The following is a 288,358-nucleotide window of genomic DNA, read 5'->3' as shown; positions in this document are numbered from 1 at the left end:
TTCCCCAGGGTCAGAACGGTGACTGTGTGAAGGAAGATGCACGCGGGCAGTTCCATGGGATGGAGGCGAGGCACGGGCCCAGCAGCATGAATTCCAGCTCTCCAGGCCCAGCTCCCACGGCGCGATGGCCCCCCGCCAATCACCCGCCCGACACCGATGCTGGAGCCCTGATTGCAAGAGTCCTCAGGGAGGCCAACTGGTCACCCAGTAGCCAGAGACGCCACCGGCCTCGTTTCACTGCTGGAAGAAGTCGCAATTCATCTGACCGTAACCAACACCTGGTCTGGATATGGGCTCGCCGTCTCTGCGTGCAGAGTTTCACACAACAAACACCACTGTGTGCCTGGGCACTGCTCCGTGTTGGTGGTTTGCATGTGGAGAAATGCATTTAGTTTTATAGAGCATGACCTACCTGCCAGGCTCTGTGCTAGGTACTGGGGCTGCACAGACAGGCAAGGTCTTGCCCTCGGTTGTTTCATAGCTACTGGGGGACAGGATGGCAACGTTCCAGCATTAAAATGATCTCATAGGCTAACTAAGCAGATTCTGAGCTCAAGTGATGTCATCCTTCCGTGGCTAATTTGGGACTGGGAACTAGAAGCTTCTATTTTCACTGATGGTCTGACTCAAAATAAAGTGTTTTCTTCCATGTTGATCAGATAAGCAAGTCTCGTGGGTAAGCAGCATCTTAAAAGGCACTTGATGAAGAAAATAAAATAGAAGGAAATGAAGTTCGAACTTCTGTCTACCTCGCAGATGTGTCTTATCTAGGAGGGGATATGTGACGAGTCTTATCTAGGAGGGGAAGTCTTGGGGGTCTGCAGCAGCAGCAGCCACCACCACCCCCAACACACAGCTCTTCCATCACCCCGCACAGCCACTGTGAAGCCACAAAGTGCAGGCAAAGTCCATGGAGGAGTCAGGCTTCCAGAACCTTCCCTCTCGGAAACAGAGGCGCTGATGGAGACTTCCTTCCACTCAAGCCCTCCCACCCGCCCTGGCCACTTCTCCGAGGTGTTCGCACTTCACTTCCCACACCTGTTCCCCAAGAATAAAAGTTTGTAGCCGGGACAGATGAATGACCGGGACCACCATAGGACAGGACGGAAAGCAATCTGGGTTTGTCCTAGTCCCTCGTAAGCCTACACATCTACACTTGGCAGGGAACAGGCTCCTTGTGATCACACTAAAGAAACTGAGTCACCTGAGGGCACTCCTCAGGAATGATTCAAGCCATCCCAGGAAAACCCATAAAGCAAGATGAGGACGGGAGTTGGACGGCAGGAATGTCAAGTTCAAGACACAGGAGCTCTGGTGGCTCTAAGGTTTGTACACAGCAAGGGCTTAGGGCAGCAAGGGGGTTGGAAGCACGGTTAGCCGGGGTTGGGGGGCTCACTGAAGACAGTGTGCACAGCCAGTACGCTACCGTTCCAGAGGCTTCCGTGAGCTCCAGCAGACCCCAGAAAACTACAGATCAAGCAACCTAGCCATGTTCTATGAACGGTTTTATTCACATAAATAAACGTGGGTTTATTACGGAGAAGTGGGCAGTCCACTTATCTCCTTAGCAGCCTTAAGGGGAACTGGCAGGTTTGGTGGGGGGTGAGGTGGCGGGACAAAAGGGGGAAGAATCGCCAGAAAGTGGGATCCTGGAACCCAAAAGATGAGACTTTTCAGAAGGAGAAATTGCGCAATTCCACACCCTGATGGATCCAAGATCACGTGATAAGGACCTAGCGAGGTGCTTGTGTGTGTTGGTGCTGACCCCCCAGGAGCACGCACTGGTGTCGGGCGGACTCCGGAGCACAGCGGAGGGAGAAGACCGGCGCCGAGCGCAGCGGAGTGAGCGAGCTCGGGCAGCTCTCGCAGAAGGTTCAGGAAGTGTGAGCGGAGCGGGCCCGGCCGCAGGCAACCCGGGAGGCGGCGTGGAGAACCCGTGCTCGCGGAGCCCCACTGCGCCGTCTCACGTGCACACGGACAGCCCGAGCCCCCGCCTGTCGCCGTCCCACGAGCCCAGGAGAGCGGCTCGAGCGCGCTCCTACCGCGAAGGAACGACATGAAGCTCCCGATCTGGGACCCGAGCCTGTGCTCCCAGTTGTTCTTCCCGTGAGTTCCGCATGTCCGGTCGAGTCAAAGGAAGGGGGCAGGTTGCTGTTGCAGGAAGGCGGGACACCGGCGTGTTTACAGCTGGAGAGACACGGGTCCGCCTCACCCCCCACTGCTAGCCGCGCCCCATCCCCCACCCCCTGCCCCCCACCCAAGTCTCGTGGGACCCGCTGTCTCCGGTCCCCGGACCCCCGCCCAGGCCCCAGGTCGGAGGACGCGGCGACGGGCAGCCCAGGGGGTGCGAATCAGCGTGCCCTTCCCCAGCTCGGGTCCACAGCCCCGCCGCGGGCCCGTCCACGAAGAGGAAAGCTGGGCTTTGCTTAGGACGACGTTAGTAGCCGGACTCCGGGTCGGGCCCGGGCGCCACCCAAGCCTCTACCCCGCGGCTCTTCCGTCTCCTTCCGCCAGGCCTTGCGGCATCGACGCTGTGTCCTCTGGCGTGGGTCACCTTCCGGACGATGGTCCTGTCCCTCGGCCGAGGAGCACGATGGGGCCCCACAGCACCCACGGGTCCCCTGCTCCCCGCAAAAAAGCAGCTTTTGCACAAAGGAAAACGTGATCTAGCCCGCTCTCTTGCTGAACGACAAAACATTCCAGGACTGTGGCCCTATTTTATTTTTTCCCCAAGTCCCTGTTCTCTTACCCCCTTTAGCCCCGTTATATCCCGAGTGAGGACACATCTCGGTCCTAATAGTGACGGACCAAACACTGCAGCTGGGACTTATTTCCCCCTGGCCCCAATCCAGAGCGATTTCCTTCAGGCTTCAGACCTCACAGCGGTTGCTGGACTGGGGGGCTTTTGGGGAGGGCGGGTGCGGGAGAGCTTGGGATCTGGGGCCAGCCCCCCCCCCAGCACCCCCGCCCCCTGCCAGCTGCTTCGCATAAATGAGTTCATCCAACTCCCACTTAGCCACTCCGCCTTGGGTAAAACAGACCATTTTAATCAGGTAAAAATCATCATTTTGCAACAAGGAAAACCATAGTTCATAAAGTGGAGTGATTTACCTACGATCAGAAATTGAGGAGAGAGTTGGGAGGGCCAGGCCTGGAGTCAGCTCTGTGGGTCCTGGGAACTGGATGGTTTGGGGGAGCCCCCACCTCGGCGAGTCTGGGCTGAGGGTGCAGGACCCGCCCCTCCCGCCCCCAGGCACCTGAGGTTTCAACAAGATGGTGCTTCTGAAAGCTGCCCGGCTGCACTCCTGCGGTCCACACCTCCCCCTTGTCTCCCAGCCCCATGAGCACATGTGCCCTTTCTAAAGACAGAGGATGAGGCCACTTGGCAGTGATGCCACCATTTAATCACTCGATGTCCTTTCCTGAGGATTAACCGAAGTGCTGAGATTCACGCTGGGATTCTCGAAGCAAACGTGGACCTACCGTCACCTTCCTCCCGGTCGCTCTCTGCTCACTGGAGGACCCCACTGCCGCGGTACTCTGCCGGGAAGTCGGTGTGGGAAGCAGAAACCATCTGCTCACTCGGAGTGCTGAGGTCGGCCTGGATGTGCACAAGTTTCTGGAAGCAAACCCTGGACGCTGGGACCTGGGAAATCTGTGTCTTGCCTCTTATAAACCGCTGGATCCCAGGCAAACGGGTTAGCCTCTATGGGCCTCCGTTTCTCATCTCTTGAAGGGAGATCTTGTTGGGGGGGCGGGGTCGCTGGGCTTCCTTTCCCCCTCCATGGCAGAGAAGATAAAACTCCAGTCTACACGGAGTGTGCCCTACTTTGTACCAAATGAGAGCTTTAATCCCAGCCGCTTCTCTTGCTGGCTGTGTGACTTTGGACAAATGCCTGTACCTTTCTGAGTATGTTTCTCTCCGTGAAAAATGGCCAGGACTGCTGGGGGTCATGTAGCCCAGTCCCGGCCCACCGGCAAGATGGGTCCCTCCTGAAGCATGAGATGGCGCCTAGCCAACCGCTGTTTGGCTTCTCCAGAGTGCTTCGCCCGGTTGTAGCTGTTGGATGACGCAGCCACTGATTCTACTGTGACCCCTCGTGTCTCCAGCAAAGAAATATCTTGAGCTGATCGTGAGCAAAGTGACTTTGTCTGAGCAGCAAACGCAGGTCTCCACCCGGTCTCCATCCTCGGGACTGACCTCCGCCTGCCCGGAGAAGGGGAGGGGAGGGCGGGTTGTGGAGCCCTGATGTCACACAGCCCTACATAAGGGCCTCCTTTAGGCTCCTGCGGGCGGTTTGGAAGCAGCTGGAGGAATGAGTTAGGTCCCGGCTGTGGGGATTTTTTTTAAGTCAGACACAGGCACAGCTGTTGCACAAAATGCAGACTCCACAGAAAACCCAAAGCCTCAGACCCTTCAAGCAGAGGAAGAGTTTAGGTAAAACTCTTAAGGGAAGCTGTCTGGGTCGCCAGAGAGAGGGAAGAGGATACAGACTTCTCTTGCTGTTTATTTATTCTTTTGTCTTTGAAATATTCATAGCAACCAGACAAGAGGAAGTTGCTGGAATCCGGGCAAAGTTCCCAAACAAGATCCCGGTAAGACTCCACTGGGCTCTTTGTAAAGGAGAACACCCTGTCCCTTGGGGGGAAAAAAAAAAGCAGGTGAGGGGACCCCACTGTCTCTCCCTGTTCTGAGCTTCTAAGATGGTGAGAGCTCGGCGTCACATTCTTGGGATTGACCCTCTGACAGGTGATAGTGGAGCGCTACCCCGGGGAGAAGTTCCTGCCTCCGCTGGACAAGACCAAGTTCCTGGTCCCGCAGGAGCTGACCATGACCCAGTTCCTCAGCGTCGTCCGGTAGGTGCCAAAGTGAACGTCGGGGAGTGTGCTGGGCTTTTTCCATTTGCTTTGTTAGTTGGTTTGGTTCTGAGGCTGGGGGCGTTTTGAAGAGAGAGAAAAAGTTTCCAAAAGGTGACTCGCCTTTTAGATTCTGCAGTGCCCGGGAAAGGTGCTGTGGCTTATACAGGTGCGAGAACCCCACAGACACCAAGTGTGGAGAGAGTAAAAGCTGCCGAATTTTCTAAGAAGTTTCGGAGGTCGTCTTGGCTCCGGAACTGGTGCAGAAGATCCCTTTTTCCACACGCTGCTTAAAACCCAGTCTGCATTTTCCCAGGAGAGACACAGTGCCTTTAAAGTGGGGGAGTGGGCACCTCTTCCAAAGGCAGATATTCCCGGAACTGCTCAGACTCTGGGAGGGGGACAGGGAAGGCGTCCCCACACGTGCTCCTCCCTGGGGCTAAGACACAGCCAAGAAAATGGAGCCATTTTTAAAGCTTAACAGGGTTAAGTAGTGTCACCCGACACACGGCTTCAATAAAAAGGATTTGGGGCTAATGTGAATGCAACCCCTGGGGGGTGATTCTTGATGGGTTGGAAAGTCCGGAGAGGCCGGCCCTCGCACACCGCATGGCTGCTCGTGTCTTCAAAATTCAGCACGAGTGTGCGTTGGTCCTGATGAGTTGTGTAAGAGCATCCTGATCCCCCCTCCTCAGGGAAGGGGACCGTGGCCGGGTGTGAACAGGGCGGCTGAGGGAACGTTAGGATTACATCCCCTCCCCCAGCTCCCTCAGAAACAACCCGTTCAGCTCCGAGAGCCAGTCTTTCCTCCTTTCCACCCAGGGGTCACCCTCTCCTTCCCACCAGCCCTGACCCCCGCCCCATCCCAACACCGGGTGCTCCAGGACGTTTGTGAGCACTAGTTAGTTCTCTGTTCTTTCTAGACTCTGTCTTTGTTGGTTTTTTGTTGTTGTTGTTTGTTTGTTTTAAAGATTTTATTTATTTATTTGACCAACAGAGATCACAAGTAGACACAGAGGCAGGCAGAGAGAGGAGGAAGCAGGCTCCCTGCTGAGCAGAGAGCCTGATGTGGGACTCGATCCCAGGACCCTGAGATCATGACCTGAACCGAAGGCAGAGGCTTAACCCACTGAGCCACCCAGGCACCCGTAGACTCTGTCTTTGTAACAGTGAACAGAACAGACAGAAATCCCTGCCCTCAACCCCCTTCTCCAGGGGAGGAGGCCAAGACCCACCCCGAAGGAGAGCACGGCGGGCCTTCTGGGTGGTTACGTGTCCAGCTCTTGGTTTCCACTCAGTTTGGGATCTCAGGGTTGTGAGATCGAGCCCTGCACTGGCTCCACGCTTGATGGGGGTCTGCTTGGGGTTCTCTCCCTCTCCCTCTACTCCTCCTGCTCATGCTCTCTCTCTCTCTCAAATAAATAAACAAATAAATACATCTTAAAGAAAAAAAAGAAGGAAGGAAAGAAGGGAGGGAGGAAGAAAAGGCAACAGACAGGAGGTGGGCGTGCGGACTCGGGAAGGTCATGCACACTCGGGAAGGTCATGCACACTCGGGAAGGTCATGCACACTCCGGAAGGTCATGCACACTCCGGAAGGTCATGCACTTGTCCCAGATCCACCTGCTTCCACTGTACAGCCACTGCTTTAACCCCGAACAGCCATGCAGTTGTCAAAGCTGAACACGGGGCTATGTTGGGAGGGAGTATCTGGTTGTAAAATTAGTCAGTTTCCAGCCACCTGTGTCCCCCAGCCACCCAGCCCGAGCTCAGAAAGTCCAAAGCTCTGACACCAGAGAGCGCAGGCTGTGCCTGCGTCTCCAAGCAAACGGAAGGTGCCGCGGGGAGACAGAACCCTTACCTGGGTGTCCCCATGGTCATGCTGTCCTCCACCGCAGGATGAGCCAGGCCCCAACTTGACATTTACAGCACGTCCAACTGAACTTTGCCGCTTCTCCCTCTCCTTGAGAGGGGAGGAGAGGTGGTGGGCGGAGAAGGAGCAGCGACCTTCCCAAATGTCATCCCAAGGCTGTTGAACAGTGAGATGCTGGGAGATACTCTAATCGCCTTTGTATGTCCGGGGATGTACAGAGCTTGAGTTTCAGAGCAAGGACCGGCTTATTCGCTTAGCATTTTTGTGTTGATATGTCTCCTAGTTAGTGATAGGACGGCCTCGCCTTTTCGGCCCAACTGGAAGACTTAATGGTCTTTTAAATCTGCAGGGAAGGAGTAAGGAGCAATTGAGTCTTCCCCGAGGGTCATGATCCCGCAAGCTGAATCAGAATCCCTGGGTCTGCAGGGGCGTCTGGGGGGCTCGGTGCGTTAAGATAAGCACGTGACTTGGGCTCAGGTCATGATCTCAGGGATCGAGCCCCACATCGGACTCTGTGCCCAGCAGAGAGTCTGCTTCTCCCTCTGCCCCTCCCCCTGCTTGTTCACACACTCTCAAACAAACAAACAAATAAAATTTTAAAAGTACCTCTGTATGTGGAGTGCAGGAATCTGCACTTTCAAAAGCCCTCGTGGGGAACTGTCAAGTTTGAGGACGGTGCACTCGCGCGGGGAGCTGGGCTCCTTGGGTAGATGTGTTTGCGGCGGACAAACAGAGGTTAAGTCTGGCCTTGGGTCAGGGGCCCATTCCCTGCCCCTTGAAAGTTTTCCCGTCCTGCCCTCTCCTTCCTCCCCATCCAGGAGCCGCCTGGTCCTCGGGGCCACTGAAGCCTTTTATTTGCTGGTGAACAACAAGAGCCTGGTCAGCATGAGTGTGACCATGGCAGAAGTCTACAGGGACTTCAAGGACGAGGACGGCTTTGTGTACGTGACCTACGCTTCCCAGGAGGTGTTCGGCTGCTCGGGGTCAGGGCGGACCCTGCCGTCCTCTCCAGGACATGTCGGGAAGCAGTCCTTGAACCCGTGGAGGGATGGACCGCCTCCCGTGTGTGTGTCGGGCCATCCAGGGAGCCGTGCTGCACATCTGTGATCGGCAGCGCCCCCACGACAGGAGGTCCGGCCGTCCCTGTATCTTTGTGGGGCTCCTTGCTCTTGTGCGCTCTGAGACAGCGGGGGGCTCCTGGGATTCTGTACCTACTGAGTCTCTTCCGAGTAAGAAACGGTGAGCTTGTGTGACGGTTTTCTGCGATGAGCTGGGGATGGATTTTAAGTGACTTCGGTGGTGGAAGCTGGCAGGCCCTTGGGGAGCTTGAGTTCAGCCCCGTGTGGGGAGGAGTCCCACGTGGGCTCGGTCACAGGGACCATCGGGCAGTGGTCGGGTCCCTGTGGAGCCCCCACATGGAGCCGGTGTGAACGGGCTCATCCGGGGGCAGGGGCCTCCTCTGTGTCCTTACAGAGATGATCGCTGTGTTTCTACTGTGTTCACTTGACTTGCTTATTTCCTCTTAGATTGTATTTTGTGTGTTCGTGTCTAAGATGCCCCCGTTCAGTATAAAGTCACGGAACCCCTGTGCTTGTTTGCTGCGTGCCAGGCACCTTGTGTCTCAGGGCCTCATCGCAACCCTCTGTGGCTGATTATTGTGATCCTCGGTAGACAATGACGAATGGAGGCCCAGAAAGGTCAAAATTGTTTCCAAATTCACACACAGCAGGGTGTGCTGGGATGGGAGCCCGGGGAGTCTGGCTTTGGAAGCTGCCCGCACTCCTCACTCTCTGCACTAGCCCGGATCTGAGGGGGTTACTTGGCGAGTTCCAGCTGGCTGCCAAGCTGCAGAGCCCACGTTCACCAGCTCAGCCCGTGGGGAGCGCAGCAGAGCTTGGCCAACGAATGTTGGTGAATGTTTGGTTCAGCAGCGAGCTCCAGCGTATTTGTCAGGGGGAGGCTTTGCAGGGTGTTCAACTCGAGCTGGGTTTTGAAGCATGGATAGGAGTTCGTCGGGAAAGGAATTTTGCTCATGTATACTCAACATACCTTTTCTGGAGCACTTCCTAAATGGTAAGTGCTGTTCCAGGTCGTGGAAATTCAACATTGACCAACACAGGTAAGGTCCCAGCCCTCAGGAGTCCCTTCGACTAAAGGGAGGGAGGAAAGGCAATATTCAAGATGAATTTGGATGCTTGTAAGGACAATCAAGAAAAGTAGGACAAAACAGAAGGTGATTTGCAGATTTAATCCTGGCTGTAGGATGGCCAGACAGAGCTTCTGGGATCATGCCAGGGAGGGAAAGTGGCCGAGCAGGTCCAAACATGTGAGCTTTACATTCAGAGGGGATTCTGGGGCAGTGGCAGTGGGGGAGGGGGAGAGCACTTAGCCAGGGGCCAGGTCTACAAGGTCAGCTTTGCTACGGTATTTGGAATTCATTCTAAGGGTGCTAAGCGGGAAAGGAGACGTGTTCCAACTGGAGAGAGAGGCTCAGGGCAGGTGTGATCTCCCCACTTACGTCCCCCAGGAGCATGGAGCTGGCCTGTGTCCCCCGCTCACTCTCGGGATCTGCTGTCCTGCTCCAGGCTGCTTTTCCTGACTCCCAGGCGGCCAGCCTGCCCTCTCTCCTGCCCTTGGCTGTCCTCTCCCTGCCTGGCTTGCCCCCTCGACGGCTCTGCTCACTTCCTCTAACACCCATTCATTGAGTCCTCTTTGCCCTCTGCCAAGTGAAACATGCCTCCCAGAATCCCCGTCCAGACAGATCCTCTGGCTTCGTCTCGAGCAATAAATACTCTTCCAGAATGAATCCATGTCCCCGGACTGACTCTGACCTTGACGAGAGGTGGTTGGCCCTGGACAGCCACCTAACCGCTGGTGCCCGGGGCTGGTGCTCCTGCTCTCAGCCTTACCCGTTTCCGTGCCTGCCCTTGAATCCAGCATCTAAGATCATCATCATGCTGGGTGGTACCCGGGGGAGCTGCTGGGGTCTGTTCCATGTCCAATTCCGTTCCCAGTATGGCTTCCCTCCTGCAACAGCCTCTGGCTGCCTGGTTTGTGGTGGGCAGTGCTCGGTGTCCTGCTGCTGTCTCACCTACCAGCCAAGAACTCACAGGCGGCATCGAACCAGCCCAGCTATTTTTATGCTTGTGGCACCTGTGGATAAGGATTTCCGAAAGTGCACGGTGGCCACAGCTTGTCTCTGCCCCCTGACATCTGGGGACTCAGCTGGGAGACCCAAGATTAGGAGTGAGTTGAGCAGCTGGGCGCCGGGATCATGCAGAAGCTTCTCTTAGTGTGGGTTCCCGGACGGCCATATTCGGAAGGAGCAGTGAGGGGCACGTGATCCAGGGAACCAAGACTGCGGCTGACCTATCCCTAGGTAATGAATCTCAATTGATTTGGGGCGGGATTTTTTTTTTTTCTTTATTTTCTTCACATCTACTCAGATGCATAAGATTAACTGGCAATGGCTCCTTTGATAAATTATGACTTTTCTGTTATGGTATTCATCATTTCCTATTGATTTTTACCAGTTCACAAAGTTGAATAATTCACTCTTTGTACGCCATGAGTATTAAAATAATCACCCAGTTCTTTTTGATCTTGTTTATGGCACACTTTCTCACATAGCTGCGTTTTATCCTTAGGCTATCTTCTCCTTGAGGGTTCTGAGGTTGCTTTCTCAACAGAAACTTTCTTCTTGCTCCACGATTAGAAACAATGTATACCTATCCCGAGTTTACTTCCAGCAGCAATGATTTCACTTTGTTTAAGTTGAAGTACTGGAGCCAGCTGGAATTTACTTTGTAACAGAAGAATGTATGCAGGTTCCATTCTTCCCAAATGCCCAACCAAGTGTCACATGCGGTTTTAATAAATTATCTACCTATGGACTTTGAATTTGCTCTGATTATGGGTTTGTGTCTCATGACCATAACAACAACAACAAATGCTTAAGAATAGTGGACTGTGACTTTCCTCTTCCGGATTCCCTGTGGCTCCCAGTAATGCTGAGCACATCTGGCTAATTCATGTTTGGTGATGAATTCGAGAACCTGCATTGTCAGCTTCGGAGGGAGATACCAGAATTACGGGACTGTGCCATTGGCTGTTTCCGCGGTGATCAGGTCAGGGAGGAAACCGTTAGGGTTTTGCTGCCTGTTTAAAGTCATTGGCCACCTCTCCCCACTCCCATAAAACCAAAGGAGGGCAGGTAAGAATGCGCTCGCTTCTGGCTCAGCTACCGTAGGAGCTAAAGCTGATCCCACTGCCTTGAGCTAAAGCTGATCCCACTGCCTTGAGCGCCTAGACCAGAGACCATCAGACTGCCACCTCCAGCATCAGACAGGGGCCTATCTGCGTAAATAAAGGACTTCTGGAATGAATGCGGCCTCACCATTTCTCTGCCATAGTCTCTGGCTGCTTCTGGGCAATAATGGCAGAGTTGAGAATTTGTGACGAAGACCATATAACCTGCAAAGCCTAAAATGTTTACTATTGGACCCTTTACAGGAAAAGTTTGCTGACCCCCTAGTCCAGGTTTATGATAATAATTTTCTCATCAAGAGATCCCAGGCGGGATGCCTGGGTGGCTCAGTCAGTTAAGCATCTGCCTTTGGCTCAGGTCATGATCCCAGGGTTCTGGGATCGAGTTCCGCATCGCGCTCCCTGCTCCTTGGGGAGCCTGGCTCTCCCTCTGCTGTACCTCCCCCCTGCCTTGTGCTCTCTGTCAAATAAATAAATAAAATCTTAAAAGAGAGAGAGAGAGAGAGACCCCCTGAGATAAATCATGTAAGAAAGAAGTTTCTTTTCATTGTTGTTGTTTGGTCCTACCTGAGCTGGGAAGGGCAGCATTTCCCAGGCTGCTGGGCTCAGTCCCTGACTGAATGGAGACCCATAGGTCCACAGGCACTCCTAATCACAGCTCATACTCGCCAAGTCTCCTCTGGGCTCACTCACCCTTCTTTCATTTGCTTCTGAAACATGGATGGGAGATTTCTAGGTGTGAATTGTTTCCCTCCAGGAACAAAAGAAGCCAGTTCACACCGATTTCCCAGCAAAACTCTTCCAAGTTAGGGGACCTCAGCTGCTTCCACAAGACTAGATTCCAGATTCAGGGCAGGACTTCCCAGCCTGGGCACAACTGAATTTGGGTAAGTAATTCTCCGTGGCGGAGGCTGCTGTGGTATCCTAGGGCACTAGCTGCACCCCAGCCTCTCTTTACGGATGCCAGTAGCATCGTCTCCTCACCCCTGTGGTGACACCGAAAAGTCTCCAGGCATTGCCAGATGTCCTCTGGGGGGTGAAATTGCTCCCTGCTCAAAACCACAGCTCAAGCCTGCTCTAGACCTGTACACACACGGGTCAGCCTCACCTAGGAGCTGGTTCAAAATGCAGAAATTCAGGGCTGTCTCCAGAACTACTGATGGGAATCGACAATTTATCAAGATCACTCAGGTGATTCGTAGGCTGGAAAGTGCAGACATCGTGCTCCATCCACTCCCCTGCCCCTTCTGTAAGCACACAACTCGGCTCAGCACCGTATTAAGAGACAACGTGGTATCCTGCGACGAGCCAGAACTTTGTCATCAGACAAACCCAGGTTCAAAAGAAGAGTCTTCCCCATGGGTCTCGGGGAGTATTTATGTCCTCATCTGGGAAAAAACAATCTCTTGTTTTTGCTTTACAACATGAAGACCTTCTGAGCAGATTGTTGTTGAAAGGTCAGCAAACATTTCGTACCAAAGTTTTCAGATCACTTATGTAAGTTTCCCACAAGTGATGAGATCAAAGGCAGCGAGGTCCGCACTAACGGAGCCACACCAGGAGCGGCTTCCTCTACCCTACAAAGCCCAACTAGTTCGGAACCCAGGGGACCCCGCGGGAGTTTACGTCGGAGCCGCCAGTCACCACCAGGTGGCGTCAACACCACTTCGTTAGATTTGGCCAAGCCCTTCGCTGTCAATCAACACAAACCCCCCAATTTTAAAGTTCCTAATGGGGTAACCGAAACTTCTGAAGGCTAGCTCTAGCCCAAGAGGAAATCAGACATAAATACTGGGGAAAAACAGACAGAACATTAAAGGTCTCTCCTTGACATGAATGCAAGTTGGACCACAGGAAAAAACTGCCCAGACCTTGGAGCTACAAAACACCAGAAAGGAAAGCTGGTCCTCCGGACTCCTCGTGTTGCCATGGCAACCAGAGTCCTCCTAATGGCACAAATGGCCCAGATGGCAGCGTGGGAGAGCGAGGACCGGAGACCACCATGCGGGAAAGGAAGTCAAGAGACGGATACGAACAGCAGATTTGTAGTAGCAGAAATAAAACACGTCCCAAGTGTTATTTTACCTTTGTTTGATGCCTTTTATCAGAAGAATAAGTATTATTCCTCCCTAAGCACCTAGTTCAGAGAGCTCGGCCACTGGTATGATCTCAGACCCTGAGCTACGGTATTAGAGCGACTTTTCACGGAGACTGGATATAACACTTCCAAATCAACAGCACAGACCCCTGGGTCAGCAGGAAACAGGAGTCTGAGTGGGAGGATGGTCTCTGGGCAAGTAGCTCCCTTAAACTGATTCAATTTCCATGACACCTTGGAAGAAGGGGTGCTCCGCGTGGGGAATACAGGGTTTTCAGCCACTGAAAATGACCAACCCCGTTCATAAAACAAAATGGACAGTGTCTTGTGAATTTAAGTGTTGTGGTTCCCTCTAGGCACAATACCCTTTTGGAAACAACCCCTCACTTTGCCCCCCGAAGACGCCACCTTTTCTCCTCGTTCTGTGTCCCTGTCACTCCCTGTCCCATGGTCTTTCATGCCTAGAGAGTCCCCTCTCTCGAAGGATGAACTCTTCCAACTCATCCTGCAAGATTCAAGGCAGCTTTGTGACTGGATTCTGTGCTCTCTCTAGTTTATCAATGACTTATCTGGGAGCTCCACTGACCCTCGATCTCATAGTCAATATATACAAGACCTTGAAAGATACTTATGACTGTTGTTGTTCCCATTTTAAGGATGAAGACGCTGAGCTTAAGAAAAGTCAAGTCAAGTTCTAAAGGCTTGGAACCAATAAACCTCTAGATCAAACTCACATCCGTATCCTCCTGTGTTCTCAACATTGCATGGGACATACTTACATAGAAAGAAAAGTGACTTGTCGTTTATCCAAAATTTAGCTATATATCCTGTGTTTTTATTTCTTATATCTGGCAACCCCATGTGTACCTCTAATATGGGCCAGGATTAACTTTGTCCGTTGGGACTCTCCCTTTGCATGGTGAGTTTTCAACAAATGGATCTACACCGAGCTTCTGGGTCTCAAACTTTCCATAGGGAGTTCTCCAATTTGAGTCACTGGAAAATGACAACTTAATCTTTAAAACCAAAGTCAACTGGCCTTTACTACCCCAGTGGCTAGTCCCCCTTCCTGCACACACATTTCTACATACCTTTAGTATTGCTTCTTCCACCATGTCTTAATTATTGTGAGTAGTACCCTGCCTGGGAAAATCAGCATGAACTAAGACTGCATGTGAGAATTAACAAATACATGCATGAATGAACAAGCCATTATGGAGACAATGAATGTATTCTCAAATTCTTTGTATTTACTCTTTCAAATAGATTCCTGTTCATCTGCGGATAACAGGGGGGTCTTTAAATTCAGAAACATGAGTGAAGACACCGCGTGAATAACAGACCTGGATTTTGGTGCCCAAAGTACCTTCAGAGAAATGACTAACAAAAACCAGATACTGAAATCACGAAATCAGATCAAATAAAGGGAAAAGTAATGAATGACTGCAGTAGTTTTGGGGATTGAACTGTACCTGCTCAGATTTTCTCAGGCAGTTCTAAAGACCTTTCAAAAAAAAAAAAAAAGTGATTTTTGGGGGTTGAAACCTGAAGAAATGACCCAGGTGGGTGCGGTGTGGGGAGAAAGGTAGCTCTCTGTGTAGGGGTGGGGGTGGAGGTAGGAGCAGGAAAGAGACTATTTTATTTACTCTAAAGAACTTGCCCTAAAGACTTTTATTTATTCTAACAGGTCTAAGGATGACATGATTCACAGTTACCTGAGCGATTTGTGTTTTAGGACTCCTTTATTCTTCAGGACAAATTATACTAAAACGGTTTTTTAAATTAGATTTGGAAACCCCAAATCCCTTCTGTAAGAGAAGCCAAATCTTAGAAAGTAGAGCTTTGGCACATTGTGAAGACATTCTCCGAGGAGCCCTTTAGTGATTCTTTGCCTTTTCCAGGGGAGCCTGACTTCAGAGTGGGGTATAGACATTTGTCTTTGGCTGCAGTCACTTAGCCGGTCACATAGGACAGAAAGTTCTCTCTTTCCAGCTATAGGTCTCAGGGCCCCTTAAAAGTCCTGATTCAAGGTGGGCCATTCCTTCCTAAATGACTTCACCATAGTTAAATCTACCCTCAACTTCAATGCCCCCAGGTCAGCTGCGCACATCCCTGAGTCTGGATGCCCCCAGCCTCTTCTGAGTCACTGAGATTGCAGGACCAGCCCAGCATTCAGAACCGCAGAGAAGCCCCAGCTGGCCGGGGCTGGGCCCCTACTCCAAGTAGGTCATTTGTTGCCACTAGGAGCCATGGAAACTGGAGGGACCAAATGATCTTGAATATAATTTGGGAGAATTGCTCGTGTCTCGGGAGCATTTTAAGTATTTTTTGTCATCTTACTTGACTCCTAGACAAACTAACGTAGTTTAACTCTGTTTCAGCCAGTGTGGCACCCTTGGTGTTTTGGGTCGCTGTAGGCATTCGACAGAGAGCTAGAAATCACTCAGGTAACCACCAGTCAAGTCATCCTTAGACCTGCTAGAATAAACAAACGTCAACCAAGCACATTTGAAGATCTCACTGGCATTTTTAAATGATTCACAAATCAGGCAACAGCCCATCCAGCAAGTGGAGGGGAGCTCCGCCAAGCCGTAGGAAAAAAAAAAGGTTTTTAAAGGCAGAGAGAGGACATCTGGGTGGCTCAGTCAAGCGTCTGCCTTTGGCTCAGGTCAGGATCCCAGGGGCCTGGGATTGAGTCCCGCAGGCTCCCTCTTTCTGCGGCTCCTGCTACTAGGGGAAAAAAGCAATTGGGAGCTATAGTCATAAAGGTACATAGCAGGTGTGCACTTAGAAAGCCGGGAGTGTGGACTCTGAGAAACAGACGGTTTTATAGGAAGGGGGGAGGGGGGATGGGTGAGCCTGGTTGGGGGGATTATGGAGGGCACAGATTGCACGGAGCACTGGGTGTGGTGCATAAACAATGAATCTTGGAACACTGCACCAAAAACTAATGATGTATTTTATGGGAACTAATGTAACACAGTAAAAAAATTAAAAATAAAAATAAATTAAAAAAAAAAAAAAAAAGCAAGGAGTGAGGTTATCCTTGACCACAGGGAAGGAGGCACTTGGCCTATTTGGGTTGGTTGGTTGGTTTCCAGTCTTATTGAGATACAATTGACATAGAACCTTGCCTTAGTTTAAGGCACACAACGTCATGATTTGATGTCTGTATGTTTTGCAAAATGCTCACCATGATAAATTTCGTCACCATCCACCACCTCACATTCTTTCTCGTGATGAGAGCTTCTGAGATCTTCTCTCCTAGCAAATGACTTCCACATCTGCAGTTTGGTATTGCTAACTACAGTCACTGTGTATCCGTGGCAACCTCAGGACTCAAGTATCTGGTACCTGGAAGTTTGTGGCTTTTGACCCCCTTTGCGCATATGGCCGGCCCCCCAGTGTCCCACCTCTGGCAACCAATAGGGCTGACGTAGTTGCTTACGTTAAAGCTTAATTTGCTTCTGGCTTCATTGTTTGGAACTCATATACAATAATAATGTAAAATCTTAATGTTAAAAAGGAACAGGGCCCAAATGGAGTCACTCTGGTTAAGATCCAGCAAGACTTAATAGCTAATCTAACAGTGGTGTCACCCTCCCCAGGAGCGGAATGTGAGACCAATCAGCCTGGATTTTTGTGGTCAGCAATGGTGATTACCAGCGGGCCCTCTGAGTGGCCATTGTGGTGGCCCAGACTCCCTGCCTCGTGCAGAGGCTGCTTTTAGGCAATAGGCTTGAGCCGTGGAAACCGGAGCAAGGCCAAAGTGTCCCCAGCGCCCACCGAGCTGACACAAACAAGCTCCCAAGTGACCCACTTCAAAATAGCCACAACCCTACCTGGCCAGTCACACTCAGGCACAGTTCCTGAGATTATCAAAAAAGGGAAAATTCGGTACCTTCCCATACTTCCTTATTCTGCCTGTAACTACAGCCCCTCACCACCGCCTCCTCACTGACCCTCTCTCCTTTCCTGTCCTGCCTGCCCTCCCTTGTGGTGCATTTGATTCACTCCGATCTCTTTTGTTTGGCCTTGGCTGAATTCTTTCCCTGCCCCCACCTCCAGCCTCCACCCGATCAGGCTGCTCCTGACCTACCCCGTATGACGTGCCCCCTCTGTCCTCCTGCACCCACACCTCTGCAGGAGGTTGGCAGGGCTGTGGGATACTTGGGAACCTGCACATCCAAATTTAAGGTGTCTTGCTCTTGGATTCACAAACTTTTCCAAATCCTAGGAGTAATCGAAAATTTAAAGTGTTGGGGTGCCTGGGTGGCTCAGTCGTTAAACATCTGTCTTTGGCTCAGGTCATGATCCTGGGGTCCTGGGATTGAGCCCCATGTTGGGCTCCTTGTTCAGCGGGGGGTCTGCTCAAGGATTCTCTCTCCCTCTGCCCCTCCCCCTGCTCTCCCTCTCTCTTTAATAAATACATAAAATCTTTTTTTTTTTTAAGTGTAAAAAGTTGTGTTTACATAGGTTTCTCCTACTGGGCCATGCTTTCTTTAGGGGCAAAAGCATTATTTTATATCCCTAGAGCCTAATACCATCTGGCATTCAGGAGATGCGACCCTCATTTTTAAAACACTGCCGTGAACCCTAGTTACACATGCTAGAGGATCCCCCCGGGCGATCTGTCGCTGCAGGTCTGACAACCACACATTTTGAAACCTCGGAGTGTTATACAAGGTCCTCAGAGATCTAATGCCTAGTCTCACTGCCTGGGACTCCACTTCTTATGCCAGAAGCTACAGACAGATTTGATTTACATCTTGTAGCCTGTCCTCACCCGTGGCCAGTCCCCTGGGTACACAGCGTATTTCAGTGAACGTGGCTTCTGCTCGTGGCTTTCACTAGAAGCAGAGTGTAGCTGAGTCCTAGCTCAAGCCAAACACTCCCCAGACCTCCGTATTCCTCTCTTCGTTAGTCTTCTTCCACAGTCACTCTGATTTAGCCCAGGACAATCGAGCTCCCTGCCCTGTATTTGCCCTACGGAGGCTTACCTGGCAGTACTTCCAACAGTGAAAGCAGACATTTGGGGTCTGGGAAGACCAGATTTATTTGGATATGGGACTGGCTGGGCCTTTGGCAACTTTTCTAAATCCCAGTGCTATTTTTAGCCTCTCTTGGAGACCTAAACCAATTGACCTGCACGGCACACAGACGGGCTCTGCACAGCGGGTCTGGGACGACCACTTGCGTTCTGTGTTATGAGCCTGTTTGGGTCGCAGCTGACAGCTGCCACATTACTCCAAACGTGGCTGGTTTCACACCGTTTTGCCTTGAGCGGGGCTCAACAAACTTTTCTCCAAAGGGTCAGAGAGTAAATACTTTAGGCTTTACTCTCTGCCACAGTTCTGCCATCGTCGTGTAAAAGCAGCCAGAGACAATGTGTAATGGAATGGGCGCGGCTGTGTGCCAATAAAACTTTATTGATGGACACCAAAATTTGACTTTAAGACCATTTTCCCCCTATCTGGAACCGTCATTCTTCCTCAGATTTTCACCCATCCCACTACCCCCACCCCTTTGAAAATGTAAAAACCATGTTTAGGCTGCAAGCTTGTCACACGCAGGTGCACGCTGGATGTGACCCACGGGCCACAGTTCGCGGAGTCTGAACTGGGTTAGAGACCCTGCTGCAGCATTAATCAGCCTCCTTGGGGGGCTTATTAAATAAGACTTTAAGGTCTCACCCGTGTTTCTGAGGAGCCTGAACATGCCTCACAGGTTCCCAGGCGATCTGTTGCTGCAGGTCTGACAACCGCACGTTCTGAAACCTCGGGAAGAACTGGAGGATGGCCGCGGTCTCTTCGTATCCAGCCCTGCTGACGGTCACTGTTGTAGGAGTCATCGACATCCTGAATCAGCAGCGACTGTGGCCCAGAACGTCCAGGCGATGTCCATCAGAGGTGTCTTGGGGCAAGAAGGAGGCAAGATGCAAAGGATTCACACCCGGGCCAGGCAGCAGGCAGAGAGCACAGGAAGATGCCAACTCTAGGAGAGCCCAAGGCACCCAACAGTGCTAAAGAGGCCTCCTAAGCCTGGTGTAGGGAAACTTGGGTGGCTCAGTCGGTTAAGCGTCTGACTGTTGATTTTAGCTCGGGTCATGATCTCAGGGTCAGGAGATCAAGCCCTGTGTTGGGCTGTGTACTGAGTATGAAGCCTGCTTAAGATTCTCTCTCTTCTACTGCACCACTATCCCCACCCCCATTCATGCAAGCTTTCTCTCCCTCTCTCAATTTCTCTCTTAAACAAACAAACAAACAAAAACAAAAAACCACTGCCATGTGGGCTTGGGTCTTGGGTACTGGGTTCCAGGAGCCCCAGCCCGAGTGATTCCAGAGGGTATAGGGTTGCGGCTGAACTCCCTTCAACCTCTGCAGAAACTCTCTCCACCAGTGACAAGAGAAACCAGGGCTGTGAAACAGAATCCAAGTGGCTCTGCGGGGTTGTTTTTAAATAGTGTTTGATGTATGTTTTACTTTGTGGTTGTTTTCTGTCACCAAATGCTTTCGTGCTGGTCTGGGATCCAGGGAGCTGGGAACCTTAGGGCAGCCACATGCATGTGTGACCTGCCCATGCCCAGTCCCTCTGTCATTCAGACTCAATTACTATGATAAGGGAGAAAAAACTTCCCTCTACTCTTTTTGGTTCAGTCCCCGTGGGCCTGCAAATTAAGCTAACGAAAGACATGCTAACAAGAGAAAAGACATGCAAATAGATTCATCTATTTATTTCAGAGACAGAAAGAGAAAGAGAGAGAGAGAGACCGTGTGGGAGGCGCAGAGGGAGAGAATCTCAGACTCCCCACTGAGCACGGAGCCCAGGGCAGGCTCCATCTCCCAACCCAGAGATCATGACCTGAGCCGCAGCCAAGAGTCGGACGCTTCACTGACTGAGCCACGCAGGCGCCCCCAGCTCCAGATAATTCTCACACCAAAGGACATACTTGGGGTGCCACCCCGGGCCTTCCTCTCGACCGCCATCGCCGGTTTGGGAGCCCGCCCGCTGGAAGGTGAGCACCGTTGCCCCTACTCGCTCTGTGACTTTAGCAAAGTTACTTAAAAATTTTCCAAGTCTCAGAACCCTCGTCTGTAAAAAATGCAGATCAAAATAGCTGCCTCACAGACTTCACGGTGATTTAATGAGCTAATGTGTAGAACGAACTTAAAATTAAAAGAATCCCTGACAACGATGAAGCACTGACTAAGCTTTAGTGACTGTTCTCAGGCAGTTGGCTGAGGGGTTCCGTGTACTTGGCTGCCTCACAGGGCTGTTACCAACGAAGGCTCTACTTTCTGTCAGTCTTTTTTAAAAAAAGATTTTATTTATTTATTTGACAGACAGAGATCACAAGTAGGCAGAGAGGCAGGCAGAGAGAGAGAGGGAAGCAGGCTCCCCACTGAGCAAGAGAGCCCGATGCGGGGCTCGATCCCAGGACCCTGAGATCATGACCTGAGCCGAAGGCTTAACCCACTGAGCCACCCAGGCGCCCCTACTTTCTATCAGTTTTTGGAAATTCCATCCTCCCCCCCTACAAAGCCAGGCTGTAAAACTCAGTGGAAAGGACTTCAGACTCTGACAGGAGCTTGAAGGATCTTTAAAAGGCACTAGTCTGGTCAGGCGGCTCGGCCAGCTGACATCCTGTGGGGTTCCTGCTGCTCTGATGTAAAAGCTCTGCCCATGATGTGGGCTACAAGGCGTAGCCCTGACGTGGCCTGTGGAGGGTGGTGGAACATGTCGCCATTGGACATAATGGTGCTTATAATGGATCAGCCACTTAGGCATACTGGTGGTTGTGAATCGTAAGCAGGTATGAAGCGGCTTCCTCAGAACTCTCTGTATCTGCCTAAGGACAGATCTTCCAAAAAGGACGAATTGTCCTAAGTCCCCTCCCTAGGACTTTCTTCAGCCTGAGAGGATAAACTCTAGTCAGAGCTGAGGAGACTAGAAGTCCTCACCACGCCCAGATAAGCTGAGTCACAGTCACACCCCCCATCCTTTCTTCTGAGGGACCTCTCCCCTTCCCTAAAAATCATTTACTTTCCGCTAAGAAGCCTACGTCCCTCTCTCTTTTCCCTATTAAGATGGTTTTGAAGTCTGAACCCTAAGTTACCTCAGGGAATCTGCTCATTTTTTCCCCTGGGTCTCTCGCATGTATACACAAGGTACACATGTTGTAGAGGGAAGAAGTTCTCCTTCTTCCCTTCTAAGCTCTTTGACTAGTCTAGTAATTAAATTGACATAAGACAGATCAACAGCTGAAAAACAAAATTCAATTTTAGTACCTATGTAAAAGAGCCCCATAAAAATAAAAGACTTTTCAAAGAAGTGACCTGGGCGGGAAACTTTTATATCTTTCAGAAAAAGAAAATAAATTTGCAAAGAATTGACAAGGCAGACGGGTTGGGCTTGGGGTAGAAAATTGAAGAATTTTGTTTTTGTTTTTGTTGTTTTGTTTTGGTTTTGTTTTTTAATGGCCTTCTCAGCCCTAAATTCCTGTCTCTGGTGCTAAGGGTGTCTTCTACCCTCCTGGTGCAGGGGGTTAGCTTTCCTGAGTTCAGGGCGACGAGGGAAGGTCAGAGTGTCTTTTTCACACCGGCTGATTCTCTTTAAATTAACTTTAAATCAAAATAAACAACACGCAGTGTGGCATTTTGCAGATAACATATTCTGAACTCCTACACTGTTACTAAGGTTTTTGTTCTTCTCTTGTTAACGTCTTTTATGACAGGGCGCTCAGTCAAGAACTCGGAAGAATGGAGGGAAAGCCATTCTACCCACATCTGTCTCCATCCGTCCACTTGTTCAGGCTGGTGCTATCCTGTCGCCGGCCTTGTTCATTACATGTTGTTCATTCTTCCTCACCTCTCCTCTTTCTCTGCCCTGCCTCTCCTACAGCCTTCTGTCACCATGGGGGTCAATTCCCATTTGTGAGTCATACGTTTCATGTGTGTCTAAATTTAACCAGTGCATGAACTGGAGATTCATCAACCCTGATTACCCACATGTGGCACAGTTCCTAGCATCCTACAGACACTCGGCGAAATATGTGTGGGATAAATAGAAAATGATCAGTGGCCATGGAAGTCATCAGAGAATGTTCCATGATGTAGAACTTGTTGGAGTCGCTTTGTTGGTGAGAAGGCATTGGCAAGCTACATTTACGAACAGCTGCTACTGTTCACTGAATGCCCACCATCCATCCAACAAGCATGGACTGAGCACCAGCCAACAGGACAAAAGCTCCAGGCTTGGCACTGGGCCACGGCAGTGGACACAACAGCGGCCTGGGTGGCTCAGTCAGTTAAGTGTCCGACTCTTGATTTTGGCTCAGGTCATGATCTCAGGGTCAAGAGACTGAGCCCCGGGTAGGGCTCTGCACTCAGTAGGGAGTCTGTTTAAGATTTTCTCTCTCCCTCTCCCTGTCCCCTCCCCTCACACATTCTCTCTCAAAAACAAACAAACAAAAAAAAAGAGCCAGGAAACCCTGCCCATGAAAGCAATGACTTTGTTGTGGCTTTGTATTTTGATAGAGTTCAAAGGTATAACGAATCGCAAAAATAATCCAGTACGCTTTATCAAGATTAGCCAATGGATTTCATTTTACCCATTTTTGAGAGATTTTTTTTTTGAATGTTACACTTCATTAAAGAAATTTTGGTAACGTAGAATTTGGGAACTCAAACAAGTGCGCAGTACTTGGCACCACGGCCGTCTGCCATGGAATGTTTTCTTTCCTTTTGTCCTCCTCAGGAGTCACTACGCTGACCATAAAATGGGCGACTGCACACTCCGCAGGGTGCTGAAGGAATGAGTTAATAATGGTCAAGTGCGTTCTAATAACCTCTGATGAAAGACATCATGCAAAAGTAAAATTCACTTCTTTCTTTTTCCCTCTTACGGCTAACAGCTGTGACCGACTTTATGTCTGTGACAAGGATTAGCTTACATTTTCCCTGGCCTGGTTTCCATTTCCCTCACCCTGGGATCTTGCCCTCATCTCCCGCGGCCCCCAGCCGCCTGTTGTCACGGCGGCCTGAGAGATTTCTAAGTTGTGTTTTCCTTTGTGAGGACTTTTTGTGCATTCCTCCTCCCTGCAGCGAGATGTTCTCAGCTGACTGACAGCTCAGATGCCCTTTGGTTAATACTCACAGGAAACTCTTTAGCTGCCTTTCGCCTAACACTGTAGCTAACCCAGGACCCACGATGCCACCGGACGCCCGGAGCTTCTGTCCTCACTGGGCTCGGTGGACGTGGACGCCCCTGGAGTTGCACAGTCCACTCCCCTGCAGTCTGTACGCACACCCTCCCCTCATCCACGACCCTCCCAGGTCCTCTCAAACAATTCACATTCACCTATTTAGGGTTTTAAAATCTTTCCGTGTATATGGCCAACTATTTCTCAGGTATTCTAAACCCTGAGAAGCAAACTGCTCCCCCACCGCAGAAGTGTCAGCTGCATCCTGCTTTGAGAAGGCTCAGGGCTTCTTGGTGAGAGACATAATTACGACTGGTCATTTATTCCCCGGGTCAGGGGCGGAGAAGGCGCACCGTGGGTAACTGCAGGGTCTCTCACTAAGAGGTGACAGAAAGGGGTGGTTTGGGCCCCTGCAGCCTCGCTTCTGAGCATGACAAGCCGCCCACATGGGATCCAAGATGGCGCCGGCGCTCCCTCAGCGGGTTCTCCCGCATGAACAGCCGCACGAGCCCGCCGGCGGGGCCAGTCAGAAACCTGGATGTCATCCTCCACCTTCGATTTTCCTCTTTTCCCAGCTCCACCTCAAGTCTGTCAACAAGTCCTACTGATTTTTTCCTACAAAATACATTTCGATTTCCTCGCTTCCTCTGCCCATCTCCGGGGCAGGCCGCCCCCTCGCCCCCGCCGTCGGTCCGTTATCAACACAACTGAAGACTGACCTTAGGTGACCTTCATAGCCAAACTTGCTCCCGGACTCGGAGCCCTGCGCTTCAGTGTCTCCCAGCACCCGTCGGTCCTGCCTCTCCAGACAGCCCCCGGCCCCCGGCCTGTGTCAGCAGTGAAACTGGGGTCACAGGCCCGGCTGCCTGTCAGTCACCCACAAATCCCCTTCCGGCAGGAAGATGCTTCTCAGCCCCAGCTTACTAAGTAACCTGTGTCGGTCCATGATGCCGCGTCTCCAGATGGTCTCAGAAGAACCGGAAGTCCAGGTTTTAACGGAAAGCACTCCACACAAAAACACTGGCACAGAGTTCTAATTTGTTCTAAATACCCATGTAGGCCCCAAATACCTTTGTGTAGAAACGCTGCCTACCACTATGGACTAGTGGTCAACCTAGACTATGCCAGACTCTTCCCCCTGAGTGGTTGCACACTCGTCATTCCAGGCGTATCTGGAATTCTCCTGCGGCTAGTTGCAAGTCCCCTTCCTCTGCCTTCTACCTCAGAGCTGCTCAGGGTGCGGTCCACAGACTGTGTTCAGCTGTGCCGAAAAGCTGGGAGAACCAACACGTAGTTTGCAAACTGTTCATGACAGTTTTCCACCAAGAAAAGTACAAAAATGGACTTTAACATTTATAAGAGTAATTTCCTGTCTGTTGAATATAATCATTTGGGGCTTGAATTTAGTGTCCGAGTCAGAAAACATTTTCTGTGAAAGATCAGAGAGCAAACACTTTAGACCTGTGGGTCATACAGTCCCTGTCCTAACTGCTCAACTCTTCCATTGTGGCATGAAGACACATGAAAGCACACCCAAGGGGCACCCGGAGGGCTCAGTCAGTTAAGCGTTGGACTCTTGACTTCAGCTCAGGCCATGAGCTCAGGGTGGTGAGATCCAGCCCCGTGTTGGGCTCTGTGCTGGGCATGGAGTCTGCCCCTCCCTGCTCACTCTTTAACAAAGAAAGAGAGGGAGGGAGGGAGGAAAAGAAAGAAAAGAAATGAAAAGAAGAAAGATTACCCCAAAGCATGTGTGGACGTGTACATAAATGATTGAAAGTTCCACAGAACTTTTTTATGAAAATGTGAATTTCACATACTTTTTACTTATCATGAAATCCTACCTGCTTTTTAATTCCCACAACAACTCAATGAAATACTATCACCCCCCCCCCCATTTTATCAGTGAACAGGAGTGGAAACAAAAGTTAAATACTTTGCCCAAGGTCACTCAGGAAATTGTGTGAGTGGAGGTACAGGCCCAAGCCACCTGGTAGCTGCCCCTTTCCTATGAACTGCTCTCTGTTTGGAAGCCTAAACAAATTCCTTTCTCAGATCCATAATGGGAGTCTCCAGGTCAAAGTATCAATATTGTGGTAAATGAGACGGAGACAAGACTCTCGTCCTTCTTGCCCTGGAAAGGCATTGTACAGAACTATTACATTGCCATAAATCTCTAAAACACACATTTTGTTAGGCCAGGCCTTCCGGTAATAGGTAAAAGAAAACAAACCCACACAGTTTATAGGATTTTTTTAACCAAGGAAATGCAATCAAATCCAGGGAAAGTCCATTTAGGAATGTGATCTCTCCAGATAATCCCATCAGCCCTTTGTAACTTCCTTAACTATTTACAAATTCTCTCAAGTTTTACAATATTTTTCTGATCTTGCACTGTAGTTTATTTTTTTCCAGTTTCCATCAAACAATCCATTCTCTCAGAAAATACTGTACACTCTTTGAGATCAGAGATACTTGATGTCTAATCGAGGAGGGGCAGACAAAATTAACACCACTGGGCAGCGTGTCTGTCCAGATGGTGCTGATGGAGCAATACTGTGGGAGCTCGGGATGCCACAGGCTGCTCCATGGGGCCTGGAAGGGTCAGGACACCCTGTCCCTGAGCTGGTCCTCAGCTTCATGACCCTCTCCTCTACCTGTCTGTGCCACCCCTCATGGACAGCTACCTCTCATTGACAATTCCTTGTCACTACACTCATAGAAGACCGTCAAGAAACCCCAATAATAACAAACACTTTTTAAAAGAAGGACCATCAAACGACCAATATGATCAGCATATCCTCTCCCTGGAAACTAATTCAGGTTATAATCAGACGGCTGCCTGACAAACATAGAGACAAAACAAGACAAATTACATGTATATTAAGCTACAGAACTAACAGCATCAAGAATTCTTCCCAAGAGTTTTAACTCTCAAACATACACTGCGATTTACCCTGTAAAACAGCTCAGAAACAAAGTTGACATCACGTGACCTGTCTCATTCTTTTTTCTCCTTTTCCTAAACTTGGCATCAGGAATTCTTAATCTGATACAGGAGCCGCCAAAAAGGGCATGCAAAATTTGTTCATATTTCGGATGTCCTTGGGAAAGAGTTAATAAGTTCATTGAATTTTAAAAACATTATATACACATATTGAATTTTTAAAAATTAGTAATATAGTCTAAATTCATTGTAACAGATTCTGTTTTTAAAAAATGAAATACTCATGGGGCGTATGGGTGGCTTAGTCATTAAGCGTCTGCCTTCAGTTCAGGTCATGATCTCAGGGTCCTGGGATCAAGTCCCACATTAGGCTCTCTGCTCAGTGGGAAATCTACTTCTTCCTCTCCCACTCCCCCTGCTTGTGTTTCCTCTCTCACTGTCTCTGTCAAATAGACAAAATCTTTTAAAAAAATGAAATATTCATGCCAATGAAAACTATTCACTCATATATATATATTTTCAGTATAATTATACTGTATACAGTATATTGTTCAGTAATGTCTTTTCCCCCAAATGTATGTATCTCTGACATGTTTCTAACATTCTTCCTAGCATATCCCATAAAATTGATTTATCTTTACTTATTTTTATTGACCCACGCCTCTATTTATGGTGAATTATGCCATTATTATCCTTCTGCTGTTTCTCCAAAGAGCCAAACGCTCTTGTCCATACCTTCTCCTGGGCTGTGCCCTCCCTTGCCCTTGGTTCCCTCAAAGAGACCCATCTTATCATCAGTACCCATGTTCCCCCTCCTTCTCCCTGATCAGCTGGCTTTCTCTTCACAACATCACCTTCTTCACCACTCCTCCAGGCAACCTGAAATCATGGTAGTTATCTGTGCCTCTGCTGTCTTGGTTCTGAGTCTGTGAGAAAAATCTCCCCTCCTGTTGTGCCTCGTGTCAGCCTCGTCCTGAGCTGATCCTCACAATTACCTGACGAATGTGTGCTTGTCTAGTTTTCACACTCTCATACAAATATTCCAGGGCTCCTAGAAGTAGGATAATTTTTTAAAAAAGATTTAGTGCATTTATTTGAGGTAGAGAGCCAGCGCAAGAGCAGGGACAGGGACAGGGGAGCAGAGGGAGAGGGAGAAGCGGGCGCCCTGCCGATCAGGAAACCCGAAGTGGGACTCGATCCCAGGACCCTGGGATCATGGCCTGAGCCGAAGGCAGCCCCTTAGCTAACTAAGCCACCCAAGTGCCCTCCCCTTTGACATTTTTAGACATGTTAATTCCATCATCTAAGACGTAAAGATAAAAAAAAAAGAAAGAAAGAAAGAAACAAACAAACAAACAAACAGGAGTGATATGACTAGATCGTCAGTAGGTGCCAGGGTGATTCTAAGCGCTTTACTGGGATTATTTCGTTGAATCCTCTCCGTAGCCCGTAGCCCGCTGATGCAGGTGCGGGGTTGCCCCTGTGTCCAGGTGAGCAGCGGTAGAGTCCAAGTGAAAAGAGCACACTGTAGAGGGGCAATCTCGTCAGTGACATCATCGTGAGTCTTTATTCCCGGGGAGCTCTCTTGGGACCGTCTCATTTCCCAATCGCTATGCTACAGATCACTGGTCTTGCCCAGTTGCCTCTGGATCTTTCCATATCACATGATCAGGTTTTATAGATGAGGAAATCCCACACAGAGATTAAGTGACTCTCCCAGGCCCCCAGTGCAGAGCCTATCTTTTGGAACCAGATCTGTCTGATTACAAAGACGGGGCTCTTCCCAGGACACCTCAGCCACCGGGAGCAAGGCTGGCCAAGGTTATTTGCCAATCGTTCTGTTGAATTGGTTTTAGCAGAACTAAACAGAATGGACACAGACCACTCTGTCAAATAAATAAATAAAATCTTAAAAAAAAAAAAAAGAATGGACACAGACCCACCATAATAAGGGCGCTTCTCCAATGGGTGGAAGGGAAAACAGAGTGGTCACAACTGCCCAGGGTTGTCCAGACACTAGACCTGGGCTCATGGGACTCAATCAATCTGCCTTGAGAAGCTCTGAGCTGGGGGAAGCTCGGTGGCAAACAGACAGAAGCAGTGTCCCAGGGAAGTGGCAGTCTCTGCTCAGAATCTCCGCAGGCCTCAGGACCAGCACGCAAAGGCGGAGCAGGGGACAGACCTGGGGGTGCAGACACAGCCAGGATTCCGTGTTTGTAAATATGAAATCAACTTAGGTTTGAAGGAGCCTTTTCCTTCATTATTATAGTTATAACAAAAGCAAACAAAAGCTGTTGTGTTTTTCTCCCTCTTCCCCCATAATATCCAATCCTGATGGTAAGCCACGTGAATTAGAAAAAGAGGAAAAATCTGAGGTCAGCTGGGAGTAGGTGTGCAGCCATTTGGCTTCCGAGCTGCTGTGAGATTTGGGGAGGACGGAGGACAGGGAGGGGAAGGACTGACTCATGCGCTGAGGCTGGCACGAGTAACAGTCTCGACCAAGAAGGCAACAATCATCCTTCTTTTATAGTGTTAATACCATTGTCCTAATAGAACATTAGATAATTTTTTTTTAAAAACTGAAACAAAAGAATACTGCGGTACCTTAATATGTAGCAATGCTATACTAAGAACTTTATAACCATTCTTTCATTTCTTCTTTGCAATAACTACTTTCTTTGTAGCTGCCAGCAAGTTCTCCCGTTTTCCCAAGGATTTGTGGAGACGGGTCCGAGAGAAGAAAGGCGGTCTTTGTCCTTGAAGACCGGGGGGTGTTGTTAAGGAGTTAAGGTGTGTGTATACCACGTGCAAGTCAGGCTATCTGCGCCAAAGGATGGATTATTTAATAAATGCGGTTGAGACAAGAAGCTTGCCATTTGGAAGGAAAGGGAAGCGCGAGCCCTAAATCAAATCTTACAGTAAAATAGATTCCAGATGGATCAGATATTTTAATGTAAAAACAACGAAACTGTTATGAAGGAAACAAAGCGTGGGTGAATAATTTGATAATGTTGGCATGGAGACTGACTTTCCCACCATGACACAAACCCCAGAAGTCATAAAGGGAAAGACTACCAGTCTTGACCACATAAAAAATGAAAATAAGAATTTCCAGATAATTAACCGTGTACTTATAATGGAAGGGAAAACAGAGGAGAAAAATACGTGTAACTCATATGGCAAATTGCTGATTTCTCTAATATAGAGAAAGATCTTGCAACTTAATAGAAAAAAATTAAAAATTAAGATTGTCTTATTCACAATATAGGAAATCCAAAAGTACCAAGATGTTTAACAATGATTATAGAAATTCAAGTTGAAACACTGAGATGTTTTTCATGTAGTAGATAGGTAAATATTTTTAAAGCTTGATATTATCCAGTGTTAATTATGCTGTGATGAAACAGACACCTTCAGTGGGAATATAAACTGGTTAAACCCACTTCAACAGAAACTGTTGGGCTGGCAGGAAGGGCTACTAAAGATGGCGAAAGTTCCCGCCACAAGACCTGAGCTGGGACAGGAGAACAAAGGCCCAAGCAGGAATCTGAGACCCCAGCCCCGGGCTCCTGTGGACCAATGGGAATCCGATGAGCGGTGGGATATCCAAATAAGGGAAACTTGCCAAAAGACCCCTGAGCTTTCCCCAAGACCCCTTAAAAGCCCCCTCCTCCCTGCCTTGGGTGCGACTTCTGCCACTCTGCTTTCCAGAGTCGCAGAACCTCGCCCGAGGGTGCCCACCTCCTCCCGGCGCAACTTTCCCGGCTCCCCTTCTCCTGAGCCCTGAAACTTCGCCGGAGAGCGTTTTGTTTGTTTGTTTGTTTTTTTAAGATTTTATTTATTTATTTGACAGAGATCACAAGTAGGCAGAGAGGCAGGCAGAGAGAGAGAGGAGGAAGCAGGCTCCCTGCTGAGCAGAGAGCCCGATGTGGGACTCGATCCCAGGACCCTGAGATTATGACCTGAGCCGAAGGCAGCGGCTCAACCCACTGAGCCACCCAGGCACCCCGGAGAGCGTTTTTAATAAATCTTGCCTTGCACCCACTTTGCCTGGTGTTGTGTTTATCTCGCCGGAAAAAACTTTACAGAAACAAGAGAGGCTTCTTTGTAATTCAGAGGACCCCATTCAGGCCCTGGTCTGCTACAGGCTTCCTGAATGTGGGGAATACTCCATAGCAGAAGACAGCAGACTCACCTGGAGCCCATGCCCCACTCTTCTAGATCTTTCTCCAGACATCTAGGGCCCTGCACTTCTCTCAAAAATGGCCCAGAGCCCATGTCAAGAACTAAACAGGACTCTCACTTCCTTATACCATGTTCCCAAAGGCAGATTGTGCTGCTGGTGTGTGCATCTCTGACCCGCAGGGGCAGCCCGCAGGCGGCTGATTGCAGGGTGACGTCAAAGCTTAGATATGAAGCTTGAAGCTGGTGTGTTCACATGGAGGCACAGGAAAGTCTGCCTTGACTCTGTGGAGTCAGAGCAGGGGCAGGAGGAAAAGGGAAGGTGGCCGCTGGTTTATGGACCCACTCAGAACCCCCCGGGCTACCACTTCAAGTGTCCAAGAATTCCGAATTTGAAACTGGACTTCCAGGTAATAACAAAGATGTGTTTGTCAAGGTAGAGGACGGAACATACTTTACTGAACAGTCTGCAGCTTGATTCAAGTATTTACACATGGGATATGTACATCTTTTCTTGTCCTTCTGTTCTGGGCCCCACAAGTGTTAGCATGGGTCTGGATATAATCATGTGGAACAATATTTGGTAAAAACTTTTTTAAATCTAAAAAAATATTCATATTTGTTCTCCCAGAAATCCCCTGCCCAGAAACTTATGATGTAGAAAGTTGTGTAAGTCATAAATACTCACAAATTTAAGTACAAAGATGTTCACAACATCTTCATAATTATGATAATAATAATAGTAATAAAATGCCAAGCTCTTTACTGAGCACTTTAAATATTATCACTGAATCCTCACAATTAGGTGAGACTAATACTATCATCTTCGTTTTATAGTAAAGAAAATTAAAATTTAAAGAGAGTACCCAGTTTCCATTCATTTAGCTTATAAGTAGCACAGCTGGGGAGGTGGGAATTTTGAGAGAGAGAGGGAAGCAGGCTCTCCGCTGAGCAGAGAGCCCGATGCGGGACTCGATCCCAGGACTCCGAGACCATGACCTGAGCCGAAGGCAGCGGCTTAACCCACTGAGCCACCCAGGCGCCCTAAATCTGACATTTTTCAAGATTAAAAAACATTTAAAAATATGTGTCTTTTGTAATTTATTTTTAAAAGTTAAAGAATGGGGCACCAGGGTGGCTCAGTCGGTTAAGCGACTGCCTTTGGCTCAGGTCATGATCTCAGGGTCCTGGGTCGAGCCCCGCCTTGTGCTTCCTGCTTGACAGGGAGCCTCCGCCTCCCTCTCCCACTCCCCCTGCTTGTGTTCCCTCTCTTGCGTGTCTCTCTCTGTCAAATAAATAAAATCTTTAATAAAAGTTGCTAAAAGTAAAAGTTCTCATCCCAAGAAAATGCTTAACTATGTGTGGCAATAGAGGTTAACTACACTTATTGTGGCCATCATTTTGCAATTGATACAAATACATTAAACCATTAGGTTGTATACTTTAAACTGATACAACGTTACACATCAATTATCTCAAAAAAGTGCACACTGAAAAAATAAGTTGAAGAAATTGTATGATAAATATATACCTACTCACGACCAAGCCTCAACATTTTACCACAATGATTTTATGACTACATTTTCTTAATTTACTGAATCACTTCAAAATCTACTGAACACACATCCTAAGCCTAAATATATACATAAAAATTATATTCTCCAACATAATGACAACATCATTATCACACCCAAGAAAACTCATGATTTCTACATACTACCTAATATCAGACTATATTTGTATTTCCATAATTCTTCCTCAGAATGTCTTACAGTTGTCTTCTCTTTTTTCCAAACCAAGATCTAGTCTGAGTTGTTGATGCTCTGCTTCCAGATTCTGTGGGAACATGCTTTGAACAAAGCTGGATTGACTGGCTCTTTGCAAGGGCAGTGGGGTGGGGAAGAGCCCTGTGAAAGGCTGGAAATTCTCTTTGGTAAGGAAGGGGTCAGGGCCTGGTGGTTTTGCTCTGGACTGAGGGCTGACAAAAAGCAAAGGCAATTCTGTGATTTTCTTAAATTTTTTTTTATAGAAGCAGGAGGAACAAGGCAAGGAAGGGAGATGTTTGGCCATCTTTGTGGTTTGGACAATGTTCTTGTTTTTCTCCGTCCTTAGAGAGGATTACAGAGTGGTCTGGTTTTTGTCTTGCTCCGTCTTGGTCACAGAGTGCCCTGATTTTTGTTCTGTGAAGTTGTTTATGTTCGTCAGGAGAATCCGCCGCCTGGCCGTCAGTGGCAGGCCTGCTCAGCTGACGAGGCTTCTTCCCCCGAGTTCATGTTTTATTTGGTTGTTACATCTTATTTGTATCTGTTAATCTAATACACTCCTCCTACTTTTTAATAGTGACTTTTTGAAACCTTGTCCAATCATCTTGTAGGAAATCTCACATTCTAGATTAATCTGTTTATTTCTTTGTAATGGCACTGAGTTTGTTCCAGTAAATTGGAAAATAGGTCTAGGGGCTCAGTAAAATTTACATTTAACTTTTCAAATAACAAGACTTCACAGGTGTTGCTGTTAGGTTAATATATCCTGTCAGGAGACACGTAATATCAGATCATCTCCTGATTAGTGATGTTCAGTTTGAAAACCAAAGTAAAGCGTGGCGCCGCACTTCTCTTGTTATAAACGTATGTCAATGAGCTGCTCACTCTGTGGGGTAACCCTGGGCACTCCACAAATCTCTTCCTCCCCAGGACCCTTCTTCAGCGTCTCTGATTATCCTTTCCTGAGTCAACTATTTCCTCGCGGATTGCAAAATGGTCATTTCTATTCTATTGTTCTTTCTACATTTATGAGGTGGCATTTCCCTCTAAACAATATTCCCTTATCATCTGGTAATGAACTGCAGTGCCTCCCAAAAAAGAATCTGAATTCCTAGGGATACCAGAAACGGAAGGAGAAAAACACTCGTTTATCCTGATCTGAGGTCACTGATATAGCTAAAATTCAACATGAGAAATGATGAACTACGCTCTCCATCTTTTCTCTGAAAAATGTCCTTTTCGTGGGGGAATGGGACTTAGAAACCAAGATCTGGTCACGGGGCACTTATGGTGACCGGCTTGTTGTTGCTTCCAGACCCTCTTAGTAAACAGAGCTAAGAAAACAAACACACAACATGCACTCAAGAATTCATACTAATATTTCCAGTTCAAATATTGATAGATTTATCTTACTATATATATAATAATTTTAAAGATTATAAATCATGTTACTACTACCAATAAAACTACAAGGTAATGCTTAATATTTAACTGTAGTATTTTTTTAAAAAAGATGTATTTATTTATTTTAAAGAACATGAGAGAGTGGGGTGGCGGGGCAGAGAGAGGATAAAGTCTCTGGCAGATTCCTTGCTGAGCTTGGAGCCCAAAGGCAGGGCTTGAGGAAGAGCTCAATTTCAAGACCCTGAGATCATGACCTCACTGTAGTACTTTTTAGTCTTTAGAGTATAGCTAAAAATATGCACATTACTGTTAACAAAAGTACTTAATCCTTTTCTCTGTGATGCTAAAAGTTAACATATTAGGCTTATTTTTTTAAGATTTTATTTATTTGACAGAGAGAGAGAGATCACAAGCAGGCAGAGAGGCAGGCAGAGAGAGGGGTAAGCAGACTCCCCGCTGAGCAGAGAGCCTGATGTGGGGCTCCATCCCAGGACACTGAGATCATGACCTGAGCTGAAGGCAGAGGTTTAACCCACTGAGCCACCCAGGTGCCCCTGACATATTAGGATTATCTGATTAGTTTTACACTTGGTTTTTATTTCTCTTTGATGTATTTTTACCTTTTTTGAATATATGAAATAATTGCATTATTCCAAAGTTAAAACCTTATGAAAAATACACTCAGAAAAGTCTTACATCCATCTCTATCCCTTCCATGTCAGTCCTCCCCTCAAGAGGTAACTTAAAATGGACAGAACTCATTGTTGAAAGACATTTTTGAGACAATAGGTAGTTTCTTTCCCTGAGTTTTTTAGGTGAAGCCAACATATAACTGATAAGTGTATTAATGTGGTTACGATATTGAGGTTAGGTAGGTATAAAATGACGATTGAAATGGAGTGATGAAATAGAAGACTTGCAAATCTGCACATATAGAATGATCATCAGAAATATGATAGGGCTGCTTGAGTGGTTCAGTCAGTTAAGCATCTAACTCTTGATTTCGGCCCAGGTCATGATCTCAGGGTTGTGAGATCAAGCCCTGTGTCGAGCTTGGCATGGAGCCCGGCACTGAACTCTGCACTGGCCATGGAGGCTGCTTGGGATTCTCTCTCTCCCTCTTCCCCTCCCCTCACCCCTCTCTCTCTAATGCCTGATAATAACCTCTTCTTTAAGACAAATGTTTAAAGATCTGGAAGCTGTGTTTTACCTTCCTTACTGTAAGTTGTTGACTAAAACTCGAGCATTACAAAGATCCAATACCCCAGTTCTCCACCTTGAAGAAACAGGTCGCTTGTTATTCCAATTAACCTTCTCAAGAAAAAAAAAAAAAATTTGTTCTTATAGGATTTTTTTCACTGACAAAGGTCTTTCATAAATTTTATCTCCTTACTTCTCAGGCTAACCATGTGAAATAAGCCAGAAATTAATGGCCTTATGCCACACATGGCCCCAAAACTGTTTCATTTGACCCAAAGTGTTTTCAAATATTTTAATTAGACACCATGACTTAGAAACTAAAGGATTTCTTATTAAAATCCAGATATCTAGGTTCTCCTGAAAAGTTGGAAGTCTTGATGCAGGGACCTAGGATTCTAGGTTGTAACTGGTTGGAGCTATAAAGCCCTCGACCCCTTTAGGAAGGGCATGTTCCAGGCCACGCTTTGTTACTGTCTTGGCTCTAGCTAAGGAAATTTGCATGTTCATCTCTTCTGAGTTAAAATGTCTGTCCTAGGATCACTCATTCTGAGGAGAACCCTAGTCCCCTCTACTGTTCAAATCTATAGACTAGCCATGGCTTCTAGCTGTATTAATGGATTCCAACCCCTGTGGAGATCCCTGTAGTGAGATCGGCTCCAACACCACTGTCTAGAAGCTGGCCCAAGCTCTCCTATATAGCCACAGATAGAACTGGTCACTGGAAGCCACCATGATTCTATCAGAGATTCAACCAGCCTTCACCGAAGCACATGAAGAAAACTCTGGTGAAGGGTTTTTTCTTTCAAGTGGCATCAGATCTCTTTGACTTTTCTACAAAGCCCCAGAACTCTAAGCGTCAACTGTCCTGTGGGTGGTAAATCTCCAGGACCCAAATGACCTCACTCTCTAGTGAATTCTAATCAGATGTCCCAGACCACCTTCTCAGCAGCTTCTCATTAGAGCAATGGGACAAAGAAGGCATAAGCGAAACTCGCGGACACTCTGGACACCAGTGGAAACCTCGACCTCCACTGGCCATGAATGTGAGGGCAGGCCATCCAGGCATGCCTTGCGCTTGTCATCCTTGGCCACAGGCCCAGTGTCCGCGCTGCTGGGAGCTCTCCTCTCACATACCATAAGCACACATTTTTCTCCACTGTCTTCAGATTCTTCTTAACATTTTTACTTAATACAAGCACTGCCACTAAACGTTACATAATTAAATATTCCTCTATAGCATCTTGGTGCCTCCGTGGTATCCCATCACAGGCTTGGACCTTTATTTAGTCAATCTCCTGGTGCCGTACTCTGTGACAAATTAATCACCTTCCTTTTCTCATTTTCCACAATGACTTCTATTTATAGATGCTTACTATGTATGGGGCAGGTGCTGTTCTAGGCACTAACTAGACTGAAAGATAAAGTACCTCTCGGGAAGTTTGGTTAGAAGACCCTGACACTTAAGACCCTGGTCGTCCTGCTGGTCAAAGGGCAGAGGACGTTTGGACTTAGCACATGTTGGAATAAGAAGGTGCTGGAAAAATTGCTAGAAGAATTGTGAGGTGAGCCTGGAGAGATAAGGAGGGACCCAGGCCTGAATTTTATTCTGAGAACAATGAAGCAGCAGATGAAAAATGATACATGATAAATTTTTTTTTTTTTTATTTTTTAAAGAGGACAAAGCAGGCTCCCTGCTGAGCAGAGAACCTGATTCAGGGCTCAATCTCAGGACCCTGGGATCATGACCTGAGCCAAAGCAGAGGCTTTAACCCACAGAGCCACCCAGGCACCCCTACAATTTACATTTTTAAAAAGTTCTCTGGATAACACGTTATTTTTTTTTTTTTTTTTGAAGATTTTATTTGAAAGCAAGAAAGCAAGAGCATGAGTGGGGGGGCGGGGCAGAGGGAGACGTAGACTCTCTGCTCAATAGGGAGTCCAACACGGGGCTCAATCCCAGGACCCTGAAATCATGACCTGAACCAAAGGCAGACATTTAACCAACTGAGCCACCTAGACACCCCCACCCCTGCTGACTTCTTTTAAATCTTCAGGTCTCTGTAAGGGTTCACCTGATGACTCTCAACTCATTGATGACTGGATTGGCCTATCAGCCAAGATGTTACCAGTCCTCTTTGGCCACACCCCCACCAGGTCAGTCCCAACATAAGGGCACAACCCAATACGACACACTTCTCACTTTTAAATCACTGAAGAAAGTATAGGATTTTACTGAAAGCTCTTCAGGGATGAAGGAGGGGTTTACATTACACACGGCTGCAAAAACATAGTATCTTTGAATATCCCCCCTCCCTGCGAAAGTCCCTCTACATGTACTAGTGGCTCAAATACCATTATGAAGACCCCAGCTTTCTCCTCACCACCCCCTTCCCTCAGCCCCACCCTTGTGCTTTCCCTCAGCATCTCTTGATCCTTTTTTTGTACTAGTAACACATCTAATCTGGTCATCTTGTAATTCAATCTTTGCTGCCATTTTGGATGTTTGTTGAGGTGGGGAAGGAGGGAACAGGAAAGCACAAGGAAGGGAGGACAAAGACATGCAGGGAAAAACAGTAATGGCTTTTGGTGTGCTCTGAACAATTAATGCTTGGGTTGCCATTTATCTTTACAATTATAAGCACGTTATATTTTTCAATTTTATAATTTCTGATATTTTTCTCAAATAAAATATTTTAAAGCAAAAAATCCTCCCTCTCCCTCATAAAAGAACAAGTTATTCTTGGCATCTTAAAGAGACCCAAGCAAGACTACATTTAAAATTTATAAGCATGAGCTTGAGTGCCTTTGTCCATTGCTCCTCTGAGTTCAAGTGGGTCTTGATTGAATAGAACTCACCACTGCTTCCAGAGTCTTCCATTAGGCCACTCTCCACATGAATCCTGTAGGGCAGGCAAAGACCCCACTTGGCTTTCTCAGCCTCTTCTTTGAACTGCTGCATGCAGTCCAAAAAAGCCATCATTGCCTGGTCAAATTTGACCTGTGAGCAAGTTCTCTGTCCTGCAATACAGAACAATGGCAGCTGAACGGGGTCATCTGTTAAAGAATTCAGATAGGACCGGTTTCCGCAAGGGATGAGTCGGTACCTCTGAAACTCCAGCCCAATCTTATTGGACAGGGCAAGGAGCAGCAAGGCTGTCTGGCCCCAGGCCATGTTAATCTCCTTCCAGCTCACAGGGGTGGTGGGAAGGCAGCCCAATCTGAAGTTGTTGATGATGCCCACAGGACCATCATGCCTGATCTCAAAGGTGGCACTGAAGACACTGGTCTTCTTCAGCCGACCCCACTGGATCTGGGCATGTCTCAGCTGGTTCTTCATGCTCTCCAGCTCGTCCTGCAGTTCCAGTTGCTGCCATTGCAAGTAACTGTAGTCCCTCCAGTACTGCTCGTCCTGCTGGTCCAGCATCTTGGTCTCTGCCCGGGCTGCCTCAAGATCTTCTGCTATTCTTTCTTGGTTCTTCTCCACCTCCTTTAGCTCCTGGACCAGCCTCGCCTCCTCCAGCTCCAGGCCCTCCAGCTCCTCCTGCAGGGTCTTTGTCTCCTCCTCATGTATCCTCCCCGTCCAATATTTGTAGCTCTGGTTCTCGGATTCTACAATAATGAGGTGGGTGTCTATCTCCTCTAAAAGTTTGTCAGTACAGTCCTCACAAAGCGGGTGGTCCATATCTTTTTCACCAGTGAGGATGTCAAAAATGTCCCTAATAGTCTTCTGGATGTTAGTGAGTGTTCTTCCAGAGTCAAACTTTCCAAGCAAGATGAACTTGTTAGAACTGTCCCTTGGCATCTTGTCATCGCCGCGGTGGGTAGAACAGGAGGCACCATCCTGCAGCTTTTTACTGTCTGTCTCTGACCTGGCGGGAGGGCCGTGCTCCAGGGTTTCTCCTGGCTCCTGCTGAGCTGAGGTGAATGTGGAAGCTGCAGATTCTTGGGTGGTCTCAGGATCCAAGGTCCCCATAAACTGATCCAACTTCATGGGCTGCCTGCAGCCCTGGCAGATGAATCGGATGGAAGACATGGGGAGACCTTGGCTCTTACTCTGATTGCAAGTTTCCTCTGGCTGCCCACCTATCCATTTATACCTTTTTTAAGCTTTTTTAAAGTATGATTCTTTTAAAATGCATATTTCATCTTGTCACTCTTCTATTTAAAACCTTACATTGGTACCCTCCTTAGATACCTCTAGGCCTCCTTTAGCTCCTTTTAGACTTTCAGACAAGTCATTCTTTCTAAAAGGAAAATCTGATCATCTCACTTTGTCCTTTACCACTCCCAAGGCATATCTTAAGAGCAATCTTTATAACTAAGCTCTGATTGTGGCACTTCCCTCCTTAAAATGGTTTTATGCTCTTATCTTACCTTAAAATAAAGTCCCATTATCTTAACCTGACACTAAGGCCTCTTCTCATTTTCCCAACTACTTCTGTCCCAATTTCTTGCCACCTTCACTCATAGGCTTCTCTATGATCCCTGAAGTGATGGTTGAAAAGGATCTACCATGCAAAGTATGCCTTTCCTCATCCAAATACTCCTCCCCAAAGCACTGGGGAATATCAGAATAAGTTGGAACTGCTTTCAATGTCATGGTCAATTCTGCGTCCTGATTCATCCTTCAGAGTAGAATAGTATATTCACTGCTAAAGACTAAACCTCATTTTAATTACCCACCCACTAAAACCAAACAAACCCAAGCCACACCTGGCTTTGAGTTTGAACCAGCCCAGATAATCATGCCCCAAACAAGATAAAGAACACAGAGGTGAAGGGCAGTAGAGATTCCTTCAGCCTCTGGTTTATTTAACAGCAGAATGATTTCTCCAGGATAATCCAGGATCCCTCCGTAAAGCCTTCCTTTTGTGGAGGAATGAGTGGAACTGGAGAGTATTGCTTATAGTTGGGAAGGAAATCCCTTATTTCTGGAGATCTTTCTTCCAATTCTTACCTCCTCATTCCAGGGTCTCCTTTGGGAAGACTGGAACAGGCCCAAGAGTGAGGAGTCTGTGGGTTGGAAGTATTGGCAACAAGGCTTTTATGCACTACCATACTGAGAGCACTTAGGTGAATTACCTTGTCCCCTTTCCCTTTCCAACCTTTGCTCCTTGGGCTTTGTCACAAACCTCCAGGGAAGATTTGTCTATACCTACTGTCTCCAATTCCTCTTCTTCTGTCCTCTCTTAAACCCACTGTGATTCAACTTTATCTCAGTACTCTACAGGAAGTAATATCAAAGTCATAAATGTTATCTACGTTGTTAAATTTAATCTTGGTGGAATAGGAAGAAAGGTCTTCAGCCAAAAATAAGCATGGGGAAGAGATGTGTGTGAGTCACCCAAACCAGTAGGAGATTGAATGGAGGAAAGAAGTGGCATGATTGCTCTTCACTTGTAATGGTCCACATGGGACTTGCTGTCATGAGTAGGTATACATTTTTGTCTAGCCACTCACGGCATGGGTTTGTCAAGCAAGTGAGACTAAATGAGGGAGGTAGGAGAGAAGGGGCCAGCTGGGAAGTGTTGAGGAAGGCTGACTGCAACATATCCTGGGAAGAAAGAAGAGGGATGGAGGGAGACACAAGGAAAAGGTGGGAAAGTTGTATTTCTGTTCTGGGAGGTTGAAGGAGTGTCAAGAGTCAGGATATCAGGAGACCAGATGAGTGAATATAGGAGGTAGTCAGAGGGTGTGCATGAAATGGACACAACAGAGGGCTTGCTCCCTCCAGTCTATAATCATCTTTCATCTCTGCATCCTGAAACAAGGGACCTTTGTTTGGCTCCTCCAGGCCTATGTCACAATACCTGGAGTCAGAGGGTCTTGGGTTCTAATCTTATTTACCTGACAAGTTACTTAACCCTTTTGATACTCAGATTCTTCATTTGAAAATGAATGAAACAGAAACTATCATAAGAGGATTGCTTTGATGATTAAACAAGATGATGTTTAGAACCTCAAATGACATTAATTACCTCTCACTACGAGTCACCTATATGGCCAGTACCTGACTTTCTCTTCCTTGTGCACCTTGAACTTCTCAAAAGAGAAGTTCACTACTTCTCACTGTTTCCAAATCCCCACCAAACCTCTTTCAACCTTTGCAATCTGGCATCTGTCTCTATAATTAATAGAATAAAATGGTTCTTGCTAACGTCAACAATGAATTCTTATATAGCAAATCCCAAAGCATTTTTTCCTGCCCTCTTCCCAACGGGTGCTCATTCTTTAACATTGGAGGTGATTAGCATCCTTTCCTCATCAAAAGAGGAAAGCAAAGTCATTATTTGGATTCCAGAGAATTGCTGCTTCTGATTCTCCTAGATCTCTGATCTTCCTTTTCTGCCTTGTTGACTCATCCTGCCAAGAGATTCTGAACCTTAAAAAATAAAAATCTGTCTTTGATATAGACAACTAAACTTTTCTGAAGCTTGCAAAGTGTGAATAAAAGCCTCCTTTAAAAATTCAAGGCTTTTTTTTTTTTTATAAGATTATTTATTTATTTACTTGACAGAGAGAGAGATCACAAGTAGGTAGAGAGGCTGGCAGAGAGAGAGAGAGAGAAGCAGGCTCCCCGCCGAGCAGAGAGCCCGATGCAGGACTCGATCCCAGGACCCTGAGATCATGACCCAAGCCGAAGGCAGCGGCTTAACCCACTGAGCCACCCAGGCGCCCTAAAAATTCAAGGCTTTTATACCCGTGTTCATAGAAGTATCATTCATCATAGTCAAAAGGTAGAAGCAACATACATGCCCATTGATGAGTAAATGAATAAACAAAATATGGTATATACATACAATAGAATATAATTGAGCCTTAAAACGGAAAGAAATTCTTACCCATGCAACAATATGGATGAACCTTGAGGACATTAGGCTAAATGAAATAAGCCAATCACAAAAGGACAAATATTACATGACTCCACTTAAATGAAGTACCTAGAGTAGTCAGATACAATTCATAGAGAAAGAAAGTAGGATAGTGTTTGCCAGGGGTTGGGGGAAAGAAGCGTTTTCTATAAACTGTGATACTGTGATTTACATAAAAAATATGCATTTGGTCTTCTCTGTAGGAGCACAGAGGTCCTAAACCCTTGGCATTTCCTAAGCAAGGAGAGTGTGATCAAGGTGTCTTTTGTCATGTTAATGAAGTGACTATCAGAAAGCACCTAAAGATGGGAGCTGATTTTCAGGAGAACCAATCATGTGATTGGAGGGTAGGAACTTTTAGCTCTACCCCCACGCCCACAGCCTCTAGGAGGAGAGTGTGAGGCTGGAGATTAAATCACTTACCAATGGCCAGTGACTTAATCAGGTGTGCTTATATAATGAAATCTCCATGAAAACCCAAAGAGGAGTGGGCTGAGAGAGGTTCTGGGTGGGTGAACATGTGGCAGTTTGGGGAACACAGTGAGCCTGGAGGGGGCATGGAAGCTCCACAAGCTTCCCATGTGTCTTGTTTTATGTAACTCTTTCATCTGACTATTCCTAAATTATATCCTTTTATAATAAATCGGTAATCTGGTAAGTGAATGTTTCGCTGAGTTCTGTGAGCTACTACAGCAAATTAATCAAACTGAGGAGGGGTCAAGGGAATCATTTGGTTTCAAGCCGAGGTGACAACATGGATTTGCAGCACTTGGCATTGGAAGTGGGGAATGGGTATTATAAGGCTAAGCCCAGAGCTCAGTCTGTGCTCTGATGCCATATAGTGTCAGTATTGAATTATAAGACATGCAGTTGGTATCAGAATTGTGTGGTGTGAGGAAAAAGCCCACACACTGGAATTGGGACCAGAGTGCTGGTTGGTGTCAGAATATTTGGGTGTGAGTGTTTTATGGGTACAGAGTTTTAGTCTGGGAAGATTAAAAGTTCTGGAGATGGATGGTGATGATGGTTGCACATGTGGGAAGAAAAAACCAATTCTACCCTTCAAGGTTCTTCTAGCAGGCCTAAGAATTCAATTGACATAAGACAGATTAACTGGGGAAGATAACATTTAATTTCCTAAGTTTGGGGAGTCCACAAAAATATAAAATTCCAAAGTCAGGCAAAGTAAACTGTAAATGTTGCCCTGGACTAAGAAGGGGATTGGGGTCTGGGATTTCCAAGAGAAGAAAAGCAATGTACAGGAAGATGAAAAGGTGTAAATGTTTGGTAAACCCGTGTTTTCTGGGTTGTTCAGAAACAATGGGAAACAGAGGAATCTTAACAAATAGACTGCTAAAATTTTTCCTCCCAGTCTGCTACTGAGAGTAGATACTGTAGTTATCTATGGCGATAACTCCTGTCCTAGAGCAGGTCTTCCAACTAAATTCTCTTAGACATTTAGGGAGAAGGTCAAAATTTCTTCCTGAGTCTTATGATCCTTGGTGGTTTTCAGCTCAAGATAATCTGCATGCCCAAGGGACACTTCCAGGATGGTTCATTCTGAACTCCCTCACACAATCTTGTGAATGTACTTAATGCCACTGCACGCTTAAAAATTGTAAACATGGTATTTTATCACCATTAAAATAAATAAAATAAAGGATGTGTCTTAAGCGGCTCTCTTTCTGCAGAGCCCCTGAGGCGATAAGTTCACTCTTAGAAACTTTCCTAGAGATTTAACATGACCTGGGGCTCTCAGATGGGCCCAAAATTAACTAGACCCATCATTAACTAGAAAAAACATAGCCTCGGCTCAAAAATGCTAAGCAAAGATGCCTATGTTTGCTATGATTAAAGTAAAAAAAATTCTGTTTTGTATGTCTTACCACAGTTTAAAAACCGCAAGGTTGCACCGACTTCTGGGACTCAGGATGTCCCCTGTTTCTTTGCAAATCTCCACAGACTGGGACTATGGCCTCACAAGGCCGGTGTGGGGATGTGAGGTTTCTGAGGAAGGACTCTTGAGGCTGCAGAGGGCCAGACACCTGTGGGCCCAGATGTGACTCACACAGGACGGGAAGGCAGTGCTCACAGTTACAGAGGAACCCAGATTTCTCGTTCACATAAGAAGATTTTTAAAGGAAATTTAAGCTTTAATTCATTTTGCTTTGTTTCAGACTAGTCAACGTCCTCTTTGCTAGAGAAACTCCAGGGAGGTTCATCATGACAGGCTGGAATGAGAATTTTTTTTTTTCAAGACTCAGACTGTCAAAAGAGCCAAGATTCTGGCTTTCTATCCCAGGTCAGATGCTGACTTAGGAAGTCATTTCGGCTCACAGGCTGCTTAAACTCTGTGAAACAGGTGCAATGCTAGCAATTAAACTTTGCTCACAATAGCTGTTGAGGGCAGAGACATCTGCACCGTGCTCCGTCAGTGCTCTGTACCATGTGTGGTGTCAAGTAAGTGTTCGGGAAACCATTGCTAGCTTCTGCATGCATTACTCATGCATGGAAGTGCTCAGCCTGCGGGACTGGAGCTCCCACCTCCTGCTCCTCCCCACGAATGTCTAGCTAAAGCCATGCCAGAAAAATAAAATATAGATTTATGCAGAGCTAACTTATTCCTATAAAACAAATATTCTCTATTTGCAAAAAGAGTCACAGAATTCCTACAAATAGTTTGCTGACTAAAGTGCATGATAGAACATTAACTCTTTATAATCAATATTAAAATGTTGGGAGTCAGTGCCGGTTGAAGGGCAAAATCTCCCAAGTCAATCCACCCATGAGGATTGAAACCTCTTTCACCTGTGCCCTGACACGTGCATTCAGTAGTCTCAGTGGATGGCACTTGGTGTATCAACCCCACCACTGGACTACATGTCTCACAAAAATATTGTTGAAATCCATCTTATATCTTTAACACCCATTCACCCATTTTGCTCCTTCTTTTCTTTTTTCTTTTTTTTATTCCTATGGAAGGACTTCTAGATACCATGACTCTGACTCAAATAATCCCATACATGAGACAGCTCATTCTACCAAAATATACTGGTAAAAAAATTTTTTTTCAGAGAATTGCATGCTAATCATAATGATTTGATGATTGGACTAAAAATCTAGGAAAATCAATTTATTGCATGTGGTAGGTTGCTATCCCTTGTCACAAGGAGTACCTTTAGAAGTTCCTGATGATGGCGTATCATTCCCTCACGGAAGGACTGTGAGGATCACCCACTTCCAAGACCTTGGCTATATGAACATGGAAAATATAATCATCAATATTCGGGCTCAGGCCCTTGTTCTCATCATTCTCATAATCATTAGCAAGGAGAGGAAGGTCCACAGAAAGCAGCTGAAATCTTGATGCTTTAAACCAGTCCCTTCAAGACTGTGAATGCTCACAGCAGGACTCTATTTTATACCTGAGGCCAAACTAGTGGAAGCCAAACTGCTGCCCACCCCTGGACAATGCCCACTGCTCTGGATGTTCTCATCCATGCCATAGGCCCCATAATATATTTGCCTCACTCTGAGGCTAAATTAACGTAACTGCCCTCTTATAGCCTGTTCTGGGCATTCGGTGGCCTAAAGGTTTCTTCCCTCTGTTCTGCTGCTGTGGGAAGAGCTCTGGCCCAGGATTCAGGAGGCTTGGTTTCTGATCATAATTTACTATAGACAGTTCTTTGCACTTCTCATTTTTCTTATTTGTAAAATAAGGGACTTGGAGCAAAGGATATTCAAAGTCCTCACAACCTCTCTTCTTATAAGTTTTCCATCTCTTTTTAGGCCAGGTTGGCAGCTAGTTCTTGTGCCCACCCCACTCCCTCCTAACACCCATAATAATACCACTGAGAAATAACTCGAGAACTAGAAATTATTAAAATGCGTAAGCTTATACCCAAAGACAGCCACGTGATAAAACATATGACCATGGACTAAGTTTCACCTATTTTGGTAGTTTGAGATGCTTCTTCAATGACAAATAAATTGGTGATTGATGTCATATTCTTGTCTACACACTCACAACAGGCCTAACAATCACAGCCTAGAATGGACTGGAATGATAGGAAACTGTGTGGATCCAGGGGCTGTTGGGATCATGGAGAAGGTGGAAAGTGAGGACCACCACCAGCTGTCAGGGCAGGAGTTGAGTGGCACATGGAAGAGTGAGGCGAGGATCTGGGAAGGATGAGGAAGCTGAGGCTGGTGAGATGCTTTGGGCACTAAGACTGGGGAGAAGGCCAAGGTTGTTGGGGCCAACGTGATCATTGGCCAGCTGGCTTGACACTCAAAGTTAAGCTGACAACAGTGCTGGCTTATCATCTTCACCATTGGCTCACTGAATCCTACTGCAAGCATGGGGAAAGGGATGGAGGCTAACACCTTTTGAAGACCTAACATGTTCCTGGCTTCGTGTGGCAATTCTATTGTCAAGCAAATATTCATCAATCTCTCCCTCCGTTTGGAGTGATTTTGGACCATGTGGGCTGAAGTGACAGTGTCTTAGTTCCAACCGCAAGTATCTCCTAGCCCTCTTGTGCTCCTGTCCGCAACCATGAGAAAAGCTCTGCCTCTGTCCCCAAGAGAGAAGGCATCTGGAGCCCAGCCCAGCCAACCTGCAAAACTCTAAGTAAGAAATACATGCTTGGGTTGTAAACCACTAAATCTTGGGGTTTATTATCACAGCAAAAGCTGAGTAATTGAGATGTGTTAATCTTTCTCAAACAAACAAGAGGATCTCAGGTGAGGATAAGAAGCCCTCAGGTCCTGGGCTGAGGCATAGCTGACAACAAATCAAAACCCATGCTTTCCATGATAACATGGCAACTCTAGTCTTTGATGAGTAAAGCAACAGTTGACTGAAAATAGAAAAGTGATCTGAGCGAAAATGCTAACTGAATATTCCTTCAGTAGCCCAAGTACAAGAGCTTTAGATCCTCCCAGAAGTGAATGTCCTGATGGGAGTTCTGAATCAACAAAGTAGCCTCAGATGCTTTAAGGATGCAAATAGCTGGCTGCTAAGAGCCCTTCCTCTCCCTTCTCCCTACCTGTGGACTTCACAGTATAGTTAGGAAGAGACATAGCATCCCAGAGAAAATACGATCTGACTGCTCTAGTGCCTTTCGGGGAGAGTGGAAATAACGTGACCCTGTCTGAGGGCTCCTACATTCTTCTGCCAGAAATCCCTGGCTCCTCTCCTCTTGTGAGTCACCCCTGCAGGTGTTCAACCCTCAGGATGAAAAATGATGCTCTGGGACAAAGAAGCATTGCAGGGCTTACTAATCCCTTACCACTGGAAAGTAGGCAAGGAAAAAGCATGGAACATGGGATGGAAAGGCAGTTTGGAAATCAGCTGGGGAAGGATATCAGACCTTCACAGAGTCAGCCAGAAAAGTTATTTCCAGTGTATTTTTCAAAGATCCTGAGTAACTTTTTTGCTTTCCAAATATACTGCATTCAGGGTCAGACTGGCCCCAAAGTCAGTTGAACATGGCCCTGTGGCCTAGGAAGAAACTCCTCTGACCGTGTTCAATCCCCACCTGCCTTGTTGCTGTGGTGTCTGGGAATTTACCCAGCCTGACCCTTCATCAGTGTGGGGAGACCATTTTCAGTATGCAGTGCTGGGGACTTCTCTCTTGAACATGCCGAGCCCTCCCTCTGAGTCTGCCCCTTCATCTTCCCAGGTGGTTCTGCAAGGTGGTTCTGAATTCTGTCCCGATGCTTCTTTTAAAATGTTGCTTGGGGTACCTGGGTGGCTCAGTCAGTTAAGATTCTGACTCTCGACTTCTGCTCATGTCATGATCCTGATCAGGGTAGTTAGATCAAGCCCCATGTCTCAGACTTTGAGCTCAGTCTGGAGTCTGCTTGAGATTTTCTCTCCCTGCCCTACCCCCTGCATGTGCCCCTTCTCTCTCCCAAGTAAATAAAAATAAATAAAATCTTTTTTTAAAAAGTTGCTTAATTTTAATCTCATAACTAATACATGAAGACTTACTAGTACAGAGAATTCAGGTCTTTCTGAGGAAATGGAAAACTGAGCAAGTCCTCCTTCCTTTCTTCTCTCCCTCTAGAACTTCTCCCTTCCCCGGGGAAACTTTGCAAATTTTTTATTCTCTTTTCTCTAACTGAGATATTGTCATTTATAATAACTATATATTTTGTCTCTGACCCCCTTCCTGGCACAGACTTGCTAAAACCATCTGAAACTTTTGTACATTGCCGAAGGATGCTAGCAGAACCAACCTATGCGATGAGAGGGTTAGAATTGTCAGTCCCTCCCCCAGGACCTCCAGGCTGGTGAGAAGAGCTGGAGGCCAGTGTTTTCTTCAATCATGGGTATATGTTGAGGCCTCCATAAAATCCTAAAAGGACAAGGTTGAAAAAACTCCCAGGTTGGTGAACACATGGAGATTCAGGGGGAGGGGTGTGCCCAGAGAGAACATGGAAACTCTATACCCCTTCCCCACATCTTGCTCCATGCAACTTATCCTTCTGGGTATTCCTGACTTTGATCCTTTTATTACAAACGAGTGATCTAGTAAGTAAAATGTTGCTTTGAATTCTGTGAGTCACTCTAGCAAACCAACCAGAGTGAACCCAGGGTAAGCCATTCTCCATGTACCATCTTTCCAGAGTTTTCCTGTGGAAAGATGGAGGAGTCATGGATGAGAAATGGTCTCTGTGAGTTTATAAACCTAATGCCCATGCTTCCTAGGAATGGTATCCCATTTATATAGTCAGAACCAAACAGTGAATTTAAAGTGGTTGCAGTGGTTGCAGACTGGAAATGCTGGAATAATTCAGCAAATACAACTGCAACCCTCCGTAGTGGAAAGAGACAATTCTCCTAGGAACATCAACAACTGTTCCAGGGCTATGAGAAGTGAATCATCAAAGAAAAAGTTTATTTTGAATGACAATCAGCTAAAACGACACAGGATATAAACTGACCTCCAATGACTTTAAAAACTGGATGTATAAGGCAAATTATTCTAAAGGATGATTATAATATTTAAATTATAAAACATTCAAAAATATCTGTGAGAAACAGAAGATTATAAATTGGGTCACAGTAAATTTGAAAAAGTAACAAAAAAGAAGCTTCTAAAAAAAAAAGAAACTTCTACAAAGGAAAAAATTCAATAACTGAAATTAAAATTTGAAAGTTGCAAACTTAGGGTGCCTGGGTGGTTCAGTGGGATAAGCCTCTGCCTTCGGCTCAGGTCATGATCTCAGGGTTCTGGGATCGATCCCTGGCATTGGGCTCTCTGCTCAGCAGGGACCCTGATTCCCCCTCTCTCTCTGCCTGCCTCTCTGCCTTCTTGTGATCTCTGACTGTCAAACAAATAAATAGCATCTTAAAAAAAATAAAAAAGAAAGTTGCAGACTTAGAAGATAAGTCAGAAATTAGTATCCCCAATGTCACACAAACAAAAAGATGGAAAAGATGGTAGCAAGTTTAAGACATGCAAGATAGAATTAGATGGTCTAATACAACATTTAATCAAAGTCCCAATAAAAGAGAGAATTAATGAAGAAATAATGGTAGTGAATTCTCCAGAACTTATGAAAGACTCCAGTTACATATTCAAATTGAATAAATTTTTTAAAAAGTCATAGCTAGTACATCATAATAAAACTGGAGAAATTAGGAGGTAATGGGGATACCTTAAAAGAAAGAAAAAAGAGTATCTTCAAAGGAGTAGCAGTGAAATTAGAAGCTGTCTTCTCTGTTTGCATTAAAATACAGTGGAATAAGTCCATTCATAGGCTGGGGGAAAACTGCTAACCTAGAACCTACATTGAATGAAATATCTGTCAAGCATGTGAGAAAAATAAGGGCATTTTCAGAACAAGCAAACATTTGGAGAGTTCTTCACCTGTAGATTCTCATCTGATAAAAATTCTAAAGGAAGTGGTAAATATGTGGGGAAATGTAGACAGATGTTGACTTCATCAAGCAGAAAATGTTGTATAGAGTTTTTTTTTAAAACCGCATGAAATGGAAATAACTTGGAGTGGTAAATGGAGTTAAAGTGTTCTAAAGTTTTTCTTTTTTTTTTTTTTTAAAGATTTTATTTATTTATCAGAGAGAGAAAGGGGGAGAGAGCGACTACAGGCAGACAGAATGGCAGGCAGAGGCAGAGGGAGAAGCAGGCTCCCCGCCGAGCAAGGAGCCCGATGTGGGACTCGATCCCAGGACGCTGGGATCATGACCCGAGCCGAAGGCAGCTGCTCAACCAACTGAGCCACCCAGGCGTCCCTAAATTTTTTCTTATTGAAGGTGAGGTAAATAAATTGAATTTAGACATTAATAAATTAATAAAGCACATTGTAATTTCTTGACCACGACAAAAAGAACAGAAATACATAAAATCTGTTAAAAACAAAACAAAACAAAATTCAACCAAGTAAATTTAAAGAAATTGGCTTTGTTAAATGATTCAAGAATTGAACAGCACCTCAATTAGCAAGTAGAGAGGTACTCCAAGAAGTTGTACAAAGTAGGTTTTCATTGGAAGGAGGGTGTGGCAAGGAAGTTATTAGCAAAAGAAAAGATTGTCCCAGGGAAGGTCACTTTCGTTTGGGGTAAAGGGCCGGAATCTTATCTTAAAGAAAATTTGTCTACCTTTGAGGAATGGAGAGGGCCTAGTGACAGATTAGTTTATTGGTGCTGACCAGAACATTTCTGACTGACCAGGGAGGGCCACATTTTTCGGGGAGGTTGAAACAGCAGTTTGATTTGGTATTAATGCCTCATTTGGGAACTTGGTCTAAGTGATACCATTTTGGGCCTGAGGGTTTTTTCCTTTCCTTTCCTTTCCTTTCTTTTTCTTCCTCTCTTTCTTTCTTTCTACACTTCTAAATTAGTAAATTAGGGAAAGGTAGATTAATAAAATATAATAGATGCCAAGCAAAGAACAGAGAAGACCAGAAAAAAACAAACAAACAAGAAAACAAATAAAAAGCATAGGTTTTATGGTGCAATAAACCCAAATGTGTCATATTTTTATATTAAATGTAAATGGACTGTAACTCAAGGAAAATTTATTAAAATTTATTATCCAATAAAAAGAGATGCATTTAAAGCATACATGTAGGGTACCTGGGTGGGTCAGTTGATTAAGTAACTGCCTTCAGCTCAGGTCATGATCCCACAGTTCTGGGATGGAGTCTCGCATTGGACTCCCAACTCTGCGGAGAATCTGCTTCTCCCTCTGACATTCTCCCCTCTCGTGCTCTCTCAATCCCTTGCTCCCTAAAATAAATAGAATCTTTAAAGAAAAGGGAAAGAAAAAAAATAAAGCATGCATGTAGACTAAGAGTAGAAAGGCAGAAAAATATATACCATGCAAATATTAATTCTCCCCAAATCTGTACAGCTATAGTAACAGACTAAATTGACCTAAAGGCAAAAAGCATTAAAAAAGATAAAGGGGAGGTACCATTATGATAAAATGTTCAGATCACCAGATTTATCTTTGAACAAAAGCAAGGCAGGGTTTATAAAAGCAAATCTGGAATCTATAGAACAGTGACCCCCACGCCCCTTATGTAAATGAATTGACTAATCAGTACTCTCCAGGAACACAGCTGTAGCTGAACAAAGTTGAGTTTATTAACTCTTTACAGCAAAGGAGAACTCATGCCATAGGGAACTGTGGGGTGTCCCAGCTAGAGGGTTAGAAAGGAGTTACAGGATTTAAGGTTGTGTGAGAGATTTGGGGAGTGTTTACGAGGCAGGTCCTTGCTAGGGGGTAGGAGTAGGGCTAATTTTATGATTGGATATCTAGATACTTCATACCTAGAAGGTAGGAAGAATGGATGGTGGCAAAAGCTACAACTGGTCAAGAATCAGCCGTCATTCATTAACCAGGATAAATGATGTCTGGTCAGTTTTGTGGTTTGGATGACATTCCTGCTTTTGTCTGTGTTCACATGATTATGGAGGGGCCTTGATTTGTCCTGTTCTGTCTCTGTCACAAGGCGTTTTCATTCTCTGAAACTCTTTATGTCAACTGGAGACCCCACTGCCTAGATGTGTGTACCAGGCGAGCTCCTGGCTGGGAGGCTTCTCCTCTGTCTCAGGCTGAGAGCTAAGTAAAGGAGCAAAAGGAAGGATAATTTCAGCTATTTGTGGGTTTTCCAAGAAACCCTGTGATTTTGGCTCTGGAGTAGACATGATGTGCTTTCTCTGCTAGTGACCTGTCTTCATCCCTTCCCCTTGGTTAAAGAAGGTCTGCACCATTTCCTCATTATGATTCCTCAGTCTTAATTTTACTTGTTTTTATTTTGCACAATCAATGTGGTTTTTAAAGGTAATTTTCCTTTAATCTCACATTTTTATTTATGAGGTTAGAGAATAGTTTGGTAAAACAGGAGGTTTAATTTTGAGGGCTCAAATGAGTTTGCAAATGTTCAGGACCAGGGCCAATTCCCATGAAAAGTCTTTATTCATACATTCCATGTGATCCATTAGTGTGAATCACTGACACACAGCAACACTCATGAAATAGACACAGCTGCTCCCTGAACAAGGTGCTTGGTGTGAGCGAAGTGTTTTAATATCCTCTGATGGAAGATCTATGCAAGAATAAAATAAACTTAGCGTCTTTTTCCTTCTTTTTCAGCCAAAAGCTGCACAAGATTTTGTGACTGTAGCTTAATAGCTGTGACTAATTTTACTCTTACCAGAAATTCTCTCTTTTTCCCTCCTCTGGTTTCCATTTCCCTTGTGGGGGTTGGAGTCCTCCCTCCTCATCCCTCTTCCCACCAGTCACCTAGGCCACTTGCTGCCTTTGGGATGATGTCATGCAGGCCTCCAGCTGCCATGACAGCACCAGGACTTAGGAGGATGGTGCTTTCCTTTATAGGGTCTTGTTACTATCAAGGTCTGAGCAGCTCTTTTCTTTTCTTTCTTTTTTTGAGCAGTAGTCACCTGGGGAAAAGAGCTGCTCTACTAAAAATAGTTGTTTTAATTCTATTTTTATTTAAAAACTAATAATGAACTATGAAGGTGATTATCTCTTTTAAACTTTTTATTCAGAAATAATTATAAACTATCAGAACAGTGGTCAGTCACCCTGCCTCCTGCCTCCTGCCTCCGTGCTCTAAGCCAGGGCCTTCCTCTACCTTCCCAGTGGTCCCAGAGGAGGAGATGAGATGCTCTGGATGAGAGCTCTCTCTCTCTGGTACTGCCAGTTCAGACCCACAGGCTCAGCCTCCCCTACAACCACTGCCAATTAACCTTCTCCCTCCTGTCCTAACCCCCTTCTCTCAGCTTCAACTGTGCTCAAGTCCCTTCCTATTTTCCTCGTTGGGCAGCTACCTCCTTCCATCCAGCAAGAGCCAGGATCCTGCACCCTCACTGTCTCCTCCTTCTCACTCAGTCTCCCTCTTCTGCTTGCTGAGGCTATTGGGCTCCTACCCCATGGGCTGGTGAACATTTTTGGACAACGCAGCCCATGATCTCCTACTTGCCAAACTTCTCCGTGAGCGTTCCTTTGACCACTTTCCTCCCCAACTCCCCTTCACCTTCCTGTTGTCCCTTCGAGCTCCTCTAGACTCTTTGGCTAACTGGTTAACCAAGACCACTTCTCTCCCTGGGGCCCTTCTCCTTGGCCTATTCTGTAAGCATTGGTGCTCTACAGCCCACCCCCCTAATTGCCTTTGCTGTGATTTTTTTAAAGTCCAAGGCAGAGGTTTCCCTGTGGCTGTATCTACTGCCTTGTTTGGATTTATATAGTAATGAACTTGTTTCCATAAATGGGAATCTAGGAAAAATTTTTTAAAAATCGCTATTATTTTTGTTGACACACAATGATTTTGTATCCTGGATTTCAATCTATATAGAATATAGTTTTTTTTTAATATTCAAAAGTGAAAATACAGTAAAATGCAAAGCCATGACTTGTGATCCCTCTGCATCATCACCAATGAGCTAAGTCTAACCCTACGGCCCGTTCCCACTTCCCCATCCCAGCCCTTTCTCTGCTCTCGTCTTTCCACCCTGACACACAGGTCAAGTTCGCCGGTGAAACCACTCTTCTCCTGGCACATCTTACTATTCCTTGATGTGCCCCCTTTTCCCATTTGCTCACTCTACCGAGTACATCTCTAGACCCATCACGGTCTCCAGTTTCCTACTCTAGAAGACTCAGCTCAGGCTTCACGTCATGCATGAAAAGACATCTACCCTTCCACACCACCTCCACGGCCCAAGTGGAAGGACCGCTCTGCCCTCTGGGTCTCGACTGCTCCGTGTCAGAACCTCCCTGTCATTAGACCAGGACTGATCAGACAGATTCTACTGCAGTTACCTGGTTAGATGTGTGCTGTCCCCACCCAGACGTAAGACCAGGCACAGATACTTGAGCAAGTCTCCTGCTGGAGTTGCTTGTAGTAGGTGCTTAAAACGAGTCTTCTAATAAATGTAGGAATGGGGATCAGCAGTGAGCAATCCACTAGCAGTGCTTTTTGGGTGCTTCCTCTTGCATTTGCTAGCTTGCCTTCTGCCTGACTTCATCTGTTGCTGACGCCTGCATGTTCAGGCCCAGCCATCAGAGGACAGACACAAACGGGCTGCTTGGCGGCATCCACCTCGCTCACCCCCACTCATAAACTACTAGACTTTCACCTCCCACCCAGGGCCTTGTAACTCTTTTCCAAAATAAATGCCGGCCACCCTATCTGGTTGTGTGGACTCTCACTCAGCTTGGGGGAGTGGGTGAGGGGCAAGTTACTAAACAAGGATCATAGATTCTGTGGATTAAGCAGGACCAAGAGGTTGATGGCGTGGGGCTTAGGCTCTGAGCAATGATGGGGAGACAGGAGTCAAACATCCCCAGGCCCATCACTGGTAGCCCTATTAGCCCTATAAGTGTGTTCGTGTCCACGGTACCTGGCTGGGTCTGGCCTCAGTGACAAGAGCTCCATCTGTGTTGCCCCTTCCCTCTGCCTGTGCCAGAGAACACATTTCCTCACATGCAACATACCAGGTACACCCATGAACATGGAAAAGAGACTCGGCTGGATTTCTGAGTGTGACAGTGTGTTGGCCTGACCTAAGTCGTGAATTACAGCTTCACTTCCTTTGCGACCCTCACAGAACATCAGGGCAGTTGCTTGTGGGCCTTAGTGAGAGTCTCTCCACGGCTTTGGGTCTGACTTGGAGGGTCAGAATCTTCTGAGATGCCGCAGAAAGGAAGGACTGGTCTAGAGCAAGGAAGGACCCAGGGGTTTTCAGTCAGGGACATGGCATTTTCTTCAGATTGTACAGAGTTGCCTGACTCAGCACAACATAGGTGAAGAGCAGTCTCTGATTTTAGGACAAAGTTGACTTTATCTCCCCAAGGTGGCTTCTTCTCGAGCTAATCGCTTTCTGACCCTCCTCTTTCTCTAAAGTTCGGTTTCTGTGGAAGAGTGTGCTGGGGAGTGCAGGGCGATGACCGTGTAAGAAGTCGAGGGCTGGGTAATCTCTCCGCAGTGTTAGACCTTGTGGGTTGTCGCCTCAGGTAGCAGAAGGTCCAGAGCAGCTGGGCTGGGGTGGTGCAGCTTGAGCTCTTCCGAGCTTTGACAGGAATGGGCAAGTTAATGTATTCATATGTACTTTTCTAAGAGTCACTGTCAAACTTGAACTTGGGTTATGGAAACAGCCCACTGTGTAACTCACTGGGCTCCTCTGATTCTGGATTTGATGGGTAGGTCTTAGCTGTCTTTTCTCACTTACCGGCATTATTCTATTCCATTTTATTTCTTTTATTCTATTCTAGAACAAAGTGCTTGCTTTGGTTTGTCAGAATGTTAAATAATTTAATTTGCTCTCACTGAAATCTTCCAAATACTACAAATGATTAAAATAGAACAGGGTCACCCTTGGGGTGTGTGAGCCCTGAAAAATTTGTGTGTGTGTGTGTTTTCTGTCTACGAAAACAATTTGGTGACACAATGTCAGAACACAGATAGGTGAGAACTGACGAGTCCATGAGAACTCAAGCCCCAGGCTCCCTGGGGAATCCTCGGTGGTCAAGCCCTGAATTTACCCACTACCTTTTTCTGACGTGAATGACGGTCACATGAAATTAGGGTATCAGCACCAGCTGGTGGCCCATTCCACACTATTCCACAAAAGAAATACCATACCAGCCAATGCAAGCTCTCTGATCTGGAACCAGGACCCAACCAGGGGACCAGGCAGGGAGAGTGCATATATGTGAGTCCTGGAGCTCCTTGGTTACCCCTGAGGGGAGCAGTGGCCAAGGACTGGGGAGCACCTGTGGCACTGTGCTGCAATGGCACTGCAGACCCCAGCTGGTCCCAGCTGACAAGAGGGGTCTCAGAAAAACTTGAGGAAGACTCTTCAACGCACAGGGCTTCCAGAGGCACAAGGCCGACCCAGGACAGGGGTCCCATTTGCCTGGGTCTAAGAGTTATACCCTAATCTGAGTTGTTCTTTCCACTCAAAAATTCTATTTCTGATGACCAAAAACTCAATACCTGTGTGCCATAGAATATTTACAAATTACAAGAAATTTCTTGGAATCCCACTATAAAACATTAACCCTTCATTAATGCATCAGTTGTTATTAAGCAGTTACTCCATTCTGGGCCCTGGGCTGGGGGCTGTGAACAGAACTACATACAAGGTATGTCCCTTACCTCACGAACCTTAGTCCCTTACCTCATGAACCTTACACTCTAGCAGGTTGGTAATATTTTAAATTATTAATTAAATGTTTTTTCAACTGGTAAATTCATTTACACGGATCAAGTTCAAGAGGTACAAAAGAGTGTGTAATGAAAACCTTCCTTTTGAGGGTAATGAAGAGATGTTGTATGATATTATGGCGGTGGGCTTATGTCGTCATACATTTCCCCAAATCCGTACAATGCACACCAAGAGTGAGCCCTAACGTAAACTGTGAAGTTGCCTGGATTGTGATATAGATTCATCCTTGGGGAAAATGTACCTTTGGGTTATTGGTGTTAATGGAGGAGACTGTGTATTGGGGGCAGGGGTATAAGTGAAATCTCTGTATCTTTCTCTCCATTTTGCTGTAAACCTGAAACCTGCTCTGAAAAATTAAGTCTTTGAAAAACAGTTCCCTGTCTCCACTCATTTTCTCTCCCCAAGGGCAACCAGAATTTTATATACGCACTACTCTAAAAAGTATGCATATTCCTTCTCCCCGATTTTATTTAAAGCAAATAGTAGCATAGAAAATCCAAACCATTTTACATACGTATCTAAGTTTTTTCACTTAAAATATATCTTGGAGATGATTCCATATGAGTTCATAGAGTGTTCTCTCTTTCTGTGTTATAGTTGCACAAACTTCAGCTGCATGTCATAATTATTTAACAAGCTCTCTGAGGGATGCTTTGTTCCCAGGCTTTTCTGCACTCTGCTGCATCAGTAAGCACACACATATATTATCTTGCCAACATGAGCATATCACAAACTACCCTTAGAAGTGGAAGTGCTGCATCAGGAGAAATGCGAATTTATAACTGCCAAATTGAGTATGCGCCAAATAATGTTCCAGCCAGCAATGGGGGAGTTCTGATGGCTGGTGACATTTTGACATATTCTCTTCCTGGCTCTGTCTCTGTCTCCCTCCTTCTTCTCTTTCCTTTCCTCCCTTTCCTTTTCTTTCTTTCTAAATATCTTGGGATCCTATGGGACAGTTTTATTTTTGTTTCTTTGTAAAACTATTTTATTCTCCAGGTAGGAAATAAGTGATCTACTCTTCCCATCACACTCTTTTCTGTGTCACACACATAGCTGACCCCACCCAAGGTTACAAAAAGCCGAGCTGTGTTACAGCTTCCTTTTATATTCTAGTTTCATGCATTTAGAACTTGAGTGAGTCCAAATATTTCAGAAGCAGGATTTAGCCGGGTGATCACCTACATTTATGCTCAAACCTGCAGCCCATGTCCACAGTCTAGCCGCCCACCTTGTATTAGACTGAGGGAAATAGCCCACGTTGGCCACAGGGCAAAACAGTGAGAGAGGGCACATCTGTTGGGGTGGGGTAAATCACTCCCCAGGATCATAGCGATCTCAGAGGGAACCGAGAGAAGACAGGCGCTGCAAACCTCAGGTTCTACACTGAATGAAACGTGTGTAAGAATGAAGACAAAGACATTTTCAGGTCAAGAACAAGAAGGCTCATCCCCAGCGAACCTCAATAAATGAAATGATTTTAGAAGTGGTACACCTATGGCCTAGACGATACTTAAAAATGACGGCTGCCAGGTGACGGGGCAGGAAGAATAGAGAATCGTTTACAGGGTCCAGAGCTTCCGTCTGAGAAGATGAGAAACTCCGGGGACAGTGGCATGGTGACTGCATAACAGTGTGAACGTACTTAACGCCACTGAACTCAAAAATGATACACCAAGGGGCGCCTGGCTGGCTCAGCCAATGCAGTGTGGGACTCTTGATCTTGGGGTTTTAAGTTCGAGCCCCACCCTAGGTGTAGAGATTACTTTAAAAAAAAAAAAGAATAAATTTTAAAAAACGATTCATGTAAATGCACATGAATACTGTTTGACATCAAAAATGTAAGTCTGAGGAAGTGGGCAGGTGCAGGTCATCCCCTGCTGTTTTATCTGTGCAGCCCGCTGCTGCCACCCCCGCCCTCTCCAGCTGCTGAGGGGTTGGCGGGGAGGTGACAGACAGCAGGAGGGACTCACAGTCTTCCTGCTTTTGGCTTCTGGGGGTGTTCAGAGCCTAGAGCCGCAGCAGGCGCCCGCTTGAGGTCCGGCCCGCCTTCCGCATCCTCAGGCTCTCTCCTCTGTATCCCCTTGGTCCTCTAGTCCCCTCTTCTCTGTTTTTCTCTCCTGCTTTTAAACACCTTATAGCCAACTTCTTGGCTTGTAATGCCCAGACCCACTCTGTTCTCCGTGCTGCTACTGGCTCTTCCTGTGCCCACCTTCCCTGCCTTGCGCCCTGGCTCCGTCTCCTGCCTGCTCTCAGGGTCACCCCTGTGCCCCCGGGTCCTGAGACAGAACCTGCAGTTCTGCCCACCCTATTCTGAGCCGGAGAGGAGCGTCCAGCCTGTGGAAGCCCCCCCCCTCCCCGGGGCTGTCCGCGCAGTGGGAGAGCCAGGTCTCTCTGGACTGAGAGGATGCAAAAACAGCCCCAGTGTCCTTAGCTTCCCTGAAACTAGTCTCAATCAGGACAGGACTCTGGGGACATTTTGTGAGTGTTGTTCCAAATGCTGGGGAAAGGTCTGGAAAGGGCCCCGTCCTGTGGCCAGGTGGCACCTTCTGGGGCCTGGTCACCTGAGCTGTAGGGGCCAGTGGAAGTGCTGTGTCCTAGGTGAGTCCCAGTCCAGCATCTCTGGGAGCTCGTCCAGTTTCGGGGGCTGCCCAGCCCCTCACTGATGCCACAGCGTTCCTGGTGCCCAGCGCCCCTCCATCCCTAACCTTCCCCACCTCCTCAGTCCCTCATCTTTCTATGCCTCTTAGAACCTTCTACCAAAACATCATACCCCTAGAGCAGGAATCAAATTTTGTCGTTCTTTTCCTTAAAAATCTTTCACTGGCCTATTAACATATTTTAAAATACTATCCTTAGTAACTTCTGGACAGTGGCCTATCAAAGAAGAAAACTGAGAACTTTCTTCAGCAGAGCGATCTGTCTCATGGGGAACCTGGACCGTGGCACTCCCATCTTTAAAAGCACCCACTGTCCCTTCTGGTCTTCTCAGGAGAAAATTCACTCTTCTTCTTCTTCTTCTTCTTCTTTTTTTTTTTTTTTAAAGATTTATTTATTTATTTGGGAGAGAGAGAGCTGACGCGCAAGCAGGGGGAGGAGCACCGGGAGAGGGAGCGACTCTCAAGCAGGCGCCCCGCCGAGTGTGAAGCCGAGGGCGCGGCTCCGTCCTGGGACCCTGAGATCACGACCTGAGCCAAAATCAAGAGTGGGTCGCTCAACTGACTGAGCCATCCAGGCGCCCCAAAAGTTCGCTCTTCTGTCTTCTATTTAATGAAGGCCATTGCCTGTCTCCTGCTTCCTACTGCCCTGCTCCTGTTTGCTCTACTCCCTTCTCAAAGGTCCAGCCATGCCAGAATGGTTCGCGTTCTTCCAATGTTCCATCCTGTTTTCTGTGGCTACAATATTTCCCCCCCGTGGCGTGGTCTGCTAATTCTTTCTCATCACACATCTGCTGTGACATCACTTCCTCCAGGAGTCATTCCCAGAGAACAGATTTGAGCTAACCACTGGAGGTGCCTCCCTAGAACACTGTACCCTTTACCACACTCCGCTGTGATGTGCTGACCCTCAAGCATACAGTAGGAAGCTGTTGAATGAACGAAATCAAGTCTGAAACTATGTATTTCACTATGAGCCTGTGGTATGCCACTTTCTAGTTAACATCAACATGATAGCATCATGCTTTGGAAAGGACCTGCTGTAGGTATTAGGGGCCGAGGGACACAGAGGACTGTGGGAACACAGTGAAGAACGGGGAACGGTGAGGAAATGGGCCCTTCTTGGTGGCTATAATTTGCAGAGAGTACAGGCTCTGGCTGGAGGAGGAAGAGGCCGGTGTGTTTATCAGAAGCATGTGGTGGATGAAATAAGGCCACAGATTCTTTGAAACCACTGCCATCAAGAGGTGAGAGTGATTTCCTCACACCTTAAATGAGACACAATGAGGGTGGCCTATGGCAGCCAGCCGATGGCCAGAGGCGGGGAGAAACCAGCAGAGGAACCGCCACCCAGCCCACAGCATCACGGGACGGCCACTTTCATGGGGAAGAATCAATCCTAGTTTTACATCACTCAAGTTTAAGGTGACTTGTTAGGCAGCAGCAGTCAACAAAACCTGGGGTATACTTTGTTTTATTGCCTATGTTTGCCCTGAGGGTAAAAAGCTTGAAAGGAAAAGAAAGAGGCAGAACCCAACGGAAACCTCAAACCAGGCTTAGAGCAGAGGAGAGAAAATAGGTCTCCGGGGTCTTCTCTGCCTCCTCTGCCCCGTGTGTCTCCCTTCTGTTCCAGTGAGTCCTGTCCCCACTCGGTGCCCCAGGGGGACACTCTTCATGGTTTGATGTCTGACGTGTAATGCCTTAACTGTACTGTGGTCACTTAAGCGAACGGGCTAGTTTAATTTGGTTTATGTAATAGTGTTCATTGTTCAACAAAAATTGGCTCAGATTTCCCCCCTGACCCAGGAGTGGCAAAGAAATGATCAAATGAAGTAACACAAGGAATGGGTACAGACGAAAGAGAGCTCACGAGCCCTAGGGTCTGAAAGAAAGACTAAGTGAAAGAAGATTACCAATGAACATTTGCTGAACTTTTTACCGCATGCCCATCGCAAATAAAGCCACTGCAAACATCTCGCTTCAACCAGAGAGGCCAAAACATGTAGGGAAGCAGCAACAGCGAAACAGAGCAACGCAAAGCAAACCAGAAACCCAAGCACCTCCACTCAGCATCCTGCAGAGGTCCAGGCTGTCCCCAGGATCCACGCAGAACTAGCTCCTTTGTACTGTATGGCCCCATGCAAACGTCACCTCCCCCGAGAGGCCTTCCCTGACCACTGAGGTAAAGTGGCCTCCCATCCCTATCCCAGGACCCATTTGTCTTCAGACACGGAAACGCTTCTCTGTATTTCCCTTCTTCCCTCACTAGACAGAGCGGCAGGAGCCTGGGCCCTCACCTGTCCCGCTCCCTGATGTCGCTCCAGGTCTTAGAAGCGCCTGGCACACAAGGGATGCTTATTCGAACTTTACTCACCAGAAGTGAATTAAAAATGACAAAAGAATTCCTTCCCATCAACATGCTTTTCATTCTTCAAGCATAGGTCAAAGGTGACTCCCTACAAAACTCTCCCAGAGGAAACACTCCAAGCACAGCTGAGCACGCAGCCTTTGGGTGTCCTGCACGCGGACTGGAGTCCTCTCACCCGACCCAGTCCCTCTGCAGTTCCGGGTGCACAGCTCTGTCTCCTGTGCGGACGGGTGAGCAAGGGCGACGCACGACGGGTGAGCAAGGGCGACGCACCTTCTGTGCAAGATGTGACATCCCACCAGAAGTGAGGCACTTTCTGTCTTGGACAGGAAGACTGGCCGGCGGGTCAGAAGTCTGCTGGCTTTGCTGCTCGCTAGCTGGGGGAACTTCAGCAAGTTTCTTGACCTTTCTCTGACCCAATTTCCTTATCTTTAAAATGGGAATAAAAGTACTTAACATATAGAATGATTATGGGGAGTTAATACATGCAGAGTACTTGGAACAAAGTCAGGTCCATAATGAAGATTTAGAGGAAAGCCATTATTTTTAAAATTCTATCCTAAGGAAGACTATTCATTTACATTATTTGGAACTGAGTGGTTGCAACTTTAGCATAAATCCGTACCCCATAAACGGACAGAAACGAATCGAAGAGCTAACGCTGGAAACACAGCGATCATCTCTGTAAGGACAGAGGAAAGCCCCTGCCCCCAGATGAGCCCGTTCACACCGTGGGGGCTCCACAGGGACCCGTCCACCGCCCGATGGTCCCTGTGACCGAGCCCACGTGGGACTCCTCCCCACACGGGGCTGAACTCAAGCTCCCCAAGGGCCAGCCGGCTCCACCACCGAAGTCACTTAAAATCCATCCCCAGCTCATCGCAGAAAACCGTCACACAAGCTCACCGTTTCTTACTCGGAAGAGACTCAGTAGGTACAGAATCCCAGGAGCCCCCCGCTGTCTCAGAGCGCACAAGAGCAAGGAGCCCCACAAAGATACAGGGACGGCCGGACCTCCTGTCGTGGGGCCGCTGCCGATCAGAAAGGTGGCTCTGGGTGTGGAGGAAGGAGAGGGCAGGACGGGAAAACTTTAAAGGGGCAGGGAATGGGCCCCTGACCCAAGGCCAGACCTAACCTCTGTTTGTCCACCGCAAACACGTCTACCCAAGGAGCCCACCTCCCTCAAACTTGATAGTTCCCCATGAGGGCTGTTGAAAGTGCAGATTCCCGGGCCCCAGCCCACAGATTGCGGGTCAGCAGATTCAGGAAGCAGCCTGGAAATCCGCAGGATTGTGAGACAGGCAGACCTCACCTTGAGAAATATTGTTCGAGAAGCCCGTTCCATCCGTCCGCTGCCCCTGCTGCTGCCCGGAGTCTGTCGAAGTGTCACATGTATTTCCCTCCTCTGCCAGTCACTGTCATTACTTAACTTTTTATACAAAACTTCAGTCCTTGTCCCATTTGGTTCCCTGGTAACAGAGAAAGAAACCAAGACACAGAAGTTGAAGGTTTGGGGGGCGCCTGGGTGGCTCAGTGGGTTAAGCCGCTGCCTTCGGCTCAGGTTGTGATCTCAGGGTCCTGGGATCGAGCCCCGCATCCATGGGGCTCTCTGCTCAGCGGGGAGCCTGCTTCCCTTCCTCTCTCTCTGCCTGCTGCTCTGCCTACTTGTGTTCTGTCAAAAAAAAAAAAAAAAAAAGTTGAAGGTTTGGGTAGAGGCGACCCAAGTGCCCTCCTACAGGTCCGCGGGATGACCGAAGGTGGACCGTACATCCAGGAAGTCTTAGCCTAAGAACAAGGAAATTCTGGCAAGAAGTTGCTAGAGCACAGATGAACTTTAAGGACTTATGCTAAGTGACGTCAGCCAGCCGGGAAAAGACGTACGATTCCTCTCGTATGAGGACCCAGACTAGCAAAATCGGGGAGACCGTGGAGAATGCTGGCTGCGGGGGGCTCAGAGCCGAGAATGGGGAGTTCGTGCTTCCTGAGAACCAAGTTTCAGCTTGGGAAGATGGAGAAGTCCCGGAGCTCCGCAGTGACGATGGTCGGACGCCCGTGTGGATGGACTTAACGCCTCCACACTGCGCTCTTAAGAACAATTCAGATGATGTTTTTATCACAATTAAAGATACAATAATAGAAGAAATGAAAGGACAGCTGTCTCCGCAGTGTCTCTGGGGCAGCCGGACGGCCATTAGCATCCTGCCGGAGGTCTGCTCGCTGCCCTGCGGATTCAAAACGCCCTGGGACTCCCGATGGGCTCAAACTGCATCAGGAGCCAGAGAACAGAGTCACGGCTCAAAGACGCTAAGCAAAGGTGTCTCTGTCTGCTCTGAATTCAAAGCGAAGAGTTTCCTGTGTGTTTGGACAAGCCATGGAAGCAGCACTGGGGGAGCATTCGGGAAGGAATTACTGCTCGAAAGTCTGAAATTCTTCCTCCCTGGTTAACGCTGCTGAGAAGCAGCCCCGTGGGTTGGAGTCCACAGCGGGGTGAGTCTGTTGGCAACGGGGGAGCCGTGTCTACTCGCAGCCGCCCAAACACTAGGGGCACGGCCAGGCCACTCCTGGGGTACGGTGACGAGGGGCCGAGTTTACACGGTGGGTGGGAAGGGTTTCCGAACCTGGTCCCTGGAAGGTGGATGAGCCGAAGTCCAAGACCTCACCGTCGCACGGCTCTCGCGTGGGGAGCGAGTGGCTGCCGGGCCCTCCGGGAAAGGCGGAGGGGCTGCTGCCCTCTTGTGCCTCAGCACAGGCCCCCAGCTCCTTTCTTCTACAGACTCTCATTTTGGGAAGGTCACGGGGTCCCCGAGAGTGAACTCTGTGGTTTGGAAGATGTTTAGGGCAGGGATTTTCATCTGTTTTGTTCACTGTTCTTTGTGCGGAGCCCAGCACAGTGCCTGGTGCGGAACGGGTCCTTCCTATCAGTATGTTCAGATGCATTAATGCAGAGACTCAGAATTACTGGAAACTGAGGCACAGTTATATGGAAACAAGGGGGAAATGGTGTCCAAACTCACTTTCCAGTAAAGACACTGGTACCCCCGGCATCTGGAACCTGACAGGAGTTGGGACCCAAGGCTGACTTTGGTTTTCCTATGGCTGCCCCCACTTTCCACTGAATTAACCTAACCCTTTGCAGGTCAGAGGAGAATGCAGAGTCTTCTAGGAGAGCTCATTAAAAAGTCATAATCAGCACCCTGAGGCAAGTCTGCATCTGCCAAAACGTTGGAGTGCTGGTTTCCAGATCAGGGAGACTCACACCCCCGCCATATTAACTGAGCCTCCAGTCAAGTATTTTTAGTTTCACGTTATTTTTTATTGAGGCCAGCTGGCGGGGGACAACTTCAATCCCCTCAGCTTTATTTGTAAAGTCAGCAGCATTTGTCTGACTTTGCGTCTCCTTGTTCTGAGTGGGAGGAAGCTGGATATGGGAAGGCCTGGTCCTCTGCTCGGGGATTCCCGCCGGGGGACAGAGAACTTCCTTACCGAAAATTCCTGAGGCAAAAATCTGTCGCGGGGCTTCTAACACACCGGAAACCGGAGGCTTCTTTGGACTCATTTCCAAAGGCTCCTCTGGAAAATTCTTAGAGAATGTGAAGCCAGAAATTAAAACTCAGCTCCCCCAAAACGTGACGAACTTAGAGAGAAAACGCCTGTCATAGCAAACGGAGAGCTCCCTTTCCTTAGAGTTGATGACAAGGTACCTGCCACCTTTTAAAAATCGGTCATTCAGAAGATGGTCCTTTTAAAGGCACAACTGAAGGCAAAAGGTCGAGCAGAAACTCTTCCCCGTCTCCCTCTGCTAGAGCCTCTTTGTTCTAAACATCCTGGGTGCACACAGCACACACCCCCTTGTGCACTGTGTCACCTCCTAGATGACACTGAGGAGCTGGGTCACGGTCAGCTCCCACGGAACCAGGGGCTACGTCTTGTCTGACGGGGACCTTGCCGCCTGCCAACAGTGTCAGTGTGAATCTCTCCAGGGCGGGTGCCAGAGAACACACTCCATTCTCCGTGTCTTCGGAACTTGGAACAAAGATGAGGAGGCCATTGGGTGGGCTTTGGTTTTCACCGAACACTGACGCTCAGGCCCTCGCGGGGAGCACAGTGGAATCTTCGACCGGGATCTTGTGGGGGAACTTCCAGAATCGAGCAACTCCCGCCCTTCTGATTGCTGCGAACAGTGAAGATCCCATTACTACATCAGCATGTAGAAGCCCGTGTCTTCTTCGCTCCCCATCTCAAGGGCCAGAACCCAGACAGCGACTCTGAGAATGTCACCCAAACTCTTCCTCTGCTTGAAGGGTCTGAGGCTTGGGTGTTCTGTGGAGTCTGCGTTTTGGTCAACAGTGTCTGTGTCTCACTTAAAAAGCAAAATCCCCACAACCAGGACCTAACTCATTCCTCAACCGCTTCCAAACCACCCGCAGCAGCCCAGAGGGGCCCCTCGTGTAGGGCTGTGTGACATCAGGCCTCTCCGACCCTCCCCGGGCAGGAGGAGGTCAGTCCTGAGGATGGGGACAGGACAGACGCTGCTCAGAAAAGTCACTTTGCTCAAAACCGGTTCGTAATTTCTTTGCTGAAGAAATTGAGCTTCACAAGGTAGCGCTCTAACATGGCCCTACGGGCCTCAGCTAGTAATGAAGCAAGTTGGTGACGCATTTCACTTCCCCTGTAACGTGCTGCCAGTTTTCACAGTAAGAAACAGACACTCCAGAAAGGTGGACTGACTTGTCCGCATAAGAAGCAGCAGAACTGGGGTTAAATCCCGGTGAGCATTAAAGTAGCATTAGTTGCAGGGTCCTGCCTCCTCCCCCATGGAGACTCAGCTGCCTCGGGGCCCCTCGCTCATCCCTACCTTAGCCTCTTGTCTTCCCTGTCCCCATGGCCATCATTCAACCAATCCGCTGAGCTGTGGGCTTTCTCATACGTTTCTTACGGCTCAACAAGAAAGAGTTCTCCATATTCCATGACCTTTCCTTCCAAAGTTACCTATATTTGCTTGAAGAGAAAAATCATCACTACCATCTATGACTCTGTAGTTATTACAGGCTGTGCTGCTGCGGTAAGACGCACACCCCAGCATTCAACAGTGAAACAGGAGGGGCATCTGGGTGGCTCAGTTGGTTGGGCCTCTGACTCTTGGTTTCAGCTGTGGTGGTGAGATCGATCCCTGCGCTAAGTGTGGGGCCTGCTTGGGGTTCTCTGTCTCTCTCTCTCTCTCTCTCTCTCTCTCCCTCTGCCCCTTCCCCTGGGTCATGTATGTGCAAAAAAAAAAAAAAAAAAAAAAGGCAAGAAAGAAAGAAAGACAAAAGAAAAGAAAAGTGAAAATAACAAAAGCTTACGACATCATAGTCCAAGCCCCACTCCTGTAGGAGGCTTTCCTGTTTGGCTCTCTTCCAGAAGAAATTCATGTTCATGTGTGGCAACTATGTCTTGTCCAAGTCTTTTGCTTCCAAGAGTTCAGGGGAAAAAACAAGGGGCAGCGACACGTGCTCTTAACCTTCTCCGACTCTAAGTGGTAACTGTGGGTGCCTCTCACCTTCCATGGATGGACAGTAACCATCTGACCCTACCTATGCTTGTAAGCATGACTCTTCTCCACCACAGAGATTGTTGGTTACTTTCCCAGCAATTATTATGTTCTTTATTGGTTTTACATTTTCATATTTCACATATAAAAAGAGTGGGGGCTCTGGGAGTTCTACCCCTTGGATTTGGACCCTGGATCTGTCATCTACTAGCTGTGTAGTGCTGGGTCAATTGATATACCCCTCTCTCCACCTCAGTTACCTTGTGTGCAAAACAACATAATAATAATAATATTAACGTGTACCTTGTGTGACGGTGAGCATCAGGTGAATTAGCGGAGACGCGCAGAGAGACTGGAAACACCGGCAGTACCACTCAAGTGTAAGTTACTTAACTGTTTTCACCATTTTGTTGATGAAGAGCCTGAGGTTCAGAGAGGTGACACAGGGTCTATGAAACAGACAAGGTTGGTCTGGACACCAGACGTGGCTTATCAACAGCCCAGACTTCTTCTTCACCATCACTATTATCCCTCACTGGAACAGGAAGGAAGAACACTTGTGAAGTGAGTTTGACACTGTGCTAATCACTACCCATATTTTCTCAGTTATTTCTTCTAAAAAAGAGAATCAGAGTCCAGAGGCTCAAATGGACTGCTCTGGGTTGCACAGCTGGTGAGATGTGAACCTGTGTTTATATCACACAAAACCATGCTCATTTCATTATGATATAATGTGTCCCATTCTTGACTTTTAAGTAGAAAACTTTGGGGTAGGAAATCTTGTGGTTTGTGTAGAAATGTTTTCTGAGGCAGCCCTCTAGTAGTCTCCTTATCCCTGACTTTCTATATCTCACATTGTACAAACCTTCAGCGTTCAGATAAAAATGGAGAATGAATTCATTATCCCTCCAGATGTGAAGACTATTCCTTCCCTAGTCCCCCCAAAGGCATCACAGATGGTCTTTTTAGAAACCATGCATCCCTGAGTGAAGGTGAATAGGCTGCATTTAGGTCCTCTGGGTTCTGAGGTGAGTGACTCAAGGTCTTGTCTGACAGTCCCCATCACCCCTGGCCATAATCCCTGGTCTCCTTTCATGAGTCAGCTTTGTAGGAGTTTGTGTCTTACCCATGGGGATTGAAAAGCATGACCTCAGAACATTCTTTAGACCCAAGAACATAGGAAGGGAGAAATAATCCTAAGACGGATCTGGAAAACAATTTGGAAACCCAGTTGGAGAACGTGGTAGACCTTGATGGGATCAGCCACAGAGGGGGTTCCAAGCCCTTTCTAAGATCCTAAGCAATTTTTTTCCCCTTTTTCAAAGCAAATTCTTTTTTTCTTTTGTTTCTATTACTTCCTTCCTCCCTTCCTTCCTTTCATCCTTCCTTCCGGTCTTCGTTCCTCCCCCGCTTCCTCCCAACAATCTTTCCTTCTTTCCCTCCTCCCCATTTATTTCTTCCTTTACTGGTTAAATGTATTGATCGATTTATACAATAGCTTATTCCAAACCAATTTGGAACTTGTGGGTCACCTAAGCAAATTCTTGCTTTCTGGATCTCTTGCATCTGTTACAATGTACTCCCAAAGACATCTGGCCATTGGCCCTCTGGCCTCCTAAGAAAGCTCCATGTTTAGGGTTGAGGAGGTTGGGAGAAGGATACAGCACCAGTCAATCACCGTGACCTGATGGTCTCATGCCTTAAGAACTTTCCCAGCCTGACCCCAGTCAGGTGGCCTGATTCATAGGAGCTTGGTTATGAGAACTTTGGGAGCTGTATCAGTTAGCTATAGCTGCAGAACAAATTACTCTAAAACTAAGTGGCTCAAAACAATAAGCATTTCTTCTCTCACACAATTTACGTGGGTCAAGAATTCAGGAGCAGCTTAGCTGGGTAGTTGTTTTGGGGTGCCTCACCCCGTTGCAGTCAAGATGCTGGCCAGGGCTTGTGTCACCTAAAGGACTGACGAGATGATGGCTCGCTCATGTCTCTAGAAAACTGATGCCAGCTGTTGGCAGACGTCCTCAGTGCTCTGGCACAGGGACCACAACATCACGGCATTTGTCCTCACAACATGGCCGCTGGCTTCTCTGACCTAGAAGGAAACAAGGTGAGAGTCACAATGTCTAGTTTTCTCACAGCTTTATTGAATTATATATGACATAGGACATTGTAAGTTTAAAACACAAATTTAAGGAGTACAATGTAGTGTTTATTGTGGAGTGATGACCACAGTCAAGTTAACAGGCTCATCGCCTCACACAGTTACCATTTTTTGGGGTGCAGTACCAACTTTCAAGATCTACTCTCTTGCTAATTTTCAATTATATAATACAGTAGTGTTAACTGTAGCCACCGTGCTGTGCGCTAGATCCCCAGAACTTCATCTCATAATTGGGAGCTGGTTCCCTCTGACCAGTCTCTCACCTCTCCCGCCCTGCTGCTCCTGGCAACCGCCAATCTCTGTTCCTCTGAGTTGGGTTTTTTAGATTCCACATGTAAGTCAGGTCATACAGTATTTTATGACCTTACCCTCAGAAGTCACACACCGGCATTCCTGCACTGTTGTGGTTTGCACAGGTGAACCTTTTTCAGTTGGGGAAAAAAATGCAAGACTGTGACTACCAGGAGGCCGGGACCGTCAGGGACCATCTTGAGGCCGGCTACATAGGTCTCACTTTCCCTGAGCTTCTGTTCCTCTTCTATAGTAACAGAAATAATTGGGACGCCTGGCTGGTGCAGTCAGTTGAGCATCAGACTCTTGGTTTCTGCTCAGGTCGTGATCCAAGGGTTGCAAGATCAAACCCCATGTTGGGTTTTGTGCTGAGTGTGGAGTCTGTTTGGCATTCTCTCTCTACCCCCTTCTGTCCCTCCTGCTTGTGCTCTTCTCTCTCTAAAATAAATAAATATATCTTTTTAAAAATAGTGGAAATAATCATCTCAACTCCATAACAGTCTAGTTTCATTCATTCCTTTACTCACTCTGAGAAAATGTCTTGCCCTGTTACAGGCACCGTGCTAGGTGCTGAGAGGGTCCATGAGGAATGGTCACTGGAGTTACCCGGTCCTTCCGTCTTCACAGAGCTCACAGTTTACCGAGGAGACAGGTCACAATGACAAACACACAAATATAGGTAAGAGCCCAAGTGCGACTTGTAGTGAAGAATGTTACCCGGGGGGCTGGCAGTGGGTATCAGACTGCAGCTGGATTTCAGTTACCAGTTCTTGGCCCACGCACCCTTCCCTTTCCTACCCACTCGCACACAGTAACTGCTCACTGGAACTTGAGAACTAGGCATGGAGACAGAACAGAAACTGGCCACTCAGGAAACCTTCACTGACTTTACTGCCCAGAGGTCGAGTCCAAACTCCAATCAAGACCTTTGTAGTCTGAGCCCCTACCAGACCCCCAATCTGCTCCCCGCCGTGCAAGGTCTCTGATCTGGTTCAGCTGGTCTCTTTACTGCAAACATACTCTGGGCGTCCCCTTCCCCTAAGCTTTGCTCACACAAAGTCCCTGCATGGAACACCCCCTCCATACCACTGCCTTTTATCTATCTCCCTCGCATACATCCCATTCAAGCACCATCAGTTTGTACATCTTAAAAAGGTCCCAAAGTGGGGCCAATCCTTTTCTGCAAGAATATTTGTTGTATGCAACTCATTTTATATTAATATTGTCAGGCATGTTTATATTTAACTTTCCTTATGCACCTACAATAGGAATAACACTGGTTCGTTCCCAGCAAACATTTCCTTGACATTGTAGAAGATACAGAAGTAACCAAGACCCAGCTCCCATCTGCACTGTGATGGCCACTAGGCCATTCCTTTCCGGCTTCTGTTCACTGCATCAATGAGGCCATGTGTTGCTTGGGTCTAATCCAGTCTAGGAAAAACAAATACTTACCCAATGCCCTCCTTGACAGGCGTGGCACCCCACGAAGATTTACACTGGGGGATGGAGTAAATCTAATGCTTCCAAGGAAGACCGTTACATGCTTTTCCCTTTTAGTCCCTTTTCTGTAAATGGACTACAAATTTTTGTGGCTAGTAAAACTACTAATAAAGTCCCACTTTTGTTAACAAATTAGTTTTAAAGTCTTGATTACCATGAAATCTTGCGAGTTTCTTCGCTTTTTTCAAAATGCAGTACTTGAAATATTTGAGGAAGTGCTTGAAGACTGAAAAAAAATCTAAAAGTCATTAAGAAACAAGCAAATTATGACCTGGATCTTACAGAGTTGAAGAGGAATTAGAAATAAGTTAATTGATTTTAAACAGGAAAGATATTCAAATCAAGCATAAAATTTAAAAAGTTAGTTGTGTAAATCATGTTTTCAGAAAACACATAAAACAAAACATCATGAAAGATTACCCACCGACCTGGTAACAGGGAGAGGGGGTTAGGATTGGGGGTACTCGTCAAAAGAGACTTGGAGCTAGTCTGTAATGTTAGAATTTTTATAAGTGAGAATATATTTGTGCTCTGTTTGTATAATTAAAAGAAATAAAGATAAAACATTGCACATGAGAATTTTTAAGATAGACTTCATGGTGTTTGCACAGGCTCTTCAGACCTTAAGCCATGTGGAGGGGCTGCCCTCTTGTGGATCAGAATTTAAAAGGTAATTTTTAAATTTAAAAGATTACTCCCAAATCAATTTATTGTTTTGTTCACAGAATTTTGGAGTTGCAATTTCTGACTTAGAGGTCAAGCCCTCATGTGTCTCCCACAAGAAGAAAGAGGACAACATAGGTTCTGTGGTTTACCCCAAGTCACTTACTTTAGGCAGGTCAGAATTACAGATGGGGGTCTTCTGATTCCTAACCGGAATTCTTCAATGATTCTGCCTGCCTTCCCTAAACCGTAAGTCAGCAAGTGTAAAACACCAGAATGTGTTTAGAAAGTCATCCCTGGGGCACCTGGGCTGCTCAGTCGTTAAGCGTCTGACTTCAGGTCACAGACCTGGGGTCCTGGGACGGAGCCCCACATGGGGCTTCCCACTCAGTGGAGAGTCTGCTTCCTCTCTCTCACTCCCCCTGCTTGTGTGTGCGCTCTCTGAAATAAAGAAATAAATCAGATATTAAAAAAGAAAGAAAGTCATCCCTCTACAATGTACAGTGGCTGATAGCTAGAAGTCAGTTAATAAGAGGGATATGGGACACTGACCTTATTGCCAGGATTTTGCTGGGAGTTGAGAAACAAAGGAGGATAATGCTTTTATTGTGCAGTGGATTGTGAAATCTAATAGCATTGTCACATGTAATAAGAGCATTACCCTCAAGTTTGCACCTAGTTATAACAGCACCACTAAGCTGGAGGAGGGTAAGAGTGTGCAGAGAGACCCCATCTGAGCCACAGGTGCATGAGGAAGGCTGACATCCAGCATACAGCGAGAACGCTGATGAAAACAGCAACACAGCCGAGCACCAGAGCACCACCCAACCACAGGTAACATTAGAGGAAAATGAAGTCTCTGATGCATCTACAGTAATCATAGTAACAACAAACCCAATCCTGTTAAACTCCTGACTAGTCTTTACCAACGCCCCACTCTAACCACTAGTAGTAGGAGAGGCATGCCCACTCCCAGGCAGACATTATTTCAGTCATTACATCCTGTATCCACGTAGATGGCATTCAAACGATCACACACACGTGCACACAGGGCAAAAGAAAATGGCCAAACACACCAGATACAGTCAGACTCAGAGATGACCCAGATGTTGGAAATACCAGACAAGAGCATTTAAAAGAACTATGGCTAATATGCGTTCTAGGGGAGAAATGCGTAACACGCATGAGCAGATGGGGGAACGTCACCAGAGAGTCGGATACTGCAACAGGAAAACAGAAATGCTAGAAGCAAAAAACAAAAACACAGTAATGAAGAGCCAAGGAAAGAACTGGTAATCTTGAAGATGGTCTGTAGGAACTACTGAAAATAAAAACAGAGAAAAACAGTGTAGAAAATAAAAACAACAACGTTAAGAGGCGTGGGACAATTTTGAAAGTCTAACACAATACACTTGGGATTCCCAGCAGACGTGAGAAAGGGAGCTAAGCAGGGAGATGGGATGGGGGGGGGGGGTCTACCCATGTCATTCTTTCTTTCCAGAGTAAGCTTCAAGTCTTTGGGAAGTGAGGATAGTCGCTGGATTTTGTGCATGATGGACAAGATCAGTGGTGTCTATTTGCTGCATTTCAACTTTTTAAAGGTTTGCTTTGTAACATTTTTGAAAATAGTGTCTTAAAGTTGATAGCGTCAATGTAATAGATTTTTTTTTAAAGATTTTATTCATTTATTTGACAGACAGAGATCACAAGGAGGCAGAGAGGCAGGCAGAGAGAAAGAGGGGGAAGCAGGCTCCTTGCTGAGCAGAGAGCCCGATGTGGGGCTCGATCCCAGGACCCTGAGATCACGACCTGAGCTGAAGGTAGAGACTTTAACCCACTGAGCCACCCAGGGGATCCTAGATTTTTTCTTTCAATGATAAAACTAAAATAATGTTGGGGCACCTGGGTGGCTCAGTCGGTGTCTGCCTTCAGCACAGGTCATGATCTCAGGATCCTGGGATGGAGCCCCAAGTTGGGCTCCCTGCTCAGTGGGGAGCCTGCTTCTCCTTCTCCTCCCCACCTGTGCTATCTCTGTATTGCTCTCTCAAATAAATAAAATCTTAAAAAAAAAAAAAAACAACAACACTAAAAAAATGGTGCCTCTTACATGTTCAATATGATGTTACTATTTCTAAAAAAATGTCAAACAGAAAACCATGCCAAATAGTTAAATAGCTTGTTATTGTAAGGCTAACACTTTATGATAATGGATAGCTTAATAAGCTATTATGTAATTATAGGACAAAACCTATTATAGACTATACCCAAGTCATCAAATAAAACTGCCAGCCACTTCCAGGATCTCCCCACTGTGCTTTTTCCAAACATCAATGACCTCTTTCGCCCCTAGAGTAACCACCACTTGTCTATCCAGATTTTATCAACAAAGAGTGCTTCCCTCAATCACCTAGTCTAGTTTTGTCCATTTAAAGAAAAAATATGGAATTTCCTTCCTCATCCTTTTCCTTACAATTTATCTGTTAAAAATCCCAGGGTATAAACCTGTGGTTTCCCAGTCTGGATTGTGCTAATTGCACATTCACGTTCCTCCACAAGTTCCTCTGTTCTCTTCGTTCCTGCGTTTCAGCAGCTGGACCCAGAGGCATCCCTTGGCAAGACTATGCAGGATGCTGAGTTCTTTCACTGATAAGAGGCGTTAACACGTTTGGTCATCTCTCTTTGGGATATTAATGGAAGCCCATGTTCAACGTCTAAATCTAGTAATTCACTAGGTGTTGTGAAATGGTGATATGATCACATTTCTTGTTCACTATTGGAACACCAAAAAGGCGTTTCCTCTGCCCCTTCTGCTATTTGGTTATCCAGTGGTACAGTCCAGAGGAAAGACAGGATAATGCTTGATATCTCCATTTCCCTGTTTTTGAGATTGTCTTTAATTTTATGATACATTTCAATAAGTTGCAATTATCATCCTTTTTCAAGATCAAATTTAGCCATGTTTGGACCTGTTCAAGTTGGCTCCTACATTTTATGAAATTACACAGAAGCCTGTGATAACTTGTTTTAACAAGATATTCCAGGCTTTTCTGTATTTCCTGCCAGACTGGTTTTTTTTTGCCAAGATGTTCTGGTTTCCTTTGATTAAAAAAATAGTATTTTAAGACTACAAACTGAGTAATACTTATTGGTACTGGATTTTTTCCTAGGTCTCTTCAACATGTATACATTTAGCATATATGTATAATTAGTATATACATACACACATATTTTATATATGCTTAAATTTCTACAACTTCTTCCAATTCAAATTTGTAACTACAGGGATTAAAAAAAAAATAACCCATATCTGCACCTCCTCTTTCCCACATCAAGAATCCTGGTTCTCAAAAAAACTGGGGATGAATTAAAATATCCTATAAATGTCCATTTATTCTACCCCACATTATATGCCCAACTCTAAACAACACTATTAGACTACCATCAGCTAAGCCAAGTATTTCTGCATTTGCTTTTCTCTTTTCAGTTGTACTGTCATCTGGATGTACAGGCATTGTATACTATACCCTTTCATAACGCTAATTAATTGTACAGGCTATGTTGAATGCTGACCACTGGTCTTTATGGTGTCTTTTCTCTAGTTACTTTGGTTTTTTAATGGAGCTCATTTTCTCGATTCCTCAAAAGTTTAAGGGAACACTATTCCCCCAATCCTTACATTTTCCCTTGAGTATGTTCAAAATGTTACTCCATTTTCTTCAAGCAAAAAAGAACAATTGTGGAATAGTCTCATGATCCTTTTTCCTTGTCACTTGCTGTCCTTGCCTACCCCCAGGACTTCTTCTTTAACTTGGTGTTGCAGGTTTTGGATCAATCATCTTGGATTCAGGAGTGCATTTTAAGGGGTGCCTGGGTGGCTCAGTCAGCTAAGCACCTGACTTTTGATTTCAGCTCAGGTCATGATCTCAGGGTTGGGAGTCCTGCATCAGGCTCCAAACTCAGCACCGAGTTGGTTTGAGATTCTCTTTCCCTCTCTCCCCCTTTGCCCCTTCCCCTGCTTATGCTCGATCTCTTCTCTAAATAAGTAAAATGTTTTTTTTAAAGGTGCAATTTAAGAAAATAAAGTTTCAAAATTTAATTAGTAATGTTTTCTGAAATTATCATTTTCCCTTCAGAGACTATTATCTGTATATCGGACCTCCTATACCTATCAATATTTGTTACTTCCCAATCTTGTCTCCCCGCCTCTTTTGTTCTACTTTTTACCTCCTATCTTTTAAAGCATTATCTGTAGTATTAATTTGCTTGTATTCATTCTGGTTTTACTCTCACTTCTGAAATGCTTCTTCTTTTTTAAATCTTTTTTTTTAGATTTTATTTATCAGAGAGAGAGAGGGGGAGAGAGTGAGCACAGGCAGACAGAATGGCAGGCAGAGGCAGAGGGAGAAGCAGGAGCAAGGAGCAAGAAGCTGAGCAAGGAGCCCAACGTGGGACTCGATCCCAGGACGCTGGGATCATGACCTGAGCCAAAGGCAGCTGCTTAACCAACTGAGTTACCCAGGCGTCCCTGAAATGCTTCTTCTGAGTTTACCTTATTCAAGTTTTCCTAGTTGTTGAGTTCTTTCCTATCCTGTATCATTTTAATAACTTTTACCACATTCTCAAATGGAATGTTTTTCCATTTTCCTCTGTGGGCCTTTCTGGTAGATTTTCATACCTATTAAAGATGTTATTCTGCTCTTTTTAAGTTAACATCTTGATCTAAAAGATTTTTTTAAAAGTAAAATCAGTGTTCTTTGAGAAGGAAGCACAGTTCATGGGAGATTCTTAAACATCTTTTAAAAAAAGATTTTATTTATTTAGAGAGTGAGGGGAGGGGCAGAGGGAGAATCTCAAGCAGACTCCCTGCTGACGGGGGCTCGGATCCCAGGACCCTGAGATCATGACCTGAGGGAAAATCAAGAGTCAGCTGTTAACTGCTGAGCCCCCAGGGGCTGCAAACAGCACTTGTTTTTAGCGCCTAAAGACAGTATTTTGCGGAGATTTCTTGGTCACCTGTTCTTCCTATTTGTATTTCAACCTCTGCTCCTTTTGTCCCTGTCCTGCTCCATTTTGGTCTCCTTCTCACCAGTTTCTCTTCTCTGGGAGACCCCATCCCAGAAGCCTTGGCCAACCCTGCAGATCAGTTCCAACAGCTCACGTGGCCTGGGCCAGCCAGTTCCTTCAGACCCTCCTTGCACTCACCCACCTCGGGAATCAGATTTCCTAGCTCCAGCTGGGTTACTCTAACGGTCTGTTCCCGGGTCCAGCCGATGCCCTGTGGCCTCCCGCTGCTTTTCCATCTTGTGCACTTGTGGCTGTCGGTGGCTCGTCTTCACCCACATATATTCTGCGATTTACGGATAGCGTCACCCAAATTTGCAGTCGTGCTGGTCACAGGTTTTTGACTTTGTTATCCAGCTGCTGTTACGTGGGGATTCAGAGACGCAAACTGTGGCCTTGTTGCCGTCTTCCCGTACTGTTTTGGAGGTTTTCAGCAGCTCCATTTTCAGACTCCGCTCGAGGCCCTGGCTTGCGGGAAGCTGCGTGTCTCCACTTACCAAGCCCGTCTAAACGTCTGCTTCCTGTTGGCTTCTACCACTGCAGAACTGATCATTTCTTTGCTAAACTGCTTACCACTTACCCATCTGCTTCCTTGCCTGCTGTCTCTTCCTCTGTTAACCTTTATGGGTTTATACGGTTTTATTCCTTTTCTGTCATTTAAGTGGCATTTTAAGTGGGTGAAGAGATAAACATTTGTAGACAATGTTTGAATCACATTCTTAATTTGTTCTAGAACAGGAAACATTCATAGAGAGCTCAAATTTGCTTATGTTCTTTGGGTCTTTTTCAGATTGGTTTTTAATTCTTTTACAACTTTTATGCTGTTTCTTGTAACTTGGGTTTTTTGTTCCATTCTGATTCTTTATCCAAGAGTCCTCTATCGTCTTATTTAAAAATTAAAACACTCCGGATCCCTTGACTTTATCCTCCGTATCTCAGGTCACACCTTTGTGTCCGGCCAGACCCATCCTTCCATACCTCCCACTCTCCCCCAGTATTCACTTGCACGGCTGGTTCTCTTTCCAGGTACCCACCTATGTCTTTGCAGAGTGTACACATCACAGACCCTGATGCTTTAGGATCCTACATCAACACGTTAGAGTCTAGTTAAGGGATTTTCAGTCCACACTTTAAAAAAGACATAGTAGATGGGGCGCCTGGGTGGCTCAGTGGGTTAAACCTCTCTCTTCAGCTCAGGTCATGATCTCAGGGTCCTAGGATCGAGCCCCACATCATGCTTTCTGCTCGGCAGGGAACCTGCTTCCCCCCCGCCCCCCCCCCTGCCTGCCTCTCTGCCTACTTGTGATCTCTGTCTCTGTCAAATAAATTAAAAAAAAAAAAAAAAAAAAAAAAAGACATAGTAGAAAAACAAGACTATTTTGAAGTTTAAGAATATTAACAATATAAGTAGTTCTTTTCACAGGATATTGAAAGCAGTTTTCCCTGTCAATCCATAACCCAAGCAAACCTTCAGGGGTCACAGAGCACTGTCCCAGGTGGGCAATGATCTTTAACCCTTCCAGCTACCCCTCCCATGCTGGCAACTTTATTTTCAGTTCAATGCTGAAAGAGACAGGAAAGGCAGGGGGTAAAATTTAAAGCTTGAGAAATACAGTGATACCCTCCAGGATAAAAATGATCATAGAATTGTGGGCTTTTCATTTTCCATCCTTGCACGTGACAACATGACAGAAATCTTTAGAGGAGATTTTTATAAATTCCAGAGGACTTGCCCCCAAATATCAAAACTTCCAAAAACCATCAAAAAAAAAAAAACCTCTACTTAGCTTCTTACGAAAATATAAAAAGCTAAACAAAAGAAATAATTACATAGTTAATATATAAAATGTACTCTATTTAAAAAATGGTGTATGTCTACAAATTAATCTTTCAGTCTGGTAATCGCTGATTCCCAAACAGCACTTCAAATTGATATTCTCTTGCAGGCAACAGCGTCCCAGCTGCCTGCGTTTATTGGAATATTGCTCTCTGAACACGCAGGCATTCAGATTTGTTAAATATATCCTCTTCTGCTTCTGGAGTTAGCTGGATGTTATCTTTGACTGGCGACAAGGGATCTGGCTTCTTACAAGAAGAAAGCTTTTCAGAATCTCTGCAAAATATAATAAAAGGAATTGGTGTTTTTAGGGTACTAATTACTAGAGAATAATCTACCTAGACCGAAGAAAGGTATATGGAGAGCATAAGACCTTTCAGTTTGTCTTAATTTAATATATGACACATTCGGGGTCTCCTCTGAGTATCGTTATAAAATTTGAGTTTTGCTTCTTAGTTCCCCTTCCTGTTCCCTAAATCCCCTTTCAAGGCAGGTGCAAGGCCACTACTAAATGTGTTCTGGCTAAGGCAGAATGATTCCAATAAAGAAACTCAAGTTCCTTTCTCCTTTGCACCCTTCTCAAGTCTGGCTAAGCATGAACCTAAGTGAAACCCAGGGAAGGTTTAAGCCCTATCTGTTACTCCTCCCTCTTCCAACTTATTTTCTTGCCTTGAAAGGAGCTTAAGTCTATAAAAATTCATCCTGTTATGAAGAGAACACAGGTAATTCTATCTCCAGTCAACAAAAATCCAAGTAAGTCTTATTTTCTAAAAGGCATTTAGGAATACAATTTCTCTTCAGTAGCAGCTCTCAAAGTGTGGCCCACAGGCCGCTATAAACTCCCAAGACCCCCTTTCAGGGAGTTTCCAAGATTAAAACTATTCCATAATAATATTTAGACTTTATCTGCCTTTTCCACTGTGCCGACACGAGTACTGATGATCCGAAAGCAAAACTGAATCAAAGCGACCGGCACTCAGCATGGATCAGAACGCCAGCCCCAAACCGCAGAGAAATACTGGCAGCAGCTGTGCTGCCCAGTTCCAGGTACCTGCAGTCCCACTGAAGAACGAGTGGGGTGATGGGTAGTGGGGGGGCACGTGCTGTGATGAGTGCTGGGTGTTACCAGTCGCTAACAAAGCTCTGAACGCTACATCAAACAGTGGCTAACCGACCATACAAAGAAAAAAAGTTCTTGATGAAGTAGTAAAAATCATTAATTTTAATTAAACCTCAAACTTCTTGACTTCTTAGTACTGTCTGACAAAATGGGAAACACAACACGAGGCACTCAAAAAAAACAAAACAAAATAAACCCCACAACAAAAAACCGTGGTTATTCAGTTAGGTATCCGGCAAAGGGCTTCTCTAAAATGAACAAAGAGGGCGCCTGGGTGGCTCAGTAGATGAAGAGTCTGCCTTTGGCTCAGGTCATGATCTCAGGGTTCTGAGATCGAGCCTTGCATCAGGCTCCCTGCCCAGCAGGCAGTCTGCCTCTCCCTCTGCGCCTTCTGCCATGTACACGCTCTCGCTCTCTCGCAAATAAATAAATAAATAAATAATCGTGCCCAGCACTTATCTACAAAGTGTTTCTGCTCATACCATCTTATCTGATTGTGACATTTCTATTAGGTAAGGTTTAATCCCACCACTCATGTAACCTTCCCTTCCTCTATTCTTAGCATATTTATTTGCTCTATGGAGAAGAACGGGAGAATAAATTATAAGTTGTAGCTACTCTGAGATTAATTTTATAATTTAACAGAAGGAAGTGCTGTGTGGCTCAAGGAAGGCAGATACACAGAGGGTCAGCTCTTTTGAAATAGTGTTTGCCCCATACATTAGAAATCTGGCAAAATCATCATATATGCTCAGTAATTTTCCCCATTTCAGATGTGATGATTTAGGGAAAAAAATTGCTTTAAATCAAGAAATAGGATACAGCATCCTCCTACCCTCACATCTAAAACAACTTTATTCTCATTACAATCCTGAGAGCCTCAAAGGGAAGGCAGGCAAGACACTTAGGCCAGGCCAGAAAAAGTCATTTAACTATAGACCCCAAAGACAGATCAAGGACTGAGGATTTTTAGTTTGCCATTTTTTCACTAAATGAAGGCATAGACAATGAAGTTAAATATACTTAAAAAGAGTCAGCTAAAGAGAATAGAGGAAAATAATTCTCTTAGGGTAAGAGAAATCATAATCGATTCCTATGAAAACAGAAAGAATTGGGAAAAAATGAAAGAAATTACAAAAAAACAATAATTTATCCTTAGAACAAGTAACAAGGAAACTCACTTTTTAAATCCAAAATTTTTCCAGAGCTCATTGATTTTTATCTGTAATCCTGGCCTGTTTTCGGCATTATGATGATTTCTCTTCTGGATGCTTGATGGCTTCTTGCTGAGCCCACTGACTCGGGCAGGAACCAGAGGCTTGATCTTGGTTGTAGAAAGACTGTCCATAGAACTAGATTTATACAGCCCAGGAACCTGAAGAGTAAATGCCCCTTTTAATACTGTTCTGTTTAAGGAAGGACCTTTAGTTAACTTCGAATTACTCTCTCCACATTAAAATAGAAAAATAACAAATAAGCAATATATAAAATTTTTTTTCACTTAATATGTGTTGATTCTACTTAACAATGTATCTTGGATAGTTCTCCTTTTCACACGTAGAAGTGAATTTTTTTTGAGTAGGTTGTTCAAACAGATGTCTATCGATATCGCGCTTCCTCTACCCCAGGGTTGATTTTTATCCTGTGGGAAATATAGAGCCCTCAACGTTTTGTTATTGTTCTCTAGGATAGTAAGGGTGAGGCATATACAACAAGACTTTCAAACTGATGAAATTGCCAGGAGAGGGATAAGGAACGGGAAGAGCCACACATCAAAGACGCCATCTTGACTTAGGGTACTGGTGCGGGGGAAAGGAGTGAGCGAGAAATAATACAGAGACAGAAGCATGAGAATTCGGATAGGTACGGACGTGTTTTTCTTTACCCCCTGCAGAAGGATCGAGCTGGCAGTCATAGAGAAAAAGGACCCTAAGATTCTGAAACTAAATGACAAAAAGAATAATATAATCTTAGGTAGCAGATGAAAATAAAAAAGGTTCTGAGAACTGGTTTGAGGTATAACAACAACAACAAAGGTGAGTTTCATTTTAGATATTAAAGATGGATATTAGGGAGCATGAGGGAAGGTCCATCTGGGGAGTTTTCACCAAAACAGAAGTGACAGTTAAAACCCTGACAAAAACTTCTGAGAGCAAGAATAATAATAATGGTAATAATAATGAGATGACAGTTTAAGGCCTAGACATAAACTTCTTTTGGGAAAGTACATTCTACCTATCCGGTCCTGTCACTGCAAGTAATTCTGGTATCTTACTATGATTATATAAACATACACAGTGCACATGAGTACTGTGAATACTTAAGCAAAAACACCTCATCATACATACTGCTTCCTGTTCTGCCTCTTAGAAAAAATATGGATACCTTTCCAAAGCAGTGTAGGTCTGAAAAGGCCTTTTATACTCAAAGATTTAAAAAAGAGTCTTATATTTACATATTCTACATTTGAATCTTTAATATATTTAGGATTTATATTTTTGTAGTATGAGGTGGTGACCTCTTTTCAAATTTTAAAAAAGTGCTTATGCTATTAGAAAAATAATCTGTTCTATTATTATCTATTAGAAAATTATCTATTATCTATTATAAAAATATCTATTATCTATTATCTATTAGAAAAATAATCTGTATGGAAAAATATGAGAAAACAAAGAAAAAAATTCACCTGTATTCCCACCACCCAAGAGCCAAAACCAATTATGTATTTAATAATTCACTCCCTTATTTTTAGATATTTAGGCTCTTTGCAATTTTCCACTATTGTAACCAATGCAGGATTAAGTATTCATGTACTTAAACTCTCATTATTTCCTTAGACTCGAGTTCTAGAATGCACTGACTGGGTTGAATTATTTAAACCTGTTTAAATTGCTTTTCTGAAATGGCAGAGCAATTTATACACAATTAATTTGAGAATATTTTCTCACTTTATACTCATAAAAATGAGTACAATTAAAATTAAGAATATTTTTGAAAATCTGAGAGGTAAGAAATTATATTTCATTATTTTAATTTGCATTAATTGACTAGTTATTAGGGCCACACATGCTTTTATATACTCATCAACCATTTGTACTTGGTCTTTTGTATGGTTTATATCCCTTGTGAATTTTTGAGTTAGAAATGAGCATTTTCATATTAACAGGCAAGAACACTTAACATAACACATAAAATATGCTTTAACTTGTGAGCTTTCACTAAGCAGTCAATGGAAATATTTATATATTTTTTGATTAAAAAAACAACAAAAACCTGGCTTTTTGGATATACAGTTTCTAAAAGGTCTTTGGCAACATATATCAAAGCTTTAAATCGTATGGACCAGTAATACCAGTCCATGGAATTCATCCCTATGAAACCATCAAAAATGGTACACAAATCCTTAGCCACAAGATCTTGGATGCAGTAGTGTCGGCTACAGGAAAACATGTTAGGGTAAATGACAAATGTACGGGAATTTGCTAAATTCATACAATGGCATATTGCTCAGTCATTAGAAGTAATCTGCGGAAGCACATGGAAAAAAGATCTTTATACTGCAAGAGAAGATCAGGGTTTCACAACATTACCACCTCAAATCAGGCATAAACATGGCCCTAACAGGACTGAAAGTAGACGTTATTCCTGTAAATAAAAATGTAGGCATTTTAGTTTTTAATTTTGTTGATATTTCTCAGTTTCTGGTAATAAACATACACTGCTTCTGAGATTAAAAAAAATTAAGTATTTGTTTTACCTTGTTTCTTAGAAGTGTGTCTTTTTTCAAAAGCTGAGATAAACGTAGCTTGGATTTCGGATTGCCTTGATTATCGAGTGACTTCATACTGCAGTCAGATTCCTAGATTCCCCCAGATTAAAAAAAAAAATTAGATTTTGACTGTGGATTCTTTATGACAACGAACCCATTTTCAACAAAACGTGAAACAAGTAAAACAAGAGAATCAGTATAAATAAAAATGCAATTTCTCAGAAAAATATAAAACATTAAGTATGAGGGCACCTGGGTGGCTCAGTGGGTTAAGCCTCTGCCTTCAGCTCAGGTCATGATCTCAGGGTCCTGGGATCGAGCCCCGCATCGGGCTCTCTGCTCAGCAGGGAGCCTGCTTCCTCCTCTCTCTCTCTCTGCCTGCCTCTCTGCCTACTTGTGATCTCCCTCTCTCTCTCTCTGTCAAATAAATAAATAATCTTAAAAAAAAAAAACAAAAAACCAAACAAACAAAAACATGAAGTAAATTAAAATAAAACGAATCTAAGTGGAAATGGTATTTGCCAGCTTACCTCAAGTTTCCTGTAGCTAAAGCAAGATGCTTTTAGCTTTTTAGGAAATTGTATAAAATAAAGGTTCTGTTTAAATTTGAAGGCTTTCCTAACCCTTTCAGGAGCCTCTCCAAATGCTGGCTCAAGTAAGACAAATCTCTTACTGTAATGTTATTGGTTCACCCAAGCCTGGTTGATAATTTTTATAAATTACTAGTGACAAAAAGTTGAGCCAGTATGATCACATCTTTTAATTGTGTAACATGTTTAACATTAAAGAAAAAAAAGGGGGGGTGATCTGTTTTGAAGAAACAGAGTAATACTGTGCCAAATGTAGTTACTTTTCCCAGTGACCTTGAGATCTCACCTCTGGCTATCCCATCATGTAGAGCTTTTCTACAGATAGAATAATCTGGCTTCCCACAAAAGTCACATAAAAAAGGACAATGAAGGAAGATTCAGAAGACTTTACATTCAAGAGGATTTAAAAAAAAAATTATCTTGGGATTCTTTGCAGTATTATACACTTAAAAGTAACCCCAAAGTGAAAAATACTTCATTAACTGGTTTGTAACCAATATTCCTTGCTCATAGCTAACAGTTGTGGTGACTCTGGGATAAATCATTTCTTTTTCTTTCTTCTTTTTAAGTGTAGTCTACCCGTTAGTTTAGGATGTTAAATTCCTTAAAATAAAGGCCATGAGTAAGGTCCTAAGATTAATTCACCTCAAATAGGGTCAATGGACTCAATTCACACAGAATCTACGGTTGTCGCTTTTCATAGTCAACTATCAACGGAAGGCTCCACTAGAGAAATATTTTCTTCAGAGCCATCCAGTAAAAACTATTGTTAAAAATGAAGTCCAATAGTATTGTGGCTTTCTGAAAGGTTTTCTGACTCAGAGAAAGATTTTATAATTTTATGTTACCTGTTAATGTTCTAATTCTTTGAGAATTAACAATTTATTTATCCTAACAGTTTACTACATCTGGTGGTGAGATAGAGAAAAAATGATTATCCAGAAGTCAGAAACGTGGAAGTCCAGCCTGTAGCCTGTGAGCTGGGAAGGCTTCTCGGCAAAACACGGTGAAAATCTTACGAAGTGAAGGAAGAAGGGAGAAAAGGAAAAAGAACAAACAGAAAGAGCTAAGCAGAGCGGAGAATATTCTCGTAAACAGCTGGGGATGTTTTTAGGAAAGACGTTCAAGACACAGCCGCTGTGGGGGCACGCATGGGTGTGAAGCACGAAATGAAAATGATGGTATTAAAATGGGGGCTTATGCGAAAAAGAAACAGGGGCTTCCGGACCAGTACGGCTGAACTGAAGCCAAAGTGAGGGAAAGGAGAAAGAAAAGCCCACGTCTCAAAAGCCGCCCCGACTCTTCAACACTCAAACATCACATGGAATAGATTTTGGATTCCATAATATTAACTGATTTCTGCTTTCCCCAAGTGGAAACAACTGGTTTTAAGTTAGCTTTTTTTCTTCAGTTTGAGTCCAATACAACTCACGTCTCCTTTGGGAACTTGAATAAAATATTTTCCTTTTGATAAACACAAGCTATCCTGATTTATTAGATACTCGTCCCTGTTCGGGATTCTCAAAACTCTGTCAAGTAGTTCCGTGCCTGTGACCGTTCTTACAACTCGGTGATCGGAGCCGGTGAGGACAGACGGAAGGATGGTACACTGCTAAGTCTGCGGGGACTCCGATGAAAAGGAAACTATCATTTTAAAACAGAACATCGCTGGGGCTTATGAGCGGTACTTACTTCAAGTTTTGATTTAGGTCAGACTAAAAGATATTTTTTAAATAAGAAAAAAACGTGCAAGAATAAGAGTAAATGAAAACACACCTCTAATACTCAAGCTTCAGATGAACCCCAGCACATTAAGAAGGCCATTTCCTTATAAGGTTTCAAATGTTATCTGAATTTGAGAGTATATTAAGGAATTAAATACCAAATTTATTATAGTGTGTCACTGTGCTTATGTCTTAACTGCACACAGCTTGAGATAACCTATCGACGGAGCACACACGAGCTCCGGAAATACAGGGTGAGAGAAAACGTGCGAGAGTTTAAAATATGAACATCCAGAGAAGGCCTTAAGATGAACAGAACGCGAACTTTCTACCAGCAAGATCTAGAATAAAACATCTAGACAGCCAATTATTTCTAAAACATAGGCAACACTTTCCCAACGAGCTGATGAACAACCTACTTTCTCTTACACACGGATTTGAAAACGAAGGCTTTATAACATGACTCACCTCTGAATCCGAATCCTTACTAGAAGGCTGAGAAAGTTTTGACGCATTTACACCACGCGGCGAGAATTCTGCGCTTTCCCGAGACTGTGGAGAGCACCCCTCGGGCCGTAAGGGAAGGGCTTCATCACCTGACCCATCGCACTGTAGCTGCAACCCAGGGGACACTTCCCTCTGGCCAGGCGGAGCGGTGGGGGGATCGGTCCGCCTCCGGAACTGCTGCAGCGCTGCGCTTGGAGAGGGGCTTGGAGTTCGTGAAAAGTCCCCAAGACTTCCAGACCAACTGAAACAATTTCTGAGTGTCCCCAGAGTGGGTGGTGAAATGGTCCTGGTGAACCTGCTGGCCTCAGGAGACTGAGACTCCCTGTCCGTCGTCCCAGCGCCACTGTCTGCCGTCGGACCACCTGAGCTAAGGGCTCCGTCTGACCCAGCCAGGGCCGGGCCATCTACACGCTCTGACTCACTTCCTGCCTCCTCCTCCGGGACGGCGCTTTCCTCCAGGTACTCGCGGCTTGCTTCCACGGATACACAGTCGACAGAATCCGGAGAACTGCAAAAAAACCTACCAGAAAAAAAACAACAGAAAGAACCTATAAATATTTTAGAGCTTTCTCACAAAGGTGATTAAGATTCAGAAAATGAAAACTGGCCTAGGTTAAGAAAAAAATCTCAAAAACATAATTTCATAAATAAAGACAAAACAGATCTTGAAAGCTTAAATTTCAGTTATACCAACATTCACACATTTAGGAATTTATTTACACAATGAATTTGTAGAGAGGATTTCCTAAAAAGAGCTCCTCTCTACATATGTGTATGTGGAACTTGCATATTTCTTCTATATCTAATTGTCACATAGGTCTTTCCCCTCAAACTTTTATTTAAAAAACTCCCAAACAGACTAGCAGCTCCCCGAGGACAGGTACCATCCACAGCATCTACACTAGTGGCTAACACGTGGCTGACAGTCAAATATTTGAAGAGTTACAGAAATATGCATCGGAGGGGAACAATTTACAACTACAGTCTCTTACTTTGTAAAAGCAAAATGAAAGAAATTAGCTACTTATTCTGTACCTTAGCTTATTTCCTAGTAGCAAATCATCTGGGAACTTGTAGTGGTATGTACTCTATCAGCTTTTAAAATAAATACTCTATAAATTTACACTAGTGTAAATACGGAGTTATGACTTTCACATCTATCATACAATTCTGTATTAGTAAGAGGTATTACTTAGTGTGGCAGCTTTAAAAAAAAAAACTTATAAACACTCCAATATAAAAGAAAGAACAATATCATTATGGAGAAGATGTACTCAGAGAATTCTGAGGTTAAAAAGTAAATTCTCAGGGGTGCCTGGGTGGGCAGCCAGTTAAGCGACTGCCTTCGGCTCAGGTCATGATCCCACGGTCCTGGGATGGAGACTTGCATTGGCTCCTTGCCCAGAAGGGAGCCTGCTTCTCCCTCTGCCTGCTGCTCCCCATTTATGCTCAGCACCCCTCTTTCTGACAAATAAATAAAATCTTAAAAAAAAGGAAATTCCCATAGTATATGATCAAATATGAAACCTAAAGAGAATTTACCTCCTTATAAGCATTAGTTCAAATCCAAAATGATAAATGATATTTACTACACGCTGGAGAGAAAACAATCCTCTCCATCCTTTATCATATCCCCAGCTGAGGTGTGGGTACAGGCCAGGAAGGAAACGGGCCATGGCTAGTCACACGAAGCATAAAACAGAAGCTTCCAGGTCTGAGCACATAATTCATTTATAAGTAAATCAGAAGCTCTGCGATATCCAGTCTTCCAGATAGGATTTCATGGGTAAGAGAAGTTAGAGAGACAGTGTCCAATGTTATAAAATTACTCAGCTAGAAATTTAAAAATTAAAACCCAGAACCTCTCCCACATCATGGCTACTTCTTCCCAATTAGCCTACAGTGTTGCTTAATGGATATTTCTATTTCTAGGTCTCAAAACGGCATGGTTCTAGGATAAGTATCTATTTCCTAAAGAAGAGTTAAAGTAGAATTCCAAAAAAGCAGATGGGATGGAGACAACCTTTGGCATATTTAATAGCTCCTGTTGCATTACATTAATGTGGCAGGTAATATTAAATATAAATCACATTACAGAGTGGGTGATGATAAATTCTCACATATATATATTAGGGACGGGGCACTATGTCAGGTGCTTGATATATTTCTGCTAGTCTCCAGAAGAGCCTCCAAGAGCTGATCATTCATATTTTATAAAGAAGCTCAGGGTAATTCACACCCCTCAACTAATTCAGTGACACAGTGAGAATTCACATCCGGGCTGACGAGACTGTTTGCTCCTTTTGACCCAACTCGCTGAGGAAGACTAGGAAACTCTCTGTCGCCAGTACTAACTACACCCCCCCGGAAAGTGGTTTAATCTCGCAGAGCCTCAAGGTCATAACCCAAAATAGAGAAAATAATAGTGACCCTGAATATCTCATAATTTTGCCATGAGGAATAAGAGAGTGTATTAAACAACTTCATAAATTAGCCAAAAAACCAATTTAATCATATCTAGTTACTAGATGTTGTTATACCACCAAGTCAGAAACTTCTACATCAGGGGGCGCCTAGAAGGCTCAGTCATTAAGCAGCTGCCTTTGGCTCAGGTCATGATCCCAGAATCCTGAGATCGAGGCCGGCATCAGGCTCCCAGCTCAGCAGGAAGCCTGTTTCTCCCTCCCACTCCCCCTGCTAATGTCCCGTCTCTTGCTGTCTCTGTCAATTAAATAAATAAAAATCTTTGGGGCGCTTGGGTGGCGCAGTCTTTGGGCATCTCCCCTGGGCTCAGGTCATGATCCCAGAATCCTGGGATCGAGCCCCACATCAGGCTCCCTGCTCGGCAGGAGGCCTGTTTCCCTCTCCTAGTCCCCCCTGGTTGTGTATGCTCTGTCACTGTGTCTTTCTGTCAAATAAATAAATAAAATCTTTAAAATAAATAAGTAAAAATCTTAAAAAATAAATAAACATTCTATAAAAAAGACTTACAATTATTATATCACAGGAAACTGATGAAGAGATGCATTTCTCTAAGGATCTCTTCACAATTTATCAGTGACACATCTACCTAAACTGTAGAGTGTGGACACAAGCTGCTTTGCATGGATATCTCAGAGTAAGCTTGTGTGGTGACCAGGCCAGTCATGTGGACATAAGCAAACATGGCCCTCATCAGTTGTCCTCAGAGAACAGCTGGACATCGAGGGACAGAACAGGGAAATTTTATTTTCATCCACATGGAAAAATGAAACGCAAGTTTCAGGGATTTCTGCAAGTGAGGAAAGCCAACTTTCCAGAATGCAGTAACCGGCATGTATCAAGCCGCCTTCTCCATCACTGCAGCCTCCTTTTTCAACATTCCACTGGTAATAAGCACCTTCAACGAGAGGGACTAGAAAAGGCCAACTCAGAAGGATCATTTAGCCGGGATGGGAGAGTTTCCTTGCGAAGGCCCGATGGGAGACGGGTCTGAAACGCCACCTACGGTGAGGTTCAGGGATGACTTTCACAACCGTCTCTCACCGTCACAGTTAGACTGGCCGCTGCCTGGTTGAAGAACACATCCATTCTCGGTCTTTCAGAGGAGTTCAGGGGCTGATCACCTTTCTCTAATGGCCGCTAGGTCAGGCCCCAGTAACTTCTGACACTGCAGTATCCTGTTGCTCGGTGGGGTTCCCATCCTGGCCACAGAGGAAGAGCTATTCCCTGCGTGTTTACCAGCCGTCAGGTACTGTTTTAGGCACATTTATGTAGAGTCAAAATGTAATCCTTTCGATGGCCCTGCGGTTGTCCTAACTGTTGGCCCCATTTTACAAAAAGAGGAAACTGAAGCACCCGGAAATTAACCTGCCCTTGTCAAACATCTCATGAGTGAACAGGACAGGACTCAAATCCAGGTGGTCCAACCCCAGGGTCCCAACTCCTGAGCCCTGCATTACACCGACTCTGACATCTCATCGCCACTCACAGGGACTACAGAACAGCCGAACCGATCTTCCTGCTCCTCTTTAGGCCTTCTAGAAGCCATCCTTCACGGCCCACTTGGAACGGTCTATCACAGACAGGAATCGAATCACACCCCTCCCCGGATTAAAACCCTCCAAACAGCTCCTCTCACCTCTAAAGTCTACAAGTCCTTTGGCCTGGCTTACAAACCTTCCATGAACTGGCTGCCCATTTCGGCTCCGTCAGCATCCTTTGGCAGACTTCCATTCTGGCCGGAGCAGAAACAGGAGTGGCCCCCACGCTCCGTGCCTCTGCCCACGGGGAAGGTAGAGGCTCCAATCTTTGTAGTGGCACCTGACACCTGTCCCTTCCCCCGACCTTTCCAACTACACTATCGACTTCTCAACAAATACTCTCACTTTGTAAGCCAACACCCAGTATAGTATTAGGTTCTCAATTAACATGAGAACTTCAGCGTCTGTATTTGAGTGTATCTGCAGAACTATGCTGGGGGTCCGGGCGGCTCGATCACTGGAGCCTCCTGACTCCAGGTCATGATCTCAGGGTCCCTGCTCAGTGGGGGTCTGCCTGGGAGCCTGGTTTCCCCCTCCCTCTGCCCTTCCCCGCAACTCGCATTTTCTCCCTCTCTCTCTAAAATAAATAAAGCTTAAAAAAAAAAAAAAAGAAAGAAACAAAAAACTACTCTGGCAAATTGTATTTTAGCTTTAAAAAAAAAAAACCAGTAGAAACAAAAAAGCAAAGGACCCTCGAAAACCACAGTTTTTCTCATGCGAACTAGAAGTTACAATTCTTATTATGTTCTTATTATCTTACAATTCTTATTAACTCTTAGTATGAAGAGATGTTTAAGAGACCAGAGGAGCATTTCAGTCTGGACTCGGACGACGCGTGACACAACCAGGACACGGCCGAAGCTGGGCTCCACACACACAACCCAGATTCGGCGTTTCTGTAAGACAACCGGAATCAGGACCGACGGAGCAGGTGACACAACAGACACACAACACCACGTAGACGAACTGCACCTGCTTCGGGTCCCTGGGACCACAACGGCTCCACAGTCTTCATTTTTCCTCCGTAAAAACGCCGCAAATTTATTTCTCGTCGCAGGTGCTGCACTCCCGTTTTTCCTAGCGGTGCTTCCATTCGTCAGGTCGGGCAGGAGCATTTCCGAAGTGTTCGAGGATTTAGGATCTTCACAGGTACTTCTCTTGGTCTTCTTCGTCAAGGAAAGGGAATACTGACTCAACAGGTCGTCTTCTGACAGCTCCTCTAAACAAAAACAAAATGGTCTGTAAATCCTTGTTCCGTGGGGAGACGCAGCCTAAATCCACAAAGGGCTGTCAAATAAAAGAGGGAAAAAGCTTACCGCTTTATTTTGTGTTTGTGTGTGAGCTCAGGGCACAAAAGCCATTGATAGGTGACAGTTAGAACAAAGCAGACTGTGACAGAGAGAACTGAGAGTTAATGAGCTCTCTACATAAAATGAACAGCTTATCCTCGTGGGAACAGAGGGATGAAACAAACGTGCCAGTGTACCCGCTGTGCACCCGGCACTTTGGTATGTCACTGCGCACAGCGTATACGAACATTTGTGGAAGACAAAACAAAGATCCAGAGATATCACCAGGGAAAGATTTATGCTCATAAGGAATCAATACATTTTGACAAAACATGAATAATCTATGCCTAAATTTGAAAAATGAAAGCATGAACCAGAAGATTTGCAAAGGGTTTGTTTTGTTGTTAGACTTTCATTCATTCGTGTCTGAGGGAAAGAAGAGAAAAGGAACCAGATTACATAATCTTTTTACTTCTTCTTCCTTTTTTTTGGTGAGCCCTACATGCGGCTCCAGCCCAGGACCCTGGGATCATAACCTGAGCTGAAGGCAGACGCCTAACGACTGAGCCGCCCAGGCGCCCCTAGTCTTTCTACTTCTACATATCTTCTGTGATAAAAATAAAACACCTTCCCCCAATACTTAGTATTCCACATGCAGAGCTTCTGTTCAACATTGTACTGGAGGGTCCAGAAGACGAGAAGAAATAAGAGGAGGGGAGGAAATGAACAAATACAAAAAGAACAAGCAAATAAGTGGCATCTAGACTGGATAAGGGGAGGCACAACTGTCTCTGTCTGCAGGTGACTTAATTGCAGAATCCTGTGGAGTCTGTGAAGAAAACATGATGAACTAACACGTGGATTTACAAAGCTGCCAAACAGGACATTAAAATACAAAAATCAATCCTACAGTTGACCTTTGAACAACAGGAGAGTTCAGGGCTGACCCCCTCCAGAGTCAGAAGTCTGTGTAACTTTTCGATCTCTAAAAACTTAATGACTCAGGGCACCTGGGTGACTCAGTGGATTAAAGCCTCTGCCCTTGTCTCAGGTCATGATCCCAGGGTCCTGGGATCGAGCCCCACATCCAGCTCTCTGCTCAGCAGGGAGCCTGCTTCCTCCTCTCTCTCTGCCTACTTGTGATCTCTGTCAAATAAATAAATAAAATCTTAAAAAAAAAAAAAGTGGATAAAAACTTAACGACTAATGGCCTACTGCCGACTGCAAGACTTACTGACAACAGAGACAGCCAAGGAACACATATTCTATATGTTATTTGAGTCATACACCATATTCTTATAACAAAGTGATCTAGAGAAAAGAAATCATTAAGAAAATCATACAGAGAAAATGTATTTACTGCCCCATATTTATGAAAAAAATTTCACATATAAGAGGACCTGTGCAGTTCAAACCCTTGTCGTTCAAAAGTCAACTGGGTTTCTAGCAATGAATAATTAGAAATCAAAATTTAAAATATCATTTGCAGTAGCAGCACAAATCTGACACACAGGGATAAATTTGACATTACATTTGGGTAAGACACTAAAAACTGCACAGAAATGCTGAGCAAAATGAGAGAAGACTTCAGCAAACTCATTCTTAGTAAGAAGTCAATTCTCCCCAAACTGAACTATGGATTCAACTAAATTCCAATCAACAACTCAAAAAACTTTTTTTTTCAATTGACAAGCTGATTCTAAAATTTGTATGGAATCATGAAAAACAGAGAGCAGCCAAAACAGCTTTGCAAAAAAAGAACAAACTCATGCTTAGAGTACACTTAGAATTATTTTATTTAATTCCAAGATTTACTATAAAGCTATGATAACTACGACCGTGCTCTGGCATCAAGACAGCAAGAGATCCACGATACAGAACGACAGAGTCCAAAGCAGACTCACACATATATGTGGTCAAGGTCAACTGATTGTTACCAAACGTGCCAAGGCTGTTCAAAGGGGTGAGGACAATCTTTTAACAAATGGTGGAACAAGCAGATTGTCATATACAATAAAAGTGAACCTTGATCCTTACCTCACACCATATAAAAGAAATTAATCCAAAATGAATCAAAGACCTAAATCTAAGAGCTAAAACTATAGAAGTTCTAGGAAAAAAAAAAAAAAAAACAAACCTTAGTGACCTTGGGTTTGGCAAAGATTTCTTAAATGTGAGCAACACTCACTAATATTTCAAAATATGTACAGCAAGCAGAAATACATACCATTTCTTGGTCTCTTCCCAATGGATGACTTCTTTGGAAGATTTAACCCTTTAATACTGATCACTTGTTCAATGCCCACAGTACTTGGATTCTCCTTCAATCTGGTAGCATTTGAAACAACATCCAGCTCCAGTCTAGGGCAATAATTCCTATGCCAAATGCTATTAAAATTAGACGACTTTTGACATGTTTTGTCATTCCAACTCTGACTTCTTGATTGGGCAGGCTAAAATAGTAAAAACAGAAAGGATTACTTGAAGAAGGAAAATAGCCAAATCATTTTCCTATCAACATAAATTATAAGTAAATAATTTACTTTTTTGAGCAATCTCTGATGAAATATCTGTTCTCTAATAACATTTTCTACTTTGATGGTACTACACTTTTCCATTAAATGTGTCTTGTACTCCTGGGTCTGTTTCTTTTCTAATGAAGGTCAAGTGAATTGTTAGCTTATTTCTAAGGAAAAAATGGTGAATCTTCTGAAGATGAACAGTGCAAGAAATGAAAATACACTTGGAGAAAAATAGCCAGAACAAAGTACTTTTAAAATGTGAGTGTTATTTCAAAACACAATAGCTACCAGTTTAATAGGGATCTGGCAATAAGCCTCAAAACAGTCATTCACCCTTTACAAAGCACCTGAAGGTCAAAGCCATACAATTTTTTATTTAAAGCAAGCAACCATCCCATCTCTAAAACCTCGTTGAATTTAAACCAAAGTAATCTAATTTATTTTTATTTTTTTAAAGATTTATTTTTGAGAGAGAGAGAGTGCGCACATGCGTGCTCATAGAGGGAGAGAGAGAGAGGGAGAAGCTGACTCCCTGCTGAGCAGAGAGCCTGATGTGGGGCTCGATCCCAGGACCCAGAGATCATGACCTGAGCAGAAGGCAGACTGACTAAGGCACTCAGGCGCTCCTAAAATGATCTAATTTAAAACTCTAGTTTCTATTTGACCCATATTTGGTGCCATCTTTAGTGGACAACATGAACAAACAGAAAGCTACTTGGGTCGACGCTAAGTCTTGCATAAAACCTCTGAGAATTAGTTATTGCCAATAAGCACTGGTAAGCAATCATTCTTAATGCTAATATATTAGCACATTTATAATTACAACATATTTTGGATGACAATGATCTATTAAGATGATATCAATGATATTCTAATAGGGCAGAGAGGCAATGGGAAAAATTAGCAAAGGTATAAAAAATGTTGGTACTTAGGGCATGATTCCACACGACAAAAATCCCACCTACACTTGGAATCTTTATCGAAGTTAAAACAAGGTGATATTATTCAGGATACACTCTGAGAATTAACAAATAATTTAGGTAATTTAGAATATTTGAGTGAATGGTTATAAAAAAGAGCTTAAGCATAATAGCTCATGGCATTAGATCCCACTGATGGTTTTACTGGAAAAAAGAAATAGTCAAGTAGAAAACCAGTTTGGGAAGACTAAATTTTAGATAAACAAAAAGAATTAATTAGTTTGGTACAATTAATGGTTCCTACAAAAATTTCTCTGTAAAAGGATGGCCATCTTAGTGAGCCATAACATTCTCCTTAATATCTAGACATATTCAACACAACCAACTATTTTAGAGTTTCTGAGACAAAGGGGCTAGCTTAAGAATCATTCTTGATGAAATTATAATCATAGCAATGAGTCAAATGTGTAAAGAAGATTGCAGAGTAAACACTTTTCAGTCCCCTTCCTTTGATTACCATCTCCCAGAAACAATAAGCAGACAAATTTCATCTGCAATACAGTTAGGATATCTGTATGATCCGAACCATGCAAAGACAGGGTACAGAGAGAAATCTTAAGAACTTACCAGGAAATCAAGCCCAAGTGTCTGCAGAAAAGAACCCCTAAGGGGAGTCAATCTCTCCTACACAATCATGAGAAAAGTTCAGGGATTTAAGGCACCAGGTACCAGGGAAGCCCCACATGGGGGAGGGCTAAGACAAGGATTATTTGACCTCAGGGCCCTTATCTTCCATCTGACCTACCCAGAAACAGTAGGCAGCTCAGAAGATGGAAAAATCCATTTGTCTAAAAAGAGAGATCAAATAAAAGGCCCACTCCAACCCGCATTTGCTAACCTCCTCAAAATGTAAACTGCCGCATATACCCGTGCTAAGTAGAAACTGGAGAGTCGCTTTCTGGAAAAATGGAACTGTGCAGAGAAAACAAAATCAAGCCAGCTTGTTGGCAACCAGATCACCCAAGAGTAAAGCCCAAGATTATAAGCCTGGCTTGTTCACACAAATCTCCAGCAGCTCTGACCATCTCTCAAATAGGAACAACCAGACAAGAAGCTTCGGATGTTGAAGAGTCTTCATCATGAAAGAGAAAAGGCCAAAACAAGTTGAAAAAAGCCAATTCAAAGCAAACAGAGAATACAAAAGACAGAACATGTGCAAGAAATCGTAAATGATATTCTTGGAGAAATCCATGACACAGAATCTTTTATAAAGTACAATTAAAGAAAGCACCCTTAGATAAGAAGATGATAGAAGGAAAAAAATTCAACAGAATTTTCAGCAAGACAGAAATGTCCTGAGCTGCCCAATATGGTTAGCCCCTTGTAAGGTGGCCAATGCAACAGAAGAAATAAAATTTAAATATTCAATGTTGTGCTCGCTTCGGCAGCACATATACTAAATATTATTCAAGGTGAATTATTTTAAATAGCCACATGTAGCTACTGGCTACTATGCTAGGGATTACAAAGTTGGAAAACAAACATTTCCCAGAGAAAACACAAGACAGACATGAATAAGACAGAAAAAGCCAAAGACTAGGAAATCTAACGTCTAATTAAGAGAGAAGTTCTAGAAAGAGAAAACAGAAATGAGCAACCTGAGTGTAAGGTTTCCATGATTTGAGTTGACGAACAAGGTTCTTTCCGAGTATCTTTAGGTATTTGTGCTCTCTTGCTAGCCTGGGTTGTTTCAGCTGATGGTAATGATTTCTTTTCAATGTTCAACGGGTCCTGCTTTCTCACTGGCCAGCTTCTCCAGGCTCACCTCGTCTTCCTTCTCAAGAACTGTGCTTCCTTCACATAGTGAACACGAGGACACTCTTGGGCCAGCCATAATTAGCTACTCATTACTCCGTGCACACTGATCGCTTCAGCCTGGAATCACTCATCTAGCGCATCCTGAAAATCCCCACTGATCTTTGCAAACCCAGGACACCAGTTTCCCTACAAGGAGAGAGACAGAGCTTGGCCTGGGATCACAGCTCCCCTATTTATTAAACGTGTGATCTCCCTCTCATTTCCTCCTCTGAAAAATGGGAATAATAGTGCTGACCTCACAGGCTTGTTGAACAGTACATGAGTGACTGCACGCAAGCTGCTGAGAACAGCATTGAGAATGGGGGTGCCTGGGTGCCTCTCTCAGTTGAGTATCTGACTTGGACTCAGGTCGTGATCTCAGGGTCCTGGGACGAAGCCCTGCATTGTGCTCCCTACTCAGGGGAAGTCTGCTTGTCCCTGGCCCTGCTCATGTTCTCTCAAAAAAATAAAATCTTAAAAAAAAAAAGGCATTTATAATGTAGTAAGTGTCCAATAAATGTTTGCTATTATTACTATGAAGCACTCTTCCCTTGGGTGAAGTTATGGACATGCTCCCCAACCCCCACTTTTTTCCTGGAGCCTAGCATACATCTCTATGACAGAAATTGCCACATTTCTATACAAATAAATCCACATCTCCCTCCCCTAGGCAAGGAGCACCTGAGAAAGAATTATATTTTAGTTTTCTTTATATTCCAGAGCAATAGCTAACCTACACTTGTTAAAGTGCTTAACAAATGCTCAGTCAAGAACTGAACTAGTGAGCAAAGGGAGAAAAGACCCAATTCGAGTGACGAGAAAGAAGAAACTATCACTTGGAAGAACTAAAAGAAGCAAAAGGACTTAGTGAGGAAAGAGAAGCCCAAGTTTATTTCCAAGTTTTCTAGTCTGAGAATCAGAGAGGTCATGTAACTGCTATCCATTCCTTCAACAAATAAGACGTGGCAAACATACTATAGTAGACACGTTCACAAAGCCCTTGCCTTTATAAAAATTATATTCTGCTGGGAAGGATCACAGAGTAAACCATGGAAACACACCTTAGGCAAGTAGTAAGTGCTGAAAAGGAGAAACATCGCTAAGGAAAGCTGATCAGGAATGATGGGACTGTGGGCAGATTTAAAGTTATAGGAAATCACTTATGTACAGATCCAAGAAACATTCAGAACTATGTGGCTGTTACTAGAGATTAGGTTAAAGATGTGCGAGTTCTCTGCGTAAGTAAGGGCAAGTCATCAGCACTTACTTAAGGAATACATTGGAGCAGAAAAGAGTGGAGTCCAAGGAAGGAAAGAATGGTGGGGAAGTGTGTCAGGAGGGATATATGCAACTGGGAAAAAGCAGAACAGGAGAGGGCTGAGACACAGCTCAGGGCCGATGCACTAATATCTGTGCAGTGCTCGTGAGAGAGCAAGAAAACAGCGTTTACTTCCGGTGTTTCTAGGTTTGAACCTTCAACTATGCCAAATGTCAGAGTTGAAAGCGTGAGACAAGAAAGGCATCAAAGACTTGTAGATTCAGACGAAATGTTCATGTCTAAAGGCCTGGTGACGGATCATGTGGTTGCTTAATTTAAGGAAATTGACCAATATACCTATGTTCTTAGAGAATTTCTCTAGCATCAAGTTGTTTTAAACCCACACTCCACATTCTGGGACACAGAAATGCTTAGTTTATATTAAATGAAGATTTGCCTTTAGTCATAGTTCCTTGGGCGCTAGGGCGGCTCAGTCGGTTAAGCACTTGCCTTCAGCTCAGGTCATCATCTCAGGAGTCCCAGGATCGAACCCCGCATCAGGCTCCCTGCTCAGCAGGGAGTCTGCTTTTCCCTCTCCCTCTGCTCCTCCCCCTGCTCATGCTCTCTCTCACTCTCTCTCTAATAAATTAACTAAAAATCTTTTAGTCATAGTTCCTGAGACATAACTAAAACGTGCTCTTTAAAAGTGAAGTCATGGGGTGCCTGGGTGGCTCAGTGGGTTAAGCCGCTGCCTCTGGCTCAGGTCATGCTCTGGCTCAGGTCATGATCTCAGGGTCCTGGGATCCAGCCCCGCATCAGGCTCTCTGCTCAGCAGGGAGCCTGCTTCCCCCTCTCTGCCTGCCTCTCTGCCTACTGGTGATCTCTCTCTCTCTGTCAAATAAATAAAATCTTTCGAAATAAATAAAAATAAATAAAAGTGAAGTCATTAAAAAGTCCTTAAAATGTTACCATAGCAGTGTCTGGATTGTAGTCATCAATCTGTTCAAAAGTGTTTATATCTTTATTTCCAAGGGCTATTTGAAGAGCTATGGAATCATCAAAATACCTAGGTTGGTAAGATTAAGGAAAAAATGCCTTTATTAACAACGAACAGTAACGTAGAAGATCGAAAAGTGTATTCTAGGGACGCCTGGGTGGCTCAGTTGGTTAAGCGACTGCCTTCGGCTCAGGTCATGGTCCCAGGGTCCTGGGATCGAGCCCTGCATTGGGATCCCTGTTCAGTGGGAAGCCTGCTTCTCCCTCTCCCGCTCTCCCTGCTTGTGTTCCCTCTCTTGCTGTGTTTCTGTCAAATAAATAAATAAAATAAAATAAATTTTTTAAAAAAGTGTATTCTATTGTCACTACGGGGACTGGCTATTTTTGGAAGCAAAGCCCCAAGTCGTATTAGACTTCCTTCCAAGGGGGATAGAGAGGGAACCCTCAGCTGGCGTGTTCACACATCCGCAGTGCCCTCCTGGGAAGTGGAGCTTGCTGGCCAAGAAGTGTCACCTTTGGAATGTGTATCTTCAGTGACTCAGTGTGTGTTTCAGTCAAGGCATCCTAAGAATGAGCACATTATAATGGATGAGCCACAGGTTTATAAACAAAATGGTGCTCTGAATTTTCACCAGCACAGTAACTAAAATGAACAAAACATAAGCTTCACTGTATTTAAAAAAAAAAAAAAAGGCAAAAACAATTTGTAGGCTTTTTACTGAATGCCTCACTAAAAATACCACCAATAAAAATATGGAAGTGCAAAATTCTACTATTCTGGTTCAGAAAGGATACTGCCCAGCGTAGCTTAGTGTTTCAGGATCAATGTCGTCTTCGTAAGCATTCAGAGGGAGGAGTTTCCTTTTGATGGGATCAAAAACTAGCTGATAAAGGAAGGTATTGTTGGCTCGAATAAATCCTTTGATGTAATCTTCTGGTACTATTATGTTCATCTTAAGATAGTGTCCGATTTTCCTGATGACCTAATAATGGATGTAAAAATATTTACTAGTTATCTGCAAATACGGAATTGGGAAAGCAGCGTCACCAAGATCAAGTCATTCACATTAGAGGAGGCTGAGACACAGTACCTACTGATTACATCTGTACCGAAAGCCTCTACCAGCAAGCATGGCCATTTCATATCACTAAAAACTATCTCTGTAACAGTATTTTCCTTGATTTCTCTATAATTAACCCAAAGAATGAACCTGTCAGTTACACACCCAGTTTATATTCCCAGGTTTGACAATTAAGACACATTCCTTGCCCTCAAAGTCCTGTTCACCCAAAAAGCAAAATACAAACATACAAAACCTGAGAATTAAAAATGAAGGCAACATTCTAACTTTGGTTAGAGTCACGGATGACTAAAGCTGGTATGCTAGCTTGTTTTTCTTTCTTTTTTTTTTTTTTTTTGAAGGTAAAGGTATCAGAGAAGCGACAGAGCGGTGACGCAGGAGCCTCAGTTTCCCTGACACATGCTACTGTGTCAGAGGAAGTAAAGAAACCCAGTGGTCTTCATCAAGCCATGTGAAATAGATTTATATAAATGTGCAATTCCTGTCATAATTTTCACCTTCTCAGAAGACAGGGCTACTTTTCATTAAAATATCCTATATATGCTAACATGTAATGAATTTATTATTAGCTTTATAATAGCCAACATTTTATCGGTTTGAATTTGATTTCAGTAATTATCAACAACTATAACCCATTTAACAAAAATTTTGCCACCAAGAGACTCGAGTTGAGTGTAAAGGGATCCTGACACCAAAGAATTTGAGAACCACTACTATAGAGAATAGCACAGAAATTGGAAGACTACACATTTTAACATTAATTCTATCTAGGACATTTTGTTCTTAAATCTCTTTAGATTGGTCTTCATTTTAAAAAGTTGCCAAAAGCAAAATTCTAGTGTTTTAGTCATTTTGTCCTTTTGATGACACATATGGGTTATCGGCAGGATAAAATATTTAAAATTTATATTCTGAAGTGGTCATCTATGATGTAAGAAATGCTCCAGAAATTCAACAGGACAGTGGGTGACTCACTCTTACCTTCACGATGTCTGGATTATTGGCTAATCTTAGCACTTTGCAGGCCTTCGCTAAGCCAATCCCACGCAGCGAGGAGAGGTAGTCACAGCCCGAGAGAATGCACATATAGCGGAACTTCTCCTGCGTGAACACGTCCCCAAGCTGTCTGCACATGCCCAGCCGTGCCTGGTCAATCTCTAGTCCATTTCCAAACTGATCCATTTTTAAAATCACCTTCAAAAGGAAGGGAAATTTTTAACACCTAAAAGGCTCATTTTAATGTTTCATTATCTAATCCACTGTGATATTCCTAAGAATTCTTTCTTGTTCTTTATCATCGTACTGAGAGAGAAGAGAGGTAGGCAAGCCAGATAATTAGTGTGAATCTGTAAACAAGTTAAACTGAAGCACAGGCGACGACAGAGAAGGTCGTGTGCCTGGACTCCCTTGTTCGGACTCTGGGAGAAAGAATGCCCTTTCTGCACCTCTTACCTCTGACTGACACCCAGGGTTGTCATGGCAATCAAACAGCAATTCATACAAAAATCCCTTTTTCTTATCCTTAAAGTAATACATGTTCATCATAAGGAATTTGGAGAACACGGAAATTCAGGAAGAAAACATAAGTTGCCTGACATCTCTCATCTATCATTGTCACCCAGCATTAACCCTTTGACAGATCCTTCGAGTCATCTATGAAATATACAGATGATATAAACGACATTGGCAGTAACAAAAATGAGATCATTTTGTGGTTTTGTATCTTAACTCCCCCGTTACAATATCATGATAACATTTTCCACTGAACAGTTTTATACATAATTCTAACTGCAAAGCATATGGTTGGATAAGTTATTTAACTCACCTAATTGAAAAATGTAAAGCATATAAAGTTATAGCAAAAATAAGAATAAGTCTGAGGTGCCTGGGTGGCTCAGTGGGTTGAGCCTCTGCCTTCGGCTCAGGTCATGATCTCAAGGTCCTGGGATCGAGCCCCGCATCAGGCTCTCTGCTCAGCAGGGAGCCTGCTTCCCCCCACCTCTCTGCCTGCCTCTCTGCCTTACTCGTGATTTCTGTCAAGTAAATAAATAAAAATCCTTAAAAAAAAAAAAAAGTCTACTCTCTACTGAAGAACTTGGATAAAACAACAACAAAACCTTCTAACCTTAAGGGCTTGTTCTGAAACAGTGTCCATATTACACAAATGTCAAGCAGCAAAAACTTCATTTTAAATAAAATAATTATTAGCATCGTAAGTAGAGGTTAACGGCAAGTGTTAAATAAAATAGTGATTCCTGGAGAGGAGGAAAAACCTTATTTCCTCACTTTACGCCACTGCCAACTGCACAGAAAAGCAGCATATAGTAGCTGGGAGTCAAGTACCTTCTTACAGCCGAAAGCGAGGAGGTCAGAGTCCTCTGTGATTATAGCTTGTACAATACCAGCTTTGTTAAGATAGGCCAGCTGCGCATCTGCTTCGTACGGAGCCACGAGACAGTCTACTCCCTGGGACCGAGCAGCCTGCCAGAGAAGGTCGGAGTCAATCTCCAGCACGGCGTCTAGAAAGCACCCGGCAACTTCCCATCTCATCACCAGCCCACATGTACTTGCTCATGTTATTTTCAGAAATCATTTCCTTCAGCATAAGTTTTTCTACTTCAAGGCCTAGCACATGTTGAACTAATCATACAATGCCACAATCATATAGCCATCTTTTATAAAAAAATCAATTTATAGGAGAAAATACTGCTGTACATTCAGAGGAAGAAAAACAATTACAAGCCAGAAACTTAATTATGTCAAACTAGAAAGCTTGCATCTTAAGATGCCTAGGCTCTGAAAGCTTACAGAACATTTGTTTGGAGCTCTGAATGTATTTTCCCTGTAAAAACAACATTTTCTTTTCAGACTACAAAAGTCTATACTACACTGCTTTGATAAAACTACAAATCACTGTATTTATTTTCCCATGTTTACTAAGCCATCTGAACAGAGGCCTGAAGCAGGGGACCTGCGGGCTGGGGCTGCTGGCTGTGGAAAGATCTACGGCAGTAAGAAGCTTCCATGCAGAAGCAGGCTGAGGAGACTAGGGGTCTGAGGGGTCCTGAGCCAGCGAGGCTGGTCTGACAGATCCCACGGCCACCAGGAGTGAGGTGGGAAGTGCTGACGACTGCATGGCAGCGGGGTGAGGCTGGCCCTCCAAGAACCATCCCTTTCCTCTCTCCCGAAGAAGGTGCCCACCGAGCTCAAATACCTAAAGGGGAGGGCATCCCTTAGTCCTTAGGATTTCTCCCTTGGAGACTGCTGGACTCCTTTGCTCTGTTGAAAGATGCTGCTCTCTTCCTCCTGAGACTGGCACTTCCTTCAAAGTTAGGCCCAGAATCATCTCCCTCCCTTCGCTTTCTTGCTCCCCCATCGGTAAATGACTCATAATTAGTTTTGATGAACTTAGCCATGTTACTTTGGCTTTCCCATTTGGCTTACTTTAATAACTTTGTGGGCCATCAAATGTGTGATATTTACAGAACGGGTAAAACATTCTCTGGCTTCTGAGACTTTGCCCTCACGAAGAAGCTGCTTTCCCTTAAGAAGATTGGCTTGTCGTCTTCTGCGAGGGGAAAAAAAAAAAATCAAGAGGCTGACTCAAGAAACCATAATAAAACGGTAATTCACGAACTTTTCCTGGGCAGGGGGGTGCAAGTTTGACTCATCTGATAGTGTTTACCAGGTCCCTGAGAACATGAATCCAGATCTTCTGGGCTTCCAGGTAAAAGGAACACAAGTGATTTATAATATACACGTACACAAGCTTATCCACAGAAATGCTTTATGTCAATAGAAAATGGAGTAACTAAGACACTTAAGAAAATGTGAATCAAGGCTTTCACACCATCAAAACGAACTTTCAGGCATAACGATGTCCAGTTATCAACATATGAAGAACTTGAGAAATACTTTCTGTGAGCTTGTGGGATCTACCAGAACTAATTTCAGAAAGACCCAAAGTAACATCTGCATAAGAACGGTCTATAACAATCAAGAATGTGGAAATCTGTAGAACTAATACTAAATACGGTTAAACAGGGAGACAGTGACAGCACACATTCTGACAATACAGAACTACTAATTTTAAAATAGGAAAAGAGAGAGGAAGAAAGAAAGACATTTTAACTGTTTTCAATAATCGTATTGGTAATGGTAGTATCAGTATTTTATTCTGAATCTACTGTTGAGTGTTACACAATATTTATTTTGGGATAAGACAAAGGAGTCATTATTAGATACTGTAACTTCATGCCCCCTTGTGCCCTTGAAAATAAAGTTCTCCGTATGGAAGAAAGGAGATAAAGATGCACCACAGCCGTGAGTCTGAACCAGAAGAATCAGTCAGAACCCACGAGGTTTTGATCTTTAAGTAAGCGCATGTACACAACACACACATTCCCTAGTTCCACTTTTAGACGGGGCTCCACAGATGAAGAGACCTGGAGAAAAGGATTTTAAGTGCCTCTCTCAATGGCACAGAGAAAGCTGATTCTACAAAGACAAAAAGAGTTCATGGGTCAGAGATACATAGTTGTAACTTTTTGTTGTTGTTGTTGTTGTTGTTTTTGCCGTTTTTGAGCTTAGCAAGAGAAAATAATAATCTGCAATTAGAATTAAGAACGTGGTGTGGGATACCCAGATGGGATCTGGTTTGGCTTAGTCCCTTGGCCATACTAGCTTGAGACTGTCACCTATCCTTTAAGAACTAACCTAGAGCCTACTAACTTTTTATTAAGAGTATATTTAGTAAACTGTATATTTGTAATAGAATGCGGGCTCAGACAATTTCAGATACACCTTTGCAAATAAAATTTTTAAAGTTCTGGCTTTAAGAATCAGAGCCTCCAAGGGCGTCTGGGTGGCTTAGTTGTTAAGTGTTTGCCTTTGGCTCAAGTCATGATCCCAGGGTCCTGGAATCAAGCCCAGTATCAGGTTCCCTGCTCAGCAAGAAGCCTGCTTCTCCCTCTCCCACTCTCCCTGCTTGTGTTCCTTCTCTCGCTGTGCCTCCCTCTGCCTCTCTTCCCCCACTCAAGTACACATGTTCTCTCAAATAAGTAAATCTTAAAACACACACACATACACATACACACACAGTAATGTGTTCTTTTTAAGTGGCAAACCTAAAAAACCAGTGATGTAGTAAAGCTGAATAAATAAAAATACAGTAATGTAGTATGAATGTAGTAAAGGTAAATAAATTAAAAAAAGGTAGAAACAGAAAAGTTATGGGTATGCTAATATCAGAACAGACGTTAGGAAAAAAAAGCATAACTAGAAATTAAAAGAGTCACTACGTATTGTTTCAGTTACCACAAAAATGTAACTAATTCTAAACTTGAATGCAACCAATAAAATCACTTCAAAATAAACAAAACAAAAGTGGACAGAACTATAAGGTAAATGACAAATCCGGTACCAAATTTTAATATACTATTTTTGGTAATTTATGACACAAAACAGTAAAGATACAGATTTGAGCACCATAATCAATAAGCTTGACTGACTGGTCGATATACAATCTTCCTCTTAATAACTGGAGAATACACATTCCTTTCCAGCACACATGAAACATTTAAAGAAATCTGTTCAAGTACTAGGCTATAAAGCAAGTCTCCACAAATTAAAATTAAAAAAAAAAAAAACCTGGTATACAGACTATAGCATCAGACCTTAATGCAATTAAATTAGAGAGTGAATGGATAATCAACTTACTCTCTTCTAGACTTTTCCACTTCCTTTTTAGAAGGTAAAGTACATCCATCAAACACAAGAATGGGCTTGATCCCATGAGAGAGTAACATATTTACAAATTTCATACAAAATCCTACATACCTATGAAAATAAAGAAAAATGCATTTAGGTGCAGGGCATCTTGTAAGGTAATACTCTTGCTTTTTTTTAAGTTTTTATTTATTTATATGAGAGAGAGAGCACGAGAGGGAAGGTCAGAGGGAGAAGCAGACTCTCCATGGACCTGGGAGCCCAATGCGGCACTCAGATCCCAGAACTCCAGGATCACGACCTGAGCCGAAGGCAGTCGCTTAACCAACTGAGAACCCCAGGCGCCCCTACTCTTGCTCTTTTTAAAACCAGATGAGACAGATTATGAAAAAAGGAAGTTATTACTTTTTTTTTTTAAGCAAATGCTTTCACAGGAAATGAAAACTCTAATTTAGACTTGGGTTCAAATCCTGCATTGGATCCTATGGTCTGTGATAGCTGGTGAGTTATTTGACACTGTAAATCCTGCTTTTCTTATCTGCAGATGAAAAGGCTTTGACATCTCTTCCAGTTCTGATATTTTGTGCTTCCAAATCTTGCCTTTTCCCTCACATATATATAGATATTTTTTTGCTTCGAAAAATTTCCAATCTACTGAAAAGTTGAAAGAATGGTACAATAAATATCGGATTCCTTCAACAACTCATTATCGTACCCGAGGTACTTAAAATAAATAAAATGTCATCCAATATACAGTGTATATTAAACTTTGTCCAAGTGTCCCGGTATTTCTTATAAGCAGTGGTGTCCTGGTAAAGGTTTAACAGCCAGTTCTGGGGGAAGGGGTGCCTGCTCCCTAGCATTTGTCAATTTCCCTGAAACGAATATGTTACAATGGTGAATAAACCACCAACGTGGGGTCAGCGGAGAGAAGGTGTTAGACAGCAAACTCGCATGAGCTGGCTCTAGCACAACGTTGTTCATCACCCCACCGCCCCACAGTCTAGGATCCAGACAAAGATCTGTATCACGTTTCATTCCAGCAACGCAGTTAACAAAAAGAGCCACGATACAACTTCCATGATCTATAAAGAAAAGGATACTTTAACTAACGAGCAGAAATAGACATAATATTAAAAGATAATCTTTTAAAGCACATACATTCATCTTAATGCAAGACTCATTATGTGGTCCTTCTTTTTATTGTAAACCAGTGGCAACAGACACGAAGTGGTCTACAGAACAGTGACTTTGTGCTAATTCTGGGCCTGCTAAGGAAGTATCATGTAAAAGACAGGGGAAAGCCAATACAAAACCATAATAAATCTCAAAGGAAATTCACATATTTTTTTCACCAGACAGAATCCAAACATCAGACCCCTATTGCCAAAATCTTTCCAGGTCAGCGTATTAGATCTATCTCGTTCCTTATAATAGTCATAATGGCTTGTCATACACTTATCCCAATTTTCTCACCTTTTCTGGTTAATATCCCCATCCAAAGGTGGATAAGAAAGAAAAACTGTATCAAAAGTGACTTATTAGTTGCTGTGAGGAAAAAAAAAATATTAAAGTCCACAGTACTTTGCAGGAAGTCCTGAAGCTTTTTAGTTCAATAAGTTACTACAGGGCAGGTCTGGGGAATGCATAAATGACATCTTTAATAAAGGATGTTTTCTGTATTTTGGATAATTCTTCCAATTAGTCAAAAATCTCAGAATCCCCAAGATTACAAAAAACTAAAGAAAGTTCTTCGCCTGTGAAGAGCTATTCAAAGAAACTCTACAGGTAGAATGAAAAACTTGCAGTCTTCAGCTACCTACAGTTACTCAAATTCAGTGGCAGAAAAGAAACGGCCTTTAAATTTTTTAAAAAAAGGTAAAAAGAAAAAAGAAAAAAGAAACCAGCAGATGGAGTGGCAGCAGGGCCTGGGTTCCTTCAGATCCCACATGTACTGTCTGGTCCAGGTCACTTTTGGTCAAATTAATTGGAGAAGAATGAAAGCCCAAAACATTCACCATTCAATAATGCCTTTCCCTCTTTCCTCCAGGAAACAAACAGCATTAATACATTTTACCTATTTTTCATTGTGATTAAGTAAGTCACATTAAGGACCTGGGAGCCTTTCCTCTAGGAGATAAATTACATATTGCAAAAAAGAAAATCCGTAATAGTGATCACACAGCTCTAGGAAATCTCTGCTCTGAAATTATACTTGCTTCTTTTTCTAATGTTTCTATGTAAAAAATAGAGAAGATATTAGTCCATGGAACATGCCTCAAATGAGGTCATAGTTATGATTGGATATCAGCAAGGCCCACCACTCTGGGCCCCACGTACAGTAAAGGGGAGTCAGAACACCTTGTCCCTTTGAAGCAACTGTTTTGTTTTGCAAACAGGGCTCAGTTTCTTAGGTAAAAAATAAAAGACATGGTCCTTGGTTTTTGTCTCTCGGTGTCTTGATACTACATCACAGAATAAAGTCGCTCCTGATTTGGCAATGTTGTCAGTTTCACTTCTTGATAAACGAGGCATTGAATGAAAATGATCCCAATATAATAAGTCTGATTCTTAGTTGGCAAAGAATTTATACGAGGTCCCAACTTACTTATCAGTAGGTTCACCTTTGGCTAGTTTCTCAGCACAAGCAATAGCTCCTTTGTGAAGCCAGCAATACGTATCCACAGCTACTACCTGTCCTTTATACTTCCTCACGTGGATGGGTTCAGAAGCTTCTTTGATAAACTGCAGTAGGCCGTGTATCCCCATAGCGCCAACTGTGTGATGTGAGAGGAGAAAGGAAAAACAGCAATATTTAGAGCAAAATACATTTACTCAAAAGTTTTAGAAAAATAAGAAAAAGCTCGGAAATGGGTAGAGCAACTGCTACTGCTTGATATTTGAGAATCACTGCTCTTCAATACGTTAACTGGGCTCCTCTCTGCCTGGAAGTTCCAGTCCTCGTTATTTATGCTAATGTCAACTGACAGTTCCACAACGGGTTTATTCTTCCCAAGTGCTTTCCCCCTTGGAATCGGGACAGGCATTCCAAGCCTAGGCACACAGCAAGTGCCGAAAGCGCTCGAAACTCTCTCTCTCCAGAAAGGCATTGTTAAGATCTACGACCTTCTAGCCAGGAAAAAGCCCCTTAGTCCCTTCTTTACAGAAATTCTGGAGCTGGCTCACACCTTTCTGAAGCACTACTGCTGACCCTTTGAACAAGGAGGGGGATTGTATGCTTCCACCCCCACCCAGCAGAAAATCCATATATGATTTGTGACTCCCCCGAAACTTAACTACTAATAGCCAGAAGCTTACCAAGTTCATAAACTCGGTTAACACATATTTTGTACGTTATGTGTATTATACACTGTATCCTTTAAACAAAGTAAGCCAGAGAGAGAAGGAAATGGCATTAAGAAAATCACAAGGAAAATACATTTATAGTACTGTACTGCATTAGTCGAAAAAAAATTACACGAATCCGTGGATTCTGACCTCACAGTTCTAACCCCTGTGGTTCAAGGGTCAGCCCCACTCAAAATATAAAGTAAAAGCAGTGAGGCTGAACAGCTGATTAGCATTTCATAACAGAAACCCCTCCCAGCAAAAATTAAGTCGCGGGGTGGGGGTGGGGCGGAGAGAAGAAAGAACAGGGGAAGAAGTCAGCCTCCCCCGGACCCTGTATCAACGCTCCGAGCTCTAGGACAGCAGCGCATTGGCCAGGCTGTGGGGCCAGGTGGGGGATTCTGACTCTGAAGTACCGCGGGTAATTCGGATGCAGGTGTGCTCAAGCCACAGCTGGACAAAGGCCATCAGCCTCCTTTCAGATAAGGCCTCTGGAAAGAGTTTCCTTCCCCTTCGAGGGAACCGGACGGAGTACACACCTCGGGAAACGTCCCTTCTAAGCGAGGTAAATACGCTCGCCTACGCGTCTCCTCTTCAGCGGAGGGGAATGACCCGGGGCCCCGCGGCGGGCAGCATCCCAGGGCGCCCGCCCGCCACACGCTAGGCACGACCACACCGGCGACCTCCCCGCTTCACTCCGTCCACCGGCCGTGCACGAGAGCCCCGCAAGCCCATTCCAGGAGACAGGTTTCCTTTCGCCTGCAAGACACCCAGAAGAAAATTCGCTTTTCCTCACGTAAGAGTCGGCGCTGCACGTGCGAGCGCGGCTGCTAGCTCGGGCAGCCCTGCGGGAGCCCGGCGGGCGGGAGCCCGAGCCCGCGGACCGTCCCGCGCTCGGGGCAGCCTCGGCCGGGCCTGCAGCGCGACTCGGGATCCTGCTGCCGCGGCAGGAAGACCCCGCCGGAGCCCCTCCTCCCGGTCCCCGGCGACCAGAGCCCCGAGGGGACGCCACCCTGGGCCCACGCGCCGCCCGCTCCGCTCCCTTCGCGGGAACGGTTCTCCCCGTCCGCGGCAGCGCGGGCGAGCGCAGGGCCCGAAACCTGCTCCCGACGCCCCCAGCTCACCTGGGCCGGAGCGCCCGAGGCGGGCTGCGCTGAACACCCGGAGCCCGTGGCCTGCGCGCACCGAAGGCTTTTCAATTTGCGCGGGAGAGCCCGAGGGCCCGCCCCAGCGGAAGTGACTCCAGCGCGCCCTCCGCGACGCCGGCTCCGCTTCTCGCGACCTCCGCTTCCGGGACCTGAGCCCCGCTCCTCGCCGGACGCCATGGTGGCCGCGGCCCGGCGACGCCTGCCGCCGCGCCCGCCCGGATACCGCGCGGCCTGCGGAAGGCACCCGCGGAGCTGGAGCAGCGGGCCCACGGGAAACGGCGCCCGGAAGTCGGTCGTTTTCGCTCTCGCCGGGGCTGCTGGGAGTTGTAGTTCTCCGCTGAAGGCGGCCTCAAGTCAGGGCTGCGGTGGTTTAAAGAGCGCCACCGCGCGTTTGTGTGGGTTTTTTAAAACAACCTGAAAGATCACTGCTGCAAATTGGTCCCTTAGTCACTGCGGTGTGCACTTGACCCCAAGGCTCTCCAGAGACCCCTGCGCGGCGGGCTGCAGGGAAACAAGATACGGCTTGAGTTACAATATTCCATGGACCCTTCGCGGAGACTTTGGGAGGGGAGAGGGGCGGTTAGTAAGGAATTCAGCTAGGAAGTGAGAGTGGCTCCTGGGCCCCACCTGTGAGCCCTCCTCTCTGCGGGGCCTCATCTTTGGCCCAAAAAGGCTTGAACAAAACACTTAAGTAGTTCCCAACAGCTCAAGGCCCCATCCCCAGGATGCCCTTGGCCACCTTTAACGTGCCTGCCTGATGAACCTCAAGGCTGCGACAGGAGTTACTTTGTCCCAGCCAACACCCGATGGCAGGGTCTTGTCTCCCAGGGTCTGTAGGATGGTAGGAGCCCGTCTTCTACACTCACTGGGTGACGCTCACAGGTGACACTCCCTTCTTTTTGTCATTTTCACCTCCTTGAATCTGCTGAGACTTCATTCCGCCCCTGCCCCTCCGCCATCCCCCCTTTAAAACAACCGTCCCCCTGCCCCACCTCAGTACAAACCAGTTAAGAGCAGGACTGGTGCTCCCTGTTGCAATACTGTATCACTGATTAAAACTGTCCTTACCGCTTTACCTAGCGTCCACCTTCATTCATCTTTGACCTAAATGGGGTCGGAGGGGGCAGGCTTTGTAGCCAAATAATGAGACTGAGCCCTATGGTGCGCAGACTTGAAAGACGTTTCAGACTCTGGTGGTCACAGGGGGTGAGGCTTCCTGTCCTCAAGATGCTCTAGACCTTGTATCTGTCCTCTTCCCTTAAGGATATTGTGATTAAAAAAAATTGGGGAAGAACCTCAGACCAGACGAGGGAGTGTGTTCTGGGCCCAGGGATGAGCAGGAATGATGACTCCTACTCAAAGAGCTGAAGGGAAAGAAGCTTGTTTAAAAAAAAAAAAAAAAATGCTTCCCATTTCATGATCTGTACCTTTCTCTTATGCTTCTTTTAAAGTCTTTTCATGATTGGTTTAACATCTATCAAAATCCATTTTACCTTAGAAATTGTTGGAAGGGTGCCACTCTTGGGTTCTGTGCTCAGTGGGTATAGGGCTGCCTTCTCCCCAGGTCTGGTCGTTAGAGCTGAGGCTAGCAGAGCTATCTTCCCTTGTGCTTCCAATGGCAATGGGTAGACCGCACCCTGGGCCAGCTTGGAACTGACCACAGGGTTCCGTGTGGGACAGTTCCCAACTGCAGGAGGGGAAAGAGGAGCTTAAGTGTGGGCGGGGCACGTGTGTAGAAAACTTATACTCATTGGACTGCCCAGCTGTGGTCCAACCAAGAATCTGCCACACTTGGGTTCTTAGGAAGGAACCCAGACCTTGGAAAGATGCCCAGCTCCATGGACTCTGTCACGAAGCAAACACAGGAGGTTGCCGGGGTACGAACAGTCCATACCTTTACTGCTAATTTGACTCTCAAGTGTCAGACTGGATTCTCGGCTGCAGCATTTGAAGCCTGGAACTTTTACTGAACAGAATCTTTCGACTTTTTGGGAGAATAGAACCATTTGAGTCAATTCAGGCAGTGACATGTGTTAGGTGTCCCTGTCATATGAGGTGGTATGTGGAACACAAAGAAATGGTCCCTGTCCTCAAGCAACTTAGGCTCTGAGTATACAGGTAAAACATGTACCCTTTAAAAAGTCAGAGAACAAATCATGGTGGCGTGTTGTTATATTCTGCAATGAGTGGTACAGCCCCGAAGTTCTTAGCTGAAGACTATTTTTTGAAGTTTTCCCTAAATGCACCCAAACACCCTACAATGACCCCTTCACCCTGACATATCTCATGTTCTATATTTTAATCGATTTTGTCTCTAGATTTACCAAATACAGATCCAGTTAAATTTGAATTTCAAACAAGCCAAAGATACATTTTTAGTATGTCTAGGCAATACTTGGGACATACTAAAAAAATCCATGTTTATCTGAAATTCAAATTTGACTTGGTATTCTGTATTTTTATCTGGAAACCTTACCTTGGGGGCAAGGATCAAGTCTCCTAATTTTCATATCCCTGATGTTTAGCTCTGGTGCTGATAAAAAAATGTCAGAATTTGTGGACTAACAAATGAATGTCTTAGGTACAGCACTATGCATTCTAGATTTTTCTGGGCAGCTCTGATTTTTAATTTGTTGAAAGGTCATGCAATCCCAGTTTTAATTTGGAAAATACTACCTCTGTGTTTATGGAGTCAAGTTTTCTAAAATGTAGAACAGGGGTGATCATTCAGGGCCCCTCTGGGATGCCCCTCCACCTTTGTCTGATTTCAGGCAGGGTGTTAGAGCAACAGCTGAAGAGCATGTGCCCCCCTCCCCCAACCCCGTACACTTAGACAAAAATGAGCATTTTCCAAGAAAAGAGGTGGAAACAGGTTCTTTTTCTTGCAGGATGGGAGGCTTTTGCTCAGCACCAAATTTCCTTCCATGCCATGGAGACCTGGAACCAGGAATGACCTGAGGTGCTGGGAAGGTCAGCGTTCTTTGTCATAGAATTGTGGGGACTGCATTTTCATTTCGCTTCTCTGTTGAGCTCAACACGAATGTGTGAGAAGCAGGATGCTTACCGTGTAAGGGTGAAGAGGATAAGCACAGTGTGATTGTTGTATAGACATGGAACTGATGAGGAGAACAAAGGCCAAAAAAAAAAAAAAAGTCACTTAAATTAAAATCTCCTTCCAGCTTACAGCCCAGAGACAGATCCCTGAAACACTCAGAGTGTGACTTTCCTCAAGGAATTTTTGGCTGCCTGAGGGCCTTCATGTTTAAAAGGAACCTTATCTTGGTAGCAGCTGGCCCCTCCGGAAAGCCTCGCTTCCTTGAAGACTTACCCATCCCTAACCCCCACGAATTAAAAAGTATTCAGTGAGTCACTCCTCATTCCTTGATAACGCTTCCTGCCTACAGGTTCTGTCCGTGAGTAGGGAAGAGGTGAAGGGAGAGACAGGAGGGATAGGAGGACCCTGACTCCCCTGACTGGGCTCGGAAACTATTCCTGGAGAGGCCGAGACAGAGCTAAACAAGAGCTAAGGGAACAAACCAAGATGGCGGAAGAGTCTCAAGGCCACAAGCTTCCCAGTCAGTTCTCAGTAAGACTGTCACTAAAAGCCCTCAGTGGCGGCCCATTTGGGACCCTTCTCACCCTACAGAGCTTTTTCTTTCCTTTCTGTTCTTACCTTCACTTACTAAACTTTCACTTCACTTCACTCTTTTAGGTCTGTGAGAGTCTTTCTTCGACTCCGTGAGACAAGAAGCTTGCTGTCCTGCAACAGAAAAGAATGGTCATCAAGGGTTCAAGTTTTCTGACTGAGGGACTTATTTTTAGGTGTCCGTTTTTATAGCCCAATCTGACTTATTTTTACTTCCATTTAATTGTTTTAAATTATTTTAATTGACTGACTTGTTTTCATTGCATTTTTAGTTACTTCTGTTATGGCAAGTGATACTTAGGAAATTTGCTTTTTAAAAAAAATAAGTTAAAAAAAGAGTCAATTTAAAGAAAACCTATTAAGTAAATAACAGGACAGGTGTTTCTCCTTTGTGGCAAATATGAGTAAATGGAGTTTCCCAAACAGTCATTTTCTCCCACCTTTAAAATACCCCTTCAGCTTTTGTCCTATCTCTCTCTGCTTCCCTTATGGTAAAATGTCTTGACAGAACTGTCTGGGGAGGGGTAGGGGGAAGGGGAGAGTTGTTTGTTTTTGCTTTCTCAAATTCTTCCATTCATTATTGTGTATTTTTTAATTAATGTATAATATACACAGAAAGATGAACAAATGCTAAGCCAATTATCCCAAAATAAACATAACATGTTCCCCTCACCCAGCCCTCCCAGAAGACCTTCACTGGTTCCTCACCCAGGTTACTCACTCATCTCAAAGCTTCTCGTTTTTGTTTTTGTTTTGTTTTAATTAGAAAAACCAAAGCTGAGAAGATGCAATCCCCTTTCCTTGTGAGCTTGGGATCAGTCCTACCACAGGTAAAAATAGATGTGGCTTTTTTTTGACTTGAGTGGGAAGTTGTGGCTCACAGTAAGATGGCAGGATAATCGTTCTAAGGTGGTACGCTGACGGAGGACACTCTTTCACCAGACCGCTCAAAGGGACACTGCCATTGAGAAACTCAGTGAAATTCAACCTGAAACACGAAGCGGATGTCAATACATCAACAGAGTGAGAACAACCAGTACCAGCCTGCTTAGTGAGGGGAAATGCGAGATGGGAGAGGCTGGGCTTGAACAAAGGAGTCACACTGATTACGAGGGGACGAGTGGTCCTTGTGTTGAGAGAGCCAGACTGTGCATGAAGCAGCTGCTCTCAGAATGAAAGAATAATGAATTCGTGTCCACTTACTGGTCTTTCAGCCTCCGGGGCACTTACTCAGCCAGCAATTCTATTTTCAGAAGCAGAGGATAAACACAGGCTTTAATCTCACCATTTAAAATCTAATAAATATTTTTACCAAACATCTGTGGCCAATTTTCCCATTGTTCTTTTGTACATCTACAAGCATATTTTATCTCCGTAGCTACAGTCTGCTGTTCCTTATGTAACACCTCGCTTGGTTAAGAGCTTAGGCTCAGGACCTGTATTACCTGGATTCCTATCTGGTCTGCGCCCCCCCCCCCCCCCCCCCCGTGAGCTATGAATCAGCTGACTTAGGAAAAATGTCCTCCTCTCCTTATTTTTCAGTTTATCTCAAGCTAGGGTGGGTAACAGATCTAACAGGATTGCGAAGATTAAGTGAGATGTTGTATGTAAAGCAAATACAATGTCTCAATATTGGTTAAGTGAAAAAAAAGAAGCCCACTACATTTAATAGTGTGTAGTGATCTCTACTGGGCCGAGAGCTTTCACACATATTTTTTATTTGGTCTTCACTGTCACTGAGTGAGAGTTCAGGTTTGTCATTTTCACAAAAAGAAAGGTTTTTAGCTCTGTTCAAGGGCTCACATAATAGCATAGAACAAATGGTAAAGTCAGAATATTTTATCTAAGAAGACATTTTCCTCCTTAACTTAATGGCTTTTTACAGCATTATGCTACTTCCCTTTAAAACAAAATTGCTGTTCTCTTGGTAGTTGATTTGGCCAACTTCATTCATAATGGAAGAATCAAAATGAGAGCCCAGGTCCCCTCCTGCATGACTCATCTGAACCTCAGCTTTCCCTCAAGAACTCCTCAGAAGGAACTGAATTGGTGAAATAAAAAAATTGTGCCTGTGCATATTATCACCCATTTCTGGAAACCTGCCGAGACCTAAAAGACTACTTAGTTAGGTAAGGAATGGAAATTGAAATTCATTGTGCAGAAGTCTTTTAGGTGCAAATGACAGAGACCCAACTTAAACTAGCTCTTGTAAAAAGGGACTTTATTCCCTCTGTTATGGGTTGAATTCTATCCCCCTCAAAAAAGATGATGTTGAAGCTCTAACTCCCAGTACCTCAGAATGTGACCATATTTGGAGATGGGATTATTATAGGGATAATTAAATTAAAATGAGGTCATTAGGGCGGGATATCACCACTGTGACTGAGGTCCTATGGAAAGGGGAATGTGGACACAGAGATGTGTATAGAAGGAAGACAATGTCAGAGACACCGGAGAAGCCGGCCGTCTACAAGCCAGGCGAAGAGTCCTGGACACATTCCTCCCTTACAGCCCTCAGAAGGAACCAACCTGCCAACACCTCGATCTTGGACTTCTATCTTCTGGAACTGTGAGATAATAAATTTCTATTGTTTAAGCCACATGGTATGTGGTTCTTTGTTGCAGGAGCCCTGGCAAAGTGGTACACACTCTTATACCTGGGAAGTTCAGGGGTAGGATTTAAGCAGGGGTGGATCTAAGAGAACAAATGATATCACCAACACTTGGCATGAAGTGTTTGTAGGCAGGCTGTGTGTGGGCAATCTTGGCAGCACAGAAGTTAATATCTAATCACTTAGCAACTTCCATGGGACGAGGGAGCCCTTTCTCAACTGCTTCAGCAAAAGGCCTAGGACAAGGGTTTCCTGGCTCTAATCTACCCGGCTTTGGTTATGCCCAAGCCTAGAAATCAGGGTTGGGAGAAGAGGCAGGCCGTCTCAGCGTCACTGAAATCACATGATCTAAGAGCGGTAAAAGGTGACTTCCAAAAGAGAAATTAATTGATTACCAGGAGAAGAAAGGCTAGAGTGCTCAGGAGGCCTGTGTCAAGCACTACTGCAGCACTCTTGCCTAACTCTCCATGGCACTAGTTAAGAAACTGAGGCTCAAGGCATTAAGACCTGCCTGCTGGCAGAGCTCAATATTGCCAGAGAGTTGCAGAGTGTTTACGACATGTAAGACACGCTCTTAGCTAAGGAGTATGAATGCAAGGACACGTATTGTCCTTGTGCCCATGGTGGTTAGAGACCAGTGGGGAGATAGACCAAAACGCTGAACATCTTTCTGTAAAATAAAAGGGAGCCACAATAGGAACAGAATCAATAGGAAGTAGGAACATAGTATTATGAAAATCATTAAATCTGCCCAGGCAGGGAGAGGGAGCGGGGTCCAGTATAGCAGGTGGGTTGGGAAAGGTCCTACTCACACTTGTCAAAAAAGTCTCACTACACTTGTGCCAGGTTAATCTGTCAGAGCACTGGGAGGCAATGATATTATTAAACCTTGCAGAGCCTGGTACCTGGAGAGTATTTATTAAGCATTTATGGAATGAGTGATGGGAAGAATGAAGTGGGTCTTATTTGAAAAAGCTAAATGTCATTAAGCCCTGGTCTTGCTTTATCAGTTCTGAGTCTTCATCTCCGTGTACATTTCCAGGATCACTTGTTCATTACATCCAAGCTTTCCTTCCTGCTCACTTCCATTCATTCTGCAAACAGAGGACTCAAAGCTCTGAAGTTTGCACTGTCCTTTCCTCTGAGTTTTGAACAACTTTCTTCAGTTCTTTTTACCTACTGTATAATGAATCGTCTCCCCTAGAACATTGTTTTCCAAACATTTGCTTTATTTAGCTTTCAAAAGCACCTCAGCAGAACACGCTATAGCTCCCCACTGCTCTGCTTGATTAGTTTTCAGGAGTAAAAAATGTGGTGACTTTATAAAATATGTATGCCTTCATAAATCTTTGGGTGTCTGTCTAGGTGATATATATTTTTCATTTCTGTTCTGCTCATTCTCGATGATTAAATTTCCACAAAGACACAAAGAAGGGTATCCGACTTGTCCCCACACTGATGCCCTCCCAGCCTCCTTGCTTTTTCCTGCCCTACCTTCAGGGATCACTCTTTCCCACTGAGGTAGGTGCTCACCGCCCTCGTACCTTCATGAGAAGAAGCTACTGAGAAGGCTCAGCAGGACCATGCCCACCACCACAGCTGATGATCCCAATGACCCTTCCAGAAGGAGAATTTAATTCATTGACTTTCAGTGATTCTTTAGGGGTTGGGTTCCTTCTCTATGCACACCACCTACAGCTGGTCTCCAGGCTGAGGTATTTCTGCCCACTGGGGACTAGATCCTCTGCTATGGAGGCTTGGCTCAAGAAGTGTGTCAGTCATAGTGAACTCAGCCCGTTCCACGGGGAGTCTGTCTCCATTCGATGTGAACTAACGTTTTCTGCTTCGAAATTCCTATAAAGCAGTGTAGAGTCTACAAATATTTTTGGCAAAAGCATTCCTGGGTTGGCATAACCCAGATGTCATACCCTGATGTCCATGCCATTGTATCTTTACCCGCTTGTCTTCACTAGTTCTTCAAGTGATATAAATACTTTCTCTGAAACTTCTAATTTTCAGGTCTCTCTGTAAGTGATACTGGTGAAATGCTGCTAGTAGCTTTCTAGAAATTATCACACCACCCGAGAAATCCCTTTTCAGTGGAAACTGTAATGATTCAAAGCACCTTTTGTTTGAAAAGGGCACTGACTTTATCCATCAAATCTTCTCGGGTTGGGTGACCTTTTGATCATGACTGTGAGTGGACCGCAGACCATCTGCTCCTTCTGTTTTACTCAGCACATCCCGTCCCCTCTAAATGAGCTGGTGGTTAACGGCAGGGGTCCTAATGCACCAGAAGTCCTGCTCATCACTTCCCCCCACCGCCATACTGTATATTTTGTATTTCGATCTGGCTCCTAAAGAATAACAACTACGGAAATGCTCCTGGCAATTATCTTGTGATCCTTGGGTAGAATTTCTGCTTAGACCAGATGTCCTGTCCTTCTTCCTCAGATTACCTGTTCATGACAAGTCAAGATGTCCTTGTGCTTCTTAAATAAATGTATATTTTCTCATTATAATAGAAATACATATTTTTGTACTGCATATTTTGTAGTGACCCCAGGTAAACACAGAAATGTATGGAGAAGGAAACAAAAGTCCCCAGGAAGACTGAAATCCCACTATTCAGAGGTAACTACTGTTAACAGTCTATGTCTTTTTGGCACTGTGTATATATATGTATGTGTATACATAGTCTCAAGTTCTTCTCATATGTTATCTTGTGAGCATTTTCCTGTGAAGTATTTTTGAAAATATCATATTATATATTTCTTCATTATGGATGAGTCATTATGATTGAATTGTTTACCTATCGTTGGATATTTTAGCTTGTTTTTATCTTTCCTTGTAGATGGTGAACATAGTTACATCTTTATCCTCTTATCCCATGACCTCCTTGGAATAAATTCCTTGGAGAGGAATTGCAGAACTTGATTATCTTGATCTTATTGTCCTTCATGTTTATGGACTGCCCTTCTGCAAATGATTAGCAATTTAAACCACCAGTTCTTTAAAGGGCCTCTTCTAATGTTTCCCCAGCGATGTAGGGTATTTTCATTAAGAGACATTTCAACCGCATGCGAGGTGAAAGATGATATTACACTCTTCCTTTCCATTTTATTTATTTGTCTGCTAAGAAGTTGAGCATCAAGTCTTGAATGCCTTTTCCTTTTTTTTGCATTTATTTTATATGCTCACTCAAGATGCTCTCTGCTTATTTTTTCTACTAGATTGTTCAAGTTTTCTTTTCTTTTTCTTGTCTTTCTCTTATTGATGTTGGACCTCAAATGGAGAGAGTTGAGGTAATGATACTCCTTTTTTCATGCACTTTGCTCCCTTTCATCCCATCTCACTGCCTCTCCCCACACCCGACAAGGCAAGCTTCCTGGTGTATTCATTCATATACATTGTGAAATATGTACTATTGTAGGCATGGATTTCAGATTGATATAAATCAAGTGGTATTAATATTACATTTACTTAGCACAATTTTAAGGATCACCTGTGTTGCTCTGTGTGTATCTAGTACATTACTTCTGATTGCTGCAGAGTACTGCATGACGGGTGGGTATGGGTATACTCGGCAGGAGGGGAATTGCTTGGTGCTACCGGATGTGATTAACTGCCCACTGCTCCTCAGATGGCTATTCCAGTCTGAATTCCCACCAGGGGTGCACAAAAACTCCTAAACCCCTATGTTCTTCCCATACTTACTGGTCACTTTAACAGGTAAAAGTAGTTATTATTGGGGCGCCTGCGTGCCTCAGTGGGTTAAAGCCTCTGCCTTTGGCTCAGGTCATCATCCCAGAGTCCTGGGATCCAGCCCCACATCAGGCTCCCTGCTCAGCAGGGAGCCTGCTTCCTCCTCTCTCTCTGCCTGCCTCTCTGCCCGCTCGGGATCTCTGTCTGTCAAATAAAGAAATAAAATCTTTTAAAAAAAAAAGAGTAGTTATTATTTTGCTGTGCATTTCTCTGATTGCTAATGAATTTGAGTATCTTGGTCTGGGTTTTCTCTTGACTAATCACAGACTTTATGCGGTTTTTAAGTGTTTTCAGGTTTACTTGGGCTCTTTATAGATATATAAAGACATATGAGTCTCTTGCATGTTTTGCTCTACTTGTACATCATGTTTGTTAGCAGTATTTTCTCCAATTTATTTTAATTTTGTTCGTGCTATTTTATACACTCGTCTTAAATTTAGTGGATAGTCAGATCTATTAATGGTATTATGTGATTTCATCCAATATATTTGTGATATTTGGCAAATTGTTTCTCGTCTGCACTAACAACCTGTTCTACTGCTTTCTTCCCAAGACGTCAACCAGTTGTTTCAAAACGTGTGTTGTCACTTTTGATCCACTAGGGGCCAACACTTCCTTGAAAGAAACTGATGTCCCTCCCTAAAACTCATCCTTTTCTCTCTGGAAGGGGGGGGGGGGGGAAGAGTAGTTAAAATAAGCCTTATGTAAAAATAAGTAATTTCCATTTAAATTAAATGACTGGAAATTATATAAAAGAGTCTAAGTAAAATGAAAAGGCTACCAAAGAGATAAAAAGAATTCTGAGGTTTTTTAAGTGGGGAAAAAACAAAAATAAAAACAAAAACAAAAAACAAAAAACAAAAACCCCCAAAATATAAATAAAGCAGTTAAATTTTAAAAGAAATTAACTCAGAAGAAAATTTTAATTTTAAAATAAAAATAAAAATGGTCCAGCTTCTATTCAAAGACTACATTAATTGTTAGTAAATAAGAGGTAGGTAACAAGAAACAGCAGTAATGACTTTTTCTACTTTTCTCCCCCTCTTTGTTCTGAAAGGCCAGGAGGTGGGGCTCTCCCGCCCTCCATATTCTCTAGGCTCCTACACAAATAACCGAGTGGAAAACTATTCTCAAACTAAATAAATCAGTTGTCTTAATTCAAATGAGGCAATCTGTACAAAAGATCCATGCTGACCTTAAAGCAGTCATTCAAAATTGCTTCCTCTCTGAGCCCCATTAAAATTCTTAAATCATGTTTATGACACAGAAGTAGACAAATCCACAAATGGAGGAAAAGAGGAAGAGAAGACGGAAGGAAGTTGGTTGCATTTATACACACTAACAATAAACTATTCCAGAGGGAAATTAAGAACACAGCCTCATTTACAATAGCATAAAAAAAGAACAAAAGACTTAGGAATAAACAAGGAGGTGAGATACACTAAGAAGTAGAAAACACTGATGATAAAACCAAATGAATAAACAAAGAAAAGGCAGAATCAAACCTATAAACACGGAGAACAATCTGATGGTGAGAGTTTGGGCAAAATGCATGCAGGGAAGTGGGAGAGAGAAGCTTCCCGTTACAGAAGGAGTAAGTCATGGGAATAAAAGGAAGAGTACACATGCCTTTTACAGTCAATGATATTGTAAAAGTGGTGGATTGAGACAGGTGGTAGCTACCCTGTGGTGAAGGCAGCATAGTGTATAAGCTTGTTGAATCACTGCTTTGTGCACTTGAAACTAATGTAACTTTGCGTGTCAACTATACTAAAAAAAAAAAAAAAAGAAAAGAAAAGAAATATAAAACACTGATGAAAGAAATTAACGCAGACAAATAAATGGAAAGACTTCATGTGTTGGAAAAATTAATACTTAAAAGGTCCAAACTACCCGAAGAAAGCTACAGATTCATTGCAATCTATCAAAATCCCAATGGTACTTTTCACAGATGTGGATTAAGAACCACCCTAAAATTCATATGGAACTGTAAGACACTGAATAGCCAAAATAATTTTGAGACAAAAGAACAAAGCTGGAAGCCTCACACTTTCTGATTTGAAAAATATAGTAGAAAGCTATAGTAATTCAAACAGTATGGTGCTGATGTGAAGACAGACATGTAGATCAATGGAACTGAATAGGGAACGCAGAGGTAAATGCTCATATATACAGTCAACTGATCTTCTACAAGAAAGTCAGACCACACAATGGTGAGAAGATAGTCTCTCAACAAATAGTGTTGGTAAGACTCGATTTCTATAAGCAAAAAATCAAAGCGGTCCATACACCAAATGAATTCAAAATGGATTAAAGACTTAAATGTAAGATCTGATACCATAGAATTCCTTAAAGAAAACACAAAGGGAAGACTTCTTGACAATTATTTTCTGGTTGACACCAAAGGCACAGGCAACAAAACCAAAACAATCAATGGAGACTACAAACTTAAAAGCTTCTTCACAGCAAAGGAAACAATCAACAGAGTGAGATGTGTTCTATGGGATGAGAGAAAATATTTGTGAACCATCTATCTGATAAGAGGTTAACAAATATATAAGAATCTCTTATAATTCAATAGGAAAAAACAAATAGCCTGATTAAAATATGGCCAAAGGGCTCAAATAGACATTTCTCCATCAAGACATACAAATGGCCAGCAGGTATATGAAAAGGGGCTCAACATCACTGATCTTCAGGAAAATGCAGATATAAACCATCATGAGACCATCATTGTTTGGATGGCTACTGCCAAAAAAAAAGACAAATGTTGGCAAGGGTGTGAAAAAACTGGAACTTTACATACTTTTCCATAGAATAGTACAGCCACTGTGAAAAACAGTATGGAGTTTCCTCAACAAATTAAAGGTAGAACTTCCATATGACCTAGCAATCCCACTTTTGGGTATATATCCCAAAGAACTGAACTACCTCATGGCTGAAATTTTTTCACTGACATTTTAAAATAGGGTTAAAATTTTTAATATAGATCTTGCATGTTTATTGTTAAATGTATCCCTAAGAAGTTAATATTTTAATTGTTGTTGTATATTTCTGGTATCTATTAGTTATTGTTTGTGCACTGGAAAACTATTGATTTTTTTTGCATTAATTTTGCACCTAAGACAACTTACCGAATTTTCTTCTTGTTTATAATGGCTTTTAAGTTAACCCTCTTGGGTTTTCCAGGTATATAGATACAACATGTGAGACAATTTGATTGTCTTCATTTCCAAAGAACAAAGTAAAAATCTACAAAAAAAAGTAAAACTATGTAACTTTTTGTTGTACATAAAACCACTACTGATGGAATAAACATCTGGGATACAGAGTAGAAGTTAGGTCTATCTTAAAATAATTGGTGCGGAGGCGGTGTGGAGAGAGAGGGAGCGAGGGAGTGAATTTACCCAGAAAAAAAAATGAGTAAGCTCTTGCAGTGATTAAGAAAATTAGAAAGCCCACCTAAGAGCAAAATATGTATAATAAACACGAACAGTAATGGACATTAGTATCTGTCAAATCTGTTATATTATGACATCTACGTTGAACTTGAAGGCCAAATTCTCCTTAATACTGTGAGTAACATGGTCAGGTCATGTGGCATGCCCTTCAGCCTGCAATAGCAGTAGCTAACGGAAAGTGGGGACCTCTGTCTCCTTTTCTGGTGACAAAGGTGCAACTAATGGACAGTGATGACCCTGACCTGCTTCTTCTTTTTCCCCAGCCCGAGATGAAAGGATTCCCACTGACTCTTGATCAAAGGAAGGGGGAGAGAAAGGATGCGCGAGCAGCACGGGATTTAGACTCAGTAATGGACTGTTAGCAAAAGAGGACAGCCCTCTCGCTGTTATCAGAAGGGGAACACTGAGTGCCTCATCCCTTGTGAGAAGAGTCTGCTTTCGGATGGGGCAGTTACTCACTCTTTTACAGGCTCTTCCTGACTTTGTTGCCTTCCTTTAAGCGGGTATCTCTGCGCTGGCTAGCAGTCTGCTTCCTCCCTGCCAAAAAATTATTTTGGATTCGATTCATGGTTTGCCTAATTTTTTTTTTTACACTTTAAAGGAATTGGATACTCTCTTTGTGTGCTAAATAAATTTTATGTGCATTTAAGTATTCTCAGTCCAGTAAATTCTACAGACCTCTTTTTATAAAGACATAACCAACTTGATTGAGAAACAGAAGACAGACCCTGATTATGGAGTTTCCGTTACATGAATGAGATTATATGTTTCATGACACAAATGGGCTCATCTGCAGACTTGTGCTTTTCACATTAACAGTCTGGTTTGACTTTGGATGTTGGTACATATAAAGGTAACTCACTCTTTTAATGACTTATAATCATGCACTGTATGCAGGTACTACAAGTGAATGGACCAATTCTTTATCAGTGGTAATTTGGGTGGTTCTGGCAAAAATTCATTGCATTTTATACACCAGCCTTTAACCCGTGGTAGCCTGAATGGGAATGAGGACAGTTATACTAGAATCCCGGCTCTGCCCAGAGCAGGAGGACTTCCTAGTGGACCGGTGTTCGCTTTGTAGCAGTGGAGCCAAACAAGAGCTGCCAAGCATTGGAAGCTGAGATTAGGGCTGGAGTTTGGATATGATGGCATTGGTGGGTGGCGTGGCATGAGGCAAGGCCACGAGAGGAGCCACAGAAGTTGGCCTGGTATGTTCCAGTTCCCTGGCTTAGTAACTGCAGCATTGGACAGAAATGACAATGGCATTTTCATAATCCCATAATCCCGTAATCCCAAAATGGTGGCACTAATGCTGGTCTTACTGACAGTATTTTATATATAAAAAAAGAATTATATGGTGCCATTATATTCCATACGTTGTCATCAGAAACTGAGGAATGTGAGAGAGAGCCAAGGACTGCTTATTCCTGTGTCCTTCTAGCCTAAATATTCTAGAAAAGGTAAACTAGGAAGAAGTTAAAAATTATCCCATAAGAGAATCATCTGTTTCTCAGAAAACGGGTTCCGTGCTCTCAGGAAAGACAGGGAAGAACGTTAACCTACAGCTTCCTCATCTTTTCTTCCCCCCTCGCCCTACGCCTTCCCTGCCACTCCATTTTCCACACAGTCCCTTCCTAAGTCCTGATGCTCCCCCTCACCACCATTCAGATTCCATCAGGGACTTCTGGAAACTGAGCCCGAACTAACTCTGGGAAATAAAAGCCTCTGAGAACAAAAAATGCTCACTTCACTAGTAATTTAGAAAATTGGAATTAATACAACCAAAGGGTACTTTGAACAGGCTTTAGAAGTGATGTGATAGGATGAGAAAGCTTTCTAGCAAGTCACCTCTATTTATTTATTTACTTATTTATTTAATCTGTTTATTGTTTACAGATTTTATTTATTTGAAAGCAAGGGCAGGGGCAGAGGGAGAGGGAGAAGGAGGCTCCCCACTGAGCAGGGAGCTGGACGAGGTGCTCCATCCCAGGACCCTGGGATCATGACCTGAGCCAAAGGCAGACACTTAACTGACTGAGCCACCTGGGTGCCCCCAAGTCATCTCTATTTAATATAAAATGTAAATGCAGTATAGAACTCTCTGGATATATCTCATAATGTACATAATTCAGAATTTAGGTTTTTGAAATACTGAAATAAGGGTGCTATGCTTGGAAAAATACAAAATACGTGGATTTCCAAAAATAGCATGATATTCTGGCACACCAGAATACAGTTGACCACTGAACAATATGGGGACTGGAGTGCCAACCTCCATGAAGTTGACAATTCATATAAAACTTTTGACTCTCCTAAAACTGAACTACTAACAGCCTACTGTTGACCAGGAGCCTTACAGATCACATGAACAGTTAATCAACACTAAGTTTGTATGTTCTATGTATTATATGCTGTATTCTTATAATAAATTAAGTTAGAGGGAAGAAAATGTTATTAAAATCATAAGAGAAAATATATTTACAGAATGGTACTATGTTTAGCAAAAAAAAATTCTGTGCATAGGTGGGACCTATACTCATGTTATCAAGGGCCAACTGAACTCCATCATTTGGAATGATCCTAATGGTCAAGGCTGAAAAAACTGAACAAGGAGGCAAAACACCAGGATGGGATACCAAACCGATAACTAGAACCAAGCCATGGAACTGGGTGAAGTAACACGGTACAACAAAGTGGGCCTGAATTTGGAGCCAACAGACTGAGGCTCCATGCTGGGACTCTTACTTACTGAAGCTGTTGGGTTTTGGACAAGTTCCTTCATCCCACTGGGCCTTAACTTTCTTCATCAGTACAACATGCACAGTAACTCTGCTCTTCCTCTTCCACAGGGCTGCTGTGACATAACAGATGATACTGGGAACAAAAACCGTAAAAATAGGACCTCAGGCTCTAAGGATGGAATCGTTCTTTATTTCAACATTTTAACATTGGGAAAGAAACAACATGGTACGATTTTGCTCTCAAACTGCGTGAAGTTGACTCCTTTCTTGAATGTTCTCTTATTTTTATGTAGATGTAAATCAAGAGGAAATTTTGCATTACAGGATAAGTTTCCTTCCTCACTAACAAGATTAGCTGGTACTTTTTATGAATATGTGTAATTTTTAGCTATTGTTATCTCCATTCAGAGTGATGTATCCTGAATGAAAAAAGAGCTTTTTATACCGTTCTGTTTGGAGGGCCAGATTTGTTTGGTCTGTACATGCAGGATCGTCTCCCTGTTATTTTAAAGTGAACCTCAGATAGCATATTTACGGAACCTTTGAATTTGATGTTTGATTAGAACCATCTTTGATTCTTGCATATCTGTTGGCCTCATGTCCTGTGGCTGAGCTGGTCTTGAAGCTTCATTGCGCATGAAAGCCTTTGGCAGATTGTTTGCTTGGAAAGGGAGCTTGGCTCCTTCCTGGCAATCATCCTGTGCTATCTTTGCTTGGTCCTTCCTTGTTCCTGCTCTCTCTGCCCATCTTTGAATTCTGGTTCACTCAGCCTTCAAGTCCCTAGTTGGTATTTGTTGCCACTGAGTTGGGTTCTCACTACCCCCCCAGGGGCAACTGGTTATTTGCTCTTCCAAGCTTTCCTGCAGTTCTCACCTAGTTCTAGCCCTTCAAGTCCCATTCCTGGCAGCACTGGTTCACTGCCAGCTCCAGTAAGGTGAGAAAAGGACATGGATAACATGTGACAGCTTTCTCACATGTTGGGGTGGTGCTTCTCCTTCACTTGGTTCCTTAAAGTATTCTCCAATGGAGTTCTTCCAGGAAGAATTGGCCAGTCCCAATTTCCATGGTTTAATCATAAAAACTACCAGGAAGATGGTAAGTATCCCATCTTGTGTTAAATGCTGTCATTAGGCCACCATCTTGTTTTTGGCTTTATGATCCTCCCAGTTTTCTACCGCACACTTTTTAGGTCAGCAGCTCTTTCTCTTGATTTGAACTGTTCTGATTCTGATTCCACACTAAGTGACACTCCAACACCAGGTGGGTGTCCTATAATTCAACTCTATTCTGACACTAGCTACCTGGAGAGTGTCCAATCCCGCAGACTGATGGCTCAGCCCCACAAGACTTCAGACGTCCCCACTTCAGATGCCAAACTGCAGGTCCAGAGTCTGTGCTTCTGACCAACTATAAACCAGTGGCTCCCATGAGCCCCTCCTCGGTTTTGTTAAAAAACGAAATTCAACCAAGTAGATTTGAAGATCAAATTGGCTTTATTCAGTGATTCATGAATTGGACAGGATCCCATCTAACAAGCAAAGGAAAGCTCCAAGAAGCTGTACAAAATGGAAATTTTCCAAAGACGGAGAGGGGCAAGAAAAAGGAATTTATTAGCAAGGAATGCAGCTTTAGGCAAGCATGTCCCTTCCTAGACTAGACTAGAAGGGGTCAATCAGATTACCTACTAGTGCTGACTAGGAAATTCCAGTTTGGCTCGTTAAAGGTTATCTTCCTGGAGTGGGGGTAGGGGAGTAGAGGGAGGGGAGAGTTGAAACCCCAGTTAAGTTATATATTAAGTCTTAATTTACTGACTTAAACGACACCATTTTGGGCCTGTACTTTTCTTTTTTAACAGGTTCCATTATTTGCTAAAGTGCCTCACAGAACTCGGAAACGTTTTGTTTACTAGAATATCAGTTTGTTGAATATATAATCCAGGACATGACTTAGGCTATAGGATGTAATTCAGAAACAGCCAGGTGCAAGAGATGCGCAAGGCAAGGTGTGGGGAAGAGGCGTGGCGCTTCCACGTCCTCTCTGACCAAATTGTTCTCCCCAGATCTTGTGTTTTCCAGCCTGGAAGCACTCAGAAACCCAGACTTCAGGGTCTTTATGGAAGCTTCATTACACAGACTTGACTGATGAAATCACTGGCCGCTGTGACTAAACTCAGTCTCCAGCTGAAATTTGGGGTGGGAGGGACTGAAAGCAGCAACCTTTCAGTCACGTGGTAGGTTCCTCTGGTAACCCCATCCTTAAGTGACCCAGGAACCTTCCAAATTAGCATAACAAAAGCAATTCCACAGGGTTGGTCTCTTGGACAACTGCAAGAATTTCGGAAACTGGGTGCTAGAACAGGGATAAAAACCAAGTACTTGTTATTGCCCTCAAGGACACCCAGCTTCTCTGTCTGTGGATCCTCTCCCATGTGCATGAGTGACCTCAGGATGTAGTAAATGATGCTGGAGGGAAGGAAGGTTCCTATTTCCAGCTGCACAGGTGGGGCTATTTTCACTTTGGAACCAACCATTAGCTCAAAGACTGTTCAGTCCTAGATTCCTTGTGAAGCTTAGGCCCACAGGAAAACAAAACAGCTGGAAGGCCCAGCCCTGGCTTAAAACAGCTCGTGGTAGGTCCTGTTCTTCTAGGGGGTCTATGACCATGCAGGGAGCGGCTCCACAGAGCCCTGGTAGCCTGAACACAAAATTGGGAGGTATGCCGGTTGAGCTCCAACTCTCCCCTTCCATTCAGTCGGTCCTAATCCATCCTGCTTGTTCTTTCCATTTCTTCACTTCTGACATGCAGGCAGTGATTAAGCCCCAGGAAGGTATTAGAACACAGGCAGGAATAAACTTCCCACGTGTGACTATTTGCTTGTCTCTCCCCGCACCCCCTCAGTCCCAGGTTTAGATGCTCTTCTGAAGAGCTCCCATCAGCGGAAGCTGCTCCTATCCCAGGATCTAGAGTCTCAGAACTCGAGGTGGGGAAGGACAAGCACATTATGGATTACCCGAGCTGTTTTTATTTATCTTTTTGCTATTTCAAGGAATGGGGGAAATGTCAGAAGGATGGACACGGATAAAAAACAAGACAGTTTCCAGGATGTGAGCTTTGTTGGTTTGTTTTCCTTCTGGTTAGATTGCTTGTGTTTATTTTGGCAAAGGGCAGCATGGAAGGAGAGTAAGGATGGGGAAACATCAGAAACCATTTTGTATATAACAGTGGCAAGATAAGAACAAAGCGGGGTGAATGCTAAGAGAAATAAAAGTGAAAAACATATAAATGCACATACACATATCTATATCCATCATCTCTATACATACAAATTATACATTGAGTAACTATATATGTGTAATATAAATTTTGCTAAGCAGTTTCACAGGCACCACGTAATTTGACATGAATAAAAACACTACTAAGTTTGTACTATTGTAAATTCATTTTAGAGACCGGTGGACTCTCACATAGAGATCTCAAAGAACTTGGCCCAAAGCATGTTTGTGTGGAGCCTGGATTTTAACACGTGGGGGGCTAATTCCAGAACTTAAGTTCTTTACCATGGAAGTAAGTCTGAGTTAGTTCTGTGAGTTAGGAAGAGCAGGCACTTACAGTTTCTTTGAGGATACAGTGCCACTCAAGATAAGTGTGGGTGGCGAGTGTGATCTTTAGACGGGAGTAGATCCAGACGGTGACTCACCTCCAGAGACAGTCCTGGAACCGCAGGTCAGAAACATATTCTGGGTCTGGGCTGAACTGGCCTGGCATTTTGAAAAGAAGGAGAGGAATTCTATTTACTGTGATGTTTGATGGGCAATCACATGATTATCGCCTGTACAGGGGAACTGGAGGCATATATATTTTTTCTATTGTTCTGACTTCTGATCTGGTTTTGCAAATATTATATACAGCATTTCTATCATTCGGCTATCATATTCAGAAGAACATAAATAGTAAAATTAATGAAATCCCTTAACTATTGGTTCAGCATATAATTTTTGCTCAAGATTGTTCTCATAAAAAATCCTTGTAGCAGAAACCTTTTATTTTTGTCTTCTCCCCAACATGTTAATCTCCTTTTATTCATGAATGATTAAGTCAGTATGACAGGAAAATAATATTTCCAGGCAGTGAACAGAAATGCAGAAATTGAATTTACTAGCCAAGCACCATATCTGAGTCATTATACCACAAATAAATTGTGTGTATGCCTGAGCAATGCATTAACTTGTTCCACTTGTCCTGATAGCATAAGACATTTTAAGGAAATGTTAGGGACTTTTAGTTTATTTCTATTCATTGAAAAATCTTATTTAGCCACCTATGCCTCTGAGCTTTTCTTGCAGTCTACAGCCTTTTCTGTAGGAAAATAATTCTAAAAGTAGATATGACATTTCTTTTAAAATCAAATGCTTCTTCAAACATATTGCCATAATAAAAATAGTAAGTAGTGCAGATGGTCTAGGGCTGTAAACTAAAACTTATTTTGACTTAGATGCCACATGTAATCATCTATCTTTTGACAATATAAAACAGGGACTAGCTGCATAAATAAGAATCCTTTTTGTTGGTCCCTTTTACGTCCCTTCCTCTGTTATTTCCAAATATTGGTGACTGTTGTATTGGTCTCTACCTGCCTTTAACGTGGTGTGCGTTTCCTATAAAAACTGGATAATGGGGGCGCCTGGGTGGCTCAGTGGGTTAAGCCTTTGCCTTCGGCTCAGGTCATGACCCCAGGGTCCTGGGATCGAGTCCCGCATCGGGCTCTCTGCTCAGCGGGGAGCCTGCTTCCCCCCCTCTCTCTCTCCCTGCCTCTCCGCTTCCTTGCGATCTCTGTCAAGTAAATAAATAAAATCTTCAGAAAAAATTGGATAACGGCTTTCATTCAGCTTAAAAATAAGTGTTTCTTCGTGCCTCCCCGCCCCCGCCCCGTGATGGCCGTCCTCGGAGGCGGCGCGTCCAGTCGTCAGAACCGGCAGGTTTCCCCAGCCCCTGCGGCACCGCCCTGACCGCCGGCGCCCAGTCCGAGTGCGTCCGCGGCGCCTCCGGGCAGTGCGGCCCGTGGAGCGCATCTCCCGTGTTCGCAGGCGTCTCCGGTGACCGCACAGGACCTCCGTGGCGCAGACCGACGCCCCTCCCGTCCGCACCTCGCACTGTCCGCCACGTCAGCACCGGCGTCTCGGCGCGGCCGGCTCAGGCGACGACCCCGCGTCCGCGTCCGCTCAGCTCGGGTCATGATCTCGGGGTCCCGGGATCGAGTCCCGCGTCGGGCTCTCTGCTCAGCGGGGAGCCTGCTTCCTCCTCTCTCTCTCTCTCTCTGCCTCTCTGCCTGCTTGTGATCTCTGTCTGTCAAATAAATAAATAAAATCTTAAAAAAAAAAAAAAAAGAAACAGGTAAATTAAAATGGGGGAGGCCTGGCTGGTTCGGTCGGGAGAGCTTCCACTGGAAGGTTCCAGACCGGCTCTCCCGACCCGCACTCCTGAGGGCTGGTCACCGCGCGGCCAGGCTCCGCCCGGGTTCTCGCCATCTCTTCCCTCCGCGCGCTGTAGCACAGGCACCCGCGGCGCTCACACGTGCGCGCGCGCGCACGCACGCACTGCCATCACGCACGTGCGCGTGCGCACGCACACCGAGCATTCACGTGTACGCGCGCGCACGCCTCCTGCCTACCTCTGCTGCCTACCTTTTCGTGCCTTATCGTTCCTTTACAGCCTTTTGAAGTATCAGATTATCTGACGGCCTCATCTTCCTCATCTTCACAGATGTCTTCACGGAGGACGGTGAAAGGCGGTTAGGGCACAGGTCCGTCTGAACAGTTTGGCATCCAGAAACATTTTTTATTTTAAGATTTTATTTATTTATTTGAGAGACCGAGATCACAAGCAGGCAGAGAGGCAAGCAGGCTCCCCGCCGAGCAGAGAGCCCTATGCGGGGCTCGATCCAGGACCTTGAGATCATGACCTGAGCGGACGGCAAAGGCCTCAACCCACTGAGCCACTCAGGCGCCCCCAGAAACAATGTTTTTTATTGGATGACCCAGCGGGGCGCCCCTCAAATCGTCTATAGAGCCAGTCCTTTCCTCAAGCTGTAGGTAGGGTTGGAAATCTGGATTCGGGAATGATATGCTTGATTGGATACTGGAAGACTAGCATTGACCAACACTGCACAGTTTACGGAAAGGATTGATTTGAGGGATGAAACTGCGCACTGCCCGCACCATTAACATGTAACTGGACTGAGACCTTCCTGTCTTGGCCTGAATCATCCGGCAGGGAATCATTGCAACAGTTGATTTTGCTGACCAAGAGAGCATTCTCAGTTGTCCTGAGATGTCTGTCCTTCCTTTTGGGGGTAGGGGAAACCGATGGGGGTTCAAATTCCAGACCCCAAAGTCTGCGTGTCATAGTCCTTAGGCTCGGAACCCACTTTCCAGATTACATGAGCAAGCCCTCAATCCACTCAGGACGACACCCAGCAATACCTCTCCTTGAACACCATTCTGCCAAGCAAAGGCTGGGATGTATCAGCAAGAATTTTTTCATCCCAGGCGAGTAGAGCCAAATGAATCAACCTCTTCTCTTTTGGATAGAATTTGTGGCTGTCAGTCAGCAGCCTGCTCCCCTGGCCAGGATAAACATTAACAAATTGTCTTTTCCAGGTTCTGTCTGTGTGCTAATGTGCCCATACAGAAGTTATGGTTACAAAAAAAAAAAAAAAGAAGAAGAAGAAGAAGAAAAAGAAGTAGTTATGGTTACATTATTTCATTTCCTCATCAAACTTAAAAATGCCTATTACATATTTCTCCTGTTTCCTGTGTTTTCCAAATATGAAACGTTTATGTTTTCCATTATCACATTTTCAAATCTAGAATTACTGGGTTGAATACAGTTACTGGTTCTGGGTAGGTACCTATGTAAATTTCAGTTGCCATGCACATATTTATTTCAAGGTTAGTAAATACATTATATGCTCTTATTAAATCCTTTTTGATTTTTGCTTAGGACAAAAGGAAGGGGAGGGAACGCCTGTACCTGGTTGTTACCATGCTGGGCACCTTCCACTCCAGCTTCTGCGGAGGATTCTGGTTGAAGAAATACAGGAGAAAACCAAATCCTGCAAAGGTGGAACAATGGGCCCTGTCACACAGCTAGGAAAAGAGCCAATCAGCAATTGAAACCAGCTCTACCTGATTCTCTGCTGGCTGTCCTACCTGGGGCTTCCTTTCCAGATGCTTTGTTCTCATGTAGTCTCCCCACTGTGCTCAGAGTTTTGGGGATAATCTCTGTCCAGCAGTGCCGTCAGTGATGTGAATGGCAGCTCTACTTACCTTGATCCCCCTCCCCCACCGAAATAAAAACAAGACAAAAAGAATCCACTTTGTCCACCTTGTCTGCCCCTCACTCTGCGGCCACCTTGCTTTCTCTCCCTTTCCAGCAAAGCAGCTGGAAGGGGTTGCCCTCACTCTGCTCTCTCTGCTGCACCCCCACCCTTGCTTCTGCCTGCCCCTCTCCACGGTAGAAGGTCTCCAAATTCCTCTTAGTTCTCAGAACGTACTGCACAACTTTCAGCTCTTAAATTCTCTGACCTTTGAAAATGTACAGTGTTGACCGGTCGTTCCTTCCTGAAACCCTCTCCTTCCTCACAAACAGTTTTGCCTTCTGGTTCTCCTCCCCTTGACATCTACCCCTGCCTCCACTCACTCCCAGGCTCTTTAACTTCCTCTTGTCTCACTTGCTCCTTTCATGGGGGAGATGCTTTGTGGTCTCTGCCTTTTTGCTTTCCCTACTTCTCCTTTCTCTATGCATTTGATTTTTTTTCCCCCCTGTGAAGTCTTACCGATGCCATGGCCTCAGCTCTCAAATACATGTCTTCAGTCCCAGACTTCCCTTGTAAAGTACTCACTGGGCATCTCCCAGGGTGTGTCTCAAGACACTACAGGCTTCTCTCCCCTCACTCCCCATTGCCTTCTGTAGACCCCTGACCCTCAAACAGTTGGTTGCTCTGTACTTGGTGACAATGTAATACCTTTAGATTCCTCTTTTATCACTTGATGTATTATAGTTATTTATTTATGCATCTGTTCCTTCTGTGGTTGATTAGCAATGAAAGTACTTATCTTCAATGCTTAGAATAGTTTCTTCCATTTTTAGCACACTTTCTGGCCAAAAGTAGGGGCTCAGGAAACATTTTGTTGAATAAATGACTAAAACAGCAGATATGCCTTTACAGACTCAACTGAATCATTCTGCAAAAAATCTGGAAGCACAAGATTGCCTCTTGTTTTCTGTGATCTATACAGATAACCCAAATTCCTGAGATTAAAATGCAAACCACTTTTGTTGAATATTCTAAGCATGTCTCTGAAGAACACTCCCCACTTCTTGGCAAGAGTTGGTTTTGGTATGTCACCCCATCATAAAGAGTTATGTAATCTTAGCTTTGACTGTGATGACTTCATACTGAAACCCACCAGAACACAGAAGAACATTCTAACTCAGATCCATCGGTTCTGAGTGCCCAGATGTCCTGACCGTGAGGCTTCATTGCACAGACACCCTCCAGCTTTGCCCACCACATCGCCTTCCTTTTCTTTCTCAACCCTCGGTCCATGCTTATAACTATGCACAGCAGATTTGCCTCAGCATCCCTCTGGAAAGTTAGAAAGTTCTTGAGGTTTTAGTTGTATCCATGAGAAGTTATGTCCACTGAATATTTCTTTACCTTATATTTCAAACAAGTCTAAAACTACTAAAGAGATGTTTTTCTCAGTCTCACACAGAACAAAACTGAATTGGACAGGGTCTGATTGAGCAGGTATTTCTGACTATAGTCCGTCTATAAGCAATAATGACGCTCCTAGAGTGAGCAGGACATTGCATTAGGCACAGTGGGTAATAAAAATGAAGAAAACATATGCCTCCTGTTTTTAAAGCTGTCTATATGCTGACTCATCTAGAAATTGATCTCCAGTTATGTAATGTTCTGAGTTAGTCTTAACAACCTAAACCTGTCTGTACATCACAATCACTTTGGTATACGTAAAATAATAAGAGTCCACATTAGACACAACCAAGTCAATGTTTTTAGGGGATTAAGCCCGAAATCTTTATTGGTTTTTGCTTTGTTTTGTTCTTTAAAGATTTTACTTTTAAGTATTCTCTGCACATAACGTGGGGCTTATAGGTCTCGAACTCACAACCCCGAGATCAAGAGTCACATATTCGGGGCGCCTGGGTGGCTTGGTGGATTAAAGCCTCTGCCTTCGGCTCAGGTCATGTTCCCAGGGTCCTGGGATCAAGCCCCACATAGGGCTCTCTGCTCAACAGGGAGCCTGCTTCCTCCTCTCTCTGCCTGCCTCTCTGCCTACTTGTGATCTCTGTCTGTCAAATAAATAAATAAAATCTTAAGAAAACAAAACAAAAAAAAGAGTCACATGTTCTTTGGACTGAGCCAGCCGGACACACCTGTATTTTTTTGTTTTTTAACTTATCAGCAGATTGTAATGCAGCCAGTGGGCTAGGTTTGAGAAACGACTGGCCCATATTTCACCTAAGTAAAACTCCACTGATATGTCTGCATGAGGAGACATATTCATTGGAGGAGCCATGTTCATTGACCTCTTCATTTTTAGTGACACAATTTTCAGAAACTCAGGCAAATTTTTAGCTTTATAATGTCGTAAAGTGAAAGCTCAGAGAAAGGAAAAATGTAAGTCCATTTTTTTTTTTCCCAAGTGAAATGTCTGCATTTTTCTCTTATGTGACTTCTATATAATTTACTTGTCATGCTGGGATGGTTCATGATTCAGCTTTGCTAATCAGTGCTAATAGGAAGAGCATCTGGCGTATTGGAATGGAATTAGTTATGGCAATCATGAAATTCAATCAAACAACAAATATTAGCAAGTGCCAACTATGTGCCAGACAGAGCGTACACATCACAGATCACTCTTAAAATATCTTAAAAATAGATGACATGAGCTACTAAGTAAAGGCAGACTATGGGAAAATACTAAGTAACAGTGGTTTCTAAGGAGTAGCATAATACCAGGGGGATTATTATAACAACCCTTCTGAGTCAATCAAGGCAAACTAAATTGAATCCTGTAGTGTTAGAGTTAATGCCATCAATGCTGGTGTTTTTCATTTCGAATCTTTAATATACATCAGAATGGGATTCCAGGATCTTCTCAGGTTGCATACGTTTAGCAGGGTGGGTATTCTTTAGTTTTCCGTCCTTAGGAAGGTCAATTTACTAATTTTTAAGACAGCTAAAAGAATGTAGAGGATGGAATGGAAGTTGGAGGGAAGTGTGAGAGTATCCTGACCCATGACAAGTGACTTAGAAGCAGGAACTGAATTACTCCTTTGGCAGAGATGTGGGGTAGGGGAAGAGAAAGCAAAGGAGTGAATGAGGTTGGTTTCGGTGGAAATCAAGTGTGCAGGGAAATGGGGAAGATGTCTTTAAAGGAAGGTAGAAAATAATTACATTTGGATTCCACATGGCATGGTAGGCTGACATTCTAGAACTAGAAAGATTGCTCCAGGGTGAGCAGGGAACCAGACAGGGGCTCAATCCCAGGATCCGGGAAACATGACCTGAGCTGAAGCCAGACTCTTAACTGATTGTGCTACCCAGGCGCCCAAGAGGAGCATGTTAACAAAAAAGAAGGCTTCATCAGTTACGACAAATGTCCTTCATGCCCCAAGTTCTGTTTTTGTTGGGCTTTGCTTTGGGTTTTGGTTTTTGTCTTGTCATGATTTTAGTAAGAAAAAAGGAAAGGGTTTTAATTCTTATTTCTTTTCTCTTTCCCCTGGATGCCTATTTATGGGGCAGGATCTAAGGTAGTGTCTACAGTTCTAGAGGTTTCGTGGGTCCCATTTCAGGAGAGGTGCCCTCGTTTGCACAAGCGCTGGCCACTGACATTGGATTTGCAGGGAGACTGCTTTATTCCCGTTGTGCTGCATGAAACGCCGGTCAGCTTCGGGAGAGGGGACTTACTACTCACCAGCAGAACATCACAGAGACAGTCAAAATCAATTCATAAAAGAGAACTAGAGTCTGAGAAAGACATTTGGAAACAAATTTTGTGCTTTTTTATTCTCTAAATGCCTAATTATAAAGTGCACGTATATGTGTGTGTAATTCATCTGCTCTTGACCTCATCCCATGAAAAGGCTAAATTAATTTATAAAAATACATACCATACAAAAGGTTACCATAAATTACTTAGGCAATCTGGGCCAGGGGACTCCTTGTGCAAGAACATAAATAAGACGTAATCATGTTAAAACAGTTGCTAGGAAGGATACAGATCTGGCTGTAAATGTTCTAAGCCAACAGAGAAGAAACAATGTCCGCTTACCGAACTCTGGTGTTCTGAGATCAAAGCCGATGAGTTCTCTGGACAAAGCAGAGCCTTCCCTCATCCTGAGACCCGAGAGAGCGCTCTCGCTGCGTCTTTGTGAAGAGCCCTGTGAGCTGGGGATGCTCGTGTCATCTCTGTGTGGCCGTGATGAGTACAACAGAGACTTCCATTTGGCTATTTAACACAGCGTCCCTCCATTTCGGTCCAAGAAAGCCAAAGCGCCATTTGGTACAATCAATTCAATGAACCGACAAATAATGTAACCCGAGTAGGCAGCTTTCAAAGAGAATGATAGGATACGAGGGACAAAACGTGTATTTGAATTGCCTTTCACATATATGGAGGGGTGGACTCTTGCTGGGAAGGCCCCCCAGCACCAGGCACAGTAAACACAGGAGGTCTGTGCATCATTCAATAGTTCTTAAGACACGTAGAGGTAAGCAGGACAGCAAATGCTCTTATTTTGCAGTGAAGACCATCTAGGATCGGGGAGGTTAATTTATCTGATGTCACACAGCTTGTGAAGTGGCACAAATTGGACCCTCTTTTTTTTTTTTTTTAAGATTTTATTTCTTTATTTGAGAGAGAGAGAGATATCACCAGCTGGGGGGAGGGGCAGAAGGAGGGAGCAGGGAGCCCAAGGCAGGGCTGGATCCCAGGACTCTGGGTCATGACCTGAGCGGAAGGCAGATGCTTAACTGTCTGAGCCACCCAGGCATCCCCACAAGCTGCACTCAGAACAGTGACCTCCTGATTCCAAGCCCAGCGCTTTCCGCAGTACATTCAACAAGTTCTTACAGGGGACCTGCTCTAGGCTGGCACTGTTCTAGAGCTTGGGGACACAGTAAGTCATGTTACCAGAGTCCCTATTGTTGGAGGGGGAAGAGTAACAGATACTTAAAAAACAAGCAAATGGATATTATCAATGGGGTGCTAAGCGCTATAGAGACCAGTAAGGAAGACAGCCAGCCAGAGCAGAGGGGAAGGTGCCGCGGCAAATGAGAATCCCCCGAAAAGAACTTTTTAAAGGTGACATTTGAGCAGAGACCTGAAGGAAGTGAAACGCCTTGAGAGGAAAATATTTTCCTATTACGCCCGATATGGTGGCTAAGGTATATAACCCTGTTTTTTGATACTCGGGTATATATTTTATTTTTTTTTTAAGATTTTATTTATTTATTTGACAGAGATCACAAGTAGGCAGAGAGAGAGGAGGAAGCAGGCTTCCTGCTGAGCAGAGAGCCCGATGTGGGACTCGATCCCAGGACTCTGGGTTCATGACCTGAGCTGAAGGCAGAGGCTTTAACCCACTGAGCCACCCAGGTGCCCCTCGCATATATATATTTTAGACTTATTTTTTTTCCCCATGTAAAGATGCCCTTGGTGATTATGATCACATTGGTAATTATTATGAGGTGTTCCCAGCTTGGTGGGAGTAAAATCTGCTAGACTGAAATAAATCTAATTATGTCATCCTAAAATGCGGTAAGACATTGCCCAAAATATCCTGGCCACACGCAGCATCAAAACCGGGCTGAATCGGAGAGCAGATGGAGTTTCAAGATATTACGGAGCAAAGATAGCCAGAATTTTATGGCCAAGATTGTATCTTCCACAATGAATGAGTCCAAGGATACATTTCAATTGGATTTTAAAAAGTACAAAACTTCCCTAATCTCAGAAAGTTTGCGGTTGAGTTTGGTTGAAAACAATCGAATGAACAAAGCCACTGAAACACACACGCATAAATTAATTAAATAATAGCGACTGGCATAGAGCTGAGGCAGGCTTCCATGGGAGTTGGTAGACTTTTGGATCCTCTGTGGAAAACCCAGCATCTGGATCTGCTCGGGTCCATATTTCTTTCTCATTTTGCCCCACATTGGAGCGTCCTAGCCCTTATTCTGTAACCTTACATGGTGCCTTTTAGATGGACTGACTCTGTGATAAAGTCACTTCCTTTAGTCTCAGAAACCTTCCCGTTGTCCTCCAGTTCCCAGTTTAGTACTTCGAAGCTCTGGCTGCAGGTGAGGGGAAGTCTTCGGGGGAGGTGAAGCCAAGACCAAGCCAACGACAGCTAGAACAAGGCCTGGGTCCCTCGAGCAGATTGAAATGTTCACTCTAAACCCCTTTTCCTCATTGGCTTGTTTTCTGCCGCTGTAATGGTTTAAAACAACACAAATTCATTAACTTACGGTTCTGCAGCCCAAATGCCTGAGGTGGATCTCACAAGGCTAACATCAAAGGTGTCAGCAGGACTGTGTTCTAGAAGCTTCAGGGAGAGTCTGTTTTCCTGTCTTTTTCCAGCTTCAGAAGCAGCCTGCCTTCCTGGGCTTCCATCTCCAAAGCACATTGTTCCAACCTCTGCTTTTGTTGTCAACTCTCATTTGACTTTCACCCTCTTGCCTCTTTTGTGTAAGGACTTTGGTGGTTACTTTGTGCTCACCTAGATAATCCAGGATCAACTCCCCATCCTAGAATCTTTAACCATGTCTGCAAAGTCCCTTTTGCCATAAAGGTGACATAGTCACAGATTCTGGGGGTCAGAATGTGGACACACTTGGGGGGAATTGTTCTGTCTCTCTCACTCCCCCCCCCCCAGTTTTATATTATGAAAGCTCCCCTAGTGAGTCCATGAAAATAGCTTTCCTCCTTTATTTGCAGAATCTATACAGTTTTTACATTTTTCTAACCAATGATGGGAGAGAGCATTATAGTGATAATAACAAAAGCAATAGTAAGAATAACAATAATCGAAAACATTTAAATAATGCTTCCTGTGGGTGGGGCTCTGAGCCTTTCCCGAATATTAACCCCTTTAACCCTCACAAACCCTCTGAAGCAGGTACTGTTCGAATCTTGAAATGGGTGACATGACGACTCGGGAGTCACCAAGGAGGAGACTGAGGATAATTTTATCTTTAGATAATGGGCAAAGTTTGCAGTGGCAAGGTGGGAAGAGGACCGCGCCTCATTCTTAGGTCAGCTTTGTTCGGAATTCTGGAATTGGGTCCCTGCCTTCACTCCCATGGTGTCTGATTGGGCATGAATTTATAAGATCTTTGGTTGTCACATTCCTCTTTGTGTTTCATTGAAAAAGTTATCTCATTGTCCCAAGAGGCCATAACTACTGAAAAGTGAGGTTGGTGTTGCGAGTAATCGAGGCTGAAGTGTAAGAATGATAGAAAACAGGACAGGAGTTCCTCGTTCAAGGAAGACAGACAGACTTCGGGGAGAGCTGGTTGTTGTGTAGGTCTTAAGGGTGGCTAAGCTTCAGAAAAGTGAAAAGAAGGGTAGAATTTGCTCCAGATCCGAAGAAAAGATGCATAATGTGAAACATGGTTCCCACTATCCTGATCTCCTCTATCTAAACTTCAGAGAGATTGGAAGTTCATCGAGAGCTGCAATTTTTGCCTTGCCCCAAACGTAGCTATCAAGGAAATATCTTCATACGAGTATTACAGTGTGAATCCCGAGACTGACCAATATTACTTATGTCTCATTCCTGCTGACCTCCACCCCCAAATCCCGGCCGTTCCGGTCACCTATCCTCATTTGTCCTTTATCCTAGTTCTGTTTGGGGCTTCCTCTCTCCTGGCTTGTCCCCATACTCCTGCCCTACTTGCTAGTCCTTTCTACCAGGCTTGCCAGCTTCTCCATTCAGATGCAAACGACTCCATTCTCACTCTCTCTCTCTCTCTTTTTTTTTTTTTTTAAGATTTTATTTATTTATTTATTTGACAGAGAGAAATTACAAGTACACTGAGAGGCAGGCAGAGAGGGAGAGAGAAGGAAGCAGGCTCCCTGCTGAGCAGAGAGCCCAATGCGGGACTCGATCCCAGGACCCTGAGATCATGACCTGAGCTGAAGGCAGCAGCTTAACCCACTGAACCACCCAGGCACCCCGACTCCATTCTCTTAGCACAGCCCAAGGTCAGATGGTGACAAGGACACATTCTAGCCTCCCCCCCACTTTTCTTTTTCAAAATCATTCTTCCTTTACCTTCATGCAAAATGAACTTCTGGCTCAACCTCTTTTCATTCAAATTCAGTTCCACCATCTTCCTGGGTGTCTTTTATATCTTCAAAATGTTTTTAATGCACAATGTTCGTATTTCCTGATCTCAGTTTTAATGAACTTTACCTCCACTTTCTTCCAGTTGTCTTTCCCTATGGTCATTCACTAGACTTCAGCATCTGGATTTGTTCCACTTCTATAATCTAAAATTTCATTAACCTACTCTGACCAGACCACAACCTACAATGAACTTAGTCACTCCTACTTTTCAATATGCTTTGAAAGTATTAAGTGGTCCTTGGCCACAAACTTTCCCTGGGTTATCAGTACTCTGCTAGCTTCACCAACTTCTTGACCAGCGTCCATACCGTGGTTCACCATAAAATACTGCCTTGCCATTTCACCAAATCGTTTGACCCTTGTCCTTCCTTTGTGTTCATTCTCTAAATCCCCCGTCAGACCACAGAGCTTCCCATCTCTGCAAGAGCTTTAGAGAAGATCCCATGATTCTGTAGTTTGGAACCATTGCCATTTCATATTTTGAACAACTCAGTTATACCTTCAATGCTACCTGGCATGCTCTTCCATTCTTCATCAATATCCAAGTTTCCTTATTCCTTTTCAACCACCCACTAAAGCCCCTGCTTCAGTTTCACTACTGGTTCTGATTGGCTAATGATTTGGGCCTGGGAATCAAAATTTGATTCTTCTCCATTTCTGAAGACGTGACTTTGGGCAAATTAATTTCTCTAAGTCCCTGTGTTCTCCTACATAAATTTACTTTAAAAATATATTTATTTTAATTTAAATTTTAGGGAATAAACATACTATGCAATATTGATTTCTGGAGCAGAATTCAGGGATTTGTCACTTATAGTGCTCATCATAGCAGGTGTCTTCCTTAATACCCATCACCCATCTAGCCCTCCATCAACCCTAAGTTTGTTCTCTATCCTCGAGTCTCTTACAGCGTGTTTGTCTCTTCCCTTCTTTTCCCCTCTCCCCCTCCCCATATGGTCATCTGTTTTCTTTCTTAAATGTCACATGAGTGAGGGGTCATATGATAGCAGTCTTTCTCTGACTGACTTGCTTCGCTCAGCATAATATACTCGAGTTTCATCCACGTCATTGCAAATGCCAAGACTTCATTCTTTTTAATGGCTGAGTAATATTCCGTAATATATATATACCACATCTTCTTTATCCATTCGTCAGTCGATGGACATTTGGGCTCTCTCCATAGTTTGGTTATTGTTGATAATGCTGTAAATATTGGGGTGCATTGTATCCCTTAGAATCTGTATGTTACTTCTATGTAAATTTAGATACTAATAGCACTATTGTATTACAAGAAGTCAATGAGAAAATCTATGTCTAACGCTTAACATGGGACTGATAGATAATAAATATTAAATGTATGTTAGTTTTTAATCATGATTCTTGGGGAAAGCTGAGATAAATTGGCAGGAACTCCCTTAACTTTTCTTCCATGAGACTACTATTTCACCTCTGTATCTACTCATTGTTTCCCATCACAGCAAAAGATAAGAACTGCCTCTGGTCTAAGGCAAATTTTCCTTCAACAAATATCACAGATACCACTGATCACAGATCAGATATCTTCACAGATACCTTCAGTTTTTCTTTCTTCTGGCCACCCTACTTTCACAGCCAAAAATATATTGTTTTTGGAAGAATGATACAGACAAGATATTTCAAAATTCTTAGAACCACAAGGAAGCTGAGTAAAAACATCACCAGCTAACACAAAGGGCTTCCTTCCCATCATTTTCCTTGAAGTCATTGCCAAATTTCACACCATTGATAACTTCTTCCTTGAAAGTCTTGGCTTCTGTGTGTACAATTCTCTTCTGACTCTCCTCTGACTCTTCGTCTCTAAGTAAGTCTTTATTTGCCTCTTAATACTGATGTTCCTGGGTGCCTGTGTGGCTCAGTGGGTTAAGCTTCTGCCTTCGGCTTAGGTCATGATCTCAGGGTTTTGGGATCGAATCCCACGTCAGGCTCTCTGCTCAGCGGACAGCCTGCTTCTCCCCTGCCATCTGCCTGCCTCTGTGCCTACTTGTGATCTCTCTCTGTTAAACAAATAAATAAAATCTTTAAAAAAAAATACTGATATTCCTTGGAGTTCTGTCTTTAGTTCCCTTGTCTTTTCATCTTATGAAGTTTCTCTGGTTGACCTTCTCAACACTTACTGATGTGCTTAACACTAAAGCTCCTGATTCCCAAACCTCCCTCTCTCAGAAGAACTCTACCAAATCATGAAACTCTGGAAATACATGAATCTCTGGAAATTAATGAATTCAAAGTAGAATGTGTTTAACACTACAAGGCAGATTCAGGGGGGAAAAGTTCTATGCAAGCCAGAGAGAAGAGATATCATTTCCGATGAGGTTAAGCACACAGGGAAAGGATTTATGGAGGAGGTAAAATTACCCAAGCCTTGAAATATGGTACTGTTTTGATAACTGGAGATATTTGATGGCCAGGAGCAAGAGAAAAGGAAAATTTAGAGCCCACTGGGAAGTGATGAGTAGCCTGGATTGCCTAAAATTTAGCATGAGGGTAAGACTGAATATTTAGTTTGGGGCTAGACCTGGCCGTGTGGGATTTCTCAAGTTGTTAATGAATGCCCATGAGTTGTGAATGGTGTCTTGGAGAGTTCTATCATTAAAGTAATAATACTTTATATTTCAATTTCCATTTTTAAAAAAGATTTATTTATTTGAGAGAGAGAGTACAAAAGTGGGAGGGACAGAGGGAGGAAGGGAGAGAGAATCTCAAGCAGACTCTATGCTGAGTGGGGAGCCCGATGTGGGGCTCTGTCTCACCACCCCAAGATGGTGACGTGAGCCAAAACCAAGAGTCAGGTGCTCAACCGACTGAATCACCCAGGCCCCCTCAGTTTCCTATTTTTAAAAGTTAACAGTTTAATACTTTATATATTTCTCTTCTTTAAAATAGGATGATTTAAGAGCTTCTGAGTATATATAGTATAGACATGTAATGTTTTGTGGAGGTCACACTGGTTTGGCAAGGATCTCATAAGCTTTTAACATTTTCCTATTTTGTTGCATTTATACTCATAATGGATATCGGTTGAAGGCAGGAATTGTAACAAATGTCGATGCTGAAATACAATAACATTTAATTCAGTAAATGTCCTCAAGGTCATAACTAAATTCACATATTACATCCATTTATCAACATTCTTAAATAGCACATCAATATGTCTCTAGAGTTTCAAAGTAGAATTAAAGGAGAAAAAACTCAGTGGTGTTTATATTTTGGCTTCCTTCTTGTTAGAAAGAAGACCATACACACCTATGATAATGTGTTATTTTCAGAGAAGAACCTGTAATTAGCATCCCAAGCCCTTTTCTCATATCTCATTATTTAGAAATGAGACAACAATTATTAAAAGAAACCATTTTTTAAATGTGTAAGTGCAATAATTCTAAACAAGTCCTGACAGCAGTTTTGGTCTATTTTGGCTATAATATGTAATTTAATTATTTTTTAAACTTTTCTTGTGAAATATAGCGTTATCTATAGAAAATTGGTCTAAAGATAGATGGAAAGCTCACATTATCACCACAAGTCAAAAAATAAAATGTTCCCAGCACCCAGGAAGACTCTCTCATGGTCTTATGTGTCGCAGCCAGCGCGATAAATCGACCAGGGTAGCCGTGGGGGCTAAGAAGATGATGAAAAAAAGTTAAGAGACAAAGAGATGGGGGCAGGAGGGACACTGAAGAGGATGTCCAACAGTGCCAAATTTATTCCACGTCTTACAAGCATTTATAAGGCAAACCAGAATAGGAGGAGCATTACATCAGTACCTAGTCAGATGACCGCAAGTTCCTATAACAAGTTTACATGAACTACAAGCAAACCTCGGGAGCCCAGATAGTTTCCGCTAAAGCTATTAGCAAGACAATCCACCAGGGAGTGGATCATGGGAGGTACAGAACACCAAGGATTAACTAAGAACTCAGGACTCTGGCCACATTGTTCCCTACTGCAGGGAGAGTGTGTGGGAAGTCACATAGGTGAGCGCACAACACAGAGCACAGACCCTTTCTCAGTGTTACTCAACTTTCCCGTCCTTAACCTTATCAAGGTGTCCGGACTTTGAAGGAGACACAAGTCAGGGCCTGGTTTGGTCCTCGATTCCAGCCGTGCCGTGGCCTCCAACACTTATGGAATCAATCGAGGTTCCATTACAGAAAATGATGAAGTTTGCTCTAGAATATAGGATTTATCTTTATACAACTGTAGATGCTGGGTAAACAGTTTATATACAACTGCTGCCTCTGGTTCTGAAGTCAGCAAAGCAGACACTCTGGCCCAGGAGCTGGAGAAGCTGAAGGAGGTTTGGGGTCATGGTAGGAGTGCAGGACTGTCCCATGTGTACCTCTGTCAGTAGGACCAAAGTGAGCCAGGAAGTCAGGGACAATATGAACTAAATGCAACCATACCTGGTACTCTGAACCACATTTTGTGCATTTAAAAATATATATGTGTGTGTGTGTGTGTGTGTGTGTATGGTTACTGCTTCACTTTTGCCTTCCTTCCATATTGTGCTCGAGTTCAGACAGCCTACTCTAACGTAAAATGATAGAATGGAAAATTCTGGAAAAAGTAGTGCAGATAAGCTAAGTTGACCCAGTACAAATTCCCTCCATACTCTCCCGATAACTACACTTTCCCTCTTCCTAAAAGGTAACCAAATATCCTGATTCTTATAGCAGTCACTTCCTTGCATTTCTTTTTTTTTCTTTTTAATTTATAAACTATAATTCATACCTAAAACACTATAGTTCTTTCTTGTTTTTGGTCTTTAGATTTATTCAAGTGGAATCCTATACCTTATGTAAATTTGTGTGTGGCTCCTGCTCAACATTATTATTTGTGAGATTTATCCCTGTTTGGTGTATAGCTATAGTTTACTCATCTTTATTATGTTTATTATATGAATACGTATGAAAAATTTATTTATCCATTCCACCATGGATTGGTGGAAAAACATTTGGATTGTTTCCAGTATGGGGATATTGTAAGTAACAGGGCTTTGGACACTCATTTACATGTCAGGGTACTTGCACACATATTTCTGTGGGGAATATAGACCTGAGAATAGAATTTCTGAGTCATGGAATGTGCATTTATTCAACGATAATAGATACCAAGTTGTTTTCCAAAGTGACTGAACCAATTTAGACTTCCACTTCTTCCACTAGAAGTATGTAAGAGTTCTTGATGTTGTCTATCTTTGCCGATACTTGGCATTGTTAGTTCTTTTAATTTTTGCCATTCTGGGGTTTGCATAGAGATATCTAAGGTGGTTTTGGTGGCATTGCCTTAATTACTAGGGAGATCAAGTATCGTTTCACACATGTATTGACTATCTGGATATCCTCTTTTATGAAATGTCAGCTTGTGTCTCTTGCCTATTCTACTGGAGTATCTGTATTTTTGTTATTGATTTGTTGGTGTTCTTCATATATTCTTGATGAAAGTCTTTTCTTATACGTGATACTAATCTCAGCCATTCTGTGGCTTGCTGTTTTACTGTCTTAAAAGTGTGTTTGGTGAGGGGCACCTGGGTGGCTCAGTCTGTTGGATGTCTGCCTTTTTGGCTCGGGTCATGGTCCTGGGGTCCTGGGATCGAGCCCCGCATCGGGCTCCCTTCTGGGTGGGGAGTCTGCTTCTCCCTCTGCCTCTGCTCCTCCCCCTCTTTGGGCTCTCTCTCTCTCTCAAATAAAATAAAAATTTAAAAAAAAGTGTTTTTGGTGAACAGGAATTATAAATTTTAATATAGGTCAATTCGCCAAACTTTTTCTTTCTATTTAGGTACTTTTTTGTGAACTATGTAAGAATTATTGGGACATCTGGGTGGCTCTGTCAGTTAGGCTTCCAACTCTTGATCTCAGGGTCATGGGTTCAAGAGCCATGCTGGGCTCCTGTCTGGGCATGGAGCCTACTTAAAAAAAGAAAAAAAAAGGTTTCCCTGTTCCCAGCTCATAAACAAATTATCCTTTGTTTAATTTTAAAGTCACTTTATAATTTGCTTTTCATTCTTAGGATTATCACATGATACTGATTTCTATGCATAGCATGAAGTAGAGTTCATTTCTCATATGTTTTTCAATATTCTAATTCTCCTAAGTCTCCCAGGATCAGTTATTGAAAAGACATTTAAATACTGTGTGGTCTATGACATAAATCAAATGTCTAGATAGGTGACGGTTGCTTTCTGTGCCCTTTCCTCCAATCTATTGGTCTATTCTTGTGCTAATACCACTCAGTCTTAGTTACTATAGCTTTATAATAAGTCTTGATATATAGTCAAGCAATTCTGTACTCTGATCTTTCAAGAGGAATTATTCTTTACAGTATTGGTTATTCTTGACCTTTTTAATATCATTTTGGACTCTCTATATTCTTAATTAAAGTTCTGAAGAGCTTGTCAATTTAAAATTTTTTAATTTAAATGCAGAGACTTGGATTAAGATGGTATTACATTTAAAGATCAATTTGGTGGGTGCAGTAGCTCACAAAAATTATAGGCACAAATTTTTCCCACTTTTGTACGCATGCCCCTTTGTAGTATTTCTTCATCACCATCACCCCCCTCCTTCACTGGAATTGGGTTTGCCTTGTAACTGAATTTGGATAATAAAAAGCAGCAGAAATGACGTCCTGTGAATCTTCAACCTAGGCTTCCAGATGTCTTGTAGCTTTTGTTCTCATCCTCTTGAAACCCTAAGACTATCTGGTGAAGAATTCTGGCCTAGCTTCAGCAGGAATGAGAGACCACATAGAGAGAGAGGTTCACCATGAGATGTGTGAGGAGGCCATCTTGGACCATCCAGCCACTCCCTGGCAGTGACTGACACCAGCCAGGAGATTAGAAGTTCTCAACTGGGCCCAGCCCGAATGACTGACCCACAGAACGATGAGTAGATAAAATAGTTGTTTTAAGCCACTCAGTAGTTGTTTTATTTTTTTTTTAAGGTTTTATTTATTTATTTGACAGACAGAGATCACAAGTAGGCAGAGAGGCAGGCAGAGAGAGGGGAGGAAGCAGGCTCCCTTGCTGAGCAGAGAGCTTGATCCCAGGATACCGAAATCATGACCTGAGCTGAAGGCAGAGGCTTAACCCACTGAGCCATCCAGGTGCCCCTCAATAGTTGTTTTAAATAGTTGTTTTAAGCCACATTCAGGCGTACCTAGGTGGCTCAGTCAGTTAAGTGTTTTGGCTCAGGTCACAATCACAGGGTCCTGGGATCAAGGGGCCCATCTGGGCTCCTTGCTCAGCAGGGAGGCTACTTTTCCCTCCCCCTGCTTGTGTGTGCTCTCTCTAAATATAAATAAAATCTTTAAAAGCTTTTTGAAAAATTTCAGAGAATTTGAAAGAATTCCATAACAAATACCTATATACCTACCACCTATTTTTCAGCTCACTGATGTTCTCTTCAGTTGACCTATTTTGTCATTATAACCTTTGACTGAATTTTTAATATTGGTAACTATTTTGGGGGTCTAGAATTTTCAATTTGATTCTTATCAACAAATTCTAATTCTCTGCTGAAATTCTAAATCTTGTGTTCTATCTCCAATAGAGAAAGCACAATTATTTTAAAGTGGCTTTAAAATGGGAGGCTCAGTGGGTTAAAGCCTCTGCCTTCAGCTCGGGTCATGATCCCAGAATCCTGGGATCGAGCCCTGCATCGCGCTCTCTGCTTAGCAGAGAGCCTGCTTCTTCCTCTCTCTCTGCCTACCTCTCTGCCTACTTGTGATCTCTGTCTGTTAAATAAATAGATAAAATCTTTAAAAAAAAAAAGATTAAAAAAATAATACAGTGTGTTTGTTTCTACTACCTGCTTTTTCTGTCAGTTCTCCTTCTTGTTTTGCCTCGTGTAACTAGTCATTTTTTCATATGTGTTAGACATATAATTGAAATAATGAAGATGTAATTGAAGGCCTGAAATGATGTCACCTTTTCCCACAGTATTTTACCCTTGCTTCTGCAGGCTCCTGGGGGATCTACCAAATTAGGACTATCTTAGTCCAATTTCAGGAACTGGAATAGTTGGACAGTGAACTGTAGTCCTCAGTAGAGATCTGTCTACCTTTCTGCCACCCATATTTCTAGGTTGTAGTTCTTTGGGGCCTCAACCGAACTGACCGGGCTTTACCCCTCAATGAGGCCTGGATTCCATTCCCTGTCCCCTTGGCCCTAATTACCACTTCAGCTTCTCAGCTTCCTACTCTTCCCTTCTGGAAACAGCACATGCTTGCATGTGGGAAAATTGTCCTCAAAAGCTGGGCTCACCTACCCGAGCCTCAGTCTACCAGGGGCACCTGGCATGTTCATGCTTCACCACCTTATTTGCATTTGGATGCCTTCATTAACATTTCTTTTTATATCTTGTCCATGTTTTCTAGTCAACCTCAGTGGGAGTGATTGGCCCAAATTACCTTGTCTACCATTACGGGAAGCAGAAATCATTACCTATATTTTAGTAAACATTTTAAACGTTCCACACCAAACATGGTGTAATGAACTATTCTTAATTTATTTACAAGTGTAACCTTTTCTTAAATGATTAACTTAGCCCATCATTGGATAAATGAAAAGTAAGATAAAATTTTTAAATTAGCGTGTCATAAAAATTATATTGTTATAATTATAGTGCCATTTCAGCAACATACTAAAATGAAATCACTTATTATATAACATGCAGAAATGTTGAAATATATTTTTTAAATTTTAAGTTCAAGAAAATGTACATGTATTAAAAGAGGTTTGAGAGAATTCCTCAGTTACAAAGGGAAGGGAATGCAAATTTTTGGTCTTGAGTGCCATGTTAAGGGAATTGAATATGTGGCAGGCTATTTAGAATGGTCTAATTTAGGAAATCCGTGCCTAGGGATACAATGGCCTTTTTTTTACAATGAGATTACAGGAGGGAAATGGAATCATTTTCATAAACTTGGAAGTTTTCTTTCTTGCTTTTAGAATTCTTTAAAAAAATCTTCGGGGCAAGGTGGATAAAGTAGGATCGAAAGGTACAAACCTCCGGTTAGTTGTAAGAGAAGTAAGTCCTGTTGACGAATGGACAGCACGGCAACTGTAGTTAATAATACTGTATTGCCTATCTGAAGGTTGCTAAGAGAGTAGATTTTACAGGTCCCCATCACACACACACACACAAAGAAATTTTATAACTATGTATGTTGACAGATGTTAACTAGACTTATTGTGGTGACCATTTTACAGTAAATATTACAATCAGATCATTATGTCGTACACCTGAAGCTGATATAAGTCATACATATGTCATTTATACCTCAATTTTTAAAAAGGGATCTTTTGGTTTTCTTAGGTATTGATAGGTGCTAATTTTCCATAACTATGCTGTTTTTCTAGAGTCTCTTCTTTCATTTGAGTAAACGATTCAAATTATTTTTAACAATTAAAAACCATAATGTTCAATATTTTCTCTTGGAACTTTAGTTTCTTATGTAATTAAAATACATAAAGAAGGAGCACCTGGGTAGCTCAGTCAGTGAAGCGTCTGCCTTCAGCTTAGGTCATGAACCCAGGGTCCTGGGATCGAGTCCCATATCGGGCTCCTCGCTCGGTAGGGAGTCTGCTTCTCCCTCCACCCTTCTCCCCTGCTTGTGTTCCCTCTCTGTCTCTCTCTCTCTCTGTCAAATAAATAAATAAAACCTAAAAACAAAAAATACATGAAGTAGAAAGTTAAAAGAAAAAGAAAATTAGTAGGAGAAATGATCATGTTCCTACAAGCACCAAAAATTAGCACCTGCCTAGAAAAAAAAGTAAAAATACATGTAAATGAAGTTTATGTGAATAAAAAATTTATTTTTCCAAAGTTGTTGGGATTTAAAGAATTATAGAACCCTTTCAAAATGGAGAGAGTTCTATAGACTCTGAGTCTCGAGACTCAGAGTCAAACACTAAGAGACCCCTGTTTTTTCTTACCGAGTCCTGGTGCTTTGCGTGCATATAACCCTTGACATGGGAATCACTTTCACCATGTGAATCATTTCCCAAAGAGACTTGGGTCAGTGAATCTGCAGGCTTCAATTCTGATACTTTCCTCATGCCTTTGACTTATTTAAAAATCTCATTTACTGGGGCACCTGGTGGCTCAGTCTGTTAAGCATCTAACTTTTAGTTTCCCTCAGGTCATAATCTCAGGATGGCGAGATGGAGCCCCCCCCACCCCCGCGTGGAGCTCAGCAGGGAGTCTGCTTGAAGAGTCTCTCCCTCTGCCCCCCTCCACTTACTTATTCTCTTTCTCTCAGATCAATCAATTAATCTTTCAAAAAGCTCATTATCTGTTGATCAAATTTAGATGCTTTCATACAAATACAAAAATACAAAAAAAAAAAAAAAAGTAAAAATACATGAATACCCATTGGTAAAATGCATCATTTGGCCAAATCACTGAAATCAATTAATAAAAGAATTAATAAAAGAAAGCTCATAAAACCATTCAAATTCATTTTATCTGGAGTCATTCCTAGAGGATATGTAAATAACTTCTAACTTTATCTAAGAAACTCTGAACATTTTCTTACACATGACATTTCCCTAAATGAAGAAGACAAAACGCTAGAGGCTTGCTTGGCACATTTTTCTTTTTAATAATTTTCTTTGCATAATGCATAGCATCTGGCCTCTTCACTGCACATATTTGGATAAGAATTCTGGTGATGAATTAGGGTGAGCAAGGGTTGGGGACAGAGGAGGCAAAAAGCTGGTCATTGATAACCGTATAATCTTAGACCTACGAATGCTATTGATTTTCTTTGTTTCCCTGTGTGTCATTTGACTGATAGTAAACAAGAAACATTGCTTATCTGTTAAGTGGATTTCCATGTAGGAAAGAAACTGCACACCTGGCTGCTTGTGGCTTGCTTGTTCAGAGCTGAGTTCCTTGAGTAACCTTCTCCACGGATAGGATGGCGCAAGGACAGAGCTGTGGGTGACAGCGTCTGCTGGGCCCTCACGTTCATCCTGGAATGAGGACTGGAGTATCACTCAGATCTTGTCATTCTTCGTGCAGCTCTGGACACAGCAGCCACTTCCAATTTTCCTCTCTTCACTTGGGGATGGATGGGAAGAAGGAAGAAGCCAGATTTATTTGTGGGACTAAATGTCTTTTCAGACTTTTCCTCCGTGATACCTGTGAGATAAGGGGCATGATGGTTAGTCACTGGCATTATATGACCAATACAATTTTTCAGGGTCAAGTTGCACCACAATTTTTGTAAGGATTTTAATCTTCTGAGTAAGAAAGTATCAATTATTTATTTAACTATCCTGTGTGCTTCCAGGATAAAAATGTGGAGTTCCAGAAGAATGTGATAGAAGAGCAGAAGCTTTAGATGAACTACTTGACTGGGCAGTTATCCATGCTGGGACTCAACTGCCCAGTCTATCCAGGTTTGGTTAAAACAAAGCAAATTAGAGAAATTTGCTAGGTTGATGTAAGGCACAGAGATGTTTTATGTTAATATCTTCAGAATCCATTGACTTATAGGAAGATAAAATGAAGATAATGCTGATAATGTTGGTCATCCCACAAATAAGACCTGAAAATGAGTTTTGAATTGGTTATTTTTGGAACGCAGAACTATAAAAAGTTAAACTCCTTTAGTCTAAAAATTCAGAAATTTTGTCTATAATATTCAACTAGGATTTATAGCATACATCGATTTGATTTGATGGCCTATTATAAGGAAGAAGAAAAGATGAAAAAGAGGAGAGGAAATACAGAGAGTTCAAGGTAAAGAAAAAGAATGAGCCCCAAGGTCCAAATTCCACCACTTAAAGGTCTCTTTGGCTTGAACACTTCCAGGTCACCTGACCGCTCTTTCCCTCTGAGACACAAGGTGGGAAACTCAGCTTCCTATATCAGTCTGCCACCAACCGATGCAATTTCCCAAGTACACTCCTGTCTCTCTCTTCAGCTCTCTGCGCTCATTCTCCCGCACCTCCTCCCGCACCTCCTTCCGCACCTCCTTCCGCACCTCCTTCCCTTCTTTGGTGTCCTTCATTCTTCCATTCAGCAGATGTTTTGAACGTGGGTCGTCTCTGTGTCAGTCTGTTCTCGACGCTGGAATTCCAGCCGAGAATAAGTCAAAGTACCTGCCTTGGTGCATCTTACATTCTAGTGGGAAAGAGTCTTTACAAATAAATGAGCTTTTCTAGACCATAAGGACAGGTAGTGACAGGAGAGATGAAGAAAAATGAACCTGGGTCGGGGGACAGAGAGTGGTCGGAAGGGAGAGTCCTTCAGTGCTGTTCGTAGCCTCTGTCGGGCTCTGAAGTCAACTTGGTGTGCTTAGATCCCAGCTCTGTGATTTCCTTCTCCAGGGATCTTAAATTACTCACCTTTTATGCTTCAGTGTTCTTGAATATAAAATGGGGAGGTAATCATAGCTACCTCCACATTATGAAGATTGATTGAAAGAGTACATATGGAACGTTTGGTTTTGTAGCCGTGACACTAATTTAAAAACAAATGTTAGCCATTTTCCCCAGCCATATCAATGTTACAATTTATATCCCCCCTTGCACCTTAAATAAAACTGTGAGTTTTTCTGTTACTCTTCAAAAAACTAGAATATCCTGTATACCACCTTCCATGTAACCATTTTTCTATTATTGGATATGTTCTCACAGTGTTGTAAATGGAGCACGTCACAAAGTTCATGTTCTCCCATTCTCTCCCCACGTGTAAACTGAAACGGAACTACAGTTGACCCTTAAGCAATCCCCCATCCAGCAGGACGGCCATGTATCACTTCTGACTCCCCCATACTTCACTACCAACAGCCTACTGCTGACTGAAAGCCCTACCAGGAATGCACAGTTGATTAGTATGGATGCCATATTCTTACAATAAAGTAAGCTGGAGAAAGGAAAATGTTATTCAGAAAATCATCAGGAAAATACACTTAAGAACTGTATTATATTTCTTGAAAAAATCTGTATATAAGGGGATCCTTGCAGTTTAAACCTGTGTTGTCCAAGGATCAACTGTATGTGTATTTTCTTGTACTATGGTTAATGTCTTGTAACTTGTTTAATTCTAAAGCGATTCACAAACCCCTTAAAGACATTAATGGTTGGAATCAGCATTTCTATTATTTAAAAATAATGTCAAAGACATTAAGTGACCTGTTTTGGGACTCCTTGCTCAGAGATCTTTCTCTCCTCTGTACTGTGAGCGCCTTGATTTATGAAAGGCTTTTTGGTGTCTAGCACAGTGTAAGGCACATACTAGGGATTTCAAGGTATTCTGTACATGCGTGCTTCACAAAATTAGAATCTGAACACTAAACTTTCTGAGGTAAATTTATGCCCAGGTTCCTGGAGGTGCTTTTCATGAAAATCGGCATTTAATGTATATTTCTAGATTTGGCTTCCCCCACGATTTCCCCACTTAGGCTGGACGGGTTCCTACAATTGCTGACAGTCGACACAGTGGTCCTTTAATCTATGCCAGTTTCCAGAATTTATTGTTAATCTTTTGAGGTATATAATTTTCCTGAATATGACCTAGTTTTTATTTTGGAAGCATTTTAATGGAGAGATTTTAATCCCTGACTACATTTAACTCTTCATTAAACCAGAAGGAGAATTTTCAATTATGGTTTTGTGGTCCCTTTTCCATCAGCAAATGGAGATGTCTACTTCCTTTGCCCTTTTTGTGTGGTTAATGAGCTCCCAGAGTTTAAGGGTCTATTAAAACAACAGCTCTATAAAAAATTCCTTTGCTTTTGGGCAAGTAATTTATTATATTTCATGCTTTGATAAAACTAATCATACTGCAATCAATTCCTGATTATCTCAGTGTACATTGTTCATTATGTACCTTAACCACGATTCATTTTTAATTCCATTTTTGTATTCCCCCTGGCATTTAAGACATACCTGGCCATCTTCTTTCTGTCACTTGGTTTGTACTTAGAGAATGTAAAGTATAATTAATACCCAATGAGGCAAAACAAATATAAGCAAAAAAAAAGAAAGAAAGAAAGAAAGAAAACCCAAAACACTTTTTTGACAATCTGTTAGTTTTGAAATATTTATACCACTGTGTTTCATTCATCACTCAAAACAATTAAAAATAAATTGTATTATTTTATAGAAAACTGTTCTTTTGCCAAAAATTCTTAGTAGAGTTGAGGATTAAGAGGAATCATTCAAACTCTCATTATGTCCTTGAGGACAGAATGACAGTCAAGTTTTCTATATAATTAAATAAAGCAGCTTTTTGTTGTGGTAGCTGTGATTGTTTATCTGTTATTCTGTTAGGCATAGGCCTTAGGAACTGATTTCATGGGACGGAGCATTCTAAAAAGTACCGTATATTAGATCTTCTTCTGTTAAGGTTTGATCTATTTTTTTTTTTTTTAAGATTTTTTTTATTTATTTATTTGTCAGAGCGAGAGCAAGCATAGGCAGACAGAGTGGAAGGCAGAGTCAGAGGGAGAAGCAGGCTCCCTGCGGAGCAAGGAGCCTGATGTGGGACTCGATCCCAGGACGCTGGGATCATGACCTGAGCCGAAGGCAGCTGCTTAACCAACTGAGCCACCCAAGCGTCCCAGGTTTGATCTATTTTAATGATGAGATGAATGGCCGCAGGTTTGGCTGGGCCCATACCAGCTTCCTAGAACGAGTAGAAGAGAGACAGCATTTGAACTTTCTAGGCTGCACAGTTTAATAGGATGAACGGGAAATCGGGAGTCACGGTCCATCTCAGATAACCCCTTCATTCTCGTGGGATCCTTGGCAAGTCACTTACCCTCTGGTTAGGCTGCATCTTTTCCCAGTTTTTTCCTTTGCAATTATTGTGAAAATGAAGGCAATCACTTGTAAAAATGTTCCGTAAACTCTAAAGCATTGTATGTTAGCTACACTTCTTAATGCATGAAAAAACTTGACTTGGCCGGTGAGTCAGAATCTTACTGATATCATGGCTCTATCCTGCAGGTTCAAGGGTGCCAAACAGCCCGCAGACATGTGATGTCACATGGCCTAGCTTTTAAAAGTAGGCCATGAATCCAAGTCTTAAATTACCTCTGGAGACGTTTCACTTGTCAGGTTAGGAGATCCTATTCGATTTTTCTCTCCAATCAGCAAACTCATGATTTCCATCTCACTAAGCTAAAATGCATGCATCCTGGAATATTCATGACGAGGGTATGAATTGAGATAATTTTAGTCCCAGCATGTCTCTGGGAACAAAGCAATTAATTCACAATCCAGACAGAAAGGGGATGCACTCTGGAATTCTGGGTACTCACTTTATCATGTTGAACATGACCTCCCTTCTTTTTCCCTGCAATGCTGTTTGCAGATTCCCTTTGTGCTTCTGAACCAATGAGTGGAAGGAATCTCAGGCTGGTGGGACTTGGTACCTAGAAGCCATAAATAAAGAGTTAGTAGGACATAATTCAGCCAATTACTTCTGTAATGTGAGTTCAGGAGTGGAGAATAGGGGGGAAAAGTTCCAACTGCTTTAAAACATGCTCTCCTTCCCAGATGCCCACTAGTCCTTCCTGACAATCTGTCCTTATCATCACCTACAGCTGAAGTGTTAGCTCCTGTTATGATGAACACGCTCTTGGGAAGGAGAAAGAACATTTTAAGAAATAAATTAAGATTAATTAATTACGATTTCATCTTCAGTTTATTATTCCTGGTCAAATTAGTTCTTTTTTAAAATTTTTTTAAAATTCATTTGACAGAGATCACAAGGAGGCAGAGAGGCAGGCAGAGAGAGAGAAAGGGAAGCAGGCTCCCCACCGAGCAGAGAGCCTGATGCGGGGCTCGATCCCAGGACCCTGAGATCATGACCCAAGCCGAAGGCAGAGGCTTTAACCCACTGAGCTACCCAGGTGCCCCAATCGAATTAGTTCTTTAATTTAACAGAGATTATCTGGAGCGGAAACTGGAAGGGTGAGTAAGGAGGAAGAAATTCCGGGCAGGGAGATGGCACAGGCAGAGTCACAGAAGAGGGAAGAGAAATGATGCTTCAGGAAAGGCCCGTAGTGTGACCTGGCTGCAGTGTGAGGTACGTGGGGGGAAATGGTAGAAAATGAGGTTAGACAGTAAAGGCAGAAGCCAGATTATGGAAGGTTTGCAGGCTGGGCTAAAAGTGTTTGAATTTTATGCCGTAGGTGATGAAGAACCAGGATAGAGTCTGAACTAGTTTCCTGTGGTGTTCAATGTGGAATGGCAGAGACAAGGGATCAAGGCCACGGACACAGGGAACTAGAGACTTCTTTGGGATCAGACCCAGCTTGCGCATAGGAGCAACAGCTGGCTTGGCGATGTGATTTTCTTCAGCCTTGTTTGGTAGCCCAGGGTCAGGGATGAGACGTCAGATTCCCCACTGTTTTCTAAACCACCACAGTCCTCAAAACCTCCAACTCACCCTGTATATAGGCAGAGAACCAAAAACAACCCCTGCCTCCCGGTTTTCTGTCAGGAATCCTTCTAAGGCACGTCTTCGAATCTGCAAAACACAGGAGTGAATGTTTAATGCAGAGGGCACACTCCATCAGCAGCAAAATTCCTGGGTTCAAATCCTGACTCTGCTGCTTATTAACTGAACGATCTTGGGCAAGTTCTTCCTCTATTGACTACTTATGAAGATGAAATGAAACAACATACATTGCGTTGTGTTACTCATATGTAAGATTTAGTATCGTATTATTATTACTGATAATGGTACGTCAAAAAGAAGGAAATGAATACATTTTATACAATTGAAAAAGAAAATGAATGGGCAAAACAAGATTCTGGTAAAAACCAGAGGTTCCTAAGAGAAAGGTGTTTTTACTCAACTTTAGCATTAAAGTTTTGCTATTTTACCAACCATTTGAGAAGACAAAGGTGTCCAAAGGAGAAGGCGATCCTTGGGGCACTTGTTTCAAGAGCTTTAAAACTTTGCTCCAGATTTCCCCGAATGTATTTAATGCTTCAGTTAAATCACTTTAGAAGATTGTTTCTTGTTTTCAAATTGGAAGAGGATATTGAAAGTCTATGCCAATCTTTATTTTTAGGATGTGCTATTTCAATCCTATTCAACAAAATTTTGTATCTGTTATGTGCTATGCCTATGTCTTTGGCCATAAAGAACTTAGGACTCTGGTGGGTAGGCAGTAAAGTAAGTGTACAAATATTCTGGTTGACTAGAGAACACAGTAAATGTATATGCTGGAAGACACAAGGCAGGAGAGATGGGGGTTGTTGGGGAATGTGGTATTAACATTTGTTGAGTATCTGGGATTAACAGGTGTACTTTTTTCTCAATTAATCCTCACAATAACACTTTGAAGGGCTTTCCAGTGAGGAAAGAGATACAATAATTTATCTAAGATTAAACCTAAGTCTCACACTCCACATCCTGGTCCCTCTCCCGTCTGTGCTCCTGCCCTCTGGGAGCAGCCCAGTGCCATCTGGACAGAAAGGTGGGGGTTGTGGAAATTGTTTCATTTGGAAAAAAGTAAGTATTTATCAAATATGAAGTTGATAGTGTAAAAGAATAATGATAGAACGAACACCCATAGATCCACTGCTCTGTTTTACATGTTGAAACAATTGTCAACTTTGGGGTTCTCAGTCCTTTTCATCTGCCCTTAAATGTAATGACTGTCTTGAATTTTGTATTTTTAATTGCCTTGCTTTTATTTGTATAACTTTTTTCTTTTATGAATTTAGCAATATTTTTAGTTTTGCCTCTTTTTGACTTTTATATGAATGATAATTAATATAGGTATATTTTAAATTAACATACAATATATTATTGGTTTCAGGGACACAGGTCTGTGAGTCATCAGTCTTACACCATCCACGGCACTCACCATAGCACGTACCCTCCCCACCGTTACATACATGTTCTTAAGCACACTCTTTCATTCAGTAGCATTTGTCAGACTATTATCCATATAGGAGAGGGTTATTTGGTCCATTTATGTTCACAGCTCCATAGAATCCTAATCTGTAAATGTGTTATAATTCTGTACCGATTACACCGTTTGTGAGCACTTAGGCAGCTTTCCGGTTGTTGCTCTTCCAGAATACTGCTCGGAGCACCCTTGTACCTGCCTCCGAAGGTTTAAGAGTTTCTCTAGGGGACATCTCTAGTAGGCTATACCTATTTTCGACTTCACTGGTTAATGTTAAATTGTTTTCCCACGTGCTTCGAGCAAGTTACACAACTTCCACCCCCCACATTAGTGTTCTGATTGTGCCAAATGCACACTGGCCCTTGGGAGACTCAGACTTTCTGATATTTGCCAATCTGCTGGGTGTAAAATGGTATCTCCTAATGTTATTTATGTGAATTTCCACCTTTTACCAATGAGGCTGAGCATTTCATCATGTGCTTACTGGCAATTTTTTTCCTTTTGTGATCTATTCAAGTATTTTTACCATTTTTTAAATTGGACTGTCTTTTCTTCTTATTGATTTCTTAGGAATTCTTTTGTATTCTAGACACTAATCCCTCGTCAGTTACAAAGGTAGGATGGACTTGACAGGCAGAGAAAGCCTTGGATGTGACAAGGACAGCTCATGTGAACTAAGGGACAGAAGACAGGAATGCTCAGCAAACAACTAGCCTGATTTGTAGAGGGTAGGGCAACAGTAGGTTGATAATGGGAGATTTGTTTAGAAAGGTTAAGTTTGGTTTATTGTGTGGAAGATCTTGAAGAAATCAGTTCATGCTATATACACTCTTTAGGAATATTAGAAATAGAATGAATAGTGGGACCCATTTCTCCCCTAATTCAGCATTGATGTGTGTCAGTCTGTGATAGGCAGAATCATGGCAACCAAAGATGTCCACACCCTATTTCCCCACCCCCAGCCTACGACTACACGGCCTCACTTGGCAAAAGGTCACTTGGCAAAATGTGATTAAGGTCAGAAACCTGGAGATGGATTTTCCAGGGGGGCCCAATCTCATCACAGGCATCCTTAAAAGCAGAGAACATTTCCTGCTGGGTTGGAGACTTGTGACCCCCAGGAAACCGTCAGGGAGAAACCATATTTTTGGCTTTGAAGACAAAGGAAGAGGGCCACAAACTAAAGCAATGAGATTCTCCCCTTAGAGCTTCCAGGAAAGGAACAGAGCTCCAGCAACATCTTAATTTTAGCCCAGGCACACCCAGATCAGACTTTTGACACACAGAATTGTAAGATAATTAGTTCGTGTTTAAACCACCAAATATGTAGTAATTCCTAAGAGCAGCAATAGAAAGCTAATACACTGGGGAGATCTAAATTCAGGAAAACAAAAGCCAAGAGCTTTCTCTTGTTTGTTTGGGATTTTTTTTTTTGTTGTTTGTTCATTTGTTTCATGGCTACCTTGGGAGAAGAAAGAGACTTGAAAAACTTAAAGTCATGATCCACTTCAAAGGCCTTGGGAGGTGTACGTTTGAAAAGCAAAGACATTGAGCTCATTTTTTTCCATCTGCATAAAAAGATACAAAGAAAACTGTTCAGCGCATACCCACATCTTTTATCCTCTGCCTACTAAACAAATATCCATTACATCCTTCTTTCTTTGGTCCCTGGTTCTTTGGCTCCCATGGCACCAGTCCTGATGATGCTATGGCTGCCCTTAGGTCACTCCCTATTGGCTCACTTGAATATCCTGGGCGTGCCTACGGTGTGCTTAGCAGTAAGCTAAGACCTGGGTATAGAAAGATGTACAGAACATGGTCTTAATTTTCAAGGAACTCACAGAGTTAGTGAAGGAGATGCATATGACCAAATTAGAAGATACAATTTTGAGTACTAAGACAGATGGTTGCGGTCAAGGCTCAGCAATTACCCAAGGGAGAATGACCAACTTTGCTTGGTGAACTTTAAGACATCTTGGAGTCTTGGCTCTATGACACCACCTCTCACGTTTTGGCAAGACTTCTTCTCCAGGGCTCTTGCTGGCTAGTCTTGAGCTCTTCAGCAGGGTTTGGCAGCCACTTGGAATCCTTGTTGATTTTTCTCAAACTGGTCCTGTCTTAATCCAAATTCTATGTTGACTGTGACTCTTAGTTTCTCTTCCTTTTTATTCTACCAGCTGTTGGACTGGATGATGGCACTGAGTCTCTCTAGCTTTGACCCACTCGGGATTTTCCTAAAGGACTTTATTTTAGATAATCCCCTCTGATTCTTCCCACTTTGGGCTCATCTAGTCAGTTTTCCCAGGCCTAATTTATTCCATGTTGCCAGTCCAGGTAGGACTGGTCCCCTGAGGTTATCCACCAGGCTTTGCTGATGTTGAACTCAAATGAGCACTGATCTCTTCCATTATGGCAAAGATCCAATCAAAACCAGAACTGAACATTACAAAAGGACAAAACACCTTCCACCAACTCCCTACTTCCTCCTGAGGAACTGTTTCTTCCTCCAAGACTTTAAGCAATGGTCATGTCCCTGAGACACAATCAAGCCCATGAATCACACTCTTATTCAAATTTAGAGCTATCTGACTTCCTTACAAAGTAACCTAAAGAATTGTCACCTCATGTCTCCTATTTTTTTCTCAAGCACTTGCTTGTGGCTTTCTTTTTGGCATCCAGGTGGGTCTATCTTAATGCTCATTAAATATCTCCACTTGGATGTCTCACAAGCATTTAAACTTAAACCTGTCCAAAACCAAACTCACTATCCTTTTCTTCAGACCTTTTTCTTGTGTATTCTTTTGTGATTTCTCTAAAGTTTAAAATCCTTATGTTGGCCCATACCAAGAGCCCATTGTGATTTGGCCTCTATAAACTTTCCTTGCTCTATTTCCTACCATGTCTTCTTTGTTGGCTCACTGAACTGCCAAGTCTTGAAAAACTTGATGATGTATCATAGTGTTTCATTAATTAGTGCTTTTCCTTAAATAGGATTCAACTAAGCAAAGAATACCAAAATTGCCTCTTTGGTCCTCTTTGTTTGGTTATATCCCCTAATTCCTCTGTGATTATCTTAAGAATTAAATTTTCTTAGAAATACTATTATATTTAATTATAGTTTTTTGTTTCCGTATTTCTCCCCTCCCCTGGACTGTGACATTATTGAAAAGCCCTGGACTGTTCACCTTTGAATTCTCCACATCCAGCCCAGCGTCACAGTGGCATAAGAGTTTAATTCTTGTCTTTTCATCTAAAAACAACGCAACATGGGGCACCTGGGTGGCTCAGGGGGTTAAACTTCTGCCTTTGGCTCAGGTAATGATCTCAGGGTCCTGGGATGGAGCCCCACATCGGGGTCTCTGCTCAGCAGGGAGCCTGCTTCTCCCTCCCCCCTCTGCCTGCCTCTCTGCTTCTTGTGATATCTCTCGCTCTCTGTTAAATAAATAAAATCTTAAAAAAAATAAAAACAATACAACACAAAACAAAACAAAAAACAAAAACAATGGTCTTACTTTTGCCGGTCAAATACCAGAGGATATTCATATTTTTGCTTCTTCTCTGTGAACTTGTTTTCTTCTTTTATTTCTACCGGATATTCGTTAACATCACATGGCAAAATGAAATCACTTGATTGTGATAGTTCGAACATTCTTCGCTGTCCAAAATACCCACAGTAATGACCACTGAAGGCATGCCAGAGCCTGAGGAGAGGCCAAGGTAGGGAGAAGAAAGTGGCTGGAATTCAGTGGAAGTTATTCTGTTTATTGGATCATTTATATGGATTTTTCACTGATACATTAGGGATTTGGAGCTTGATGCTAGAACTCTTCCTATTAAATACATGAAAGTAATCAGAGCAGATCCATTTTTTTAAGTTAAAATTCTAATCTACAACAATTTTAGGAACTGTCAACTTGAATCTGTACTTATGAAGCCCATTCAAGGAACAGATATTTCCTAGAATAACCCTGCTCATTCAAGGTGATCAGAACCCATGCTGGCTGGGTATTAGCTGGATTAGGCCTTTGAGTGGGCTACATCTCAGCTGTTTACCTCCGTATCCACATCAGGAGAACTTGTGGGATGGGTTTCATACAGACTCTTTTCCTATTACCACACCCTCTCAACCTCTGTCCATAACTCCTACTATTAAGGAAACACCATACTAATTTCTTAGGACTGAGCTCTTAAATGGCAGAGAAAATGGCTCCCATCTGTATTTATTATTTTTCCATTGGTTCAGTGTATGAGGTCCCTCTAGCAGGCTACTTACTTTAAAGTACTACAGAATGTTGTTTGCAAGAGTATGTGCTCTAGGTCTCAAAGAAAGACAAAACGCTTTGTGGAAGATTTTTATATCTTGATTTCAACCTCAGAGTAGCAAACAATGGACACAGTCATCATGGCCCATGAGGAGGACAAGCTAAGTGAGTTAAGAGGTAATTCCACAAAGTCCAAGTGGTTTCCCAGGTCCAGGGGCAGCCATTGAGGAGAAGGCAGCAGAGGGATCCAGTCAGCACTGCTCACATCTGACAGCATCCTAAGAATGTAGCATAAACACTTGATATCCCCTACATATTTGAATTCCCCAACACTCTATCAACACTGTGCCCTTGCTGGAGCCTTGACCAAAGTGAAATGGAGCAGCCCTTCCAGCATGGAAGTTAGAGGGTAAGGACTACTCCAAACTCCCTGTGTTCTTGGCCAGACCTGAAGCAGCTTCTGCTCTCCTTGGTTTTGTGGCATTTGCTCTGGCATGTGGACTTCTCCTAGACAATTGGTCCCGCCTCGCAGCCTGATTTCCCGTGCCTCAGATACAGATCTTCACCCCTTCTAGCCTCTGTCCAAGAGCTAAGCCTTTATTACAGTATAAAATCCTCATCTCTTTGACGAGAAAGATTTAGTGTTAAAATTGCCTACCCTGCTAGAGAGCGGCAGCTAGTGTTCACAAAAGGACGGAGCTTAGTTATGAAGAGAACCGTCTCTGAAGGAGCTATTCATAGAGCTACTTTTTCTGAGCTGCGTATCCAGGGAGATCTTCACTTGAAGGAATCTTGAAAGTACTTCTCCGTGCCAAGGGTGACTGGTCTGAGAAGGGACGGCTTTTAACAACGGGACTGTATGCACATGTGACATGTGGGGTGTGTGTGTGTGTGTACGTGCTTGTGCTACCATTCCCCAATTAGCACTTCTGCTGACAGGTAGCTGAAAATAAGCTGGAACAGAGACCCAAGGGACAGAGTTGTGAAAACCATCTATAATAATGAAATGTCATGTCCTTAACTTTTCCTATGAATAAAACAACAGATTCCCTTTCTGGCTGAGGAAAAGCTCTATTGGACCCCAGGTTGACCTTACCCTCACAGACTTACCTTTAACTCAACATTTCTACAAGTTGACCTTCACTCTTCCACACTAAAAATATCTTCCTCTTTGGGCGCCCCCTCTCTTCCCAAATGGTACCAACATTCACTGAGTTGCACAAGCCAGGAGATATTCTTGACATCTGTCACTTACCTCCCCTTTCAGTTAAAGTTTCTGTCTCCCACTTTTTACCTCCTAGACCGTTCTCAGACCCAGACTATTTCCTTGCGGCACAGTTGCGACTGCCCCAGTCCAGGCCACTGCCGTCGGCACAGACTTCAAACTGTTCTCTCTCCTCCCACCTTGCTGCTCTGAAATCCATTCCCTACATATTATTATTATTTTTTTTAATGTAAATCAGATGATGTCAGTCCTTCGCTTACAGTTCGTTGGTGGCTGTTCTCTTTCAAGGCGAAGATCCAGATCAGTCTCAGGTCCACACAGGGTCTTTTATACAATGCCAGATACTCCTTCCTTTGGCCTTCACTATGTTTGAGCTCTCCAATACACTTTGAAGTCTCTCTACCTCTCTCGATCATTCCTGACTTTATTCTCCCAAGAGGATAATTCATCACCATGATTTTGAGGCATTTTAAGATGCAGCAATTGGTCTCACAAAGTGTCATGACGTTTCCTTTCTCTTTGTCAGTGTGTGTGTGTGTGTGTGTGTGTGTGTGTATTCAGCATTTTGTGTGTGTAAACTTAGCATTATCCAGGTGATGAGAAACAAGTAGACTTTTTAAAATCAATCCCACTGTCTGTGAAAACGTTAGCTCACTCCCATTTTTCTCAGCATTAAGTAGCACTTTGGTACTATTTTCTTTGTGACTTTTGACCCTGTGTCTCCTGTGGTCCTCCCTGGGTGTGGGTCTATCTCTCTGAGATAATTATCTTGCTTAACTCTTCCAAACGAGTCCACCAAAAAACACATTTAATTAAGTATTTGTTATACTTCTAGTGTAGAAGAGCAGGGCATCTCATCTCCTTGGGCATGGAAAAGAATTCCAAACCATGGCCCTTTGTGCATGCAACTCTTTGTTCATGATTTTATTTATTTTAATTACCCAATCAAGAGTGTATTCAAGAGTGTATATATATATATATATATATATATATATATATATATATATATATATTTGAACTTTAGACCCAAAGTTTGACTTCTCATGCTCCAAACCCTAAGTTCACAATATGGAGGTCCATACCTTACTGAGCCATCGATGGAGGCAGTAAGCACCAATTGCTTGTCTTCTATATAGATTACTTGAACAATTTCTAAAGAATGAGCACGCCAGACAAGCAGCTGCTTCAATTTCTAGAGAGCAACAATAAAACATATCCCTTGCAATAAGTATATGCTGATCAAAATCCAATCTGGAGCAAAACCATTAACCACTAATGAGCCAAGCGTATGAGTGAATGGTGTGGATGTCTGTACAAGATGTCGTCCCTCTCCCTGGTGTCTGCTAATCTGCACATATCCCAGAGAGGAAAGATCTTATGTTTTTAGCAATTTTTCATTTAAGTGAGGATTAACAGTGCCTTTAGTTGAGGATTACAAGATGAGCAGATGAAGGAAAAGCCTTAGGAGGAGGGTTGTTGGGGAGGCCAAGGCAGAGTGGAATCAGGAGCAGGAGGGAGCAGAGATGAAAGGTGAGGACCAAAGGGGAGGCTGGCAAAACTTTCCAGCCTAAAGTTTTATCCAGAGATAGCCCTGGCTATTTTGTTCTTTGATTGGTATGTTCCTTCAAGTTGTGTGTTATTCTCAAGTGTAGAACCCTAGATTTGCCAACTGGGGAGCTGGCTCTGCACCAGCGTCCCCTTCCAGCATGTTCCCTTTCTTTCTCTGACGATCCCAGATCAACATGAATTCTTCCTGGGTCATCTACCTAGAGCATTTGTGTGGCTAGAATTCTGGCAGCTTGGGAGTTATCCTACGAGTCTCCTACTCATTTAGACTCTAACCAAGGCCAGACACAATTCCTCCTACATTTCTTGGCTTTCTGACTCAGCTCCCTCAAGTTGTTCTTAGAAAACCAGGGGGAAATCTGCCTTCTCCTACTTCTTCCTGTCTCATAGCTGGTCAAGAACACCTTGGCATCCAAGAGCTCTTTCTTGGCCTTGGAATGGGATTCATCTCTAAGGCGAGTGTTTCTCTACTATGTGCCATATCTACAGTAAGAAATATATTTTACTTCATGATCTAGTAAACAGATAAAATACCTGCACATGCATTCTGAATGCATTTCAGTATCATTCACACACAGATACTTAACCTAACTCAGTGCTCTGTACGCTGCTATTGTCTAGTCTGTTCTGCTGCATTTCATTCCACTCTATTACCTTTTCTTAATGAAAATACAGTCACCACCCCTAAATTGACTTTATGACCCTAAAGTGGGTTATGACCTGTACTTAGAAAAACACTGCTCAGGGGCACCTGGGTGGCTCAGTGGGCTAAAGCCTCTGCTTTCAGCTCAGGTCATGATCCTGGGGTCCTGGGATCGAGCCCCACATCGGGATCTCTGCTCAGCAGGGAACCTGCTTCCCCTTCTCTCTCTCTGCCTGCCTCTGCCTACTTGTGATCTCTGTCAAATAAATAAATAAAATCTTAAAAAAAAAAAAAGAAAAGAAAAACACTGCTCAAAGACTTTTTTTCCTGTAGCCCCGTGTATATTATCATAAGAATGATCTCTCTTTAGGTGGGCAGATTTTGACTATCCTATCTCTTAGAAGATTTTTATTACATGGGGCATCTTTTAAATAATTAATAATTGTTAATTATTAATTAGTAGTATAGGTATATTTATAACTAATTATTAATTATTTATGAATGATTGATAAAGAAAATAATTAACACCTTATGTATAGACTGACCTATTAGATTCTGGTTGTAGTTGTAATCTATAACTGCAATTGGCTTCATTCATGGTACATACTGGTCTGTGCAGAGGCGAGGCCTCCTGTAACCAGACTCTGTTGTATATTTGTTTTGTTTTGTTTTTTTAAGATTTTATTTATTCATTTGACAGAGAGAGATCACAAGCAGGCAGAGAGGCAGGCAGGGAGAGAGGAGGAAGCAGGCTCCCCACTGAGCAGAGAGCCCGATGCGGGGCTCGATCCCAGGACCCTGAGACCATGACCTGAGCGGAAGGCAGAGGCTTAACCCACTGAGCCACCCAGGTGCCCCTCTGTTGTATATTTGTAAATAGGCAGACATGTACGAAGTGGAAAAATACATTGTCCGCATCCAGAAAACGTTGAAATGAAATTGACTATAGAAGAATTTCAATTAAGTGATTAAAGTCTTTGCTTTTAAGTTGGTAAAAATGCTTTAAGTCTAATTCAATATTATGTTACAGCTTTGTTTTTAAGATTTTTCTCTTAAAGGTCTGTAAAGGTCTTGTTTGCCAGTTTATGGAAAGTCCATTTACAAAACTATAGGCTTTGGGTCATATTTTTATGTCTTAAAATTAATAATGGAATATGATAATCATTGCAATTTAGAGAAAACAGATAACTTTCCACCTATACATGGCTCAAGAATGTTATTTGTTTTTGTTCCTCTCACAACATGCCTTGACTGTAGGCCAGTTATAGCTGTTGATAAATGAAACTCTAGGCTTCATGAGTTTGAACATTGTTTTTTTTTTTTTTGATGTTATTTATTTATTTATTCAACAGACAGAGATCACAAGCAGGCAGAGAGAGAGGAGGGAACAGGCCCCCCGCCGAGTGGAGAGCCCTATGTGGGGCTCTATTCTAGGATCCTGGGATCACAACCTGAGCTGAAGGCAGAGGCTTTAACCCACTGAGCCACCCAGGCGCCCCTGAATGTTGTTTTCTATTTGATAGCAGGGAGGGTTATATATAAGGGAGGAATATTAGATTTGAGGATCAGAAGCCTGGTTCTAGCCCCAGCTTAGTCACTACCTGTCTGTGTGCTCCTAGGCAAGGCAGTCTCTGATTTCCCCTGGGCAAAGTGGAGATAATCATACTAAAGCTAAACATCTGAACATTATAAGACTCTGATTTGTTCCTGGAAACAAAAAGAAAATTCTAGGGATCAAATGAAATAATGTTTGAAACAGTAACCATTCTGTGACACTCTGCAAGGAATCCAATCCTCATCTACGTAACCATATGTCACTGCCTATAATCCCAAAGCAAAAAAATTGCTATTTGCTTGCTTTTTGGATTTGAAATATGAACGTAAAGGGAAATAAGCCTAGGGTAAAACAGTGCTTCGTTGCTGCAACCTTTAATTAGTGTTGAGTCTTTATAACATATGTAGCTATATTTGTATATCCACATTTGCACAAAAATGCATATTTAAATGGTTATGAATAAGACTGGTGACATTTACATTGCATTAACACTAAAAAGAGCATAAAACATGTTTGAATTACAAGGAGGATTTAGCCTAGATGTGAGGAAGAGTTTCTTTCTTTGAAATTGAGGTATAGTTGCCACACAATGTTATGTCAGTTACAAGTGTACAACACACTGATTAGACAACTCTGTGCATTACTCAGCGCTCACCACGATAAGCATGGCTGCCGTCTGCCACCCTCAGAAGTCGTTACAGCGTCGTTGACTGTATTCCCTATGCTGTACTTTTCATCCCCATGACTTTATTACAATGGTTGGACACAGATTAGACTTGCAAGGAAAAGTTATAGAATCTCCTTCTGTGAAGACATATAAGCTATATAAACTGACTGCAGAGGACTAGACAATGTGTGAACCCTTTTAAGCTCTAGGATTTGGCATAAATTCTCTCAAGTAAATGAAAACATGAAGATGACCTAAAGTAGCTCACTGCGGGCTCCTTCCCTCACTCATCCTCTCTTTTCACCACTAAACCGTTGTTATTTGGCACGTAGCTTGTTTCTTGTTTCTGTTTTTATTTTAAGTATAATTAGCATACAATATTATATTAGTTTAAGGTGTGCCATTTAATGACTCAACAATTCTATACATTTCTTGGTGCCCATCAAGATAAGAGTACTCTTAAGATTCAATAGCATTGGGTGCCTGGGTGGCTCAGTTGGTTGAGTGACTGCCTCCAGCTCAGGTCATGATCCTGGAGTCCCAGGATCGAGTCCTACATGGGGCTCCCTGTTTACTGGGGAGTCTGCTTCTCCCTCTGACCTTCTTCCTCTCATGCTTGTTCTCTCTCATTGTCTTTCTCTCAAATTAACATATAAAATCTTAAAAAAGAAAGATTCAATAGTATTAGATAGGACTCAAGAGTAGGGAGTCATGTCTTGTTCTGTCTTTTGTCATATCTAGCACAGAGAAATGGTTAATTAGTCTATTCTGGTTCATGAATTAAACTAAGACTAAAGTTCTTACCTTTTCTTCGTGGGGCGGATCCAGGAAGGAACTAATACTGCAAAGGATAACATGTCCTTCTGTATAAAATGTAAACATTGGAATCTTTAGTTAGATATCATGTTACCTAAGCAGATACTACCCAGACCACCAAACTAATTTGACTTAGGCATTTATAACAGTAAATAAAACAGAATCTGAAAAACCAGAAATGAAATGAAAGAAAAAACTGTTATCAATATTTCTATGTAGGAATCCTGTTTTGTTGAGTATACATGGCAACTTCATTATGACTTATTATTGTTGTGGATACTCAGAGTTCTTCTAGATGTCAGGGTAGAAGAAATAGAAATAAACGCACCATTACAGAGAATCATCCTACAGTCCAAATTACAAAACTAGATTTAAAAAAGCAACAAGACTAGATCTAGGCATATTCAAACTGCAGAAAGAAAAAAAAATCTTGAAAGAAACTAGAGGGAAAAAAATAGCTTGTTTATAAAGGAACAATATAAGAATTACATCTAACTTCTCAGAAAGTGTGCAAGCAAGAAGAATGGAATGAAATATTTAAGGATTGAGAAAAAACCATCAACCTAGAATTCTGTATCTTGTGAAGTTGTCCTTTAAAAATGAAGGGGAAATACAGACTTTCCCAGACAAACAGAGCTTGAGAGAATTTGTTGCTAGTAGACATGCCTTGCAAGAAATATCAAAAGAAGTACTTGGGATGCCTGGGTGGCTCAGTCGGTTAAGCGTCTGCCTTTAGCTCAGGTCGTGATCCCAGGGTTCTGGGATCAAGTCCCATAATGGGCTCCCTGCTCGGTGGAGAGCCTGCTTCTCCTTTTTCTTCTGTCCCTCTCCCCAACTCAGGCATGGTCTTTCTCAAATAGATAAATAAAATCTTTTAAAAAATACTAAGAGTTCTTTTTAAAAGATTTTATTTATTTATTTGTCAGAGAGAGAAAGCACAAGCAGGGGAAACAGCAAACGGAGAGAAAAGCAGCATCCCCACTGAGCAAGAAGCCTGATGCGGGGCTCTATCCCAGGACCCTAAGATCATGACCTGAGCTGAAAGCAGACGCTTAACCTACTCAGCCACCCAGGCATCCCTGAAGTTCTTAAAAGAGAAGGAAAGTGATACAGGTAAGAAATTCAGATTTATATAAAGAAAAGGAGAGCATAATAAAAGGCATAAGTGAAGATAAATTAAAAACTAACAGCAGTGTATTTAAAGCAGTAACAGCAATAATATATTTGACAATTGTATCTTATAGATACTTGAAATGAATAACAGCTATGACATAAGGGATGAGAAGGAGAACCTAGGAATACTTTGTTATTATAAGGTACTTGTACTACCACTGAGGTGGTGTAGTGTTGTTTGAAAATGGACATAAATTAGTTGTAAATGTCTATTTCAAACTCTAGGGAAACCACTCAAAAATTTTTAAAAAGATCTAATGGATAGGTGAAGAAAAGCTATGCTAAAAGAAAGTGGGATGATATAAAATGTTCACTTAATGGAGACATACAAATAGCTAACAGAGGGGTGCCTGGGTGGCTCAGTGGGTTAAAGCCTCTGCCTTCGGCTCAGGTCATGATCCTGGGGTCCTGGGATCGAGCCCCGCATCGGGCTCTCTGCTCAGCAGGGAGCCTGCTTCCGCCCCTCTCTCTGCCTGCCTCTCTGCCTACTTGTGATTTCTCTCTCTGTCAAATAAATAAATAAAATCTTAAAAACAAAAACAAAAACAAATGGCTAACAGACACATGAAAAAAGGTTCATCATCACTAGCCATCAGGGAAATTCAAATCAAAATCACATTGAGATACCATCTTACACGAGTTAGAATGGCAACAATGAACAAGACAGTAAACAACGTGTGTTGGAGAGGATGTGGAGAAAGGGGAATTTTCTTACACTGTTGGTGGGAATTCAAGTTGGTGCAGCCACTCTGGAGAACAGTGTGGAGATTCCTTAAGAAATTAAAAATAGAGCTTCCCTATGACCCTGCAATTGCATACTGGGTATTTACCCCAAAGACACAGATGAAAAGAAGGGCCATCTCTACCCCAATGTTCATAGCAGCAATGGCCACAGTCACCAAACTGTGCGAAGAGCCAAGATGCCCTTCAGCAGACAAATGGATAAAGGAGATGTAGTCCATATAATTATGAAGTATGATGCCTCCATCAGAAAGGATGAATACCCAACTTTTTTATCAACATGGACGGGACTGGAGGAGATTATGCTGAATGAAATAAGTCAAGCAGAGAGAGTCAATTATCATACAGTTTTGCTTATTTGTGGAGCATAAGGAATAACACGGAGGACATGGGGAGATGGAGAGGAAAAGGGAATTGGGGGAAATCGGAGGGGGAGATGAACCATGGGAGACTGTGGACTCTGAGGAACTAACTGAGGATTTTGGAAGGGAAAGGGGTAGGGGGTTGAGTGAGCCTGGTGTTGGGTATTGTGGAGGGCACGTATTGTATGGAGCACTGGGTGTGGTGCATAAACAATGAATTTTGGAACACTGAAAAGAAATTTTTAAAATAGATAAAAATTTTTTAAAAACCCACAAAAGGCAGAAAGAGAGTTGAAGACAAAAGTAAGAACAGAAAACAAGGGTAACAAATAGAAAACAGTAAGAAATATGATGGATATTAATTCACTATATCAATAATCACTTTGATGTCAACAGTCTAAGTAAGCCACTTAGACTGAGATTATCAGAGTGGATTCAAAGACAATACCCAATTACACGTTGCCTACAGGAAATCCACTTTACACGTAAGGACACGTGACAGATGAAAAGTAAAGGGATGGAGAAGGGTCTGCCGTGTTAATGCTCATCAAAGAAAGCAAGAGCAGCTATGTTTCAAACAGAGAAGGCTTCAGAGAAAGAGAAATTATCAGGAATGATTGGGTGCATTACATAATGATAAAGGGGTCAGTTCTCCAAGAAGACCTCAATCCTTAACATGCACATGCCTAACATTACAGTGTGAAGTTAGGTGGGGTGAAAACTGACGGAATTGAGAGGAAAAATAGATAATGCCCTTTTATTGTTGGAAGCTTCAGCACCCCTCTTTGAGAAATGGACATGAGAAATGGACAGATCCAGCAGGCAGAATAACCGTAAAGTCATAGTTGAACTCAAAAACACCATCAGTGGACACCTCGGCGGCTCAGTGGGTTAAAGCCTCTGCCTTCGGCTCAGGTCATGATCTCAGGATCCTGAGATGGAGCCCCACGTCAGGCTCTCTGCTCAGTGGGGAGCCTGCTTCCTCCTCTCTCTCTGCGTGCCTCTCTGCCTACTTGTAATCTCTGTCTGTCAAATAAATAAATAAAATATTTTTTAAAAACCACCATCAGTCAACTAGATATAATTAATATCTGTAGGCTGCTGCATCCGACATGTATTAATCTCAAACTCTCATGGAACATTCACCAAGACAGACCACATTCTGGACAATAAATTATACCTTAACAAATTTAAAATAATAGAAATCATATAGTGAATGCCCTCAGTTTACAATAGAATAAATTGGAGATCAGTAAGAAAAAGAGAGCTGGAAAATCCTAGAGTAAGTAGAGATGAAATAACATACTTCTACATTATAGATCATAGAAAAAAAAAAACTCAAGAGAAATATTTAAATATTTTGAACTAAATAAAAATGAAAACATGACATCAAAATTTGAGTAAAGCAGCAGAAACAGCGCTTATAGGGCAATTTATATGCATATGTTAGAAAAAAAGAAAGAGCTATAATCCAAGCTTCCATTTAGGACTAGGTGAAAAAGAGAAAAATAATCCAAAGTAAGCAGAAGGAGAGAAATAATAAAAATCTGAGCAGATATCAATGAAACTCAAAAGAGGAACCCAATAGAAAAAATCAAAGAAAGCAAAAGCTGCTTTTTTTCCTCCCAAGGTTTTATTTATGTATTTGACAGAGAGAGAGAAAGAGAGAGAGAGAGAGACAGCATGTGAGAGAGCAGCAGGGGAGGGGCAGGCCCCTGGGATCATGATCTGAGCCAAAGGCAGATGCTTAACGACTGAGCCACCCAGGGGCCCCCCAAAGCTGGTTCTTTAAAAAGATCAATAAAATTGATAAACTTGTAGCCAGGCTAACTAAGAAAAAAAAATCTCAGGGGGAATTAAGAGGATAATAAAGGAATCTATGAATTCTATGCCTACAGACTTAATAACCCAAATGAAACAGCACAATTCCTCAAAAGACACAATCTGCCAAAGCTCACACAAGAAGAAATAAATCATCTGAGTAGGCCATATTATTAAAGAAATTAAAGTAATTAATAACATTCTCAAGCAGAAACCATTAGGTAAAAATGGATTTAATGGTGAATCCAACACACATTCAAGGAAGAAATCTTAACAATTCTCTACAAATTCTTCCAGAATATAGAAGCAAAAGGGAATACTACTTAGCTTCTTCAGTGTGGCCAGCACGTCCTAATGCCAAACCAGACAAAGACATCATAAGAAAACTATAAACAAATGGCTCCTATTAACATAGGTACAAAGCCCCCAACGAAATATTAGCAAGTTGAATCCAAGACCTATTAGCTCAGGTCATGCCGCTGGGGTCCAGCCCTGAGCAGGGCTTCATACTGCGTGAGCATGCAGCCTGCTTGAGGTTCTCTCTCTCTCTCTGCTCCTCCTTCCCCACCCCTTCTCATGCTCTATCTCTCTAAAAAAAGGAAAAAAAATTATACACCATGGGCAACATTTAAAAATCAACTAATGTAGTCCATCACATCAACAGGCTAACAAAGAAATACCATATGATCACATCAATAGATACAGAAAAAGCAGTTGATGAAATTCAATACCAATTCATAATATAAAGTCTCAGTTTAGATATAAACCTTACACCTTTCCCACACAAACGTGCACTCAAATAAACCAGTTCAAAACAATTCTAAGGGTAACATGTGTAAGTATAGAACTAGAAGAAAGTCTTAATGACCTCAGGTTTGGCAATGACTTTTCAGATACAACACCAAAGCCACAGTCCATGAACAAAAGCACTGACAAACTGGACTTCTTTAAAACTGAAAACTTCCAGGTGCGCTTGGGTAGCTCCATCGGTTAAGTGTTCAACTCTTGATTATGGCTCAGGGTCCTGGGATCAAACCCCGAGTCAGTCTCCCCACTCAGTAGACAGTCTGCTAGAGATTCTCTCTCTCTATCTGACTCCCTTTTCTGTGCTCTCTGTCTCTCAAAGAAATAAATCTTTAAAACATTGAAATGTTCTGCTCTGCAAAAGACACTATTGAGAGAACAGAAAGACAAGCCACAGACTGGGGGAAAATATTTGTGAAAGGCATATTTGATAAAGGACTCTTATCCCAAATATACCAAAAACTCTTAGAAGTCAACAATAAGAAAATAAACAACCTGATTTAAAAAATAAGCCAAAGATCTGCACAGACCCCTCAACAAGAAAAATAGACAGATGGCAAAAAAGTATATGAAAAGATAATCTCCATTGTATGTCAGTAGGGAAATGCAAGTTAAAACCACAAGGCTTTTAAAATGGCCCAAATCCAAAAAATCGAGGACACCAAGTGTTGAGACGGACGTGGAGCAACAGGAATGCTCGTCCATCTCTGGTGGGAACACCAAATGGTACGGCTGTTTTGGAAGACAGTTTGGAAGTTTCTCACAAGATTAAATACGCTCTTACTATATGATCCAGCACTGTATTCCCTGGTATATACCCAAAGGCATTGAAAACTGTTTTCCACACAAACACACGCAGATGTCTACAGCAGCTTTGTATATTATTGCCAAAACGTAGAAGTAACCAAGATGTCCTTCAGCGGGTGAATGGATGAGTAAACTGTGTCCATCCAGACAGTGGAATCTTACTCGGCACTAACATTAAACGAGATCTCAAGCCATGAAGACACACGGAGGAAACCTAAATGGGTTATTTCTTAAGTGAAAGAAGTCTGAAAAGGCTATGTACTATGCAATCTCCACTATGAAATTCTGTGAAAAGCAAAACTGGGGAGGCAATAAAAAGGTCAATAATTGCCAGAAGCTGGGGAGGAGGGAAGGAAGGAGAGGCAGGACGCAGGGGATTTTTGCTGGAACGACTCTCTAAGGTATTAGAATGGTGGATGCTTGTCACCGGACATCTGTCAAAACCCGTAGAATACACACAGCCCCGGCGTGAACCACGCATTTTGGAGATACTGACATGTTGTTGTAGGCGCTGCAGCTGTGATGAACGTACCACTCTCGTGCAGGACATTGAAAGTGGGGGCATCCAGGGGCTCCCTGGGGGGTGCAGCCCACTGAGCACCCCAGTCATGCTTTTGGCTCAGGTCGGATCTCAGGGTGCTGCCATTGAGCTCTTCCGTTGGGCCCTACGCTCATCAGGGAGTCTGCTTGAGACGTTTCCCCCTCTCTTTCCGCCCCTTCACCCCTAGCCCCTGCATTCACGCACTTTTTATTTTTTATTTTATTTTATTTTTAAATTTTTAAAAAGATTTTATTTATTCATTTGACAGACAGATCACAAGTAGGCAGAGAGGCAGGCAAAGAGAGAGGAGGAAGCAGATTCCCAGCCAAGCAGAGAGCCAGATGCAGGGCTTGATCCCAGGACCCTGAGATCATGACCTGAGCCGAAGGCAGAGGCTTTATTTAACCCACTGAGCCACCCAGGCGCCCCATGCACGCACTTTTTAAAATAAATAAATAAATAAATCTTTTTTAAACAAGTGGGGGGTGGGGACTGTTTTAGGGAGGGTGAGGGCAGGATGTGTATGAGAACTCTGTAATTTCTACTGAATTTTTCTGTGAACTTGAAGCTGAAATTAAAAAAAAAAAAAGCCCATTTAACAACAAAAACAAAAAAACAACAACTAATAATGTTGGAGGATTCCTGATTTAAAACAGTGACTAGACAGCAAACTACATAGGTCTGTTAGCATCTACAGTTGCACAGGAATAGGAAGCCTAAGGTCATAACCTACACGTCTTATTTATACTATAGCTGAAGCTTGATTGGATCCCAAACCCACCCCACTCTAGTTATCTGGATCACAACAAAAAACACAAACCTCAAGACGCAGAAGGACTCTGTGATAACGAGGGGTTTCCTCTTAGTAACCCTGACAGAGATGCCGTCTGAGAATTCTGTAGATAATGTCAAATTTTAGTTCTATGTATTTTGCTAGAAAAAACTTATGCTGTAGTAGGTACAGTTCGTGCAAAAATATGCAGGCAAATGTTTTTTAAAAGGAATAAATTTGCTTGACCTTAGATTTTTCTGGGTGGCTGTAAACAGAAATGACAGAAACCATAGAGATGGACATATAAGAGAGTTCAAGAATTGGAGTGTACAGGACAGGTGGTGAGCAATAAAACCAGATAAAATAAAGATGACTTTAAACATATATTGTAAAGTTACTGGTTATACTGAATATAAATATAAAAAAAAATTCTCTGTAATCTCCAGAAAACTGAACTAATTGGTGCCACAAACTGGTTTGTTGGGACTTTGGTAAAATAAGTTTTGAAATGAGAACAATGTTCTTTAAGGAGAAGATGTAAAATTTAAATATTAAGGTAACAGCAGTATCTTGCATGCAAATCTCAAGTTTACGAAATTGGCCAATGGTAAGTGAAGGAGTGGATGTAGAACAAAAGAAAGGTAAAGTGGGCCAAGATTTTGTTTAACTGAAAAGATGCTGTTTCAGTATAAACTCTAACAAACTGGGTTTTTTCTTGTTTGTTTGGTTGTTTTTTTTTTAAGAACTTAAAATTAAACACTAGTAAAATTCAAAAATGCATGCATACACACATAATCTTTCAAAGTTGGGAGAGATGAAAAGGAAGAAAATTCAGGATTTATTTAAAACAATTAAAGAAAGAAAATTCAGCATTAAAAAAGAGAATTGTTGGGGCACCAGGGTAGCTCAGTTGGTTAAGTGTCTGACTTTTGGTTTCTTCTCAAGTCATGATCTTAGGGTTGTGATATTGAGTCCTGTGCCCTGCGTGGGGCTCTGCACTGAGCGTGGAGCGTGCTTAAGATTCTCTCTCACAGGGGTGCCTGGGTGGCTCCGTTGGTTGGGCGACTGCTTTTGGCTCAGGTCATGATCCTGGAGTTCCACGTCAGGCTCCAAGCTCCATGGGGAGTCTGCTTCTCCCTCTGACCTTCTCACTTCTCATGCTCTCTCTCTTTCAAAAAATAAACAAAATCTTAAAAAAAAAAAAAAAGATTCTCTCTTGTTCTCTCTCTCTCTAAATAAATAAAATCTCTTTTTAAAAAGAGAGGATTGTGTTACATGAAAGGGTCAAGACCAACTCTATGAGTTGTAACAATCAATATAAAAGTCCCCTATTGAGAAGAATCCCTTTCCTAATTAATGCCATTACTCCCCTTAATAATGAAGATTAACGCAATATAACTTCCAAGATTCAAAATGAAAACTGTATACTTTTCCCATATGTAAGGTGAGGGAACAGGTAGTCCTATTTAAAGATGGGGAAAAAACGTACCCCATTTAAAGATGGAAGAAAAAATAGGATGTCTTGTTTTAAATAAAGAGCTGGGAATTGACTAGGTTGTCAGGACACTCATTTATTGTTCCATTTATTCAGCAAGCCGTTCCTAACACTCTCTCACGCTGAAGCATCCTTCTTAGTCTTTTGTCTCAATAAAAGCTCTGCGTTATCCTATCTGCACCTCTTGGTCGTGCAGGTGGGAGAGCTTCCTGGTGCCGACGCCCTGAGCAGGACTTACCCACGTTCCCGGTCAGAAGTATCCGGCTGCACGAATCCGTACACAGTGATGTCAGAGAAATGGCAGAATGTTTTGTGAAAGGCAGCATATTTTTCAGCAGTTTTCCCTGAATAAAGTAGGATAATAAATTCTATAAAATATTAATATTGGAGTTAAATTTCTCTTTAAAAATTCCACCTAAAAATTATCTCTACAACTGGAATAGGATTCTCTTTTTTTGTGATTAAAAACGAACTGAGATTATCTGTAGGGACTGGCTTCCTTGAAATGAAATATTCATGAAGATGTAACAACTATGAATTAAGAGCAACAGACTCTGATCATTACAGACCCCCGCTGTACTTGGGAGTGATTCTTACGTCTCCTATGACTGTTTCCATGCACTTCCTCAGACCTCTTTTCTGGGTACAGGCTTTCCTTCTAAACAAACATTATTTTCAGGTTTAAGTGTACTTCACTTGTTTCAAGCAGTAATGTTATTACATTTGCCTTTCCAGAAATATCTATTGTTGAATGTTGGCGCAAGACAACGGAATTGTAAGAGATTCAAATTCAGCAGATTGTTTTTCATCTCTTAGGATAAGTCAACACCAGGAAGGACTTCCACAGACACCGTATTAGAGAATAAATATCCATGCTTCGGAAGAAAGAATTTGCACCTGCCACTCGTTTCCTGAGATTTACTTGGATCTAATCTTTCTTCTGTTTCTCTCTCCTATTTTGGCATTGCTCCAAAACTTCAGTACTCTCAGGGAAAGCTGTTGATAGTTCATATTTTCAAACCACGAGTTTCCCACTGAGAAGCTACAAGCTACTGATAGACTTAGGCATTTTGCCCAGCAGAGAGCTGGGTCCCACCCTCTGCCATAGCGAACAGTTGCTCTTTCTTGAGTTTCCCAAGCCTCTCTAATGATTTCCTTTTCACCAGCTTTACATCCTTCCTTCCATCATGTCTTTACTGATATTCCGAACTTTAAACTCCACGACACTCTGCTCCAAGTCATTTAAAACCTTCTGGTAAATAAAAGTTATTTTTTCATGGTAAAATACTTAAGGACACACAGTACGATGTAATAACTTCTTCCAATAGCTTGGATAACTAAAAATTTATAGATATTCAAACACTTGAGTGTTCTTATATTCTTTTACTATATCATTAATATCCTCTAATATTATTTACATGTCCAATGAAATATTGAGTGGTGTGTAGTCATAGCTTGATTTAAAGAAAAGAGAGGTTGGGGTGCCTGGATAGTGCAGTCCATAGAGGATTTGGGGGTTATAAATTTCAGCCCCACATTGGGTGTAAAGATGACCTAAAAATAAAACCTTAAAAAAAAAAAAAAGAAAATGAAGATTTGAAATAGTTAATTTAGTAGTTTTGACCTCTTGAGTTACAAAATGGCCTGTTGTAAAGTTTGGATAGCACGTTCAGGGAGCAGGCTGCAAAGTCAGCAATTTGGCTAAAAGGTTGAAGAATACTAGAAGTGGATGTACTCTAGAACCTTAGGTTAGGATTCATTGAGTACTACTTCTATCTCTCTCGTTCTCTGCTGCTCCAGGTAAGCAGTGGGCCCCATCACCTCCAGCTTCCAAAAGCGAAGGTGTCCATCCTCATGAGCGGTGACAATGACAGGGGGCTGAGTATCGATGACACTGGTGCCTGCAGGATGTTTCTTGTCCACTGGCTGTTGCGGTCCCGCTGTGACATCATGTTGCTCACCTACAGAAAAGTTAATGAGCTACCATGAGTGTTTACAATACTTGGAATTTCAAATTTTATAGACTATAAAAGAGGAGGCAGGTAGGAAAATAGTAAACCAACACATTCTTTTTTCTTAGAACATGTTTCTCAACCCCAGAAAACTTCACTCAGGGCAGAGGACAAAAAAGCATTCACAAACAGAATCCTGGATCAATGGAAAAGCCTGAAAAGTTTATTTTGACCCTATTACAAAAGCCTCTGCCCTATATATAACAGCGAAAAGTCCATATACATCCAGTGTAAGACTTGCATGTCCAAAATGGCTTATGAATCAAGTATAAGTTTGAGGAAATGGGCTGAAGACTAAGAGCGTCAGTAATGTATTGGGTTTTTAAAAATCTAGAATTAGTATTTAAAAATGGAAATTCTACCTCTTAGAATACAGAATCTTACACGTCAATATTTAGTCACAAAATGAATACATTGTAGGTGTGACTGTGTGGCTCAGTAGGTTAAGTGTCCAACTCTTGACTTTGGTTCAGGTCATGATCTCAAGGGTTCTGGGATCAAGCCCTGTGTCAGGCTCCGTGCTCAACATGGAGTCTGCTTGCCCCTCTCCCTCCGCTTCTCCCCCAACTCATGCTCTCTCTCCCTCTAAGATAAATAAGCAAAATCTATTTTTTTAAAAAAAAGAGAACATACTGTACCTTCATTAAGAGTATTCTAGAACCTAAAATCCCTGTTGCAAAGGAACTGTTACAAACAGGAGGGGTGATTTCACACTGACCTTTAACCTCATTGTCGTGTATGCTCTGTTTGCTTCCCTGAATTAGGGGAGAAAACAAGAAAATATTTCTGTGACATTGTAAAGAAATGAGATACATTGGGTGAGTAGATTTTTCAGGGGAATTCACATTCCTTTTTAAAAAATTTTTAAATATTGGAGTAGAGTTGACACACAATGTTACATTGTTGCTTTAATTTTAGGTGTACAACTCGCAACTAGACAAGTCTTTACCTTATGCTATGCTCACATCTGTCCCCATACAACGCCATTCTAATACCATTTGACTCTATTCTGTATGCTGTATCTTTTTTTTTTCCTGTGACTTATTCATTCTACAGCTGGAACACTCTGCCTCCTCCTCCCCGTCACCCATTTTGCCCATCTCCCCAACCCTCTCTTCTGGCAAGCACCTTTGTTCTCTGTTAAATTTACATTTCTAAGCATTAGGGGTTTTTAAAGTTTTTTTAAAAATTATTTTTATTAACATAAAATGTATTATTAGCCCCAGGGGTACAGGTCTGTGAATCGCCAGGTTTACACTTCACAACATACACCATAGCACATACCTTCCCCATGTCCATAACCCAACCACCCTATCCCTTCCCCTAGAACCCCCAACAACCCTCAGTTTGTTTTGTGAGATTAAGAGTCTCTTATGGTTTATCTCCCTCCTGATCCCATCTTGTTTCATTTTTTCCTTCCTGACCCCCCAAGCCCCCTCCCTCGCCTCTCAAATTCCTCATATCAGGAAGATCCTATGATAATTGTCTTTCTCTGATTGACTTATTTCGCTCAGCATAATACCCTCTAGTTCCATCCAAGTTGTTGCAAATGGCAAGATTTCATTTCTTTTGATGGCTCTAAGCATTCATTTCAGTTAGTTTTGAATTAATTCTGAAAAAATGTATCACAGAGATCATCATGTTCACGAATAGGGTAACATTCTTATTACCCTAGAGAGCCACATTCTCGTGGCTCAGGTAGGGCTTAATGATAGGAGTACCCACATCTGTAAGGCATGCCAAGTTCTTGGTGTCTGTGATCTCCAGTTCTGTCCGCAGCCCTGTGAGTTAGGCTTTGTTATTCCTTTTTTACGGATAAGAAACAGAAGCTCAGAGATTAGGTGATGTCTCTAAAACTAGTCAGAAAATAAAAGGAGCACTTGGGATTGAAGTGTTCCGTCTGTCTGACTCTTACATCCTTAAAAGTTTATTCTTTCCACAAAACTAGTGGCTCTAAAACAAGTTTTGCGGTAAAAAGTCTCCTTTAAACAAAATCCTCCTAGAGATGTAATGTTGTAAAATCTATAAAAACTGGGACTGAGAACAGAGTTTGAAATTCAGCGTGTTACAAGTTGTGCTGTGAAATGTGTTTACTTTTTAGCAAAAGAGATTGCCTAGAATTGCTTTATGATTTAAGAAGTGTAAAAGCATCTGTAATTTATTTTATTTATTTATTTTTAAAATTTATTTTATTTATAAGTACACATTGATGATTTGCAGATATGAAAGCCTTGCAAACATGGGAATGAGTGATGGGCACAGTTTAGACACTGTTTTCTAGGAAAACGAGTTTTTAAACGCACATGTACACACAGAATTTCCCCACCTTGACCTTCTGTCAAAGGAGGGGTTCACACGGGACAAATCACCATTTCTGAACCAACGCTGAGTGTAACAGGAAGATATACTCTATTTCTTGCTTACCTTGCTACTCTGTGGACCTTTACTAGAATCACACTGGGACGAAGAGCACACAGAATCCTGACTCGGTCTCCTACAAAGAGAGGGAGGAAACCCAAGGAGGACAGGTGAAGATAATCCATCACCCCCGAAGTGTGCTTGTCTCCGCTTGAACTTCCGTGGGTCGCTTCTCTCATTATCTGGGGGTCCTGAGCCACTTCCTTAAGACAGAAGTCACACCTGATACCTTGTGTTACAACGTTCATCTGTCTGCTGTTGCTAGACACTGTTGGGGAGCCTTGGTAATTAAGATTGATTGTTGCTCGTGTCTGGGAAATAAAAATCTGCCCTGTCCCAAATCTCAGGCTAGATTCAGTCCCAGAAGCTGACCCTGAAATGGCAGGAAGCGGGCTGGAGCCGGGCCCCTGGGAAGCCTGGCTAAGTTCTGCTCCGTGGTATGCAGTCCTGGCCTGGTCGTCTCGGCAGTGCTCTGCTGGAGTGGGCTGGAAAGTGGCCTAGGTTCTGGCGCAGGGATCGATATGGATCAAATCTTCAACAATAGTCTCAGAAGAAGGCAATTTCAAGTCAAGGGGTAAGGAAGGTTCTATATACGGGCTCATTGCTGCTTTGGGTTTCTTCCCAGGAGATATGTTTACTGTTACGTGTTGCCTGAAAATCAGAGTTCTCAAGCATATATGAAGAGGACAGAACAAGGCACTGCTCCCTCAGAAAGGGGTGGACATGGCCCAGTTTCAGCGGCAGTTTCCTGTGGCAGCAGCTGTCAGGGGCTGTCACTTTTGCCCGGCAAATGCTTCCTTCTGCCCCATGTCAGTGCTCACAGAACTCGATTTTGGCCACAGTGTGGTCAGCTGAGCATTTGCTGTCTCCTCTACTGGTGTTAGAGATTGGTGTGAGGCTGCCGTGGTAAGCGGATCCACAAAGCGGATCCCCGGGGACCCCCTGCCTACAAAAGACAGCAACAGGGAAGAAAGCTTCAGCCAAACAGGGCAGCCAACTTGTCCTCCCTTGGTTGCAACTTCTGGGATAAGCAGAACTCTTTGGACATCGCTACATATATCCGAGCAGTATTTCTTCATCAGTAGGTACCGAGTTACCTTGCACATTCGGGGTTTCGAAAGAGGAACAGGATGTTGTTAATCCTAAAGCGTTTGGGATCCAAATCAGGGTCCACAATGAAGCAATCTTCAGGTCTGTACCTGGAAGGAAACACACATTCACAAAATAAACACTTACACATTCAGGCAACTCACACCACTCATTTGATACACGCCATGATGAGCTGATTAACTCCTGCAGTGTGGCTGTCCTGGAACACGAGAGAAAACCCAAAGGTATAGAGCTGGAAGCTGTCTTCCTGAATGAGGCCCTGGGTAACACTATGACCATTTGCTGTTTAAAAGTCTTTTAATCCAAAATGAAATAAAATAAAAATAAAGAAAGAAACAAACAGAGCGCCTGGGTGGCTCAATGGGTTGGGCCTCTGCCTTCGGCTCAGGTCATGATCTCAGGGTCCTGGGATTGAGTCCCGCATTGGGCTCTCTGCTCAGTGGGGACCCTGCTTCCCCCCTGCCCCGCCTGTCTCTCTGCCTACTTGTGATCGCTCTGTGTCAAATAAATAAATAAATAAATAATCTTTTTTAAGAAACAAATGAGCAAACAAATAAATAAATGTCTGTTAGCCCAATTAGCTGGTCTAGTCAGCCTAATTGTAGGTCAGAGTGGGCTTATAGATAAGCTCCTTGAAGTGTCAGAAAATTTAAAGAATAGAATTCTACTCTTTGAGTAAATGGAAGGACAAATTTGAATAAAATAGGACGACTAACCTCAGGGAGCACAGAAATGAGTGAAGGGGACAAGCAGGTAATTCAGGGGCAATCCTATTCTAATGGCTCACTTCCCACCAACCCAGCTGCCAACAAACCATACATCCTTCGGGCTGGTTCCCAGGAGCATGGTGATAGTCCCTCAGCTGCCTAGAGTGGTACTTCGTGATCGGCTCCTAAAGTCACACTTAACCTTCTTTACTGAAAATAGATCTTGCAGCAAAACATTCCTTTTCCTTTAGTGGGAATTGCCTCTGCCAGTTTGCACTGCAGAGTGATGGAGGAAGGTCCTAGGGAGTGAATCAAGCTCTGAAGAAAGGCCTGTGAGCTTGATGATGTACGGAGCTCGAACTTTTTGGATTCTTCTGTTGTGTGGGTGAGCCGAATGGTTAGTAATCAGCAAGAACAATTTCCAGTTTGGACCCAAAAATGCATAAGCCTTTGAACAGGAAGAGAAAGGCTATTTCTCCTGACTGGTGAAGGGATCTTAAGCAAATCGGAGGTAGAGGTAGAGATGGCTTCTGCCACCAATATGGAAACCACCTTCAACTTTAGAGCCTTTTTTACGCTGGGCCCCAGCTACATTCAACAGTTCTGCACTAAATTGGATGTTTTGCAAAATACTAAAGTGATTCTAAATCAGTTATATTTGTATAATCATCTTATCATGGGAAGGGAATATGATGTATGGCTCACTGCACTGTTATTTTTCTCTGACTGGGTATTGGGTTTATATGCCTTTCTTGGCAACATGCCTATCCCTTCAACAAGGAGCATCTCCTCCTTCAAGTTTGGAACAGTCCTGGGGGGGCTTCCCTCCTAAAGCTGTGGTAGCAAAACTGCTTTAATAAGAGGGTAAATAATGGCACAGTCCATATTGGTATGGGTGACGAGGGGCAAGTAAACCTTGCCTTTCAAAAAGGCAAGGTTTGAAAGGGAGGAAAGGATGTTCCAGGGGCAGGGCCTCGTAAGGGGGGGGGGGGCTGAGGTGCAGAGGGAGGGGGCTACAGAAAGAGCTAATTCAACAGAAGGTTGAAAGGAGAATCAATTCAGGATCCAAAGAGGAAAGGAGTATGTCCCTTCAGAAGTTGGTTACAAGTAATGACTCAGACTTTGACTGGAAAGAGGCATGGCGTCCAAGTGGACCAGGAGTATGTAAGGCATTAGAAGTCAAGAGGCAGAGATGTCTTCTGCATTTTCCTCTTTTCCCTCTCCTTTCTTACTCTTTCTCCCTCTTTTATGCCTCTTCTCTTCCTCTGAATGCTTAGATAGTCTTGATTTTGTTTTTATTCATTCATTAAGGTTCTTGACCATTTTATGCTTCAAAGTACAATATTACAAATTCCTTTGACATAGGATGTTCATGCATGGCTCCTGCTTACAGCCCAAATAGCCAACTGGGGAGAGCTGATTGTTTATGACCCATCCATAGCGAAAAAATACCTTGTTATATTATTTCCTTTACAGCCAATGGTCAGAGCATTTCAAAATGGATAGTGGAGGTGGGGGAGGACACTTGAAGACCTCAGTTAAGCATCAGATTCTTGATATCATCTCAAATCACGATCTCGAGATTGTGAGACCAAGCCCCGAGTCCAGGGCCAAGCTCAGTGGGGAGTTGACTTGAGATTTTTCTTTCTCCTCTCTCTCTGCCCCTCCCCCATTTCATGTGTGTATGCTCTCTCTCTCTCTCTTTAAAAAGAATGAAAGAAAGAAAGAAAGAAAGAAAGAAAGAAAGAGAAAAGAAAAGAAAAGAAAAGAAAAGAAAAGAAAAGAAAAGAAAAGAAAAAGAAATGGATATCAGGGAATGGATAAAGCTTTTGGCCATGGGTTCAGGGAAAATCTCATTGGTTGATACTGGTTTATGTAACTGCATATGCCACACCCTTGTTAGCACTGGAAACGCATCGAGAATGCCACTTACCATTTGACTTTGGTGACTGAGTAGATGGTGGTGTCACTGGGAATACAGGAAGAGTAGATACACGGGGGAGGGGTAGACTGGGACAAAGTTTGGGGTTTTAAGGGTGTTGTTGGTAACCCAGATAGTAATTGCCAGATATGTGTCTTTAAAGCTCCAGGGAGATTAGTGTTTAAGACTCATATTTTAACTTTTTTGTTGAGGTTGTAAATTTGGACAAGATTCCACATGAAAGCATGTACTAGAGGGATAAGGGTAAAAGTCAAGGCATCTGAATTATGAATTATGAATACTTAAAGTTCATCTTATTCATATAATTCTGGGATTTGGATATCAGGAGCAAATCTCATGAGTGTAACTTCCAGAAAAGCTTCTCTTGAGAGTTATCATTACTGGTCTGCCACTGTTATTTATTGCTTAAAAAAAAGAAAAAAGTATTGAATGTTACTTTGGCTCTATTGCAGTACAACTTTTAAATTGCTTAAGAAAAAAAAAAACTTACAGTTCTTTGACAGTAAGGTTTATAAAATCCCATAAGATAATCACACCATTTAAGGTTCCAGCAGCAATCAAATTATATCCTTCTACTTGTAATAAATCAATGCAGTTCACTTCCGTACTGATGTCAGGACTCTGGAAAGAAGGAAACAGACGCATGGACCAGTATCTAACCACTGTACAAATGTTATGTGTACACTTTGTTGTTCTACCATTAAGACAAAATATCTTACGATTTTTTAAAGTTACTTAAAGTTACTATTCTAAATTACTATGAAATTTAGTAAAATTGCATTAGTTTTACATTAAAATTTTTTTAACTTGATGAATTCATTAAATTAACAAAATACTCTCTTCCATCTACTGACTCCTTCCTCTCAGCCTTGACTTACTCTTCCTTGACCAGCCAACGGTGAGATCACCTTGCCATCTTTCTCTGCCCTTCAGACTTCTTGAACATCTTTTGCATTGGAAGATTCTCCTCATTAACCTCCTTTTCACTCACTGATTGGCTTCTGCTCCATAGTATACAATGAAAGCTTTTTAAGATTCAGTTACTTATTTGAGAGAAAGAGAGAGAGAGCGTGCACAGCAGAGGGAGGGGCAGAGGAAGAGGGACAGAGAGGATCCTCAAGAAGACACCCTGTCACGTGTAGAGCCTGAATGCAGGGCTCGATCCCAGAATCCTGAGCTGAGATCAAGAGTCCAGTTGTCCCTGTGAAAACTTTTTCTATCGATCACTAAGCACTTTCTTTCTCTCCTTTTTTCCTCCTCCCTCCCTTCCTTCCTTCCATTAAAGATTCTACTGATTTACTTGAGAGAGCGCACAGGGAGGGAGTGGGAGGGAGAAGCAGACGTCCCACTGAGCAGGGAGCCAGACTCAGGACTTGATTCCAGGACCCCGGGATCATGACCTGAACTGAAGGCAGATGTTTAACTGACGGAGCCACCCAGGCGTCCCCAACAAACTCTTAACTTAGAGAACAAACTGCTGGTTACTAGAGGGGAGGTGGGCAGGGCAATGAATGAAACAGGTGGTGGGGATTAAGGAGTGCACTTGTCTCGATGAGCACCGGGTGACACAGGAAGTGTTGACCCACTCACTGTATTGTACGCCTGAAGCTAATATAGTGTATGTTAACTCTACTGGAATTAAAATTTGAAAAAGGACGAGATCGTGCCATTTGAGAAAAACATGCATGGACCTAGAGGGTATTATGCTAAGTGAAATAAGTCAGACCAAGAAAGTCTAATACTGTATGATTTCACTTAGAAGTAGAATCTAAAAAACAAATAAAACAGAAGTGGAATTGAGCCTGTAAATACAAAGAATGAGTTGAGGGTTGCCAGAGGGGGAAGGGAGTGAGAAGCTGGGCAAAATGGGAGCTGGGAAGAGGGAGACACAGGTTTCCAGGTGCAGGAATTTTATTTATAAATAAATAAAATCTTTTTTAAAAATCGCTAACTTGTACACCTGAAACTAATGTAACACTGTGTGTCAGCTATACTCAAATTTGTTTTTTTTTAAAGGTTTTATTTATTTATTTGACAGAGATCACAAGTAGGCAGAGAAGCAGGCAGAGGCAGAGGGGGGGAGCAGGCTCCCTGCTGAGCAGAGAGCTCGATGCGGGGCTCGATCCCAGGACCCTGAGATCATGACCCGAGCCGAAGGCAGAGGCTTAACCCACTGAGTCACCCAGGCGCCCTATACTCAAATTAAAAAAAAAAAAAAAGATTACAAGTGTATTATTCTTGTCACTCTGAATTGCTCTCTCCTTCCTGAAACTTCTTACTCTCTTGACAACCTTGACACTAGACCCTAATTTTGCTTGTGTCCGTATGACCTTTCCTTTTCTGTTTCCTACCTGACAGCCTCTTACTCTGCCAATCTGTTAGATATGAGTATGCCAAGAGTTTACCTCTAGCCCATTTGTTTTTCTTTTTTCCAACTCTTTTTGGGCAGTCTTGGCCCCTGTGTTTTAATCATCATCCCGATCTCAATGCCCTGATCATCTAGTCCGTCCCCTCCCATAAGCTTCAGGGTTGTATACTTACTGAAAGAAATTTTTCACAGGTATCTCAGAGTTAATAGGTGTAACTTCTTGCCTCCTTCAAGCACATGATTTCCCTCCATTCTACAGCTCCCTGGGAGCACCGTGTCCCAGTCCAGTCCTTCGAGCTAGCTCCACGACGCCCTTGGCTCCCTCTGTCCTCCCCGGACCCTCCTCTCCCAGCTGCATGACATCAGTCCCTAACGAAGCCCAAGTTCCGCTACTTTTGCCACCGAAGCATTGCTGGAAACCTCTCCCTCCAGCCTCCTCACTGTCATGGCGTCCGTCCTTCGACGCCAACCACCAGCCAGGCCCTTTCTCCCCTTTGGGACGTTTTGCATTTTATCTCCTCCACTTGGCATTCACTTTGTCTTCTCGGCTCCCCCACGAAACTTCCTATCTGGGCCGAGCTAAGTCCTGGTAAATCTTTCCGACCTAATTGGCAATGATTTGGGGGGACCCTCGTCTGGCCTAATCCTCCCAAGTTCTCTGTTGGGTTGCCCCAGTGGAGTCGAACAGGTCCCACTGCTCAGTAATCTCTGCATTCCCGGTGCTAAGAACAATGCAAGCTGCATAGTGGGTGTTCACAAAACAGTGCTTCCCAAATCCAAGAGTTTTAGAGAAAGAAGATTTCCATGCACAACCCAATTTTTTTTCCCACTATGTGACTTTTGCAGACTTTCCATCTATATAGTAATTTTAAAATACATTGCAAAAAAGGAACTGCTAGAAATGCTAATTATGATACATACAAAGCACAAGGGCTCAAAACTCTAAGACAATTTACATTTTTATTATAATCCTAAAGGCATTTTTTTCATTTATTACTTCAGTAATTTATTACAGATCCTTCCTCCCTGCCCGCCCCAAAGCAAGCATTTTGCACTACCCATGTAATAACTTGCCAACTGTATCAGATCTGGCTCACTGTGCAGTAATCATTGTCCTGTTCTTATTAGCTCTTAACAAGGAACATAGAACCAAATCTAGTGTTTCCAGTTGTGCAGACTTGGAAGAAATGGGTTAGAATGACTGTTTAAGGAGATGCACTCTGTTCTTCCAGCTTTGGCCCAATTATGAGATGATGTTATCACGACACCGTCACTGTATATTTTGACTCCAAATCCTTTAAGCAAACAATGAAACCTACTTATGATTTAAACTAACTATGAATGGAATTGAAATTGCAGTGCTAAACTGACATTTAAATTTGAGGGAAAATAATACATTATCTCTCCATAGTATGATAAAATAATAGTTTCCAGGGTTGCCTGGGTGGCTCAGTGGATTAAGTGACTGACTCTTGGTTTCAGCTCAGGTCATGATATCAGGGCCGTGAGATCAAGCCCAAAGGCGGCTCGGTGCTCAGCGGGGACCTTGCTTTCCATCCTTCCCCGCTGCCCCTCCCCTCACTCCTGCTCCCGCTTTCCCCCTCTCTAAAAGAAATACATAAATCTTTAAAAAATAGTTTGCAGAGTTTTTGAAACAAGTTATATTATTCTCTCTTAAAGTACGTTTATTTCACTAGTGACAGGGGCGAAAAACCAGACCTTTTGATCGTTCCCTCTATAATTTGTGGTTTCGTGCATTCTTTGGTTTCTGACCACTTATCCTAGTAAAAACTGAGAAGGATGAGCTCATATTAGAGTAAGCAAATGGTGGATAAAATCTCAAAAAAAAAAAATCAGTCGACGTAAATTTTTTTTTTTAAGATTTTATTTATCTGACAGAGAGACACAGCGTGAGAAGGAACACAAGCAGAGGGAGTGGGAGAGGGAGAAGCAGGCTCCCCGCTGAGCAGGGAGCCGGACTCAGGGCTCCATCCCAGGAACCTGGGATCATGACCTGAGCCAAAAGGCAGACACTTAATGACTGGGCCACCCAGACACCCCTCGACCTAAATTTTCATGAGAACAAAGAGGGCAGCTTCCTTATTTCTCTGTTCTTCAGCCTGAAACATACCCCCCACTTTACCCCTCAGGGGTGAACACATGCTCCAGCCATACTGAGCGGATATAAATATCTCACAAAAAGCCTTACAGATTGTAAATTAATTTATCTATTTTTTGAAAGAAAGACAACCAGTTGTTTTGTAAATCCTGATGGAACTATATGACAGCATCTGCAGAGTCTTATTAAACTAAAATCAAAGTTCATGCAATGAAGTCAGGTTAGAGGAAGTACACACAGAATTCCTTAAATTACACCAGGGGCATGCAGTCAGCAAGATACAGAAAATGTGAGACTATGGCGCCAACTCTCCAGTATCTTCAATAAATAAACAATAAAGGGAATAAATAAATAAAATAAAGGGAAAGAGAGAAATGGAAAGATATTTATAGATTAAAGGAGATTTAAGACCCCTTCCACTAAATGCCACAAATGGATCTTGCTCTGATCCTTGTAAATGTTGAAAAAATATGAGGTGATCTAGGAAATCTGAACATGGTATGAAATCAAGGACTTCTTAAAAATTATTTTAGAAAAGAAATCTTTAAAAGTAATGGTGTCATGCCTCTTTTTGAGTCATTACCATGCAGAGATACATACTGAAATATCCAGGGATGAAACGGCACAGTATGTGGGATTTGCTTCAAACCATTTTTTTGTGGTGGTCACGGCGCGCGGCAGGAATAACAAGGAGTACTCAGCTATGCACACCCAGTTTCTGAAGCTGAGGGCCAGCACGTGGAAGTTCAGTGCATTATTGTCTCTACTTCTGTGTAATTTCCCATAATAGAAAGGAAAAAAAAAATCAGGAAATGAAACTTACGTTTACACATTGAGAGACGTTTTTCTCTACCAGCTGGACATCTGGGAAAGGAATGCGCATGTTCCTGGGTTTAGGACATGGCTTCAGATGCACAGTGCGATTCCCATCTTGTAGCAAAGGCACCACATTGGGAAGCTCCCAGGTCACCACGAGATACAAATCCTCTTCCTTACCCTTCAATAAATATACAGCGAGTGCATGAAAATATTCAGTTAATTATTTTATTTGGAGCTGTTTTAAAGATACAGAGAAACAGAAAATACAATGATGTACTGACCAGATGGGTATCAAGGTGGTAGAAAGATTATCAAATTATCATGATCAAATCTTAAGCCCCGTCTAGCCCTCTTTAATACAGTTTCTGTCTCTTATCCCTTCCCAGAGGCCACCTGAATATAGCGTTAGTTATGAAAATCTTAGTATTTCTACATAAACTTATACATGTATTCCACATATGCATATATCATATATTGTTATATGTATATACATGTACATGGTACATATGTAATGGTATTGCTTTCAGCCTTTTTTTTTTTTAAGGAGGGGAGGGGCAGAGGAGAGGGAGAGAGAGAATCTCAAGCAGGTTCCATGCCCAGCACAGAGCCTGACATGGGGCTCGATCCCACAACCCTGAGATCCTGACCTGAGCCAAAATTAATAGTCAGATACTTAACCAACTGAGCCACCCTGGCACCCTGCTTTTAGGCTTCTTACCTTTTTATAAATGGTATCAAACTGTATGAATTCTTCTTTAACTGTTTCACTTAACATTATATTTTTGAGATTTAAACAAATTATTATATGGAACTCATCTAGTTCATTTATTTTTAGCTCCTTTGTAGGATTGTACAAATACACTTTACAATTTATTTATCCAGTCTTCTACTACTAGGGTGTTCAGGTTGCTGCCAATTTTTCACTGCTTCTTTTTATGGACAGGTGCCATAGTTTCTGCAGCATGTGCCTAGAGCAGAATTATTAAATTGTAAGATATGCTATTATTGGCTTGACTAGATGTTATGAGTGGTTCTTCAAAGTAGCATTACCCATTTCCACCCTCATGAGATCTAGATAACAGTTTTCCTTTCTTCACATTCTTGTCAACACTTGGTTTAAACTAATGATGATGATGATGTTTTTGCTTATGATGGGTTCAAAATGAGATATTTAAAAATAAAATTTTAAATGTATTGATTATATTGTCACATTTTCCTAAGTTAGTGAGTTGAACATTTTTTATGTGTTTGTGAGCCATTGGCGTTTTCTTACCTGTCCTTTGTTTATTTTCCTCTTGGGTTATTTCTTCTGGAGGGATTTCTTTAGCAATTGTTTCCTAATACTTTCTCATTTACCTGGGACACAGTATATTACCTCTTTCCGCAGTGTGTGACTTATCTTTTCATGTTTTTCTAAGGCATTTTATCAAATGTAATAAAGAGATCTTTGTAATATCTCATCTTGTGAATATAGTGTATCTCCCCATATTTTCAGATGATTGTTTATGTTCTCTAGGAATTCTTTCCACAAAATTTTTGCTAAATTTATTTAGCATCTTATATTTTTGTTTGCTCTTATAATGTGATCACTCTGTTTTTTAACTGGTTATTATTGTCGAGATAGTATTAATTTTCAGAATTTTAATTTTTGTGTGGGGATAAAAGTCAAAATTTTAAGGTTGGTGATTTTTCTAGTAGAGCACAGATCTTTTAGGTTGAGAGCAGCTGGGTAAAGTGGAGAGAATATTGGTCTATACATGAAGACAACACATTCCCTGTCTCAGTTCTAGCGAGAGCCTGGGCAAAGCGTTTTTTCTTCCTTTGGGCTTTTGTTTCCTTATTTATTAAGGTTCCTTATTTGTAGAATGAGAACTTCAGTGAGTGGATGGATAAAAGTTCTTTCATTTTTCAAAAACATGTTTCTAGGTGATCTAAGGTCTCTGTTATCTCATATCTATGTTAATTGAAAAGTACTGGCCAGTGGTCCTCCTACCTGGTGGGTGGGTCTCTGGTTAGAGTTTGTGCCATTTGGGGAGCAGAAGGAAGTTCAGCAGTGTCCAGGAAGTGGTCAGACATTGACATACCGAGTAACAGCTCAGTTAAGTTCACATGCCTCCTTGATGGCCACTATGGCCGTCAATCTTTCTGAATCCATGGGACAGTAAAATTAAACAAACAAACTTTGAATTATTGACTTCGAGTTACTAATATTTAATTTCGCCGAGAGGACATGGGGGAGAAGGGAACTGGAAACTCTGTTATCATCATTTTATGAAAAGAAAGGCTAAATTTAATACCAACAAATAGGAAAGATACAACCTTTAAATTTAAAAAGTAAAATTAGCTTTATGAAAAACTGCTCTTACTTTTTTCATTTCAACCCTAAGTGGCGAAACTTTTTATCTCAGTTTGGCATGGGCAGACAGGCCTTGAGGAATTGGCGCTCCTGGAAAATAGCAGTCGGCATGACGCTATGAACATGAATGACTTTAAGTGCCTTGAAAGGAAGATCTTTTGCTTTAAGGGACTCAAAATAGGGCTACAGGAGTAAACACATAAAGTTACGTGGCTGGAAGGGCAGATAAAAGGAAGTTAGTGGATCTTCATGATTTGAACTATTTTTGGGTTAATTACTCAAAATCTCTGAACTCCCACACCACTCTGTTCATGATGTTACACAGTAGTATCTCAGCGATCTATGTCTTCTTTGGAAGATTTTTATTTATTTTAGAGAGAGTGTGTGCTTGCAAGTAGGGGGAGGGGCAGAGAGAATCTCAAGCGGACTCCCTGCTGAGGGCAGAGCCCATTGTGGGACTTGATCTCATAATCCCTAGATCATGGCCTGAGCCACAATCAGGAGTCCGGTGCTCAACTAACCGAGCCCCAGCACCCCAATCTATGGTTTTTATTAACAAGGGTTTGGGGGAAAATTTCTAAAATTTTTTTATACAGGTAGGATATAATTCTGTCTCCTTAAAACTGAGATTGTGAGATGATTATTGTCCTTCTCTTTGGTCAGGACCTTGCACTGACAGGCCAGGGCGTTGATAATCTGCCTTCCCATGACGTGGCCAGAAGGTCAGGCCTGAAGAAGTTCATACAGTGACGTTTGTGACAGGACCAGGCAGTGACACAAGCATCTTTCCAAGACTTGGGAAAATAAAACCAAGTATGTAAGTACAAGAGAGACATTATAGCTCAAGCCATTAAGGACTGGTCTGAAGACACTAAGAAGAAATACATAAATTGTATGGGGGCTTCCCCTTACTCATCACGATTTAGCAGTTTCCTGAGTAACAGAATACAACTACTGAAGCAGTTTTTGCTTATTTGTTTGTTCGATGCAGCAGGGAGTCTGGGAAGATGGAGGTTGGGTTTATCTTGCCTGCACTCCACTCCCAGCTCTGACTCTGGGAGCAGTTTCTGGAGGCAAGCAGAGAATGAGGGTTGGAGTTGGGGGAAAGAAAGTTATTATGGTATTGTTACCCTCTGGGCTGAACAAAAGCCTGGGAACCAGGGTGGGAGAGAGTTCAAGGGTAAGCTTTGAACATGGTGATTACTCCGTAAACAAACCTAAATCCCCAGAAGAAGGGGGGTCCAGGGCACAATGGGAAGTATGACATATACCTAGTGTTCCTTGTCACCAAAGAGTTGAGGAGTAGCTGAACAGTTGGACTGAGCCTTCTGTACTTCTGAAATTGGGAGAGACAATGGGAAGCAGGAAGGCTTCTGGCTATGGTCTCCACCAGGGGTGCTGTGCGGTCTCTAAACTAGACTACCCCTCACTGGGGCACCTGGGTGGCTCAGTGGGTTAAGCCTCTGCCTTTGGCTCAGGTCATGATCCCAGGATCCTGGGATCGAGTCCTGTATCGGGCTCTCTGGTCAGCATGGAGCTGCTTCCCACCCCCCTTCTCTCTGCCTGCCTCTCTGCCTACTTGTGATCTCGCTCTCTCTCTCTCTCTCTCTGTCAAATAAATAAATAAATAAATAAAATCTTTAAACCACCCTTCAGGAACAGCATGGCTGCACACCTCACCTTCTCAGAATTGCCACTCCTGTGTTTTTCTAGCAGCCAGATCCTACTGAGCAGAAAAAGAAACGTAGCTAGGAGGGGCTAGTATCCGGAGAGAAGAACTACAGACAAAATATGCAGAACAGGTCCCTGACTTGGACAGTTGGTGGTATGTTAACTCGAGCAAAACTGAAGAGTCCTTAAGGAAGTTCAAAACTGAAACAAAACAATAGAACGGGGCCTTCAAACATCTGAATTTGGTGGGTGAAGTGAAGGAAAATTAATTTCTCTTCGAGACTGGAACAAATAGCTTAGAGATAGAGAAAAATATTTCAAAACAACATGACTAAAAAGAAAAATATAAGAAATTGAGAGGATAGAGTCAGAAGACCCCAAATCCAAATAGTATGGGTTCCTGAATTAGAAAAAGACACAGATGTGGAAAAGATACTTAAATAATACAGACTATAGTACCAAAAAATAATATAAAAATAATATATATATTATATAATAATAAAAATAATAGTACAAAAACAGTTCCTAAGCTGGAAGAAATATCCAAGACTGTAGATTAAAAAGTCTCCTGTGGAACTGATGAGAAAACATATGCATACAGGCAGAGCCTTTAAGCTTCTGAGACAAAGATAACGTCGAAGTTTGCAGAGAAAGGGAATAAGCTGTAGAGGAAAAATAATCAGATCCGCATTAGACGCTCACCAGCAACACTGTTAGTGGTGTATCTACTGTAATTCCAATTTGAATTTCTCTGATTACTAACGAAGTTTAGCATCTTTGCATATATTTATTGAATATTTGGGTTTGCTGTTTTATGAAGCACTTATCTTTTTTCATTTTCTATTGAACTAATCCCCTTATTTATTATCTAAGAACTCAGGATACTAATCCAATTGGTTATTATGTGTTGCAAATCTCTTCTTTAACTCTACTCTTGTCTTGTAACTTTAATTCTGATGACTTTTGATGAAGAAAATTTATTATTTTCATGTAACCAAATATGTCCATTTTTAAAATAATTAGTGGTTTTTGAGTCTTACCTAAGATAAGACTTAGGTAAGTTTCCTAAGTTCATAAAGACAATGTCCTATAGTGACTAATAAACCTTGTATTGTTTTGTCTTCCCATTAATATTTTGAAGTCATAATCTACAAGGAATAGTCTTAGACAGGAATTAAAAAATTACTTTTTTTTCCATATGGATGTCCAGTTGCTCCAAAACCTTTTATTGAAAAATATATTCTTGCCACACAAATCTGTTATGCCACTTCTGTTGTATATGGACCTGTTTTTGTTCTGTTGTTCTACTTACTTATCTCTGTGCCCAAACCTTCTTGTCTAGTTTTCTTGTGCACTTAATTATCCTGACTCTGGTTTTAGGGAATGTGCCTTTCTTCGGGATGGATTTGTATTTGTTTCTCCCAGGTGCCTGCCAAAACTACCAGTTTTAGACCACCTTAAATCAAGTTCATTTCTTTGACCTCCTAAGCATAGCCTACAAATGTATATGAGTTCCTACTTGTGGCCACAGTTCTGAGAAACAGGGTCAACAGTATTCAAGAAGGTAAGTATGTGAATCAAACCATATCTTATTTTCTTATTAGGATTATTTATTTATTTATTTGACAGAGAGAGAGAGAGAGATCACAAGTAGGCAGAGAGGCAGGCAGAGAGGGGGAAGCAGGTTCCCCGCTGAGCAGAGAGCCCGATGTGGGGCTCAGTCCCAGGACCCTGAGATCATAACCTGAGCCAAAGGCAGAGGCTTAACTCACTGAGCCCCCAAACATATCTTATTTTTAATAGGCAAATAATAACAATAAATAATAATAATAAGACATTAACCATAAATGATAAGTAAGTGTGCATTCAGCATTATGCTTATTGTAAAGCTCTTTTCTCTAACATTAATAAAAATTCCCTAAAACTTTCTCAACACTGGGGTGCCTGGGTGACTCAGTGAGTTAAGCGTCTGCCTTTGGCTCAGGTCATGATCTTGGAGTCCTGGGATCGAGCCCTGCATCGGGCTCCCTGCTCCGTGGGGAGCCTGCTTCTCCCTCCCTCTCTGTGCTCTCTCACCCCCTTGCTTGCTCTCAAATAAATAAAATCTTAAAAAAGAAAACAACAAAAACCCTTCCCAAGCATTTACTATTGTATATTTTATAAAAGGTTTCCAGTATTGCTTCATTTTCTCAATCCTCAATCTCTGCCTACCCAGGCAGAGCAAGAATATAAGTACAAATAAGAGAGATTTTCTATCTTCATCAAGCTCTGTCTATGGATTTCGGAGACATGGAGAAGCAGAATAATCAAAGTGACAAATGCTGCAGTAAAACCAAAAGCAATTCTGATGTGGGAACAGCACCAGGCTGTTTTTTTGCAGTCTTTAAAAAAGGGAGTGTTTGTAATAGACATGGTCTCTTAGGAAAAGCATACTGATGGTCAGCTGCACTCCCTTGAAGAAGGGAAGTCAATCCATTGTTGTGTTATAGAGAAATTTTTTTTTTTTACTGAGAAATTCCTTTCTCTGGTGCTGTTGGATGGCTCTGACAACACGGGAAGAGTATATTGATTCAGGGATGTTTTTCACTCCTTTTTTCCAGCAGTAGCACCATCAGTCACCTTAATCAATGCTGAAATTTCATGATTGCTAACCTAATTTAAGATTTTCTTTTTTTCTGTTCTCAGCTTTCAGAAGGAGAATAATAAAGTCAATGAGTCCTTGAGCTCCAGGCAGAGAGATCCACTCGGTAGCCAGGATAAATGATCCGGCCTTCATCTCAAATATGAAGTAGGCATTAGCATTCTCCAGTGGTAACAGACTCACAGAAAAAAATAAATTAGCCTACCTCAATCCTCCCGAAATGGCCCTGAGCAGATTGCATCATTAACCTTAAAATAAACAAAGCAATTTTGGTGACAAACTGAAAAATTGACTTGAGCGTCCCTGAATGCATGATGGGTTCTAAGGACAGAGAGAAATCCCTGCTCCCCCTGCACAGAGCCTGCTGGGGGGCAGCTCTGCCGGTGAATTCTCCCTAGATGAGGTTAGAGGCAATGTCAGGGGCAAAAGCTGTGGGTAAGTTTCACCTTTCTGATACCTGCTGCAGAGGTTCCGAGGCTTCAGCAAACGCTGGGCAGCTGAGATGCTGCCCGAGCTGCTAGTCCTTTTTTGCTCTTGGCTTGGACCTGAGCAAGGATGCTCTTCACTAAGAGCCTCCTAGAAAGACTGGTGGAGAGCCGCTCTTCTCAGCTGACTGGCAGGAGAAGAGGGAGATGGGACTCCTCCCAGAACGCCACTGATTTCCACAGGAAGAGCGCGTCGAGTGCACACACAAATCTGGCACTGCTCACCTGGACCATTTTGATCTTCCCATTGCGCTCCAAGGTGAGGATCAAGTACTGGTGTTTCTCCTGGGCCTTCAGGAAAACCAGGTGCCGTAGCCAGTGTTCTTCCTCCTTCCAGTCCTTCCCCTCCGGCAACACTTTCATCTCCTGCCCGCTGCCGAAGTCCCAGATTTTAATCGTTCCTGAGCACACGGGAAAAAGACTATGTAGATACAAAGAACATATAGAGAGCTTGCTTTTTTATTTCAGACAAAATCGATCTAATTGAAAGAGTTCTGCCAACAATTTATTATATATTTATTTCCTACTCAGGGTGACCGGTGAGCCTCCGCATTGCTGGGCACAAAATACATTTGGGTATGCTTTCTTTTGTCACAGGCTGATAAAAATGAGCAGGACAGCAGTGTCTTGAAATTTGTGACGGTTTTCTCGACACACTCAGACTCTCCTGCGCTCTCTGGCTGAAGTGCATCTTTTCTGTCCTTAGTCTCCCAAACGTTCCGGTTTGCTGAACACTCCCCACTATCTTTCCCTTTGTCTAACATCAAACCGTAATTGTCATTCCTAGTGAAAGCGCCATCCAGTGTGATGTCACTAAGGCGCTGACGTGTTCGATGACTGTTGTTCTTATTGGGTGATAAAACTTTTAAGAGAAATTCTAGCAGGTAGGAATCGCTCAAGCTTTGAGTTGTTTTATCGGTTGCATGGGAGGAAAATGCAACACGGGTGTTGAGTTTCTTCTTACATGTGAAATCCTACTTTCTTGGCACTTAACTTGGGTCATTCGATTTCGGGGAGCTCGAAGAAGAGGCCAGAGGGCATGACAAATGGCGAGGCCATTGAATGGCGATTTCTAGACCCTGTAGGAAGTCTCTTCACATGGGCTTTTCCAAGGGTCACCTCAGGTTTAGAATCTAGGGGACTGCTCCTTACAGGACTTTCTTCCCTTTGCTTGACCTTAATCCCAACCCCCACCCCCATGCCTTATCCTCAGCTCTACTCCTGCTGGACACCCACAATGTTCTCACTATGTTGTTTTTATTTCCTTCTGCCAGGTTCTATCAGCAACACTCACAACTCCTACCATTTGCTTGTTCCCAACATCATTAAACACTGACTAAATTCTCCCTCTATCCTCAGCACTCCATGAGGAGCTACAAATGCCGAGTGAGCAGGGGTGGTTCCTACCCTCAATGACTTTATGGTCTGGAGGAATGTAGTCCTACAAACAATGGAAAGAAGGAATGCGCTCATTTAGTCCCAGATATGTGGACCACAGGGTCACAGCATGCATTTCTCGCTGCCTCAGGACTTTGACAGTCAAATTTAATGGGGCAGAGGGCAGGAAGAAGTATTGCTTAGCTTAGGTGGAGGGTGGAAGGTGGAGAGGAATGAAGGGCACTGCCAGCTTGTGAGCAGAGCTGCTCTGAGAGCCAGAGAATCCTGCCTTCCAGGCTGCTCTAGGATGTCACAGCATCTTTGTCAATGACCTCTGAGGAGAACAAACTGGGCATGTTTGAAGAGATTCTAGACCCTAGCACCAACAATGAACTAGGACTTTCTTGCCTGCAAAAAGTACTATCTTAGTTATCTGGATGAATTTAAGGCTTATTCCTGATAACAGTTGTGTGCTTTGCTCAGACTTTCTATTATAACTGATTTTCATATGTATGGAGAGCATGCTCAGAGAGCAGTTAAGACTGCCTTCTGGAGAACTGTCCCACACGCACAACAGTTGCGTTTACTCACACCTCATCAACTTAGCATCCGTGATTTCATTCCGTGTGTACTGTTATCTGTCACACTTGGAAAAATCAGAGTTTCACATCAGGATGTTCATTCCTCCCACCCACTGGCTTCCAAGCAAGAGTTTCTTAGCAAATACATCTCTAGAATAAATAAACTATGAGTAGTGCACACAAGTGGGTCATATCGTCTAGGTAAAGTAGTTCTTTTGTGGGAGGTCAGAGCAAGGTAAGGTGAAAAGGAAGGCAGGCTGGAGTGCTTAGTTCTAGAAAGTTCTATGCAGTTCTCCATAGCTTGAGAAGCAGCAAGTGACGTAACACCAACACCGCCGAGCCTGACATGCCCCCAAGGAGCTGAGACTCCTAAGTCCCGTGTAGAAATCTGGGTGTTGTACAACAAAGCTGGTTGGATTTTTGTCTGGTCCCCCAATCTACTAAATGTAAACATCCATCCTTTAGCTGATGGTCCCCAAAACTAAAAGGACAAAAGGCGTCCATGCAACACAATTCCTGCCAAGGATGGAATGAGATATGCGTGAAAGACTTCCGTGAACGTTAAAGCCATAATATAAATGCGACGTGAGGCATGGACAGCTGAGCCTTGATGGCCATTACAGCAGAGTCTGCTGCTGTTCAGCCAGGCAGAGCCATCTCTCTGGCATGCTGACATATGTCAGCCTGCTTCGTGTTCTCTCTGTCTCCAACCCACGCAGCAGATGAGCTCTGAGCACAAACTCTCGGGTACTAAAGCAGGGAGGCCCTATTTGGGTTAGGGATCTGACCGTTGTATGCCCCTGTGGCAAAAAGAAATCCAGTCTCATCAAGAGCTGCCGAAGTCAGTTCAACACTGAAGCCATGAGGGTCTAAAATCTGGTATATTTGGAGGCCAGTCTCGAGTTCCCAAACCTGTAGGAAAGAACAGCAACAAAAAATCAAGTCATCCAGATACCCTTCGGCTCTTACAAAATTTTGTAGTATTCACCACAGCCTCCAGATCAGTGCTGTGCTCTTCTAAAGTCTTTTCCAACATTCTGGCCTGAGTGTTGGTTTGACCGAAGAAAGTTCTAACAGATGCAGTGCTGTCGAGTCGTTCCTGGGATGCTCGAGTGTGTCTGCTGCATACCTAGGCGGTGGAGACAGACTGACTATTCCAGCAGCCTTGGCTGGGGAAGAAGTCGCCAATTTTGCTGCTGTGAGCATGAAACAAGATTAGCCGCCAGATAGCAATGTGACCATTACAAGTACGCGGACAACAAACAAACAACAAACAAAACTGGACTTATTCCCTGTTGACACTCATCCGAATTAGCCAGGAGTCCCTGGACAGAAATATTCTGATGAGGGGCATGGGCCTCGCTCTTGGAGGGAGGTGGGGAGGGAGAGAGAGAGAGACTTCAGAGAAGGCTGTCTGTGTAATCAGGCTGGGTATAATCAGAAAATCCAGAAACATGTCAAGATACATCATTCTCTCTCTTTGGAAACACAGTCGAGGCTCTAGACCTTTGGCCTTTCGGTCTAAATCTCTCCTTCTTCATGGATCTGCTGTGCTCACATGTAAAGCAGACTGTCGGTGAGTAATGAAACTGCACTGGCAGGACAGACGGTCACCCTCTGGGTCTGTGGGGCCGAGGCAGCAGAAGCAAAGGACCAGAGATGAGAAGGCACATTGCCCCTCCAGGGAGCTGAAAGACAGCCATCGCAGCTGGAATCAGGGAGGGAGAGCAAGACCGGAGGGAACTTATGGAGTCATCTGGAGGCCAACCAAGGGCTCTTGACTGACCTGATTGAGGCCAGTCTGACTCAAGAGCCCACGTTCTCAACCTCTGAGTGCCCCCAGTGCAGACAAGGTCTTTAAAGGAGAAGAGAAATGAATGACACTGCATGAATGGGTCTCAGAGGTCACCTATGTTCTGGGCTGAAGTACGATCTCTCTTCAAGCAAGCAATCAGGTACGAAAACTCACCCAGATGTGAGTTTCCCGCTTTTCCCTTACAGAGAAACCATGTCCCTGCTAGAGGTCAGTATTTCATGAAAACGGAGTAGGTTTTATTCTGTAGGTTTATCTGAACTAGGTGACTGTTAACTGAACTCCCAGATTTGGGCCTGAGAAAATCTCCAGCAGATGAGTACAGAGGGTCCAGGATTGAGAGGCGCCTTAAAGCGCCTCCAGAGGACGCTCTCTACTGCTCCAGATGTTTCCTTTCAGAGAGCATGCACGTTTCCTTTGAAGCAAACAATGCCGGTCAGCACTGCTAGATGGCTTCAGTGGTCGTAATTACTGACGCACTTAGGATGGTTGCATACCCGGGCCTCCGGGGAGCACGGTAGTGTCAGGCGGAGGAATGCACAGGAACAGACAAAGGGAGCTACATCAGGCCAACCTGGGTACACACCCCAGCTATGATGTTTACTAGTTACGCAATCTGGGGCGAGTTGCTTGATCTCCATGAGCCCCTGTTTCCTTATCTTTAAATGAAACGCTTTATCTGTCCACATGGAACCAGTATGAAGATTAAATAAGATCATGGATTGAAGGCACTTGGCACATATCCTGTTATAGTAAACATTATAAATTTCTCTCCCTTCCTTCTTACCCTATCTTCTGCTCATAACTCAGATTTAAAAACCTATCAATCTATCTAATCTACCCATATCTATCGATCTCATCTATCCATCCACCATCCACCATCCATCTGTCCGTCCGTCCATCCATCCTAGTACTCCTTCCTTGGTATATTTCCTTTAAAATTCCTATTCCTATAGGAATAAGAATTTTATTCCTATAGTAAATTCCTATAGTAAAAAACTGGCTTTATTTATTTCATTGAGGCTGCAGCTTAATAGCAAGCAGTCTGAGCTGGCTGAAAATACTTGTTTTTCATGTGTTCGTGAGTGTTTAAAAATAGCTATACTGTCGATCTCATCACACAGGCCACTACATTTACTTAATCACACAAAGCCTTCCCTGTCAAAAGAGAACATTCTGCTTTGCCTTTTTCTTTCTGAAGAGCCAATATACACTCACCTTGATGATGGATTCAGAACAGACAGTAAGTACTTGGTGAAAATATCTGTTGTAAAGCATGACATTGATTTCTCGTTCATGAGTGTGAGGAATCTGTTTTGTATCTTGGACCATCCTGGTCAGAGGGTACATGTCCATAACACTAGATCCTGGAACAGAAAGAAGATTGTCACAAACACCCAACGTTAGAAGTTTTTTTTTTTTTTTTTTTAAAGATTTTATTTATTTATTTGACAGAGAGAGACCACAAGTAGGCAGAGAGGCAGGCAGAGAAAGAGAGAGAGGAGGAAGCAGGCTCCCTGCTGAGCAGAGAGCCCGATGCGGGACTCGATCCCAGGACCCTGAGATCATGACCTGAGCCAAAGGCAGTGGCTTAACCCACTGAGCCACCCAGGCACCCCAACGTTAGAAGTTTTGAAGCACAAAGGATTTTACCCAAAAGGTCGTGTTTGGAAACAACCCATCGGCGAGGTAAGTAACATCGATTCCTAGGATATCTAATGAGGTGAAGATACACTTATTTTCTCTAAAACATTTTTTGACAAAAAAAGCAGATGTTATTCAGCAAGAAAAAAGCATTTGTTGAGGCCATCAATAATTTTCAAGTGCAGGCCATGGGATTTATCAACCTCCTCTTCTCAGTGATCCCTATTTTTCTATTTTTTTTTTTTTAGTCTATATTTTTCCTTCTCAAGAGGGCCTGCCGCATGCTTCTCCATCTGGTGCCCAGTAATCACAGTGATGGTCAGCTTTTTGCTGAAGGTAAGCTTCCCTCTAGTGATTAGAATTTATTGTTAGCCTTTCCCGACCAATAACTGATAAAGCACTCTGTAAACACAGTCTTATTAAATGTAATGAATTAGAACGGTTACAGGCCAGTGCTTGCAACATCAATATTAAATAAGACCAATTTCCAAATCAACGTGGGGAAGTAGGTGGAAAACAGATATATCTCATTTGCATTTTCCTAAGGGTGCTGGTTTGGTTTTACAGGGACACTAAAAATGGCAAATGTGTGGGGGCGCCTGGGTGGCTCAGTGGGTTAAGCCTCTGCCTTCAGCTGAGGTCATGATCTCAGGGTCCTGGGACCAAGCCCCCCATGGGGCTCTCTGCTCGGCGGGGAGCCTGCTTCCTCCTCTCTTTCTGCCTGCTTCTCTGCCTACTTGTGATCTCTGTCTGTCAAATAAATAAATAAAATCTTTAAAAAACCCCCACAAAAACAAATGGCAAATGTGATTTAACTCTCAAAACCAACTATGTATTCTGTGTTGGTGTAATGTCTCGAAATGTAAGTAAGAATCCCAAAGCATTTCAAAGATCAGACAAAATGAAACTTCTCTATTTTATTGTCGTGGAGATTAAATTATCAAAGGTCACTTTGTATTGGGTTTCTCACCATTTTCCAATCTTACCTGCAGGAAAAGGCGCCCCAGGAGTTAACGAAGCCCTTTCCTAAAGCTGCTTAAACTTTAAGATTAAAATCTGTTCGTGTGTAGAGAAGGACTTAAAAAGTTTTTTTGGTAATATTTCTCAGTTCAAATATTCTAATATGGAAATACGAGAGGAATATGGAAGCCAATGACCAACACTCGGAGCTTCCTAGTAGAGCTTTTAACTATTATACTGTGACTAGCTTTATTCAGAACCCACACCAACGAAGCTCGATCTGCTTATGAACGAGTGGTAATCCTCTGTGTTTTTAGCACTGCTGTGGAAACAATGCAGTTACAAAGAAAGAATGTGGATTCAGAAGCCACATGCTTTGGGATTGAATTCCAGCTCTACCTTTTAACCTGGTGGGTTTTTGTTGTTGTTTTACTTATTAGAAGGAGATCGAGCATGTGGTGGGGTAGGGGTGGGGGGAGAGGGAGTGGTAGAGAGAGAGAATATCTCAAGTAGAGTCCGCACTCAGCATGGAACTCGACCTGGGGCTTGACCTCACCAACCCAAGATCATGTCTTGAGATGACGTCAGGAGGTGGATGCTTAACTGACTGAGCCACCCAGGTGCATCAGTCCTGGTGCTTTTCTACTGGTCAGCTGAACTGCTTAATATTCAGTGTCAGTTATAAACTAGGATAAGTAATCATTCCTACCTCCTGTGGGGGGTTATGCAGGTCAAATGAAACAAAGCACATGAAAGCACTTTGTCAAAGAACTTTCCAAAAGGGCATTGTTGTAACAGAGGAATAATACAAATGACAGTGACAATAACAACAGTATATTCTACAAAGCATTTCCAGAATGTGATGCTGCTGTCATCAGGGTTTAGATTACGATGGTGGCTTCTCTGGAATCAAAGCATGAAGTAGTCTGGGAGATAAGCTTCATGTAATTCTGATGTCAAGTCGATGGCAGCAGTCAATGTAAGTGACACACAGAGCTGTATGTTTTTATAAGCAAAGTACTAGCAAAATTACATAAAACCGGGAAGCAATCACGATTTCTTCCTCCTCCTTTTCCTTCTTCTTTTGTCTTGATACTTGAGTCCTTAGTTATTCTGTTGATAAATGGGTTGGAAATGCTGAGCCCACTAATTAAACATGCAAGTAAGGATACTAGGAGAAAATCTGCTTGCAGTTATTAGCATGTTTTTTTTTTTTTGGAAGAGCTAATACAGAAGAGGAGTGCTTATACCTAGAATTAAGTTCTGTTTTACAAGATGTAAAATGATCTATCAAGCATGAAGTGCTAGTTCACTCCTAATCCAGAAAAAAACCCAAACAAACCCAGAGTTAAAAATAATTATATTCTCCACTAGCAGAGATAGCACCAACCATTTCAAAAGCATGTCTCCTGCGTGTCTCCCTGCCTTAATTAATCCCACAGGAACTAAGAACAGGTGGTCAGTGGGAAAGTGCTTAGGAAATGCATTCTGGGCTGGTGTTCCAGAAGGAGGAAGTATTGGTAATAGCATTCATTTTTCTTTTAAGGCCTGAAGGCATGCATGTGAGCCGCGTTTAATGTAAATGCCTAACAACTTTTTGTGTCTTTAGGAAGTGTGTTATTAAGAGGCAACAAATAAAGGAGGCAACCAATCCGTTGGCATCATCCTGTGGAACTGTCATTGGGGACTCTATTTTCTCTCCATTTTATGGTCTAGATGCAAAGGCAGGTGGGGACATCAGCACCTTCTAACTGTCTGAGAAGTTAGACATTTGGCCCCAGAATGCATGGGGCCAGACATGGGGTTAGACATTTGACCCCAGAATGCATGGGGCCAAACTGCCCTGCTGAAGAAAGGGGGTAAGGATGCTGGTGGAGTCCCTCAGAGGCGGCTCATATTCCAGCTCCTGAGAGTCAAACGGAGCTGGCTTTGCCTTTTATGCAGCAACACATCACATCCTACTTCTTGCTTTGCCCAAGGCCATCTTCCGAGGCTCAAGAACTTAGAGCGCTGACCTAGTTTTTCCAAGGAAGTGCAGGTGCATTTTATCTCCCCGGCCATGCAAAGACAGGAAGGAGTGGAACAGAATGAAATATCTACTGTGATGAATCACAGTTAACACATTCCCCTTCTGCTTCTATTTTTCTTCTGGTTAGTGCTCAAGTGTTAGTTAAAAAAACGCTTGAAGTCAAGATGGGAGTTTTGCCTGCTGTTAATTGGGCACACTCACCTGTAATAAGCATGCCATGATTGGAATCGTACACCATGGAATAAATCTGCATGTCTCCTGGTCCCCCGTGGCTGTCATGGAACACTTGTAATAGTGAAAGAGTCTGTACATCCCACACCCTGAAAACCTGGGGAACAAAAGAACACAGTTCACCACTTTCACACTGTATGTTCCCCACTCAAAGCTATTTAGGTGAAGCATTTCCAAAGCCTACAGTACACGCCTAAAAACTTACAGCAAACCCCATGACCTTGCAATTGTACTACTGGGTGGTTACCCCAAAGATACAGATGTAGTGAAAAGAAGGGCCATCTGTACCCCAATGTTCATAGCAGCAATGGTCATGGTCGCCAAACTGTGGAAAGAACTGAGATGTCCTTCAACAGATGAATGGATAAAGATGTGGTCCATATGTACAATGGAATATTGTGCCTCCATCTGAAAGGATGAATACCCAACTTTTTATCAACATGGATGGGACTGGAGGAGATTGTGCTGAGTGAAATAAGTCAAACAGAGAGAGTCATTTTTCATATGGTTTCACTTACTTGTGGAGCATAAGGAATAACTTGGAGGACATTGGGAGATGGAGAGGAGAAGTGAGTTGGAGGAAACCGGAGGGGGAGACAAACCATGAGAGACTGTGGACTCTGAGAAACAAACTGATAGTTTCGGAGGGGAAGGGAGTGGGTGAGCCTGGTGGTGCGTCGTATTTGGAGGACCGGTATTGCATGGAGCACTGGATGTGGTGCATAAACAAGGAATCTTGGAACACTGAAAAAAATAAAATTAAATTAAGATGTTAAAAAAAACTTGCAACAAGTATGATTTATCTGACAAGCACGTCTTTGCTAAACTCCAATTTGGTTCTTGGTTCAATGATTGTTAATATCGAAGAAAAATAGAGCAGTGATTAAAAATTTGCTTAAAGGAACCGGATTCTTTTTTTATCTTACAGAGAAATCTGTTATTTATTATTCTTTAAGAGTTTGGAGGATTGATCATGACTTAGAGTTCAAATGAAGCCACCCTTCTCTCTACACTAGAGATTGGAAATTAGAGAGAAGACATATTTTAAGTGGAGGGTTTCAAATTGCTCTATTACGACATAAGAAGATGGAACATTGGAGCACCTGGGTGGCTCAGTTGGTTGAGTACTGGACTCTTGATTTTGGCTCAGGTCATGATCTCAGGGTCCTGAGAGCAAGCCCTGTGTCAGGCTCTGCACTCACATTGGAGCCTGCTTGTAATTCCCTATCTCCCTCTCCTCCATACCCCCAATTGTGTTCTTTCCATAAATAAGTGAAATAAATAAATAAAATCTTTAAAAAAAAATGATGGAACATCTTACTGAATGAGGTTTCTAAGAGCTTCCCCCCTCCTCCTGTCCAGGGATTTAAGAAATTCAGAAAGTAATTTTTAGGGATGGCTTAGATATAGTAAGAGTGTAGGGAAATAGATTATTTAAACTCTCGAATTACTTAAAGAGAGCTTGGGTTATTAGACTAGAAAAAACAATAAAATACAAATTCAGCAAAAGTAAGTCAAGTTGACCCTTGGTCACTTGAAATATCTGGTCCATCTTAGTCTTCTCCATTATTCTGTTTTTGTAAGCAAGTTGCAGCATGATTGAATTTTAGGAAGAAGCACGATTTGATCAAGGTGATGTTTTCTAGCATGCATCCTTAAATAATATTTTCACTTTATAATAGTCATCATTAACCCATTAAATTGGAATATTTGTTGAGTAAATGAGTGGTCTCTGTGGAACTAGAAATAAAAGAGTAATTTTGTTAACAGGGAGATACTAACTTCTTGTTTGAGACCCTTGTAATCGAGTTAAATGAGTTCACACCTCACTGTTGCAAAGGCAGTTTGATTCTTTTGTGTAGACACATAAAGATGTCTAAGTCATGTGATTTAGGGAGTGCTGGTGAGGAGTCTGGCCTCAAATGCAGATCGTTGGTGGGCCAGTACTCAGTACTCAGTACTCAGAACCTGTATGATTGGGAGTTACCTCCTTTGTTCTAGTCAAAATGCAAATTTAGGGTAGTAACTATTGAATCTTATCAGTCTTTTATGCCATGCGGTAAGTAAGTATTACGAGCCATTTATAAATTTAGGCTCTGAGTCCAGATGAGAGACAAATAGGAGAAGAACCTGAAAGTAGAATCGAGGAGTGCCAAAGAAATTTATCTCAACTCAAACTGTCTCTGATTGTATTGCTTTGGCTAAGATGCATTCAGGGTTGGCAGGCATTTTGCTATATGCATATGCTCTGAATGGTGGTTGCTGGAAAGATTAAGGGACAGGGCAGAAGAGGGGTCAGCTCTAGCACATCACTTAGATTCCCGGAACCTCAGGTTTCTTGTTTCTAGAGCAGACATACAACACCAGCACTCTGTTCTTCACTGAACTGACAGGAGCAGGTTTTAAAATCTGTAATGTTTTCTGTACAGTAGTACTAATTTCTTTATTCTTATTTCTCTCTTCTTCAGTGTTTGGTGCTTTAGGTGTTTTATGTGATTTTTAGGGGTGACTGATGGGCTAGCAGATCTGCCACACCTGTCCTCGGGTCCCACGTGTCATCTCTGTTACTAGTCATACCAACCAGCTCCCCATTTCCAAAACCCTTCTCATTCTGGTCTTGGGCATGCCACCTACTCTTCCTATCATCTACAACTGCCTTTCAATATCCTTCACTGTGTAGTGAACTGCTACCCTTTCCTCGAATCTGTTATAAGGAGAACTAAGGAGTCACAGCTCAAAAAGTTTGTGCCTTGATGTGCCATTTCTTCTCCAGACACAGAGAAATAGTAAAGAATATATAAAAAAGAGAAAGCAAAAAGAAACAGCAAGCCTATAAAGCAAGACACATATCTCTATAAATAGATCCAAGCAAGAGAGACACAGGAAGTGAGGGAGGGGTTGCCTCAGGGGGCTGCGCCCTGGAAGTGACCGGGCTGGGCCAGCAGAGAGCAGTCCCAGGCAGAGGGGACCAGAGGCTCCTAGCACTCCAGGGAAGAACCTGGAGCAGCTCCCCAGTTCAGGGCTGTCAGGGCAGTGAGAGCGAGGAGCTAAGGCTTTACTTTCATCTGGAGCTACAGTGTTCAGAAAGCTGTGAGACCTGTGAGCAAGGAGGACACTCACTGCCTTTGACCAGAAACTAAACCAAGACTACTTCTGACTCAGGAACTAGACCTGTTTCTAGACTGCTGCCCAAGGGGACCAGGTCGCGGAAGTTTACAGATATGGAAGATGGAGCATGAAGACATATGTAAAAGAAGCTGTAATTTTCAGAAAAACTGAGAGGAGGCTCTCTTCATGAACTTGAGCTGAAAAAGATGCCTTCAATAAGCACAAAAAGCATGAACCATAAAACATAGATTCATTTAACTGAATTAGAATTAAAAATCTCTGTTTAAGCAAAGCCACAATCACAAAGCTACAAGGGGTAGAGACAAGTCCAACGTTCATTGGCCAAGTTGGATACACATATCTTGTGCTTCCAACAGAATCCCATGTAGCAGTTAAAACAAGTGAACTAGACCTATATGTAAAAATGTGGATTAATCTCAAAATACAGTGCTGAGAAAGAAAATTTCAGTAGGATTTATTCACAGAGAATACTGACACATGCAAAATAAAACTATCCACGGTTGAAGGACATCTATACATGTACTAATGGTAATAAAACATAGTGCTGGTTCTAAGTTGAAAAATCCCAAAACTCCTCTCCTTTGGACACCTTCCATTGGTCACCCTTCTAATTCAGATGTCCCCTGTGCAGATGCCTATTACTACCCGTCTACACGTGTAGCAATTAGCATTTGTCATATGACGATTTGCTAAGGGGCTTCTCTACTAAACTGTACTCCCTTGAGGGAGGAACCATATGCTATTTCTTTCCCCAGTATCTTATGTGTTCTCTTTAGTTCGACTGGCTATTTAACTGGATTTGGGTCAGCTCGCTTGCTTATCCCCTGTCTTGGTCCAGGACCTTGTACGAACATACAGAGGAGCAGCACCGCATAGACAGAACTCATACTGTAACTGGATAAATCAATTAATAAATGGGACGGCATCAGCAAACAGAATTCACTGAGTCTATTTTTAGGTAGTCTTCATACGTCAACTACTTTGGAGGAAAGGAGAGTAGGGGTAGGCGTGAGGCTGTGCTGATTCTAGCCCTGTTCTCTACTCATTTCCCTAGACCTCCTCCCTACTCATCTCCCTCAGGGATTGACAGTGTTCCTGTGGTCCCTGTTAGTGCTTCAAAGCCTGAGACACAGAGCGGAGCGGGGATTAGGAAGGGCAAGATGTTTGTGAGAGAGACGGCGTTGCTATAGAAAGAAAATCCTTCCTTACACCAAGGAAGCTCTGTGTGCACAATGGAGTGTTTGTCAATGATAAATTAAATATTATGTATGTGTAAAATGGAAATTACGAAAGATATTCACCTCCTAGTGGCAGAAAACTAATGATTTCCAAATAAATTGGGAATGCAGGAGTTAGGAGGAAGGATTTTTTTTTTTAACATTGGGAAAAATTCAACTGAAACACTGTAAGGCTTTGAGGATAGTTATCCATCCCTAAATATCAAAGAGAAGGACAATAGAAAGCCCTCCTCTGAAGAATTTTTTTTGTGAGGGATCATTAATAAACAGTGATGAAGCAAAAAAGTTTGAAAACTCTACGTGTATCTGAGCCAGGAGTAAGAGGACTGTTTCGATTCAACCAGGTTTCCTGGCTTTTCTTGCAAACTCAGTACCAATCACTATTATCCAAATGCATTAATAAAGTGCTCTTTTGGGGGCTCCTGGGTGGCTCAGTTGGTTAAACGTTTGCCTTTCTTTGAGTCATGATCTCAGGGTCCTGGGATGGAGTCCCACATCGGGCTCCCTGCTCAGTGGGAGAGCCTGCTTCTCACTCTCCCTCTGCTCCCCACTGCCCCTGTACACTCTCTCTGAAATAAATAAAACCTTAAAAAAATAAATAAAGGACTCTTTTTTTTTTTTTTTTTTTTTAGTCTTGGAGGGTATTTATTATAGAGTGACCTAGAGCAAAGTATCTGATGTGTAGGAGTTGGCTTGAGATACATAAAAAAGGACTGTAAAAAGGTGCAAAACTGACATGACACGCACAATTCCTTATACGGCAAGTAATTCTGGAACACCAAGCTAGGTGCTACAGAAGCACAAGATCAGCAGAAGCACACTTACAGCTGTTCTTGAACAGACCTTCATCTGCTCAGGAGCATAGATACAACACAAGGAATTATCATGCACTGTAAGAGTTATCTGAGCGGAAGTTTGAACACTGTGCTAAAACTTGTACTGGCAGAAATCTTTAGATTTGCAGTATCATTTAGATAGAGGAAAGGGCATGGGGCATTCAACATTTCTGATTTGTCAAGGGAAGCTGGGATTTTGCCGGCCTTCCTAATTTTATCCAACTATTACAAGAGGTTAATTAGATTTTAGACCCCAAATGAATCAGATTCAGGCTAGACGACTTTACATTGAAGAGCCTGAAGACAGCCGCTATTCTGGCTCTTCTGAGGGTGACACAGTCTTACAGACACATTTGGAATTTGAAAATAGATATGTATAACAGTGGTACAGATGGTAGGCATTCAACGTTACTTGTGTAGGAATTCAATGCAAAAATGTGTTTTTTAAGCTCTTACAAATAACAAGAAGAAAAAAATTTTTTTGCTACGTGGAATGAAAACTGTTAATTTGGTTGTCTGGTTCTCACATTTCTCCTGTGTGGTAACTGGCAAACAGAAATGAAGGGAAGCCAGCCAGGATGCCTTTGAAAAATTAACTTTTTAATGACCAAGTTATTAGATGTGTTTAGTAGGAAATTTCAAGCTGTGCAAAAACCAAAATCCCCTGAGCTGGGCTCTCCAGCTCTACTTCTTAGGTCAGTCTGTGTGGCTAAGACTGCCTCTGGAGACCGACAAGCTCAGCTGAATCCTCCTTCACCACTCACTAGCTGTGTGACCTTGGGCAAATCACTAAACATCTCTGAGCCTTAGTTTTTACATTTGTAAAGGAGATTATACCAGAACCTATCTCATGCAGTTGTCGCAAATATTAAACGAGGTCACACAGAGAAAGAGCTTACATCTACATGAGGGCACATTTAACTACTTAAATTTACTTCATTCTTTCTAATGGCTGCATAGTATTCTGTTGTATGAATGCTCCCTAATTTATTTTAATTAGTCCCCAACTGATGGAGGTAGGCTTATTTCTTTTAGCAAAGTAATAGTGATGCAAAAATTATATGTAATTTTTGTGCAGTAGTCTAAATGTACCCGTTTGATAAATTCCTAGAAGAGGCATTTTTGTGTCAAAGGGCGTGAGCATTTTAAGTTTTGCTAGCTTGCCTTCCGCGATTACAATTTCATGCCTTCTTGATTCTGAGTTGCAAAACCAGCTTGCATAATTAGCTCCAGTTCTCGAGGAGAGCTGAACCTGATGTTTTTGTCTTTACTAGGTTTTGCCATCAAAGACTTTTGGCAGTTCTGCTTTATTTACTGAATGAGGTTTTTAACTCCTTTCGGACAGAGATTACATGAAACAATGTCTGGGCCCTGGGCAGGATACAGTGTGAGGCACTGAGCAGGGGCTCATGTATGGACTGATTCACATGAAGACAGCAGGAAGTCAAGATTCCTGGTAGGATCGCTCAGAGACAACCAGATTTCCAGCCGAAGAACCATGTCAGGCTTCTTCAAGAGCTATTTACTGAGACATGAAAGTTAATGTCAACAACACACCCAGGAAGTATAATCACTTTAGGTAGACTGTAGTGAACATGTATGTGTGTGTGTGCAAAAATGTATTTGTTCCATAGGTCTGAGGGTCCTGAAAGCTGACGGGAGGGGGGGTGGGGCCAAGGGGAAACAGTCCCACAGGAAGAAACTCAGAAACATCATGGCCCACCTTAAGCAAACGTGCAATGACAGCCAAGTGTCCCAGATTATATAACTAGAGAGTGATAGCCACGACAGAAGGAAGCTTCATGTACGGGCTGGTTCCCCAGTGTCTTTGTAGGCATATCCGCTCCGTGGCTCAGAACCATCAACACAGTCTTCTTTTGAAAATGGTCAGTGAGCCGTCACGGGGTTACAGATTGAAGGAGAACAAGGCCTGTACATAAGCAAAAAGCTAACTTTTTTGCTTCAGACTCTTCAAGTTGAGTGTGAATCCCAAAGCATATGCCCTTGCTTCCTTTCTCTTAACTCATATGTTCTCTTCACAGTTGGTCACTTACATTCTGTTAGCTGAAGGCTCATATCATACAGTGATCTTCCCCAGTAAATTCCAAGAGTCACTCTGAGGAAAGATCTGAGACTAGTAACTCCTACCTCTTGAGGATAAGAGTTTATCCAAAATGGAATGTCCCAAGAGCAATGCAAGGGCAGAAGATGGCAAATGCTGGGAGTAGTAAAATCAGGCTCTCAATCATGGATGCTTCCAGTTATCCAAAAAGTAAGAAAAGCAAAACCAAAAACAGCTGGAATTTGGTTTCAATAATCCCATAGGGAAAGAAAGCATAAGGAGCTAAAGCCAAAAAATAGTTCTGATTTTTACAACTCAAAGGAAATATATTTTAAAGGGTCAGTTTTTCTTCCTATCCCTTGGTCTATTTCAAGTACCCACATTTTTTATTCACCAAAGAGAGATGAACTCCATTTTTCTCTTGGTGAAGTCTTCTTGGAGGTGTGATATTTCACTGAGATTTAAAGCATGGTTTGGTGGGTATGGGACAAGAGTGATTGCAGACAAAGTCAGGAAAGCATGAAGACTTTGGGGAAGAGTTGGGTGATGTTTAGACTATCCAAAGACAAGTAAGTAGCAACAAAACTAGAAGGACCATAGAGAACCTTAAACACTAGAAAAGAGAATTTGAATTTTATTTACAAGGTATGGGGTGCCTCTGAAGATATGTAAGAAGGTACTGACAAGGTTGTAAGTGGATAAGGGAGTGATTAACATGAGGCAGTGTAATATCTGGGTGGTGGGGAGATGAGAGAAACTGAAGTAGCAGACCACGAGTGCCTTCTACTCTCTCTTTCTCTTTAAACTCGGAGCCTGTCAGTGGGTGTGAACTAAGATCATAGTGTGCGAACAAGAATGAGGTGCCAGATATGAGAGATGTTTCAGAGACTTGGAGACTGGCCAGTGGATGGCGTTAGGGAAGCAGAAGTTTAAAGTTGACTTTGAAGCTGGTCATGGTTCAGTGGGAAACAGCTGATATCATTAACAGCTGGAGGAAGACCAGAAGTCAGGAAAAGGGGATTCTAAGAGGAAAACCAATTCAGATGTAGATAAGCAGGAATTTTGTAAAGGGTAAGTAAAAACCAAATGGTCCTTTTCAAGAAACCTTGAAGATAGGGATGTTGAGCATAACAAGAAGACAGATGCTGGCTGTTGAAAGAAGGTTCTGGATGGGGCAGTATTTGACTAGGAGAACAAGAGCAGAGATTCGATTCAGGAAGCAAGAGAAATGCTTGTCCTTGGGTGGGAGGAAAAGAAGAGAAAGTAGCAAAAAATACAGAAAAATTTTGAGGTGGAAAAGATGGAAATTAATGAAGCAACACTGATAGTCTCAGCTCAGCAGAAGTTAAGGTAGCTTGTGAAGAGTGCAGAGGGGCATCAAGCATCTCTCTGAGAGAGTAGAGATTGTGTTTAATTGTCATGTAGACTGGACAGGTACTCAGCAGGAGATGGATATAAATGACTGAGTGGCAAACTCTAAGAGACTCTTGAATACAGAGAACAAACAAGGCTGTTCAAGGGGAGGCAGGTGGGGGATGGGCTAACTGGGTGATGGGGATGAAGGAGCTCACTTTTTGGGATGAGCACATGGTGTTATATGTAAATATAAATATGTATAAATGACAAGTCACTAAATTCTACACCTGAAACCAGTACTATGCTCTATGTTAGCTAACTTGAATTTAAATAAAAATAGAAAGATAGAAACAAATAAATAAATGGGTAGCATCATCGGAAGCATGGGTCTTTGGAAAGCCTCCCCCATCCCATGCCATAGACCACACCCATAATCTACACCTGTGTGGTCACAAAGGAGGTCCAGTACCAACACAGACAGATGAACACAAGTCCCGTCCCCGACTATGGAGAGTGGAGGGCACCTGCCTTTCTGGTGACGGCTGATGTTTCCCAAGGCCCCGTTACACACCAGGCACTGTGTTGTGTGCTCGCTTGCTAATCTCATTTCATCTTCACATCAACCCTGTGAGGAAGGTGTTCTGTTAGCCTTCTCAGTGATCTCAAATAACTCATCCAAGGTCACAGCCTGTAGCAGTCAGAGTCAGACTGCAACTCAGGTCTGCCCACTTTTCGAGGCCATTCTCTTAGCCACGCTTCCTGGGAGCGAGACAATAGCATCATCTTCACTTGGGAGAGTGTCTTCGACGTGGTCTTCAACAGGATGGTGTCCAGCCAGTCTGCAGGCTAGGTCGCCACGCCCTGTGGCTTGCTCCGACAATATTCACCTTGTTCCAACAATATTCACAGGATGGCTCCTGATTGCAGGACATTGCTTCTTGCTCTAGAGGACACTCCCAGCCTAGTGAAGCTGACTTCCGGAGTGAAAATTAAAAAACAAAATAACAACTGTTAACCCATTTGCCATCTGTTAAAAGTCATCAAAGCAAGCATGTCTCTCCTCAGCAGAAAGAAGAAAAAATCATCTTTGCTATCTAGACTTGTGCTTGAGAAAGTTGCCAGCCATGGTTCCCATTGGTTTTTGTCAAGGAGCGGAAAAGAAGTCTTTATTTCTCCCGGCACCTGTCAGAGTTGGGTCAGCTCTCTGGGGGCAGGAGATGGGGTATGGTGAGCCCTTGACTAGAAACAAGGGTAGCAGCTGCAGAGGTAAGAAATAGCCGAGCGGAGGGTCTGCAGAACCAGGAGAAAGGATGGAATCTGCTCGAAGGGCTTCACCCAAGGGCAAAGTAGAAGTCATGTAACCGGCTGGCGATTTAGTAAAGCTTGACATGAGGAAAACTTGTTTATGAAGAAATCTGAACAAATGTTAGATATGTAAAAACATCTGTTAATTTTGCTGTAATTAATGATTCTAATAGTGATGACAGCTTCAGCCAAAAACATGCATATGCCTACTTTGCTGTTCTTTTTGCCTCACGGACTTGTTTCCCAGGTCTTTGTGGGACTGGTGCCTCTGGTCATTCCGGTTTCTGCTTTCTTGTCATCCCCTCAGAGGTGATTTGCAGTCACCGCACATGGTTGTGTTTTCTGTTCATTTTAACACTTTCCTTGCTGTCTTCCATTTTATTTGCTGCTTTGTTTGTCTCTCCTCTCCTAGAATGGACTTCCTGTGAAGTTTCTGCCTTCTGCCTCATTCTTCTCTCTCTGCCTCAGTGTTCTCTCTCTGAAGCCCATTAGCCCCTGTCATGTAATAGATGCTCAAGAAATAAATGCTTTCTGAAGAAGTCATGAATGATCTCATTTAATCTTTATAACAATCCTGGAGGCAAAACTACATTTTACACATTTCTGTGTGGAAGATATTAAGTAATTTACCAAGTGGAGCTGCTGGGATGCCTGAATGAGCATCAAGCTAAGACAACTCGCTCCGTTTACGAGAAACTGGAAAGCTGATGTCCTGTGTCTGTTCACCTCTGGGCCTGAGCGGTCTAAAGGTTTGCTAGAAAGATATCTTTGTTTTCTTTCATTTCTCTAGAGGGGACTCCAGGTCTCAATTCATAATGTGGTTTAATTTAAGCGCCTCAAAACCTTCAGTGTCTTTCCAGTACCATTAAAATTCCTTTGTAGTTTAATTAAAATTAAAAGTAGTTTCCTTATTATAAAAGCAATGCTTATTTACTACAAAAAATTGGTAATAAAAGAAAGAAAAGAAAAAAACACAAAAAAGAAAAAAAAATTAACCCATTCACAATCTTTTACTTGGGTAATCACTAGCATCTTGTTAATTTCCCCTGATAATACAGGATCAAAGATACATTTTATTTTATTTTATTTTTTTAAAGATTTTATTTATTTATTTGACAGACAGAGATCACAAGTAGGCAGAGAGTCAGGCAGAGAGAGAGGAGGAAGCAGGCTCCCTGCTGAGCAGAGAGCCCGATGTGGGGCTCGATCCCAGGACCCTGGGATCATGACCTGAGCCGAAGGCAGCGGCTCAACCCACTGAGCCACCCAGGCGCCCCCAAAGATACATTTTAAAATGGGTTAATTTGGGGGCAGTGAAGTGCTCAGCTGGTTAAGCATCCTAGTCTTGATTTGGGCTCAGGTTATGATCTCCAGGTGGTGAGATGGAGCCCCACATTGGGCTCTGCTCTTAGTAGGGAGTCTGCTTGAGATTCTCTCCCTCTTCCTCTGCCCCTCCCCCCAAATAAATAAATCTTAAAAAAAAATAAAATGGCTTAGTTTCTTACATACTGTTTCATGATATTTCAAATAATATATTGTTTAGATATTTTCACTTTATTGTTCATCTATATAATGTTGAAAGGCAATACGTTTCGATTACGTGAAAAGATACTTGCGGAGTGGAGGGGAGGGGGAGTAGGAGGAAGGAATTCACAGGGTACAAACTTCCAGGTGCAAGATAAGTAAGCCCTGGGGATGTCACATACAGCCACGGACCCTGCTGTGTGGTGTGCAGGGAAGTTGAGAAGCGAGTAGATCCTAAGAGTCCTTATCACAAGAAGAAACTCTTTGTTTCTCCCCTCCCCACCCCTCCCCTTCCTTTTCTTCCCTCCCCTCCCCTCCTCTCCCCTTCCCTCTTCTCCTTTCCCTTTCTTTCCTTCCTTCCTTCCTCCCCCTCTTCCTTCCTTCTTTCTTTCCTTACTTTCCCTTCCCCTTTCTCTGTTCTCTCCTGCTTCCTCCCTCCCTGCCTTCCTTCCTCTCTCTCTTTCTTTCTTTTCTTTTTTCCTCTTTCTTTCTTTGATGTTGGATGCTACATTTAGCCACCAGGTAGCTAAGTGACCTTCTGCAGGTTACTTAGGTCTCATTTGCCTTTATATATGCAAAACTGTGATAATTAGGGGCGCCTGGGTGGCTCAGTGGGTTAAGCCTCTGCCTTCAGCTCAGGTCATGATCTCAGGGTCCTGGGATCGAGCCCCGCATCGGGCTCTCTGCTCAGCGGGAAGCCTGCCTCCCCCTCTCTCTCTGCCTGCCTCTCTGCCTACTTGTGATTTCTGTCTGTCAAATAAAAAAAAAAAACTGTGATAATTATAGGGTTGTTATTAGCAGCAAGTGAGTTTGAGTATGTAAAATATGGTCCACAGTGTGTGGCACTTGGTGAATATTTGATAAATGGTAATTATTTTTTTTTTAAGATTTTACTGATTTATTTTAGAGACAGAAAGAGAATACGCATGTGTATGCGTGAGTGGGGAAGAGGGTAGAGGGGATAACCCCAAGCAGATTTGGGACCCAGCTAAGCAGAGGGATCCAGGACCCTGAGATCATAACCTGAGGCGAAACCAAGAGTCAGTTGTTTAATGGACTGAGCCACCCAGGTGTCCCCAGTAAATGTTAATTATTATTATAATTCATAGAAAGTTTGGATGTCTATGAGGTCATATTTATCTTTCCTCTAGCCACAGGAGTTATGCTTAGGAATTACTCTAAGGCTATATGAATATTCACCTATATGAATATTTTCTTCTGGAAAATTCCAGAACTTCTATGTTTTTATATTTTACATTGAAGATCTTTAATATACATGGGATGTATTTTGTGGTTTGTTATGAAGTGATCATCTGATCACATATTTTTTCCTTATATGTTTCCCAACATTTAATGAACAAACTATCATTGCCCACCAATTTGGAGTGCTACTTTCATTATGTAAAAACTCCCATATACATGTGAACTCATTCTTGCCTTTTCTCTTTCCTCAGGGATGTGTCTTAACTAGTTCTGCATTGACTACTGCTCTGTTTCATTTATTGTGGCTTTAGGATATCTGTTCGTATGTAACAGGGAAAGAAGAATGCCAGCTTATAATGCTATTTTCCAAAGTTTCTAAGATATTTTTGTATGTCAGTATTTTTACATTAACACTAAACTTGGCAATCTGATACTTCAATAATCGTGAGTAGCATTAAAAAATAACAGCAAGGGGCACCTGGGTGGCTCAGTGGGTTAAGCGTCTGCCTTTGGCTCAGGTCATAATCTCAGGGTCCTGGGATCAAGCCCTGCATCAGGCTCTCTGCTCAGTGGAGAGCCTGCTTCCCACCCCCTGCCTGCCTCTCTGTCTACTAGTCATCTCTGTCAAATAAATAAATAAAATCTTTAAAAGTAAATAAATAAAAATTAATAAAAAATAACAGCTTTTAAAAATAGCTTAATTTGATGAAGAATACCTTTTACAGTACCATAATCCTATATGGAAACAGCATGTCCCTCTGCTCATGTTCTTAAATAAAAGTACATCAGAAAAACTTCGGAGTTATCTCAATATTAATAGTGAATATTGTTTGTTAAGGTTATTTCTAGGTATTTCACATTCTTTTTTTTTTTTTTTTTTTTTGCTTTTGTGAATGCTAGCTCTTTGACCACTGTGGTTATTGCTCTTACACAGAAACTTATTTTTTTAGAAATTGCTATCATCACGAGCCACGTTACTAACTTATCTGCTCTTGAAATTTCAAGCCGATTTTGTGTATCAACTGTACTTCAAATTTAAAAATTTAAGGCGGTCTTTTTGAATTTTTCATGGAGACAAACACATTATTTGCAAATACAATGATTCTGTCTCCTCATATCTCATATTCGTAACTCGTTGTTTATTTTATTTGAGCACATTGGTTAGAACATGTTAAACTCTGTTTAATGACAGCCACTACGACAGAAGCCTCGCGCTTTCTGTCTTGGCCCAAAATGTCCCATCTGCCACGGGAGGCCCATACTGGCTCTTTCCCAGCACCTCCTCCCTGGACGCCTGTCTTCCGATGTGTTCTTCCCTAAGCCCTCGTCAGCAGAAACCCCGGCAGAAACGGTGGCTCATCATTTCTGTCTCCTTCCTGACAATATTCTTCTCAGTGATAGCAGCTATTTCAGTCAAAAACTCTATGTGTTCTAGTTTTTCCAGTAGCTGATTTTAGGGGGAAATGTGACTGGTTTCATTTATGTTGTTTTCTGTTACCTTTGCTGAGGAGAGGCTGATGATATGTTGATCTTTCTCATTTGTTACGATCTCCGTGATGCTGAACATGTGCCCCACAAGCTTCCCCACCGGCTTGGTGCTGATGTTGGGGTGCCACAAACGGAGTACCTTGTCATCTCCTGGAAAGGGCGACATGGGGGGTTATTAGTTTTCTCTGCGACACAGCTGGTCAGAGTTGAAAGAGTCCCTCTCACTCAATTATAACCTTATTGTCCTTCTAATATCAAATCACAGTCTGCTTCTTCCAGGACGCCCTCTAGGATTGACTTGTTTTGGAGCCCCTTCCTCCTGTCAAGACTGTTTGGGAATAATTGTATTTACACACACAAATGTGAATTCTTATAAATATTTTATGAGTCCTTTTCTTGATTCAGTACTTTCCCACTCATTCATGGATTAATGTATTATTTATGCTTTATTTACTTCCCAAAGAATTTTAGACAGCTGTTCTTTTGTTTTCACATTCAGAGGAAGAGGAAAATTACACATAATCTCTACCATTATAACAAATCAAATGTCTCCATCTTCCCTCCTAGCACATATCCATAAGCATATATAATTTGCCTGTAGTTACATCCATAGCATACCTACTATTTTTTTAATTGTTAAAATCATATGGATACACAGTAAAAGATTTACACAATACAGTAGGGTATAATTTTTGTCAAAAATGTCTTCTTTTCGGGGTGCCTGGGTGGCTCAGTGGGTTAAAGCCTCTGTCTTCGGCTCAGGTCATGATCTCAGGGTCCTGGGATAGAGCCCTGCACTGGGCTCTCTGTTCAGCAGGGAATCTGCTTCCTCCTCTCTCTCTGTCTCTCTGCCTACTTGTGATCTCTATCAAATAAATAAATTAAATCTTCAAGGAAAAAGTCTTCTTTTCCCTCAGAATCCCTACTTCCACTCCCTATAGTTAATCACTGCTCACTCTTCCCCCCCCTCTTTCTTACAAATAAATTTTTATTTTCAGAGTAAAGAAAAATACTTTTCCATTCATATTTAAATACTTTGAATTATTTTCAGCAGGTATTTCGATCACCACTTCTCAACAACAAAAAGATCACTAACTTTTATCTTTGTTACACCCATTAATAATATCAATGTTATCAAAATGCTAAAAAAAAAATCACTGTTTCTTAAAACTTATTTTTACCCCGAAATCACAGCATGCTATTTTGAGCAGAGAGAGACAGACCAAATCAAAGTTGTGTAGAATGGATTTGTCACTTTGTTATCATACGTGACATTGGCAGGACTGGTTGCTTTTGTTTTCTTCCCAGTTTATGGAGATATAGTTGATATAAAACACTGTGTGAGTTTAAGGTGTGAAACATGATTATTTGGTGTATGTATAGGGCTTGCAGTCACTTGGGGGGTGCTCAGCTGGTTAAGCATTTGCCTTCAGCTCAGGTCGTGATCCCAGAGTCCTGGGACAAAGTCCTGCATTGGGCTCCTTGCTCCTTGGGGAGCTTGCTTCTGCCTCTGCGCACCCCCCCCCCCCCACCAACCATGAATAAATAAATAAAATCTTAAAAGAAAAAGTACAGTGCTCACTTCAGCAGCACATATACTAAAATTGGACTCTATAGCTCACGAGCCTTAAGGCTCAAAGAAGTGATCTCACCTCTGTGTCTGGGTTTCCTTATCTGTATATATAATGGGGATGACCAGAATTTATGTCATAACCTCATTGTGAGACGACATGGGGTCATCCATGGATAATCTGAGCGGTTCCTGGAATATGAGCTAATTCTACTCTGTTCTTCTTCTAAGTCCCTGCCCTTTGCAACACGTTTTATAAAACGCTTGGGGGAAAGAGAAAGGAACTGATATACAGATGTATGAAACATGGGCCCTGCTCTGGAGAGTTTGAAATCTAGTGGTCTTCTAGGGCAAGCATATAAGTTAGAGAGGAAAAGGAAGTAGTCACAGCAAATAACAATATGAAGGTAGGTCTTAATACTATAAACAATACATTATGGTTCGTTAGGGGTTAATCCCTTGTTCCTTTGTTATTTTCCATTTATTTTCAGTTTCTCTCTTTTTGTTAACCAGGATTCTGATAAAGTCACATATAAAGATAGGGTTTTCTTTCCTTTAGCAAGTTCTTATCTCAGCTGGTGAGTCAGTGGATCCAAATGTCTCACTCTTGAGGACATGAGCTGGCTCAGTGCACAGAGAAAAGGAAGGGAGGGACGGACTGTGGGAACCAGGTTACAGTGGTCCTGGGGGTCCAGCGGGGAGGAGCAGGGGCTGGGAGCAAAGAGAACAGACTGGAGCACCCAGCTGCCTAGTCACATGTCAGGTGATGAGTTGAGGCAAACCATTCTCTTTTCTGGGGCCTCAATTTTCTTATCTGTATAGTTTTGATCTCCCAAGATTCCCTCCCACTCTGAGGTTGAATGATTGTGTGCTGTGGAGGGAGAGGTTACTACCGTGGGAATACAGAGCAATCTGGAATTGTAAAGGTCACGAGATAATTCCCGTAAAGCAGTATCTTGCTTGCGTTGACTTTTTGCTGGGAATGGCTGAGAAGTCTCGCCCTTGCTGCAGTATGTTCAGAACCTGAGCCTTAGGCCCCCAAGCGGTTGGCCAGGCTGCCCCTGAACTGGACTTTATCACTCCTGGAAGATGAGGTCAGGCTACCCTTAGAAGGAAATCTATGACTTGGGTGCCACAGGAAGAAGGGTACAACGGAAGACTGCCACGTGGGAAATGTGGCGAACAAAAAGCTTTGTCCAGCATGCATTATGAAGGAAGCCCCATCTTACCGGGGTCTCCTCTGGTTGGTTACCAGAGGTCCTCCAGCTCTGCTTGCTTTCTGATGATAGCAGTGGAATCCTCATGTTATCTGTGCGGTGGATTTTTAGAGCCAGAATGACCAGAAATGGAGGTGATACTAAGCTCTGAATGCTGACAGTGTTTAATCTATGTTGTTGTTATTCTGATTATGAATCTGTTCCATGTGTCCCATGAATTCAGTTCCATGAATCTGCTCGTGCGCCACGTGGTACCACAGCTGTGTATTTACATGCCCTATTCGTACCACTAAATTTTGAATTCTTGAAGGTTAAAATGTAACCTGATCTGTGTGATTCATGACGCCTGGTCTGTAGCAGTTGTGCAAGACACGCTGGTGGAATGAAATATTAACAGATGCACACAGAGCCCCCATATTATCTTGCATGGCAGAGAATCGTTTGTCTACATCGAACCGCCCAAAGGAGGAGTTTAACTCTTAAAATGGCCGACAGAGACAACCATGAGCTAAAAAGAAATGCTCAGAAAGTTTGCGATTTTATTTGTTTTTATTTTTGTTTGGATTAAGTACTTCGTCCTGGTTTGGCTTTGTTTTCTCCAGCTCATCAAACGTCCCTGCAAATTTCACACATTCAGCTATGCCTCATGAAGCGGCTTTCATAGTATGTGTTGAGTCATCAGCTGGGCCACATGGTACATTTAGCAACCTGCTCGGCTGAGTCACTCATCAACAAAAGTATTCTCCTGAGGAAAACGTGTCTCTAGTCACTGAGGAATTGCATCTTCCACTAACAGAGGCTCTGTAACTGTGACCATTTAATAATTTTTGCACAGCGAGAAGTATCAGTTGCTTGTCAGTCATGCTGCTAAATGTTTCGTTTTGGTAAAGGAGCTAGAAAAATAAGATTCCAAGGCTGTATATAGCTGGCCATCTCACAATATAATGAGTGTTGAGGTTCACGAAGGTCAAACATCTTAATCCATAAACACGAAAATGATTTGAATCCCAGAACTGGACTAAACACATTTTTTTCCCCTCAGAAATGATTAAAATGCTTAAGATGACAAACTATATGAAAGCTGGTCAATTCTTAACATTTTGAAGTATTTTGTGTGAGAACAAAGGGCTGGTCAAAGGAGTTGGTTAAGATTAATGGGATAGCTTGTCTTTTCAGAACAATCAGATTTTAGAAATGGGATCTCACTTCAACTGCGCCATTTTACTTTCTCGGAGGGTTTCCTGTGGAGGGTTTGAGTTGAAGGAGGACAAAAGGCCATGATTGTCACAGAACTGAAGACCTGTCCTGTTGAGGGCAATATCCCTCACACTTTGATTCTGGGGCGATTTTGCTGCTTCCTCTCTGAGGACTACTGGGCTCTTTCCCTCTCATCCCTGGAGCACCCCACCTTTTCCTCTTGAGTGATCGGGGCCATTTCCCTCACAAGGAAGAAGCCAAGACAGTCATCTACTCAGCAAAGGGCAGAGGGATCCAGAAAGTGTAATATAAGCATGCCACTTCTTTTGCTTTGAAAACATGTAATTTTAGTATTCATTCCTTTATGAGTTCTAGACCGGCATGGAGCTCTTCAAAGGATAACTTCAATTAGCACAGCTCAAAGACTTGGACCCCTGTTCGTCCTTAGAATCATCACTACCGGGCGCCATGAAACTTGCTCCCAGTCCAAGCCATAACCCCCACATTCTACTCTGCAGACTTCTTACCCATATGCTTTGCTTTCTTTCCTTAATGTCCTTAGTTGAAATTTAGAAGTCTGTGGCCCATTAACGCCTTATTTTTCTGAGCGCATAGAGCTCTGACTATACACTGAGTACCAGTAAGTTACAATATACCTGATTGGCAGAGAGGGTTCCAAATTTTCCAAAGGACATTTTAATTTATCTCCCTATGAACAGGAATTTCTTTAAACAACAGAATCCTGATTCTTTAAGCTCAATGGGATCTTGGAATTCTTGTAATCTAACTTCCTCATTTTACCAGATATGGAACATGAGCAACGGGAGATTATATGAGAGCTAAAAATCATACAGCTGGTTAGTGTCTGAGCTATGAATAAAACCACCTCTTCTAAATTTCAATGCATTGTTTTTGCTTGTTTTGCTTTCCAGTAGATTGCTATGTAATTTGTTAAAAATAATATTCGAACCGTAAGCTAGTTTTACGTAAGTGTTGTCGAAGGGCCAAAGCGGAGCACAAATTACAATATGAGTACTGTGCATTTGCTGAAAAACATTTTAGCTCTATGTCCTCAGGGAAGATTGCCAGGTGTGAAGTGAGAGTGTAGCTATCTTCACACAGTTGGCCTTTGAACAACATGGGTTTGAACTGTGTGGACCCACGCATATACATTTTTTTTTAAATAAATACACTACAGAACTATAAATTCATATTCATGTCTTAAGATTTTCTTAACATTTTCTTCTCTCTAGTTTACTTTATTGTAAGAACACAACATATAATATACAGAACATACAAAATATGTGTGAATGCAAAGTTTACATTATCTGTAAGGTTTCCAGTCAATGGTAGGCTACTAGTAGTTAAGTTTTGTGGGAGTTCAAAGTTACGTGTGGACTTTCTACTGTCGGTTGTGGTGGCATGGGGGTGACTGGCACCCCAGACCTGTGTTGTTCAAGGGTCAACAGTACTTACCAATATCGGCATTTCAGGGCTGAGGCAGGCTAATCTTGGTAGAAAACCAAATGTCGTAGCTGTGTGTGTTTTGGGGGAAGGAATTTGAAGAAATCTCATGTGGAAGGAGCTGGGAGCACTTACTCATCAAACATTTTTTGCTCTTTTAATAAATATTCTTGCTCAAAGCATTTTCCAAATGGTACATGTGTTGATCTTTTGGATGGCAGAGCTTTCTTAAAAATTGTGTTTACTCTTTCCCTTCCTAATAATGTTTAGATCTCCAGTATAAGCCATTTCTTGATGTTTACTTGAGTTTCTGCGTTGCTCATTTATATCTTTCAAGTCCACACGCTCCTTGTTGAAGGTGACTCTGATCTTGAGGTGCCCCTGGGAGTTCATCACACTCACACTGGCAGCCTGGGGGTCCTCATAACCCTTAGCTCCAACTGGGTCTTTTTTCATCACCAGAAGGAGCATACTCCCAGGTGTCTAATCCCACTTGACATTCAAGCTCAAACTTGAGATGTGTTTGCTCTCTTTCCCACGTGAGCACCCTCTTCCTGATCTCTGGTAACAATACAGTTGCTACTCTTCCGTTTTCCAATCTTACAAACTCGGAGCTGATTGATCCCTCTTATTAATCCCAATGTCATTCCGGCTTCAGGTTTTATGACTGATTTCTTTCCCATGGGATTGGCTCTGTCCTTTCTTCTTCCATTTCACTTGCAATAATCAGACCCTCACCACTTCACTCATGACTCCCGGAACAGCTTCCTGACTGGAACCTCCCGTTTCATTTTATTCCAACAAAACCTCTACATTTTTGTCAACATGACTTTGTCTGTGTGTTGTAGACAGATTGAATAAATATTTGTTGAAAATCTACTATGTCCCAGGCATACATTATCTCAATTAATCTTAAGCACCACCATATGAAGTATGTGTGTTTTTGTTATTGTTAGTATTACTATTAGCAAATTTATATTGTGCACTTACTGTGTGCTAAGTACTTTATTCAAATTTGCTTAATTCTTATAATAATCTTATGAGTGGGTACTATTATCCAGTCCCACTTTAGAGTAGACTGAAACTTAAAGGGATTAAGTGACTTACCCAAGGCCAGAAAGACAACCAGGATGTGCACCCAGAAGGTCTGACTCCAGAGCCCAGGCTCGAAGCCATCCTACTGTATTAGCACCCTAGGGCTAGAGGTGACAAGTATGAGGCTTGAGGAATGTTTCTATCCTCCACCTTCCCCTCTGAACCACACATACCATACTCTCCACAGACGACCGTGTGTCCTATGTTCCATCCTCCTTAACCCTGAAACATTAGAATGCTTCCGGGCTCTCTCCTTGGCCTCTTTTCTGCTAACTCTAAAACATTGGCCCTTGACCCTTTTGAATATGAACCCCATTGAGGACTCGATAACTCTTTAGACTATGTCTGCGGAAAAATGCACATAGACACACAAGTTTCAATAGGCCACAGGGGACCCCAGAATTCCTCTAAAGCCCGCACAGGGGCCCCAGGCTGGGATCTCATGCTCTCATTCACTGAAATAACTTCTAGAGAGATTAAAGATCCAAACATAAAATTAAAATTTAAATTTAATTTAATTAAAAATTAAAGATCCAAACATAAAATATAAAGCAATAAAAAAGAGTAAGATACGGAAGAATTTATAACCCATATTCCAGTGCCGGGGAAGAACCTTCTAAGTGTGCCATCAAATCCAGAAGGCACAAAGAAAAAGAATGACAGATTTAACTTTATGCAAATGTTTTAACTCTCTGAAAGGCTCCCCAGGAGCAAAACTCTGTCATTTCATGAGAAGCAAGCACTTTGTCATTAGATTAATCAAGGAGAGCACGGTTGGCAAAGTAGAGAATCTCTGTACAACACGAACGGTTCCCTTACCTCCAGTGACAATCACGTTTGCTTTTGTGCAGTAACAGAAAGTGTTGGCTCCTCTTGGCATGGAGAACTCTCTGACAGGCCTGGGAAACACAAATTAGATGTAAAGCCTCTACAATTCCCTGTATCCAACTAATTCTAACGTACATGTAGGTTGTGTACAATAGGCTCATTTCTAAGCTGGTAAATCTATGTAACCACAGAAACTATTATAAGTAATGATGAAGTCCGCACTGACCGACAGAGTCTACTTGTTCCATAATGTGGTGATATTAGCACAGTACTCTGTACTGTTTCTGCTTAACAGGAAACCCAGTCCTCCCCGCCGGGGTGGTGACTAGAGACCGATCCTTCTTAATCCAGAAAGGATAATGGATGGCTAACTGCGTCCGTTTGGTGTACACAAGGCCAGGAACACCTTTGGACACGTCCTCTTCTCCCACCAACCACATCCCACTGCTGTCCAGTCCTGTTGACTAAACCTCTAAAATACACCTGAAATCTGACTTCTTCCCATTCTCATTACAGTGCTTAGGTTCAAGCCTCCAACCCCCCCCCCCCCCACACACACACACACCAGACCTTCTGCAACAAAGTGCTAACTTCTCAGCTTCCACTGTTGTCCATCTTTCTGTCTACATTCCCACCTCAAATCCTGCTGTCATTCTTCAGCCATGATGGTCTTCCTAAAACCGGCATAGCATAGCACTTCTCTTCAGGGGCTTCCCGAGGCTCCGAGAGGAGCTGGGCTCCTTCATCTGGCCTGCCTGGCCTGCGTGGTCCTGGGCGGCGCCATACCTTCCTCTCTCCCCTCATGCTGTGCTCCAGCCGTTCTGCTCTAGCCTTCTGGCTGCACTGAGCTCTCTCCCTCCTCGGGAGATTCTGCACAAGCCCAAGATGTGCTGGCCCCAGATACCAACCCCTCTAGCAACCGTCCTCCTGTGAGTGTCAGCTCACATGCTGCCTTTTCACATGGGCCTTGCCTCAACACAGTCCTGCCCTCACTAATGGAGTAGTGTCTTCTTTCTATCTCCTGGTACCATGTTATTTTCCTTACAACTAGAGCATCTATTATATAATTTTGGCATGTAGGTTTTGAGTGTTAACTTGGTATCTGTGAGTATTACTATGCTGGGCTTAAAAGAGCTGAGCTTGAGTGAAAATGAGTGAAAATGTATAGGTTTAAATCCTGACTTCATCCAGTGCCTCAGCGTCTTAATTTATTAAATGGGATAATACTACTACTACTGCCCTCAGATGCTAGCAATAGTTGAGAGCTGTTACTACATCTGACCAGATGGGGAAAGGAGGAGCCATGAAAGGGAGCACCCAGAAGGAGCCCCAGACCAGGAGGTAAGCAGACCCTGAAGCCAGGGCGGGGGGAGGGAGTGGGAGACTGTGGGGGGGAGGGGAGGGAGGGAAGGAAAGCAACTGGCCTTCTTCTCCTCTTGCCTCTGAGGCTTGTGTGTTCTTTCCTTTCCTTTTAAACACACACGGTTGTGTATATCATTCTGTTCTTTGTTTTATCACTTAATATTATATCTTGAAGACCTTTCCAAATCAGTACATAAAATACTTCCTCAATCTTTTCTTTCTTTTTCAAAGCTCATGAAAAGAAGCCTCAATGTAGTAACATAAGTCTAAAGTCAGAATTCAGAATTGTGAAAATGTTTAAATGTCCTAGAGAAGCAGCAGACAGTTCTGACTGGGGACTCATTTTGAGTTTTGCCAATGACACACTCTCTAACTGTCACCGGTAGATGGACTGAGCTGAGCTTCATGGGGTTACAAACCAGGAATGGCACCATTTTCTTCTACCTCTGTCTCTAACATGGCCTCTTCCCGTGTCCCCTTGCACTGACAGCAAGGCCTCTTGGGCCAGCTTCCATTAGCACAGCTTCTATTAAGATACCTCCTGAGTCTCACGGGACACAGTTCACACGGCTTGCCACATGGAGCAGTGTCATTGTGACCACAGCCCCTCCCACTGTCATGGGTCCGAGGGAGAAATGTGTCCATTAGCAGAAGGCACAGTGCCTCGGGCTCATGGCACTTTCAGGGTCCTACAAAAATGCTCGAATTGGGGGCGCCTGGGTGGCTCAGTGGGTTAAGGCCTCTGCCTTCAGCTCGGGTCATGATCCCAGGGTCCTGGGATCGAGCCCAACATCGGGCTCTCTGCTCAGCGGGGAGCCCGCTTCCTCCTCTCTTTCTCTGCCTGCCTCTCTGCCTGCTTGTGATCTCTGTCTGTCAAATAAATAAATAAAATCTAAAAAAAAAAAAAAAATGCTCGAATTGTTCTTAAAATCAGAAGGAAAGAAAATGTAAGTTTGAGGTCATGATAAATGTTTTCATTTTTTCTCACATCAGAAAAAAAATATATTTCCAGAAACCATGAAAATCTACTTTTTTCTAAAACAGAAAAAATATGGAAGTAAAGTTATATCAAAAATCATGTGGAATATGGAATAGTATTATGGTGGGAGGGACCCTTGAAGGCAAAGGACCCAGGGCCACATAAGTCACAATGTGGCCCAGCCAGCAGCCTTCCCCCCCAACCCCTTTTGGCTCTTCCGGGGCAGGTTCTCATGGAATGGGTTCTCCTGAAGCTGTCCTCACTTGGCTTGGGGTAGGGGGAGTTCTCTCTCCAACCTCCACTTTCCACCCGGAGAAGACAGATGAATCACCCCAACATTCCCCAATTAGTCCCACAGCTGTGTTCCTTGATTCTTCTCTTCAATTATTTTGGAATTGCTAGTTGTCCCCTCTTTGCTGGGGATGGACAATGGCAGAAGGGTCACAGGACTGCTCTGACTACCTTGTAATAATTCTGAGGATGTTTCAGCAGACTTCCCTAGAAAATGGGGCATTAGCTAAAATCCCAAGGCAGCAGGAAAAGAACTATTTGATATCCTGTTAGTTGATCATGAAAAAAAATCTATCATTTTCTCAATTTCTCAGCATCTGCAATGGAACTTATACACATTTAGCATTTACATTTGTTGTTGTTGTTGTTTTAAATACCTGCCCAATAGAATTATACTCTCTACTTTTCTGGCCCACATTGTTAGATGGATTACAAATAAATGAACTGTACCTTTAACTATTTCAGCTTTTAAAGCTATAATTGATGTCAATTGATGAAAAAACTCAAAAATAGATACTTTATATACATATTCAACTGTATACTTTTTAATAGATTGCTTTTTTGTGTGTTCACATCTCTATAATATTTTTTTAATTATTTTTATTAACATAAAATATATTATTTGCCCCAGAGGAAAGGTCTGTGAATTGTCAGGCTTGCACATTTCACAGCACTCACCACAACAGATGCCCGCCCCCATGTCCATAACCTATGTTTGGACTTGAGCCCAGGTCCTCCACACCATTTTCTCTGCTCAAGGATTAGGTGGTGGGTGAGAAGGGGTGGGCCACCCACTTGGCCAGGGTGTCTCAGTGAGCTCCGTAAACACCACACAGGGCAGGATGGCTCCAGGCTCAGTCTCATGTACAAGGAAGGCCCACGTGGTCCATTCCGTAGAAAATAAAATGTCGACACCATGGTACTTTGAGCATAGAAGGCTCCCAACAAATATTTGTTTGAATATCCTTAAGAAATGAACACTTGGTTGACTGTGCCTCTTTCCAGAATCACAGAGAATAAAAATGTACTGATTCTGGGAAGTTCCCTCTGAAGTTTTCCCTGGTCCTCTTGAGACAATAGCACTTTGGAAAGGAAAACATTTCCTGACAATTTCTTTCAAAAAAATAAAAACTCAGTCTCCCATCAAAAGGCCCTAACTGAATGATAGCGTCCTTTCACCTCAGCTTCCCTGCTCTTGTCACACAAATGCAAATCTGGGAGGGAAGAAGTTATTCAGATGGAAATTAAAGAGGTAACTGGGGTGTGTTGTTCATTGAATGTAAGATGGTACTCAGATAGGAAGGCATTGGGGGTTGGGGGGGATTCGGTGACTGATAAAGAGTAGCTATTGAGCCAGTATCTTTTCTCTCCTTGGAGGTGGGGGTAGTTAGAAGTCAAGGCAAGGAGTGAGGAAGAAGGCATTTTTATTTTCTCCTAGAAGATGTGAGGTAAGAATGCCTCACACAGAGGTATTTTTTTAAGTGGTCCACACTCTGCAGTATTACCTGCCACTGATCCATACTGTGCCCAATCCCAAGGGACAAGGGAGAGTCCAACAGAAAACTCTAGATCAGCAGTTGGCAGCCTCTTTTTTTAAGGAGCCAAATAATGAATATTTCAGACTTTGCCATACAGGCTCTGTTGTCCCAACCACTCAACTCTGCCACTGTAGCATGAAAACAGCCATACATAATACATAAATGAGCAAGCATGGCCCTGTTCCCACACAACTTTATAAGCAAAGAAATTTGAATTTCATATAATTTTCAGGGGGGTTAAAGTATTATTCTTTTGATTTGTTCGGCAATCAGAAATGGAAAAATCATTCTTGGTGTGCAGATGTTACAAAAACAGGTGGCCTGCTGGAGTTGGTCCATGGGGTTTTATGACCCTTACTCCAGATGCAGGAGCACGAAGCCCAAACCAGGACATCTCTACAGTCACTCCACCTGTTCTCAGGATTCAAATTCTTTTTTATTTTATTTTTTGGGGGGGATGCATTTCAGTATCTCTCTGATGGGAACAAAGAAAGGAACTTACATTTACTGAGTCCTACGTGCCAGGCATTAAGTCAGCACTCTACATGAGGTAACTTAGGTGCCTTTTATAAGACAATAAGATAGGTAGGTGTCTTCCTTCCCATCTAAAGATGGGAAAACAGATGGAGAAGAGCTAATGGTATTGTGTGCATGGTGTTCGGTGGTCCCAAAGCTCGTGAGTGCTAGGACAGAGACCAGTTCTGCCTGGCTCTGTTGCAACCCGCTTGGGGGGGCACTATCCACTTTCCCGTATAATGACCTGCCACCGAATTGGGTAACTGAGGAAAAGTAATGCTGAATAGTTAGCTGCTCCTCTCTGGGGAATTGTCAAGCTATCCAAGGGTTAAAGGTTCAACTTCTGTCTTGCAACAGGCCAACCTCCTTTACACGGCATAATTAATTGCAGATGTTCATTTTCTTGCTGGTACAAAACTCCATTTGTGAAATTACCATACAAAATTATAACCAAAATGGTAATCATGTTTGAAATGGAAATTTTTTCAAGAGGAGTTTTTTTCCCTGCCTTTTTGGGAGCCGTGCTGGCTCCCATTTTAACAGCTGGCCAATCATGTATTAGTGTAATTGCAGTTTCATCTGGCTCGACTTAAGACTCATTATAGGAGATTGCAGAAACAGGGATATGTTGAATCTAGCGATGAAGAGGACCTGACTGTCCTCTTCTTGAGATGACTCTCCAATGGTACCGGCATTTCGGGAAAACGTTATTATACCGCATCACTTGAGAAATCTCTATAGCTTCTAGATTTACGAGAGTGGCCCAAGGAAACCGCTGAAAAGCTCAGCCAGAATCTGACTGAATAGATCGATGATCACCGTTTGCTGAGACTGTCTTGAGTATTTTTACCTCCATATCCTGACTCTCTCCAGCTGAATGTATCATCAGCTACGTCCCAAGCGTTATGGTAAATACTAGGAAGTTCAGAATTGGGCTCAGAGACAAACTCCTGACTCTTGCAAAATAGACACTTTCCAGAGCATGGATGAGAAAGTACTGGCTAGTCTGAAAAATAAAACCTTCCAGAGAATCTAAGCGTTTACAGCTACTAAGTACCAAGTCTGTGGAACACTGGGGCAGAGTAGGAATTTAAATTCCCTGTAATACCATTACATAAACTAAAAACACATACAAATATATATTTTTAAGGAAATGTATAAACAAAAAGATATATGAAACCCAACAGAATGATTGCCTTTGTGGGTGTGTGTGAGTGTGTGTGTATATGTGTGTGTGCACATGGCACAGGAAAATGGATTGGGATACAGCATAAAGAAGGAATAAAAAAAGGAGAGTATGAACAACTAAGCCATGCTCTTGAGGTTACTCCACTGGGGTGAAAAAAGGGAATTAGATTTGCCTTGGATCCTGCTAGTTGAAGGACATATTTGCCCTCACAAAAAGAAGGTATGCAATCTAAATGAGAGCAAAAAGATTACTACCCTATTTAAAACCTAACACAAGAATCACCACTTGATTAAAAGATCTTAATGCTTGAAAAAGGGGAGTATGGGCCCTGTCATAACTTTTCCCCAAGAAAAAGATTAGTGCCTCTCTTTTCCCCCAGTACCGTCATTATTCTAGATTTTGACAGCACACAGAAATCAAAATGTTCTTTAAAAATCAATTCTTTGTGAAAGATCATAAATATCTACAAGCAAATAATAACCCTTTTAACTGTTACAGTATTTTACAGTTTTCAAGAGACCTTCACTCATTTCAGCTTGTTTGAGCAATGCAAAAGTCCTGGGAGATAAAAAAGTATGATCCCCATTCATTAACGAGGTTACTGAGGTTCAGGTAAGTAACATCCCCAAGACCACTCAACCAACAAGTGGCAGAAGTGACATTAGAACTCACTTGCTTGTCAGCATACTCCTTTACTCACATTCTCTCCTAGGAAACAGCAAGGCCAAGCAAACAGCCCTCTCAGCCAGAAGCCCAGCAGCTTCCGCTGCTCTCAGACTTCCTCTGGATCTTTCATGATTTGACTCTTCACCTCATAAGGCTCTTTGCTCAAACTTGAGCTCCCCAGAGTACTCTCTCCTGACCATCCTCTCAAAAATATGCCTCCAGTCACTTCATCCTGTAACCCTACTTCATTTCCTAAATTTGTATCATTTACTGGATTATGTCTTTTCCACTAGAATATGTGCTCCAAGAGAGGAGAGAGTTGGTCTTTTTTGCATACCGTTTATCAATTCTTGGAACGGTTTTTGGTATATAATACATATGCAAAAATTACGGTTGCAAACAAAAAAATGAAACTTAGATTCTTTTTGTTCCTCTCATCGAGTAGGTTGCCAATGCTTATAAATTATATATGGATCTGGTCTCTCTCCATTCTCACTTCTACCGGTTGAGTTCCAGCTCTCGTCAGCTTCTTTCTGAACTATTACCCTATCTTCCCAGTCATCTCCTCCTTCCCAACCTGCCTCCTCCTTCCCCAACCCATTCCCCTTCTCACTGCTAGGGCAGTTTGTCAAGAACTCCTCATTGACCATTCTCCCGGCCAAAGAATTCAATAGCTCATATAGCTCTCAGGTTAATACTCCAGGACTTCAGTCTTGGTGTGTAGGCCTTTTCATGTTTGGCTTGTCCCTCCTCATCTTTCCCAACCCTTCTCCCTTTCTGTGCTCTAATTATAGTGAGTTTCTAGAACTCACTATTTTCTTTTTCATTTCCATATCTTCGTAAATGCCAGCTCTTTCATGTAGCTATTTATCTACTCTCATAGAATGGCGTGCCTGGCTAATCCTTACCAGATCTTCAAAACTCAGCATGCATGACACCTTCTTCAGGAAGCCTTCTCCAATTTTTCTCCCTTCAAAATCCTATTTAAGATGTTCTAAGAACTCTCTTCTGCTCCTCTCTATACCTCTCTAATATCTATATCATGACATTTATCATCCTCTGTGGGAATGTCTTTGTTTTCTCTCTCATTAGACACAAGAGCAAGGACCTAGTCTTACTCATCTTTAAATTCCCAGCATATAGAACAGTGTGTCAAATGTATTAACTCATCAGTAAGTATTTGCTAAACAAATAAATATTCAGGCTCTAGAGTTTCTTCTAGAGTGGTCAAATTCCTCAAGTCATAAGACAATTAGTTAGACAATGTTGGGTATATTAATAACTCTCAAAAAGCTTGGTGTCTTCTAAAGACACACCCTTGAACATAATTAAAAAACAATAAATAAAGAGACTGAGGCACGAAACGGATTCCTAACCCAGTTGGGGTAAGAGGTACTCAGAGAGAATTAGAACAATTTCCTAGAATTGGTATCATCTGACCCTTGAAGGATTATGGGGTCAATTACACCTCAATAAAATTGGAAAAAAATTAAAAACAAAAACTTTTCCTCTTTTCCAAAATTAAAAAAAAAAAAGATTATGGAGGTTGAAAGAAAGGAAGAGAGGAAGATTGGGAAGAGTATTTCGGCACCAAACATGTATAAACTCCCAGCACGGGTTATCCAGGGAGCAGCCACAGGCTCAGAGTTAAAGAAACTTAAGTACAAGGCAGTGAAGGGAACGGTGTGAAGAGGCTGGCAGGTCCAGACTATGGAAGTGCTATGGTAGGGGATGGAGAAACATGAAAGCTATTGAGATGGTTGGATATCATCTTCATAAACATACTCTGGAAGACTAATAGACAATAGTTTTGGCGGTAATGAAATAGAGGCAAGATACCAGTTGGAGATCATAGCCTAAGGGGATAGAGATACAAAAGACAAGACAGATCCAACAAGTGTTCATAAGAGAATACAGACGAATTTGTTGATTGGTGGTTTATGGAAGGAATCACGAGGAGTTGCCAGACTTCTGCCTAGGATGATTTGATGGATCAAGAGAAATAAAAAATCCTATAAAATATATAGATTGAGAAGTGGGGGAGTTAAGTTCAGTTATGAACGTATGAGTTTGAGGGGCTATAAGATATCCAAGTGGAGATGGTGAGCAGGTATACTAAGTCCAAAATCCAAAATAGCTTGGGTTTCTTCAGCATATAGGTCTTAGTATTGCTAGAGAAGAGGAACATCACCCAAGAAGTGCCTAGAAAGTGAGAATTAAAGTTGTCTAGGGAGAGTACTTTAGAGAACACCCCATTCAACAGCAGACACCAAAAAGAGGAGTCATAAAGAAAAGGAATAGTAGGATACCAGGAGAAAACTTTGGCTTCCCAAAAGATAAGAGAATAGAGTTTTACTGAGTAAGATAAGTAATGCTGAATGTCCTGAGGCTATCTGACAAGTCCAGTGTCTCTCAGTTATACAATGTAGACACTGGCCAACTTGAGAGTCTCTTCTACAGAGTAGGATGAGGAAAGGTTATATGAGAGAGAATTATAGAGAGAACAAATAATGCCAAAGTAGTGGAGACAGTGAATAAAGAGTACTTTTTCTGGAAGAGGTATAGTATAATAGTTTAAAGGAGATTATATGTTAAGCAAAACATTACTCACATTAGAAGAGACTTGAGTACTATAGGCGGAAATGAGAGAGTGGGAGAAACTGAGATCAGCAAGATCCTGCAGAAGAAGTTTAAAAAATGCAAGGCCAATGATGAAATGTTTGATGTCTCAACCTCTAAAACAAAAAGAGAAGATCAAGGATAGGTGTGGATAGAGAAGATTCCAAATGATTTGGGCTGCTGGGAATTACTCTAAAGGCCTCAGGGTTTTGTGGTCACGGAGGACGGGACATCTGTGGAGAGTAAGCAGAGCTGGAGCTGGGAATAGTCTGAGGGGACCAAACAGGGACAAATGAGGACACAAAGGTCTGGGAGGAGGGACCAAGGGCTCTGTTGAGCAGAAGGGTTAAGATTCTGCTGACTGGTGCATGGCCGAAGGGGATGCATAGCACAGAAGAATGTTGGTGAGATATGAGCTCAGGTGATGAGTCTGGGCTCCAGGTGGGGAGGGAGAGAAGGAAGTCAAGGAGGGAGCTGACGAAATTGGAGCTAATGGGGGAGATGAAGGGTTAGAGACCTCACTGAGGCCATTGAGAAGGCATAGGGAGAGTCACAGCCGTCAAGAGCCAAAAATGTAAGACATAGCAGCCAGGGAGGGATATTGGGTTTTCTGAAGACAAAACTTCTAGATGCTTGTCAGTCTTCTTCAGAACAATGTGTTGATTTCTATTTTGCAATGTGAGAGTGCCAATACACAGCTAAACATACCAACGTAAAGACAGTCTTTAAGAAGAAATAAGTCCCTTAATTCATTCAGAAGCCAACTTGGCATGCTTATTATTAGCTGCCATAACCTTTCTTATTTAATAATATCCCTGCCAAATTTATTCATAATCCTCTATAAAAGATGTATTCTTCCCTCTAGGGCTTGCTCAAATACTATCATTTATTACTCCTTTTTCTGACCCCTATGATGCCAATAACTATAAACCATTCAACTGAAATTTAATGTGCTCTGCTTGCAGTGTGAATTATCCTATCTTACTGACCGGTTGTGTGCCAGTAAATGTTTAATACTGAGCAAGGGCCAGGGAAGTGGGGCTCAGGGAAGTCATTGGCTTATAACATTTGCTGTTTTCCATGGTATAAGTATTCTTAAGGTAGCTAATTTCAAACTAGCAAGACGACATCTCTGAACTTGGGGTTAGGGAAAGTTACACAGTTGAACACCATTATATAGTAGTCCTATGTCCCTAAGGTCATATAATCCTCAAGAACATACAGAACAGTAAAATGTACTAAAATAAAAAGTGATGAGTTTTGAGTATTTATTGTTTTTGGTTTTCATATAATGAAATTGTGAGCTCATAAAATTACATTTTAAATGATGGTAGTATTCATTAAGTTTGTCAAATTTCTTGAGATCTTAGCAATCAGCTCTCATCAGCTGATATGAGCTGACTCCAGCATGCCATTGAGATTAAGGCTGTATTTCTTGTCTTTTCACTTAGAGTTCAAGTACTTAAAGGCAGGGGTCAAGCCTTAAACATATTGTATTGTCCACGGTGCTTAACACATAGTGACTTAGTAAATATTTGTTGAATCAGGGCAGCCAGGTGGCTCAGTCATTAAGCATCTGCCTTTGGCTCAGGTCAGGAAACCAGGGCCTGGCATCGAGCACCGCATTGGGCTCCCTGCTCTGGGGAAGCCTGCTTCTCCCTCTCCCACTCCCCCTGCTTGTGTTCGCTCTCTCTCTGTGTCTCTGTCAAATAAATAAATAAAAATCTTTAAAAAATGTTCATTGAATTACTGATACACTTCTGGATTAAAGGCTGAAGTACATGACCTGTGTATACTTTTCCAGTTACCATGTCGACTGTTAGAATTACCCTGGTGAACGTACTGGGAATATTTGTGCTGGTAAAATCATGCCTGTAGATTTGTGTATCTTGGAGATGACAATCCTTTCTCTGGATGTTGGAGTAGAATATACATCTTCATAGGGGCCACAGGGCATATCGTATTTCATATGGTTTCCCAAAAGCTTCTTTATGGGTATGAATATATTATAAATTGCCAACATAATACAAATCAATTAGAAATTAAGTTGCATCTATCTCTTAATTAAATGTTTCAGAAATGCACTCCTTTAAAATGTCAGAGTATAATCACTAGTAGTTAATTATGTTACAGAAACTAAATGAAAATTAATTATGCCATAGAAATGATGTTTGTGGAATCAGATCTGATGTTAGTAAATGAAACTGTTTTCAATGTGCTGTGAAAAGTTTTTACTTCATTTTCTCAGTGCAATATGTTATACATCAAGATAAACATTTTTATCTTTTTCTAAATGAGGGGGAAATATGTGGCTTTCATGAAGACTCTAACTTTCAAGAAAATGTAGGGTATAGTCAGTCATTTTAGAGATGTGATACTCTTTTCTTTCATAAAATTTCTAATTTTGTTAGTCTGTTTCTTAAATTGAAAATCTTGGAATTTAAAAAAATTCTAGCTCTATATGTGTGGAGACTCCCTTTTCCTCTCACTTTTTGTGCATTTCATTTAAAAACTCAATAGAGGGGCGCCTGGGTGGCTCAGTCGGCTGAGCCACTGCCTCTTGGTTTTGGCTCAGGTCATGATCTCAGGGTAGGGAGATGGAGCCCTGTGTGGGGCTCCACACTGGGCATGGAGCCTGCTTGCTGGTTGGGATTCTCTCTCTCCCTCTCCGTCTGCCCCTCCCCCCCCCCCCCAGCTTGCACACACTCTCTCTCCCCCTCTGTCTCTCTTAAAAAAAAATAGGAAGGATCTGGGAGTTATCATCTGTGCGTTGTTAGTAGGACAAACAGACTATTCACCAATTTTCCCAGCTGCCTTCTAGTCGAACCCCAGTCCTCCAGCTATGATGCAATGTCACTGCAACTCACCAACTCTTTAGATAGAAATTGAATTTTAAATAATGGAATTAAATCATCAAGGAGGCATTTTATAGTTTTAAGGTTTGACCGCCAGTGTTTTGTTCTGTTATTATCTTTTTGGGTTTTTGGGATCTGGTGTATGAATACACCATGACAAGGATTCCCCTCCATTGAGTCAATTAACTTCCCATTACCTCACATATTTACCTTTTTCTTTTTTTCTTCTCTTTCTCTCTCTCTCTTTCTTTCTTTCTTTTTATTTTGAGAGAGAGTAAGGGAGTGGGGAGGAGGTAGAGGGAGACAGAGAAAATCCTAATCATGATCCTGAGATCATGACTTGAGCCAAAATCAAGAGTCCAACACTTAAACAACTGAACCCCTCAGATGCCCCTCTCTCTTTCTTTCTTTCTTTCTTTCTTTCTTTCTTTCTTTCTTTCTTTCTTCTGAGAATACTTAAGTTCTACTCTCTTAGTAAATTTCAGTTGTACAATATAGTGTTATCTACTACAGTCACCATGTTACACACTAGATCCTCAGATAAGTGAAAGTTTACACATTTTTCCAACTTTTTCCTATTTCTCCAACACCCAAGCCCCTGGCATCCACTTTTCTACTCTTAGTTTTCATGAGCTTGATTTTTTTTTTTTTTTTTTTTGATCCTTCATGTAAGTGATACCATTTAGGATTTGTCTCTCTGTGTCTGGCTTATTTCACTTGATATAAGCCTCCAGATTCATCCATGTTGTCAAAAATGGCAAGATTTCGTTCTTTTTTCTGTGGCTGTTGCATTCTACATATGTACCAATTTTCTTTACCCTTTCATCCATCAAGGGACACTTACTTTGTTTCCATATTTTGGATATTATAAAAAATACTGTAATTAATGTTGGGTCCATATAAGTTTTGGAATTCACGTTTTTATATTCTTCAGATAAATACCCAGAAATGGAATCACTGCATCATATGGTAGTTGTATTTTTAATTTTTTGAGGAACTTCTGTACTGTTTTCCTACTGGCCATCACCCAGTTATTCCTTCCACTCACCCACTTCCCTTCCGTCAACCCTCAGTTTGCTTTCTAGAGTTCAGTGTCTCTTATGGTTTGTCTTCCTTTCAATTTTCATCTTGTTTTATTTTTCCTTCCCTTCCCTTATGTTCATCTGTTCTGTTTCTTAAATCCCATGTATGAGTGAAATCATATGGTATTTATCTTTTTTCTCATTGACTTATTTTGCTTAGATAATACCCTTTAGTTCCTTCCATGTCATTTCAAATGGCAAGATTTCTTTCTTTTTCATGGTTGAGTAATATTCTGCTGTGTGTGTGTGTGTGTGTGTGTGTGTGTGTGTGTGTGTGTGTAGACACATTTATTCATTCATCTGTTAATGGACATCTGGGCTCTTTCCACAGTTTGGTTACTGTGGACACTGCTGCTTTAAACATTGGGGTGCATGTGCCCCTTTGAATCATTATGTTCTTATCTTTTGGTTAAATACCTAGTAGTGCAATTGCTGGGTTGTATTTGCTCTATTTTTAACTTTTTGAGGAACCTCCATACTGTTTTCCAAAGAAGCTGCACCAGTTTGCATTTGTGAGAATATGCAAGAGGGCTCCCCTTTCTCAGCGTCATGGCCAGCATTTGTTGTTTCCCGACTTATTAATTTTAGCCATTCTGACTGGTGTGAGGTGGTATCTCATTGCAGTTTTGATTTGTATTTCCCTGATGCTGAGTGATGTGGAGCATTTTTTCATGTGTCTGCTTGGCCATTTATATGTCTTCTTTGGAGAAATGTCTATTCATATCTTCTGCCCATTTCTTGATTGGATTTTTTGTTTTATGGATGTTGAGTTCAATAAGTCTTTAAAGACTTTGGATACTAGCCCTTTAACTGATAAGACATTTTTAAATATCTTCTTCCATTCTGATATGTTGTCTTTTAGTTTTGTTGACTATTTTCTTTACTGTAAAGAAGCTTTTAACTTCATGAAGTCCCAACAGTACCTTTCGCTTTTGTTTCCCTTGTCTTTGGAGACATATGTAGCAAGAAGTTGCTGTGGCCGAGGTCAAGGAGGTTGCTGCCCCTGTTCTTCCCTAGAATTTTGATGCATTCCTGTCTCACACTCAGGTCTTTCATCTATTTTGAGTTTATTTTTGTGTATGGTATAAGAAAATGGCCCAGTTTCATTCTTCTGCATGTGACTGACCAATTTTTCCAACATCATTTTTGAAGAGACTGTCTTTTTTCCATTGGTTAAATTCTTTCCTGCTTTGTTAAAGATCAGCTGACCACAGAGTTGAGGGTCCATTTCTGGGGTCTCTGTTCTGTTCCATTGATTTATTTGTCTGTTTTTGTTCCAGTACCATAGTGTCTTGATTACAGCTTTATAATAGAGCTTGAAGTCCAGAATTGTGATGCCTGCAGCTCTGGTTTTCTTTTTCATCATTCCTTTGGCTACTTGAGGTCTTTTCTGGTTCCATACAAATTTTAGGATTATATGTTCTAGTTCCATGAAAATGCTGATGACTTTAGCCATTCCAACGGGTGTGAGGTGATATCTCATTGTGGTTTTGATTTGCATTTCTCTGATGTTGAACACTTTTTCACGTACATTTTGGCCATCTGTATGTTTTCTTTGAAAAAAAATTCTATTCAGAACTTCTGTCCATTTTTTAATTTGATTTTTTGCTTTTGAGTAATATGAGTCACACACACACACACACACACACACACACACACACACTTGGATATTAGCCCCTTATCAGATGTATAGTTTGCAAATATTTTCTCCTATTTAGTAGGTGGTCTTTTCATTTTGCTGCTGATTTCTTTTGCTACACAGAGCTTTTTATTTTGATGTAGTCTCACTTGTTTACTTTTACCTTTGTTGCTTTTGCTTTGGGTGTCAGATTCAAAATGCCACAGCAAAGATCAATGTCAAGGATCTTCCCACTTATGTTTTACACTAGGAGTTTTATGGCTTTAGTTCTTTTTTTTTTTTTTTTTTTTTTTTTTTGACAGACAGAGATCACAAGCAGACAGAGAGGCAGGCAGAGAGAGAGGAGAAAGCAGGCTTCCTTTGGAGCAGAGAGCCCAATGTGGGACTTGTTCCCAGGACACTGAGATCATGACTAGAGCCAAAGGCAGAGGCTTAACCCACTGAGCCACCCAGGTGCCCCTATGGCTTTAGTTCTTACATTCAAGTCTTTAATCCACTTTGAGTTAATTTTTGTGTGTGGTGTGAGATAGGAGCCCAGTTTTGTTTGCATGTGGCTGTCCAGTTTTTCCAACACCATTTATTGAAGACACTGTCCTTTCCCATTGTGTATTCTTGGCTTCTTTGTTGTAATTAATTGGTCGTATATTGTGAGTTTATTTCTGGGATTTCTATTCTGTTCCATCTGGCTTCTTTGTTGTAATTAATTGGTCGTATATTGTGAGTTTATTTCTGGGATTTCTATTCTGTTCCATGTCTGTTTTTAGACCTATGCCATACCATTTTGATTACTATAATTTTGCAATACAGTTTGAAATCAGACGGCATAATGTCTCCAGCTTTGTTACTCTTTCTCAAGACTGCTTTGCCTATTTGGGGCTATTTGCAGTTCCATTCAAATTTTAGAATTGTTTCTTCTATTTCTGTGAAAAAATACCATTGGAATTTTGATAAGGATTGCATTGAACCTGTGCATTGCTTTGGGTAGCATGGTCATTGTGACAATATTGATTCCTCCAATCCATGAGCATGGAATATCTTTCCCATTTACATGTATCTTCTTCAATTTCTTTCATTAATGTCGTACAGTATTCAGTCTTCCATCTCCTTGTTGAAATTTATTCATAGCTAATTTGTTTTCTTTTTGATGCAATTGTAAATGGGATTATTTTCTTAATTTCTCTTTCCAATAGTTCATTGTGTAGAATACAACTAATTCTTGTATATTTGTATATATTTTGCATATTTGGGTATTTGATTTTGTGTCCTGCAGTTTACTGAATTAATTTATTAGTTTTAACAGCTTTCTGCTGGAGTCCTCAGGACTTTCTATATGTAATATCATGTCATCTGGAAATAATGACAGTTTTACTTCTTTCTCTATTCTCTATTTGAATACCTTTTATTTCTTTTTCTTCTTACTTGCTCTGGATAGGACTTCAAATATGATGTCAAATAAAAGTGGTAAAAGTGTACATCTTTGTCTTGTTCCTGATCCTAAAGGAAAAAGCTTTTTAGCTTTTAATGAGTATGATGTTACCTATGGGTTTGCCGTATTTCTTGTGGCTTCAGTTTGCCTTTCTCTAATGACTGATGATGTGGAATGTCTTTTCATGTGCTTATTGACATTTGTATGTCTTCTTTGGTGAGGTGTCTCTTCAGATCTTTTGACTTTTTTTTTTTTTTTAAGATTTTATTTACTTATTTGACAGACAAGTAGGCAGAGAGGCAGTTAGAGACAGAGAGAGCAGGAAGCAGGCTCCCTGCTGAGCAGAGAGCCCGATGCAGGGCTTGATCCCAGGACCCTGGGACCACTACCTGAGCGGAAGGCAGAGGCTTTAGCCCACTGAGCCACCCAGGCGCCCCTTGATCTGTTTTTAAAAATTAGGTTGTTTGTTTTCTTATTGTTGAGTTTTAAGAGTTCTTGGTATATTGTGGATAAGAGTCCTTTTATCAGATATGCCTTTTGCAAATATTTTCTCCTAGTCTGTGGCTTTTGTTGTTGTTGTTATTTTGACAGTGTCTTTCCAGAGCCCAAGTTTTTAATGTTAATGAAGTCTAGCTTATCATCCATTCCTTTCATGGATTATGCTTTGGTATTATATCTATAAAGTTCCTATTTAGATTTTATTCTAGGAGTTTTATAGTTTTGTGTATGATCCATTTTGAGGTGTGTGTGTGTGTGTGTGTGTGTGTGTGTGTGTGTGTGAAAAATATAAGGTTTTTTTCTTTACCATTTTTGAAACAAGTATTGACATATTCTGAAGTCCGGAGACTCTTTCCACAAGTATGTCAGTCTACTTTTGATCCAATAAAAGGCATTCTTTATTATTTTTTTTAATCTCTAACATTTCTTTTTGATTCTTTACTAAAATTTCTATCCCTCTGTTTACATTACCTATTTTGTTTTGTTTTGTTTTGGCATGGTGTCTACTTTATCCATTAGAGGCCTTACCATATTACTCATAGTTATTTTACCTTCCTAGTCTTCTGATTTCAATATCCCTGCTGCATCTGGGTTTAATTAGATACTTGTTCTATATCTTCAAACTGTTTTTGCATTTTGGTATGCCTTGTACATTTTTTTTTTTTTTGATAGGAGGTCATAATCCATTGTGTAAAAGGAACTGCTGCAAATAGGCATTTAATAATGAGGTTGTAAGGTGGGTGGGATGAAACGAACGTGGTCTACAGTCCTTTGATTAGGTCTGTCTTTAGGTGAGCCCGTGTCCCTGAACTGTGAACTTCACAATGGTTTTGCAGCATCCCTTCCCTTAGGTGAGTCAGGATGACTAGAGTGGACTGGATTTGGTATTTCACTTCTCCTGTGTGAAAGCTAGAGTTATCTCCTTCTCCCAGGGCATTTAGTCTTTGATAAAACCCCAATAGCTTAGGATCTGGTAAGATGGTTTTGCTTGAGGACAGACTTTGTTAAGAACAGAAGGTTTGGGTGTGTTTGAATGTGGTTCATTTTCCTCTTCCCCATCAGAAGCAGGAGAGGAGTTTCCAATATTCACTGTGGGAAACTGGTTGAGCTCCTGGAAGTAAAATTCACAAAAGTATGGGGACCCCTTTAACTAGGTCCTTGGAGTTTTTAACTCCCAGACTTTTCTATGTTGAGCCCCCAGTGATTTGTTAATCACAGTTTAGGTTTTCCTATCACAGTATATTGGTTTCCCAGAGGTACATGTTTGTGGATTTCTGTTCTGGTAAGTTGTGATTCTTAGTATATGCCTGTCCATCTCTCCAGATTTGAGGACAGCAGTTTGATCTGTGACTTCACTTCTTTAAGGATTTAAGAAGGATTTGAGAAGAAGAGCTGTTGATTTTTTAGTTTTGTCTTTTTCACCTGCTGTTAGGGCCAAGTGATGACTTCCAAACTCCACATGCTAGACTAGAAACTAGAAGTTTCTATGCATTTTTAACACAGTTTTGTTGAGGTATAACTTATATAACACAAAATTCACCAATTTGTAAATGTACAATTCAGTTATTTTTAGTAAATTTATACAGTTGTATAACAATCACCACAGTAAGTTTTGGAACAATTTCAATATCCCCAAAAGTTTCCCTGTTTCTTCTTCAGATCCCTTCTCTTACCACTACCTCCTGGTATCCACTGATCTACTTTCTATCTCTACAAATTTGCCTTTTCTGGACATTTGATATAAATGGAATCATTGAATGTGCAGTCTTTTGTGTCTGGCTTCTGTCAGTTAGCATCATGTTTTGAGGTCTATCCATGTTGTAGCATATAACTTAACGCATTTTAAAAAAAATGTTAACTTTTTCAACTGAAAATTGAAGTATAGCATCTGTTTTATAGTTATCATATGTAAATATAATTATTATATAGTACCTATGTGTTAATAGTTATGGTTATGGTTATATTATAGTTATACTATATGGTTATATAGTTATGGTCATATTATAGTTATACTATAGTTATCGTTATATTATATAATTATTACATATGAATAGTTATCAATAAATATTTAACCAGATTAAAAATAAGACTACATACTCTTCAAATGCACCTGTCTATAAGAAAGCCATTTCATGTCTTTATTATACCTGGAACATGACGCTTGTGCTACAGACCTGTGAGTACAGGTTAGCCGGTTGACATGGAAGAATGAGTCTTACCCCCAGAACTGTAACAATATGGTTATAGATACACCTATATTGATTTATTCCAATAGATTGTGGCAATAAACATCAGATGAGCAAAACTGTTGCTAGGAAAACACATCATATTCCAATTTGCATGAGTAACGTCCATAACTTCCTAAAAAGGTAATTAATCTTGTCAAGTAAATGGAATCATTCACACCTGACGTTTCTAAAAACTAGTAAACTCCAGGGCCATCATGGTCTTAGTAGTTGTAAAAAGTCTGAAGTCGCAGAAAGTTCATATACACAAACTACTGTACTTACAAATTATCCTCAAGTCTCTTCAAGGATTCCAAAACCAGGGAATGAACACTGTCTAAGGAGCAGGACCCAAAACAGCTCAGGGGTGTAATGTATCTAATTTTCATCACCCAGTCATTATGCAGCTTCCTTTTAACACTGCAATGAGAAGAAAAAAGGGAGGGGCTACGTTAGACACACACAAGCTTGCACGTGGGGCACCATCGTGTGCCTGATACCACTTTTAACCGTTTAACTATTTATCATCTAGCATATTTAAAATGGAACAATAAAAATGTATTTATCAAATACTGAGCTGTAGATTCAGAATTAAAGGAATAACCTAGAAGCGTCTCTGTCTAATACGAGCACTATTATCCTCACTTTACTGAGAAATTGGGGTCATCCAAAGGGACTGTGTTTCATTTTGTTTTGGATGAGTCAATTCATATTCACATTTTCCACGAATACTTTCCAAACTAGAAAGCTGGGGAAATTTGTAGTCCCCGGTAGTCCGTGTTTCTACTGAAGCTGAGGCTGGGACAGTTGTCTTCCTGGCTCCAAAGCCTTGCTCATCAGTGCACAGGACATTTCAGTGACAGGCTTAGTATTAGGGGTCAAAACTTTTATGGTAGAATTCTTGTCTTAACCTGGAGGAAACCATCTTCCTGTTGTTATATTTACTCATGTTTTATGGTATACTTGTTTCCTCATTCGCAACGCTTATTGAGTGCCTACTGTATCCCAGGTAAAAGGACATAAGGATGACTAAGGTAAAATTCTTGTTCCCAAGTTCCTGAGATTCGCGTTGAGGTGTAGAAGTGTTTAGAACTCAAGGTGGGAACGTTCGACAATATGGGATTAAACAGAGTAGAGAGATTTCTTCCATGCCAGACTGTGTTTAATTTAGACTCTGGTGCTGGCTACTTTCTTCTTTAATTTGTACGACATTTTGCATACCGGTGTTTTCTACCCATGCCCTTACCCCCACCCATTTAAAATGAATGAATTATGTGAATATCTACTGCAGGAAAACATTAATGATAGCTCCAGAGTTTAATTACCCCTTTGGCCTTAATACTTTTCATTTTGTTAGTTTGAGAATCTGTTGTTGTAAGAACACGCCTCCCCTCCTCAGTCTTGAATAATTTGAATCATGTACGTGAAGATCTCTATATGATTAAATCATCTACATGTAAATAATCACCCAAAAGAACCAATGCAAATTAGCATTCATTTAGCTGTACCCAGATTTCTCAGATTCCTCAGAGGCCCCATCTCATTTCGAACATATCCAGCTAATGGAAACAGGAATGGGAAAGAGGCCATGGAATTTTCTGACGGGTGACAAAAATCTCAGAAAGAAAATTCATGTCTCAGCTTCTATTCAAGAGCCTGTCATATGGGACACCTGGGTGGCTCAGTTGGTTAAGCAGCTGCCTTCGGCTCAGGTCATGATCCCGGCGTCCTGGGATCGAGTCCCACATCGGGCTCCTTGCTCGGCGGGGAACCTGCTTCTCCCTCTGCCTCTGCCTGCCATTCTGTCTGCCTGTGCTCGCTCTCTCCCCCACCCCGATAAATAAATAAAATCTTTAAAAAAAAAAAGAGCCTATCATAACTGGAATGAAGTGCTTAATAGGGTATACGAGGTACATAGAATAGTTAAATGTTTTTACTTAATATTATATCATGAACATTCTCCTTGTTATTAAATATATTTCAAAACATTATTAAATGAGAGTGCATGGCATTCCCTAATATGCTTATACTATGATTTACTGAATGCCTTTGGTACTTAAAGGCCTTTTTTTTTTTTTTTAATTTATTTGACAGAAAGAGAGTATAAGCAGGCAGAGCGTCAGGCAGAGGGAGAGGGAGAAGCAGGCTTTCCACTGAGCAGAGAGCCTGATGTGGGGCTCGACTCCAGGACCCTGCGATCATGACCTGAGTCGAAGGCAGAGGCTTAACCCACTGAGCCACCCAGATGCCCCCACTCTTGGTATTTTAAATATCCAACCAAAAAAGGTGTCTGACAAAAAAATATATTTTACATATAAATGTATTATATTTATATGGACATATTTACAAAATATGTAAACATATTTGTGGAAACTATATTATATTTTTTATAGATGTATATAATATCTGAATTATTTACCTAAATGATTAATCATTTAAATTAATTATTCCTCCCTTGTTGGACACTAGTGACTTTACTATTAGAAACAATGCTGTGATAACCATACTTGTATTTTTAAACGCATGGGGATCCTGGGTCCTAATGTAGAAAGGTTTAGTAAGACACTCGATGAATCTCCCAGACTGCTCTCCTGAAAGGGATCAAGCTCAAACTTCCACCACTGATAGTCGGTGAGACTGCCCATTTACAGAATCTACCCCATTTTCAAACCCTACCCCATTTTCATTGTTAGAAATGAGAAATTTTACCCAATTTTAAGTTGTAATTCTTTAAGAATACTTCTTTGTTCCTCTGCTAATAAAAGTAATATATATTTACTGTAAAAATGTAAAAGACAGTCCATTATAAAGACAACAAAAAATCACCTAGAATCCCATCATTTGGAGATAATTGTTAGCATTTTTGCCTGATGATCACTTTGAAATGTTTATTGACTCTTTGCACTATGTGTGTCTGTGCATAAATTATCTGTTCACAGTCTTTGCCCATTTTTCTTGGGGAATGATTATTTTCTAATTGAACTGCCAAAACTATTAAAGAGTATCAACCCATTGTTTCTCATATTTAGTATATTTATCACAGTTTTTATTTACTTTTTAAAGATTTATTTATTTTAGAGAGAGAGAGAGAGAAAGAGAGATTGTGAGTGGGGGGAAGGGCAGAGGGAGGGAGAGAGTCCTCAGGCAGACTCCTTGCTGGGCATGGAACCTTACGTGGGGTTCGATACCAGGACTGTGAGATCATCACCTGAGCCAAAATTAAGTCAGACGCTTAACTGACTGAGCCACCCAGGTGCCCCTTCAGTTTGTTATTTACTTTTAAAATGTTATCTTCTGATGTCCAGAAATTTTTATTTTTTTTCCACATCTATCCAATTTTTTTCTTTGAATTCTGTATCCATTGCTTTTACATTGAGGCTCTCTTTCCATATACAAGTGCTAGCAAATAGTCATCTATATATTTTTATAGTTTTTTCATTATTTAACTTTTTTTCATTTAATTTACACACTTTAATTCACTCAAATACCTATAGTCTTTGTCAATAACATTTACAATTGGAATTCCAGTGGCTAATTTTCCTCTCTCTCTTCCCAGTTATGCTGGAAGTTCCTTGAGGTAAGAAGTGTTTCTAGTTTGGCTTTGTAATTCAGATCTCTACCATAGGGCCTGGTACACTGCATTCACTATACAAATACTTGAACATTGTCTATATTAGAAAAATTCAACTGCCCATGTGATACCCTTACCTTTTAAAGTTCTTTGAGTCTAAGACTTGGCTTTGTAGTTTTTTCTTGGATTTTGCCTGCTTTAGTCCAAAGTCATCACTGTTTATTGTGAATTTGTTCACGAAACCACCATCATCCCCCAAGAGGATATCGTCTCTGCAGAGCTGGTTGGGCAGAGACACGACACACACACAAAGAAGGCAGTGATCCATAGGCTTTATGACAAAATAGCTTTCCTAGAAGCAGAAGGATGCTTTCAGTGAGTTATTACATTGCTCTAAATGTCCACATAGTAATCACTGTCTATTATATGATGAAAGTATTATTTTCTGATATTTTTAATTTTAGATATTCACATTGGGTTAAAGAAATTTGAAAAAAGAAAAAAAGTTAAGCAAGTAAAAGTTAATGAACGTTCACTGTGAGCCCAACATTGTGTGCTTTGGGTACTTTTTGCGGAAAAAGGTGAGGTACCTTGGGCTCAATACTTTAATGAGATTTTCTATTTGGTTGCTATGAATGTCCCTCTCTTGGATTTGTAAGGCAATACTAATGGGAAGCATAAGAAGGTTTGGCTGTTATAAGACTGCTGACATAAAACTGTATGGGAAGATAGGAAAATCAAGTATTAACACCCCAATTATGTCATAAGAAGTTATCAGGAAACACATATCCTAACATCCAAGTTTGTCCAGAAATATTCAGCAAGTATCTATCAAGCTGCCTCTAGGCTGTCGTGCTGGGTTCACTAAGCTGTACAGACAGGGCTGTCCCAGAAATCAGTCTCTACCTAAGATAGAAGAAAACAGTATTTAAATTTTTTTTTGTTTTGGGGCACCTGTGTGGCTCAGTCGGTTAAGTGTCTGTCTTCAGCTCAGGTCATGGTCCCAGGGTCCTGGGATCGAGCCCCATGTCAGGCTCCCTGCTTAGCAGGAAGTCTGCTTTTCGGTCTCCCTGTGCCTGCCTCTCTGACTGCTTGTGCTCTATCTCTCTCTCAAATACATAAATAAAATCTTAAAAAAAATTTTTTTTTTGTTTTGTTTCCTCTAGGATGAGTGAGATTTGAACATATTTAGAGCGTCATTCAGTCGTTCAACAAATAATCACAGAGCACCTACGATAAGCCAAGAGCTGTTCTAGGCATGGGGCATATGCTGATAAAGAAGACCAGTTTCTGACGTGGCGGAACCACCATTCCAGGGCAGGAATGCAGGTATAAAAACAGCATTTCATTCGGATCGTGGGAAGTGCTCTGGGGAAATAAACAAGGGTGCTATGATGACGAGTGACTGGAGAGGCCGCTGTAGGTCCCCCCGGGTCTGGGACGGTGACCTTTGATCTGGCATGAACTGGTCCAGAGAAAGATTCAGAGGCGACTGACATGAGGAGCCCAGAAGGACAGATGAAGGTCAAAATAATAAAAAGGGAAGAGCTTGGCCCTGCATGAGGCAGGAGGGAATGGGAGTGGCCGATGCAAGGATATTTTGCCTCCAGAGAGAGGAAGGAGGAAAGGAAGTAGGGTGTCCTCACTGAAGCTGTGGGTGGGAGAGCCCGGATTTGGAAGAGGACAAGCCTCGTAGACTCCAATTTCTCAGGAAAATAGGGACGAGTACATCTGCTGAGAGGGAGAGAGCCTGAGGGCAGTATCGCCCTTTTGCAGTATTGCCAGGGATGGGAAAGTGACTTGGCAAGGCCAAGAAAGAGTTGACAGAAGCCAGTCTCAGATGAGTCTGCAGACCCTGAATTTACAGTGATGCGAACGGTGGTGGCTTCGTGGCTTTTTTCTCCAGGAGGGCTGAGCCTCCGTGAGGGCGAAGAAACAGGCTGTCACATCTCACCAGGACTGGAGTTTCAAAGGATTTCGGAGAGTGGGAGGTGGGGATGGCTTCGGCGCAGATGATCTGCCCAGCTGGTGCAGGCAGGCAGGCACAGGAGAGGGAGCGGGGGACGGAGAGCGGAAGAGCACGGCCCCGAGGAACCGGAGGCTTCCATGGAGGCTTCCATGGGGCTGAGAAGCGAGACTGAAAACTGGAGGGAGCTGGGCAGAGAAGAGGCTGCAGCCAGGAGCCGGCGACACATCCCGTAACAAAGGACGCAAGGCAACAATCTGCCTTCTTCAAGTCATGCTGGCATCATTCGCTGGGTGCAACAGTGGGGACAGGAATGACAAGTTTGGTTTTTCACTGAGCCTAGGGACAAGCAGGGCACGGAGGAAGGCTAATTACTTCTTAATCCTCCTCGTCCTTCGAAGTCAGCCACTTCCTGAGGGCATTTTTGTACAATCTTGCCTCTCCATGAACTCCTGGTGCCCTTGGTTTTTTTGTTGTTGTTGTTTGTTGTTACTGTATAGTTTGCTATACCATTATGTTATATTTTATGTCTTTTCATGACATCTTTCAAGACTGAGTTTTGCTTGAGTGCAGGGAACCTGTTCATGGCTTCTATACGTCTGCGAGTGCTCAGGAAATATTGTAAATTACTTTAGTGGTTACAGGTCAGGCACGGAAGGAATAACACTGGCATCTGCCCCATTAGATATTTTGCCAGAATGAGTCATTTGATTTTTAGTAATTTTCTTAGGAAATGAAGCTGAACTGGAGGGAAAGTCTCTGAACTTGATAACATAATCAAAGAGTTAATACCTGGATTCAGAGAAGGGTATGAGAGAAGGAAGAAATTCTCTCAAAAACAAAACAAGTTTCACCAAATTTAAACAGGCACTAAATGGAAAGAGTGCTCCTTTTTAATGAGCCTCACAGAATAGTAACGCTGAACTTGTTTAATCATGGACTGGATTAGTTAACCCCCTCATTTTACAGATGAGGAACTGACACTGGGCAGAGGAAGCAGACTGCTCACATCCTCGCGGGCTGGAAGAGAAAACTCGGTACTTGGAGGGTTCCTCTTGGCACTGTACCTGGCCACTGCCTTGAGCTTTATAATCCCAGACAATGATGGTCCTTTCTGTAGTGGCGACGATTCTTTTCAGCTGTGAGAGGTAATCACATCCTGTGATCCAGGAGGTGTCCTGAGGGAAAAAAACAGAATTGGGAGAGGCGGGTTTTGGTCTATCCAAGGTCATGGTTACTTACTAAAGAGTAGGTCAGTTACATCTCCTTGCAGGGGAGCCTTGCTATGTCTCTTCTCCGATGTCTGGAGAAGAGGCTCTCATCTTTCGCCCTTTGACACTTCCCTTGAGTTTCTCAGCACGGTCAGCTGGAGAGTGAGGAACGAGCTCATGCCTGTCACAGCTCCCTGGAGGCAAAGAGACACCAGCAGAGCAGGCATGTTTGTGCACTCTTCACTGTCGGGAGAACACCTCTCCACGGGGCCGTGGGGGAGGCCAGATTAAGCCGCTTCTCTGGCCCTGTCCCCACGCACACAATTTTTAGCTAGAGAAGACCTTAGTGATCACCAGGTCAATAACCGAGTTGAGCCCGCTGAGTCTGTTTTGCGTTGCCTGAAGTCACCAAGCTGGCACGGGTGGGATTGGTCATGTCAACGACACACAACAAGGCCAGAGCCACAGTCCCCGTTTGCGAGGGCCTACTGAGCACCCGACACTGCTGCACACATTTCAGACCTACGTTAGGAATTCTAACCTTTGTTTCAGCCTTAGAAGTGAAGGCTCTGAGGCTTAGAGAGGAGGCAGACTCATCTGCCAGGTGGCCTGGTGCCGTCCTGGGTGGTTCCGGGCCTTCAGTGCCTATAAGCAGGGCAAAAAGGCAGGCGTGTCCCCACACCTCTCACAAAGCCATGGTGGGACTCTGAGGGCAACGCGTCACAGCTTTACAAATGCCAAGTTCACTTCTCTGGGTAGCGATATGGATTAAGTAAACTACCAAATCGGACTCAAATATTTTCTGCAATTTCCAAGTTTACGATGTTTTCAAGTTATTTCCCTTGGCCATTTCCTTGTAGTTCTCACAACTTGGAGAGTGTTGGGTTTGTTTGTTTTTTTAGTTCCTCAGTAGGGGGAGCTCAGGAAAACCTGAGGGAGACTTTTAAATGGAAGCTTTCAGGGAGTCCCGTCTCCAAGTGCTTCTCTGAAATAAATTTAACCTCAGCAAGCGAGGTGAGGGTCCTCTGCTGCTACTCAAGGTTTAGTGCAGATCCAAGTCACAGACTCACAGTATGAAGACATCTTATTCTTAGAGCCTATTCGACCTGCATCGAGATTGTGGCTCGTAATGGAGGAACCGTTAGCACATTCTGAAAGCGGACTTCATGAGGAGTTTATAACATGTACTTACCGTAACACTGGTGCTGGTCTGGACTCTCATCTATAAACAAAGGAGGAGAAGAATGAAAGCTCGCTGGCACTATAATAAAAATGGAGAAAGTTGGCTCTAAAAGAACATTTTATCTCCACGGTTTAATCTTACTTGTCATTTCTACCTTCTGTGAGTTTCCTCCTTTTCTCTTTTCCCTCAAAAACCTGGCTCTGTGGAATGATTCACTGCTGGCTTTGGACACGGTTGGTGCTTCTTTTTTTTTCTTTTTTAAAGATTTTATTTATTTATTTGAAAGAGAGAGACAGAGATGATGAGAGAGAACAGGAGCGGGGGGAAGAGGGAGAAAAGCAGGGTCCCCACTCCGTGGGGAGCCAGACCCAAGGCTCAATCCCAGGACTTTGGGATCATGACCTGAGCAGAAGGCAGATGCTTAACCCACTGAGCCACCCAAGCGCCCTATAGTTAGTGCTTCTGTGGCTTGCCTTTAAGTCTGATAACTGCTCTTAGATTACACTGTACTAATGATTTTTCCCTGTTTGCAAACTGTCTCAAATTCTTTAGTTTTCAGAGCAACATAGGATATCAAAAAGGGGGAATACAAAATAATACTAATAGCAATGGCAAGAGTGGTCTGAAAGGATGCTAACTAGGTCAGTATGAATACAGCTTGGTGTGCACAGGGAAAAACACAGCTTCATTTGGAAGTTCTCTCTTAGGTCCCTGAGACATGCAAGAATATTCTACCCAGTGGGCTTCCTCTCTTTTTTTTTTTTTAAAGATTTTATTTATTTATTTGACAGAGAGAGATCACAAGTAGGCAGAGAGGCAGGCAGAGAGAGAAAGAGAGGGAAGCAGGCTCCCTGCCGAGCAGAGAGCCCGATGCGGGACTCGATCCCAGGACACTGAGATCATGACCTGAGCCGAAGGCAGCGGCCTAACCCACTGAGCCACCCAGGCGCCCCTGGGCTTCCTCTATTACTGGATAAATTATCTACTGCATGAATCTCACGCCTGGGTACGTGCAGGTAGAGAAAATAGATTTACTCCACGCAGGCCTGTAAGGTACCTGAGCAACCTCTTCTCCCCTTAGGGCATGCTAATTGCTTCCAAGGTCAAGGTCAGTATTTGAAGTCTGTGAATGACCTAGTTTCTTTTGCATGGTCATGTGGCCTTGGGAAAAGTACAGAAAATGGCTGCCCAGAAGGAATAGAGTACGTGAAAAGAGGGAAACGTAAATTAGATCCCTAAAACTGTTAGTCGTGGCCATCTCAGACTGTCCTTCATCTGAAGAGTTCAAAGACGCTTTTCCATCCAGGGACGTTTTTCCAGGCAGGAAATATTAAGTGCCCTCAGGAAACTGGTGAGCCCAGAACAGAACTCCTGTGATTTTCCTCTCCTACTTCTCTATTTCCATCCTTAGTGGAAAGCACATGCTTCAGTTTCTTTTACCATCCTTAAAAGTTACATAATCCTGATGGGTATCTTCTGAATTTTGAAAACCTAGCCTTTTTTGGAAGAATTTTTGCTAATGACATTTAGAGTGTCTATCACCAAACCCTCTAGAGAACACCGTGAAAATTCTTAACTGTGTGTACTGTACTTCACAGAGAACCTAAATTATGGATTAACCTATTATATTTTGTGTTGTTCATGACTACCTTTTAATAAATTTTTCCTGTGACCTACCTTAACATTAGCTTTTCACAGAATGTGTCATCCTATATGTAAGACACACAACTTTCAAAATGCTGTTTATTCCTGGTATATCAAATCTTTTTTTAAAAAAGACTTTATTTATTTGACAGACAGAGATCACAAATAGGCAGAGAGGCAGGCAGAGAGAGAGGAGGAAGCAGGCTCCCCGCTGAGCAGAGAGCCCAATGCGGGGCTCCATCCCTGGACCCTGAGATTATGACCTGAGCCAAAGGCAGAAGCTTTAACCCACTGAGCCACCCAGGCACCCCTGGTGTATCAAATCTTCAAGTAATTTTTAAGCGTTTTTTTTTTCTCTCCAACCGCATGGTTTTGATAAGACACAGATGTGTTTGTGAATATACACGTATGCACCTCTAAGCATGGGTGAATGAGTATGTGTGCGTGCACGCGTGAGAGAGAGGTCTGTCGAATATGAAAAGGCCCCCTCACTTATTTCACATAATCCTGAGCTATGTCATCAGGAAGATCATTATTTTTCTTCTCGTGTTCTTCTTTACACTCCGTCTTTGGTCTATCTTTGAGGAAATGAAAGTAAGAAAATGAGAAGGGAAGTAAGGCACCAAGGAGGAAGGAGAGCGAGGAAAGTGCTCACGTTTAGATGAGGCCACGCAGTTCTGTGTTCACACCGTTTGTCCGTGACTGCAACCACCACCACCTCCTGAGTGCTCACAGTGATGCTAGGTAATGCTAGTGATGCTAGTGATGCTAGGTCTGTGTGCATTAATTCCAGCAGCGCAGCTGCCTCGGTTCTGAATGAAGGATCCAGGGCATGGAGATGCATAGGTAACACACACACAGCTGGCGAGTGCCCGAGCTGGGCAGGGACGCCAAGCTCCATGTCCACACCAGGAACCTTCTACCGCCCCTCCTCGGGGCCCAGGAAGCCTGATCCCTGAAGGACTAAACATTACTGCTGAAACTGTAATCATTTGATGATCATTTTAAATATAGTTTATTTGTATAATGCTTATCTCTAGTTGGAAATGAACCCATCACTGGAATTATTGGCTTTGATATTTATTTTTTGATATTCCCTTTTATTTTCATAGTGAAATACTGGGTGGCCTATATCATTACACATTCCAATACAATCTCTCATGGTTTGGAAGTGGAAGCCCAAAACTTACGAATTTAGAAGGGACAGTAATAGTTACGCGCTACGCGGACATGGGAATCTATCGTTCATATAATGCTTCTGCATTCATTGTGTCATTCATTTTCACTGCAGCCCGCTGAGGGAGAGAGGACCGGTTCTGGTGTCATTTCATAAATGGGAGAAGAGGCATAATAAGTTGCCTCATTAAGTTCCCTATTTAACAGCCTAGCTGGTAAAACATAGGAGCCAGAATGTGAACCACCTTTTAACCCCAAGTCCAAGGTTCTTGTTGGGACCCTCTATACTTGTTAGGATTCTGACAAAATCACTTGTCTCATGAGTTTTTCTGATTTTTATCCGAGAAATTATCCAGGATCAACCTATAATTATGCTGATGCCACGTGGTTTGGTGAGACTCCTTGAGGAATGCTTGGGTGGCTCAGTCCGTTAAGCTTCCAACTCTTGCCATGATCTCGGGGTTTAGGATAGAGCTCTGTGTCTGGGTTCATGCTCAGCACAGAGTCGGCTTGAGATTCTCTCTCCCTGCCCCTCTGACCCTCCCATTCGTGCTCTGTCTCTCTCTTAAACAAATAACTATTAAAAAAAACAAAAACAAAAAAACTCCCTGAGGAACACTGCCAAATGCAGTTACCAAAATCTCAAAAATTGCTCCAGGGCTCTGCAATCCTCTCTTTTTAGCAACATCTGTCTTTATTTTTTTGGAATAACTCTGAAATATGTTTATGTTTGCTGTTGCAGCTGGTAAGTATGCACAGTGCATAGACGACCGAGAAGGAGGGAACGAACAAAGGAACACGTGAATGGGAGGAGGAAGGGACGAGGGGAGAAGGGGGGATCCAAGCTGTCAAATTACCTGGCTGTTAAAGACTGTTATCAATCCTTTCTGAGAAGCTGTGATTAGTAAATCCAGCTGAGGGACCTTGACAATGCATTTAATCACATCCCGTCTTCTACTACCTGCCAACAACATAATATGCATTTCAATTCCCAGCAGTCAAGATCCTGAAACTCATTTGTTAGGTCTGTGTTTAAAAGAAAAGAGTAAGCAAAGAAACTTTTTACTTTTTTGCTGAAAAAGCAGATTAAACCATAAAACTCAGCACCTGTTGCTTTTCTTAGCACTAATTTTTGTATTTAAACTCAATTAGCCAGCATACAGTACCTCATTAGTTTCAGATGTAGAGTTCAATAATTCCTCAGTTGCATGGAACACCCAGTGCCCATCACCTCATGTGCACTCCTTCATGCCCATCACCCACCTTCCCTCAATTTGTTTCCTAGAGTTGAGTCTCTCATGGTTTGTCTCCCTGAGTTTCTTCCTTTCCATTTTCCCTCCCTTCCCTTATGATCTTCTGCGTTGTTTTATATATTCCACATATGAGTGAAACCATATGATAATTTTCTTTCTTTGACTGACTTATTTCACTCAGCAAAATGCCCTCCAGTTCCATCCAAGTCAATATCAATGATAAGTATTCATCCTTTTTGATGGCTGAGTAATATTCCATTGTAGATATGAACCACATCTTCTTTATCCATTCATCTGTCAGTGGACATCTTATTGCTTTATCATCATCCCTGGAGATACTAATCTGAATTTATGACACTTTCTAAATCAATGTGGTGCATGGATCCTAGAGAAAATGTATATATATACTCATGTTCCTGCCACATATTTTGCAGAGAACAAGTTTTGCAAACATCTTTTGGAATCATTCCATTTTGAGATTTCCACATCTCTCAGGAATCCTTTCTTTGAACAGTCACAATCATGATTTACACAGAGTAAAAGCCTAATATGATCTCAGGCTTTGGACATAAGAGAATAAAACCACCTTAATGTTGTTATTAAGGATTTTTTTGTTTGTTTTTGAATGTCTTGGGAAAAAAAAAAAAAAAAACCGATTCCTTCATGGTTTTTTGTTTGTTTGGTTGGTTTTTTGCCTACGTGTTGAACTGATAAAACGATATATATGGGACCTCTTTCCAGCGTGATCAGTTTTCATAATTGTAAGCTCTTCGAAAAGCAAATGGACAGATCTCATACTCCAGTGTGATCAGCCTAATCCATGCATTCTCAAAAGACAAAAGAAAGTCCTCAAGGGGGTGAAGACTGGTTCTTGGGAGACGTAAATGAGTCTTGCTCTTTTTGTGTATAAAGCACAGATACACAAACTTACGTAAACAGATACATAGTACATCCGACATATTAAAGTGTTACGGAGTTGGGGAGGAGTGCAGGGGGTGCAATCAGGAAAAAAATGTCTAAAAGACTCCTTAGGAACCCTTATACTGAAACAAACATGAAAACAGTAAAATGACAAACTAATGAAAGGAAGGTTAAGAACACTGTCCTGTTCCAAGCTACCACCACTCCCTCTCCTTTGGCTCCCCCCAACCTGGGCTATTTTCAACTGCAGGGGTAATTTCTGTCTTCAGCTCCCAATTTTTTTTGAGAAAATGTTAAAACCCATATTCATTTGGAAAGGAAATTAAAAATATCACCTGAAATTACAACTCGCTGTTTTCTGGAAATAAGGAAAACCAAATTTTCTTCATCCATCTGGGAAGCAAGAGAATCTTCTTCAGAGGAGAAGTATCCAAAGATCTAAAATGCCAAACAACACGCATATAAACATGTGCAGTATCTCAAAATTGGTTGTAACGTAACAGGTTTGATATTAGTTGAAGTTAAAGTTTAATTTGGATGAATGGTCAACACCTTGCTTTCTAAATGCCTGGGCATTGCCCGTAGCAAGAGAAAGCAGCTAATTATATTCAACACATCCTATGCTGATGGCTTGTGATTTCTACACAGTTGCTAATTCTTCTTTCTGATGGATGAACTGGTGTACCAGGCTGGTGTCTTTGCTCAGATTCACAGTTCCTTTAGGAGCTAACATTTTTTTTTTTTTTTTTTTAAAGATTTTATTTATTTATTTGACAGAGAGAGATCACAAGTAGGCAGAGAGGCAGGCAGAGAGAGAGGAGGAAGCAGGCTCCCGGCTGAGCAGAGAGCCCGATGCGGGGCTCGATCCCAGGACCCTGGGATCATGACCTGAGCCGAAGGCAGCGGCTTAACCCACTGAGCCACCCAGGCGCCCCAGGAGCTAACATTTTTGTTTGGCAATCAAATCAGCCTTCATCAGACAGGGTCCCCACTAAGAACCTTGACATTGAATTTGGCCATTCCTACCCATTTTCCATAAATCTTCCTAGTTTTTTCATCCCTACTAAGGGGAGTTTTGGCATTTAAGAGATAGTATAGTTTCTCTATTTAACTGTTCCAAATGCTACTCTCTAGGCACTGCATGAAAATAAGTTACTATGAGAGAATCCTAAGGAGGAAGAGTATTCTTTATTTGTAGATAAATTGTCAAATTCTGTAATTCCAAGGAATTTGAAAAATAAGATAGCTGTTCTTCAATTGTTTTGTGAATAAGCAAAAGTAAAATTCTCATAAATGAAGGACACAATTATTTCTCATACAGGTGAGCCTAGTTAGCGCTGGTCAGTGAATGAAGGAATGAACTGTGGTGAATCGAACATTAACGTATGTACAACCCACTGGGAATCCTTTTAAAGTGCAGATTCTGATTTAGTTGGTCTGGGGTGGGGCCAGAGAGTCTGCATTTCTAATGAGCTCCTCATGAGGGGCGATGCTTTTGGTGTAAAAGATCTCAAGAACGAGTCGACTGAAAATAATCAAAACCAGCCATATATTAGCTTTTTTTCCAAAAATTTTTTTTAATTTATTTTCAGCGTTACAGAATTGTTTATGCACCACACCCAGTGCTCCATGCAATCCGTGCCCTCCATAATACCCACCACCTGGTACCCCCAACCTCCCAACCCCCGCCCCTTCAAAACCCTCAGATTGTTATTCAGAGTCCACAGTCTCTCATATATTAGCTTTTTAAAATGACATTGGTTTATTTTGATGCTACTTGGCAGTTGAGCAACTAATGTTAACCTACGTCTCTTCATCAGCGACATCACAAATGGTGTTACTTCCTCCTTTATCTTCCCCCACGTGCGGACCTCACAAGGACGGCCCTAATCACTTTCTACAATTAGATTTCACTGTGGGAAGATCGAGGAGATCTAAACATTCTCTCTCGTCTTTTCCCTTTTACCCACCAGCAAAATTTTATCTTTTCAGAAATTATGGCTCTTCTGCCATACACACAAAACCTGTGGATTTAGCATCTTGTGCTTTGGGGAAGGATTGAGAAGAGAGAAAGAAGGCTTTCAGTAGACCTCTGTTGGAATGGACAGGAATTTTGTGTCACTGGTTTTCTCATTCTCACTGACTGGTATAATAGCCATTTAGCAGTCATGTATTTGTCGGCAACTTGATTTTTTTTTTTTTTTAAGTAGGCTCCATGGAGCCCAATGCAGGGCTCCAACTCATGACCCTGAGATTAGGACCTACGCTGAGATCAAGAGTTGGGCATTTAACCGGCTGAGTCACCCAGGCCTCTCTGGTTTGCACCTTAGCACTGTGTCATTTGAACTCAGGGTTTAGCCTTCTGGCAAAGAGCATGTGCTGTGGAATCAGACAGCCCAGTGTTTGAGTTCCAGCTCTACAACTACTTGGCGTTCAGCACTTGATAAACACCTTCAACCCCTTGTGCCTCAGTTTCCTCGTTAGTAGAATAAAGGTACAAGATTCTTTTTTTTTTTTAACTGATGTCTAAATGAGGTGACATGTGTAAAACATTTTGCACTTTGGCACATAAGAATTGTTTAAGACAAATATTAGCTATAACTATCATTATTAGCCTAGGTTAAGAAGGCTGCATGGAAGAGAGGGAAAATAATAATAAATTATATCAAGACCACAACCACTCATGAGAAAACTGGCCTCTCTTTGGGGATAGTGCTTTAAAACCATCAGTCCACTTGGGGATGGAACCCGTTCTGCTCATAAAAAAAAGGCTAGTCGGGCAGGTGCTGCACTGAGTGGATGGTGCCGGAGAGTGCAGGGGAGCGTCACTGAGAGAAGTTTATAGGGCCAGCCAGCCAGTCAGAACTGGGAGGGAAATGCAGCTTCTTGTCCTCCTAATCCAACAGGTCCCTGTAGCCCCTGCGTCCTTTCTTACCCAGTTCAGAATTGGGGGCGGGTCGCCTCAGCCACATATCCCCACAACGGTCCTTCCTTTCCCACCGCTGCACTGTCCTGGAAAGCACCCCCCCACCCCCCACTGCGGGGTAACAGGACCACCTGTGTGTCTTATACCTGTGCCCCTGTGGCTGATCAGCCTCTAAGACAATCACCCATGGGAGGCCCCCCATATTCAGGAGCCCCCCCCCCATGCTTCCCTAGGCGATCCCATTGGTGGTGCCCAGCAATAGAGTCAAACCTGAGGCGCTCCTGTCCCACACATGCACCCCCTTCATTGTCACTCTCAACAGCTGACCCCCCTCCCACTCTAGATGACAGGGCAAGCCACCAGACAAGAGCCTCCTTGGCATTCTTGTCACCCTAGTTACAAAACCAACATCCTTTCTTCCTATAGAAGAAGGAAAATTTCCCTTGCAGAGGAAAATATTTCTGCTTTCTAAATCTCTCCACCTGTTCTCTGGGTTCCATCCCCTTGATGCCATCCTCCGAGCTTGTCACCTCTCCCGCTATTATCACTTCTCTCTAGCATTCTTTTGACTTCCTACTGGCCTGTTCAAATCTTTAGGGCCACCTGGCTGGCTCAGTCGGTGGAGCATATGACTCTTGATCTTGGGGTTGTGAGTTCAAGCCCCATGTTGGGAATAAAGCCTACTTTAAAAAAAAATATTTCACATCTTAAAAAAAAAAAAATACAACAAACCGAAAGCAATTACAGAAAATAATCCTTAGTCCCTTTCTTTTGTTTCTGTCTCAACATTGCTGCTCCAAGCGTAGTAACTCCTCTCACTGCTATGGAATTTGAATTCCTCTTAGAGCCACATTTGGTTTTGGTGGTTGTAACAGTAGACACACTCTTCTTGAACTTTGACACTTTCCCCTCTATGTTAGTTCTCCGTGGCTACCAAAACAAAGGTCTGCAAACATAGTGACTTAAAACAACACCCATGTATTAGCTCACAGTTCCATAGAAGGCCAGCATGGGTCTTGATGGGTTAAAATTCAGATGTCAGCAGAGACGGGTTCTTTATTGAAGACTTGGGGAAGAATTGGCTTTAAGTTCATTCAGGTTGTTGGCCTGAGGTCCCTGTTTCCCTGCTGGCTCTGCCCAGAGGCCTCTCTTCTGTCTTAGGACATGGGTCCTCTGTCTCACACCAGCAATGGCCCTTCAAATACCACACTGCCCCCCATCCCACCGCAGATAATCCCAGATAATATCCCTACTTTAATTCAGCTGATTAGCAACTGCAAAATCCTTTTGTAGCAGTAGCTAAATTAGTGTGTGATTGAATAACCAGGGCATGGGATCTTGGAAGGGGCACCTTTAGAATTCTGCCTATCATATCCTCATTTTTAAAGTGCAGTTCAGGGGGCGCCTGGGTGCCTCAGTGGGTTAAAGCCTCTGCCTTCTGCTCAGGTCATGGTCTCAGGGTCCTAGGATCAAGGCCCACGTCGGGCTCTCTGCTCAGCAGGGAGCCTGTTTCCTCCTCTCTCTCTGCCTGCCTCTCTGCCTACTTGTGATCTCTTTCTGCCAAATAAATAAATAAAATCTTTTTAAAAGAAAATGAAACTCTTGAATTAAAAAATAAAAGAAAACAAAGTGCAATTCAGTATGATTTACATTCCCTGTGTAAAATACAACAAAAACATGGTAAATGCTTGCAATCAATTTAACTCCAGACTACAGTGAGGCAAATTTTTAGATAATAATGTAAACTGATGATGTTAAAAATGATAATTTCTGTGTTAATGAATTCCAGGGTTTCTCAGGGTCAGAGAATTGCACACCATATGTATTATTACTGAATTTGAGATAACGTTCTGTATGTCTACAATACTTATACTGTGAAAGCAGTTTACAGATAGTTATTTAACTCAATCTGCAATTTTGCAGTAATTCTTATAGACATAGGAACAGCATATCTGTTAAGTGTCTGAGAACAGATGTGGAAGGCTCTCCTTTGACAGGCTATATTGGTTCTTTTGACTAGCACTTGGGTCTAAAGCCAGGTTCTAGACCAACTAGTCACATGACTTCAGGGGCGTTTCTTAATTTCTCTGTGCCTGAGTTTCCCCACCTGTAAAAAATAATAACCCCAACCTCACCCCTTGGTGTCAGAATCAAATGAGGAAATCATGACTAGATTACTTAGTAAATAGGAAGATAAGAAAGTACCTGGATGGGTCAGAGGAGCGAGATGGCGGAGGAGAAGCAGACCTAAATCTCCTCTGGTCCAAGGAATTCAGCTGAGATAGTTAGCAAACCATTCTGCACACCTACAAACTCAACAGGAGATCAAGGAAAAGAACAGCAGCAATTCTCTGAACAGAAAAGTGACCATTTCTGGAAGGTAGGACTTGTGGAGGAGTGAATCCGAGGCGGTAGATGGGGGAGAGACGGTGGTGGTGGTGGGGAGCCTCCGTCAGCCATTTAACAGCAAGCAGTAGAGCAGCGCCCGAAATGGGCACTTTCAGAAATCAGCTCCGCGGAGGGACGTCGCTCCAGAGGCTAAGCAGGGCGTGGAGCCCTCGCAGGGACAGTGTGGTCTCAGGACCCGCGGGGTCACAGGAAGACCGGGGGTGTCTGAGTGCAGCAGAGCTCCCGGGTGTCGGAGCGGGGAAGCCGGAGGTAGAGACGGAGCTGAGCAGGGAGCTCTCGGCTCAGGGTTACCTTACATCACAACCCGAGGCAGCCGAACCACAGCTCTTTGAGCAGCGACGCCACAAGTGGCAGGTCCAGGGAGACTCCCCTTCCTGCTCTGGGAGAAGCAGCGCAGCAGGAACCTGCGGGGTTTGGGGAGACTCCAAACGGGGCCACATGCTGGAGACAGAAACACTGAGTCACAGGCGGGGGGAGCTCGGAGCACGGCCAGAGACCAGGGAGAGGGACTGACGGCTTTTCGCCGAGGGCGCACTGAGGAGGGGGGCCCTGAGTTCTGGGCTCCTCCGCCCAAGAGTGGGCGGCCGCCATCTTCATTCCCATGCTCCACAGCGGTACGGAGAGCGCTCAGGGAACAAAAGCTCCGGATCGCTTAGCGCGGGCCCAGGCGAGCACACCTGAGAGTCGCGCCGCAGGCGTCTCCCGGGGAAGATCCGCAGGAACATCCAGCCAGACCAAGTTCACTGATTCGTGAGAACTGAGGAATTCTAGTCTAGTGGAAGGCAGCACCTAGAATTCATGGCTTTCCTCCCCATGATGCTTTAGTCTTTCAAAGCTAAATTTTTAAAACTTTATTTTTTCTTTTCTTTTTTTTTTTTTAAGATTTTATTTATTTATTTGACAGACAGATTACAAGTAGGCAGAGAGACAGGCAGAGAGAGAGAGAGAGGAGGAAGCAGGATCCTCACTGAGCAGAGCGCCCAATGCGGGACTCGATCCCAGGACCCTAAGATCATGACCCCAGCCGAAGGCAAAGGCTTAACCCTCTGAGCCACCCAGGCGCCCCTCTTTTCTTATTTTTGAAAAATTTTTCCTCTTTCCTATTTTAACCAAATCTTGTTTCAACACCTTGTTTAAAATCTTTTTTCTAATTTCCAATTTTATAGTCATATGCTATCCATTCACTGTATTTAACATATATATATTTATATATTTATTTCCTTAAAGTTTTGGGATACAGTTTCTTCTAACAGACCCAAATATACCCTAAATCTAGTGTATAGCTTTGTTCTACTCTCCTGCCTGATCACATTCTCTCCTTTTAAAAATTTTATTTATTTTTTTTTCTTTTCCCCAACTTCATATCTTATAAATTCCTTTTAAAAAATCTTTTAAATTTTCGGGACACCTGGGTGGCTCAGTGGGTTAAAGCCTCTGCCTTCAGCTCGGGTCATGATCCCAGGGTCCTGGGATCGAGCCCCGCATCGGGCTTTCTGCTCAGCAGGGAGCCTGCTTCCTACTCTCTCTCTGTCCGCCTCTCTACCTACTTGTAATCATTCTGTCAAATAAATAAATAAAATCTTTAAAGAAAATCTTTTAAATTTTCATCTTTATAGTCCTATTCCATCCCTTCATCATATTTACCCTTATTTTTGTGTATATATATATTTTTTTCCTTTAAAATTTGGGGAGGCAGTTTCTTCTAACAGACCATTATACACTGCAAATCAAGTGTGTGGCTCTTACAATTCACCAGCCTTGAGATATATATATGTATGTATGTATGTGTGTGTGTGTGTGTATATATATATATATATATATTTCCACTTATATTTATATTTATATTTTTCTGGAGTTGTTGTTACCTTTTTAACATTTTGTTCTTTCATTCATCTGTTCTTCCCTGGACAACCTGACAAAGTGGAAAAACTCACCTCAGAAAAAAGAAAAAGAGGCAGTACCAGCCACTAGGAACATAATGAGCCTTAGTAGGATGTTGGAACTAGAGTTCAGAATGATGATTATAAAGATACTAGGCATGTTTGAAAAAAGCATGGAAGATACTAGAGAATCCCTTTCTGGATACTAGAGAACCAAAATCTAACCAAGTTGAAATCAAAATAGCTATTAAGGAGGTGCAATTAAAAAAAAAATGGAGGCTCTTACTGCTAGGATAAATGAGGCAGAAGAGAGCTTGAAAGATATAGAAGACCAAATGATGAAGAATAAAGAAGCTGAGAGAAAAAGTGACAAACAACTACTGGATCACAAGGGGAGAATTCAAGAAATAAGTGATACCATAAGATGAAACAATATTAGAGTAATTGTGATCCCAGAAGAAGAAGAAAGAGAGAGGGAGGCAGATGGTATATTGAGGAAAGTTATAGTGGAGAACTTCCCTAATTTGGGGAAGGAAACAGGCATCAAAATCCAGGAGGCACAGAGAACTCACCCTCAAAATCAATAAAAATAGGTCAACACCCCATCATCTAATAGTAAAATTTAAAAGTCTCAGAGACAAAGAGAAAATCCTGAAAGCAGCTCAGGACAAGATGTCTGTGACCTACAATAGTAGAAATATTAGGTTGGCAGCAGACCTATCCACAGAGACCTGGCAGGCCAGATAGGACTGACATGATACATTCAGAGCACTAAATGAGAAAAATAATGCAGCCAAGAATACTATATCCAGCTAGACTGTCATTGAAAACAGAAGGAGAAATAAAAAGCTTCCAGGACAAACAAAAATGAAAAGAATTTGCAAACACCAAACCAGTCCTACAGAGACAATATATAGTAACAGTCAACTTACAGGCAATACAATGACATTAAATTCATATCTTTCTGTCATTATCCTGAATGTAAAAGGGCTAAATGCCCCAATCAAAAGACACAGGGTATCAGAACAGATTAAAAACAAGACCCATCAGTATGATGTCTGCAAAAGACTCATTTTAGACCCAAAGACACCTCCAGATTTAAAGTGAGGGGGTGGAAAACAATTTACCATCCTAAGTCATCAAAAGAAAGCTGGGGTGGCAATCCTTATATCAGGCAAATTAGATTTTAAGCCAAAGACTATCATAAGAAGTGAGGAAGGACACTATATCATACTTAAGTTTTCTGTCCAACAACAAGATCTAACAATTTTAAATATCTATGCCCCTAACATGGGAGTAGCCAATTATATAAACCAATTAATAATCAAAATCAAGGAAACACATCAACAATAATATAATAATAGTAGGGGATTTAACACTCCCCTCACTGAAATGGACAGATCATCTAAGCAAAAGATCAACAAGGAAATAAAGGCTTTACATGACCTGCTGGACCCAGATGGACATCACAGATATATTCAGAACATTCCATCCCAAAGCAACAGAATACACATTCTTCTCTAGTGCACATGAAACATTCTCCAGAATAGATCACATTCTGGGCCACAAATCAGGTCTCAACTGGTACCAAAAGACCGGCTTCCCAGGGGAATTCTACCAAACATTTAAAGAAGAATTAATACCTATTCTCCAGAAACTGTTCCAAAAGATAGAAGTGGAAGGAAAACTGCCAAACTCATTTTATGAGATCAACATTACCTTGATTCCCAAAACTAGACCAAGACTCCATCAAATAGGAGAATTATAGACCAATATCCCTGATGAACTTGGATCCAAAAATTCTCACCAAAATACTAGCCAAAAGGATCCAACAGTACATCAAAAGGATTACTCACCACGACCAAGTGGGATTTATTCCTGGGCTGCAAGGTGGGTTCAACATCTGCAAATAAATTACTGTGATACAGTTCATTAAAAAAAGAAATAAGAAACATATTATACTCTCAACAGATGCTGAAAAAGCATTTGACAAAGTACAGCATCCTTTCTTGATCAAAACTCTTCACAGTGGAGGGATAGAGGGTACATACCTCAATATCATCAAAGTCATCTGTGAAAAAGCCACAATGAATATCATTCTCAATGGGGAAAAACTGAGAGCTTTCCCCTTAAGGTCAGAAACATGACAGGGATATCCACTATGACCACCTATTCGATATAGCACTAGCTCAGCAATCAGGCAACAAAAAGAAATACAAGCCATCCGAATCAGCAAAGAAGAAGTCAAATTCTCTTTGCAGGTGATATGGTAATTTATGTGGAAAACCCAAAGACTCTACTCCAAACTGCTAGAACTCATACAGGAACTCAGGAAAGTGGCAGGATAGAAAATCAAAGCACAAAAATCAGTTGCATTTCAATACAGCAACAACAAGACAGAAGAAAGAGAAATTAAGGAGTTGATCCCATTTACAATTGCACCCCAAGCCATAAGATACCTAGGAATAAATCTAATCAAAGAGGTAAAGACTCTGTACTCAGAAAACTAAGAAAACTCATGATAGAAATTGAGGAAGACACAAAGAAATTGAAAAATGTTCCATGCTCGTGGATTGGAAGAACAAACATTGTGAAAATTTCTATGCTGCCTAGAGCAATCTACACATTTAATGCAATCCCTATCAAAATACCATCAATTTTTTTCAAAGAAATGGAACAAATAAACCTAAAATCTATATCGAACCAGAAAAGACCCTGAACAACCAGAGAAATGTTGAGAAAGAAAACCAGTGCTGGAAGCATCACAATTCCAGGCTTCAAGCTCTATTACAAAGCTGGAATCATCAAGACAGCATGGTACTGGCACAAAAACAGACACATAGATCAATGGAACAGAATAAGAGAGCCCAGAAATGGACCATCAGCTCTATGGTCAACTAATCTTTGACAAAGCAGGAAAGAATATACAATGGAAAAAAGACAGTCTCTTCAACAAATAGTGTTGGGGAAATTGGACAGCCACATGCAGAAGAATGAAACTGGACCATTTCCTTACCCCACACACAAAATGGACTCAAAACTGGTGGAAGACCTCAATGTGAGACAGGAATGCATCAAAATCCTAGGGGAGAACACAAGCAGCAACTTCTTTGAACTCAGCTGCAGCAACTTCTTCCTAGAAACATCACAGAAGGCAAGGGAAGCAAGGGTTAAAATGAACTAATGGGACTTAATCAAGATAAACAGTTTGCCCAGCAAAGGAAACAGTCAACAAAACCAAACAGCTTTATGTTTTGAAAGGAAATGTTTTATGTTTTGAAAGGAAATGTTTTAATCAAACAATTTTTTTAAGATTTTATTTATTTATTTGACAGAGAGAGATCACAAGTAGACAGAGAGGCAGGCAGAGAGAGAGAGAGAGAGAGGGAAGCAGGCTCCCTGTTGAGCAGAGAGCCCGATGCGGGGCTCCATTCCAGGACCCTGAGATCATGACCTGAGCCGAAGGCAGCGGCTTAACCCACTGAGCCACCCAGGCGCCCTCAGACAATGTTTTTAAAGAGCAGAAAACATATTTCCTATGATGAATTATAGCCTCAAAGATCTCAAATTTCTCTTTCAACAATTTAAATTTCAGATGAGTCGTTGTGCGTGTGACATGTCTGGAATACTTTATAACTAGTATAAATAATGCATTAGAGTATTAATTTTCTTTAACTATGTTATTTAAAGGACTTGCTCCATGCTTTAAGTGATTCATTTATTAAACTACACTTTTTTCCCCAGATTACATAAGGAACATGTAAAACATTCAAAGGAAATAAAAAGCAGATAGAAGAAAATAAAAACCTGCAAGGTGTCAACCTATTTTTTAATCTACCCTGGAGTATTTTAAAAATACTTTTGAGCCTTGGTGGTTCCATTGGCTAAGTGACTGCCTTTGGCTCAGGTCATGATCTCTGGCTCCTGGGATGGAGCCCTGCATCAGGCTCCCTGCTCAGTGGGGAGCTTGCTTCTCCACCCTGCTCATGGTGTCTCACTCTCTGTCTCGCTCTCTCTCTGTCTCAAATGAATAAATAAAATCTTAAAAAAAAAGAACACTTTTGAAGTTGCAGATACAGTTTTAGGTTTATAATAATTCACTTAAAATCACTTTGGGGAGAATAGAGTTGTAGGAACCCATGTGGTGTCGCATGCCTCTTTTAAAAATTAATTTGAGTAGGCTCCTAGGAAAAAATGTGTTTATGAATTGCCCACTGGAAATGCAGACTAACATTGTATTGTAGGAAAAGTGGATTGTATCTCTACCAAAATTAGCACTGACTAGTTTTATAAACTTAATACCATCACATTTCCTTGGATCTCTTTACATCTAATTTTTCTCCTTATAGATTGAAAAGAAAGGTCTAGGTGATGTTTTAGTTGAGTTACAAGGTTTCATTATTCTATAAACGTTCATTTTTCCAAGTGCACTTGAATATGAAATCTAGAAAAAAGAAAGTATGCCTTTTTATGGCATCGCTACAACAAAGAGGTTTGTATTCAGAATCAGTTTTGGGGCGCCTGGGTGGCTCTGTTGTTTAAGTGTCCTGGGTCATGATCCTGGCATCCTGGGATGGAGCCCCACATTGGGCTCTCTGCTCAGCAGGGAGTCTGCTTCTCCTTCTCCCTCTGCCCGTCTCCCCACCCCGCTTGGACTCACTTGCTCTCTAATGAATAAAATCTTTTAAAAAAAGAATCAGTTTTTTACATTCGTGCCTGACTTTAAAAGAATAAACCCAGTTCTTCTTACCTGATAAGGTTAACAGTGGCTGATTTTTTTTAAAAAATGGTAATCTGTTCTGAGACAAAGTTAGTCTCCCAGCCCTGAATTCCACTTTACAGGTGTTGGATATGAAGGTTAGAAAGGTTAGGTCACACCGCTTGGAATAGAAATGCCTCTTAGGAGCGTTGACACAGATAGTTTGTGAGGAGAATGACAGAACAATAGAAGGAGATGTTTCCTGCAATATTTTCTTAAACCTCATTTTTCTTCATGTATATACAGTTTACAGAGGCTGCTCACAAGTGTTTCTATTAAACTTGCATGTGATTTATGAAGAGAAGAACCCAGGTGATACAACAGAATAATGTCATATGAAATTAGTGCAGACAGAAGGAGAAAGTCTCAGCGCCAGGACCAAAACCCATTTTCGCTGTGGCTTTGGGTAAGTCAATTAACCTTTCTGTGTTTCATTTCCCTCATCTTTATTATTGCAAAACATCGCCCGCCTCAGTCTACGTGGTGGGGAGGGGCTGTTGAGGAGAGTGGATGAGAACATAGGAGGTGTCCGAAAAAAGACAAATGCAAGATAATTAGGATGTTCTAACCAGAAAGGGAAGGAGAAAGAGGGGGTAGACTTGGAAAAGAACAGGGCTCTAATTCCTCACCTACACAATGAAGCAGTCTGGGTTTTCCTTACTTATTCCTTCATCCATTTATTTTAAGGACAAAGAAGTGTTCTGTTTACATACAACAAAACATTTGTAACATAAATCTCTCTCTCCAAAACTGAGAACATGGAGGCCAGGTTCTCACATAAGTGGATTGACCGTGTCTCCTTTGTTGGCCTCCTGGGACATTTTTAGAGCATTGGTTTTCTGAATCCAAGTGTGTAATATAATATGAACAGACTTCTGTTGTTTCTTGAAATGCATAAATTATTTGATGTTGATATGAATTACTCATTATACACTCATTTTCATATTTTTGGTGATCCAGAAATATTACATTAGAAATTCAAGTACATGAACCATTGTACGTGAGAAATGTTCATTAAAAAATTGAGAACAGTGAGGATATGTGGATTCTCAAAATTATTGCTACTCCAAGTTTAGTGACAGAGAATTCAAGTTATGAGTAGATGGGACAGTATCCAAAGGATTTACACAGTGTGATTGAGCCTAGATCCTTGAGAAAACATGTTTATTTTGTACACTTACAACCTTTAGGAAAAAGACAGCTATTTCTGTATTCCCACAAAATTACTCACTGTCTTATCGTTCATTTGATTTCTTAAAACTCTGACTATCTTACTATTCATTGGATTTCTTAAGCTAATCTTTGTATGATTAAGGGCTTTTGTTAATATATATGTCATATATGGGGAACCTGGGTGGCTCAGTTGGTTAAGCGACTGCCTTTGGCTCAGGTCATGATCCCGAAGTCCCGGAGTATATGTTTATATTATATGCTTATATATAAATACACACACACACACACACACACACACACACTAAAAGAAGGAGAACAGGCCAGGCCTAACTCTCCCCTTGTCTCCCTGTTTCGATGTGAAACTACAAAGTACTAGAATTTTAAATTCTCACTTTACTAAGGACATTACTAAGGCATGTGTGTCAAAATTGGAGGACAGAACCTATTTAATTTAACAATTTCTAAACTTAGAATTTAAAAACTTTTACATATTTGATGTATGGGCCTCCATTTATAATTTTGCTCAAATAAAAAGGGATATTTTGCACATCTGACTTATCCGTAGAACCAGTTGAGAGTAAAGAATTTGAAGTCACATTCTTCAGAATGAGCATTTCTGATCATGGTGGCTAATTGTTATCATTTTCTTAGGTCTTCTGATGTTTAAACACACTATATATATATATATTTTTTTTTTAAAGATTTTATTTATTTATTTGACAGACAGAGATCACAAGCAGGTACAGAGGCAGGCAGAGAGAGAGAGAGGAGGAAGCAGGCTCCCTGCTGAGCAGAGAGCCCGATGTGGGACTCGATCCCAGGACCCTGAGATCATGACCTGAACGGAAGGCAGAGGCTTAACCCTCTGAGCCACCCAGGCGCCCCTAAACACACTATATTAAACTTTTTTCTCTTATGCTTGTGTTCTTAGAGAACAATGCCAGATGTCTTCTTATTCTTTCTGGAACTGTTCCTAAAAAACGAAGTTGGACTCTTTCTGTGGGACGTGGTCTGTCTATCTTTCAGTCGTTTGCTAGCAAAAATCCATCCTTGCTGATCAGGGCACATTCCTTCTATGTCTATTTTGACATTTTCTCTGCTGTCCAATACAAACATATCGAGAGCCATATATATAACTATAAATTTTTCTAGTAGCCACATTAAAAATGTAAAAAGAGAGAATTAATTTAATTGTATTTATTAAAAAGATGTTATTTATTTATTTGAGAGAGAGAGAACACAATCTGGGGGAGCAGCAGGCAGAGAGAGGGGGAAGCAGGCTCCCCACGGAGCAGAGAGCCCCATGCGGGGCTCGATCCTGGGACCCTGGAATCATGACCTGAATTGAAGGCAGAGGCTTAACCAACTGAGCCATCCAGGCACCATTTAATAATACATTTTTAGCCTGATGTGTCCAAAATATAATTTCCGCATTTCACCAATATAAAAAGTTCCTAGGGAGCCATTTTACACCGCCTTTATGTATTACATTTTTGAAATCCAGTGTGTATTCAATAATTATAGCACATCTCCGTTGAGACTAATTACATTTCCAGGCCTCCGTAGCCTCCTGTGGGTAGGGGCAAGTGTTTTGGGCAGTGCGGCAGTCTAGAGTTTCTAAGGGTTCCATTTCCAATGAGGGTCTTTCCTAGCAAAGCTTCTTCGATATTTTGTGCCGCTGGACCTTCACTAAGGATAAATCCAACATTTCCCCATCATTCTCTGGCCGTATTACCAATACAGCTGTCCCGTTTTACCTGTGCCTTCCAATCAGGGGGCCTCTTCAGGTCCTGGCCCAACCTTTCCTCAGGTAATACCCAGCAGTTACTCTCAAGTTCTCTGTAGTGGATTCTGACAAAATGACTAACATTCCCTCTAATTTTAGCAACACAAACATGAACTCATGATCGTTCCAGAAAAATAGGTCATCACTGTATAGAATTCAGGTAACCGCACGGCAACTCTCAGAAACCTGCTGCTGAAAACCCAAGACACGCTGGAAAACTGACCATGGAATATAGGGCTCCAAAGGCAAGCTCGACCGAAACAGGCTTTAAAAAAACAATGGAAAAGAAAAAAGGAAAGAAAGACAAAGGAAAGAAGGAGGGAAGAGAAGGAAGGAGAGAAAGAAAAAGAAGCAAGCTTGGCAGTCACGATTCATTGTCCTTGATCTATACATCTTGTTTATTTATTTGTTTGTTTGTTTTGTCTTTTCATTGCTTACAATCTCCAGTAAAGTACTGAAGAGCAGTCAAGATAATAGGCATCCTTTTCTTGCTCTTAACTTGAATGAGAGTGTTCCTAGTACTTTTTTAAAAGATTTTATTTATTTGACAGAGATCACAAGTAGGCCGAGAGGCAGGCAGGAAGAGAGGGAGAGGGAAGCAGGCTCCCGGCCGAGGGAAGAGCCCGATGCGGGGCTCGATTCCAGGACCCTGAGGTCATGACCTGAGCCAAAGGCAGTGGTGCAACCCACTGAGCCACCCAGGCGCCGGACTGTTCCTACTATTTTATCATTAAATATGACCCTTGATTAAAGAGGTTTCTAGAGACTTCTGGTTAGAAGAGCACATCCTAGGGGCACCTGGGTGGCTCAGTGGATTAAGGCCTCTCTGCCTTTGGCTCAGGTCATGATCCCGGGGTCCTGGGATTGAGCCCCGCATCGGGCTCCCTGCTCAGCAGGGAGTCTGCTTCCCCCTCTCTCTCTGCCTGCCTCTCTGCCTACTTGTGATCTCTGTCAAGTAAATAAATAAAATCTTAAAAAAAAAAAAAAAGAAGAAGAGCACATCCTAAAGTAAGTTCCCTCCCCCCACACACAGTGAGTCACACCTTTGCAGAACTCTCATCCCTTGAGTATGCCTAGAACTTGTGACTTGCTTCTAATCAAAAGAATAAGGCAAAGGTGCTGGATTGTTTCGCCCATGATTATATTACATTATACAAGACAGTCCTCAGGGACTGTGCAGAAAGCCTTGAAGAAGTGAAGTTGTGAACTGCCTATGTAGTGTTTCATAAGGCAAAGAACTGCAGACAGCCTTGGAAATATGAGGGCACCTTCTAGTCTCCAACTTCCAGCCAATAAAAAGCTGAGTCCCTTCGTCATACACAACAAGGAAATGCATTCTGCCAACCCCTGAGCTTGGAAGAAGATTCTTTACTGGTTGGGTTTCCATATGAGAATAACAAGATTGCAGCCCTGTGAGACCTTGAGCAGAAGACCCAGCTAAGTTGTGTCCAGACTCCTGCTCCGTGGAAATGGTGAGATAGTAAATGTGTGTTTCCTGAAGTTGTGAAGTTTAGAAGGAAATAAATCTTGGCACTTGCAACAGCATGTGTGGACCTTGTAAGCATTATGCTAAGTAAAATAAGTCAGACACAGAAAGGCATAATATCACTTATATGAGGAATCAAAAGAAGCTGAACTCATAGGAACAGAGACTAGAATGGTGGTTGTCAGGGAAAAGGGGACATGTTGTTCAAAGAGTTCAAACTTCCAATTATGTGTTCAAACTTCCAAGATGGATGTGTTCTGGGGCTCTAATGTACAGAATGGCAGTTATGGTTAAGAATGTCTCATGATGAAAGAATAAATAAATAAACGAAACAAGATGGGATCTCCCGACAAACCATAAGAGACTCTTAATCTCACAGAACAAAATGAGGGTTGCTGGGGCTTGGGGGTTAGGGAGAGGGTGGTGGAGTTATGGACATTGGGGAGGGTATGTGCTATGAAGTGTGTAAACCTGACGATTCACAGACCTGTACCCCTGGGGCTAATAATACATTATATGTTAATAAAAAAAATAAAAATTCTTTAAAAATAAGTTAAAAAAAAAAAAGTAAAAAAGAATGCCTCATGATGTACTTCCAAGTAGCCAATGGAGTAGATCTTTAATGTTCTCCCCACAAAGAAGAAACAGTAATCATGTGACATGAAGGAGGTGACGGCTAACCCTATGGTGGCGGCCATTTTGACATAGGGAATTGTACAAATTAATACATTCTGCACCTAAACTTACACAATGTTCTACACGTCAATAAAGCCAAGGGGAAAGTTGCTAAATTAGTGGTCATTTTTTATAGCAGCTCCAGAAAATGAACACAACCTTTTACCAAATTCAGGAAATTGTTCATCATTCTTATTCTGCTAAGATTTTTTTTTTCTTTGTAAAAACGGGAATGGTTACAAGATTTCTATCAAAAAATTTTTTTATGTTAGTTTAAGATCAGGAGTCAGCAAACTTTTCCTGAAAAGGGCCAGGTAGTAAATATTGTTGACTTACAGAGCATTCAGTCTCAGTCACATTATTCATTTCTGTTCTTGTAACACAGACACAGCCACAGAGTATACAGATGGGTGAGTATTCTGTGTTCCGATAAATCTTGTTTGCAAAATACGTGGCTGTTCAGTTTGGCCTGTGGGCCTTAGCGTGCTGACTTCTAATCAAAATTATCAAATTATTTTTTTTCTCTTCTAACATGTTGAATGAAATATGTTCCTGGACTTTCTAATATTAAATTACCCTTACTTTTCTGGGATGATTTCTACTCAGAAATAATTTTTAATGCACTGCTGGATTTGACTTGTTAAAATTTTCTTTAGGATTTCAGCATCAATATTGGCCTATCGTTCTCTGGCATTTTTTCTCTGTTCAGTTCATGTTATTACAGTCTCATAAAATGAGTGGGATAACGTATAGGCTTTTCTTAAGTTGTACAAAACTATATATAATGCAGGAATTATGTATTCTTTAAAGGCTTAATAGGCTCTTTGTTTGCAATTTTTCCCCAAAACTAATTCTTTTTTTATTTGGTCGGTTCTTAGAGTTTGGACAATCTTTTATTATTGGTTCCTAGTTTTCTTATATTGGAGTTTACTGAAATGTCTTTTTTACTTTTATGCATGCACAGCTTTGTGATGTGTATATAGTTGGCAAGATGTGTCTTTCCTATATCTCGGGTCCAAAGTTCTATTTATACACATCTACCAACTTGTTAAAAATGATAGGCAAATCCTTTCCATCTTTGCTTTTCATTTTGTTTATTGTATCTACTGATTTTTTTTTTTTTTTTTTTTTTGAGCAGGGGTGAGGCAGAGGGAGTGGAAGGAAGAGAGTCTCAAGCAGGCTCCATGCTCAGTGCAGAGCCCGACACAAGGTTCCATCTCACAACCCTGAGGATCATGACCTCAGCCGAAATCAAGAGTCAGACACTTAACTGACTGAGGCACCCAGGTGCCCCTCTATCTACTGATTTTTGAGAAAGAGCCTGCTAATTTTTAATATTACTTCCATTGCTTATAAACATGTGTTAAATTTTTTAAATTGTAAGTTACCTCGAATCCTTTTAGAATAGGAAGAATCTGGTTTACAAACAAACCTACAGAGTGCAGTCTTCTGTGAGTTTCAACAAAGATCAGAGGCATTCCTTTCTCCTTTTCCGTAGATCCATAGAGATATATATATTGTCCATAGATCACTTAACCAAACATGCATCTCTACGTTCATCCAAGAACAGACAATGGTGGAAGGGACACAGAACTGCACAGACAGGAAGTGACTCAGGAAATGGTAGAGGTGGTCAACCATAGTCTTTTTCTTCTCTTACATGATATTTGTATGCTTTGAAACTATTGAAAAGGAAGATCTCTCCTTGAGAATGTAATGAAGGCATTTATCATATTGGTTGTTGTTAATGGCATGTATATTTCTTCCATTTGGCAGCTCCGTCTAAAGGTATTCAAGAGTTAGCCATGAATAATAGAGTGAAACTTCTGTCTGTCTCACTAATGTTCAGTTAGGGACAGAGGTCACATCTTTAATGGCATTCACACATGCCACATACACGCCGTGGGCTTAACCCTTGTGGGAATCACACTTAGATAAATTATTTATTCTGAACAAGGAGAAACAATACCTGGATTTCTTATGATAAACATGAAAAATGCTACCTCACACCAGTCGATAGGTACATCAGGGTTGTTGCAGAGTTTCCTGTAAAAGCTTTTCACATCTTGACTCTTCACTTCTGGACCGAAGAGTTCTTGCACAACCTCATAAAACTTGTCATAATCGATTACATCTGCATTGTAACAAATTGCAAGAATATGGTTACCAAACTCCAAGGACTCAGCTCCTTTTCCTATCTTCTAATCAGTTTCCTCATTTCAACCTATTAAAACCAGATAAGGCCTCATGTTAAGGTTCTTTACATTAGAAACATAACTCAGGACTTGACTAAAATATTACTTAGAATAAAATTTGGTCTTCAGTCCTTCCTCCACAGCTTATGTTTCAACGAGGAGTTTTGTTCAGGAATACAAAGAGAAGAAAGTGGATTCGTTCTTTCCTGTTATGAAAAGTTTTACCAATCAGGAGTGTCTGCGAGAGCTCATCTCAGGTAGAAGAGACAGGAGCAAAGAGCAATTCTTTTTTTTTTTTTTTAAGATTTTATTTATTTATTTGACAGAGAGAGATCACAAGTAGGCAGAGAGACAGGCAGAGAGAGAGAGGAGGAGGAAGCAGGCTTCCTGCTGAGCAGAGAGCCCGATGCGGGACTCGATCCCAGGACCCTGAGATCATGACCTGAGCCGAAGGCAGCGGCTTAACCCACTGAGCCACCCAGGCGCTCCGCAAAGAGCAATTCTTAATCGGTTCCTTGACGGTATGTGGACACACACACACCATGCTTGAGTTCGATTCTGCCAAATTTAGTGATTCACTTGGGAGCTACTATGGAGTCTAAAGATAAGGAGGAGTTTGACATGAAAAGGCATCATTATTGTTAAGGGTGAGAACCGAGCTAGACACTGGGCTTCAAACGAAATCAACAAGTTCCCTTCCTCAGGGAGTTTACGCTCTAGTGGGAGAAACATAAAATCCACATGCAAAGATACAAATGTTTACCGATTGAGACAGGCAAGACTAATTCCTGGAGTTAGGCATTAGATGAGCGGCTATCTGTGTGTAACGGGACTCTCCGGGATGTTAGAAATGTTCTTTGCCTGCATCTGGCTGGTAGCCGCAGAAATGTTTACCACGTCCACGTCTACTGTGCTAAACACTTAGTTAGCGTGCTCCGGAGGCTCTCCTGTATGTCACACCTTAGTAGCAAAGTAAATGTATAAAGGTGTAAAGTACAAAGGTACAGAGCGAGCTAAATACTAGGAAGGAAACCAATACGGTGCTGTGATAGAATTACCTATCAATGGTGGTGGGCTGCGATGGACCTCAGGAAAGCCTCTTTAAGGACATGGGTAAAAAAATCAAGCCAAGGCCCGATAAACAAAAAGGAGTCAGCCGTGTGTAAAGCTAGACAAGAGCATTTCAGGCAGAAGCCAACAAACAAAAAGACTCTGAGTCTGGACAGAGCTTGGCATATTCTGGGAGGGTCACTGGGTAGGGAGAAGTGAGGGCGGGGAAAGTACTGTCACGTGAGATTATCACGAAGGAGGGTCAGGCTGGAGTCAGCAGTTTGTATTTTATTCTCAGCATGCTGGTAAGGTATTGCTTTTCTCAAAGCATAGTGGCTGCAGCAAGAGGTAAGAATGACAGCTATGAACCCAGAGAGAGGCTAGTGCATTAGTCCAGGTTTCAGATCGTGGAGGCGTGGCCAGAACAATGCAGCTGATTTTTCAACTTAGTTATTTATTGTTATTAATAACAATATTATTAATAACAATATTAATTATTATCAATAACAACCCCTTTCTTGCTTGGAAATGTCCTTGATTGGATGATAAGTGATACAGGCACTGAGAGGTAGTACTGGAGATGGTGAGATACAGTTGGAGGCAGAATGGCAAAGACTTCTAATGGACTGGAGGTTTTTGTGGGGCAGGAGTAATGAGTGAAGGACAGGCAGGATTCAGACCAGTGGTTCTCATCCAGGGGTGGTTTCCCCTCCGTCTCCTACAGGGACATTGGCAACGTCGTCTACAGACAATTTTGCTTGCTAGAATTAGGGATGGGAATGCTACAGCACCTAGTCGATAGAGACCAGAGATATGCCTAACCATCCTTCAATGCACGGGATAACCCCTCCCACAGCCCACATTCATATACCCAGAACAAAGACATTAGTAGTGCTAAACTTGAGAAATCCTGTTCTAGATTCATGCTTAAGTCTCAGGTTTTCAAACTCAGCAGATTCTAGTGCTACTTACCAAAGCAGGGGCAATTGAGGAGGGAACATGATTCCTGGGGAAAATAAAGCATTCCCTCTGGGTCATACGACATTTAAAATTCTTATGAGATATCTAAATAGGTTAGTCTCTTTAAATCCATGCCATGGTGAGTGTAATGTGTCTCCATGTAAATGTATTTCACTGTAGTTGTGGCTAGAGGACGATGATGAAACTTTTCTTTCCTAGGGTGATTTTAATTCTATCAGGTCATTGACAAGAAGATTAAAGAACACAGATGAATTCCTTGACATCAAAACATTCTGATTCTTAGCTTCCTGCCTATAGTGAGAAGCAGATCTTATTTTCCAGTATTAAGAACGAATATGAAGGTATGCCAGCCTTAGCAGTCTGAAAAGTTAAGATTATATTTCTCCTTCATAGTCTTTCAGATCAGTCCCTCTGTCAGAGTAGGAAATCTAGCAGTAATTAGTTCTTATTGAATCTATATTATATATAATAGACATATAATATACCCACTATACATTGGGCTGTAGTGTATTATAGTATAATATTCTATAAAATATATATTTATTGAAATATATTTATATATCTATTATATCTATATATCTATCAAAATATAGATATATATCTATATATCTATATCTATATATCTATTGAAATATATTTGTTCTGTATCAACACATGTATACCTATACCTACACATAGGTACTATAGAGGAGGGAAGTTTTTCAATGTGGCTTTGTGACTGCAAGGTTGAAGTGAAAGCAAGATTACCTTGTTTGCTTAGCACACATTTTTTTTTTTTTTTAAATAGCCTCCATGCCCAGGTTGAATTCATGACCCTGAGATCAAGACCTGACCTGAGATCAAGAGTCGGCTGCTTAAACGACTGAGCCACCCAGGCACCCCTGCTTGGCACACATTTAAGGAGCACTTCCTGGACACAAGACTGGGCTAGTCCTAGGGTTACAAAGCCCCTTCCGAGCACTCAGAGGGCAAGTGCTGTGGAGAGAAGGGGCAGGAACACACATCAGTTTCTGCAGGTCAAGGGAAATCCTTGAGATGGCAAGAAAGTGCATTAACTGTGCTAAAGGTGGCTTTGTTTGGGGAAAGGCTTTACAGAAAGGTGAGATTTGATTTGGTCCCCATTGTCAAGACTTATGGGGACAACGAAAGGGAGGAAAGACATTCTACACTGAAGGAAGGATACATGCAAAATCAGAAGCATTACGAGTATGAGGTGCTTGGGGATGCTGACAAGTTCATTTGGAGATGGAAGGTTCATAGAGGGAAAGTTCCAGGAGCTGATATGAGAAAGGTAGATCGAGGCATGGCTGGGAATAGCCCCGAATGCCAAGTTCACATATATGGAACTTTAGAGCAGAGTTAATAAGCCAGGGATGTGGCATTAAAAAAAAAAAAAAAAAAAAAGGAATAACTCTTGGCAAGAAGATGATTATATTGAACCCCTGTTGTCATAGCCCAAGAGTAAGATTCCATGAGATAGTCAAAGGTTATAGCAAGATATCTAGTTTAGGAGACTAGGTGAATGGCATCAGGGCTTTCAGACTGAGAGAGAACACAGGAAGACTTCAAAAAAAAAAAAAAAAGAGGCAAAGAAAGAATGAGAAAGAAAAAAATGAGAGAGCTGTGATGAGAGACACAGAAGGAGATAGTATCTGGAAGCAGAGGAGTGAGCTGTTGCATTGAAAGGGCCAGGTATCTCTCTGCTCAGCAGGGAGCCTGCTTCCTCCTCTCTCTCTCTGCCTGCCTCTCAGTGTACTTGTAATTTCTCTCTGTCAAATAAATAAATAAAATCTTAAAAAAAAAAAAAAAGAAAGGGCCAGGTATGCTGGAAAATGAAAACAATCGAACTTGGCAGTCACATTAGGTGCTGGGATACCTCAGTAGGAGCATTTTCAGCAAAGTGATGAGAGAAGTCAGACTTGAATAGCTTGAAAATTAAGTGGTGATGCTGTGGGGAAATTTAGTGGAGAAACAAAAAAAGGCATACAGGGATACCTTACAGGGAAGAGAAAGTCAAAGTCAGGATGTTTGGGAATATTTTTAGTTTGAGAGAACAAAGCAGGTGTAAAGGAGATTTTGAAGTTGTTGCAGCAAAGTGATAGCCTTGGCCAGGAGGACAGATGGACAAAATGACAGATGTTGCTTTGGGGAAATTCAGAAGTGGAGGAAAGAGAGGTTGAGGGGATTCTTGTCTTTGGGTCTTGTTTTTCCTTAGGATGCTGGAGCCATGGCTGAAAGGAGCTGAGATCCAGAGAGGAGTCAACAGAAGTGGTAAAGGTTTGGGGAATCCATTACAGAGACGGGTAAACAGGCTGACTGGGGAAAAATGAAAGTTCTGTGTAGTGGTTTAGAAGCCCAGCCAAGTTCACACTCATCTAAAAAGTCCATCTTGAAGCTCTGAAGCTTAGCTCTAACACATAGATTTCTCGGGCAGATGATTTTCCTGCCATCCTTTAACAAATAGGATGGGGGGCGGTAATAGCAATAATAGTAATATTTGCCTATTAGAATTGTCAAGAGAATCGATTAATTTATATTTACTAACATGATTTATAAATTCTCTTTTTCAAAGGTGATTTATAAATTCTTGACCACTATCAAATAATACCAGCTTGTGTTTGATCATCCAAAGTCAACAATTCCATTCTTTTGTGGCTGTACAGCCTGGGACAGGCAGAAACTGGCTATGCGAACCCCATCACAGTTATAGGGGCTCTGCTCTTTTCCTTGTAACAGCAGGCTTTGTTCTGTTAGTCTTGGACTGTGCTGGTAAGCATTATCTGTCCCTGCTGTCCTCAGCGCCATCCACAATGCCCTGAAGCTGTCCCCTTGAGCGCTGACCCCCCATTCTGTGTCATTTTTTCTGCTGTTAATATTCTTGGCAGACTACTGCCTACCTCATTCTGCTTACCTTGGCATGCTTGAATCGTTTCAGCCGAGAGATATGGGGAGAGGCCGAGACAGTGAAGCAAAGGTGCAGAGAAAAACACTTTGCTCTGCTTACGAAACTCTTTATGGTCTCACCATACTCTTAAGTAAAGAGAGAGAAGGGTGGTTTCCATGGTTTGCTAATGGTCACTGTGTACTCCTGAGAGTCCCAGGTCAACCAGCAAGCCATCGGGTGTAGATCCCACGGAAGAGCCCTTCGAGATCACTTCATCCAATCTCTTAATTTTACATTTGAGCCAACTAAGCTTCAGAGAAGTGAATGAAGCTTCCCCCAGGACCACTTAGGCCTTTAGCGAGTCATTTGATGTCTTGGCTCTTTTTTTTTTTTTTTTTAAGATTTTATTTATTTGACAGAGAGAGATCACAAGTAGGCAGACAGGCAGGTAGAGAGAGGGGGAAGCAGGCTCCCCACTGAGCAGAGAGCCCGATGCGGGACTCGAACCTGGGACCCCGAGATCATGACGAGCCAAAGGCAGCGGCTTAACCCACTGAGCCACCCAGGTGCCCCGATGTCTTGGCTCTTAAGCCATGGTGCTTCTCTTTGATGGCTTGAAACATTTCACTGTTCTCATCAACATACCTGACTCTACTGCTCATAATCACTGAGCTTACCTTCTTTCTGGATAAGCAGTCCTCCTCTTTCATCTCTTTTCTGGGCTGCTGCTTGCTCAACCAAGTTTTTAAACCCTTTCAAGGCTGTCCTAAAATTATTAATCTGAAGTTCAGTGTTTAAATGCTTTTGCTCCTTGGTATCCATGGGGACATAGGGAATCTCTTATTTCTGTGCAGAAAGAAAGAGCACAAATTTGTCAACTTGAAACAACCTCCAGTTGTCACACTGCCTCCCTGCTGTCTCAAGTTTTGTCCTGGGTCGCATCCCTTTGATCTTAAAATCTCATATTGTGGGTAGGAGTCAGAGCCGCCACTGGGACCTTAGCCTGGCTTAGTCTAATGCATTTCATATAGAGAAGCATTTCAGTAAAAACCCTGACCTCATAATGTTACCAGTGTCTTTCATATGGTCCTCATTGCATCATAATATCTCTGTAACCTCCCCTTCCTTTCTAAGGAGGGCACTCAGCTTTCTTTCCTCACAAACTGTGTGAGTGTGTGTATGCATGTGTATGTGTGTGTGACTGAGTGAATGTGGGGGAGGGGCACCCCCTGGGAGGGAAGTAGAATAGATTTCCTTCCCTAGGGAAGGAAATTGGGCCTCACTTTCTCTCCCCTCTAACTCCTCCCACCTCAAACCATCTGCCTTCCTCAAGATGTTGTGGAAGTCAACTTGACATTCATTCTAAAAACACTTCTAAAGATGAAAGTGTCCTTCCATGTATGTTCCTGAAAAAGATATTTTTAGAGGTCGGAGGAAATAAAAACGTTTCTTCTACCTTTATCCATTGACGTTCGATTTAAATAAGTGAGGCAGAGATGGGCAAGGAGTAGTTTTTGATTGAGAAGAAAGTTCTTCAAGATGTCATGAGTTGAATACGTCACAGGGAGTATAGTCAATAGTATTGCAGTGATGTAGGATGGTGACAGATGGTCCTACATTTATGGTGAGCCCTGAGTGATGTATAGAATTGTCCAGTCATCATGATGTACACCTGTAGCTAATATAACACTGTATGTCAAATATATTTCAATAATAAAAAACTAAAAACAAAACAAAACAAAACAAAACAAAAAACAACAGCAACAACCCACTGACCAGTACTTCTCAAACTATCAAAGCCATTAGAAATGAGGAATGTTTGAGAAACTATCACAGCCAAGAGAAGCCTAAGGAGATTGAATGACTCGATGTAATGTGGTATCCTGGTTGAGATGCTAGAACGGGAAAAGACATAAGGTGGAGAATAAGGCAGTCTGATTAACTCTAGGCTTTAAACTAATAGCAAAGTATCAATATTGGTTCATGAGTTGTAACAAATAAGCCACACTCCTATAAGATGTTAATAAGAAGAGAAACTGAGTGAGAAGGTATTATATGGGAACTGCCTGCACTATATTCTGTTTTTCTATAATTCTAAAACTGTTCTAATGGGGCATCTTCCGGCTCTGTTGGAAGAACATGTGACTCTTGATCTCTGGGTCATGAGTTTGAGCTCCATATCCGACATACAGATTACAAAAAAAAAATAAAAGTAAAAAAAAAAAAAACCCACCTATTAAATAATAGGTGAAATGGTTTCCCTGAGCTGGTATAAAAAGATGATACAAAAGAAGGCATCTTGATAGCACTCCTGTCTCTTGGGTCACATTCCTGCAGCCTGGAAAGACGCCACCCCTG

At 42.6% G+C, this 288,358-nt stretch overlaps 4 protein-coding genes and 1 long non-coding RNA gene across 11 annotated transcripts; 1 reads left to right on the top strand and 4 right to left on the bottom strand.

Annotated features, from left to right (window-relative positions):
- Positions 1-4,177: 4,177 nt before the first annotated feature.
- MAP1LC3C (microtubule associated protein 1 light chain 3 gamma) lies at positions 4,178-10,630 on the top strand. The gene is made up of 4 exons (XM_082702831.1): positions 4,178-4,438; positions 4,541-4,596; positions 4,751-4,857; positions 7,549-10,630. Exons 1-4 carry the CDS (start codon positions 4,381-4,383, stop codon positions 7,835-7,837), a joined length of 510 nt encoding a protein of 169 aa, XP_082558957.1. The 5' UTR covers positions 4,178-4,380; the 3' UTR covers positions 7,838-10,630.
- A 26,892-nt stretch (positions 10,631-37,522) lies between these two features.
- Positions 37,523-38,779, bottom strand: BECN2 (beclin 2; the record flags this gene model as incomplete). The annotated part of the gene is made up of 1 exon (XM_082704379.1): positions 37,523-38,779. The coding sequence occupies one exon, from the start codon at positions 38,777-38,779 to the stop codon at positions 37,523-37,525; it is 1,257 nt and encodes a 418-aa protein (XP_082560505.1).
- A 39,226-nt stretch (positions 38,780-78,005) lies between these two features.
- Positions 78,006-110,644, bottom strand: EXO1 (exonuclease 1). Of its 4 annotated transcripts, XM_082703973.1 has the most exons (16): positions 110,321-110,577; positions 109,736-109,955; positions 108,457-108,625; positions 107,325-107,396; positions 105,840-105,959; positions 103,566-103,689; positions 102,465-102,602; positions 101,103-101,315; positions 99,835-100,022; positions 99,013-99,109; positions 93,714-93,939; positions 91,170-91,416; positions 86,137-86,695; positions 83,343-83,444; positions 80,767-80,960; positions 78,006-78,741 (listed from the first exon to the last, which is right to left on the bottom strand). In XM_082703973.1, exons 5-16 carry the CDS (start codon positions 105,941-105,943, stop codon positions 78,600-78,602), a joined length of 2,334 nt encoding a protein of 777 aa, XP_082560099.1. In that variant the 5' UTR covers positions 105,944-105,959; positions 107,325-107,396; positions 108,457-108,625; positions 109,736-109,955; positions 110,321-110,577; the 3' UTR covers positions 78,006-78,599. The 4 variants fall into 4 exon arrangements, with proteins under 4 accessions (XP_082560099.1, XP_082560097.1, XP_082560100.1 ...); XM_082703971.1 differs by lacking the exon at positions 107,325-107,396 and having other exon boundaries at positions 110,321-110,635; XM_082703974.1 differs by lacking the exons at positions 107,325-107,396; positions 109,736-109,955 and having other exon boundaries at positions 110,321-110,644.
- Positions 110,645-132,424: 21,780 nt separating this feature from the next.
- LOC309849848 lies at positions 132,425-134,258 on the bottom strand. Its single transcript, XR_014303945.1, has 3 exons — positions 134,156-134,258; positions 133,602-133,683; positions 132,425-133,242 (listed from the first exon to the last, which is right to left on the bottom strand). It is a non-coding gene; the product is annotated as an uncharacterized lncRNA (long non-coding RNA).
- Positions 134,259-152,637: 18,379 nt separating this feature from the next.
- Positions 152,638-287,024, bottom strand: WDR64 (WD repeat domain 64). 4 transcript variants are annotated; one of them, XM_082702656.1, is made up of 28 exons: positions 286,678-287,024; positions 280,894-281,024; positions 262,132-262,234; positions 260,480-260,583; positions 256,812-256,841; positions 255,476-255,586; positions 252,580-252,794; positions 249,157-249,291; positions 229,978-230,057; positions 222,626-222,765; positions 208,445-208,571; positions 204,829-204,977; positions 202,586-202,709; positions 200,065-200,240; positions 192,691-192,864; positions 187,871-188,001; positions 184,719-184,820; positions 183,628-183,697; positions 181,922-181,958; positions 181,013-181,152; positions 179,430-179,535; positions 170,664-170,722; positions 166,511-166,620; positions 163,454-163,642; positions 161,404-161,509; positions 158,465-158,545; positions 157,332-157,445; positions 152,638-153,199 (listed from the first exon to the last, which is right to left on the bottom strand). In XM_082702656.1, the coding sequence occupies exons 1-28, from the start codon at positions 286,820-286,822 to the stop codon at positions 153,116-153,118; spliced, it is 3,273 nt and encodes a 1,090-aa protein (XP_082558782.1). In that variant the 5' UTR covers positions 286,823-287,024; the 3' UTR covers positions 152,638-153,115. The 4 variants fall into 4 exon arrangements, with proteins under 4 accessions (XP_082558782.1, XP_082558783.1, XP_082558784.1 ...); XM_082702657.1 differs by having other exon boundaries at positions 252,580-252,722; XM_082702658.1 differs by lacking the exons at positions 280,894-281,024; positions 286,678-287,024 and adding an exon at positions 266,928-267,731.
- Positions 287,025-288,358: the final 1,334 nt, after the last annotated feature.

The sequence above is a fragment of the Mustela nivalis genome (assembly GCF_964662115.1).
Source record: "Mustela nivalis genome assembly, chromosome: 16".
Lineage (NCBI taxonomy): Eukaryota > Metazoa > Chordata > Mammalia > Carnivora > Mustelidae > Mustela > Mustela nivalis.
This window is presented reverse-complemented; position numbering and strand designations above follow the sequence as displayed.

Bases quoted from the DNA above. Each gene is read 5' to 3' on its own strand.
- MAP1LC3C (XM_082702831.1), top strand. From the start codon at position 4,381: ATGCAGACTCCACAGAAAACCCAAAGCCTCAGACCCTTCAAGCAGAGG. The intron at 4,597-4,750 runs GTAAGACTCCAC...ACCCTCTGACAG, and splicing joins AGTTCCCAAACAAGATCCCG to GTGATAGTGGAGCGCTACCC. The intron at 4,858-7,548 runs GTAGGTGCCAAA...CTCCCCATCCAG, and splicing joins CAGTTCCTCAGCGTCGTCCG to GAGCCGCCTGGTCCTCGGGG.
- EXO1 (XM_082703974.1), bottom strand. From the start codon at position 108,617: ATGGGGATACACGGCCTACTGCAGTTTATCAAAGAAGCTTCTGAACCC. The intron at 105,960-108,456 runs GTAAGTTGGGAC...TTATTTTCATAG, and splicing joins AAAGGTGAACCTACTGATAA to GTATGTAGGATTTTGTATGA. The intron at 102,603-103,565 runs GTAAGCCAAATG...CTTCTCTGGCAG, and splicing joins TGGCCCACAAAGTTATTAAA to GCTGCTCGGTCCCAGGGAGT.
- WDR64 (XM_082702656.1), bottom strand. From the start codon at position 286,822: ATGGATACCAAGGAGCAAAAGCATTTAAACACTGAACTTCAGATTAAT. The intron at 260,584-262,131 runs GTGATATTTTTA...TGTTGTTGGCAG, and splicing joins ACAGCGAGTTGTAATTTCAG to GTAGTAGAAGACGGGATGTG. The intron at 222,766-229,977 runs GTAAGGGAACCG...CGCCCTTTCCAG, and splicing joins AAACGTGATTGTCACTGGAG to GAGATGACAAGGTACTCCGT.